General features: G+C 44.7%; 4 protein-coding genes and 1 non-coding gene across 10 annotated transcripts; 3 read left to right on the top strand and 2 right to left on the bottom strand.

The window, feature by feature from the left end:
• Positions 1-38,091: 38,091 nt before the first annotated feature.
• Positions 38,092-38,218, bottom strand: LOC125405940 (small nucleolar RNA SNORD22). Its single transcript, XR_007233734.1, has one exon. It is a non-coding gene; the product is annotated as a small nucleolar RNA SNORD22 (small nucleolar RNA).
• Positions 38,219-40,470: 2,252 nt separating this feature from the next.
• On the top strand, positions 40,471-138,042 carry Adgrf5 (adhesion G protein-coupled receptor F5). Of its 4 annotated transcripts, none has more exons than XM_048442725.3 (22): positions 40,471-40,731; positions 84,214-84,339; positions 90,831-90,885; positions 100,213-100,383; positions 102,148-102,324; positions 102,451-102,560; positions 103,423-103,481; positions 104,065-104,210; positions 105,657-105,875; positions 107,630-107,833; positions 113,829-113,999; positions 116,094-116,213; positions 116,365-116,574; positions 117,942-118,160; positions 121,428-121,580; positions 123,448-123,656; positions 126,064-126,243; positions 127,752-129,155; positions 130,217-130,258; positions 130,351-130,410; positions 131,424-131,508; positions 133,762-138,042. In XM_048442725.3, exons 2-22 carry the CDS (start codon positions 84,238-84,240, stop codon positions 133,839-133,841), a joined length of 4,176 nt encoding a protein of 1,391 aa, XP_048298682.2. In that variant the 5' UTR covers positions 40,471-40,731; positions 84,214-84,237; the 3' UTR covers positions 133,842-138,042. The 4 variants fall into 4 exon arrangements, with proteins under 4 accessions (XP_048298682.2, XP_048298681.2, XP_085535515.2 ...); XM_048442724.3 differs by lacking the exon at positions 40,471-40,731 and adding an exon at positions 70,305-70,556; XM_085679389.2 differs by lacking the exon at positions 40,471-40,731 and adding an exon at positions 133,081-133,147.
• Positions 138,043-149,814: 11,772 nt separating this feature from the next.
• LOC146890719 (meprin A subunit alpha-like) lies at positions 149,815-173,583 on the bottom strand. Its single transcript, XM_087897991.1, has 14 exons — positions 173,451-173,583; positions 173,341-173,365; positions 173,223-173,265; positions 169,410-169,455; positions 168,405-168,480; positions 166,394-166,511; positions 164,027-164,202; positions 160,456-160,677; positions 159,650-159,799; positions 158,435-158,650; positions 155,019-155,489; positions 153,554-153,727; positions 152,614-152,914; positions 149,815-150,636 (listed from the first exon to the last, which is right to left on the bottom strand). Exons 1-14 carry the CDS (start codon positions 173,559-173,561, stop codon positions 150,480-150,482), a joined length of 2,286 nt encoding a protein of 761 aa, XP_087754117.1. The 5' UTR covers positions 173,562-173,583; the 3' UTR covers positions 149,815-150,479.
• Positions 173,584-174,527: 944 nt separating this feature from the next.
• LOC125405919 (uncharacterized) lies at positions 174,528-191,009 on the top strand. 3 transcript variants are annotated; one of them, XR_015735436.1, is made up of 5 exons: positions 174,528-174,801; positions 180,390-180,584; positions 181,421-181,651; positions 183,736-185,143; positions 190,478-191,009. XR_015735436.1 is itself a non-coding variant. In XM_087897990.1 (5 exons), the coding sequence occupies exons 1-4, from the start codon at positions 174,781-174,783 to the stop codon at positions 183,741-183,743; spliced, it is 342 nt and encodes a 113-aa protein (XP_087754116.1). In that variant the 5' UTR covers positions 174,531-174,780; the 3' UTR covers positions 183,744-185,143; positions 190,478-191,009. The 3 variants fall into 3 exon arrangements, 1 of the variants encoding a protein (XP_087754116.1); XM_087897990.1 differs by lacking the exon at positions 181,421-181,651 and adding an exon at positions 179,019-179,136 and having other exon boundaries at positions 174,531-174,801; XR_015735435.1 differs by lacking the exon at positions 181,421-181,651.
• A 25,851-nt stretch (positions 191,010-216,860) lies between these two features.
• LOC148119079 (meprin A subunit alpha-like) lies at positions 216,861-243,360 on the top strand. Its single transcript, XM_087897989.1, is given in 15 exon segments — positions 216,861-216,987; positions 217,074-217,098; positions 217,184-217,222; positions 220,750-220,790; positions 221,721-221,796; positions 224,216-224,333; positions 228,991-229,166; positions 232,467-232,688; positions 233,339-233,488; positions 234,494-234,709; positions 237,656-238,126; positions 239,413-239,580; positions 240,140-240,325; positions 240,328-240,433; positions 242,930-243,360. Coding segments are annotated over 15 exon segments (2,220 nt in total). The 5' UTR covers positions 216,861-216,918; the 3' UTR covers positions 243,087-243,360.
• Positions 243,361-254,162: the final 10,802 nt, after the last annotated feature.

Genomic DNA, 254,162 nt, shown 5'->3' with positions numbered 1-254,162 from the left:
AGAGAGCAGATCTGTTGTCTTAGGGGTCAGGTGGTGAGTTATACAGACTAGGGAAGGAGCTTATGCATGTCTTAATTGTAATAATGACCTGTCCTTGTAACCACCCATCAAAACATGCTGCACACCACATGCCGACAATACATGGAGTTCATTGTCAAGAAGGGTTTTAAAGGCAAAAAGATGGGCTAGGTACAGGGCAGAGCAGTGAAGTTGGCTCAAACTCAATTTAGGAAAAGATCATGAGCTAGGTGGCGGTGGCACACAACTTTAATCCCAGGATCAGGAGGCAGAAGCAGGAGGATCCCTAAGTTCGAGGCCAGACTGGTCTACAGAACAAGTTCCAGGACAGCCAGGGCTACACAGATGTACCTACACAGAGATACCCTGCCTTAAAAAAAACAAACCAAACTAAATTTAAAAAAAAAGAAAGAGAAACATAAAGGGAAGAGGGATGGAAGTAGGAAGGAACAGAGAGAGAGAGAAAGAAAAAAAGAAGAAAGAAAGAAAGAAAGAAAGAAGAAAAATAAGAAAGAAAGAGGATTCACATGATCAAGAAAGAAAGCTGGTTCTCACAGGTTGTCTGTTTTCTGAACTCCACACACTGACCATGGCATACGTATGAGTGTGTGCACAAATATACACACATGCACACGCAATAAATTAGTGCACAATGAACGACTTCTTCTAAGAAAAAGAAAGAACAATGAGAGTTCCTGACCCCTCCCTAGGCCAGGTGCCCAGACAATTGTCCCTGCCCCCCAAATCTTGGAAGCAGATGACATGAATAAGTTAGAAAAGTTAGGCCCCTGGGACCAAGACTTAGAAGAAGTCACTAAGGGAAGTGTTGCTAGCGTCCTGAAAAGAAGGGGCTGAGTGACACTTTACCGAGAAGCAAGTCTCGTGGTCTCCAGGCAAGACTCCGAACAAGCATCTCGAAATGTCTAATTCCATCGGTAGAGCGAAAAGACCAAAGACACTGACTTCGGCCAGGTGCTGACAATCGATCGTCTATCCAGATCCTCCCAGGGGGAAGCCAGAGTGATCAGTCTCCTCCCCAGGATGCCCAGTCAGCTTTCTGCATTCTGCTCTGGGTATAAACAAAGATCACCAGGAGCTTCAGGAGATCCACTTTCCTAAAGCAGAGTCATTTCTAACTTCCTAGCTCAACCTCTCATCGACATTTAAGTGGAGCTCTCCCCTCATCAAAGAGCCTTCTTTCTGCTGCAGACAGAGACTGTCATAGAAACCCACACCTGGTTAACATGCAGAGGGCAACAGACTCGTGGGTGCCCATCACCAACCAATCCACAACACAGTCCTGCACCCAAGGCCCGGGGAACACTGCAGAAGAAGGGCAGGAAGAGCCCCAGAGCCGGAGGACAGCAATCTTTCCACCCCTCTCCTGCAATGTGGGGGTGGTAGCAAGGAGGAATCTGGGAGGAGTCCTGTGGAGGAGGGGAGAGGGACTGTGATCAACAGACATTGCATGAAACTCTCAAAGAATTAAGGCAAACACTATTTTTTTTTAATGTAAAAGGCAGACACGAATTCCTTCAACTCTACTACAAATGCACAGGATAGAGTGAGTATCCAGGTCCTGCAGACCAAACAAAGAAGGCAGGGCCCAGACCTCCAGTGGCCTCTGGGATCCGCAGCAGCTTGAACTGTGGTCCCACTCTCCCCCAAGGGCCTTTGTACTCATCACTCACGTAAGCTGCACGAGTCACATGTTAACTGAACCTGCTTCCTCACAACGCAGCTCCCTCCAGCCCACACTCTGCCTTAGAAGCCTTTAAGAGTTGAGCCTTCCTTTGCCTTGTGGGAAACACAAGACAAACTTTGCCTTTGGACTCCTGCTGTGGCCTGTCGCCTGAAATGAGTGATACTCCCACCCCATGCAGCAAGTTCAAGCCCCAGACAGACAGCATGCAAGTGTGTTTGTGCACACACGCACACGTCTGCTTACATGTGTGTGTTCTCCACTTTCCCTCTCTAAAATCTCATACCCTAACACAACTGTGACGTAAAAGTAGAAGAGGGGCTGTTTGGGGGAGTGGGGAGCATAGTGTAGGGGGAACCCATTTTTCGTATGCTAAGTAAAACATTACTTATTACTTTTAAATGTTTATTTTAACTTATATTTGTGGTTTTTGTCTGCCTACCACATGCGTGCCTTTCAGAAGAGGGTGTCAAAGGCCCTGGCACCGGAGTTACAGATGTGGGTGCTGGGGATTGAACTTGTGTCCTCTGCAAGAACAGTAAGTGCTCTTAACCCCTGAGCCATCTGTCCATCCCCTGTAAGGCATTAATTATTCTTAATTAAAGAAAATGTAATTTTAAAAAACCAGACGTTGTTTGGACTCGGCATAGTCTCCGTGTAAACTTTGAATTTTTTTTCATGACGAAGAATCAGTTTATTTCTCTGCTATTTCCAGAGCAAAGGAAGAGGCTGAGAGATGGCCTCTCTAAAAAGATGGCCGCTAGAAAGTGACTCGCCCAAAGCCGGCTTCAGCAGAAATTCCCAGATCCACTTCCTTCTTCGGAAAGACATGGGGGCTTTTGCAAGAAGGCTGCGGTATTGAACTGCAGTTACCCAAATTAACCTGCAGGGGGCAGACTCAGACCAAGAAACTCACCCAGACACCTTGACAGCCTCACCGCACCAGACTACCTCTCTCGCACACAGGAGTGTGTGTGTGTGTGTGTGTGTGGGGGGGGGGGGTTAGTGCTGCTATTCTGGTTAGGAAGGGAGCTGCATCTTTGCTCTGTTTACTAGGAGAGCTTAGGAAGCTCAGAGCACAATAGCTCAGCTGAGTGGCAAACAATGTCTCCCCCCCAACCCCGCTTGTGCCCCAGGGTGCTGGGAAACAGTACAGGCCACTTCTTAGCAAAGGAGGAATCAGCCACATTCTGCAAGCAATTTTCACGGACTAGCAAGCGACCTGTGTGGGTAGGACACGCCTTGGACATCTTGTGTGGATACAGAGTTAAGTCAACGTCCTTAGGCCACACTATTGGAAACTAGCTTGTACTTTTCAGATCTGACTGTTTGAAAAGAAGCAATTTGAAATTTTTGTAAGGTTTGAGCTTCCCCTGCCCCTGAAGAAGTGGCTGTCTTTCTCTTTTTGTAGGTTAACTTCTGTTCCTAAGGCCAAACAAGTATCCACAGGGAATTTGCAGCCTGAACAGAGATTTCTAATTCAAGCGCTGCCCGAGAGAGAGAGAGAGAGAGAGAGAGAGAGAGAGAGAGAGAGAGAGAGAGAGAGCAGAACTGCTGATCATTAATGCCTGTCAGACTTCGTTTTCTATTGCTATGGTAAAGATCATGACCAAAAGTGACGTGGGAGAAGAGGGCTTATTTGGTTTACCCATCCCTACCCCAGTCCCCAATACTAAGGGAAGTCAAGGCCTGAATTCAAGTGTGGCAGGAACCTGTAGGTAATAAATTTACTGGCTTGCTGTCAGGGCTTGCTAACTTGCTTTTCTGTACAATCCAGGACCACCTGCACTGGGGGTAGCACCAGTCATGGGGGTGAGCCCTCCTGTATCAATCATTCATCAAGAAAATGCACCAGAAGCTTACCAACCTGATGGGAACATTGTCTCAATTGAGGTCCCTCTGCCCAGATGACCTTAGTTTGTGTCAAGCTGAGAAGAAAACTAAGCTCCTTTAGGACAGCTCTTCAGACCTCTGTCCTGGGGCTCAGGCTCACCCTGGGCGCAAGAGATGGCCAACAGATCCCACCCCCCATCTCTGTGATTGCTGAGTCACAATCAATCTCCCAATGCCTTCCGGTCCTGTGCCCCATAGCTAGACTGTCTACCGTCTAGAGCACACATACACACGCCCAAGGAAATGGTATGCGATTAGGTCTTTGTGTTCCCTGGGAGAGCTCATCGTGCACACTCTTGTGTCTAAGTAGGCTGGTGGGTCAAGACGATGTCGCCTGAATCCCACCTCAGTCTTTCTTACCCACCACCCTACAACCATGGCTGTAATCGATTTACACCCTAGCAGGATCTCTCTTCTTCTTCCTGCTCGGCTTTGCCTCAGAGAAGCAGCAAAGAGCGTGCAGTTTAGTCATTTGGAGCTCAAGCTGAACACTGAGGTTCTCTTTGGGAAGACTTCCTTCCTGCGATGGATGTGGCGACAAGGGCCTGCCACTTAGCTCTCTTGAGGCTGGAGCGGGAGGCTCATGAACTTGAGGCAAATCTAAGCTACACAGGAAGACCCTAGCTCAAACAGCAAAAGTATATCATTTCTAACACCAAACCATGGGCTAACCCCGCCCCCGCCAGATTCTGTGTGTATGAGCTCGCATGCATATGTGTTCTTTGAATCGAGCCAGTGGTCCCAACCATGCCAGACAAGCATGCTACCACGCTACCATCAAGATATATATCCCTCTCCCCTCCACACACATTTTAGACAGAATCTCATTTATCCTAGGCTGGCCATAACATCTCCATGTAACTGAAGATCGTTCTACCTCCTAATTGTTTGGGTTACTGGGAGCACAGCCTGCTGGTCTCTCCTGTGCTGAGAAATGACCGCGGGTCTTCGTGTTTGCTAGGCAAGCCCTCTACCACAGAGCTGCATCCCGTTCAGATTCTCCTGAAAACTGGGGCCAGGTGGAAAGAGAGCCAGATCCGGAGAAAAATATAGGAAGAGTCTCACACCTCAGTCACTACTGCTTCCTCTAAAGGAGATCCACACTTCCCATGGTCTGAGCCTCCCTAAATGAGCCAGGATTCCCGTCCCTAGATCAACTCCAGCGAGAGGAGGTGGAGGATCCTCTCTGGGTCAGGGAAACCCTGGGAGACCCACACCCAGCTTTCTCTATTGTTTTCCCAGTTCAGTTTCTTGTCTGTGAAACTGCAAACCTGCATTCAATAGATAACCTCAAAGGTCCCTTGGATTCCCGCCTTTGTATGGTTCTGGGTCCCTTCACAGTTAACACCCTGGGAGAAGAGAAATTTATCGCCAAGGACTGCCAGCCCAAGTGGGTTTGCCAAGGCCTTATCTTGCTGGGTAGGTAGGGACCATCGATACAAACACTGCCAACTGCTATGTTATATGCCAACTGCATGGGCCGTGACGCCCGATTGGAATTCTGACCTGACGCTCTGATCCGCAGCAGAGAAGCTCCATGCTATGATGTGCTGCCAAGGGACACATTGGTTTTGTGGATAAGGCTTCCTGGTTCTCAGATCTCAGCCCCATCCCTCACCAGGATCCGGGGAAGGCAGTTTGTGAGTTCCATAACAGCACACTGCCAGGCTCTGCCAAGGATAACTGTGCAGTCTGAGAGCTTCACCCGGTACTGGCAATAACGCGACTGTGTTCCCAGAGTCGGGTGGGCTAGAGAACTAGCTCATCTACCGTCTGTTTTACCAGAGGGAGGGAATGCCATGAAGCACCCACTCTTGCCACCGATGTTGAAAGAAAAAAAATAGGAAATCACATCCTCAGAAACACAGTTGAAATTTTTTGATTATTGTATATATAAAGTCTGCAAAAAAAATAATATAAATGACTAGTCTATGACCTGATTTTTCTTAGACTAGGGAATGATTCTCCAGGTCCAACAAGCAACACCCATGCCATCAAGCACTTCTCAGAAATGCCATGCGTGGACTGAGGAGACGACTCCGTGGGTAAATTCCTTGCTGTGAATATGTAAGGACCCAAACAGGATTTCCCTGAATCCATGTAAAAACTTCTGGTAGAATGGTGCATGCTGGGAATTCCTGTGCTAGGCAGGCAGAGACAAGACGATCCAGCCAGTGTGGCCTATTCGGTGAGTTCCGGTTTCAGTGAGAGATCTGGCCTCAGAAACTAAGATGGAGCAGGCCATGGTGGCACTTAAGTTTAATCTTAGCATTCAGGAGGCAGAAGCAGGTGGATCTCTGTTACTTTGAGGCCAGCCTCGTCTCCTTAGTGAGATCTTGTCTCAAACAAAGAAACTAAAAAGAAAACAACTGAGAAAGCCTAGATACTGACCTCTGGCATCCACACACATAGGCACATGTGCGTGTATACACACTAGCACCGACAAACACACGCAAAATACAATGAAACGCAGACACCAGAGACCTGCCTTTCCACACGCTGTCCAAGTAATTGCTGCCTCCTCGGGGTCAGAGACACTAATTTGAAAACTCTAGAGGAGGTTGTTAGAGACTGAGCCATGATTAGGCCCCAAGGGAGGACCTGAAGCCTCTGTGTAAGGGGATGGGGGTAGTAGTCATATGAGTCATTCTTTCTGATTGATTTTCTACCGTCGTTGACATTTCTCTGAGCTTCAACAGTCAAGAGACTGTTGGGAACGATCTGAGTCAAGATACTGCGTGGAGGATGAACGGATGGGAGGCCTGGCTCCTTTGCTAACCTGAACTAACTCGGTTACCTTGTCGAGCCTTGGGCACCTTATCCTAAGGAAGCTTCTGGGTGGGAGTACGGGAGGGAAGCCTGAAGTTCTTCAACAGGTCTATGGTGCGGGTTCAAGATGGACATGAGGGTGGATTATTGAAGGTAAGAAATATCTTAGAGGAGTTATCAGTGCCATGGGCAGACAGCATGGCAGGGGCTTTGAGGCAAGTTCAAGCTTCAGACAGACAGCATGGCCAGGACTCTGAAGAAAAGGAAATGGGGCAGAAGCGGAGTCTTTTCTTAGACCTGTCTGAGAACTGGGGTTTACACAGTGTGACTATCAACCCCCTCTTGGATGTAAACCCTAGAACCTAGCAACCTGCTGGGTGGATATTCTCAGGAGATGCCTCAGTGTGGGCCCTGTCAGTATTTGTGAGAGCAGGAGAGCTGCCTCAGCGTGGGCCCTGTCAGTATCTGTGGGAGCAGGAGAGCTGTTACAGGCCTGCATTCCACGGCCCGAGTCGTGGGTGCCTACACGCTTAACATTCTTCATAGACTTCCTGTTACTTGCTGAGCCCCTGACAAGTGGCAGCTCTTATTAATGTCGCTAACGGGAGCAGGAGCGGCAAGGGAAGAACGCTACACAGCTCTGTTGTTAGCGTAACTCGGTGTGGCTAAAGGAAAGGCATCATTGAGCGGACAATGCACACGCAAACCTCCTTTCTGTCACTGACGTCCTTTGGCAGACTGTTGTACCGCTAGCTGTCAAATGGGAAAGACGGCAATGACCTTGCTGGGTCCTTGGGAGGCTTAGGTGGAGAAGTAGATGGAGCTCTTGTTTGGTGCTGGAAGCACTGAGGATTCTTAAACAGCACCTCAACTTTTCACTGTCTCCTGTGGGGGGAGCAAAGTCAGGTATTCAAGCACGCAAGGACAATGTAACGTCTATTAAACATCCTGGACCACACCAGGGTCAGGACTTCGGAATTATGCGTCCCTTCTCCCTCCCTCCTAGCCTTCCTGAAGCTCCTGTCAGTACCCCAAAGATAGATTTGGGGCCTCTGCACACTGGACCCTGTTAATTATTTCTCTTTCCACTGTGGTCACACCAAATAAATTGCTTCACACACACACACACACACACATGCGCGCGCGCACACACACACACACACACACACACACACACACGGAGTTAGTTCAGGGCTCTATCGAGTACCTAGGCTCAGTTCCTTGCACCCACGTGGAGGCTCACAGTGACAATTTCAGTTACAGGGTTCTGACATCTTCTGGCCTCCGCAGACTTCTGTACACACGTGGTACACATACGTATAAAATAACGGAATCAATCCTGATTTTAAAAGCTAGAAGGGAGGTCTCTGGGAAAAGCTGAGAATAAGAAAAAAATATTACCATTCCTTGTTTGTTATCCTATAGAAAATGTTGACGGCCCCTTGTCAGGAAAATACAGAAGTAGCAAAAGAAGTCTGCCAAAAGAAACAAAACTGAAGAATTACAAACCAAGAGTTTTTTTTTATGAGAAAGTAATTTTATTAAATTATAAAAGTTTCCATTTCCGCCCCTCCTCCCAACACCCTCCCACTCCCCCCACTCCCACTCCTCCTCCCTCTCCATCCCTAAGAGCAGTCAGGGTTTCCTGCCCTGTGGGAAGTTCAAGTTCCTCCCCCCTCCCTCCAGGTCCAGGAAGGTGAGTGTCCAGACAGACTGGATCCCCAAACTCCAGTATATGCAGAGGAAACAAGTCCCAGTGTCATTGTCAATGGCTTTTCAGAAAGACTCTGGGCCAGCCACATTCAGAGAATCCGGCCACATTCAGGAGATTTTTTTCTAGTTCTTTTTTTCCCCATTGTTAACACAAGACAGACATTTTAGGGCGGATGAGGTGGCCCAGCAGGTAAAGTGACCACTGCCAAGCATGATGACCGAGTCCAATCCCCAGGACCCACATGGTGGAAGGAGAGACCAGCTCATGAACTTGTCCTCTGACCTCCAGATGGACCTGCGGCATGCGTGCATGGACTCACACTCTGTTCACATGTAACCACACACTCAAAATACATACACAAATAAATACATAAGAAAGGAAGAAAGGAAGAGGGAGAGGGAGAGAGAAAGAAAGGAAAGAAGGAAGGAAGGGAGGGAGAAAGGAAGGGAGGGAGGGAGGAAGGGAGGAAGGAAGATTTCTATTTAAGATAGTGTTTCTCAACCCTCCTAATGTTGCAACCCTTTAATACACACAGTCCCTCATGTTGTGCTGACCCCAACCATAAAATTATTTTGTTGCAATTTCATGACTGTAATTTTGTTTTTTTATGAATTGTAAATAAATATCTGTATTTTCTGATGGTCTTAGGTGACCCCTCAAAGGGGTCGCAACCCACAGGTCTAGAACCACTGGTTTAGGATCTTTTCAAGCATGTGCTGGGCTCTCTATTGAAGTTTCTTCCTAACCCAGCTCTCTCCCTGCCTTTCTTTTCTGCTCCAAGGAGGCCCAGACGCCAGCATGACCCCTTTTCCGGCCTCCACCTCCTCCAGACCATATGGGAATGTATTTTTCTTATCCTGGCCTTGCAGGTGCAGGGAGCGCCCATGAAGAGCAGTAATATACGTCTGCTCCAGTGTCGGAGTGAAGCATAGCTTCCATCCGGAGTATAATCAGAGGACGCACAGGAGGTGTGACTATGAGGTGGGGGATGGACTCTTTCTTCCCAAAGGAATTTTGCTTTGTTTATTTGTTCGTCTGAGGAAGTTTAGGACGTCTCCAGAGCACATATGTTGAGCTCCTTATCTACCACACCTTTTACACTTAGCCATACATCCTCTGGTAATTAATCTCTCCACAGCTTCAGGTCCTCGGCTGTGACATAAGAGCCCAGGGCCTGCCTACAGGTTGCTGTGAGAAGTCAATCAATAGCGCATTTAGCAAAATCCCTGAAACACAGTCAGTGCTCGGTATATGTTAGCTATTAGCATCTGTTTAATTATTAGTGTCAAACTGCATAGAAGACAGCGAAATTTCCTTTCCCTGTTAGACTCCCCTTCCTAAGTTCCCCGTCCTATTCATCCTGCCAAGACACAACCTTGAAAGTTCAGATCACCTCTTTCAAGACTGGGCTGACAGATGACTCTTGCAGAGGACCTGAGGTCCCAGCACCCATGTCTGGCAGCTTATAACTGCCTGTAATTCAACTCTGTAGAATTTGACACCCACTTCTGGCCTCCGTGAGCATCTGTACATACGTTTTTGTGCATACTTACACAAACACAACCCTCCCACATGCGAGTGAATAAAAATAAAATCTTTGTGAAATAAATAAAACCCTACTGGCAACACACACACACACACACACACACACACACACACACACACACATATTCACATCCCTGGGCCAGTCATGATAGGACATGCCTTTAATCCTAACAATGGGGAATCAGAGGCAGGTGGATTTCTGTGAGTTTAAAGGTAGCTAGAGCAACAAAATGAAACAAAATAAAAAAAAAATTCAAGCCCCTGTCAAAGCTGCTGATCTGTAAGAATCAGTGATGTCAGCATTAACCAGTGGTAACGAGTGCAGCCTTGACCCTGAGGGTAACTCAAGGGAAGCTCGTGTTTCCTCGGCTTCCCTCACACACTTCCCTGGCTTTGGGCTCTGCTCACCAGCCCCCACAGCCTCCCTGCCAGGCCAAGTCCCAAGTTAAAGATGACTCCAACCTCTCTCGGCAGTGAAATCAATCAGCTGCTGCCCTGTATTTAGCATTAAACAGAGGACACAAACCTGGGCAAGGGGGAGCTAGGCTTGATGCAGTCAGTACCTTGGCACAAGGTGACAACTTCTATAGCCAAGAAGTAAGAATGGGCAGCCTTATACAACCTCCGTTTTTCCTTTTGTAATGCTTTTACTGGGTCAACCCAAAAACACTACAGTGTGTGTGCATATCTGTATATTTGTAGGAGTGTGTGTGTGTGTGTGTGCATGTGTATGTATGTATGTGTGTATGTGTATGTGTGTATGTGTATGTGTGTATGTGTGTGTACATGTGTGTATATTTGCATGAGTGTCTTATGTGTGTATGTTCTCATGTTTATGTGTGTATGCATGTGTGTGTATGTGTGTGCATGTCTGTATGTATACGTGTGTGTATGTCTGTATGTTTCCATGAGTGTGTGTGTGTGCATGTCTGTATGTATACGTGTGTGTATATGTCTGTATGCTTCCATGAGTGTGTGTGTGTGCATGCATATGTGTCTGTTTGCATGTGTATATATGCTTGTATGCCTGTGTGTGCGTGCGCGCACCCTCTTGTATTTCTGTGGATGCACTGTGTGTGGAGGCCAAAAGCTGACCCTGGGAGTTGTTCCTTAGGAGTCATCCACCTTGTTTGTAAGACAAGTTTCTTATTGTCTGGAACTTTCCAAGCAGGCAAGGCTGCATTACCAGTAAGCCCCAAAGATCTCTCTCTTTCTGATTCCTCAGCTTTGAGAATACAAATATACCTCAACACCCAGCTTTTCCATATGATGTCTGAGATCAAACTCAGAACTTCAGGTTTGTGCAGTAAGACCTTAACAACTAAGCTCTCGCCCCAGCCTTCGGGGTCCATTATGGCTCCCCAGTATGTTCTTATGTATGTATGTATGTGTCTAGCATAGCAAACTCAGTCCTATAGATGAGGAAACAGACTCGGTTCATCTCGAAAGTGACAAAAATAGGATCCAAACTCAAGATGCTCTGAATCCAATTTTCCTCTCCTTCTCAATCAGGAATGCCAGAGGTCTGAGGGGGACTGATGAGGGAGGGGCTACCAGCTTCTCCTCAGCTAATGCTTTTCTTTTAAACCACTAACATAGCTCTGGCAACAAACAGACAAACAAAAACCAAAACAAAACCTTGGTACTTAGTGGTATTTAAACTCATGCTAGTCGTGGGTTGTGGTTGAGAGTTGACTCTCTGGGGCGGCTCATATTCTTTGCAGCCCAGCAGATATTCAGGCTGTCAGAAGTTCTGATTCTCGCCTCCCTAATTTTAACTGCTAGGACCTGAAAACAGACACTAATGTCAAGAAGAGTGAACAAGGTCTTCAGCCAGCTTACAGACACACCCCAGGAAGCCGGGCTTCCAGGCTGGACTTCCTAGTGGGAAGGCACTCTCTTTCCCCCCGCCAGTGGGAAGGGCACAGCAGAAGCAGTTACCGCATTTATTCTTGGTGTGTCCCCCAGGGAGGTGGGAGCAGAGAGGGGCGACCCGTCTCACAGTCAAACTAAAAAAAATTCACTGGTGTTAGATGTTGGGATCACATGTGAGGAAGAGAAATTAACCAAAGAGAAAAGATATTGTTTTTATTGCTGCTGAAACTGAGTCTGAAGTAAAGGTCAATTCTAGTCTTTCAAAGAAAAGCCAATGCAGGCGTAGAGACTGCAGCCTGCAGGTTCTTGTTCACAAGTGCAGACAGAGACTGCAGTCTGGGTCCTTGTTCACAAGTGCAGACAGAGACTGCAGTCTGGGTCCTTGTTCACAAGTGCAGACAGAGACTGCAGTCTGTGGGTCCTTGTTCACAAGTGCAGATGTAGAGACTGCAGTCTGTGGGTCCTTGTTCACAAGTGCAGACAGAGACTGCAGTCTGTGGGTCCTTGTTCACAAGTGCAGACAGAGACTGCAGTCTGTGGGTCCTTGTTCACAAGTGCAGACAGAGACTGCAGTCTGTGGGTCCTTGTTCACAAGTGCAGACAGAGACTGCAGTCTGGGTCCTTGTTCACAAGTGCAGACAGAGACTGCAGTCTGTGGGTCCTTGTTCACAAGTGCAGACAGAGACTGCAGTCTGGGTCCTTGTTCACAAGTGCAGACAGAGACTGCAGTCTGGGTCCTTGTTCACAAGTGCAGATGTAGAGACTGCAGTCTGTGGGTCCTTGTTCACAAGTGCAGACAGAGACTGCAGTCTGGGTCCTTGTTCACAAGTGCAGATGTAGAGACTGCAGTCTGTGGGTCCTTGTTCACAAGTGCAGACATAGAGACTGCAGTCTGGGTCCTTGTTGACAAGTGCAGACAGAGACTGCAGTCTGTGGGTCCTTGTTCACAAGTGCAGACAGAGACTGCAGTCTGGGTCCTTGTTCACAAGTGCAGACAGAGACTGCAGTCTGTGGGTCCTTGTTCACAAGTGCAGACAGAGACTGCAGTCTGGGTCCTTGTTCACAAGTGCAGACAGAGACTGCAGTCTGCAGGTTCGTGTTCACAAGTGCAGGTGTAGAGACTGCAGTCTGCAGGTTCGTGTTCACAAGTGCAGACAGAGACTGCAGTCTGTGGGTCCTTGTTCACAAGTGCAGACAGAGAGACTGCAGCCTGCAGGTCCTTGTTCACAAGTGCAGACAGAAACTGCAGTCTGCGGGTCCTTGTTTACTGAAGAGCTTGGAGAGAAAGGCATGTGCTAGAGAGGACCTCTGTGGCTTCTTCTGTCAGAAGGAAGAGACCAGGGAAGGAGAGAGAAAAGCTGAACTATCAAGTTGTAATTGCTTTGTGTGTGTGTGTGTGTGTGTGTGCGTGTGTGTGTGTGTGTGTGTGTGTGTGTGAGAGAGAGAGAGAGAGAGAGAGAGAGAGAGAGAGAGAGAGATAAATAGACAGACAGTAGACAGACAGACAGACAGAGACAGAGAGAACTGAAGGGGCAAGCAGAGGCCAGAGGAGAGCATCAGATCCCCTGGAGATGGAATTACAGACAACATGAGCCACCCAACATGGTGCTGGGACCTGGACTCAAGACATCTGTGAAGGGAAACGAAGACATGACCGCTCCTACTAGTGTCTGGGAAGGAGGTTGTTGATGTGAGGTAGAGAACAGTCAGAGGCATCTGGACCGGGGAGCTTATTGGGGAACATGCCTGCAGATGTGGTGCTGGAGCTGAGAGGGCTACATCCTGCAGCAACAGGTAGCTGAATGACAGTCACACTGTGGGCAAAAAGAGACCTCAAAGCCCGCCCCCACATTGACACACTTCCTCCAACAAGGCCACACCTCCTAATAGTGCCACTCCCTTTGGGGGCCGTTTTCTTGCAAACCACACAAGAGAAGAAGAGAAGAGGGGGGAGGACAGGAGATCAAGAGAGGATGGGAAGGGGATGGACTCAGTGTAGGGGGCAGAGTGTGCCGGCCGGATGGCTCTGTAATGGGTACTCATGTGGAAGGGCTGAGGGAAGCTAGAGGCTAGCATAGACCTTGACATGCTAACAGGCGTGCTAATAGGAAGAGTCACCCATACACACGTCCCTTTTGCCAGAGAGAAGGAGAGTGACCCTGTTAGCAAATAGGAATTTCTTCTTAAGTCCCCGAGGGAGTGCTGGATTTTGTCTAAATGCCAGACTTTGGGGAAAGAAATTTCTTGGGATCTAACAGTCTGAAAGAGTAGTACAAGCCCTTAACTACCGTGTGCCCTCTGCACGCCTCACAGTAGAAAGTTCTTCCTGCTAGGGCTGGGTCAGCACTTTGGTAGGAAGACACAGCCATGCAGAATGTGGCAGATATACCAGGCATTATGCAGTACTAGGATAAGAAAATAAAACAGGGTCTACACCTATCAGTTGCTGGGAATCAAACCTAAGGCCTCTTAAATGCTAACATTTACCACTGAGTGACAACCACAGCCCTCTTGTTTTGTCTTATGAAAAAATGATGTCTCAACTCCCTATGTTCTTAGTTGGGACATTCCCTTCTTATGAATCTATCCTTAATAAAGGACCATGTCTTCTCTCTGCATTTAGCTAGAGGTGTATTGGCAGATTTAACTACATCTAAATTCACTCTGCCCTGGATCAGCTTTCCTGTGTGGCTTAGGCTGCACACACAAGATAGTCAAGATAAGTAACTGGCTTGTTACTGGTAAGCATCTCATGGTCTTTTTAAATGTCACTCCTGTAAACGTAGGGGGTCAACCATCAACATTTACACTTCTAGGCTTAGGCAGGGAGGAGCTAAACCTGAAGGTGATGTCCACATTCAAGTACTTCTGAAAGGAGAACACTTCTGAGTTCCTTCAGCTTTACTCTAATGACAAAATGGAAAAGCAGACACCATTAACTCCTTTTTCTAGAATGGTTCCCCTTAGGTGTGTATGGCCCAGATACCGAATTGAACCCTAAATACAGCATCCAAGGACTGTGCTGTGTAGTTACCTGAGAAGAGGGAGGCACACCGAGAACACACCTTTCTCAGAGCAGCCCGCAGGCAAGCCCATGGAGCATTCCTCTAAAAGACATGAGAGGTCCTAACCTACTTTGGGTGATGCTACCCCTGGGCTGGTGGTTCTGGCTTCTATATGAAAGCAGACAGAGCAAGCTGTGAAAAGCAAGACTATAAGCAGCACCACTCAGTTCCTGCCTCCAGGTTCCTACCCTGTATGAGTTCCTGCCCTGGCTTCCTTCAGTGATAGCAAGTGTAAGCAAAACAACCCTTTTTCTCTTCCAAGTTCCTTTCGGTCACAGTATTCATCACAGTAATAGAAACCTTAAGACAACGACTCACTCGCTCATTTATTTTACAGAGTTGGTTGAATATTTTCTGAGTTAGGAACTTCTCTGTGTTATGGTAAAAATAAAATGTCGCAGGTCCCTGAGTAGAAGCAGCAGGCAATGGGCAGCGGACCACGAGGAGCAGCAAGTCCCAGGCAGGGATCCACGTGGCAGGTGAGAAACGGAGACAGATAGGCACTCATGTGGAGTGAGGTTGGAAATTTATTTGTGGGTTATGGAAGGGAAGGGGAATAAGGAGAGGGAGGGAGAAAAGGGATGAGGAGAAAGAGGCACAAAGAGAGAGAGGGGGGGGGGAGGGAGAGAGAGAGAGGAAGAGAGAGAGAGAGAGAAGAGATAAAGAGAGAGAGGAGGAAGGGGAGAACTGGGAAAAAGGGAGAGAAAGATGGAAAGGGAAGGGACTCAGACTGAAAGCAGAAGGAAGAGCTACCTGCCTCCATGGTGGATGGGGGATGGAGTGAGGGTGGGGGTGGGTGAGGCTTGTCTCTTAAAAGGACAGGACAGACCATTACACTCTGGCCTTAGGAATAAAGGGGAAACAGGATGTATAAGGGAGATGAAATCACAACCATTAAGGATTCTATTTGTCACTAGTCCCATATCCATGTGATAGTAAACTGTGTCACCCAGCACATGTCTACAGCTATTAACCCTGTCTGATGAGTCTCTTCTTGCTTTCTCTTAACCTCTGCCATCTTGCAAAGAGCTATTTCTTTTGTTGTTGTTGTTTTTTGATTTGGAATACACAAGGTCTGCCCATGGATAACTCAGTATGTTCATGCTTCTATGGTTCCAGTCCAAAAGAAAACTTGTTATTCACCGTTATTTCTCCTGACAGAAAACCCACTTACTCAACTACTTGCACAAATGTTGTCTTACCAAGGCTAATGTAGCCAATTTCTAACTACAATTTGAAGTGCAAATGTGCTCTCATAATATTCAACTTGAAGTGCACCTATTCCTTTCAACAAAAAGAGATAAAAATGCGATCCATTTAATTTTTCTTTACTTGTTTGTGTTTATTGAGTGTATGGGTGAGTGTGCACACATGCACGTGCATATACACTTTTTTGCACATGCCACCATGCACATATGGAGGTCAAACATTAAGGCCCCTTAAGGAAAAAGCCTCTTCTGGTCAAGAGAGCAGGACCTCTGGCCTGGGTGGAAGCTTGACATCTCAGTTGGGCCAGGTCAATTATTTGGCCAATGATCCCCGCTCCCGACGCACAGTAAGCCATGCTAAGGAGATGGGTGGAATAGCTATCCCTTTTATGAGCTGCTGCACGTTTCCTTCCCAGGCTTTCCACTCCGAGTGCAGCCCCTGCAGCCCATCACCATGAGGGGCAGCTGGGTCTCCCAGCCATCTGGGTTCCAAGGCAGAAAAGTGGAACTTTCCCCTTTTATTTTTTCTGTCTCTCCCTTTGGGAAGAGATGCTAAGCATGCCTTTTCTGGTCCTTTAGACTTCCTTATTCTTTCTCTGGCCACCCTTGCCAACATAGACCTGCTTCTCACTGACACATCTAACTTCCATGCCAGCTTAAATGATGTATTTTTGTTTTCTGTTTTCCTTCTCTCCTCCAGACATTTGTTAAGATTTACAGTTTGCCTGCTCTGGGATTTTCTTTTAACTATAATAAAATTGACCTTGAGTTTCCATCAGAAACTATCCTTCAATATGTGTGTGTGTGTGTGTGTGTGTGTGTGTGTATGTGTGTGTGAGTGTGTGTGTATATATATACATATGTATATATATATATATATATGTCAAAATTGGAATCCTAGTTTCCCTTATAAAAGAGACAACATGCAGCCATCAGCACTCTCCCTCATGTGGATCTGGGGATGGCACTCAAGTACTAGACTTAAGCTGACAAATTTGGTGGCAGGGATCGTTAATCTCTGAGCTCTCTCAGAGTCCAACAGATGTGTTCTTATGACAGGCAGCATCTTATCTGTCCTCATCCACAGGGTATTGAGGCAGAAAAGCAATGGAGAAAATTCCAAAGACTGACATAGTCAAGAAGTAGCAGCAGAGGGAGTGGGGTGAGACTGGCAGCCCTTACTCTTTACCCCAGCTTCATTCAGTCAAGGGAGCATGCTCAGAAAAGTCTGCATTATAGGGACCTGGGAAAGGTTGCTACTATCCAGGAAATCTTTTGGGGTTATGCCTTTTAGAAATGACAGAAAAACTCCCCATGATACCTCACCAATAAGAATGCTTAGACAAGACCCAATCAATAACACCAACAGATGTGCTATCATGGAAGGGGAGAAATCTCATGGGGTTCCTAGACAAAGAATGACAGATAATTACTGACAGATGAGGGGGGAGGATTAGTCTTTCCCAGGGATGATACTTCTAATGATTTACTCAATACCAAGCATTCAGCCCTGAAACACACACACACACAGACATACACACACACTAAATGGATTCAACCTGTTGTATTTATATATTTATGCATATACATGTATAATAATAATAGTCAAAGAAAAGGAGGCCATGAATTTGAGAGGGGTGGAGGCACATGGGAGGAACTGGAGAAAGGAGATTTCAGAGGAATTGGAGGGAAAAAATAGAAAGAGGAAGAGATATATTTATATTGTAATTAAAATTTAAAATTTTTAGTTTCTTAAATTAGAAGGCCCTCGGGGACCACACCTCTTGGGGCCAAGGCCGGGGGAGGAGGCATGGCATACCTCCAGACCCCATTCTGTCTGCCCCATAGCAAAATCATCCCCTCTCCTGGAACCATACACAGAGCTCTGTACCACTCATGGCAAAAAGGCACAGGACACTGGAGGCTTCAACATCTGCACTCCAGGCCCCAGATCTGCTTCTGCGACAACACCATGGCTTTGTTTCCCCATTGCTGCAGGCTGTGTCCCGGTGCTGTCAAGCACTTTCCACTTTGGGAGCATGTGTGTGTACATGTAAATACGCAGCAATGTGCATGATTTATTCTTTCGCGTAAACATTTGCATTTGGTGGGAAGCAAATATGACTCACATCTTACCGTACCCTTGCTCTAAGGCAGGTGATATTTGCAGATGTGGTGCTTGGGAAGCCACTGTGAAGTCACGGTCGACATCTGGGACCCGCTGTGATGGCTTTCCTACCGTTCTAGCATCTTGTGCTACAAATGGGGTATGTCTCTGAAAGGTGAATGAATGGTCAGAATCCAAATGAAACAGAAAGAAAGAAGATAATTGACCCAAGTGTCCCCATTGATAACTAATCTGACCTTAAAAGCTGTCTGTCTTGCCTTTGGCTCCTGGGAGATGTTCTGTACCCACCACCTCCCCACCCCACCCACTTGTCCTGTCTAGGAACATAGTTGTTTACATGGGCCATGCTGAAGAGTCTAACAATACGATTTAGAGGGTGGGAGACCAAGTTCATTAGTTTGATGTGCAGAGGAACTGAAGATCAAAGGTCATCCATGTGGCTCCCTTAGACTGCATGATTGATCCTCCCTAAAATCTCTGGGTATGCATGAATTCTGCAGTCTCGCTAACTGAGGATGCGCAGTGATTTCCATATTTACTTGCCAGGGAGAATAAGCATTCTAGTCTATGGCCAAAAGTCAAACGGAAGCATTTAGAACATTCATTGATTCTGCCTTTGTCTAGCAGCACATTGTCTTTAATCTACACACACGCACACACACACACACACACACACAGAGAGAGAGAGAGAGAGAGAGAGAGAGAGAGAGAGAGAGAGAGAGAGAAAGGGAGAGAGAGAGTCTCACATAGCTTAAACCGGTCTAAACTCCCAGTCCACCTGGGTCTGCTCCCAACTGCTAGCCAAGTGCTAGAATGAAAGAATGTGCCATCACAGCCAGCATCCATCTGTCTATCTTCTCATCATAATAAACTGTCTCCATGAACACCAGTGCTTCCTGTGTGAGTCTGGCAGCTCCTCCTGATAGTTAGTAGGAACCCAAAATGATCTAGGCACTCTTGAGTCTTTACAGTCGGCGTGAATGTGAGGGTTACTTGGTGGACTTTGACAGACTTGGTGGGGAAACAGTGTCAATATTTACTTTATTACAAGTTCTTAAGGATCTTAAAGTGAGACACTGATTTAAAATAACTTTTGGAAGCCATAAAATTACATTAAGCATATCTTATTTGTAAGATGCCTTAGGAAGAGTAAAGGGATTGAATGAGTCTGTTCATTGATTCAACTGGTTCACTCATTTTCTAGATTGTTTTACTGGTCAAAGTATTGTGTTGCCCAGGATGCCCTTGGACTTGAGATCCTCTCTTCTCAGCCTCACAAATGCTGAGATCATAGGGATATTCCACCATACTCCTCTTGTTTCTGTTTTAAAAAGGAAATGAACATGTGATGTGCACACACGTGTGTGTGTGTGTGTGTGTGTGTGTGTGTGTGTGTGTGTCTTTGATTACTTCTCACTATTAGATGCACACAAGTTAGACGAGTGGTTAACAGGCATGCACTAGGCTTGAAGGATATGGACAGACAGATATGTAGCATAGGAGAATTGAGGGAGGGGCTTCTCAGGAGGACTGAAGAGCAGGGCAAATGCAGGAAGAGAGAAGAGAGAGCGTGCGTGTCTTAAGGTTTTGTGGAAGAATGAGCCAGGATAAACCAAAGCACAGATGTGTGAGCAGTGGAGGGGAATGAAGTTAGAGGTACCAGTCATGTGACCTTGAATCATCCAACATGCTTGCAAGTCTGAGAGATAGGAAGTACTGAGATTCCCAGTCTCCTGAGAGGCTAGCTGCTGCTGCTGATATTCAGGGAGCCCAGCCTTGTGAATAACCCAGGAGCTGTTGGGACAGCTCTGCAGCTAAGACTAACAATCTTGGTTTGATTCCCAGAACCAACACAGTGGAAGGAGATAAGCTAAGTCCCATACATTGTCCTCCAGTATCCACAGTGTGCTGTGACACTCATGCACTCACACATGTGAACAAGCACATGCACACAAAATAAATAAATAAAATGTAAAACATAAAGTAACTGAAAAGGCCAACTTTGAATGTTAGCCATTCCCAAGCACTCAGACAAACCAGGTAGAACAATACACATGTATCCTGTGGGCAGAGTCCAGTCTATTTGTTACAAAGATATTTATTAGAATGGCAAGAACTTGAAAGTTCTTACACAGTGCTATAGATGGCCATAGATCACTTGGTAGAGTTATTATCTAATATGCACAAAGCCCTGTGTTCAATTCCTGGTACTATATAAAGCCAGGAGCCGTGGGGCCTGTTCATATAGCCGCAACACTCAGGAGATAGCAGAAGAGAATGCGAAGTTGAAGATTGTCTTTGAGTACATAGGACATTTGAGATCAGCTATGAATAATGATGATGATGATGATGATGATGATGATGCTCCATGCCAGCAAGATGGCTCAGCAGGCAAAGGCACTCTGGCCTACACACACACACACACACACACACACACACACACACACACACACGTATAGTGTTTTTAAAGTTCTTATACAAATCTTGAAACATTACTGGGACTTACTATGAAAAACAAAACAATAATTAATGACTTTAAAGTACCTTAACTCATATAATGGGAGCTTCCAAGTAGCTCCCCAGCCACCACCAAAGACTCATGTGCACAGCAGATATGATAAATGTGGTGTCAGAGGATAAGTGAAGGGTGATGGATACATGGGTGAAGGGATGCTATTACCGTTTCATTGTATCATCTGAAGGTTAAACTCCAAGGTCTATTATTGGAGGAAATGGGCACTTCCTAAAAGTATAAAGTATTCAAATATGAAACACCAAAGGACTTTTACAGATATTTTGGAATGATTAATGGAAGTTGCTATATATCAAGAGAGAATGCTCCTCTAGCAAAGAAAGGAAAATAGATGTGTGGCTTTTTGACAGTTTTTTTAAAAATTGATTTTTATTGAGCTCTACATTTTTCTCTGCTCCCCTCCCTGCCTTTCCCCTACCCTTCAACCCTCTCCCAAGGTCCCCATGCTCCTAATTTACTCAGGAGATCTTGTCTTTTTCTACTTCCCATATAGATTATATCTATGTATTTCTCTCTTAGGGTCCTCATTGATGACTCAATTCTATGGGATTGTGATTTGTGGGCTGTTTTTCTTTGCTTTATGTTTAAAAACCACTTATGAGTGAGTACATGTGATAATTGTCTTTCTGAGTCTGAGTCTCACTCAAAATGATGTTTTCCAGCTCCATCCATTTGCCTGCAAAATTCGAGCTGTCGTTATTTTTTTCTGCTGTGTAGCACTCCATTGTGTAAATGTACCACATTTTCCTTATCCATTCTTCAGTCGAGGGGCATTTAAGTTGTTTCCAGTTTCTTACTATGATGAACAATGCTCTTATGAACATAGTTGAGCACATGTCCTTGTGGTACGATTGAGCATCCTTTGGATATATACCCAAAAGAGGTATTACTGGATCTTGAGAAAAGTTGTTTCCTAATTTTCTAAGAAATCACCACACTGGCATCCAAAGGGGATGTACCAGCTTGCATTCCCACTAGCAATGTAGGAGTGTTACCTTTTCCCCACAACCTCTCCAACATAAGTTGTCATCAGTGTTTTTGATCTTGGCCATTCTTACAGGTGTAAGATGGAATCTCAGAGTTGTTTTGATTTGCATTTCTCTGATGACTAAGGATGTTAAACATTTTAAGTGTCTTTCAGCCATTTTAGATTCCTCTGTTGAGAGTTCTCTGTTTAGGTCTGTACTTCATTTTTTTTATTGAATTATGTGATCTTTCGATGACCAATTTCTCCAAAATATACAAAGAACTCAAGAAATTGGACAGTTTAATCCATGATGAACAAGGATATAGGACCCTTGTCACTCTGACTCAAATGGAGCCCTGAGAATACTGTATGTTCCTAGCAGGCCACGTTCACGGGCACTTGCAAGCCCCACAGGGTTCCGCATTCAGAAGGGCTCACACTTGGTTTAATTCTGTATTGCCCTTGTCTAGAAATTTTTAACTTCTTAAGAAAGGGACTTATGTTTTATTCTTCACGGGGCTCGGCAAATTTCACAGCGGAGCAGTCTTATGGAGGTGACTGCTAAGAAAGCTTAGAGAGGGAGGAGCTGAGAAGCCATGAGGGGGCTAAAGAGCAGAGAGGCATGCCAACATCGATTGTTTAAGTGCAAAGTGCTGTGCGAAGACATGAGGATAATCTCAAAGAAACAATGCTGAGCGTGGTAGCATGAACTTGGAAGCACAGCAGGAAAGGTGCAGACCCAGGACTCACTAGCCTACTCGCCAAGTTCCAGCTGCTGAGAGAGAGACAGAGATAGAGTTGATGTCTCAACAAACATGGCAGAGGTCTCCTGGAGAGGGACACCCAAAGTTGTTCTCTGGCCTCCATATGCATACATGTACACATGTGCATGAACACTGCACACTTGCACTCACTCCCCAACAAATTCTCTATCTCCGCGGCTGTCCTTGTCCGGCATCTTCTCCGCCCTACTAGTAGTCCTGGTCTTGGGTGGTATCATTAACTCCTTGCTTTCTCCAAATGTACCATATTCTGTCACAATTATATCCTTTTCACATTCAGAATATTTCTTCAGACTCCTTCAGACTTCAAGGTCCTCCAATAGCTTGTAAGGAGGGCCCCACCTCTGGAACTGGAGATCTTGTTTAATGACCCATCACTCCTGCTTGATAACACCTTTCCCCAGCCATACAAGGCTCTTTCAAACTTCTTGTAAAAAGTTTTACACACACACACACACACACACACACACACACACACACACACGTTCTCTCCTTTTCATTCCCACTTCAACTTTTTGACCAGAGAAAGAACCTGAACTGACTGCTCAAAGTCTGGCACAGGAGGAGCCAGGGGTGCTCAGAAGAGTCCTGCTGACCCCCCTGGCAATAACCAAAACAGTCAAGGATGACGTGCAGCTCAAGGCTTGTGCTCACCTTCTCTGCCCTTTACAGGTGCATTGTGTGGTTGTTCCTGCAAACATTTGGGGTTGAGTCAGAACACTGCAGGACGGAGTCGTGTGTAAATCACACACAGCCAGAACTCTAGACAAGCAAACTCTGTCACTTACTGTTCAAAGTATATACCCTGGTGTTCAAAAATCGCCTTCTATCAAACCAAGAACGTTGACGTGCTTAATAAAGAATGACTTTCCATTCCCAATGTTTATCAAGTTCTCTATGTACTCGCCGGTCTCTGTTTTACAACTTACTCCAGAAGCTGATATGTAAGTGAAAAATCAATTTTATGTTGGTCACAGGCATATTTCCTGATGGACTGGGTCAATATTTGCCTTACTGCTTCAGAAGACACGAGCAGAGTGTTGGGATAAAAGGATCATTTATCTTCAATATAAATCTCCTGGGAAATTTCAAAACCTTCACCTTCTCAAGATAGGACCTTCTTAGTTTCCTTGCCAGTCTCTAGCCTGTCTGGAGGTGTCTGCCCTTCAGAGGTGGGTAAGAGACTATAATAGAAAATACCTATCATGGTGGCTAAGACTTGTGTCTATGAGGGGAGAATTAATTACCTCTATTAACATTATGTCATATTTATGGCTGTGCAAAAAAGATTAGCTTTAGGGAAAGAGGTTACTTCCGCTTTCCCCAGGCACGAGCTTTGTTCTTTTCCTCCTTCCTGAGGACACAATGTTGTTCAGTGTAGAAGCAGGGAGCTGGGTAACCAAAACCTTAGGATGTTTTCTTTTTAATAAACAGGAATAAACATGCTTAGAGGTTCTCTTGTCCAGTACTGTGCTTCTCGCTGAATATTTTCAAACAGAAGTTTTGGAAAACAAGTATGCTTCATAATCTCTCAATTCTACGGAGCAGTCATTGGGACAGAAAGGACAGTTCCGGAATTCTCCGTAAATGTAAACGTTCTTCAGGAGTCTGTCATCCCAGAGCAGAGACAGGGTCATGGCAGTGGATATAACTATGTGTGTGAATATGCCCTCATGAAGTTCTAGATTCTTAACTGAATTGACACATGTGTCTAAAGACAGCCAAGGAAACGTTCTGAGGTCGTTACTTACTCATTAGACAAGAGAAGTGAGCATGTGCTGGGACGTGGGCTGCCCCTTCCGTGCCTGCGTGCATAGCAGGCATATCTGACCCATTGTACACGTTCCCACTCAGTAAATCAGCAATAAAATCCTTCTCAGTTAAATACTACCAAGCTGCATCCAGTTGAGTAAACCTTGGGTATCTCCAACGTAACCCACGTATGTGTCCACAAGTAGATAAAATCTAAGGGATTCCATCTGGGAACTTGTGTGTGTGTGTGTGTGTGTGTGTGTGTGTGTGTATACTGAGGCAAAAAACAAAATTAAGTGTGTTTTATAATTTGATTCAAGAAATAGTATCTAAAGCGAGGAAATCAAAAAATTCTCATTCAATGAGTAGATGGGTAGGATCCTTAATTGCCCATTTTCTAATCTACTTCATCCCCTGAAAATTAGCAGTTTAGAAGCTTGTTTGAAATAACCAACCAATTTTATGAGCGTTGTGCATTGTGTAAAGGAATGTTTGAGGGTCCTTAAATGAGGATAACTACCAGGCATTGCTACTTTATCGCCAGTTCCCTCAGGCTGGGGGGACAGGTACATGTTAACAGGGAAACCATGACATTTATTTTCCTTTCCTTTCTCCTTTTTGTAAGGCTGAAGGAAGGGCAGAGCTGAGTCACTGCCACTGTCTGATGCTTTCCCACCTGACAATTACCCACTTTCATGTGACTTGGAAGGGTCTGGCCACACGCCCAGAACGTAAGTCATTACTTGTGTAGTGAAGATCTCTGAAGATTGAGAGTCTTAGAGCAAGGTTTTTGTTTTGCTTTGTTTTGTTTTTTATGCACGTAATTTTACTTCAGCAAACTCGGTGATACTGCCTTCTTCATGTTATATCAGGTATGGATGCAGAGTCTTTGGGAGGGGAACGGAGACTGCATCAGGATGCGGTCAGATGAGAAGCGTTTACCCAGACGGAAAGGAGGATTGGGCAATGATTGGGAATGAATGGTTGGAAGTGGAAGTCCTAAGCTTGATTTTGAAGACTGAGTAGGCTACCCCAGAGCTAAAGGAAAGCTGAGATGCTTGAGAATGGGAGTGGACCAATGTTTAACCTTGGGAGAAGAGAGTGGCGCCCCAGTGGGGAACCCCTGCCAGAGTCTGCACATAGAGCATGGATGGCTCACACTAGGAAATTCAGATGGCAGAGTGCAGAGGAAAGGTAGGATGGGCACCACCAAGATGCAAACATCTGGACATGACATCTGGCATTAGTCATAAAGAGGACAGGAAGAAGTGGGAGCTTCCATTAAATTCCTGGCACAAAGGACAGGAGAAATGGCCCTATTTGCAGAATGCTGTACTAGGGAACATGGCTTCCTTAACCCTAGGATAGGCATCTCAGGAAATGCAATTCTGAATGAAATTTTCATGCTCTGAAAAAAATCAACTTGTCCTGAAAAAGTCAAGAACTTTTGCCTTCATTTTTCTTGATAAGCTGAATGGTTTCTTAACATGGCTTTTGTCTTTGAAAAAAAAATGTACAGATCTAAATTCTGGAGTGGATCATAAGATACCTAATTAATGATATCCTTGAAAAATTATAACTTTCAAGAAACACTAAATAAATCAAGATAAATAAATAAAATAAAATTCTTATCTTTGAAAAAATCAATTTGTAGCTGATGGGTTTATGTATTCTGCTTCAAAGCCAGAGTGCGTGCTACTGTAAGCAACAAAGAGTCAACTTCCCAAGGGTGGCTGTAGGGGAAAACGCCTGCTCCTGGAAGGCTCTCAAGAAAGAGAACACGGAGGACAAACTGAAACATCAAACAGTAACTCGTGGGTCTGAAAACAAAAGCTGGATAAACGGAAAACACTGAACTAGAACTTTGAACATCAGGTGGCAGTCTGAGAAGAATAGCTCCGTGCCCAGTATTTACCCAATCAGAATGATGTTTTCGTGACAACAAGAGGCGATATTTACAGAAAATAATAAAAAATTTGCAGATTAACTGGAAATGTTTTTGAAATTTGATGTTAAACTAGCCAAACACATTAAATTGGTTTTAAAAATAACCACCATACCTAGATTCAGAATTTGGACAAGGGCAGAGTTAATAATAGCTACTGAAATAAAAATATCTACTGCAGAAAAGTTAATGACCAACTGAATAATGTCATCATTAACTGTGCACCTACAACGTGGCAGAAAATAGAACTTCCAGTTGAAAAAACAAGAAAATAAAAACTTCCAAATGCTTCCTGGGATTTGTATCTGCTGTTAGGAAGTAAGTTTCGGATCTTAGGAAAGTTGAAAGCACAGCTTAGTTTTTTAGGCAGTGGTTTAAGTCTGTTGAGAATGCAGCTCAGGGGTTTTCTGAAGGAAAAAAATATGCTAGGATGAATGTTCAGCATAGCTTATGTTTCTGTAGTACTAGGGCCTGGACCCAATGTCCTATGCATGCTAGGCAAGCACTCTTAACACTGAACTACATCCCTGGCCCTCCACATGATCTGAGTTGGTTATCAGGAGACGAACTCTGAATTCAAGCACACAGTACCATGGGACGATTCAAAGACAACACAAGATATTGCTTGCAACCACCAAAAGTTGGAATAATCAGAAACTAAACCAGGTATAACGATGGTAGCATATATGAAATCCTGCATTGTGGACGACTGAGGCAGGAGGATGATGAGATTGCAGCCATACTGGGCTACAAAGCGAAAGTAGCGCCCAATTTGGTCATGGAATCACTCACGGACATAGCGTGACAACAAGGGACGAAAGCCACCAAAGCAATTTTAATGTGTTTTATTTTATGTTGAGACTGAACTCTAGCCCAATTCAGCAGGCTCGCGGTAAGCATGTTTCAGCTTCTCTCGTGCTGGGGTTACAGGTGTGAGTCACCACGCCTAGTTTAGATTTAATGTAGACACGTCGTCAGATGTACCCGAGAGAGCCCTAAAACAGCAAAGGCTTTCAGGCAAACAGCAGCCTCTGGCAATCAGCAGAACGCTGCGGGAATCTGAACACAAGTTGTCTACATTTTATTTAGAATGGACTGATGGACTGTATGTTGATTCCATATGCTCTGTTAAAAATATTACAAAAAGAAATAAAAATCTACGTTTTACTATTTTATATGTAAAAAGATTCTAGTTTTTTTTTAATGTGTTTAGACATGATCTCACTTAATGAAAGCTGAGCTCAATCTCACTGAGTAGGTAAGGACGGCTCTAGGATCCTCTTGCCTCTACTACTTGAGACAGCACCATCGTGCCTAGCTTTTTTCTTTCCAATTTTCAGTGAGAAATACTACATTAGACAAAAAATGAAATTCCAATAAAATAAAAAATTTCCCGAGAGAAAAAATTATATCAAACTTTTCTGGTCACAAAAGATTGTAAAGTGTGGGGTCCATTGATTAGCAGTTCGAGGAAATGCCAGATACACTGCCATTTTCTGTCTTCTTCCATCCCAGCTTTGGGAAGCTCGACGGTAACATTAGAAACCCTATGTGAAACTAGACTCACAAATTCACGGCCCTCAAGTCCCTGCCACCTGTAATCAGACTTAGTTCTCTTCACCACAGAGGACAACCAAAGGGCAGGATGGAATCAGTAAGGAGTTACACCATCTAGCGAGAAGCAAATTCAGGTTTTCTGTGAAATTAGGGCAAATTCGTGACGCATGGTAACTCCCCAGATTGCTCATTTCCTCTGTGTACATTGGACCTTTTAGACATCCCACTTCAATGGAGGTATCTACTTCTCTGAGCTGATTGATTTTTTTAAAATTTCAATTTTAACCCTAGTTTATTACTAAGATTATAGTGACTTTTCTGTGTTTAATTTTTGTTGCCTAGGGAAACTAAAAAGGCATTTGATTTCTTTGGGAACTCCTTGATTCATCCTTAGTTCACTCTTTCCTTCTCTTGCTCTGTGGTTGCTAACTCAAAGAAATCCAAAAGTTAGTGCACAGGTTCGGAAAGTACACCTAGAGCCATATACATAATCTCTGATTTCTGTTTCCTTCAAAGGATGTCCTTGTCCTCAGGATTGAGTGAAGTCACAACATCTACTCTAGATAAGTGTCCTTGAAACAATACATAAGCAATGGTATTGATTATTCTTCAAGAAATGAACTTAGTTTGGAATTTATGGAAAATGTGCTCTGCATTTCTTAAGCTATGACGGGGCTCTCCGTTCTCTCTCTCTCTCTCTCTCTCTCTCTCTCTCTCTCTCTCTCTCTGTGTGTGTGTGTGTGTGTGTGTGTGTGTGTGTGTGTGTGTTTGCAGAGGTCAGAGAACAGCTCCTGGGAGCTGCTTCTTGTGGGGGATAATGGATTGAACTCAGGTCATTAAGCTTATTGGCTAGCACCTCTATATGCTGAGCCACCTCCTTGGTCCATGAATTAAAAGCAAAGGAAAAAGAAAAAGAAATGACTGCTAAATTGTCTTATCCCTAGCCACAACCCAATCCTTATTTTTTTTACATTCCTTTCATTTCTTTTCTTTCTTTTTTTTAGTTCTGGGGATCAAACCTAGGGCCTCGGGGCCTCAGCATCTTACACAACTGCTCTGTCTTTGAGCTGCATCTCTAGTCCCCCAATTTCTATCAGATGTGAACTGGGAAGGGTGTGACAAAGACAACAATAGACAGAAATTCTTTGTAAATGATACATTATCGAGTTGCATGAAAAAAATCTTAATAAGGTTAACATACTAGAGTTAAAGTGTTTTTAAATCTGCGTAGTTATGAAATGATTTAAAGGCTGAAAGTGTGAACTGCTTGGGCTCAGCATGTATCCTGCTTGTTTCTAATGGTGTTATAAGACCCAACATAGAGTGGGATAGGATTGGAGGCATTGGGAGAGAAAGCCATCTAGCGAGAGGAGTCCTTGGAGTCCTGAGATCGTGCCCTAGTTTCATTTTTGTTGCTGTGATAAAATATACCCCAAGGAAAAGCAACATAAAAGGGGAGAGGGCTTGCTATGCTTACAATTCCAGGTTAATCCAGGGTTGGAGGGAAGTGAAGGCAGGCCCTCAGACAGCAAGTCACGTCATAGCCAAGATTGAGAGCTACTGGAGATCCATGCACTCATTATGTCCTGCTTCTAGCTTCTGTCTACTCTTCTCCTGTCTCATAGCACAGAAGGCCCTCCTAGGGAATGGGCTGACCCAGAGTTGACTGGGTCTTCCTACATTAACTAACAGTCAAGACAATCACCCACAGAGAGATGCGCAGGCAAACCTGATCTAAGAAATCGCTTTGTTGAGTCTCTGCTCAGGTGAATGTATACTGTGGCAAGTTGACACTTAACAACGAACCAGCACAAACATGATTAAAGAGCATAAAACAAGCTTCTGTTGATGCTGAAGAGAGCAGAGCTGAGAAAGAACTGTTTCTCTGAGAAGAACTGATGGATCGTTGAGACCAAGAGCAGAGGCGTCATCCCCTGTGAAGGATGAGTGAGTCCCCTGTGAAGTGTGAGGGTGAGTTCGACAATGGCAAATCCCACGACATGGTTTCCATCTGAGGGCAGCCCACATCCTGGAGTGAGTGCTCAGCCCACAGAGACCCTGAAGGCAGACCATTCCGGAACACTTGTCAGTCCGGAAGATCAAGGACTGGGGGGGGAAATGATTTCCTAAGATGCTTAGTATTTATAGAAAACACTTAGTAACCAAGACCCAAACAAAGAAGCAGAACATTCTGGAAAGTGTGTGGAACTTTAAGACCTTGCCAATGTTGCTCGTGTGCATTTTTCTATATACCAGCATTGAGTCACCAGTGACTACAAATGAGGCCTTCTTGACTTTTCAGTCAGTAATAGAAACTAGTCAGTCTCCCGTCTCCTTGTCTGTCCTGTCTACCTGATGGCCTCATGCCAGCCAGCATCCACAGTGATTCATAAATATACACACCACTGTGTGGGACAAGATGCTTAGAATGTAGACAAGACATGCACACACCAGGAAGTTAAAATGCACAACCTTTTAAACATACCCTGGATATATGTTTCTTTTAGAAGATGCCCTAACTGGGTTGGAATAGAGGTCAAAACTGGTACCCGCTGGACACTTGCAAGAGTGGATGGAAAGAAAGACTTAATTGTTGTGGATTTTGAGAACTTAGCATTTTAGACAGTAGTGACAGATGGAATCAGACAGGGAGAAAGAAAAGATGTTTGGAAGGCCTGGGAAAGGAAGAGGAACCCAATTACAGCCCATAGACAGAGGCTTGAGGGGAGGGCCACCATAACCATCCCCAGGCACAGCACACGGACAGAGGCATGAGAAGGGCACTGCCATAACCATCTCCTGGGACTTTAAGACATGGGCAACCAGTGAGCACTTAGAAAGTTTTCTGGGATGTGACCTTGCAGTCCTTTTCTCCTTTCTTTGACATTTAATAGAAATCTGTTCCACTCAAACTGGGTTTGGGAAAGTGGGAGATTGTGGGGTTTGGTTGCAGAAACCAAGACCCACAGCTATGTGGTGAGTCATTCATTCGGGTTCCATGGTGATTGGCACCGAAGAATTCGATTTTCCCTTCTCCCATAGGATTGAGAAAGATGGGATCTGGCAGATATTCCATGAGAGAAGTGGTTAGATCTGCAACCAGCCATTTTCGTTCTATGTTAAAGAAGAGCTATTTGGTCATACGCAAGAACAAAGTTGTACCACTTGCTGGAAAATGGATAGAATTGGAGGTCGTGTTAAGTGAGATAAGCCAGACTCAGAAAAACAAGTATATATTTCTCGTATGTGTGATCTGGGTTTGGGTTAGGGCTTTGCTCAGGAAGGTAGATATACTAAGGAAGAGTGGACGGTGGCAGACATGAGGGTAATGGGGTGGCTGTGATCCAAGTACATTATATACATATAGCGCAAATGTTGTCACGAACCCCATCCATTGTTCTGTACAATCACACGGGCGGCTGGGGAGAGGAAGCGCTGCAGGCTTCTATGAGCTCTGTATTTAGGGAGAATTCGTCAAGTTAACCCCTGCTAATGGCATCCAGTAAGGTCTTAACTGATCTTTGGTACTCTTTGTTATTTGAATAGATAGATTGTGATGCCAAAGATCTAGAATGTGAGACAAAAGACCAGGGAGATACATCAGTCAATAAAGTGTTTATTAGGTAAAAACCATGATCTCCTTTGCTGATGGGCTTGCTATGACCACTGGGCAGTAGGACATCTCCAAACAGTTGTCTGTGTGGCTACAATTCCTAGTAATTCTGTTTTTAAGAACCCCTGCCCAGGTGAAACAAATCTTCTTACCAAGGTTGTTTGGTCCAAACTTAGACCTCTTTCCCCATACGTGGTAAACTCCTCTTCTCTTGTCTTAGGTAGTTCTGTTTTGCCATCTGTCCCTCCTGAACCGCCTAATGGTTCAGCTGACAATTCTACCGCGTGCTTTTGTTATTGGCACATATTTTATCTATACATGAGCTGATTTCAATATGATATTTTGAACACACCTGTGATATACACCGATCATACCCACCTAATTCTTAAATTGGTTTTTTATATTTGTAATTTATTTGTTAGTGGTGTGTGTGTGTGTGTGTGTGTGTGTGTGTGTGTGTGTGTGCATGTGCTTGCACACACATGTAATGCACATATAGAGGCCAGAGGGAAATTTGTGGAAATCGGTTCTCTCCTTCTACCATGTGGGTATTGGGGTTGAAGTCAGGTTGTCAGGCATGGTTGCAAGTGTCCCTACCCACGGTGTCACCTTGCTGGCCCTGCACGCACCTCTTCATTCCCTTCCCACTTCTTAGTGATCATGACTGCCCCCTTGTCTTAGTCACTTTTCTGTTGCCGCGAAGAAACATGACCAAGGCGATTTCTAAGAGAAACTGTTTAGCTGAGGACTTGCCTACAGGTTCAGAGGGTGAATATTTCACCATCGTGCTAGGAAGCCTGGAAACAGGCACACAGGCGTGGAGCTGCAGCAGGAGCTGAGTGCTTGCATCTTATCAACAAACTGGTGGCAGAGAACCGGGATGACTGGGAATGGTGTGACTTGGTCCCCAGTGTACACCTCCTCCAACAAGGCCACACCTCCTAATCCTTCCCGAAACAGTTCCAACTCTTAGGGACCAAACATTCACATATGTGAGGCTATATGGGGCATTCTTCTTCAGACCACCACACCTTTAAAGAGGAACTTTTCTCAGCTTCAATACACTAGAAACAGAACAAAACAAAGCCTGTGAACTTGTCTTCCTATATTGGGTTTATGTTACTTAACATAAATATCATCCATTCTACTACAAATGTCCAGGTTTCAGTGTTAAGTGTAATAGCATAAAGCATCAGTGTATGTACTAACCTTAGTTTTCTTCCCCATTCTTCTGTTGCTGGGCACCCAGCCTGATTCCATATCCTAATTGTGATCTGCGCTACAATAAACATGGGCACATAGGCATCTCTGTTTTGCTGGTTTGCTTTTCTCTGTGTTGTAACCAGAGGTGAGCTAGCTGGGTTACATACCAGATCTATTTTTAGTTTTCCAAGGACTCACACCTGCTTTCCACAGTAGCTGTTCCAATTTACATTCTACTGACAGTGTGTAAAAGCGCTGGTTTCCCTACATCCTTACCAGTCTCTTTTCCATCCTCCCTTCCATCCCTTCCTCCCTTCCTTTCTTTTTCCCTTCCTCATTCCCCCACTCTCTTTCTTTCCTTTCCTTCCTTCCTTCCTTTTTTGTTTTTTGCCCTTTTGATAACAGTCACTGTCATTGGGGTAAGATGTTACCTTGCCATAGTTTTGACTGACATCTCCTTGACACACCGTGTTGGGTGTTTCTTCTTTTGAGTACTGTCAATTGCCCATTTTTTAAAAGTAGGCTTTTGTTTTGTGTTATTTGAGTTTTGAATGGCAGGTGCATTTTTCCCATTCTCCAGTTGTCTCTTCAGGCAAAGTTTCCTTTGCTGAAAGAAAGCGTTATCTCTCTCTCTCTCTCTCTCTCTCTCTCTCTCTCTCTCTCCCTCATAATCTCCATCTTTTGTTTGTTTGTTTATTTTCCTTTCCTGAACTTTTAAAGTTCTTTCCAGAAAAATCAGTGATTGCACCGACAGCTTTAAGTGTTTCCTCTGTTCTGAGTTTCAGGTCCTATATATTAAATTCTTCTATCCATCTTGAACTGATGCTTATATGGGGTGAGGGATAGGGGTTGAGCTTCAAACCTCCCTGTGTGAATGCCCAGTCTTCCCAGCAACATTGGTTACATGCTGTCCTTTCTTTAGCATAAGCCTCTGGTAGCACTGTTAAGAGTCAGGGGACCAATGATTGACACACTTACTCTTAAGTTTATAATTGCTCAGTTGTTCTGCGTTTCTGCCTCTGTACCCAGTACCACGCTATTCTGGTCACTGTGGCTCTCTAGTATATCTTGAAACACAATATCTGGATGTTTATGGCTTTATTCTTTTTGGTCAAGATTGCTATGGTTATTCAGGGTCTTTTGTGCTTCCATATGAATTCTAGGATTTATGAATTAAAGCATTGCATTGAATTTGTGGATGACCTTAAATGTAGACTGATGTGGGATTCCTCTGTATGCTGTGAATATGTTTTATTACCATTGGTTAAAAAAGAAGGTGCTTTGGCCTGTGGCAGGGCAGAGTAGAGCTAGGTGGGTAAACTAAACTGAATGCTGGGAGAAAGAAGGCAGAGCCAGGGAAACACTGTACAGCCGCTGGAACCTTACTGGTAAGCCATGAGTTTCATGGTAAAATATAAAATAATGTGAATGGGTTAATTAATGATGTAAAAGTTAGCTAGAGATATGCATAAGCTATTGGCAAACAGTGTTGTAATTAATACTGCTTCTGTGTGATATTTCTGATCTGGGTGGACGGGAAACCTATAAACAGCCTCCACCTACAGTAGCCATTGTAAAAATATTAATTCTTCTGACCCAGAAACATGTGTGGTACTTCATTTTTGGTTTGCAATTTCCTTTTTCAATGCTTCATAATTTCTATTATAGAAGTCTTTCCTTGGTTACATTTATTCTTAGTGTTTTATTTATTTATTTTTGCATTTGTTGTAAATGAAATCGATTTACTGGTTTCTTTCTCAGTAAATTTACTGTCAGTATATAGAAAACCTATTGGGTTTTGTGTGTTGATTTTACATTCTTTTACTTTACTGAATTAGTAATCGTTTTATGGAAGTTCTGATGAAAGTTATTGTACATGTACCTTCATCACTTCTGCCTGTAAGAATAAACTGACTTCCTTCCTAACTGGACGGTTTTAATTTCACTCTCTTGCCCAATGGCTCTGGCTAAACAGTCTAGTACTGTGTAGAATAAAGGTGTCAGAAGTGGAAATCCCTCTGTCGTTACTAATCTAGGAAGAAATGCTTTGATCTTTTCATCTTTCTTACGGTGTTGGCTTTGAACTCATCATCTATAATCTTTGCCATGTTGAAGGACTTCTATACTTATTTCAGGACTTTAATCCTAATGTGTATGGGGCATGTATGAATATGTATGTGCAAGTATGAATGTCCATGTATGTTCATCTAGAGCCCACAGTGCCATGTCAAGTTCATGCGCTCTCGTTTTCTCCATTGGTTTTTTTTATTCAGACGAAATCACTCTCAATGAAGAGTTGTGAATGACTGGTTAGCAAGGCCTCAAGTTTCACCTTTCTCTGTTTCCCACTTCTGGGATAACAGGTTTACACCAGACACCACAACCAAGTCTTTACTTGGGTGCTGGGAATCAAACCAAGCCCTAAGGTTTGCACAGCATACATTGAGCCACCTCCTCAGTCTCTTGATGCTGGATTTTATTGAATGACATTTTATACCTATTGAGAAGACAGTAATCTTTATTCTTTGTTTTGATGCATTCTGTTACTCTTATTGGTTTGCATATGTTTAATCAGCCTTGCATGCCTGGAAAGACACCAACTTGACCATGCTGAAAGACATTTTTATATATTATTTAGTTTGAATTGTAAGTATTTTGCTTGAGAAGTTTTGCATCAATGCTCCTCAGGGATATTAGTATATAGTTTGTTGCGATTGTGTCCTTGTCTTGTTTTAGTAACGGGGTGATGCTGGCCTCAGAATGAATTTGGAAGAGTTCCTTTTATCTCCATTTTATGTAACGGCTTGAGAAGAACTGGAATCAACTTCTTTAAAAGTCTGCAAAATCCAATAGCAAACACTGATGTGTGGCTCAGTTGATAGTGTTTACTTGAATGTTTATGACCTTGGGGTCGTTTCTAAGCATTGAAAAAATCATATGAACTCATCTTTGAACCCATCCAGGCTCTCTCTCTTCTCTCTTTTCATGATCACTCCTTGTGGGGATAGAGAGATGATTCAGCTGTTAGAGCACTAGCTGAGCCAGGAGGTGATGGTGCACACCTTTAATCCCAGCATTTGAGAGGAAGAGGCATGCGGATCTCTGTGAGTTTGAGGCCAGTCTTATCTACAGGGCAGCCAAGGTTACAAAGCAAAGCCCTGGAGAGAGAGAGAGAGAGAGAGAGAGAGAGAGAGAGAGAGAGAGAGAGAGAGCACTCTCACTGACTGCAAGAGGATGTAGGTTCAATTCCCAGCGCTCACATGGCAGTTCACAATCATTTGTGAGTGACTCTTGTCCCAGGGGAATCCAATGTCCTCTTCTGGTCTCTGAAGGCACTGCACCCACTTAATGTAAAGTCGTACATTCAGGCATAACACTCATGTACATAAAATAAAATGGGGAGATCAATCCTTGTCACAACACCCTGGGATTCATTGGGAGATGATGATTTCAGAGCCTGTGCAGTTCAGGATACTTACCTAATGGGTTATAATCCCGGGGTGATTATGACACTTTCTTGCAGCTAGCATTGCCACCATCTACCCTAGTAGACCTTGCTGGAATTCTCTACATGCCTGCACAAGAGCAACTCCCGGAGGTGTGGAGCCAGAGTGGCAGATGTTGGGTATTTCTCTTCTTCCACTGCTGTCATCACAGCTCTGTGCCCTTTACAAGGTTCCAGTCCCTCTCTTGCTGATCTCCACCTTGCCCACAGTCACTGACCTCAAAATGCCACCTGTTGCTTTGGTTCTTCTCTGTGCCCAAGCAGGTGAGAGCGAGGTGTTCCCATCTGGCCACTTGTCCGCCTGTCATCTTACTTTAATGGTCAACACACTTTGTTTGTTCTCTGCTTTTAGTTTAGATAGTCAGGGACCATCAAAAACCAGCCAGAACACCGCAGGAAAGAGCCTGCCATTGGAAACTGTTGGGACAACACACTGTCAGCCAGGTTAACATTTGCCTTCTTCCAAAGATCATTTTCAAAACAGCAAAATCAGAATGCTTACCTTAATATGAAGTAAATGCACAACAGAGGTTGCCTCTATCTCGTTAATTAATAAAGGGCGGTGTGAGGGATTAAACTTTTCCCAAGGGAGATCTGAAGAACAGGTCTATTTATACATAGACGGCCAGAAAGGCTCAACTGAATTTTCCAATAAATGTACAACTGGACAGTATCCTATAATGAACGAAAATATAATGCTCAGAATAAGTGCTTGTACAGAGAACACCAGTTACACCGAACTTCACCAAACCAAACAAATCTCCATTTCTAAGATGAGAATTGTTTACTGTACCACTAGTTTCTATAAGAATAATTGTAAAATGGTGAAAGATAATAAAAAAATAGACCCCTTACAGATTCATACCTCCTCACCAAAGGTCTCCTAGGGCCGCTCAACATCCTGCTGACAAGATGATCCTGTTTTTGTTTCTCCTTTAAAGTCTTCCACTGTCTTTTCTGAGGCTCCCATTTTTAATGTGAATAATAATACTCACTGTCTAGGAGCCAAACTTAGGAGTGGCTAAGAAAAATGCAAATAACTCATTTAGCCAATGCCTGTATTTGATTTCAGATATGTGTATGGGGCTGGAGAGATGGCTCAGCAGATCAAAATGCTTTCTTCTCTTCCAGAAGACCCAAATGTAAGTCCAGCATTCACATTGGAGGGCTCACAACAGCCTGTAATCCCTGCTCCAGGAGAGCTGACCCTTCTTCTGGCCTCTCCAGCAAGGCCCCCAACATGTGCGTGTGCACCCCCTCCCCCGACACACACACAAATTGAAACAACCAACAAAAACTTTAAAAATTTCCAGTTCTAAGCACAAAACTGGCTACTCCGAGTGCGCATGACCTAACTATCGTTGCACGCGCTGGCCTTACTTATACTTTAATCAGGCAGCCCGAGCGGAGCTTCTCAGCTAAGAATAACCTTTGTAAACAGACAATGCAACCTCTTGATTCTGGAGAGCCAAGGGAAGGAGCCCAAATTTACATGCTTAAAAATTCCAGTGGTGGCTGTCATGGATGTGTTCTAAACCATAAAGTGACACATGATGCTATGTCTAAGAAAAAGGCGGCAGCCCCTGTGGTGTGTTCCAGGATCTCCCTCCGCCTCTGAAGGAGTAAAGCCGGAAGCGGAAGTGCAGAGAGCCTGTCCTGATGCTGCCCCTACAGGAAACGCTGGTGTGTGACAGCCCCTGATTTCCTGTCTCCTGGTAATGTTTTCTAACCTTTTCTCACCCCACGCTTCTTCTCGCCTTCCCCATCTTCGTCCTGCCTCCTTCCCTTTGTTTTCCGATCCTTTCCCTCCCAGTCTCCCATTGCCATTTCCTCCGTCCTGCTTCTCTCTTTGTTTTAATGACCTGTGCCTCCCCTCACCCTTACTAACTTTAGTCCCATTCCTTGTGAGCATCTTTAAGAGGAATCTTTAAGATGTTTTTAACATTTTAAACATTTTAAAGATTTGTATTTACTTTTGTTTATGTACACGTGAGCCGCAAGTGTGCAGGGACCTGAGGAGGCCAAAGAGCGTGGAACTAGAGTTACAAGGTGGTTGTGAGCCACTTCATGTGGGTGCCAAGCTCAGGTACTCAGGGAGAACAGCGAGTATTCTTAATTGCCAGATTCATCCCTCTGGCTCTATAACCTTTTCTTTTTTGAAGGCTAAGTTACAAGAAAAGATCTGAAAAGTCCCCTCTGGAGGCCTCAGAGCTTGAACCCTATCTTGCTTCTTCCTCAGACCTGGGGGAAAAAATGGCTGAGCTTCTGTTTCAAGAAATGCTGATTCTTCCTTTTCCTTTAGATGAAAATTGGGATAATCCCAAGACATTTCCTTCTGGAACATATTTTCCTCTTCTCCCCAAGTCAGCTCAAATGTGCTCACCTTGTCAGTTGAACGGGGTTGAAGGTTGAAGGTAAGACATGTGAGTGTCTCGTTACTGAGAGGCACAGCTAACTTTAAACATCTATCTATCTATCTATCTATTTATTTATTTATTTATTTATTTATTTATTTATATTTGCTTGGGTATTTTGCCTACATGTATGTTTGTGCATCATGTGTATGCCTGGTCTCTCCACAGAGGTAAGAAGAGGGTGTCAAACTCCTTGGGGCTATAGTTACAAACCATTGTGAACCAACATGTGGGTGCTTGGAATTGAACTAGTGTCTTCTGAAAAAGCAGGCCGTGCTCTTAACTACTGAGTCATCTTTCCAGCCCCAGCATATCTAACTTTCCAAGAATCATTTTCTGAATACTGGCCATCACCTACTCATAACATAGTCTGCAAGGAAATGACACACTCTGGCATTTTAGTAAACATGAAACACCAGTAATGTTTCCCGTGAAGAAACTGCACTCCATCTGCCAGAGTTTAAACTGTAAAGCCCTAAAAAGAAAAGTGTGTTTTCTTCTGAGGCTTACATTTTCTCTTCCTTCTGAAGATCCTCTGTGATGGTAATTTATAAATATTCTTCCCAATAGCGCTCAACTTATAGGAATAAAATATTTCTGAGTTGTGGGTCCCGGGGATATGATCCATACCTCAGAAAACGACAGAGATAGCAGCAGTGGGGAACGGGGTGCGGGGAGGTTTCCTGGCTTTGGGAGTTGTGAGGGCAATGATCATAGTTTGTAGGGAACAATGCCAGGAATTGGGTTGTTAGAGAACCTGCTCTGGGGACTGTGAAAGTCAAAGGACATGGAGCAAGGAGTTTGTATTCTGCATGGAGTAACTCATCAGTGAAGAGAGGGAGGGAAGGAGGGAGGAAGAAGGAGGCACACAGAAGGAAGCCTTGAGGTAAAGCAGGAGATGTTGCTCCATGTCATGGTGGAGTGTTGGGCTTTTCTGCTTAATGTAGTACAAGATTTTAATCATGGGAAACATATCATGGAGCGTGTATTTGAGGGCAATTTCTCTCATAGCTAGAAGAAGAAAGGGAGAAGAAGCCAAGATATTGGGAAGGAGTCACCTGGTGATTTTAAGTGACACTTTGTAGTCTGTGTCTGTTGTGGGTATTTGTACACTTGTGAAGATGTGTCACTGTGATTGGTTTAATAAAGAGCCGGATGCCCAGTAGCTAGGCAGGAAGAAGTTAGGCAGGACTTCGGGGGACAGAGAGAACTCTGGAAAAAAAGAAAGATGGCTTTACCAGCCAAACATGGAGAGGAAACAGGAGGGGCAAGATAGAAGAGAGATAAACTCCACATGATAGAATATAGATTAAAATAAATCATAAGAGTTAGTTAGGACCCAGCCTAAGCTATACCCGGACTTTCATGATAAATAAGAAGTCTCCATGCTGTTATTTATGAACTGGCGGCCCAAAGAAAGATCTGAATACATGTATCTTTCCACACCCCCAGTTCAGAGTTTCCCTCCATGCAGCTGCTTCTATTATGCATCACCCCACAAAGCAAAAATAGGGGAGTCTAAGCCTCTTGAAGTCAACTCATTTAGCATTCCCAGCATCTTCCTTTGGCTGGGACCAGCCTGGTGACTTACCCGATGCAGTTTTATTGAGCCCTGTGCTCACAGAGGCTTCCATTCCTGTCCTTGACTGAGTCCTTTATTGTCACCATTTTGATTTTTTACACCTTTGAATGAATGCCTTTCCTTCTTAGCTTACAGTGAGCTTCACACTTCCTGTAGCGAGGGTCCTACTTACAGCAGTTTATGGGTAGTAGATCGCCAGTAATTCTTCAAGCCCTGGTGCAGGAATGGCTTGGGAATTACTAGGAGATTTTTTTTCATGATTAATAAAGACCATCATGAGCCTTTCCATAAGCGGAGCAGTGTTTGTCTCTCCAGAGGGCAGGGAGACCCTCTTCCTGAGCCCATGCTGACTTGCTTCCCACTGGCTGCTCTGCCACACAACGTCTGGACCACGGCCAGAAGCTGCATGAAAGAGGACGAAGGCACTCTTGACTTTTGCAATGTTAAACACTTGGAGAAACTTGAGGTAGAAAGGATTAGGCTAAAGATAAAAGCGGCTGACCTGTGAGCTCCCTGCCTGTTGTCTGCTTCTCCTTGTTTTCATGGTTCTTAGCATGTTTATTCTCTCCTCTCTCAGTAGCCAAAGGACAAGTTTAAAATTTCTGATTTCCTCTGGGGAGCCTGAGAGAGGCAAGAGGCACGGAATACAGGAAATGATGTGGAGAGAATTTCTCGTTTATTACAGTCCCCAGATTACTTCCCTTCCCCAGCCTCCGCCTCCACCTCTAGCCACACGGTGCCTCCCAGTTTCTTCCTGCACTGAGGGACAGCTCACAGTTCACCTCTGCCCTGAGTTCTGGAAGCCTGGGAGTATCTGAAGACTGATCTGGAGAAACTCAGCCCTCCTCAGGTTACCTGAATGAATGGACCGCCCTTAAGTTACACCTCCACTCAGAGGTCTGGGGGCAGAGCTTCCATATCGGAGTAGATGTGAAGAGGTTTCCCACTGCTGAAGAGGAAGGTAGGTGCTTGTGCGGGTTTTTGTCTCCTTGGATGGGAGGCTAGCTACTCTAAAGCAGACGAACGGGTGCCTGTTGACCCAGCACTCTGCCGTGGCTGCCTGTACTCAACTTGTGTGCCCTAAGGAGATTTGCTGGGTTAAAGATTGTGTGGGTAAATAGTGGCGGCCAGAGGGTATTCTGGATGGTTGTTTTGAGTTCGTGTGCCTTTGGCTGGAGAATAGTGATCCAGCAAAGAACATGAGACACAAAGCGTGACCCTTGTTTTCTTTGGAGGAGTATCTCATTGCGGGTGGTGTGTTTTGGCTTCTGTGTGATGAAGGGGACATATCTGTGCTCTGACTTGCCTTTTCCCCGCTGTGCAGCCCTTTACCACAATTGTTTTAATGAGCTTTCAAGTTAAGAATATAGCAAGGTGGATGGAGAAGATGCTAGCAACAGTATGGGTGGTTTTTGCTGATATAACCGTGCTTTTAATCTTATTTTTATTTTTGTAAATAGACATGTTGTTCAGGGATTTAGCGGACATCTGTGTTGTCTTCCACAACTTTCTTGCTCTTTCTGGGATTTCCTGAGACACATGTCCTTTGAGAGCCACAAAACTTGGCTTTACCTGTGTGGTGTAGAAATCCTCTGCAGGCATGACTCTTGTCCTTTACCTGGCCGCCTCGGCTGGGTGTGAGTGAGGTTCACGACGATGCAGCCGAGTCCCAGGGAGGGCATGGCAGATTCCGTTCACGGAGTTCTGATTTGGGTGGGGTGAGCTCATGCTTCATTGTTTCACATCCCCTTCAGCAGCAGCCTTTCCTAGAGGAGAGATATTTGCCCTGACTCCAAAGACTATAAACCAATGGGCTCAACTCTTTCCCCTCTCTTGCTTGGTTAAGACACCTCATTTGTTTGTTTTGCCACTGCATACTTAGCTTTGGCATTGCCTTTCTTCACCCATCCCCTGTATCCTGCGACAGAGTTCTTGGCAAACGTAATTGTGTCTTTGTGGTTCTCCTGCTGAACTGTGTCTAATATATACACCCCACTGCCTACAGCTCTGCTGCCTAAGGGTCACAGGGACCGTTTGTATCAGGCATCACTTAAGGGCTCCTTAGAAATCAAGACCCCCATCTCTTCACTAGACTGAGTCTATGGTTCATTCAGACTCCTGGGTGAGTGACGTGTACTAAATCTTGCCAGGTCCTGCCTGCCTGCAGGGAGGGCAGATGACTCTCTCAAGGGCTGCTCCATAACACCCTGCCAGCCTCCCCTCTCACCTCCTGACTTCCCAAGTGTGCCGAGTGCCACTTCCCTTGTCATATGATCCCTCTGCTGCCCACCTATGACTGGGTGTGCTTTTGTCTCTGCCTGGATACCTCTCTTCGGTGTCCCCCCGATTACCCACTACAGCCTTGTTTTACTCTCATGCCGCCCACATTCAGTCCAGCCCCAACTCAGCACCCTGTGTCTGCAGCTTTTATGGCGTACAAAGTACAGTTGCTATGGGTTTTCTCATCCTTGACTAGACTCTGGTGCTTTATTTTTGAATCCATAACACTCAACACAACATCTGGCATATCACTTGGATCAATCAGTATTATCTGAGCTCCTGAGTGAATGGATGGAGGAACAAATGAACGTGTGAGCTACTGTAATAATTTCAATTAATGGTCAGAATGAGATGTATAGTTAGAATCTTAGAAGGCTGGAAGTGTCTGTAGCATCTTCCCGTACTCCTTTGATCTGAGACTTTGCCGGACTCAATTATCCACCAAGTATTTTGAGGATATACTGTGTGCCATGCATTTTTTTTTAATTCTCTACACCTCCCTGGATAGCTAACATCTCTGGTCAGGCACTTCCTAATCCCTTCTCTCCATGCTTTACCACACTAACTCAAAGATTTACTCTCTCAGCCCTGTGTACGGAACACCTTCCGCTCTCGGGCGGCTGGTGGTGCAATAGGAACACGGTGGCAAATGAAGCGATGTGACCCTGAACAGGGGACCTTTCAGCATTCTCCCTCCTTCTCTCCCCCCTGGCCTCTAAAGAAAAGAAAGAAAAGAAATTGAGAGAACAAAGATATCTGGTAGATCACAAATGTTAACTTAACGTACGCAAGTAAGGGCTTTAAGATGCCATAGAGCAGAAAGACTCCCATTGTGTTCTGGGGTCTCTGGCCAAAACTCCTGCACCTGTTGCTGTCTTGCCTGGTGACTTTGGGTCTACAACCTTTCTGTAAGCCTTGGTTTTGTGCAGTGGTGAACAGGGAAGCGTTGGTGTCCTGTTGTACAGAGGTTGGGGTGCCTCTGTTCTCAGATTGGTTCATGATAATTGTTTTCAGAGAGGGTCTTATGGATCCTGGGCTAGTCTTGAACTATGTGACCAGAAATGATCTTGAACTTCTGATGCCCCTGCTTTCACCTTCAAGTCTTGGGTTCTCATGTCTGCACTTATCACACCCAGTTTAGACTGTACCGGAGATGGAACCTGGGAACCATGCATGCTGAGCAAGGTCACTACTAACTGAGGTACCCCTCACCTCTCACAATAATCTGAAGGGAAGTGAGCTGTGGTTTTCCAAGGCCAAGTTTCAAAGAGACCCTAAGGGAGTTCTTCTCGCTCTGCCTTTAACCCCAGCCATAGGTGTTCACATTGCTCTTTGCCACCCTTTCCTAAGGCATAGCAGCAGCTCCATGGAAGTTTGCAGGAAAAACAACACTTTCGATGTGCACATAGACTCAACCACTAGACTTAGGGTGACCCAAGCCACTCTGGCCTTCTCGAGTGACTTCTTTCTCTGACTTTTAAGCCTCTTTTTCTTGATTCTCTCTACCATTGACATTTCCTAATAAAAACCTCCTGGACGTCTAGAACTCTCTTTTTTTGTTTGTTTTTTGTTTGTTTGTTTTGTTTTGTTTTTCGAGACAGGGTTTCTCTGTAGCTTTTGGAGCCTGTCCTGAAACTAGCTCTTGTAGACCAGGCTGGCCTCGAACTCACAGAGGTCTGCCTGCCTCTGCCTCCTGAGTGCTGGGATTAAAGGTGTGCGCCACCACCACCCAGATATCCAGAACTCTTTCTTGCTTCTTGTTGCTCACACCGCTTTGCCCCTAACTAACTACACCTTTGTACAATAGCCCTTCAGCTCATTTCCCAACTACTCAAATTTGTGCTCTTCTCTATAAATAACAGGCAATAGCTTTAGTCATAAAAAGGGTGTTATCCTACATGGGAGGGTTCTAATGAACGACTGTACATCGATTATGCATGAAAGCTTGATTTATATAATACAATCTCTCTCTCTCTCTCTCTCTCTCTCTCTCTCTCTCTCTCTCTCTCTCTCCCTCCCTTTTGTCCCCCTTTGTTTTCTTTCTTCCTTCTCCTCCTCCACTACCACCCTTTCTAAGCTGTGTGCTGCCCAGGCTGGGCTCTGTCTTAATAAAAAGAGCAGGAGGGAAGAGCCTTGAACTCTTGGTCTTCCTGCCTCTCTCTGAGCGCTGGGACCCCAGCTGAGCAGCACCTCACCCAGCTGAACATTTCTTTCTTTTAATTGCAGCCTTTTACCTGTGGGGGGGGGGGGGGGAAAGAGGTAAAGCCAGTTTTAAATCCCTTGTTGTTACTTCCTTTCTTAACTAAGTAGTTGTACCTTGCTAAAATTTAACTCTGTTTCTGAAAATTGATACTAACACACAAGGTGAAGAGAAGATGAATCAGCTAATGTATGTGACAAGCTACTTGGCTGAACTATACCAGCAGAGCTGGGAAGAGGGCTCAGTGGCTAAAGTGCTTGCCTGGAAGACTTGCGAGCCTGAGTTCGCATAGCCAGATGTGGCAGTGCACATCTGTAATCTTAGTTCTGCAGGGAAGGGGAGGCACAGAGACAAGTGACTCTCCCGAGCTTTCTGCTCCCTAATCTCACCTAATCAATGAGCTCCAGGTTCGGTGAGGAGACCGTCTCAAAAAGTAAGGCAGAGAACAACAGAAGGGCACCCCGAAGCCGACCTCTGGCATATGTGAGTGTGTGAGTGTGTACACCCAGTCACACCGACTTAAAGAGTGCTTAAAAGAAGCTAAGATGGTGAGAGTGAGGATAGGATCACCCGTAGAAGAAATAACTGAAGGACACACAGGTGTTTGAAAGAAGAGCTGTACCGTGTAAAATGTAAAGGTTGCCTTCAGTTACTCAAAGGCCTCTGGTATGAAAAAGGAGAAAGCTGCCAGATTATGGAATAGAAATTATAGGGTAAAGGATTTCAACTCAGTCTGTGGAAGGATTTACCCACACATCAGAATTGTCTAAAAATGGGTGAGTTGTCCTGCGGGGGTGGGGAACACCCTGTACTGGGCAGTGTTCCAGCACCCCAGGAGACCAGCGACCAGGGTGTTCCCAAAGGGAGGCCTGGCTGGGTGGGGTTTGCGTGATGACATTGAAGGTCCCTTCCCGCTCTTGAGAATCTCATGATGTCAGTGCCCTAATCCAAGCCACCAGATAAAAAAAAAAAAATCACTAGCCTGGAGTGACGTGACCTGACTTCTCACTTGCTAGCCGTATTTTTTGACTGCAATAATTTAAAAATAGGACCTTTGCAACAATAGACTAGTCGGACTTCCAGGAAAAAGACACAAAAAAAAGAAATGAGACCACTCGGGTCACTCGGGAACTTGACTGTGGCTTGGTCTTGGCCCTTGCATTACAAACACTTAATTTGGTAGGAAACTGCCGAGTTTGGTGACATTTCCAATCAACATAGAATCAGGCAACTGTCACAAACTCGTTTTCCAGCTGTGAAACAGGAGTCCTTAGTGGATGTACACGTTAGCTAAGACTTTTTAGCTACTCAGAGATCTGACTGAGACATATTGAGGCTAAATTGTTCCATGCTTTTCTGATGCCATGAGTCTAGTGTCTGACCTCTGGGGAGAGAAGAAAGCTAGCTGGGGTGAGCTGCCTTCTCTAACGTCAAGTTCTCCAGCTTTCTACCCACCCTTTCTTCTTATAAAGATGACTGCATTGACCATAGCCTCTGCGAACTGACAACTTGGAGTTTCCTAGAGATGTGAGAATCAGCTTAAGTGGGTTCAGGCTTTCTAAACTTCTGGCTAATACTCAATTCTCCATAGACTCAGGAGAAATGGCTCTGCTTGCAGTCTATTTAGGACCCTCACATCCTTCTGAGGATGCTGGGCTGTATTCCAGCACGCCTTTGCTTCCTAAAGTCTCACACTGAGATCCCAGGGGTAGGAAAAAGGACAGCAACCGTCCCTTCTACAGAAAAGAGCGCCAACGAAGGCAGCAGTTTGTCATGCAGAAATATGAAACAGAGGTGCAACATAGTTTATTCTGCACGTTTCCAAGCTTGGCTTTCTTAAAGATAGCTATGCAATAAAAATTCCCTTTGAAATATAATCAGCAGTGCAGAGCCACAATATAGAACCTTTGCAGAGTGATATGTTTATTTATAGATGCACTTTGGCTATGCAGCATAGCAAAGCAACTGTCTAACATCCACAACGCGGCCCTGGGAATTTCCTCCAACAAGGCTGTGCTTCCGTCCATTGTTGCAGTACAAAGGGCAGAAGGAGGCTTGAGTGGGGATCTTAACCCCACCTAGAGGGAAACATGGAGGCTGTCATCCCCTTCAGTCAGTGTGATCCTGAGTGCAGGGGGTCAAGACGGAGGTCGCCCTCCACTCTGGGCAAATGCAAATGAGTTGATAGGTTTGATTACTTCGTCTAAAAATATCTCAGACGGCAGTGACGACAATTCAGCAATAAAGGTCTGCTTTCTATTTCTGGCAAAGGATGTACCCCTCACCAGTGCTAGATGCTGGATTCTGATGGAGTTTGGATACGGTGTGGCATTTGAGGAGACAGCTTAAATTTTATAACAAGGGGGCTTTTAAGCATATTACTGTAGAAAGAAAGCCATAAGAACACACACACAACCCCAATATGCATGCACAGGTACTGGCTAATGCAAACACAGGTCCTTGAATCAACCAAAATTTTGTAATTATTGTAGGCTTGGATTTGTTCATCTTCAAGATAAATATAAAAGGCCTCATATTTTATTAGTTTGGAGATAAATAAGCTACTATATTACAAGCTATCAGACCTTAACTAGACTTTCACTTAAGGTTCTACAGTATGGTTCTACTTTGCTAAAAGTTCCTTATAAGTCATTCCTATGAAAGTATTTAACAACCAGTTTCCAATACTGTTTTTCACTACTGTAGGCAAAAGAAGCCCAGAATGCCACTTAAGCTTGGTATGGGGCACACACTTCTAATATTAGTGCTAGGGAGACTGAGGCAGGAGTAGCTCTCCAAGTTCAAAGTCAGCCCGGGCTACAGAGAGAGAGTTAGTTATAGGATACCCTGAGCTACATGGAGTGATCTTTTCTCAAAATCTCCTAAAACCTGGCTGTGCTGAGAGCTTCAGTAAGTGATGTGCTTGCCTTGCAACGTGAGAACACCAGTTCAGTCCATGAAGCGCCTGTAAGAAGACAGGCACGGTGGAGCCTGTCTGCTCCGAGGACTGGGAAGGCAAAGGCAGACAGGTCTTTGATGCTCTGCTGATCATCCAGCCTAGCCTACTTGGTGAACTCCAGGCAAATAAAAGACTCTGTATCAAAAAACAAGGTGACAGCCTTTGAGGAATGTCGGGCAAACTTGCCCTCTGCCTACCGCATGCACGCTCACTGAAGTACGTGTGCGCGTGCACGCAGCCACACACTCAAACTCCGAAATCAAAACAAGAACTCATTTTACTTGACTGCCCGTTGTATTTTAATCACCCTGCACATTTCGAGGGAGGTCTGTGCAGCATTGTTTCAGGGCTCAGTGCCCTGGCTTGTGTCTGAGGGCCTCATGGGAGGAAAAGGTGGGTCTCACGTCTCCATGCCGCATTCCACACCTGCCCTGCCCTGTGCCCATCTGTGATGATGATTCCAAGAGCTCAAGGCCCAGCCCCAACCCCAACACAGTCAAAGCCTCAGGAAGCAAAGGTGACCTGCGTGTAGAAAGAGCAGGTCAGTGGAAGCCACCATCCCTGGGCCTTGTCAGCAGGTGGCCATCCAGGTCCCCAGATGCAGAAAAACGTTTGCCAGCCCCACAGTGAGAATACAAGAACGCTGGTAAAAATGCCTTTCTGGGTTGTTTTGTTGGCTGAGTGTTTATTATCAGACACCCCTCAGGGGTTCACAGGGCAGGTTGCAAAGGTCCATGTGAGGCCTGGGAATTTCCTTCCATAGAGGCCATGCTTCCTGTCTTTGTTGTTCCTCAAAGAACAAGTGGAGGCCTTACTAGAGATCCCCACTTAACCCTCTCTTGCTGGTGCCTCATGGCTCCTTATAGCTGAAACACACACACACACACACACACACACACACACACACACACACACACTGGAGAGTAAAAGATTTATGCATTTGAACTGCATGTGTGCTCTTGCAACATCCCTGTTCATGAGCATGCAATTCTGGGTGCTTGTGTGTGCATACACATGTATATGCACTAATTCAGTGTCAGTTCTTTCTCAAATAAGAGTCGAGTTCCCCACCTTATAGTGTACTTATTGACTAAAGCAGAGGCATGACAAGTTGAAAGACGTTTTTATATGATAACAATGATTTATTGAACATACTTCTGCAGTACTGTTAAGCACAAAGGAGATGCAAAAGTTCTAGAAAATTCTAGAGCATATGATACACACATGTGCAGGCACACACTTTCATGCATGGTGAGGGTACAAAGACATCAGACAATTGTCTGGACTAAGAGCAGGAAGGATTAGAAGAAGGCCTTGAGCTATCGTCTTGTCTGAGACTCCTGTGTTCTCTAGAAACACTGTCTGGAATTCTCTAAGTACCAGGACAGTGAGTGCCCACATGCCCTCCCCGACTTCTGCACACATGTGTGCAAGCACACTTTGCCCTCAGGAGGAAGGCTTGAAACAGTCCCCTGTCCCTAGCCCTAATTAAAATCACAGTTCTGGTCATTTCCCTCCGAGTCTCCATTTTCTACACGGTCAAAGTGACTGACAGCGTGGCTATCTTACTGTTTTAATTTTCATCCCAGGAGTGTTTGAGAGTGAATTCTGCCACTTGTTTACTCTCCTCTCAAAGCCCAGAGAGTGGTTTGCAGAGGATGTCTGAGGGGGAACCATGGCGACTGTGGAGATAGAGTGTGCGCATTGTGTCAGCCCAGCAGCTGTCCGACCTCCTTTCTCCTAGGAGTCGAAGGAATGGAGAACAGCCCGAGAGGACGCACGCTCTCCCAGCTGTGGGCTGTCAGCAGGACGTATTGCACTGTTGTCTGTTCTTAATAAACCTAATCCCTTTACAGTATTATGTGCGTGCTCGTGTGTGCATAGGTGCATGCGTGTGTGCAGGCGCATGTGTGTGCATGCATGTGGAATCCAGAGCTCAATATTGTCTTCCCCCATCTCTCTCCACCTCACCTTTGAAGACAAGGTCTGTCACTGAACCCGGAGCTCCTGTAATTCGCCTTGACTGTCTAGTCAACTGTCTCTGTCCTCTCTCTGTAATCAGCACTGGGATTACAGCTACACGGCAGCGCCCAGACTTTTGCCTGGGCTCAGGGATCTGAACTTGGGTCCTGACTCTCGTGTAGTAATATTGTATATTACTACATGTAGCTCCAGCTGAGCTAGCTCCCAGCCCATATTTTCCATTTTTTTCAATACAGCAGTGCAGGAGAACTGTAAATGACACAGGACCAGAGATGCCAAGCAAGGTAAATACAAGTATGATAAGATGTGGGTAGGGTGGTGGGCAGAAAGCAGATTCCCGGGTCCTCTGGGCCCCTGAAGCCAGACCCTGTATATAGGCATGTAGGGGTGGGAGGCAAGAAAGGAAAACATACTGCCAGTTGTACATTTTCCGAGTAGCATCTTTTATGGTACCCCCAAAGTCTGACACACATCACTCGTGTGTAAGAAAATTCCCCCCAGTGTTGGTTTAGCAGACAGTTTACAGTGGCGGCATAAGGGGCCCCTTCACACGCTCTTTGGGGTGAGTGTGATGTTTAGCTTGTAAACTTGACATAATCTATCATCACCTGGGGAGAGAGGCTGGATAAGGGATTGTCTACATTAGGTTGACCTTGTGAGCATGTCTGTGCAAACTGTTGTGGGTAACTGCTGTGGGAAGACTCAGCCTGCCATAGGCAGCCCCATTCCCTAGGCAAGGAGCTGGGACCGTAGAGGAGTGGAGGAATCAAACTGAGCCCAGGCAGCTACTCAAGCAAACACACACGCATTTATTCCTGTCTGTTCTCGACTGTAGGTATGATGTGACAGGTTATAGACTGTAACCTATAATTGTAAACGGAAACAAATTTCTTTCTTGCCTTAATCCCCCCTCCACTGCCCTAGATATTTTAACATGGAATGAAGCTTGAACTCTAGGCTCATCTTTCCTAAAACATTCCTCCTGCTGAATGTGTAGCTCTGGTTGGCGGCACCGTTTGGAAACCCTACCTTCTTCTGTTCCATCTTTTGTAATATTGCATTTACCCTTCTGTTTGCTTGCATCTCAGCACTTTGGTGTCTTGGAACACAATAGAATGTAGCGGCAAGAACTGGATTTGGGCTCAGATTCTGCCTGAGCTTTTTCAATAGGTTTGATTTTACAGTCTGTATGGTTTTTAGTTTTGTCGTAAGCCTTGAAAAGTTGTTTCGTTTTTATCAGTCTTTTCATCTGAAGTAGAAATAGCTAACTAATACATGCAATATTATGAAAGCTAAATGACAAAGTACATAAACAGTTTTATCAAAAGCGCTCAGTACACTCTTATGATGAGATTTGTTCCCAAACAGAGACAGGAATCACTAGTAACACCTCCACCAGCAGGAAAGTCTGTAATCTTAGGAAACCTGTAACCTGTGCATGGGTTCTGTCTTAAAGCATTAAGACAATAGTCTAGGCTATGGTTATAACTTGGTGGTAGAATACATGCTTAACTTGTAAAAAGCCCTACATTTGATTGTTAATATGGGAGGGGAAATTAAAGACTGAAAAGAAAGAGAAAGAAGAAAATATTCAATTCTGTTTGGCCAGCAAATAAATGTTACTCCCTGATATGAATGCCCTTACTCAGAAAAGGGTAGGATTTAAAAAAATAGTAAATGTCTGCCTAGAATCCGAAGTGGTAGCTTTAATTGGTAATCTGAGCAGTGGGGTGGGTGGGGCTTTAATTTGTAATCTGAGCAGTTGGGGTGGGTGGGGCTTTAATTTGTAATCTGAGCAGTTGGGGTGGGTGGGGCTTTAGTTTGCAATCTGAGCAGTTGGGGTGGGTGGGGCTTTAGTTTGTAATCTGAGAAGTTGGGGTGAGTGGGGCTTCAGTTTGCAATCTGAGCACTTGGGGTGGGTGGGGCTTTAGTTTGTAATCTGAGCAGTTGGGGTGGTGGGGCTTCAGTTTGCAATCTGAGCACTTGGGGTGGGTGGGGCTTTAGTTTGTAATCTGAGAAGTTGGGGTGGGTGGGGATTTAGTTTGTAATCTGAGAAGTTGGGGTGGGTGGGGATTTAGTTTGTAATCTGGGTAGTTGGGGTGGGTGGGGCTTTAGTTTGCAATCTGAGCACTTGGGGTGGATGGGTAGGCATTGAAATAGGAGGAGTCCAACCTGCCCTACATAGAAGTTAGAGACTATCCTGGGCTAGTCAGTAAGCCTGTCTCAAAAACAAGCTAAGAATATAGGGGGCTAGAGAGATGGCTCAGCAGTTGAGAGCACTTGATCCTCTTGCAGAGGACCCAAGTTGAGTTCCCGTATCATGCACATCTGGAGACCCCCACACGCTGCAACTCCAGTTTCTGAGGTCTGATACCCTGTTCTGGCTTTATCAGGAGCCTGTACTTCTGTGTACATAGCCACATAAAGACACACATGCACATATGCATAATTAGAAAATACAATAAAATCAACCTAATCTACTTAGATAACCTGCCTGTGAACAGAGATTGCAACCAGACACTCAGTCACTTGGAAAGAGCATCTGTAAAAGTCCACGTGTTGTCTGTACCTTGTCCTCAGTTTAGCAGCAATTCAGCCCTTTGTGTGTTTAAATCAGATAGCTGACTTAAAAGTTTTTAAACCAGAGAATTGTTTTATTTGAAGTACACATTAAGTAAATGCTTTCATACATGATAATTTTGATGATACATTTACTTATTTATTGTGATAGATTAGCCTTCAAAATTGACACACACACAGCCTTTATTAAGGATTTGGCTAATATTTCTAGCTGATTGATATTGTTTGGTTCCATTTTAGCCTCAAAAGCTAACCCATCAAGCTTGAGCATCTGTAACTGGATATATTTGCTCATTCATGGCGATACATGCTAGGAATTTATGGTGGCTATGTATGTGGGGGTCTTAGCTGTGGGATTGCAAGGCACCATTTGTACCAGAGAAAGAGAAGAAAGGAGGAAAAATATTAGTGACCTAGAAAGAACTGAGACTGTTTGGGGAGAGAAGGGAGGGAGAGGAAGGACTAAAGAGTGTGAATCCAACTGCACATGTGTAGGTATCTAAGCATCTTAGGTCTTTCTGGAACTTTCCTTGCTAGCAAGGAGGCCTTAACACTTACCAGGCTTAGCTCTCAGCACTTCCTGGGCATAATGCCATTTAATATCTCCATTTCACAGGTGAGAAAACTGAGGACTGGAGAGGTTAAATAACTTGCGTGGCCTCCTTAGTTAATAAGTGGTATAACTGAGGCTTTTAATCCAGCAGCATGGCACCACAGGCCAAGTTCTTGCCTTTTCTAGGATTCTAATAATATGCCACCTCAAGGATCATTCACAAACATGAATAGCATCCACTTCTCTGGACCGCGTACTACAAGGTGCTGGGCCTGAAAAGTAGGCAAACACCAACAGGGTAGGAATGCCTCAGGAAGGCAGAGAGCCTAAAAATAGATCTTTTGCAAAGCAGCTCAGTTAGTGTTCTGACAGAAGGAAGTCAGGGTGTGCTCACAGCTGGAGAGGATTCCGACAGTAACCTTGAACCGGCCCCTGAAGGACAGGGCAAGTCAATGCAACAGAGACACAGGCCATCTTCAGGCCAGGGGAAGGCATTAGCTTCAGGGCTCTTGGGTAAGAGGAAAGGAAGGAGGCATTCATGTATGAAGTCATCATTTTGTATGTGATAGATGGTTAACTCTTGTCAACTGTGTCTCGATAAAACTGGGTAGGATTGGCAAAGCATAGGAGACAAAGCTGGATATGAAAACAGAAGTTCTAATTACTAAAGGTAATAGCTGGAATTAAGTGTGTGTGTGTGTGTGTGTGTGTGTGTGTGTGTGTGTGTGTGTGTGTGCGCGCGCGCGCGCACGCTCATGCTTGTGTGCCGGTGTGGGTAATTGTGTAAGTGTTGGGGTGCATGCATACATGTTGGGGGAAAAAGGAGAGATACTCTGTGGAGTGACCCAAGAGCACCTCTGTCTGCAAGAGTTTCTCTCAAGGCCCTGGTCGCCTCACTCAAGGCTCGGAGCCAAGCAACATCAGCATCTTCTCAAGAGTGAGAAACTACAGAATAAGGCAATCCTCTGTCTCTCCATAACCATTAAATTCCCATGTGCCCTGGAACCGCCGCGGAGCTTGGTAGAAGGCTAGTTGCCAAGCCCCGCTGCTGGTTTTAGGTTGTAAAGTCTGGGGTGGGCCCCAGGATTTTGCAGCACTACCTGATGAAATCCACCATGTGACACCCACATGCTAGAACCACTGTTGTGTGGGTCCAGGTCTGTCTCCCGTATGTGAAGACAGGAACCTCACAAAATCGTATGGATCACCCTGAGGTCACATTAGTTAGAACTGTCCTCAAAGGACGGCCATTAAATCTCTTCTTTGTGGTAAATGCCTTTTTTATTTTTAAACATTTCTGTAATTAAATAAAACCCAAATCCAGATATTTCTGATATTCTGGTTCATTTTGGTGTGTAAGGGGTCAAAATATGGTGACTTCTAGGGTTCTTAGGAATTTTAAGAATTGGTCCTTTGAAACCTCTGTTTGCAAAGCAGGAAGTCAGTTGTTGCCCAGAACAAACACTTGAATCAAGCAATCTGTTCCTTTGGAGGACCTTCACACTGCAGCGTTTAAGCAACTTTCCATACTAATCCAGAAGAGTTAGAAACTGAGTCTTTGTGGCCTGGACCATGGAGGAGAAAACAGGAGGTCTGTGTCCTGTCTCTGAGTGCGGTCTGCTAGCAAAGACAGAATCTGTCCTGAGGACTGTTATTTCCTCCTGGGTAGATAAGGCAGGAAGAGCTAGGAAACCAAGATCACTGACAAGAAAGGATTGGAAGAATGGATGGGGAGGAATCTGTGTGTTCCTTTACCTCCCTTTCCCTTTGTTTACAGGGGTTGAGGTAGAGGGGTGCTGAAGCCCTCCTAAATCTCTCAGCTGCAGGTCAGGAGCGCAGATGCCACAGAAGAACAACTGAAATCTTTTATACTTAAGATTTAAAGAGGAGTGTTGGGGTTGTCAAGATGGCTCAGTTGGCATGGTAGAAGTAGAGACCCAAACCCTAAAAGTTGTCCTCTGACCAAAATGCACAAGGGGATGCCACTTTCAAAGCCACCAGAATGCTGTCGTCTGGCTAACAGACAATTTACATGGTCAGTGTTTTAAACTGATTTTATGGGCTTTCTAGGTTTAAGGGTGTCCAGGTTTCCCAAACACACAAATTCAACGGAAAATTGTGTTTCCTCAAAGCGACTCTTCGTAGGGAGTCTGATGCTTTCTGGTCCTCAAGATGCTTATACTATTACGTTGGAAATAGAGCAGTCAGTCCTAGAGGGCCCTGTGCTGCAAGGCTCCCAGACACACATTGAAAGCAACACTTCAGTGAGTGAAACTGCTTAAAGTAGCTAAGACAATTCTAGTGACACCAGTCATGGAAACACATGCCTGAAATCCCAGTCTTTGGGGGCTAGAAATGGGAGGATCAGAAAGTCAAGGCCATCCTTGGCTACACAAGCAGCTTAAGGTCAGCCTTGGATAGAGGAGAACCTGGTTTGTAAAACACAAAGAGGCCTGAGCCGGGATGGAGGAGTAAGGAGCAGGAGGTGGGTTTCACGAAGGGGAAGAAAGAGCGGCTCGTGCCTCCACCAACACTCAGATGCACACACACACTCACACTCCACTGTGGCCTTCACACAGTCCTTGCTCAACAAATTACAGAGATTGTCTTTTTACTTGTCTGAATTGCTCTTTCAGTCAGATCTTATGAGGGAAAATGAATGCCACTCTGACAAATTAGTGGAAGAGGCAGCTAACTCTGAATCATGGAAAAACTGCCCACGTGGTTGCTTCTTCTTGGGCAAAAAGTGGCAAGGAGGTGGGAGGGTGAGGAATGTCCTAAGAACTTGGCAAGATCTATATGGCTATGGGCAAATGGCTTTCTCTGGATCAGAAGCTGAGGGGAATCGTTTACTGAACTAAAGCCTGGCCAGAGAGAAGGGAAGTAAATTCTGCAATATCTCTCTCTGGGATGCTTCCTTATACTTCCCAGGGTCAGCAGGGAGCAGGGTAGCCTTCCCTGAGAGTTGCTTCATCCCTGCTCTGTAGCAATGCTTTCTTGAAGACATGGTGGTGTAGAATAGGGCACTCAACAGGACACAAAAAGACAAAGAAGGACCTGGAGGGGAAGCTGAGACTAAATAGTACTCTTCTGTTGCTATAGCTACCGCTTCTCCTTGGGTTCTGGACCAGTGTCTCATGTTCAGGTCTTGGTTGGGGTTAGTACTACAGGCAGACGTAGAAGGAAGAAATGAGAGAGGGACTGTCATCTAGATGGCCCAGTGCCTGTACTGAGTCTCTCAGATTTTTGTTTTCCTATCTAATCATATTGCGAGAGCGTCTGCACTTTGCTAACTTTGAACAAGGTCCCCATCCAAGAAAGCATCAGTGAACCTGAATGTGTACCCAGATGTTGGTGTTCTGATTATCTGTTGGTGTGAGACACATCAGAAAATTTATGCATAGCTGACCCCCACCTGCTTGGATAGGAGGACGCTCAGGGTTCCACCCCTACCACTTAGCTGCAGAGACTGAGATTTCTCATCTATAAAATGAGGATGTGTATGATCCATCCTCAGGATCTGAGGGTCTACAGGAGCCTGATGCTGTGACAGGCATGGTAAACAAGGGCAGTAGCAACCACTGGAGCTGTTCCTTCATTTTTTTATAAACACAAAATTTTCATTAATAAAATTAACATTTTATTAATAAGCATGTTTATTAATAAAATTTTAATAAGATATTTTATTAATATTTTGAGAAATTCATATATATACAATGCATTTTGGTTATATGCAACCCCATTCCCTCCTCCCTAACTCCTCCCATATCTTACCCTCACCACACTCCCACCCATCCCAACCTTGAATCATTTTTTCATTGCTTTTGAGTTCGATTTGTGCTGCCTTTATACTCATGGGTGGAGCCATGTACTGGAGCGTGATTTAACCTCCAGGGACAACACCCTCAAAGACTCTCTCCCTTCCTCAGAAGCCATCAACTGACTGGGACGGGGAGGGGGCAACAGGAGTGGGGGGCGAGGGGAGCTGTGAGCCCCCCTCTCCCCTCTACACTAGAATGCTTCCTGGCTTGGTCTTATGTAGGTCTTGCACAGCCAACTGCAGCTTCCACTGAGTGATCTGTTTTTCACACAAAATCCCTCCTCTGACTGTGAGAGAGGTGTTGCCAAATGTTGCCAGAGGCGCTGCCTTTGGCTCTGGGGCTGTCATTCCACACTCTTGATTAGAGACCAGGTCAGGAGGTAAGAAACAGCCTGTTCTGGGCTGCTTCACCCCTGTTCCCCAGCAAGACTTCCTGCTTCCTTCCCTTCGGGGTCAGGTGGAGTCGAAGCCTGCTTGTCTCCAGGCGCTGCAGACCACACTTTTTAAAAAAGTGACCCAGGGGGCTTGGAACTGAGAATTTTGATGCTTTCCTTCCTCTTAGTTAGGAAGATGTTTCCAGATGGAGCCCGTCAGGGGGAAGTGGGGTGGGGAGGGGGCTGGGGAAAGGAAGAGGTAGGATTAGTTTCTTCTGAAGAGGGTAGACCCTGGTGAGTCTTTAGATTCATGTGGTCTTCCTGTTCTGTGAGCTCTCTCTCCATTCCTACTTGGCATTAACAAGTCTGTCCTCCACCCACCTTTGTACACGAGTCCTGAAAGGATTCAAGAAGGACACTAATTAGGACGACTGGGTGACCTTTAAAGCAGTCCTCTGCTCCTGTGAAGAGATCCTTACAGAGGCTTGCTGACACTGGAGCCTGGAAGGGAGGCTACAGAGTATTTAAAATTAGAATAAAAGGGGAACCAACCTCTGAAAAAGGTGATCAGCACATGGTATCACTTCTTGAGGATGCTAAAAACAAATAAAGACTTTGTTATACTAAGTTCTGAAGAATTGCTTACAGCAGAGTCCAGCAATTCAGCAATGTATCTAAGCTTCTAGTTAGTGTAGCTGTGCCTTTTTAAAAGTTTATTCTAGCCTGAGGTGGTGGCGTAGGTCTTTAATCCTAATACTCGGGAGGCTGAAGCAGCAGGATTTCTGTGAATTTGGGCTTAGCCTGATCTACCATAGCAAACTTCAGGCCTCCCAGGGCTCCACAGTGAGACCTTGTCTCAAGAGACTAAAAAGGCATATATGTAACACTGGAGTTAATTCAGACAACTTTCGTTCATATAATGGCTCCTGGCACAGAAAGACTCAGCTACTCTGTTGCTTTTAATCCTGTAGTCCTGGGGAAACAGAGATGGCTCAGCAGTTAAGAGCACTTGCTGCTCTTCCAAAGGACCTGGACCTGGAAGAATAGATCCTTATTTGAAGTACAGATTAAAAAGTAAGCTCTGAGGCTGGGGACACAGAGTGCCGTCTTAACATGTACCAAGGGCTCCATTTCCAGCATCAAATAAACCCAGAATGGTGGCGTACATCCCAGCATTTGGGGAGCAGAGGCAGGAAGATTAGAAGTTCAAGGTCATCTCTGGCTACGCAGTGTGTTCAAGACCAGTGTAGGCTACCCGTGACTCTTTCAGAAACAGTGGCCAGCCACGCTAGCACGGGGTTGAAAAGACAAAGAAACTGGGCAGAAATCATTTCAGTTCTAAAACCCTGTTTTTAGAGAGTTTTTAGAGAGTTTCTGTTTGTGAGTATAAATTGATAAGTATAAATCTTAGTTCATACTCAAATATTTCACTGGACTAGTAACATTTATGACAAGAAATTTTTTCCATCTTAGTTAATAATTTTCAATTTAATTAGTCAAGAGTTATGGTTTTGGCCAGGTGCTGGTGGCACGTGCCTTTAATCTCAACACTCGGGAGGCAAAGACAGGTGGATCTCTGTGAGTTCGAGGCCAACCTGCTGGTCTCCAAGAGCTAGTTCCAGGACAGTTCCCAAAGATAGAGAGAAACCTTGTCTCAAAAAAAAAAAAAGCAAAAAACAAAAAAGCAAAAGAAAAAGAAAATTATACTTTCAAATAAAAATAAGGGAGTATCACAGAAGATATAACTGTGCTAAAGACTTAAATAACGTGCATTTCTGGGTTCAGTCCCTAGCACTTGGGGGAGAGGGCAGGCTAGCTCAATACAAAGAGGAGAATTTAGGTAGAGATCTGGTCTAGTTGTTAAATATACTACAATCCTCCGCAGTCCATAGTCATGTGTGTATCTGCTGCTTCCTTCATTCCAACTACAGTGTGATGTTGGAGTATGTATGAGGACCAGGTGCACGCACGCACACGCACACACACACACACACACACACACACACAAACACACACACACCCATGTCTGTACCTTCATGTATGTATTTGTGTGGCTAGACTAAAATTATCAATGGCTTTCCCATCTCAGCATTCCAGGTCAGAGAGGCAAACTGGAGGGGCATAGGCCTGGAATGGTCGTATAATTGTGTACTAACCTTCAAGTCTAAAAATAGCTTCTTGGTTCTGAGAGACGAACACTGATAAACCAAAGTCAACGTAATTAGGAAAAGTCTTGAACTTGGAAACCCAGGCCCTTCCTTGTGTTGGGTTATGTCATCAGAACTGTGCCAGGGTGGGCAGTCTTCACAGGGCAAGGCATCAGTTTGTACAATGCTAGGTCACATTTCAGAGAGCAGCAACAACCGCCACAGACACCCTTCCCTGGAACTTCTTACCCTGCCTGGAAAACGGTGTCCGGCTAGAACCCAAAGACAACTCACCTTCACGGTCACCAGCTTGATTAGGAGGGCAACCACAGGTCAGTTCCTGCATCAGAGGTCCCCGTACCAATGAACAAAGAAGACACCATCCCTGTGTGCTGTGCCCATGTAAGCAGGGGCATCCCCATGACTGAGGTCCGGGGAGGCAAAGGATTCAGTTGACTTATAGGCAAGCCACTAGTGACTAATGCTTTTCCCCAGTATAAAAACCAACAAGTTATTCTGAACATGAGTGAGCCACTAACATAGAGTATGAAAATTATGTCCTCACATCTCTTGATTCCCAAGAGATAATGAAAAAGTGGGGTTCTTGCTCCATGTGGACCTTTCTTACTGTGTCCTCAAGGTATACTCATGGATCCTTGATTTTTAGCCTTCCTCATCTCTAGGCCTTTAGATTATTCTTTATAATATTCAAACCTTTATTTTTTATTTTTATTTTTATTTTTTTGAGATAGGGTTTCTCTGTGTAACAGCCATAGCTGTTCTGGAACTAGTTCTGTAAGCCAGGCTGGGCTCGAACTCACAGAGATCCACCTGCCTCTGCCTCCTGAGTGTTGGTATTAAAGGAGTGTGCCACTACTGCCCAGCATCTCCAGACCTTTTAAAAAGCACGAGGAGTCAAACTTGAGAAAGTTTGATTTTCATTTGTGCTTCCAGTTCCGTATGCACCACTGCTACCCCCAACAATAACGTTGGGCTTCTCCTCAGTTAGCCTAATTTTGGCCCCTTTTTGTGACTGAATTTCGGAGCCATTGTAGTTCTTCATAGATATGAGTGGTACTTGGTCAATCCTTCCCATATTTCAGTCTCAAGCAAGCATATTCACGGTGCCTGAAGCAGCTTTTTAGAAAGACTGTATCATCTCCAGTGGAATTGAGAGATGAATTAGTAAAGGGCTGCGCCCGTAGAACACAAACATAGAGACCCTGGAGCCAAACCTTAGGTAGCTGGGTGGGGTGGCAATTGTTACTACTGGGAAACCTTTTTATGGTTGACCAGAAGTCTATGCTGACTTGTTATTGCTACCCTTGTGTTGTACATTTTGGAAAGCTTATGGTTTGAGCTTTCCCCAGGAAAAAATTTACTTCACCCAAATAATGTGTAGAACATGGTAGTGTATTTCTTTGTGTATGGAGAATTGGTCACACTTCTAATAATAGGGGTTTCCTTGGGATTTTAATGTCATAGAAAACTTTGTGTGGTTATGTTATTGTGATGGTTAATCTCAATGATCTATTTGATCTGAGAGATGCTTAAGAAGGATTATCGTTATTGGATTAATTAAGGAAAGAAAACCCGCTTGCTGTGGATGACACCGTTACCTTGACTAGGATTCTGGGCTGTATATAAAGGAGAAGGCCAGTTGAGCGTAAGCATTTTTTGTTCTCTGCTTCCTGACCGAAGACTCAGTATGACCAGCTGCTTCTAACTGCTACCTTGACGTCTCCATTGTGATCACTATGAACCAAAAGGAAGCTTTCCTTACTTAAGTTGCTTTTGTCAGTGTACATTATCAGCAACACCAAAGTAACTAAGACAATTAGCAGCCAAGTCCCACCCTGACATTACTTTTGACTGTATTGAATTATGCTAACAGCAGGTGTCCTAAAAAGCTGAAAACTGATGAGGTAAAAGAAAGTGTGCCTTTGATTCACTCATTTGATGTGGGAGGTCCTTCTGTATATGTGCTGCTTTTATTGGTTGATGAATAAAGCTACTTGGGCCGAGAGCAGGGCAGGATAAAACCAGGTGGGAAATACAAACAGAGATAGAGAGAGAGAGTAGGTGGAGTCAGAGAGATGCTATATAGCTGCTTAAGGAGAAAGACGCTGCCCAAACCTTATCAGTAGGCCACAACCTCGTGGTGATACACAGATGAATAGAAATGGGTTAATTTAAGATATAAGAGTTAGTTAATAAGAAGTCTGAGCTAATAGACCAAGCAATGGTGTAATTAATATAGTTCCTGTGTGATTATTCAGGTCTGGGCAGCCAGGAAATGAAAGAGATGTCTCCAGTTACACTCATTCATCTCTTTGAAAAACATTAATTGAACACCTTCTTTTTAATAGTTGCTAAGCATTTTGAACCACCTTTCCTTTCCTCTTCATTGTTCCTCCAGTATGTATGTATGTATGTATGTATGTGTATATGCACATGTACATGAGCCACAACATGTGCCATAGTATGTGAAGGTCAGAGGACAACTCAGACATAGATCACCAGACCAGTCAGTTTGATGTAGGCATTCCCTGTCTGCACTTCATAGGCTGAAATTACAGCAGGCCACCATGCACACCTGGCATTTACATGGATTCTAAGGATCCAAATTCTGGTCCATACACTTGCTTGCCAATGAGCCTTTCTTCCCAGATCCTTCTTTTCATTTTGATATGAGCTCTCCTATATCCCAAGCTGGTCTTGAACCACTGTGTAGCCAAATATGACCTTGAGTTTCTAATTATTCTGCCTCCCCATCCCTAGTGCTGGGGTATCAGGTGTGCGCCAGCACTTCTAGTTTATGGTGCTGGGGTTGACCCTGTGGCTTTGTGCATTCTAGCTGGTGATGGCTACTCTTGGTTGTCAACTTGACTACATCTGGAATTAACCAAATCCAAAAATGGAGGGCATATCACTGAAGGATTATTTGCTCCATTTGAAGTAGGAAGATCAACTTCTAATCCAGATCTTGAGGTGGGAAGACTCATGCCTTCAGTCTGGGTCACACTTTCTGCTGGAAGAACATGGAAGGGAGCTTTCCCCTTTGCCTGCTTGTCCTTACCTTGTTAGCACATCCATTCCTTTCCTAGAACAAGAATCTACTCCTTCGGGATTCCAGCATATGTTGGCAGACCAGCTGAGACACCCAGCCTTGTGAATGGAACAACTACTAGGTTCTTGGTCTTTCCATTCACAGCCAGCTGCTGTTTGATTAACCAGATTGCAACCTATAAGCCATTCTAATAAATCTCCATTCTCTCTCTGTCTCTCTCCATATGTGTGTGTGTATGTATTATATATTTGTAAAATTAATTTATATATGTTTATTTACATAATATATTACATATAAAATGAGTATATATAAAGAGAGAGATGGAAAGAGAGAGATTCATTTTATAAGCCTGTAACTCTAGAGAACCCTGACCAATATATTAAGCCAGAGCTCTACCAGCTGAGCTAGCTCCCCAGCCCTTGCTTTTTCTTTCTGTGACTGGTGGTGGAGCTGGAGAAGAGGTCCTTGCTGTGACAGTAACAGAGGAGCGTTGCCGTGAGTCGGGGGAGAGGAAAGGGCTGTGTCAAAGGAAAAGTCTGAAAGGCCATTGTAGAGCACACTGTTGGGACTGATCCTAGCACCTAGTGAGACCAGAGCATGGAGGAGGAAGGACGCTATCAGGAAAAGTGGGAGCGTTTTTTCATCCTAAACGATAGGGAAAACGAAAACCATAGAGAACCAAGTGAAGCAACAAGGGACTGTTCTATTTAACTGACTTTTCTCAAGTCTGCTGCTAAGAGTGAGGCAGGGGATGTGCGGTGGCCAGTTTGAGAAACAGCGTCAGTTCCAGGATGGCCGGCGGGATATGTGACTGTAGAGATTTCACAGAGAGTGAATGTATGCGCGAATGCCATGCAGTCCTCGGGCACTTCCCAAACTCCTGCTCCTGACCTGCTTGCTTCTCTCTAGCCTCTGTCCCCCAAACCTCTTTTATATAAAATAAATTCCAAACCTACACTAATTCATACTAATATGCAACCCATGGGGAATAGAAATGGACTACAGGTCAGCCTTTCAAAACTATGGGTCAAAGGACAAGATGTTCTTCCATTTCAAACCACTTGTTTCTGAAAATACAATTTCAGCACTGGAGAGGCAGCGGTCGTAGGTTTCTCTGTTTGCTTCCAATCCTGCCACTGGAGGCTGAGAAAACGGCTCGGTGGGTGAAATGGTTTTTCACCCTCAACACACATAAAAGCCAGGTACCCTACTAGGCATCTTTAACCGTGTCCTGGGGGGTTGGGTGGTCCTGCATACATTAACCAGTCCAGTTTAGCTGAATCAGCAAACTTTAGGTTGAGGAAGAGATGCTGTCTCACAGACTAAGGTGAGAAGGTACTAAGGGTGACACCTTATGTTGACCTTTGACTTGTACAAGCACACACACAGACTCTTGTAGCAGAAGTGGCCATTTCTGCTCTGGTGTCACACGGTGCCATGTAGTTCAGACCACTATTGTGCTGGTCACAACAGTTTCAAGTCAGTGATATTTACAATGTGCTAAAATCTGCTCAGCATCCTCCCATGGGAGGATGCAGGATCTGGGAAGAACTGTCCAGTTTATTTAATGTGTCCTTTATTATTAATAACACTGTTTGGCTCTAATTAAGTCAGGAATCCAGGCAATGTGTCTCATGCTTGTTATCCTAACAGCCAAGAGACTAGGACAGAGAATTCCCATGAGATTGAGGCCAGCTTGAGCTATGTACCATGACCCCTTCTCAATTAAAAATACATAAATAAGTAAAACAAAAAGTTAGGACAAATCATAAAGAAAAGCCCACTAAGAGGACTAATCTAAGCTTGGCATCACCTCTTTCTGTATTCCTAAGTGGCCCTTCCATCTCGGATATCACATATGGGTGACCTTTCTACTTACATCTCTTTAGAAATATTGCAGCTCTGAAGCAACAGATAAAGGGCACAGCTTGATGTGGGGAGTGGGGATTCTTTGGGCTCAGTAGCCCAGGAGAATATCCATGCCTTTAGGGGTTCACAGGCATCAGAGGATGTCTCCTAATGGCTGGGTTCTGCCTGGTTCTAGAATCCACTCTGGTGTGGACCAGCTTTCTACTTCACACGCTCTTGTGATGCTCACCCACTATCTGGCATCATCCTAGTTAGAATCAGGTGCGAGCCTAGTGGAAGCATCGGAGCCACTATAGGCGCGGGTTGTCGAGGGAGGACCAGGCAACCCCCGGCATGATCTTAGGCTGTACCGATGGAGCTCTTCCTGGGATGAAGCTGGCTGGCTGACATGCTAATGAGAAAGGTTTAGTTGTGGACATTGAGAAAGAACGTTTTGTCTTTATCCTCTATGGTGCTGCTGCTCTGAGAACTCCAGAGAGGCTGAGACCTGGGCGTGTGTGAGATTAGGAGCTAGAGAAGAAGGAGGAAATGAGTCCCTGGTGCTTCCTGACAGCAGACATGACGTTATTACGGGAACTGTGGTTTGAACATGTATAGAAAATGTCACTATCTGTATTAATAAACTGAGAAGGGATGCATGCTGGCAGATACTCCATTGCCCTCTGTAAGACAGAGTTGTCACTTGACTCTACCTCTGTGACTCACTGTTAGCTGCTTCTTTTTCCACGGAAATTAAGGATGAGGGGCTATGTTTGGAGGGATGCCACTAGGGTATAAAGTTAACAGAACTGCATGGAAAGACGGAAGAGCTAGTTCTGTTCTAGCTCTGACACTAACAGGAGACTGTCACCTCGGTTCAGCCTTTTAGCTTCCCCAGAACACAGAAGGTTCGGGCAGTCATCTGGTGTTTAGTTTTCATCGTCAAGGTGACAGTCCCCTGGAGGAGTCTTAATGAGGAATTGTTTAGGTCAGGTTGGCTTGTGGGTGTCTCTGTGGAGTTGTTTTGAATGTTAATTGACGTAGAAGATCATCCTGCTATTAGTGGTATCATTCCCTAGGCTGGGCTCGAACTCTTATTAGGTAAAGAACACTAGTAAGCAAGCAGGTATCGAGAGTGTTTTGGTTTATCACTGTGGTTGACTGTGAATGCGATTTGGCTAGCTGCTTGAATTCTTCCCTTGACTTCCTCCAAAATGATAGTCTATGACCTGAAACTGTAAGCCAAATAAACCTCTTTTCGTCAGGTCTTTTTGACAGAGTGTTTTTATCACAGTAGCAGAAATGAAACTTGGCTACCTGGGCTTCCTTAATCTTTTTCGATTTTCATTTTTCTCTTGCCATGCATGAATTTTTGGCTCCTATTTGTCTGGTAGTTTGGGCGATGTGGCTGTTCAGTAGTCATGCTAATCATCTTAGTAAATTTGAAGGAAATTAATTCCTATCATAAAAAACTGTTGTTTTTTTGTGGATGGGTGGTTCATGGGAAATGAGGCTCTGTAAAGAACTGAGAATATTGGAATGGGCACAGGAGACACACTTCTAAGTGCGTCTAGAACCTGGAGTCCAGTGTTTGCACACTGCACCCACTGTCAGTCGCTGTCCATTATCCGCAGATGCCCAGCACCTGCCCCAACATGCGCCACAAAAGCACCAAGGTGCATGACCCATGTGCACAGGCATTAACATGTGGACCTCCCCAGACATTGAACACTGATTTATTTGCACTAGCGGAGTTTGATTTGGTTTCGATCTGATTGTGGTTGTGTCCAGATTCTTCCCTCTTAGAATAAGAAAATACTTGTTTTTGATTTTGCTGGAGCCCTAAGTTGAGAGACTTTAAACTTTTAAAGAGATTTTGGAGCTTTACAGAAATTTTGTATTTAAAAAGAGACTAGATATTTTAAAAGAGGCAGCTTTTTAAAACATTCGAATGTGTAAGGCTATGAGACATTTTAAGAGGATAAAATGTTTTATATTGTAATGTTGTTAGGAATGTGTGATCTTGGGATTGAACAAGAAAGGAAAGGCCATGTTTTAACAGTGGTGTGTTTATGTGTCAAGCTGACAAGGGTCCGTGGTGCTGGCTAGTTTTATGTCAGCTTGACAGAGGCTGGAGTCATCTGAGAGGAGGGAACTTCACTTGAGAAAAAGGGCATCTGTAAGATTGGGCTCTAGGCAAACCTGTGGGGCATTTTCTTAATTAGTGATTGATGTGGTGGGCACAACCCATTTTGGGTGGTACCACCCTGGGCTGGTGGTCCTGGGTTCCGTAAGAAAGCAGGCTGAGCAAATCATGAGGAGCAAGTCAGGAAGCAGCACCCCTCCCTGGCCTTTGCATCAGCTGCTGCCTCCAGATTCCCACTCAGTCTGAGTTCTTGCTTTGGTTTCCCTCAGTGGACTGTGAATTGGGACATATAAGCCAAATAAAACCTTTTCCATAAAAAAAGGAAAAGAAAATAAATTTAAAAAAAAAAAAGCATGTCGACCTCAAGAAGGAAAGTACAGCTTCTTTCCCAGGCCAAGAGACCCACAACTTCTTCACGTGAGAGCCCCTGCTCTCACGATACTAGGGGAGGAAGTAACTAATGGAAGGATCAGTGACAAATGCAGTGAGTGGCCCAATAGCTCTGATGTCAAGTGCATCACAGCTGAAGTATGTGTGTGACACGTGTCACGTGCATCACAGCTGAAGTGTGTGTGTGACACGTGTCATGCCATAGGACCAATCAGCAACTTTTCCCCAATAGCTCTGATGTCTCGTGCATCACAGCTGAAGTATGTGTATGACACATGTCACGTGCATCACAGCTGAAGTGTGTGTGTGACACGTGTCATGCCATAGGACCAATCAGCAACTTTCCCCCTCCAGGAATGATGTCACCTTAGAGAACCAGAAATTGTGTTTGAGGGTTCATGTGGGCTTCCCCAAAGTAGAGGTCAATAAGAGTCAAGTGAGGGTTACTGCTGGCAACTGTCCAGAGCCACACCTCATGTTTCCCTCTCCCAGGCACAGGCCAGGAAGGTAGCAGTATCCAGCACAGGTTTCTTCTTGGAGTGTGTTGCGGATTTCTGGCAGAGGCTGGGATTTAGCAGAGTGGTGGGAAGAAGTGTCAGCTGGGCAGATGGCTTATAAGATGGAAGACAAGGGATCCGCGACGGCCACCACTCTCTGATTTATAGTAGCAGACCCTTAGAAGAAGGGGTGTGTTAGCAGTGCCTGTGACCACAGCCTTGGAGGCAGCCGCTGAGCACAGGCATGTCCGGTGCCTTAGGTGCAGGCTCTGCCAGGCTCTGCATACCGCAGATAGCAGTAAAGCCATCTGTATGTTATAAAGCAGCTTAGCAGTTTGCCCCCGCCTTCCTCACACAAAAACAGGTCAGCAGCAGAGACGTGAAGATAGTAAAACAGAGCTGACCCTGGGCCACTGTGGTCAAAAGGCTTGCCAACACCTGCTTATGGATTGAAAGAAAATGGGGCTGAGCCAGCCAAGAAGTGGAAGTGGGAATGTTTTCCCGGTAGATTTTACATGGACTTTTTTGGATTTACTGCATCGGGCTGTGATTTGTGGTGGCATATTATATTCAAATGGTCTTCTCCATGGAATTAGTGGTTATCACTTCTTCTCTTGGAGTCACTATTTTCTGACAGAAGAAAGGTAACCAGAGACACCAACAAGGCTATTTGGGCTTGGGTGTGGGAAGCCAGAGGAAGGAGATGGCCAGGACCACTGAGACAGTTCATTTGGAGGGAAGGTAAAGGATTTCATTCTGGACCCATACAGCCTGAGGTGCTGTAGAACTCTCATCTGGAATGATACATTGGCAGTTGGGTATATGGGTCAGAGTTTCAGGTCCATATAAAGACAGGTATGTGTGAGTCATTATACAGACATTTAAACCAAAGTGGAGATAGCTTCGGGATACGTGTCGACAGAATCATTTCAAAGTTGAAGCCATGGGACACTCTGCTGCCGGAGGAGGAGCCAGCTGTGAGAACCGACACGGCACAACTTAATTTCAGCTTCTTCTTCATATTCTTCTTGATCATCTACTACATCCCACTTCTTAAATAGGACCTGGGTATAAAATAAATCATACTAGGCCCTGCCCGTGAAGCGCTTATAGGCAATGCAGTCAACTAATCATTTGGCTCCTTTGACACGGCACGGGATGGGTGGAGCTGCGGAGAGGGGTGGGGGAGGTACTTGACTTAGGGTAGGGGAGTCAGGAGGGTCTTTGGAAAGATAAGACCCTTAAACTTAGTAGAGAAAGGTGAAGAAAGGGAGAAGAGAAGACTAAAGTGACTGGGCCCATGTTGGACAATGCATGTTGATGGCCTCTGAATCTTGCCTGGGAGAGCAAGAGGTCTCCATGAAGGTCACACCTGGTATGTAAGGCACTCCTGTTAACAGGCATGGGTAACACAACGGATGGATTGTTTACTCCAACCGTGTCCGTAGTTTGCTTGCAGAAGTTTGAGTTCTACTTGTTAACAACTACAATGTTCTAGAATTAAAGAGAAAGGTGTCTGGGATGGTCAAAGCCACCTGCAGCCACAGCAGGCAAGGCGCTCTACCAGCAGTCAACTCTGAGCCGCAGCCAAGACCATATGGCAGTCCCATTTCCCAGCAGGCTTTGTTTTCCCTGCACAGCGTGGTGAGCACAGAGTGTTCTGGTGACGACAGGAGGCTGTGGGCAAGCGGAGGAAAGGGAAAGCCACTTGGTCGTCAATTCCCGTTTCACATCAGAGAGCAAACTGCAATACCGCCACTAAAGCAGGTGAGCTTTGTAAGAAAGAAGAAAGGAAGGAAGAAAGAAAGAAGGAAAGAAAGAAGGAGAATCTCCCAGTAGCCCACAATGATAGAAGGCTCTTTCTTCAGGCAAACAAATACCCAGTTCACACCGTGGAATGCAACCAAGAGCCTAGATGTGGAATAACACTAACTATAGGGCTCATGCTCTTTGTGCTCAGACACAGTCTTCTATATTTTTTGTTTCATATACTTGAATTCAACCAACCTTGGATTGAGCATGTTTGGAAAATTCCATCTGTGTTGAATGTGTCCAGGCCCTTTTTGTTTGTTATTCTTTTCTGAACAATACAAAATCAGTATGTAGCAGTTATATTACATTGGCTATCGGGAGTAATATAGGTGATTTAATGTATGTGGGAACACACGTATAGGTCATGTGTGAATCCTACACTGTTTTATATAAAAAACCTGAACACCCTTCCTTAGGCTTTAGAATCTTCTGGGACTCCCAGGACCAACCGCTCAGGGGTGACGTCACCTCGCTTTTGTCTCCCGTCTGATTGCTATCACCATCTGCCCTGCAGAGGTAGCGTGGTCAACAGATAAGGTGTACAGAGAGAAAGGGGACAGAGAGGAACAGGGGAGAGATGAGATAGAGGAAGTAGGCTCCGTGTCTCCAGCCTAGGCTTCTAAACTTTTTATTTATCAATTCATATTGTATGCATGTGTGTGTGCTCACCTGCGCACATGTGTGTGGGTGCACGTGTGTGTGCCAGGGCATGTGTGTAGAGGTCAGAGGATAATTTTATGGAGTTGATTTTCTCTATTTCCCTTTACATGGACTCCAGGGATCGAACTCACATCTTCAGGCGTGTGTGGTGAGAGCTTTTACATGCTGATCCATCCCCCTGACTTGTCCAGCCTAGGACTTTAGCTCTTCCAAATGATCTACAGCAAAGCCTATAAGTTTTATATGGTTTTATCACAGTTCCACACAGTAAACCTAAGTTCCAGTACCATCAAATCATATACATGTGACTGTGTGGACAGACATTGGTGGGCTCTGGTGTGAATCCTTGCAGTCGGACTCTGGGGTCCTTGGCCTGACAGTACACAGTTTTCTTTGATACTTGGGACCATTCGGGGTTACTTTCTTCCCACATAGGTTCCTGGACCCTCACAGGCAGGACTATTTTCAAACCTTGTGTGGACAGAGTTTCAGGAACTGAGCAGCATTTCCCACAAAAAAGTTTAATTAATGACAACATGCCACGTCCCGCCTTTATTCCAGCCCTGGCAGGCCGCGGCTTCTCCCTGAGCTCTGGTGTCCTCACCTTTAAGGTATGGGCAGGCAGGATTATTTTCCCTTCAGAAACTGTGACTGTGATTGCAATGTACTCCTAAACCGTACTGGGAGCTTGCCGGCTATCCCTCTCCATGTCTCCTCCTCATAAAATGCCGTCCTTGTTGGAAAGATGTTGAAGTGTCCCTGAATGATATCACTGGATCTAAAGTGTTCAGTTTCCCTGGGAACTAGACATTCCCTGTGACATGTTTGAACTCAGGTCTCCCTAAAGCTCTAGTCAGGTCTCCATCTTCTGGGATATTTCTTACTTCTGACTTCTTGGTCCTGCTAGAGATAAGGGGTTGGTGGGTAATTTTAATTTTCCATTCGTAGACTAAGTTCACCTACGCTAATGCCTTGAGGATTTAAATCAGGTATCCTGCACCACTCACTTCTAGGCGCTGACCCATTTTTGGTTTGCACTATTTGTATTAAAAAAAAATTTACCCCCTCTGGAGAAAGGAAAGCAAGAACAAGGGGCATTGCTCAAACAAGTCTGTCCACTCGCTGGAGAGGCTTCTCAATACGAGGACCTGAAGGACTTCCCATGGGCGTGAGGGAAATTGCACACGCCATCCCGGGAAGCAGACCAGGAAATCGCTTCTTGTTTTTCAAACAGCAGAGAGGCTCTGGCGGATGGCTCCGTGAGGCTAGGAGGAGCGCAGCTTGGGGCAGATAAACCTGAGCAAAGGAGTGGCCAGTCCTGTTCCCAATGAAGCCTGTCCTGCAGTCCCCTGATTGTCTGTAACACCCCCCCTAGAAGGCTGTGGGCCAATGGCCCCCTAGTGAAAAACAGAGAAGTTTCTAGACATCTGTTGAGAGTAGGCGCCTGGAGACACCAGTGGTGGGCAGGTAAGGATTTCTTTCTTTTTTATTCTTTCTGTAGTCTGTGTCCCTTTATAGCAAGACCTCTGGTAACCTGAGGCATCTTGACATTCTTTTTACAGCATCATCCAGGGTCTGGTAACTTAGATCAGGCAAGTTCATTGAGCTGTTAAAAGTTCCCAGTGAGGTCTGCTCAGGGGGTCTCCCTCCAGTTCCCTGGGATCCTTTAGGGTTTTCTCTTTAGTAGGGATTACTTTCCTGAACCGTCCCAAACTTGTCAGGAGCATTGGTGAACCAGTACTGTCCTGGTAGCTATGGGCTGTGGTGGTGGTCCGGAGGAAGAGGAAGTTGTCCTTGAATCGGGGGAGGACTCATGAGACAGGGTTTGGTGGGGTACAGAGACCTCCAGGCCTTGGCTGCTTGGGTGGGGTACAGAGACCTCCAGGCCACGACTGAGGGGAAAGGAGCTTGTGTGTTGTTCAGTAAGAGTGTGTGAGACTCAGAACCAGTCAGACTTGCTTTGAAGGTTGTAGAAAGTAGGAAAAATCTCTGTGGTGTATGGTTTTCTTTTCTTTCTATTTAAAATTAAATATGAATATTTACAAATACATATACATATATATAGTATATAAAAAAGAATGCAGTATGCAGCTCAGGAGGAAAGGCAATAGCAATGATCTCTGGGTAAAGTGATGTTTTGATTTTATCTTTTTTTTTTAGTTTTTATTGAGCTGTATATATTTTTCTCTGCTCCCCCTCCTCTTCTCTCCCCTCCCTTTCTACCTTCTACCATGATCCCCATGCTTCCAATTTATTTTCTTTCTTTTTTTTTTTTTAAAAGAAAGCCAGGCTGTGCAATTCCACTCTAACTTTGTCCTTTCTAAAGGTCCTAATACAGTGTTGTTGTTGTTTTGTTTGTTTTTTTTTCTAGTTTTTGGAGACAAAGTCTTGTGTCTTGCTCCATAGCCCTAGTTGACCTGGAACTTCCTATGTAGACCAGGCTAGGCCCAGACTTGTGATCCTCCTGCCTCTGTGTCCAGAGCACTGGGAAGACAGAAGTGAGTCATATTTTTTCTAATTGCAGAGGACTACATGGCTGTATACCTACTGTAGAAGACTAGCTCTTGACAGTTTTAAATTTTTCCACCTCATTACATGTTTTCTCTCCCCACCCCAATTATACCACCACGTACTCTATGTGTTACCAGTTAAAGGCTTATTTTTTTTTTTGTATCTCCTGGCCCTTAGCATGAGCCAGGATGGGGTCTCACACATTCTCACCGTCAGAGTCCTGTGATGACACTTATCTCCTTCTCCAGGGATAACATGACACGTGAGGAGTGTGCACAACTCACCAGAACTTAGAAAGTATGAAAAAAAATTTTGTCTTACTAATTTGCTATTTTGTGTTGCCTTTGGTTTTGGTACTTAATAATACGTAATAATATTAATAACAACTTCTTAAGGATGAAATTTTGACAGTTAGTGGTTTGGGCATTGCCCTTGAAGGACGTCAGAGTTAGCCTTATTCCAGAAATAAAACAAGGAAACGATAAAGAGATTAACTGGCTACGCACATCTGTCAGTCGTTCGATAGCTAAATGGTTGACCAAGGGAAGACTGGGTGAAGGCGGAGGACATTTGATTTTTACTTGATGGGTCATCTTCCAAATCTTTTAATCTTCTGTAAAAAGGCGGCCTTCTCTCTTTGCCCCCATCACTCTGTGTTGTAAAAAGATAAAGGAGTAAGAAAAAAATCACAGTGAACAAGTCCTCATGGGTCACAGAGCACAAGAGGGGCCTTCAGAGAGGAGAAGCAGGCAGGGAAACCTGAAAAATCCCTAAGAGTAACGACACCTCGCTTAGTTGTTCGTTTGTATTCTCTTGACATGTCCAGGACTTCTGCACCCCGAAACCGAGGGTCAGTTGGGGTTGCTGGATCTGAGATTCTGCTCTAGACCATCTTGCTCAACTTGCTTTCACGGTCCCCCCTTCAGAGCTCTCATGGAATACAAAAGTGAAGCTAACTGATTTGCCCACCTTTACACAGCAACTCTCTTGCAGGGCTCAGAGATGAGAATTCAGATCTCTTTTCAGCTCTTCAGCCCTCTTCTTCACCAGGAATGTGAAGATAAAAGATAAGAAAGAATTGACGCAATTGTCTTGAGCAGGGTCGATCTGCAGCGTGCTTTGCTGGGGTTCCTGAAAGTGTATCAAGTCATTGTGTCATTTGGATATTTGCAGACTAGTATACCTGTGGTTGGCCCAGGAGCTTCCCAACACCAGAGCAAGGGCCAGACACTTCCCTATCACAGTTGAAAGGGGCCTCTGCGGTGTGTTGTTTGCTTTCAATCTCCTCAGGGGTTCTTTTATGCTCTCCAGGCTGAGAGTGGTAATCCTGGCTGTGAAGGGTGGAGGGGTCAAAGTAAGACACAGACCATTACCTGGTTGTGGTCCTGAAAAGCTGGGCTGTGCCTGGCTGTGAGTGTTATGAGTTAGAATCCTGGCAGGCAAGGATGGAGAGGACATTCCTGTCTCCACCCACAGCGGCATTGTCTTTCCCGTTTAAACTGGAATGACCCCACTGGCTTGACACAGATGCATTAACTCCTGCTACTTGCAGATCTTACGGAGTCTGATTAGATGTCCCAGTAAACAGGATATGCTCAGTTAAGTGCGTGAACTGGCCGTGGGCACACGGTAAATGCACAAGGGATTTGCCGGTTCTGCGTTTCAGTTCACGTTGTTTGGCTCTGGCCATCACCCTCTAAAGAACTGAAATCTTGCTTACTTCCTAAAAGATAATCATGCAAATCAAGACTTTAAAAACCACAGTGTACTGGAATCAGATGTTGCCGAGCGGCTTGCTGGGTTTCACGGAGTTAAAAATGCAGGCGCTCTTGTCCTGTCGTGAGAATTGGAGGGACATACGTTTATTGAGTGCTTACTGTGCTCCAAGCACCGTGCCCAGTGTCTTGTAAACATTGCTCTTTTTCAGTTGTGCCAACAGGCCTGCATTATTATAGTCCTGATTTTGTAGAAGAGCAAATATACAAAGGTTAAGTAAATTGCTTAAAGAAAAAAACTAGAGGGTGATAGAGTCATAATTATATTTCAGGCAGTCTGACTTCAGAGTTCACGTACCTAATTATTATGCCACACTCCAAAAACCACAACAGCAGTGCCAAGAGATCCACAAGGCTGGGCCAGAAAAGCAGCCAGGGAGAGAAACATGGGTGTGTATTTCAAGGAAGGATGCAAACCCGAAGAAAAGATGAGAGGCGGCATGCTACCAAGTTTAAGGGCGCGGGGTTTGGCTATAAACACCACTACTTGCTATGTGACCTGGGTATATTGTATAATTCAGCAAGGCTTTGGTTTCCCCGTATATGAGGGGGGATAATGGTGGTTTTCATAAGATAGGATTATTCAGAGTAAGTGAGCCTGATATGTGTGGCTAAAGCCTTAAACTTAGTCTGTAGACATGCTCGATAAAAGATAGCAGTCATTGTGATCGAGTTAAAAAAAGGGGGGGGGGTGCAAAACAGTGCTCAAAGCTCAAAAAGGAAGAAAAAATCTTGGCAGTAGTCAAGTATGAGGAGACACACAGAGGTGGCAATCCACCTGAGACACATCTACTGTTAATGTTTGTGGTGTCTTTTGTAAAGGAAGTTACAGTAAAAGCATGTGAGATCTGTCTGTATCTAAATATCATGGAGATGACTTCGGCTGAGCTGGTTTGGTGTTAGGTTGTGGTGATTTGTTTGTCAAGGGTTGCCTAGGCATCCATCCTCGGGCCATCTGAAAATGCCTGACGTGCTTGCCTTAGACACAGTGGTGAGCTAGAGGAGGGGTCAGCCAGAGAAAACTTAGCAGTTGCTGCTGTGTCAGCTGTGAGGTCAGGGAAAGGGGGAGGGGCATTCAGGAGAGCACAGTCACCATCCAGATGTGATTGGGTAACATCCAAGGTGTCCCAGTTACCTGGTTACTGGTGGGCTGTCACTCCCTAGCTTTATCTGCTTCTTGTGCCCAAGAATAACAGTAGGTCTGTGGGCCTGCATGTCTGGAGAGCAAATCGGCAGGAAGCAAGGCCAGGAAGAGATGGTTAGGAAGGACAATGGTCACACAGAAGACAGTGGGTTTGATTCTCGCTAGCCCTTTTAAACCCAGATGGAAATAGTATGGCTGGAATTATGTGCTTAGCACTTAGCAAATAGACCGGGGCAGAAATAAAGCTTGGAGTATTGTCACCTAAGACCACTGTTCAAGCTGTGGAACTTGACAAGCTCCCTAAGAGCAAAGATGTCAAGGAAGAAATGCCGACATGGAAGGAGAGGAATCTATCGAGACTCTAGCTATGGTGGTTACGGTGGATGAGAAAAGCAGAGAAGCAGGGGAACAGGGAAAGGAGAAGGAAGGTTACAGAGGAGGCGACAAGGTGAGAAGCCAGAGGGAGTTCTGGTGAGGCACAGCGTCAGTTCTTTTCTGTAAGATACTTCTTATAATAAACACTAAAGTCACATGGTCCCAGTGAAGACATCTTGGAGCATCAAAGTCTTATAGTTACATCTGGAGAGAAAAATGAAATAATTATGGTTTTCTTTTCCCATTTTGTGTGGCATAGTTCTATTGCTAAAATTCTCCTCATGGGCCGGGCGGTGGTGGTGCATGCCTTTAATCCCAGTACTCAGGAGGCAGAGCAGAGGCAGGTGGATGTCTGTGAGTTCTAGGCCAGCCTGGTCTACAAGAGCTAGTTCCAGGACAGGCTTCAAAGCTACAGAGAAACCCTGTCTCCAAAAACAGAAACAAAAACAAAACAAAGCAAAATTCTCCTCATGGAAGAAATAAAAATTGAGGAGAATTAAGTTGATGACCAAGAATAGCCACACCACATTGCAGGAAGGTGATGTGGCCAGGGCTGGAAGGAGCAACTTCAGAAGGTTAAGATAGCTTTGTAACTATGTACATGCTGGAGTATTGTGTGTGTGTGTGTGTGTGTGTGTGTGTGTGTATTCATGCCTTCCTGAAGTGTGTCTATACATGTATGAAAGCATGTGTGTTGAGGGTAGATCTCTACCTCTCGGTGTCTTCCTCAATCACCCCCCACCTTATCTTTTGAGACGGAATTCTCTCACTAAGCCTGTAAGTCACCACTTTAGCTAGACTGGCTGGCCAGCAAGCTGCAGGGATCCTTCCAGTTCCACAGGGTCTTCCAGATGTTTACTGCTGAGCCTGGCTTTGTTATGTGATGCTGTGGGATTGAACTTAGGTGCTCTTATTTGCACAGCAAACACTTTTTAACTAGGCCAGCTCCCCAGCCCAACATGTTAAAGTATATTAAATTACATGACCAATGGCTATAGATCTGAGTCTTCCACGATCCAGCAATGAAATAGTTAAGGTCTGGCCCAGCACAGACCCCAGGCTGCAGGTGCCCACACATCATTAGTGTTCTTTACCTCCTCACCTGCAAGCAGGAAAACCCACAGGAGGGGAAACTGAAACCTACTTCTCAATCTGGTCCTGTGGCCAGCCACAAGGCTACCCCTGTCTGCAGTTGGAATGTCTTGACATTGTTCTCCCTGATGCAGGGAAACCTTTCTGTGAAACACAGAAGCTATGAGATAGAATAGATAAGACTCCAGCTAGGAACTTCATGTTTTCTTAAAGATGACAATCTCTGCTGAAAGGTTAAAATCCCCCAGTGACTTACAAGGAGGCAAGAAAGCTGAAGGGTTATCAAGCATCAACACATGTGTAGTGTGTTTTGGAAAACTCCGTCCCATTGTGGACAAACAAGCGCTGCTCTGTAATCAGATAGTCTCCGAGCTCCCGGGACACAATGCTGCCGCAGAAGCTTATTTCAAGGCAAAGGAAAATTAAATAGGAAAAAAAAATGCTCTTCAATAGAATCCTTTAATTGGCATTGTGTTTTGTGTTTGTGTTGAATAAATATTGACTTTATAATCCTGCATGTGCCAGGGATGAGTCATTGAATTAAATAAGGTCAACAAAGATAAGTCTTATCGACTCTGCAGTGGTAAATACAGATCTGTTGGGAGCCTCTTAAAGCTACACTTAAGATTTTGAGTCTGCGCTTCTGTAGTTCTGGAGGAAGATTATATACGGACAGCACCGCATCCTAACCAGATTCTTAACCATCATGCAGATGAATGAAGACTTCTTATCTTATTTATTTATTTATTTATTTATTTTTGTTTCCTCTTTGTGTGTATGTGTGTGTGTGTGTGTGTGTGTGTGTATGTGTGTGCATGTATTTTCACACATATGTGCAGGTGCACATTCTCCTGTATATAGAGGCCAGAGGTCAACACTGGTCGTCTGTTTCCATAGCTCCCTACCTTTTGGATTGTTTTTGACTCACTGACCGTGCAACTCTCTAATTGACTGGCTAGACTGGCTAACCACCAGTGTGCCCCAGCGAAGCTGCTGGCTCTACCTCTCCAGAGCTGGGATTATAGGCACACACATCATGCTGAGTTTTCTTACATAGGTGTTAGGGATCGCAATTCTGTTTGGACACTTGCACCGCAAACACTTTGCCCATCGAGCCGTCCCCCCAGCCCCAGAGTTGTTTTCTCTTTGTTTGCTTTCTCACAACTCTGGGGTCCAAACTCAAGTCTTTGTCGGGTAGGCAACTGCTCTGACATTGAGCTACATCCCCAGTAAACAAAGAAACAATTTCAGTGCGTGAAGCTGCTCCTGAAACGAGGTGCCATCACCCACTGCTCATCGTCTAGGCAAGGAGCTTTGCTTCGCATTATTCTCCTTTAGTACGGTCATAAGTGAACATACTGTTTGTAGTCTAAGTCTTGGTTTTGGTAAGGATATGTTTTCAGAAAGAACCTAGTCTCTACCCTCGGATAAGGAGGTAAGGGATATAAAGAGATAGCTACTCAACTACTTCTAAAGGGTACAACGGCATATCTCCTTAGTGAGTCCGACCAAGTTGAGTCAGAGGCAGGACTTCCCTTGAAATCACCCTAGTGTGAAATATAATTTGTTCCATTTATAAAAACAAACAAACAAACAAACAAAAAACCTGTGGATGCAGCATTATCCAAGTAGGTGGTGCAAACTGAAGGACCATCACTCCCTTGAGACCATTGTAAGCAAATTCTGGAGCCCTGTGCCTGCCATCTCCAATTCCTTACGTCCTACACAGTCTACAACTTTTCCCAAGGTGATTGCCACCTCGCTGCCCCAATGAGACACTTGTGAAGAAAGCATCTTGTCTGAAGGTCCAGTGAATACCCTCAGCCCTTCTTCATGCACCTCCCAACATGGATATTGTGACCACATCCTTCTTTTTTATTTTTCCAAGACATGGTTTCCCTGTTTAACAGTCCTAGCTGTGCTGGAACTAGCTCTTGTAGACCAGGCTGGCCTCAAACTCCCAGAGATCTGCCTGCCTCTGCCTCCTGAGTGCTGGGATTAAAGGCGTGCGCCACCACTGCCCAGCCCCTCCTTGTTAATGTCAAACCTTCCTGGCTTACAACATTCTCTGCTAGCCTTTGTTCTTTGCTTTAGTTTTCTATGTTTGTTTTTGGAAACAGTCATACGTGTAGCTCAGGCTGGCTTTGAGCACAAGATCCTCGTGCCTCAGCTTCAAAAGCACTGGAATTACACGCGTATGTTGACATGGCTGGCCTCTTTCCCTTCCTGTTGCTCAAGTCTCATTCCTAAATATCTGCATGCAATCATCCTCTCGGCCTGGACCTCAACTGTCCAGAATTCTGTTGGATTTGGTTCTAGCCTCCTCTCCCACATGACTCTTTATTAAATCTTAGCTAATCATGTGGTCAAAGTTGTCAGGTCTGCCTACCCTGGCTTCTGTTCACCTCACAGAATCCCTGTCTGCCGCTGTCTTGTTGTTCAGGTACTCTGACCCATTTATAGCTCCTTAAGTGGACCGTGATTTCACCTACCTCAGGGCCTTTTCTAATTCCCTCCCCCTAAAGATAGTTGAAATGTGTGCTTCCCGTTTAGATTATTTGAACACTATGCCTGGGATACCTTTCACAAACCCAAGACTGGCTCAGCTCCCTCTTACAGTTTTTTTATTTGTTTGTTTTTTGTCATTGTTGTTATTTTTCAGAAAGTTCAGCACACTGATAAAATGATCCACACTGGATTTAGGCTTCTTTACATTTAAATTCTTACTCAAAGTTGTTTAAGCACCACGTGACTCGGTGAATTTTAGATCGTGCTGTTAATTAGAAAGCATGCCTGAAACACTTCAGTGGGACTGTTATAAAGATGAAGCGATTCAATATAGCTGGTTCTCAGCTTTGGGTACATAGCAACTGCTCAAGAACTGTTCATCCTCCAGGGACTTGGGGAATTGATTCTTTAATGATGTCTGTCTGCTTCGTTAGCCGCCAAGCTCTATGGAGAGAGGACTGTCTTTGTGACTGCCACTGCCTCAGGCCCAGCAGAACACCTGGCACTTGTCAAGACCTAATAAATGGACACATGAACAGATGGGAGAGGGACTCATGGGACAGGGAGGCCCAGGGCCTGCGAGGGTGTGTGTAGGTGTTTGGGGGCGAGGGCTACTTATAGCAGCTTCAAGGAACTAGCGTTAGAGGGCAGCCTTTTCCTGAATATGACGGGTGAGTAAACTTTGAATGCACAGTGACTACTGGGCCTCTGAGATGAAGATTAATGAGCCAAGTAAACGGCAGGATTATCTGAGTTTGTAAAATACCTAAAAATAGTTTGCTGATAATTGTTACCCTCCACCCTCAAGAATGCTTTTTGTTTGACTTTTTGCTTTCGTATGAACTCTGGAAAAACTTTTTACACTACTTTAAATACCTCTGTGTCAGCCAACATCAGGAAAGGAAAGCTTATTAAACACATTATTAAAAATAAAAGCCAGGTCGTGGGGGACCTTGGGTACCAGTGAAAGTGCTTTTAGTTTGAAAATCATTAAGAATAAGGGAAGCAGGGAAGGACTAGGGAGAAAGGTGCTCCAGAAAGACCCATCTTTCTAAAGAGATGGCCAAAGACAAAGCGACTGTTGCTGTGGTACTGTTGCTATGGTACTGTTGCTACGGTACACCAGTTAGGCAGGGAGGCCTTGGCCAGGACTCATGTCAGAGGGAGATGGTTTTAGAAGTTAATCTGCAAGATTGCATCTGAGATGCAAAGCATGTAAGGAGTTGTAAATGTTTCAAACAGTCACCGAGACACTCCAAGGCCAACTGCTGACACTGAACTTGCCGTCATTGAGTTCTGTCAAATCCTTGCCTTAGTTCATAAGAAAACTCTGGCTCGGAAGATAAAGTGGCCTGCACCGTATCCCAGGGATAACTGCTGGCAATGTGCGGCTAGAATTCATGTTTCAGTTTCCTGGTTAATTTTAAGACAATTCTCCATTTATTATTGTTTCTATTTCACCAAGAAACTCTCTCGGCTTAAATGCCCTTTCTCTGGAAGTCTAGGTCTCTAGGTAATCTGTTTCTCCATTATCTGGTACTAGCAGCATGGCTCTGAGCCCTGAACAAAGCTCCAATTTCATTATCTGGACAGTAAGTAGAAATAGTTCAGTAGTTCCACAGAGTTGAGGACCGTGGAGAGGGTTAAAGGAGACAATCTTCTTAGCTTTAAAGATGACATCTCACTGTGTAGCCGAGGCTACCTTTAAACTCATGATCTTCCTCCCTCTGTTTCCTGAGTACTGCAAGGCTTGTACTCTGTGCCCAGAGAGCATCACCCTTACAGAGAGCCTACCAGAGGCTGGGCTGTGGTAAGCTACCCTCGTGACTGGGGACTGTCCCAGCTTCAATTATCCAGATTCCTATAAATGTGGTCACCAGGCTGTAGAAAAATATGATTATCTGGCATTTTAAGTAACTGCTAAGGTTCTGACTATCTCCACACCTAGCTACCTGTGAGATAAAGTCAGCCCTAGCTTCAGCATCCTCATCTGAAAAACCAAGATGGCTGAGTGTACTTGGTGAGGGGCAGACGAGAGAACGTGGGAAGACAGGGCAGTATGGAGTTTACCAAGCCAATCATTTCAAAAAAGCATCCCACAATGGCCCTGTTCGGAACATCCTGACATCCTTGGAATAGTCCACAAAATCATCAGACAACCTAGATGGGACCATTTCTGATCAGGAGTTGAACTCTGCAAGAGACCTCTTTCTGTTGTCTTCTCCCTTGCCACTTCCTCACTTCTAATAGAATCAGAGTTAGCCTGGACTGCTGCTGTGATTCTAGAAGAAGAGTCAGTCTTCAATGCAGGGGGTGTGTCCCGCAGGTTTGGGCGAACAGGCTGGATTTTCGCTGTGCCTTTTCTGGTGCACAGTCACTCTGGAAGAGCCCATCACTATTGACAGTCGAGGACTCAGACATGACGTGGTCCAAGCGTTGCTGAGAATAGCCCTGACTTATTCCTGGAATGTGTCATCAGCCTGCACTTTCCTTTTTCTGCCTCTTAAAACTTCATAGACAGGAAGACTGTGTCTGAGTTGACCAGGAAGTTTCTCAGCACGGTGGGGTTAATCCTGGGGACTGGACCACATTTCCCGGTTGTTGTTCTCATGATTGGTCAGCTCACACTGCAGGTACCTTACAGGAGACTGTCCAATACTTTAATTCCTAAAGAGAAGGATCGGATAGCAGATGGTTTTCTTCTTTTCTCTGGGTCTTTTAGTATTTGGACTTTGCTCCAGGAATGTGAGAAGCGATATGTCTTTCTAGGGGCATGCCAACTTAAGGCCCCTGTGACCACGCATGGCCTTGAATGCGGGAGGCAGCTCCAGACCTCAACTAGACAGCGTGGATATTTTTCTCATTAACTAAGTTGCAAAGCTCCTTCTGGTTTCCGCACAGGTGAGCTCGTACGTGAGCTGCAGGACAGATGTGTTAAGATCAGGGCCAAGGCAGGGAGGAATTTCAGCTTCACACTTCTTCCCTGACGAAGCAGGAGCCTCAGCAGCTGGCGCTGTGCTCCCTTTGACCAAGCCCCTGCCACACTAGTTGCCGGTTATTTAGAATATTGCTTCCCCTTCTGAGTCGTGATTTCCTCCTTTCTTCCAAACATCTTTGCAGTGTAGCTGGCAATTGTCCCTCATTCCAGAGAATATTCCCAGGATAGGGGTCTGTATCTCTTCACACACACACACACACACACACACACACACACAAATGAGTTAAACAATGTATTGTGTGTTTTTCCCCAAATGTCCCAACAGACAGAAGAATGTCTACTTTATTAAGAATAGTCTCAAAGGAGACTAGAGGCGGAGAGATGGGACTATATTGGCCACTGACCTCTGTCAGTGCATCCATGGTGACAGTTTGGGGACTTCACAATTCATCATGACTCTGTTCATGACCCAAATGAACAGAAAGGTTCACTGGAGCATTTAGAAAGTACCGACCTGAGGTTTGCTCTGGTGTCCCCTGAGTCTGAGTTCCTCCCTAGGCTCTCTTTCTCGTCTCTTATTTCTCACACCCTTGGCTAATTGCCTCACTGTGGCGCCGACCAGTATACAGTGTACTCTGTTGGGACCTAAGAAGACTGACTTGCCTTCTGAGGGAGTATCCTTTGGAGATATAGGATGGGCTTATTCCTCTTAGCCATAGCTGCTATCAGCAGCCTTCATCAGCCTATGCCTACATCAAACACGCACATAAAGACCAAATAATGTGTCACTCCGGTTTCCTGCAGCAGATGCATCTGGCCTGTGGCGTCTACCCCCATAACTGAAATTGCGACGCATTGCCCTAAAGTCACTGAGCTGAAGAATTTTAAAAATGCATTGATTGTCAGCTGTGCAAACTGAAACATTTCACCGAGCCGTGCCTTTCCCTTTCTCGGCGGGAAGGCGGAAAGGCAGTTGACTCTTGGCGATTGACATACAGTTCTTCCTGACAGGTGCTTCTTGGCCCTCATCAGTGTGGCATCCTGATCCCGAGCCTCTGGTGCTCTCTGCAGGTCCCTCATGGCTGACCTCTGCCCTTCACTGATCACCAGGGGGTGATAACCATTTGTCATATTCGCTGTGCTTAGGTATTTCCAAATTCTTTTCTCAGGAGCTCTTCCTGGCTTTAAATCTCAGTTGCGTCTCAGGAAATTCTGAGAGAATCAAGGGAGGAAGTATGATGAGCCCTACTTTACAGGTGAAGTATTGGAATCAAAACACATAGAAGATTTAGTCAAGGATACAGGTCACAATAATGCCCCTAATCCCAGACCCTAGTCCAAATCTCCCATCTCGATCTGTGACTCTTTTTACGGGCACACATCATGTGAGAGGGCCAGGCAGGTGGCTCAGTCGATAATGTACCTGCTGTAGTACCATATTGTTCAATCCCAAACAGCCACATTGAAGCCCAGTACAGTCTTGAGCATCCGTAATCTCAGCACTGCAGAGGTAGACAGGCAGGTCCTCAGCCTTGACAGCCAGCCAGTTGAGTCAGCCGATGAGCTGTAGGTTTAGTGAAAGACCTGCCTCAAAACAGGGTGGAGCACTCCAGAGGAAAATTCCCGACGTTGACCTCTGGCCTCCTCACGTGCATGCATAGGCGAGCCAACCTGTGCACACAATGTGCACTCACACAAAGACAGAAAAGAAGCGATCTATACCAAGTCATTTTTCTTGGCTCCTGAATGTACTTGGCTTGAGTGTATTATTCTGATTTTCAAATACAACAATGATTAATTTGGTTATAGGAAGGCTCCTGTATACATAACCAGTATTATATAAAGAGAGTTTAAAAATTAGTTTGTCTCATAGGATATATGTTTTGTACCATGATATAGTGCTATAAAGTAAAACTGGTATTTTTAGAACTAAATACTAACAAGTTTTAGTCAATTAATATGGTCAAAGGGTCAACTGAATGGGTTGCTTACAGAATTAAAACAACAACAACAAAAAAGGTTAAGATAGACTAGGGTAGACATGAGAATATCTAAGTGCAGCGAATGTAGCAAACATGGGGCGAGTTCTCTGAATGGTGTGGTCTGTGTGGTGGCTTACAATAAAGGGATTCCCCATCTCTCTGTACATATCTATGTATGCGGGGTGTGCACATGCGTGGAGACTGGAAGTTCTGCCTTCCCTTGCTCGAGGCAGGGTCTCTTTAACGTTTGCTGCTGCGTACACCAGGCTAGCTGGCTAGGAGCTTCTGGGGACTGTTCATTTCATTTCACATCTGTCCACAGCAGTGCTGGGTTTATAGACGGGGCTGCCTCGCCTGCTTTCCCTATGTGCTGGGGGTGCAAAATCCCACTCTTGTGTTTGTGTAGCAACACAAGAGCATCCTCTCCCAGGCCTAATAGTATCTCTTACTAAACTGCCCATCTCTTTTTCTTGTTTTCTTTCTTCAGCCTCATTTTCTCCCCCCTTTCATTCATCCCACCCTTCTTCAAGTATGCAGGAACTGAACCCCCAAACCTGCTTCCTTTGTTTTACTTAGCTTGCATTAAGACCCCCAAACACCCTCCCCTCCTCAGCCTCCCTGACATGTTTATATCCCCACTGAGACAATGCTTGTGTCTCAGTTTGATCCTCTCTGCCCTTCCCTTCCCCTCTATTGAAAAGACCCTGTGTGATGTGGCTTTCAAGACCGGGGTTGGCAATTCTTTCCTTGTTTCATAAATCAGTCGCCATGTCTCTAAAGACTCATATTTCCATTTCAGGCCAAACAACTCGAATCTGAAGAAATGAAATTGCCAAGGACAGTTGCGTTCTGCTTCGTGCTTATTGCGACGTGTTCTTCAGAAGCGACATTGAGCGTGAGCGTTCAGCCCGTTGCTCGGCCCGTGGTGAGTTAATCCACATCTGCAGTAATTTTTCCCATGGCCGTCCTTTGATTTTCTGGGAAGGTGGAAATCAGAAACCAGTTCTTTTAAAAAGCATTGTAGGAGCGGAGTTTGAGGCATTCTGTACAGGAATGTAGCTAGTCCTTGGTTTGTTTACTGGGCTGCAACTTTCTGCAGTCTGGAGTCGATGCTAGTGTCAGGAGACTGCTCAGCCCAGCTGTCTCCACTCCCCACAGTGGGCTTGTGCAGCCAAGGAAAGCTATAATTACAGATCAATCCGAAATTGTGAATTTGCTTAAAACAGTCCAATTTAAAAACCGTGCAACTCGATTGCGTGGTTCTTGGTGGTAAACTCTGTAGGTGACGATGTCATGTTGCCATCTCAGAGAGCCTGGAGATGTTAGGCTGAGGCATCACATTAAGGCTGGCAGTGATGAAGCAGGTTTGGAAAGCTGAGGACTTTACCTGAGCATCAGACTGCAGCCCAGCTCTAAAGCCTTCAATCTCTGTGTGTGTCACAGCACACGGTGAGTGTGGCCAAAGGACCACGGGTAGTGCTAAGACTCTTCCCCAGGAAGGATGCAGGTCGTTTGTCTTTGGAAGGTGGGGAGGCATTCATCTAAGTAAAGGGAGGTATGGGTAGATTGTTCCACGTGGGATTCTTTATCCCACTTCTTACGCTAGAGGCAAGGCCCGTTGCTGACAGGGAGGTGAGACACGCAATTCCACAGCTTCTTCTCTTCATGTACAGAATCATGCTAATAGTATTACCAATTTCCTATGATTGTTATGAGAGTTAAATTAGTTTACCTTTATAAAAGGCATGAGAATATTCTGTTTTAGTCTGGGTGTCTTGATCTTTGAAGTTTTAATAATTCACAGCTAAGTAAAAAGTTCTCTTTGAGATTTTTTTCTTGTGTTGAACTTAATCTGAGGAGATTGGGATTTGATAGAGGGAGTATAATTTATTCACAGAGTGTTTGAGTCTTCCATCTGGGTTTCATCACGGTATTTATTGTTTTATAACAATAAATTATATTACTTGTTTTATCACGGTATTTATTGGCTTTCTTGATAACTTTCTTGAGGCTGTAACAATTACCTGACTTAGACAAGTTGAAGACGAAGGCTTTTGTGATGGCTCGCAGCTCTAGAGGCTTTAGTTGGTGGTGGAATGGCGCAGCAGACCACAGAACGCGCACCACGGCAGCCGTGACACCGAGGAAAGAGAATGGTGGTGTCTGGCTGCTTTTCTTCCCCTTCCTGCCCATTCCCACTGCCCCCTAGCATAGAGCTGATGCCAGTCACACCAGAGTGGGTCTGTTCTCAGGCAAACCTCTCTGGAAACGCCTCTGTGGAGGTACCCGGAGGTGTGCCTTAGTCTCCTAGGGTGATCCTTGGTCCAGAAAGTTGACAGTGAAGAGCCATCATCTCAATGATTTTTGTGTGTTTGCTTCCTTTCCTCATTTTAGGGTCTCTGTTTTGGTCTAGGTTTTCTTTGTCTTTTTCATCATTCTCTTTCTTAAGACTTGAGGGATACACATATGTTTCTTCCCCCAAACCCCAGTTTGTGGGGTGCAACCTAGGTAGGAGATGATCGAGCCTTTGTGAGGTGCAATTGAGGTGGGAGATGAGCCAACCTTTGTGGGGTACAACCGAGGTGGGATGTGACCCAGGTTTTGTGGGGTGCAACCAAAGAGGGAGGTAAGCCAGCCTTTGTGGGGTGCAACCAAGGTGGAAGTTGAGCCAGCTTTTGTGGGGTGTAACCAAGGCAGGAGATGACACAGCCGTTCATTAGATTAAGGAGGGAACATTTGTGCCTGTACAGCACTGGTTACTCAGAAGATGTAGTCTCAAGCAAGAACTTGAGGTGATTCCCACATTAAGGTTAGCCTAAACTCTCTTTCATAAGTGACCCCAATGATCACACTCACAGTGACAAGCTGTGCATGTCTGACCCTGGCACAGCATGCGGACTGAAGTTAGCTACGACCCACATAAGCTTTAGAGAGTTCATTAATTTTCCTTGTATCTTTGACCCCACACCCTCTGTATAAAATGAGAATAAACAGTATCCCCTTCTCTGGCTTGTAAGGCTGAGACATATGCGCCTTTGCTAGTTCAGAGCCCAAGGGCTTCTGAATTGGTCCTTAGAGTCGATGGGTGTTGCTAACCTTCTTTGAGGAATTTTGGCAAGGTAGGGCCAAGTTACTCAACTTGGAAGCAAAGGTAAGACTGGCATTCTAGGTTAGCGAAAGGAATGAGTGGCCCGCTCTGGTGATAGGGACTGAGAAGTGGGGTACCTGGACTTTCGTGAACATCCTGTTTGCCTTCTTTAGATTTTTTTCATCCCCATTTTTCAAGCTGGGCAGGAATGAGAACCCAGGTTTGGTCCCCAGTATCCGTGTGGAAAAGCCAGAGCTTGTAGCAGTGCATGCTGGTCATTGCACCCTGGGGAAGGGTGGACAGGAGGATCCCTGTCACTCACCTCCAGCTGGCCTAGCGGAAGTGGTGAGTCTCAGGTAAAACAGAGAAATCCTATATCAAAAATGAAGGTATAGAGTAACTGTGGAAGGCATCCAAAGTTAACCTCTGGCATCCACATGTACACACACACACACACACACACACACACACACATTGCACACGCATACTCAAACACACGCACATACACACGGTACCACCTCTCATTCCTGACTGATTACCTTCTCCAGGCCACCCCGCTTCCTCAAGAATTATTTAGAAAGTCATCTTGTATGAAAGGTGGGGCTCTTCCTGGAATTGGTGGCCTGGTCTCTTCCAGCTGAAGCTCTGCCATCAGGAAATCCCCAGTGGATGCACTTGTGGCTCAGAGCCTGGTCTGCGGGGCTCTGCAGAGAGAATGGAGACAGACCCAAGGGGGAGCTGTGTTGTCTAACCTGACAACAACCCGAGCTGTGGGATCCTCTGGACCAATTTTCCCTCCTTAGCTATCCTAGCCAGACAGCAAAATTGAGTAGAAAACTCAGTTGCTACAGTCTCCCAGTTAACGAACTAGAACCTTCTGAGGACTCAGGGTGGCAAGGACGGTCCCAGGGAGCCCATGGCAGCAGGACACAGGAATGCATACCATGGCCACAGGCCATATCAGGCACTTCATAGACCTCTGCACAGGTTATTGTTTCGAATGTAGGAATGGGGACTTAGAAAGAGTAGATGGCTTTTCCATCTACTAGGATGGCTTTTCTGTCCTAATACTAGGAGAGGGCAGTGGGAGTCAGCTCATGATGTGATCCTAGCCTTTGCCTGTTCAAATCAAGGTCCTAGCACCTAACAGCCCAGTTCTATGCAGTGCTATACATCAGAGTGAGTGGGGAAAAAATGTGGGAACTGTACCTTACAAAGATGTGTTCAGAAAAGTCCAGATGGTTACTGTGAAGAGTTAAAGAGAGTTGTGATTCCTTAGAGGCACCTTCACACATGGGAGGAACTGGTCACCAAGGCCCTAGACCAAGGGTTATGCCCAGTCAGACTACAAAGGCTTGAGATCCTCCTCTGCATTAGAAGTAACAAGTACCTTGATGTTTTAACACACCTCAGGCAGCAGCGATTTGGGAGCTCCACCAGGAAGCATGAAGTGTGAAGGCTTGACCCAGGGGAGCTACCCAAAGGTGGCCCTTTGAGACTGCCTCCTCTTGTTGGTCTGAGTCCTACAAACACGCCTCAGGACTCAGATAGGTATCTAGCCTCGCCCCAGCCCCCACGGAGGATGGAAACCAGGGTAGACCCTTTCTTCTGCCTGGGCACAGGGCCAAGCCGGCAGCAGGGGAAACTGTCGGGAACCACCCTATACATCGCCCCTGTGACTTCAGTTCCTGCGCACTTACATTCCTCTGCAACAACCTCACTGCAGAGGAAGCAGCAGTTGGGCTTTTGAAATTCCAGTCACCATCCATCACGTCTGTTTCTTCAAGAACATTTGTGAGCTTTCAGGTGCACATTCCCTTCACAGCCTCAATTCCTATACATTGTAACGTTCCCAGCCAGTGTTTCTTATGGACTTCAAGGTGGGAAACACACAAAGCAGCGGATAATTTCCCAGAATTATAGCTTAGAAAGTGGAGAGAGACCGGCCATGTAAACTGTTTCTCTAGAAGGAGAAAGGGAGCAGGGTGAGGTGGCGCACACACCTTTAATCCCAGTGCTCAGAGACGAGGCAGGTAGATCTCTAAGTTAGAGGCCATCGTGGTCTACAGAGTGAGTTTCAGCACAGCTAGGGTACACAGAGAACCACTGTCCGGAGAAAACTAAAAATAAATAAATAGAAAGAAAGAAAAGGAGAAGGGGAGGAAGAGGAGGAAGAGACATTAGGGCCAGGAGAGATGGCAAGGGAAGACTGGCTCCCTGAGAGGAGCCCTGTGTGTCTCCCAGTGTGTCTCCTAAACCTACCTGATTGAGGGCAGACTTTGGAATCAGGCTAGCTAAGTTCAAATCCTAGGTCCCGAAACACAGTGACCTTCGGCAACGTATTTGGTCTCTTGTACAAATGTTTTGTTATTGCTGAGATGTGGATAGTCACAGCACCCTTGATTGTCCTGCTGTGGAGTGTGCGATGCATCTTAGGAATTTTGTTAGAGTTGAGCAACAGCAAGCCAACTAGACAGTCACAGCAGGTCACCCAGTCGATGCGGACATGCTTAACATTGTATGGTGTTCAAAGGTGTGTGGTGTTCATGGGAAAGGATGCCTCCCTATGTGTAGGGACCATCTGGGAAAACATCAAAGAAATGAAGGTTCTTCCCTGAGCCTAAGGGGGAGCTTGCTTTGTGTGGTATCCCAGGAGTCTCCCTGAAGACAGGAAGCAATGGGAAAGAAAAAAGCCATGTTAGGTCAAGGCAAGGGGAAAGCTAGGTTACTCGCTACTGAGTGGGAACTGATCCCATCCACAAAACGGACTATTCACCATGGATGGGTGGTGGAAAGCGTGGACTTGAGAAGAACCAAGGTAGTACTGTACAGACAGGCGAGAAGTATCCCAAAGCAGTGTGGCATCTGATTCTAGACAGTGCTTACGTGCTACCGAAGCTTTCTCTTCTATATGCATAGCAACCATTTGATCTTTGCAATGACCTACATTTATCCCCATGGTCTTGATACAAGAGAGCCATAGAGGTTCAATAACTTGTTTGAAGGCCACATCGCTATCTGATGGTGGAACTCAGACTGGAGCTTAGCATCAGTGGAGTGCTTGTTTGGGGGGAGGGGCATGTGCATGAGTGTGTGCATGGGACTGTGTGTGTGGAGTTCAGAGGAGGATGCTTGGTGCCCTGCTCAGTCACTCTCTGTCTTACTCCCCTGAGAGAGGAGCTCTCGCTGAACTTCTCGATGAAAAGCTAGGCTGGAAGCCAGCAGATCCCAGCTCTCCTCCTCTCTCTGCTCCCCTCTCTACTGGGGTTGGAAGTGTGTGAGGTCATGCCCAACTTATTACTGGGGTTCTGGCGATTGAACTCAGGTCCTCATGTTTGCACACTTGAATGCTTGGATGTTTGCACACTTGCGCAGCAAGCTCTTCTGTCCTCTGTGCTGGTGTGTTTCCAAACGCCACTTGGAGAGGAACTGGTTTATTTCATCTTTCAGCGTACAGTCCACCATCCAGAAAAGCCAAGGCAGAAACTTCAAGTCGAAACTGAAGCCAGGAGGGACACCGCTTCCTGCCTTGTTCCCTCTGCTGCCTTTCTTATATAGCACAGACTGACTGCCCAGGAATGGTCCCACCCATAGTGGGCTCAGACCTCCTACATCATGGCCATAGGCCTTAACTGATGGAGGAAAACCAAGAGCGGTCCCTGTCCAAGTCTTTGCGTTTAACCACTGTACATCATAATAACTCAGGTTTGCTTAGAACTCACCTCATACCATTTTGGAGTTCTCTTAAGCCTTGTAACGGTCCTATGATATTAACACTGTCCTTATTCCCATTTCACAGAAAAGGAAAGTGAGGCCCACTGAGTATCAGTAGCTTCCTTACAGCAGCAGAGCTAGAAAGAGGCCTAGGCACATATGCACACGGTCTGACCACAGAAGCCATCTGGAGTCTAGAAGGACGGGGCCTCGGAGGGAACTGTCATGTCTAAGTAGGCAGTGGTTAAGCAGCCTGAACAGCAGTAGAAATACTGCAGCCATCCAAGAGGAATGCTGGGAAAAGGTAGGGAGGTGGACTCATGTTACAGACCACTGGCCCAATTCAGGGCTCATGTCTCAGGTAGAGAGCACAGATCAGAGGAGTCTGGTGTCTGTTTCCAGACAGGGCTCGTAGACCAGAGGTGCCAACAGGCTCAGAAGCGGTGAGTTCTTCTGATGCTGGATCTAGGGTCTGGTGTATACAAACACCCTCCTGTGTGCCTTCCCCAGATCTTCACCTGTGCTCAGGTGTGATGGTGAGAGGCCTGTGAGTGGGAAGCCAAGGGGAGAGAGTTCCCCAGTATCCACTAACATCTTTCCAATTGTTCTTCCAGATTCTCCACGAACATGACCTAGCCGGGGAAGAGCCAGCGAGGCAGAAACGAGCAGGTTTGTGCACTTCTTGCATGGAGTCCTTAATAAACCAACCAAATGGCATTTGCTGTAGCTCTACAATTGATCCTCCCAGTCTCTCATACAGGGTATGGGCCTGATGTCACCAGGCAAACATGCTATCTCCATCCCTTTTGTTATGTGTTTGTTTGTTTGTTTAATGCATGTATGCATGCGTGTGTATGTGTAGGTTAGAGGTGCCAGCCATCAGGAGCCAACCACCTTGTTTGCTGAGACAGCATTTCTTACTGGTCGGGAAGCACTCCCCCTCCCCGCCTCCAGCAGGCTAGGCTGGATGGCCAGCCAGAGTCCCAGAGATCTACCTGATTTTCCCTCTAGAGCATTAGGACAGCAGTGTGTGATAGCACCATGTCCAGGTTTGTAAACGTGGGTCCCGGGGATGGAACTCAGGTCCTAATGCTTACGCTAAGGGAAGTACTTCACCAATGGAGTAATTTCTCCAACTGTTTTAGTCAGAGTTCTATCGCTGTGAAGAGACACCATGACCATGGCAACTCTTATAAAGGAAAAGGTTTAACTGGGGCTGTCTTACATTTTAGAGGTTTACTCCATTGTCATCATGGCGAGAAGCATGGTGTCCCACAGGCAGACCAGATGCTTGAGAATATCTGAACATTCTATGTCCAGATCCGCAGGCAGCATGCAGAAAGAGACACGGGGCCTGGCTTAAGCGTCTGACAACTCAAAGCCCACCCCCAGTGACAGACTTGCTCCCACAAAGCCACACCTCTTAATGGTGCCATTCTCTGTAGGCCTTTGGGGGCCATTTTTATTCAAACCTCCACACCAACGTTTGTGTGTATTTGTTTGTTGTTTATAAAGAGATTCTTGCTAAATTGCCCATGCTGGTCTTGAACTTGGGATCCTCCTGCCTCAACCTTCTAAGTGGCTGGGATTCCGGGTCTCCAAATTAGACTATGGGGCAGCTTTTTTAAAACCTTGTGTTCTTCATGATTCAGTCTCCCAGGAGCTCATGGGAACAGTCCTTTTCGTTTGCTAAAAGTAACTGTGAGGAACGCCATTTTCAACTTTATCAAACCATGTTAAGTGGCCACAGAGATGCCTTGCCACCCTTTCTTCCCATCCCCACCTTCTCAGCCTCCAGTTGCCCCCCAGTGCCACCTCCCTCCACAGCTCCATCCTCACCTTGTTTTAAACCCACCTGCCCCCTTCCCTCCCTTTGTCTGTCTTTCCCTTTCCTCTCGTCCATCTCTCCCTCTCGCTCTCTCCTTCCTTTCCCTTCCAGTTTATCCTTCACTTCATTCTCCCAATGGACTCTGATGTCCCCTCTGCTTCCTCCCCTGAAGCCAGCCTGTCGCTGCTGTGTTTGTAAACAAGCACAATGCCTCCCTCATCCCCTCAACCCTGTGGACTCCCCTGGGACAGGCACTGAGTCAGAGATGTGTCCATTTGTACTATAGAAGACTTTCATGGTTCACAATGGAGCCAGGTGTGGAGGAGTCCCAGCTCTGGGTTTCTACCAAGGTCCCCCAAGAGCAGCTGGTCTCCCGGCTCTCCTGAGCCTGGCTGTCTATCACTCCTGTGAGCCACATAAGGAGGTAGTTCCGGGGCAGGAAATACTCGCACATCTAGGGATTTGAACATTCCAAAATTTTTCCAGTCATGTTTTCACTCAAAACAATCGTGACAATGATAAGTCACCATGAACACATGTTTTCCGTTTATTATCCATGGTGCCCTGTGTTCTCGGGCCCCTAGCATCAATGGGAGTGTGAAAGAATCAACCCATCCTCCGCAGATGATAGATTTGCCCTGGTACTTTTACAGAACCACCAAAGTAAGAAATAATCATAGAAAGTTCAGGTGCTGGGGCCTCGACGGTAGAACTGTAAGTTGCGATGAGAATGGGAGTCTCCAGCTAAGTGAAAGAAGCAGGCGGGGGAAGCTTTACAAACAGCCGTACCCCGGGCTGCCTGAGCCTGGCCTGCTGTGCTCTTCAAGGGAGGAGTTCGGGTGGGCGTTGGATTGTCAGGACGGAAAACCTGCTCTGCTACATGTGTGCCTCCCTTGCTGAGGCCATGATAGCAGAAGGTATGAAGGTTCTAGAGGGAATAAACTTGGCCATGAAGTTTTCATCTGCATCACTGGACCACATCTTTAACACTTTGCATAAATATCATCTTTCATACACACACACACACCATATATATATATATACCATATATAATATATATACACCACATATATCATTTATATACCATATATATAATATATATACCATATATATTTCACATTCATGCCTCACTCCTCAATATCCATCATTAATGGATGAATCAATGTTTATATTTATTCTCAGGACATTACAAATGTCTACATATGTGACAAGTCAGATGCCCAGGCTCATTGTCCTCCTGAAATGTGTATTTGTGTGTATGTACACGTATGCCTACATATCATACATCACATGCATGTATCCATCATATACTTTATACATGGATCAGAGTTATTATATTTCAGGGCTTCAAGATGATTGAAGAACTTGTAAGACGTGGAGCTAACGAGACAGCTCAGTTGGTAAAGTTTTGCCACACAAGCATGTGACCTGAGTTGGATCCCCAGCATCCATATAGAAAGCCAGGTTGACTGGGGCCCACTTGTAATCCCAGCACGGGAGAATCCATGGGATTCACCAGCCTGCCAGCCTATCTGGGTAAATCCCAGGTCCCTGAAAGAGACACTTTCTCCAAAAACAAAGTGGACAGAATCCCAAGAAATCCAAGGCTGACCTCTGGCTTCTATATGTACACACATACATGCATGAACATGCCCATATACATACTCATACATGCATGAACATACACATAAACATGCTCACATATACACTCTTACACATACATACATGTATGAACATACTCACACACACACACATACATACATAAACACACATGCACACAGAATCCTCTATTTGAAGGGACATGATGTACCCCCAGCACAGAAAGGACGCTCAGTTGGCACCAGTCCCAGAGGATGGCCCGAAGGCATGAGTGTGATGCCATGACACACTAGCTGGCATTTCAGGAAAACGCTTTCCATGCAATTGTTGAGGAGTCTGCACAAACCCCAAGAACAAAGGCAAGAATATGGTTGGAGCTCCTTGAGAGAGCAAAGTGTGGTTTAAGAGAGAAAGAGGGGCAAGGATGGGAGAAAACACACAAGATTGTGTCACTATCACATCAGGAAGTAGGGTCCAGGACAGCTGGCATCAAGAAATGACGGAGGAAAACTGCCGAAAAGGATAATGATCCAGGTGGTCTTTGCTGAGCTACCTAGATAAAGCAGTCAGCTGACTGGTGGGAACTGGAAGGGCAGGGAGAGAGGAACCTGCGTGTGTGGAGCTCCTGGGCATGGTAGCATCCTCAAGCCTTCCATCCCGAGTGAAGCCCTTACTGGAGTGGGCAGGTCTCCTGACTTTGTATAGCCGTGACAGGTTGGTTGCATGGGCCCTTTGTGACCTGGGATCAGAACATAGTGTGCACTTCTAAGTCTGTTTCACAGAGCCTGGGGCTCAGAGCTGCACTCTGGGATAATGTGCTGTGTGATCTGTAAATAGCTTGGTGATGGGGTGAGAAGAAGGGCTGGGTTCTCTCTGCCTGATGTGGGGGCTGATGTAGGGCTCGGTTCAGTGTTTGACTCAGCATTGACTATCAATTGTGTTCTGACTTTGGTTTTCTTGTTTTTGTTTTCTTTTTAAAGTTCTGATTTTTTTTTGACCATTTAAAGTGTTAGATATGGTCAAATAAAGGTGAATTTTATTTTTACTACTGATACACATCATTATGTGTGTGTGCGCGCGTGTGTGTGCATGCATGCGTGTGTGTGCGTGCATGCGTGCGTGTGTGTATGTGTGCGTGCGTGCGTGCATGTGTGTGTGAGTGTGTGTATGTGTGTGTGCGCGTGTGCGTGCGTGCGTGTGTGTGTGTGTGTGTGTGTGTGTGTGAAATCATCAGCAGTGAAGAACCACTGCCCCACCACACAAGCTGCCTTCTCCTGGATGAGGCTGGCAGGTGTCCTTTTGCAGGCAGGAGATTCATTCATGCATCTACTTAAGTGCTGTTGCTGAGAAGCCTTAGTTCCCATCAGTTGCTAGGCAAAAATAGTATTGTTTGCTTAAACAGATGCGATTAAGACCCAGCACTGCTTGTGGCAGTTGGTGGCCAACTTTCCAGAAATGTCTCTTTCAGATAAGTGCTTCGAGGCTGGCAGTGACTTGTGGGAAAGGAGAGGGGAAATCCTGGTTAGTTAGTGTCTCCCGGGCCAGCGGATGGGCATCGTCTGACACCAGTGACACCTGGAATGTGTTACCTTCCACTCAGGGCAGTGTGAGCCAGAAAAATGCAGACAAACAACACAAAGGGTGAAGGATATGGAGACAAAGAAAATATAGGGAGCTGTCAGGAGGCAGCTGGTTCAGATGACAGAGGAGGGTGAGGGTCATCAAAGATACACACACGGAAGGATGGGGGCTGTGGTCTGGCCCCTCCAAGTACCCTGTAGCCAAGGGCATGACAAAGAATGTCCCTTTCCCAGGCTCCTAGGTCTTCGGGTTCATGAGGGGACAGAAAGGCAGAGTTTGGCCTTTTTTTGTTCTGTTTAAAATTGTTTTAGATTTATTTGTTTTATTTTTACGATCCTAAGTGTTTTTCCTTCATGCATGTGCACCTCACATGTCTACTGGAGCCTGCAGAGGTCACAGGAGAGCATGAGATGCCTGGAACCGTAGTTACACATGGGTGTGAGCCATCATGTGGGTGCCGGGATCCAAACCCAGGTCCTTGGCAGGGGCAGCGAATGCTCCTAAGCCCTGAGTCATCTCCAGACCCTTGAGTTTGACATTCCTAACCCAAGGCATTCCATCTGCCTGAGGGAAACAAGAGGATATCATACTGATGCCTGGGCTGCTAGGTGAGTTGTCTTATTTGCCCAGGCTCCTGGAGCCTGCATGCCATCCTCAGATCCGTGGAGAAAGGAATGGCCTGAGTGGGAGTCTTATGTTCGTCTAGGAAGCCCACAGGGCTGCAGCTCACTCAGAGCAGCCGTGGCCGTTTGCTCTTCCCAGAGCAATGTTCTTCTGATGACTTTCTCGTGCCTCTTTCTGCTCAGTCAAGTCTCTACTCCATGCGTGGAGCTTTGAGAATAGGTCTTTTCTAGCTGTCCTTCATCATCATCTTCTTCATCACCACCACCACCATCATCATCACCACCACCACTATCATCATCACCACCACCATCATCATCATCCTATTACCTCTGCCTCCTTCTTCTACCTCATGCAGAACAGTCTGACATTAAGATACAAACTGATCTGCTGAGGAGGGCATGGAGGACAGGACTTTGCTTCTTCTTTTTTTTATTTTATTGATTTTTATTGAACTCTACATTTTTCTCTGCTCCCCTCCCTTCCTCTCCCCTTTCCCCTTCAACCCTCTCCCACGGTCCCCATGCTCCCAATTTACTCAGGAGATCTTGCTGGCTCCTATCACAGTGCTGGGAAGCAGGTACCCAGTGAAGGGCAAAGCTGCAGGAAAATCAGTAAATCGAGGAACAGACACATAACGTCTGCAAGGCTGATAGTCAAAAGCCGTTGTTCTGAGTTTGGATTTCTAAGACATTTATGGTGCTGACAGACTTGGAGAAAGTTTTCAAGACTGGCTCATTTACTATTAATAAGTTTGTTTTTGAACTTGACTTAAAAACAAGTAAGAATATTGATTTATTACAAGTCTGTGTTTAATAACAATCTATTTTATAGTACTTTATGGCTTTGTGAATGATTGCTTTTCTTATCTTCTATTAGAGTTGTAGCAGGGTGTGATTAAATGTGAGAAAATGGACTTTGGAGTCAGCAAACTGTCCTTTTTAATCTTAGCTCAGATATGACTCAGGTTTGCCACACAGAGCAGTGGAGGTAAGCATGGCGCTGTCACGGCCCTTTACCCTGCCAGACAAGAGCAAATGGCCACTGCCGTTGTTACTATACTGCCTGTCTCCTCCTTCAGCTGCTATCACTGAATGGTGGGAGGAAGCCCGTGTCAGCTCTATTGAGGTAAAGGAGGGGGTTGGAGAGCTAGCTCAGCAGTTAGTAATGCTTGTTGATCTGCAGGAAGACCTCAGATCCATTCCCAGCACCCACATTACACAGCTCACAACTGCCTGAAATTCCTGCCCTGCAGGATCTGACTCCCATTTCCGATCTCCAAGGGCCCTGCATGTCCTTGGCATACCCAGGTTTAAGTAGATAGAAATAAGACGTAAAAATGCAAGAGGCTAAACGAAGTTAGCAAGGAGGTGCCTATTTGCCATCAGGAGCAACAGCGGATGACTGAACATAAAAACAAAACAACCCCAAAGCGAGTCTGTGAAAGTCAATTCTCCACGGCCATTGTCCTGGTTTCATCCTTTGGTTTAGAGTGTCCGAGCTCCAGCCCCCGGCACATCAGATCCCCAAAAGAAGAAGAATAGTGCTGATAGCCAGGCCTGCCTCTCTATCTAAAGAGTATGGTTTGCTTCACCCTGGTACGTAACCCCTTAGATGTGAGTCACTCTCAATCAAGGTCAGGAGTGGGTGACGGGAAAGCCTGGAGCTTACCCAATTGTAGTGGCGTGTCTGAGGCATCTTTAGGGAATTGACTTCTCAAAAAGAAACATTTCCAGCTAGGCCTAATGGCACACGCTGGAAATCCCAACACTTAGGAGGCCAGGGTAGAGGAAAAAGGAACATGAATTAGAGGCTAACCTAAGCTACGCAGTAAACTCCAGGCAAGCCTGGGCTTACAGCAAAACCACTTGAAAAAGAGGGGGAGGAGGAGGTGGAACTGTAGATTCCTGGTCCCCACCAGTCTCAAGGGAAGGGTGATGCAGAAGTCACCTAAGGGTGACTCTAAAGCTCCCTGGGCTTTGGAGAACACGGCAGGTGGACGGGAGAAGAGGACCGTAGCGGCTAGTACTAACAGCTGCGCGAATCCCAAAGGCTGACTCTCACTAAGTCTCAGGTCCTTTACTCCCAGGGCTTTGTGCCTTCGGTTCAGTCTTGTGAAAATCTAGACAGAACTGCCTTAGCTCTAACCAGGAGCGCTGTTCTTCATGGGTAGCTATTGCTTTGTGGGCCCACACTTGTTCTGCCATGGTGTCTGGAAGGGGCACAGGAAGGAGCACCCTCAGGTAGTTATCGGTGTCAGGGTGGGATAGAGTCACACAAGCAGCAAAGTCGATGATAGAGGATCATTGTTGACCCCATCCATCCAGAGCAGCTGCTGTCCAGGAAATCCTGTTTGCATTCCTGGGAGGACCCTGAGCTAGTGAATTTACCAGAGGGAATAAACATGGTCATATGACTTTTCAGGAAAAAGAATGTTCTGGAAGGCAGATGTAAACACTGTGCAGCTGCCCTCGTGGAAATGTTCCTCGTGGGCAAGATGGTGTCTGGAGTTAGAGTCATACGAGTTAAGAGAAGCTGCTCCTCCAGGAAGCTTATTTCATCACAGAACATTCGAGAATCAAAAACCAACCAACCAAACAAAAAACCCAGAAAACTTGAGACAGTATTACTATGTCATGATATACAAGACTAGATAATATAAGATTTTACAAGTAACTTTTAAATTTTAGTTTTTAAATGTTTAGTTTAGTTTAGATTTTGAGGCAAGGTCTCACAAATCCCAGATGAACCTCAAACTCACTGTGTATTTGAAGGTGGTATTGAACTCATGATCCTCCTGCCTCCACTGCCCAGGCAGCAGAATGACAATCTCATATCACCACAGCCAACATAAACCTCATCTGATTCTGCTTGTAAAAGGAGGAAATACGCCATTAAATGCGTCCCTAAAACACCTGCAGCGCAGTTCTTTAAAGGAATAATGATTTCATTACATTAGTGGTGCCCAAAGAAAATAATTTCCAGCAAGGCTGTATCCTAAGACCAGTGGATTTTATTCCTCCAAAGAAACATCCATTCTAGCTTCCAGGAATAGGCATTTAACCACTGGAGATTTCGTTTTCTACTCTGAACTTTCTCAGTGTTTCGCAGCAATGGTCCTCGGGGTGGTTGAAATAAACTTTCTGATTTCACAGGAAAGCAATTGTCTTTAGGAAGAAGACACAGACTTCATGTTAAAATACAGATCATGTTATATGATTTCATTTACATTTTAAAGAATGGTTTTAAAGTATTCATTCATTTCTTTACCTATTTAAAATATTCTCCATACCTCTCTGTGCAAAGAAATCTTATCCTTCAAACTTTTTCGGGAGGTAGTGGCTGAGCCCTTCAGCCGCGGGCGTGTATTCCAACAGGCTAGAGCAATAGTCAGTCCAGTGGAGCGAACATACGACTTGACGTTGGGGCCAGGTTTAGTAAGAAGTGATCGGGCACATGTTTGTCATATAGCGAGCTCCAGGACAGGTGAGTGAGGTCACCAGAAGGGAAGGAATCAGTTTCTGTCCCAGAAGCTTACAATTGGTGGTCAGGATATGGTGTGGCTTTGGAACCTGGAGAAGAACCATTCAAAGGTTAGATAACATATCTGTAGCCTGCTGGGGTGTGTGTGTGTGTGTGTGTGTGTGTGTGTGTGTGTGTGTTTGGAGCACATTTATTTGGAGAACCGGCATTTGCCCACCTGGAGACAATCTGAAAAAACAACGAAGACCTGGGAATCTTTTGCATGTCATTTTTCAAGTCACCAAACCTTTGCCGACTGCCATTCAAGTTCGGGATCCTGGGGATGTGAAGCAACAATAAAGAACCCACTGTGTGCCTGTGTACAAGCTAAGGCCAAAGAAACTTAACAGGGAGGGGCAATGCTAGAAGTTTTTCAAGCATGTGTGCATCCCTGTTCAGCAGTTAGAGCGTGTGCAAACTAACTACACAATGTTATAAAGTCCACAACTCATTCCTGCGGGTGGAGATCACAACTCTGACTCACTACACAGGTGTGTTGCACAGGTGTGAGAGCCTTCCTTCCAGGCCGCTACTACTAGTCTTGCCCCAGGCATATTTTACTCTCCACGCGTGGCCTTTGACCTTGGACTTCAAAGTTGAGGGTAGTGGTTGGGAATGAGTAACGTGGCCTTTGACCTTGGACTTCAAAGTTGAGGGTAGTGGTTGGGAATGAGTAATGTAGACAAAGTTTTCATTTTCTCTCAAAGTATCCATTAGTAATTCTAATGGGCTGATGTGCCCACTATCTACAAGAATGTGCCACTAGCTTTCCTTGCTGTGGTGTCCACAGGATCTTTCTCCTGCCTCCACGAACGCTCATATTCTTCGTGAAACTATCGTTTCAGTTGCAGTGGGTGGTCCCGCGGAGGAAGAATACACCGTAGATGTTGAGATCAGTTTTGAAAACATCTCCTTCCTGGAGTCCGTCAAGGCTCACTTGAACAGCCTCAGTTTTCCAATTCAAGGAAACGGCACAGACCCAGCCACGGACATCATGAGCATAGCAATGACAACAGGTGAGCCAGACACACACTGCTTGAGGGTGGATGGCTGGGCATATTGTGAGAAAGGCAGACTGCTGTCCTCTGAGTCAGATTAAAACATGGGAGCCAAGTGTAATGACTGTGTGACTTTAGGACCCCCTACCTCCCAGAATAAACTTGCTAGCAGTAAATTTCCCAGCCAGTCGTCACCTTATTTTGAATGATGACCAGAGATTTCCTTGGTGGTTATGATAAAGTGACGCCCCCCCCCCCAAGGTATGGACAGACCCTTCCGGACAAACTACTGGATCCTTTCCCTCTGAACAATGTGTGGGTGCAGCGAGGAGGGTCTCAGTACATTAAAAGTAGTGACTTCTTTTCTTTGGGGTATCATAGGTCAGGAAATAGGAGCTAGGCACATACCTGAATCAGAAGCAAGACCTTAAGCAAAATTCTCCCAAGTCATGATTTGACTTTGTGTTTGAGGACTCCCTACTGAATTGAAACTGTTTCTCATTTGTCTCAGAGGACCATCCCCAAAGAACCAGTGTCCCATAGATGAGGCTGCCCTGTGTCCTATAATAGTTCTGTTCTTTGGAAAGCACCGTTGTAACTTGGTACCCATTTAGTGACTTTTCTCTGAGTAACATCCCATGGGCACCCGTCTCCAGAGCGTCTTCCAAAGAATCTCTTTGTTCCTACTTTAGACCCTGATTTAAAGGTCTCCGTTTTCAGAGGTATTTTTCCCTTCCTTTTTTAGTGTCTCCAGTGAGATCGGAGTCCATTTGAGTTGTTCTTTTGATGTGAAATGTAAAGGCCATTGATTTGCATTCTGCATTTAGTGTTTATTTCAGTGTAACAGATTGCTTTTAGCACTATAGAACAACACACACACACTATCTTGAAGTTTCTGAGGGTCTGACATCTTGGAGTAGGAGCCGGGGTGGGTGATTCTAGCATAGGAACTCTGATCTGAAGGCCCTGCTGGGCTGGAAAATCCACTTTCTCGTTCAGCGGGTGAGTTTTGGCTAACTATAGTTCCCAAGTAACTACTGTTTAGAGATCTTAATTCTTTACCATATGGTCTCTTCCTGACAGATCTTGGCACCATGCAGCTAACTTCTCCGGAGAAAAAGACAGAGAGGGAAGGAGAAGGAGTGGGGAGAGAAAGAACATGCTAAATGATACTATCACTTTTACTGTGTTCTATAAGTGGGTGCCATAAAAGGCTGTGAATTCCTAGAGGCAGAGATGCTCAAAGGTCATCTTGGAAGCTGGCTGCTTCTTCCTCTGTATCAGTGATTCTTAACCTTCCTAACGCTGCGACCCTTTAATACAGTTCCTTATATTGTAGTGACCCCCAACCATCAAATTATTTTTGTTGCTATTTCATAACTATAATTTTGATACTGTTATGATTTATAATGTATTTTTTTAAAAAAAAATAAAATTTGGAGCTAGAGGTTTGAGTAAGTGGTCATGACCCACAGGTTGAGAACCACTGCTCTTCAGTGAGAGATCCACTCACCATAGACACCTAGTGGCCGTGTAATATAAAACATGTCTCTCCAAAAATAAATTTCGCTAATATGAAGGCACTCAAGCATCACCTTTCAGATGACCTCACCTAATGGTTTCGTGATGCATATATGCCTTCTTGAATCTCACGAGATTCTATTGAACTCTCCAGAAGGTCAATGTGGAACTGAGCTAAGATTTCCTGCAAGTATAGACAGTTGCAATCTACAAATGTGAGGGCGGTGACTGTCTTGTCTCTCCTCTTTTGGTTGACGGCAGTCTGCACACCTGCTGGAAATGACCTCTTGTGCTCCTGCGAGAAAGGCTATGTGTGGCCCCGGGAAAAGTGTCTCCACAGTCTAACTTGTCAAGAGCATGAAGGTGCCCTGTCAGGCCGCTCCTGCAGTTGTCTGAAAGGACTTCCTCCCCAGGGACCTTTCTGCCAGCTCTCTGATGGTATGCAATTGTTCTTTAAATACCTGTTAAATGAGTATTCAACTTTACCTCAAGCAAATGTCTCTTTGTATTGTCTGTATTCAAACACCAATGAGACAGTTACATTTTGCCCTGTTGTTTTTTCAGCATATATTACCTTAAAAATCAAAGTCAGACTGAACATAGGATTTCAAGAAGACCTCAAGAATTCGTCCTCTGCCCTCTATAGGTCCTACAAGACCGACCTGGAAAGAGCGGTAGGTCTGAGCTGCTGGAGTCGTTTACCCAAGGAGGTGTTTAGGTGGAGCAAGAGAAGCCCGTTCCGGGGGACAGGGTGCTTACATGTGTGTAATCTAAGTGTAAGTGAAGTTATGCAAACCCACCTGAGAAGGGGCATTGAGAAGTACTCAAATCAAAGAGCATTCAGAGGACAAGACATCACCTTGGCCTATCAGTTGACCCTCTTCCATGAGTAAGAACAATTCAGACAAGGTTTGGTGATATCACTTCACCAAATCAATTCCAAGGCTTGGGAGCCTGGTCCAGGAGAGGTAGGTAGGTAGCTCAGGTCTGTTCTTCAGGCATTCTAGAATTATCTTGTCTTGTATAGCTCAGAACACTCTACCTAGTGGACGGCACTGCCCCCCAAATGGGCAGGGATTTCCGACGTAGATAAGGATCCTCCCTGGGCAGTCCAACACAAGGCTTCAAGCCTGAAGTCCAACTTCGAACTCAGAGAGTTTCCAACTTCTCTACCTCTGGAAGTCAGTAGGCATTCACGCTAGGAGCAGTTTATAGTGACTGAGCTAAAAACAGAGAAATCTTTGCGAGTGGTAACTGTCTCTCAGCTGCAATTGTTCTATCTCTGTCTCTCTCCCCTCACAGCCCCTTTACCTTCTCTCCTGCATTTCTCTGAGCACCTTTTTGTGCACTTAATCTACTGTTTGCTTCTGTAATAACTGATATAAATTATTAGAAATTACTTCAAGTCCCTGACAATACCACCACTAACAAGATACATAAAACAAAGTCGGACCCAGGTTGATAATGAATATGTGTAAACATTGGTATTGTTCACTAGTCTTTGATACATGACCTCTCTCTTGTTTTATTTTCTAGTTCCGGGAGGGTTACAAAACTTTACCAGGATTCAGATCGGTGACTGTGACACACTTCACGTAAGAATGATGTCATTTGTTCATTTTTCTATGAGGGCAGAAACCAATCCACCAGGGAAGAAAATCAAATATCCTAGGGCTATCATTGGGGGGTGCTCGGCAGGAGCCGCTTGATAGAGGTGAGAATACAGTGGCGTCCTTTACAGATGGACCTCCTTAGCAGCAAGAAAACACAAAGGTGTGCTCATTTCATGCATGCAAGCATTTCGCAGACCGAAATACATCCATAGTTCTGAGAGTTGGAAATGTCAAAGCGGAATCATAATGGATAGCAGTGTTAAAGACACTGCTAGGAGATTGTGCTAGGCAGACAGGATTGCAGGGTTTTCTGGTGCGCCTGGAGCCTAGAAACCTTGAGGGTTCAACTCACTGTTCCCATCTGGTCACTTTTCTCATTTGTATTCCTGGTAAATCTTGCCTTGGGCTACCGATTAACATTTGAAGACAGGCTTATTTTAGTGATTCCTTGCAGATAATAGTACTATTGGCTTCTGCTCTTTTGCTTTTCCATGCAAAGAGCCTCAAGGATCTAGACCCTCCTAGCTCAGTCACTGCTTCACTGAACTGAGTGGTCTCTCTGCAGCAAAGGCAGCGTGGTTGTGAACTTCGAGGCCCAGTTTGGATCGCCACCGCTGCCTGGATCAATTCCTAAAGCCAACGAGCAGGTCACACAGAACCTCAACCAGACATACAAACTGGACTACAGCTCCTTCCAAGGAACGCCGAGCAGTAAGTGGAATGTGCTTCATCCTCACACATGTTCATCTGGGGTAGGCATGGTGATGGTTGGTTAGACCCAGGGCAGAGGTTCTCGCGTGGCCGTGTGTGCCGCCACACTCTTCACAACATCAAGGGAGTGGTTGTGTCCACAAATAAGCAGGGAATGAAAGCTCGTACAACGGAACTTTTCTAGGCTGTCAAGAAAGATAAAATTAGCCGGGCGGTGGTGGCGCACGCGTTTAATCCCAGCACTTGGGAGGCAGGGGCAGGAGGATCTCTGTGAGTTCGAGGCCAGCCTGATCTACAAGAGCTAGTTCCAGGACAGGTTCCAAAAGCTACAGAGAAACCCTGTCTCAGAAAAAAAAAGAAAAAAAGAAAAAATTATGAAAATTCCAGGACAATAGATGAGTCTAGAAAATACGAAGCCAGGTGAACCCGACTCAGAAAAACAAAAATTGCATGTCATGTTCCCTCTTCTATGTAGATTTTTAACTGTTACTGTGTGACAGTAGCAAAGGGGAGCTCCCAGGGTGGAAGTGGAGGGTGAAAGGGAGGTTCGGAACAAGAGATGGAACAAAATAAATTATTGCTAAAATGTTGTAACAGACCAGACATGGTGGTGCACACTTTTAATCCCAGCACTCGGGAGGCAGAGGCAGGAGAATCTCTGTGAGTTCAAGGCCAGCCTGATCTACAGAGCAAGTACCAAGACAGTCAGGGTTTCATAGAGAAATCCTGTCTTGAAACAAACAAAAAACCTGCTATAATGAAATAGACTACTATATATACGAAAAGAAGATAAATAAATGAGGGAGAGGATGAAGGCCCAGGAAATCGTGGTGATATTTCTTATGACAGAGGCCTGGCGCACTGGGGGACATCTGCCCCTTTTTGACTAACATACAAAAGCCGGTGAGTCAGGGAGCTGGGAACAGGGATCTATAATAGAAATTCTGTGAGTTTCCTATGTTCAGATATTCACAAAATCCATAAATGCAAGGCTAACCCAGCAGTGATGGTGGCCATAGTCACAGCAGATCTGACACTAAGTAGGGTCCATTGTTGATTTAGAGGGTGGGTCTCAGAGCTCGTCTGTCCCACACTAGCCCTACAAAGACCCATCTGTATCTCACCAACGTCTCAACCCCGGATGGTTCTGATGCAAGGGGAGGCTTCCAAACTGCTGCTCCAGATCATTTAAAACAGTGGTAGGAAATACATGACTTTAGATACTCTCTTTCAGTGGGGTCCAGACATGAACTCTGTCTGGTGCCTCAGTAGGCAATGGGACCATTGTTACTCAAGGAGTGGTAAGGGGAGCCTATGGGCAGGACTGTGACCGGCAGATGCTGAGAAGAGTCCTCAAGAATCCTGGAGAGGCATAGTCTGGAGAGCTGGTTCCACAGTTCACATTCACTGAAGTGGAACCCTCCCACTTTTCCTTTGAATTTCCAGATGAAACGAAGTTCACGGTTACACCGGAAGTCATCTTTGAGGGGGACAGGGTAGTTCTGGAGTGTGAAAGTGAAATCTTGTCCTCCAACGCGTCTTGGTATTACGGAGAGAAACGCTCCGAGATCCAGAACCACGGTAGATTCTCCATCCAAACCTCGGTCCTCAACATGAGCTTGGTCTCGCGCCTCACCATTTATAACTTCACGAAGCAGGATGCCGGTGAGCTTCCGACCTGAGACTGGGGGTGGAACTCAATGGTGTGCTCAGAGCGGCAGCCCACAGCACAGGGAATGGGGCTGAGCTGCCCACAAGAAGCCTGATGACTCATGTTCCAAACTGGAAAAGTTTCCCCTTCTATTCCTGTGTATTTGTATGGATGCAAATGTGTGAGTGTTTGCATATCTGCCTGGATGCCCTACTGGTCGGAGGTTGAAGTGTACCATGGTCCGGCAGCTCTCTCCAAGCTCGGCAACATGGGTGACGTGAATAACTCCTTCCCCTGGCCCTGTTCTCGGCTTGACCTTATTTGGAGAGCGTCTCTAGGCCAAGATACCTGGCTATCTCTAGTATGACCCTGGACACAGTTCCCTGCAGAAGCTTTCCCTCTGCTGCTTATATGGTAATTAGACATTGAGGCTTGCCGTAGGACCATGCTCCATAGATGATAACTAAAGGTTGTACTGGGAGCTTAATATAGGAGTGCACCGTTTAATACAAATTCGGTGATTGTCCAGTCATCGACCCCAATCCTGCCTATTCCCTGCACTCTGGAGTAAAGTTGAGCAGATTCGCTGAAGCTGTCTCCTGGAGAGCTGTCTTCATCGTGCTCACAGGCTGTGCAGGGTTCTCTGTCATCGCTTCTGCCCCTTGTCCTCATAGACTGGTGGCCAACAGGCCTTGAGGAAAAGGGAATTCCCCCCACACACACACACACATCCACAAGAGGCCAGACTTCAGAGTGTCTTTCTTCATTGCGCCCCACCTTGGTGTTGGAGACAGGGACTCTCACTGAAGAGACCCAGCAGTCTGTTCGGCAGTGAGATCTGGCGGCCCACCTGTCTCCACCTTTAGAGCTGCAGATGCACACCACCATTTCCATCTTTTCATGTGGGCTCCAGGGTCTGGGCTCAGATCCTCATGCCTGCACAGCAGACCAGGGACCGTCTTCCCAGTGACCCAGGATACTATTTTTAATGGCATTGAAAAATCTACTGATATAGTTTGAATTTTACTAGTGTGTAGTATAGTTTTCTGATGTTTTATTTTAATTAACCTATAAAATTTTAGTTTGCTGAGAGAAAATTGGCATATTACATACTGCATGTATTTTAAGTATCTAATTTACTAGGTTTGGACACATACCCTTGAGAAGGCATCACCAAAATAAGGGTGGTAAATACATCCAGCCTCTCAAAATGCTCTTGTTCCCTAAAGCAGTCTCTCCCTTTTGGCCTTTCCTGCACCCATGTGCCTACTCCAAGCAACCACAAAAACAGAAATTTCAGAGATTAACAATGAGCCTGACACATTCTAGTATTTAATAACTCCAGTTAAAAACAGATGTCAGTAGGACCAATTCTGTTTTTCCAAACCAGTAGGGCCAATTCTGAACAATAAAGAGGTCTATACATGCATGAACTCTTGTCACATCTGTGCAGATTCTGAATTTTATCACAGGATTAAATAGCATGCCAGAATTATCTGTGGTCCTCCAATTCTCACAGACTTAACCAATTTTGTTTTCCTGTGTCTTATATTCCCACACCTGTCCCTGAGAATGCAGCGACAGAGACCTTTGTCTACTTTTTACCTTATGTCATTAGAAACGTCTGATTGACTCGACAGTTTCTGAATATTCCTTTAGGGGTGTCCTTGAATCAAGTCTGAGATGCCATGATACATGAGGTGCACAATTTTATTAAGAAAAATTCATAGGAGTGATAATAATTCATAATCTTGTGAATTCTTTACAGGTGAATATCGTTGCAAGCTGACACTGGATATTTTTGAATATGGGGACGCCAGAAGACTGGATGTCACTCCTATCCGGATCCTGGCCAAGGAAGAGAGGAAGGTGGTGTGTGACAGCAACCCTATCTCGTTGAACTGCTGCAGTGAGAACATAGCAAACTGGAGCAAAATTGAGTGGAAGCAGGAGGGGAAAATAAAAATTCTAGGTAAGAATGGCAGTTCAATACCTATGGCAAAGAGGGCTCTTTGCTTACCTCTCAGCCAAAAACAAAAACAAAACAAAACAAACAAAAAACCCGAGCTATTCTGGACCATAAACAAACAAACAAACAAAAATAACTAGGTTTTGATTCCAGCACCAGCCTAGACACTCTAAAACAAACCTCCAAAAATACTTGCATGCAAACATCACGCTTGCGCCGTGGGTGAGATCCTAGCAGATAAAGACGTGAGAGGAAGTGACCTCAGTGACTTGGGTCCATAGCATGGCTCATCCTCCCTCTCCTTTCCCCCTCAGCGGAAAGCTACAGCTGAGGAGGCTGACCGGAGCGTCTCATCTTTGTCCCTGTGTGGACTCACTCCTTTACACACTTTCTTCAGCTTTCTCTCTCTCTCTCTCTCTCTCTCTCTCTCTCTCTCTCTCTCTCTCTCTTTCTGATTCCAGCTTGCTTTTCTATGCAGACTTATTTCTCTTTCACTTACTACATGTCAGTTTTTACTCATTAATTTTTTTGCATGTGTATGCATGTCGTATGTGTTTGCATGTGTTGGGCCAAACAGTATGGGGGTACAAATGTATAAAGGGCAGGGGTTGACACTGAGCTTCCTCCTTGGTTGCTTTCTTTCTTTAACCCAGATCAGGAATTTTGCTAGTGTAGCTAGCCTGACTGATCCAGGGATCTCCCATCTCCCTTCTGCAGGCTGGGATTTTGCAGGCTGCTGTATTTATATGGATATTGGAGACCTGACTCGTCCTCACGCATGTATGAAAGTGTTTTACCCGCTGGTCCGTCTTCCCAATTCTGCTTTTGTTTTGCACTGAGATCTTACCTGAAGATCCTCACCCTCCAGTTTATGCTAGACAATAAAGAAAAGCAGTAATGGTGTCTAAAGACATGCATCCGTCAGCAAGGCATTTGTTGTTCTTGCAGAGGACCAGGGTTTGGTTTCCAGTACCCACACTGCAACCATCTGCAACCCCAGTTCTTAGGGTTCTAATAACTGACCTCCTTGGGCAACACGTACACATATGGTGCACATATGCACATGCAGGCAAAACACTCAGGCACATAGCATAAAATAAATCTTTTAGAAAATTAAACTAGAAATAGTGACTTTATAACAACTTTGCACAAATGTTAGCCCCTTTAAAATGATTGCAGGTGATCACATCTAAACTTGATCACAAGTTTGAAGTTAGTAGTTTTACTTCCAATGGGAAAATAAGGAAATTAGGATCCAGATTAAATTGCTTTCCCAAGTTATCACAATATGAAAAGAAAAAATTAGGACTCTCCACTGATCTCAGTTCATGGGACCAGCACTTTCTCCATCCAGTGAGCCGGCTTTGGACCTAGTTGCTGGCAGGTTAGATACACAAGCACCATTTGCTATTTAGAGACCATATGAGACCACAGTCATCTCTTCTTTTAAGAAGCAATAATATTATGTATGAGCATTTAAAGAAAAAAATCTTTGAACTAAAATGGAGCTCTGCACACTTTGTGAGTGTGCTACATGTTTCTGTTACAAAGTCTTTGCCCTTAAGACTAAGCTGTGTCATTATTACTAGCTTAATTTGAAAACGTCAATCTCCACCCACACTTTCCTGAGAACCTCTAGTTTATAAAGCACATTTCACCTACAGCATCTGATTAGACCGTCAAAGACTGAGAAAGACATCTGGTAAACCTGAAAACTGTCGGCAGGGGACATTTAGTCATTTCCCTGGTTTATAAGGAAAAGGTGGCACAGGCATCCTGAGGGCGCTGCCAGATGGAGGAGAGGCCTTGCACAATTCCCATGGCTCTGGTGGAGGAGCTTTCAACCCAGAAGGTGACAAGACCTCGCCCTCTGGCAGAGAAACCAGGAAGTCTGCAGTGGGATGCTCGGGGACCTCTCTCTCTGGTGACCCCTTTGCAGACTTTCCTAAGTCCAGCAAGGTTGACCAGCCTACAGAACAATGGATTTCCTGTATAGCTTGTTATCCTCCCACCCTGACCCCAGCCCTGGCCCCCAAAGCAGCTTGATGGGGTGCTAAGTTCTGCAGTGAGGATTGCTGGTTTATATACCTGCAACACACTGACAGCCTCACGTCACACCACAGCCCTGATTGCTTTTAAAATCCTACTTGTCTTTTGAAGCTTAGAATAACTTCCTCTCCTCTGATATCCTTCATAGACACCCATATGAAATGACCTCCCTCCCCACTTTTAACCTGCCTGCTGTACTGAATTTTCTTTTGCGGGACCTGTTGTTGATACATTCCTATTGTTCTGTCTATTTCTATATACATCTCATTCGGCATGGTTCGTTACCTTACCCATTGGGTGAGAAGGCTGGACTTTTAGGGATGAGTTACATTCAGCAGGAAGAGGAAGGGGAAGTATGACTGCAAACACCGGCAGCCAGGTCCCAGGCTGAAGGGTGTGTTGAAAGCCAGGGTGTGGTTTGGGTTTGGAGAAGATGAAGAGGCAGGTTTCAAGGAGAAGGGCAGATTAGGGCATATTGTGTGATAAATGTTGCTACCATCTAGGGGTCTGAATCAGGTTCGTTTCATCTGCCAATTAAAGAATTTAAAGGCACAAAAAAGTATCAAGGGCAAAGGCCAGCAATGGGAGAAATCTCCAGGATGACAGAAGAATCCGCAGCTGAAGAAGGCTCTCATGAGGGGCGAAGCAACACACTCAATAAGGCCCATCTAGAGAGAGCAAGACAAAGACTTCTGCAAAGCAAAGGAGGGTTTAGGGAGACTAAAACCAGGTTTCTCCTCACTGAGGTTTTAAGGGTCTTTGAGGGTTTTTTCTTCTTCAATTTAGGGCTTGTCGTTTGCAACGAAGACAAGGAGGTCAGGTAGACTCACAAGTGTGGAGATGTATTTATGCTGTAATGCAGCCCTGGACTTGCCGAGCTGGTCTGTTAGTTGGGGTGGAGAAACCCACTAGGTCTTTGTTTTGAGATGCCAGGCTTTTGTCTCAAGGAAGAAGGGCGGGGAAGCTTGCCGTCTCTGTTGTCTGTATGTCCTCTTCCTATCTGTCTGCCTGCTAGGGATCTGTCTAACTCCTAGTCCACAGCGCCACACACTGAGGAGAACATCTGACTTTACTGTACACACAAGTACGTTAGACGATCAGGGCTTTAGAAAACTAAACATTCCCAGGCGTCCTGTGTACTTGATGCACAGGAGACTGCGGCAGGAGAATCACAAGTCAAAGGCCAGCCTGAGCTACACAGCAAATTCAAAGTAACCTTGATTTATATAGTGAGACCTTGTTTTACAACCGCAAACAAGTCAACTACAAAAAGAAAATGAAACTTGTAGGTGGCATAGTGAGTAAGTTGAAGACGAAATTAACTGAGAATTGAGACCCAGATGTAATCAGTTGCAAAGTTCAGACAACAAACAGCGGGGCCTGGGAGAGTGACCTTGCTTTGATGGAGGCAGCCTTGTTTCAGTCGCTTAAGCTCAAAGAGAATTTTTTTTTTTTACCAGTGGGTGGAAGTACAATGTGAGGAAGTGCAGGTAATTAAAGTGGCCTTTAAGATTTTTAATTTGTGTTTCTGCCAATATCAGTAAGAGGAAGCACTGGATGTGTGAGTTTTGTCTGGGGGAAAAATAAATAAATTGCATGTGTTGAGTTTGAGGTAACAGAGATGTCAAATCAACACTTGAGAATTTGCCTCAGAAGTTTCCAGCCAGGATATTCCTCTTAGAGTAGTGTGGGAAGTCATCCAATCTCAGTTTATGACAGGAGCCAAAGTTGTGATGTTGCTGAAGGAAAGAGAAAACGAGCAACAGCGAAGTGGGGCGGAGGGCGCTGGGCCAAGGACCAAGCAGGGAGCATCTATGCATTTAAGAAGGATGCTCGGATAGGGCCTTAGAAAGGAGACCCAGGAGGATGCGGGGAAAAATGATAAAGGACAGACCCAAGGCTCAAGCAGCCACAGCAGGTGGCTGGCAGTCAGGAGGGTGTAGTACAGATTGTGTGGTGAAGAGCCCAGGATGGAGGAAAGAGGACGTTCCTGTTGGTCTTCTGGAAATACTTCTGCTGTAAAGAGTGACAAACGTCAGTTTCAAAAGTGTAAAGTGGAATTGGGAAGCCAGAGATAACAAATGCAGAAACATCATGAAAATTAGGGGTGTAAGGAGGGAGAGGGCCTCTCACATGGACAGACTTGGCCAATGATTTGACTCCTGTCTAAGGGCAATCTTTTAAATTTCTACAGTCAGTCAACCTTATAGAACCCTAATGCAGATGTGGCTTTCTTCTGAGAACTCAGCTCAAGAAAACATGAGCAGAGAGAGGATGTCTTCAGAGAATTAGCAGTGATTTTTGTCAACATGAAACAGAGAGTAAATGGGCAGAGTTACTCCAACAGACAGAGTTACTTCCTTCCCTTGGGTAGGAAGATGGTTGTAGGAGCCGCTTTTCTGCCTCCCTGCTAGAATAACCGGAGAAGAAACCAAGTTGTAGAAGCCACGGCTTATTTCTAGCTTACAGTTCCAGGGCAGACACCGTCCACCAGGATGGGGAGGGCCTGGAGGTCAGGTGTGCTCATGTTTCATCCACTCACAGCGAGAACAGGAAGTGTGGCCAGGCTGTGAAAGCTTAGAGCCAGCCCACAGTAATTCACTTCTTCAGCAAGTTCCCACATCCTAAAGGTTCTGCAATCTTCCCAGAGAGCGGTGTTAACTGGGGACTAAGTCATCAAACATATGGTCCAATGGGGGACATTTGTCATTCAAACCCCAACACTGGTCGTATGTCAATCAAAATAATAAAGGCATCTGTCTAGGGTGACTACTGACGTATTGAAACTCCATGACCAAAGCACCTGGAGGAGAAAAGGGTTTACTATGCTCACAGTTTCATATAACAGTTCACCATCAAAAGCAGTGAGGGCAGGACCTCAAGCAGGACAGGAGCCTGGAGGCAGGAGATGATGCAGAGGCCATAGAGGGATGCTGCTCAATGGCTTGCTCCTCATGGTTTCCTCAGTTTCCTTTCATGTAGATAGAACCCAGGACCACCAGCCCAGGGATGGTACTACCCACAATGGGCTGACCCTCTCACATGTATCACTAATTAAGAAAATGCTTTACACCAGATCTTATGATGGTATTTTTTCAACTGGGGCTCCCTTCTCATTGACGACCCTCACTTGTGTCCAGTTGACATAAAACTAGCCAGCACAGCACAGCTGACCAGCTACAGCGGAAAGAGTGGATTTATTTGGACACTATCCCATCAGCTTACTCTGTGTCTTTCACTTTGGGAGGGTGTAAATGTTTAGGGAATGTCTGAGGACTGCAGTAGCAGGCGAAGTGGGCAGGTTGAAAATGGAGACTGGAGTGGTACAGGAGAATTGTCTGTATTCTGTCAATCATGTTTTAAAATAAATGCTGATTGGCCAGGCAGGAGGTATAGGTGGGAAAACCAGACAAGAAGTGGAAATGATGCAAGGAGAGCAGGAGAATTCTGGGGAGGAGGAAGTCCATTCCTCCTACTCCTGCCTGCACCACCAAAGCAGCAGGATGTGAGCTGTCCCACTGAAAAAGGTACTGAGCCACATGGCTAAAATAGATCAGAAAAATGGGTTAATCAAGATGTGAAAGTTAGCCAGTAAGAGGCTAGAGATAATGGACCAATCAGCATTATAACTTGCGGAGTCCTCTGTGTGGGTGATTTTCTCTGGGACTAAACAATTGTGGGGACCTGGTAGGAGGACAGAAAACTCAAATAACAAACAGGCCCCCTCATGTTACACCGGAGTGGGAAAAATCATACACAGGGTTGTTCTAGAACCCCAGGGACGATGGTTTGGAGGGTGGGTTGCTTCTGAGAGTGGAAACGATGATTTTGGAAATATAAAGCTGCCAGCAACTGAAAGAGTAAGAAGCTGAAGTTTCCACTACAAATCTGGCTACTAATTCAGAGTCAGACAACCGTGACGTCGACAGATCTGTTTGTGTCGTTTCAGGGATCCCAGAAACAGACCTAGACTCTAGCTGCAGCACTTACACCCTCAAGGCAGATGGAACCCAGTGTCCCAGCGGGTCTTCTGGAACAACAGTCACCTACACGTGTGAGTTCGTCAGTCCCTACGGAGCCAGAGGCAGTAAGAACATAGCTGTGACCTTCGTCTCTGTAGGTAAGAACTCTTGCCGTAGACGGTTCAGACAGATGTAGGGTACCCTTGCCAATCAACTGGGGTCACCAGTGGGCTAAATAAATCTGAGCTTTCACTGGGAGTGGGATGGTGGTCAGATGTCCCTCTATGCCATTTCAAGTCAGATGGAATCCATTTTGATTTGGGAAGGGTCAAGTGGGAAAGAGCGGTGAGAAACTAATCCCCTTGTTTTGATAAAGAAAGCAGATGGGCTGGGGGAGCAGTGTCCCGACCAGCTTAGTTCCCTTGTCAGTGAATTCATATGACAGCAAACCCCCTTTGCTTCACAATTCAGTTCCCCTCCTTCAGTTCCAACAGCCTCACTCCCCCGTTGTCCCTCAATTCCTTTCCCAGTCTGCCTGTTCTAGAAGCAGCACTGCAGAGATTTAGGACAATCTGAGCATTTGGCATTGTGCTTTGGTTGAAGAAAAAGCTTTGTTTTAGTCTTTGAAGTCTTAGTGAGGGTTCTGAAAGAATCATGTCTCCTGTCATCCACACGTGGGAATCAGAGAGACAAGAGGAAGTGTGGGCAGGCTGTAAAAACCTGTGCACTCACCCACAGTGACGTACTTTCTTCAGCAAGTTCCACAAGTTAAAGGTTTTGTAACCTTCTCAAAGAATATCACCAACTGGGAACTAAGTGTCCAAAGACATGAGCCTAGGGGAGACATTTCTCATTCAAATCATAGCACTGGTAGCACGCCATTCAAAATAATAAAGGCGTCATTAATCGCGTAGCATTACAGAGTCACCACAGCTACGAAACTTCCCTTCCACCAAGCCTATGAAAAGGAGCCATTTGCAGCCTTTTCGAGAAGTGTCATGAAAACAGGAACTGTTTGTCTCGTGTAAGTGTTCTGCGACTGGAACTTAGTGTTTATACAACAGCACAGGCTTGCGTGGGCCCCGTACACAGCACAGCTCTCCGGGTTAGAACAAGAGTGCACAGGCGTGGCAGTTTTCACCACAGAACACTGTCAAGTTCCCAGAGTCCCAAGGAGTCCCTCTACAACAGGCTCCTGTTTCCTCTCCTGCTGGCACGCCTAGACTTAGCTCCTATCTGGAAACCCGGGGGCATATTATAGAGGCACGGTTAATCCTTGCTGAAAATTCCTGGTCTGGTCATCTGACCTCTTCTGAGGACACAAGAACCAGATTTCTGGGTACATGAGGCTTTGCTTTCTGCTAACCCTCAGAGAGCCATTTCCAGATCCCTCCAGTCAGAGAGGGCAGAGTGTGGGACACACTTTTGTGTGTGTCCTCAGCATAAGACTATGACTAAGACATTATGGAAAGCACTGGCTTCTTTGGATCATCATTAAGAATAAATAAGATTCATATTGATTGGAGAGGCAGGCCTGTGGTGGTTGGCTCAGGGAATGATCAGTTCACCTCCATGGATGGCTGAAGCAAGTGCCATTTTGAGATGTCAGTCATGAGAATGATATGTTCCCAGAGAAAAGGAAAGATAGATAGAACAATAGAAAAATAAACTGTGGGATTTTCATATCAGCATCTGGATCTACAATGGTCTCAACTTTGTCAACAATGTCTAATGAATCCGTGAGAGAATGCCAAAAATAGCAGTAAACATGTAATCAGCATGTATATAACTTCGGTTATAATATTGTATATAGTTAAAACCAAATAGCTATAAACAATGCCAATCTGTCTGAGATAGTCTAAGTATAATTATGTGGATAGTGAACTTTATGATCTGTCTAGGGAAAAACTAGATCACTCTTGTTTATGAAGCACTAACTAACCATATACTAGACCATCAGTAAATGCTAAGGACACACCAACAGAGACTAAAGGCTGTCTTTTTACTGGGGACAGATATAGAAAGAAGGGAAACTATGTCACAGTGGTGTGACGTTGGTGGTACAGTGGTAAGCACAGCTCTCTCCCAAGATGCGACACAGTGTTGTGGGGGAACGTGTCTAAAGAGTTGATGTGCGTTGTGAGAACTCAGTCCTCTATCTTTCCCTTGAGGGGTCGCAGAGGAGGTTGGAGGGGAGTCTGGGTGAAGCCAACATCCCTAAGTTTGCAACCTTTTACCCTGCTAATCATCAGGAGATAATTCCAGCTACAAAGGGGAAGTGCCCGAGGTCCTAAGGCATGTGATGGAAGTGAGTACAGTTCAGAGCACCACCGCCTACAGCCTAGAAACAAGTAAAGCCCAGGAACAGCAAGGTACCAATCCCGCGTTGGCACGAGTAGCGTCAGGACGGTCCGTGTTGCTGTCTCTGTCTTAAATTTCGCTCCTGTGTCGATGTCATCCGAAAAACTAAACATTGGATTTGTTGTCGCTTTTGTCTTGTCTGTCCTGTTTGCCTTCTTTCAGCCAACCTAACAATAACCTCGGACCCAATTTCTGTTTCTGAGGGACAAAGCTTCTCTATCTCATGCATCAGCGATGTGAGTAACTATGATGAGGTGTACTGGAACACTTCTGCTGGCATTAAAATCCACCCAAGGTTTTACACCATGAGCAGGCGTCAGGATGGAGCGGAGTCGGTCCTGACGGTGAAGACCTCCACCAGGGAGTGGAATGGTAAGGGAGGGCCAGACCCTGCAGTAGGCTGTCTAGACCCCTGAAAATGTGCAATGGCAAGCAGCAGCTGCCTCCAACGGCCCTGAATTAGGGCATGCCTATGATGACTTTATTAATCATTATTTGTGGGTGATATGGCAGTCATTTGGGGGTAGATAGCACTCTCCCGTTTATGAATGTGGCAAACAATGCTCAAAAGCAACATTGATTATGATGGTACAAGTTAGGTTGTGCAGCCTGGATTGGCATTAGCGTCTGAGTCCACAGCCTGCACTTCTGCATCTTGACAGAAGGAGTTGTTTCGAAATAACTTCACTAGGGCCTGAGAAACAGCTCGGTCAGTAGAGCACTTACCTTGCAAGAAGAAAGGCCTGAGTTTGAGCCCCAGAAGCCACATAAAGCCCAGCAGAGTAGCGACTGCTTTCAACCTCAGCAGCGATTGTCAGGGGGTGAGGGAAGGTGGTCCTGGCAGGCGAATCCCAGGAGGCTTGGTAACCAGCTAGTCTAGCCTTCGTAGCAGACTTCTAGTCCAACGAGAGACTCTGTCTCCAACAGAAAATGGAACGTGTAGGAGACACAACACTGGAGGTTGTTCTCTGATTTCCAAATGTATGAGTTTACACATATACATGCATATGTACACACACATGTACTCCCGTGCACACACACTTACACACACACACACACACACACAAATAATAATAATAATACACCTTTACTAGATGCTTGGTACTGTGAAAACTCTGGGAAGTGTTTACATGTCTAGTTTTAATAAAAGAAGTATTTGTATTTCCTGTTTATATCTCTATGTTGTTAGTGTTGCCAGGAAGTACAAGTTTTGGAGAGTGCATGGAATCAGTAGACCTGTGTGGTAGCAGCTGATCCATGGATCTTTTATGATACAGTAATCACTGTGCTAAGTACACAAACGTCCAGGGCAGCTGCTTCAATGGTGGTTTGTCGTCGGGTGGCATGGTGTCCTGGAGCCCAAGGGACCACTCATTTAGACGGACAAGTGGGTGCGTTGGGTCCATAGGGTTCCGTCATGTCCCAGATCTTCACAAACGTTCTTCTCTGCACGCCACCAGACTCCCATTCTTTCCGTGGAGCAGGAAGTTTGGCACCCAGTTTCACTCTTACCCTTGGATAAGTCATTTAATTTGATTGGTTGGAGTGAATGCATATATGAAAGAAGGAGGGTTATTGGTTAATTCTTAAGATATGGGAAGTTTCTAGAAGGGAAGTCAGTCAAGCTCTCCCAGCCTCCTTACCCAAGCTGGGGAAGGAAAGCTAAGTCTCCTTATCACCCGTGATGCCCTTTAAGGGTGATGACTTCACTCTGTCTCCCTTTCGCTCCCTCCCCTCAGGAACCTACCACTGCATATTTAGATACAAGAATTCATACAGCATCGCCACCAAAGACGTCATCATCCACCCACTGCCTCTGGAGTCGGATATCATGATGGACCCTTTGGAAGCCAGTGGTCTGTGCACCAGTTCCCATCAGTTCAGGTGCTGCGTGAAAGAGGAGGAAGGGGAAGAGTACTCCGTCACCTTCCACGTCGGCTCCTCAGCCTTTCCTGCTGGTGAGAGGCAGACCGTCCCGTGGTTAGGTCACATTAGCTCATAGACACGAGGTTTTACTCTTAAAGCAGATATCGAAAGGTTTCCGGAGATGGAGCCTCACTTGATGTACAGGAGTGTAATTCCCGTTACTCAGGAAACTGATGCAGATGGGCCTGTGCGCTAGGCCTGCCTAGGAACATAGGAAATTCAAAGCCAACCTAGGCAACTTAGTGAGCCTTTGTATCAAAATAAAACAAAAAATGAAAAGAGGCCAAAGATGTAGCTCTGCTTCAGAGCACTTGCCCGGCATGTGGGAGGACCATGGGATCAGTCCTCAGGACTGCATAGAGGCTCCATCAGGGATGAAATATCATGGAGCCTTCTTTGTTGTCTTGCTGTGGTGTATGACTGATGACTCACTAGTTTGAAGGAGCTGTGGGTAGACCCATAGAATCTCCTTCATCTCCAGTCTCTCATGTGGTCGAGCAGACATTCTGATAACCCCTCCTTCCGTGTTGTCAGAGAACTTGATAGAAGATGGCCCAATAATCTTCCTAAATACATAACTAGACCAGAAAGACAGCAAAAAAAAACCAACCAAACAAAAAACCAGCTAAGCACCACAGAGGAAAAAAAGAAAGACCAACACCCTAGCAAGAATTATGCTTCCTGAAGGTATTTGTCTTTATCAGAATTCCAGAGCCTTTAGCAGACTCCGGCGCTGAGGAAGACCTTGTGATCTTTAAAACAGTTTTATAGGCCAGGTGGTGGTGGTACATGAGGCCAGCCTGGTCTACAGAGTGAGTTCCAGGCCAGCCTGTTCTGCAGAGTGAGTTCCAGGACAGCCTGGTCTGCAGAGTGAGTTCCAGGACAGTCAGAGCTGCACAGGAAAAGCCTGTCTCAAAAAACAAACAAACAAACAAAACAACAAAAAACCAAACCAACTGTTTTTAAACATTTTTTTTTATTTTACTTCATGTGTCTAAGTGTTTTTACCTGCATGTATGTGTTTGTGTATCACATTTGTACAGAGCCTGTGGAAGTTAGAAGAGGGTATTGAGTCTCCTGGAACTGGAGTTATAGATGGTTATGAGCCACCATTTGGGTCTGGGAGCCAAACCCAGGTTGTCTAAAAGAGTAGCCAATACTCTTAAACACTGAGCCATCTCCCCAGCCCAGCCTTTGTTCTTTAAATGGTGGCTGAGCCACTCCCTGCCACATCCCACTCCTGGCCCAATGACCGGATCGTCAAAGGATGCCTTGCTCAGTAGAGACTAGGGCAGAAAAACAAAAGTCATCAGTCACGGTTAGAAGTCTGGCTTCGTCTCTGGGTGCACGCAAGTTCTCTAAGCAGTATAGCTTTTCACCATTGCCCCACTTTGGACATTGTTCTTACATTGTGTGGGATTCAAGAACCCTAAGTTGAGGAATAATTGGCCTCCAGTTCTTCACTGGTCATCGTCTTGCAAAACAGAATAAAACAAAGTTCAAATCCTGTCTTGTAAAATGTCCCACAACTCCAAATCTCAAATACACACGGCTTACTAATTCTTCCAATGACTGTCTTTGGGAATTTGCTCAGCCTGAGAGCATAAGAGGCAAGGAGAAGGGGGGGGGCTTTTTAGATGTCTAATAGAGATAACTCAATGATTGAATGTAGGGGTCTCTGCAACCACCACGGCCAACAGAGCAATGAGCCATTGGGGGCAGAAGGCAATTTGGTTCAACACGACTAAGTAACTGGTGTTAACCCAAACTTCAGGAGTCTGACCCTAAGTAGTTTATTTTAGGCATATTTAAGCAGTGCCATTTGGTGAAAACGTCCCTGATGATAATTAATCCCATGTGCGCAATAAGCATTCATAAATCTCCTTGAGGAGCAAAGTATGTCATCTGCTGTAATAAGCTAAATAAAGATCAGACCTGACTGCATCTGTGTAAAGTACACGTGACACCTTCCATAAAGATAGGTTCCATGGATTGACTGAGAAAAACAAACTCATGATAAGGGCCTGGGAAATGATTCATTGTGGTCTTCGTCATACAGATAGTGCAAAGGTCACCAGGCCATTAACCTCAGCTCCGAGCCTTCTGGGCAGATGAGAGGTTATGCATCCCTTCCTTTAAAGGAACAGTTCTGTGTGTTCAACATTCCTGGTTCCCCTGGTGCTTATCTGTGAACACACAAACCTCCAAGCCTCCTAAAATTTGAAGGTCTTACTGCTCTTGCAGAGGACCTGGGTTTGGCTTTCAGCATCCATATTGGGCATCTTACAACCATCTATATAACTACAGTTCCAGGGCATCTGGCACCACCTTCTGGCATCTGTGAGATCCTACATGTACGCAGTGTACATACAGACAAGCAGGCACACATAAATTATAAGTAAGTTAATAATAATAACAATAAATAATTTAGGTATTTATTTTAATGGCTAGAAAGGCCCATACTATCTAAAATGTAATGCATATAACACTAAATATCCTAAATGAGTAGGATAGATTGAAAAGACATTGGAAGTTAAGAAAAAGTAAGACTCCAGTTAGCTAGAGAAGGCCATATCACGATGTTGGATGACAGAAAATTTGTCCAGATATTGAAGAATGCCATTATCTCCATATTCTGATGTCATTATGCATAATCTGGGTGTTTTTCGTGTGTCAGATATTGAGACAAGTCCTGGGAGACATGAAAATAAATGAGACTGGGGACTGTCTCTACTGAAGCTTCTGGGTTAGTAAAACAGAAGGACCCACAGGCTAAAGAGAGGGCTTAGTTGTTCTGAGCATTCACTGTTCTTGCAGTGGAGCCAAGTTTAAGTTCAGTTCACATCACCCGGCTTAGGTGGTTCACAACCAGCAACTACAGCTCCGTGGTGTCTTGTGCCCTCTTCTGGGCTCTGCAGGTAACTGCACTAACGAGCACATACACAGACACTCGTGGGTACACATAATTTTTAAAATTTTAAATAAATCTTCAAGTATAGAATAAAGAGGTAATTGTAAATCACTGTGAGATCAGGTGCAATCAATACACCGAGCAGCGTATAAACTCAGACCTGAAACTGTGAATGGGCTAGGTGACATTTTGGCCAGCACTCAGTCAAAGAGGAATTTATTTATCCAGAGGTTATTTTCACACAAATATGTGAACCTACCCTAAAAATAAATGTCATAAATTCCTAGGGGTGTTTGGGGAAGGTTTATTTATATCAGAACATCTTGACAACTTGTATGTCTTGGCTATTCATGCTGTGAATTCACATTTTCAATAACACTGTCTTTAGAGCGAGAAGTCAACGGCAGGCAAGCATGCTACAAATACAGTCTCCCAGCAAACTTACACCTGTGTCCCAAAAACATCGACGTGTTTTGCCACTTTACCAACGCGGCCAATACCTCGGTCCGGAGCCCATCGATGAAGCTCACCCTTGTTCGGGGTAAGTGCATTTCAATTACACTAAAATTATACAGTCATGACCAGGGACTCCTCATTCCTTGCATCTTTTTGGATAGTCAGTAAACATCTGTTAAATACATTTATTGTGGCAGGCCTTGGGTAAACCATAGGGAATACTAAAAGAAGTAGAGGCCTGTGGCCTAGGGGTTAGATAGAGAGATGATTGAAGGTGTGGTCAAAGCTGCTGCAAGAACCATAAAGAACCACTCTGGGTGGCCAATGAGGCTGCTTGGTTGAACTCCACTGCTGACAGTGAAGGGCATCTTGGCAGATGAAGTCATTCTGGGGTTGGATCAGAAACTTCAATGGTTTGTGAGGCAAACTGGAGTGGGCAGTGCCTGTGTCTCGCTGAGATTCCTTGGGATAACATCAAGGGGGTGTGTCCTCACGAGCACTGCTTTCCTGAGATAGGGCCATTTGAAAGAACAGGTGCCTGCCTTCCCCATCCTCTGACACCACTGAGCCAGTGTGCCCTGCCATATTCTCAAAGGGACAGGCCATGGCCTGGGTGACCATTTCTATGTGAACTCATGTAGAAGTCGCCCGGGTGACCAGAGAGGCAAAGTGATGATTTCCTGGGAACAGGATCCCTGATAGACAAAAGCTCCCTAATTCTTCCACCTGGGTTGTTTGATTTACTAAATACCCCTGGACATTCTTGCCCATATGATAAGTGGGACCTGCCCATCAAAGTAGGAAGACATTATGATTTTAAGACCCTTGGCAGACAGGGTAGTCTCTTATTTGGATGAGCATACATTAAGTTCTTTATGTTTTCCACGGTTTAGATTTCATCTACATCTAAAATGTCCTGGGGATGTGAGGTGGGCATGAAGCATAGAGGAAAGCAATTGCAGATTGGCTGTGGGGTGTATGCAATAAGGGGCTTTGGAAAACTGGGAACAAATGAAGGTGTTTAGTTCTCGCCAGGCGACTGGGAGCAAAGGCAGTATGAACTCTAGCACCAAAAGCTGCGCAGCCTGATCCTGATTTCTTCTTCCTTGTTCCTGTAAACTGTCTCTTTTGAAAATCCTTATACATGTCTTTAATAATCTTGACAGGGGGCAGGGCAGGCAGGTCAACGGTAGAGCCATCTCCTGCCATCCACAGTAGCTCTGGCGTGTTGGTCGCAGCAGCTGAGATAGCATTTCGCCTCACATGCACAAGACTGTAATCACCAGGGAAACAAACCTACAGCCAGATGATTTTACAGCTGGAAAGGGTTTCTGACCAGGGGACTGCCTACCTATGACTCCATGCTGGTGCTTGGAATATTCAGAATTCGGAGTGACTTGGGGTTCAAGGTTTCAAATTAAAGGTGTCAACTTCTTTTTAAAAGTCACATACAGTCCCTAACCACTGGTCTTGAATTTTCTGTTTTATTTTTAATGTCACTGTGAGTTTCCACTGTGTACTGCACTGTATAACAAGAGGACAGCTTCATACAAGTGTGCAGTGCATGCTGAGTATACCCCAACTCTTAGCCTCCCTCCTCTCCTCCTTCTCCCCCTCCCCAAATAGTCCTTTTTGTTCCCCTGGATCATTTCATCTCTGCATTCATTATATATATATATATATATATATATATATATATATATATATATATATAATGTTATATTATATTATATTGTATATATTATACACACACACATGATTTTATGAATCTATATACAATCTAGGAACACAAATGAGAGACAACACACAATATTTGTCTGAGAATGACTTTGATGTTCTTAGTATGGTGATCTCTAGTTGTATCTATTTACCCACAAACGATGTAACTTCATTCTTCTTTTGACTGGCAGAAATCCCTGACTGTCCCTTGTATTTCCATCTTTCTGATACAGGCGAGAATATCACATGCCAGGATCCTGTGATTGGTATTGGAGAGCCTGGGAAGGTCATTCCGAAGTTGTGCCAATTCTCAAAAGTTTCCAGAAGCCCTGGCCAGATCATCGGCGGGATCGTCACTTATAAATGTGTGGGCTCCCAGTGGAAGGAGGAGAAAAGAGGCTGCATCTCGGCTCCAATCAACAGTTTGCTCCAGTTAGCCAAGGTGAGCAACCTGCACCTCTTGACTCTAAACCATTGAGGAGGGGTATCTCTCTGGCCCAGAAGAATTCTCTGCACTTAGGAAAATTGGCCATGCACCTCTCCAAAATGCACGGCCAAAATATGCTGTATTGGCTACTTTTAGGGCTGCTGTACCATAAATATGACAAAAGCAAGTTAAGGAAGGAAATTTTGTTTTAGCTCACAACTGGAAGGTGAAGTCCATCGTGGCAGGGAGGCATGGATTCAGGAGCATGGCGAGGCTGGTCACATGGCATCCACAGTCAGGAGGTTGAGATAAAAGATGCTGGTGTTCAGCTCGCTTTCACCTTTTCATGCAGCCCAGGACTCAGACCCAGGGAATGGTAGCATCCACCTTTACAATGGGCCTTCCTACTTTACCCCAGTCTAGAAACTCCCTCTTGAATACGCCCAGAAGTTTGTTTCCACGGTTATTCTAAATCCCAGCAAGTTGACAATCAAGATTAGCTATTCAAAAATGAAACCTAGAAGTGCTTTAAAAACCACTTACATTTTGATATGACGGCAACAGAGTATGTGTTGCGCTCTAGAATCACCTGGATGTCTGACCTCAGCAGCTCACCTCCTCATGTCCAAGATCTACAAGGGGTGGCGCATTAGGCTTTCTTAATGATCTCTTTCAAATAGCTCTGACAGCAAATAGCTATAATATTTTCATAAAGAGTGATATAAAAATAAGATTCAATAATGAATAGTCTAATTAGGAGAATATTGACAATGAACTATACTATACAATGACATTGGTGAAAATGTCCCTGTACAAAGTAGTTAAAATAAAATAAATATCTGTGTGTTGAGTTCAGAGAAGAGCAACTCATCAAAGGCTTCTTATAGGAGACAGATGTTTTTCCAATGCATTATTTTTAAAGTGTTAGAAATGTCGATAGTTAGAAAGCAGATGTATACAGATAGATGATATAATCTGTCGTCTTAGTCAAGATACTCCAAGAACAAAAGGAGACAACTTTTTATTTTATAATATTATTTTTATTATTAAAATATAATCACAAAATCCTGCCCCATTCCCTTTCCTTCCTCCAATTCTTCCCAATGCCTCATGTTCCCCTTTTCTCTTTATTTGTTTATGCATTCACACAAACATACACACAACCTTCTCAGTCCCTTCACTGTTGCTTGTATATGTATGATTTCAGGGCTGACCACTTGATACTGGGTGACCATTTAGGAAACTCATCCCTTGGGTAGACTACTTCCTCCGCTCTCAGTGTCCCTTACTTGCTTGTAGTTCTTTGTCCAGGATTGGGAACTCCACGAGATTTCCCCTTTACTTGTCAGCGTGTCTACTGTTGTCCTTGTGCAGATCTTGTTGTGGCAGCCATGTGACTGAGGTACCATGGGTGAAGCTCCTTTGTCCTTTCTAGGAGACACAGTCTCACAGCTGAGTTCCAAGTCCCCTGGCTCTGACAATCCTTCTATCTTGTCTTCCTCAGTGTTTCCTGAGCCTTAAGTGCAGGAGTGGTGTTGTAGATGTATCTACTGGGCTGGATGTCCCGTGATCAGTCATTCTCTGTGTTTTGACCAATTGTGGGCTTCCGTGATGGTTTCTGTCTATTTCAAAGAGAAGTTTTGTTGGTGAGGGTTGGAAACTACACTTAGCTGAAGATATATGGATAAGAATTTAAAATGCAGTTAGGAATTATGTGATTTAGTAAAGTGGTGGTCTCTGGTTCTCCTCTAAGGTCTACGACCTCACTAGCCCCAGGGAATTGACTAAGTTTCTAACAGCAGGCATGATTTCCAATTTTCTTTCTGTTGAATGAGCCATCATTCCAATCAGACAGTGACTGGTTACTGTCGAGATGAGAGTGCTGTTATTGCAACTAGCTTGCCATCTTGGTCTCTTCTGAGGGCCATAGGCTTCACAGTCACATGCATCACTCCCTTGTACCTGGCATCGTATGTATTTTCTTTGTTTAAATTTCAGGACTATGAAAGTAAAAGAGGGTACTCTTAATAATTATATTGAGATAACAGATACAGAACAATGAAATAGGAAGGACAATCATATTCACACTCGGAAGTATCAGTAGTACAGGGGGAAAAGACCGGTAGATGTGTTTCCATATGGACAATATCAAGTTTATTTTACTTTAACTCTGAAGCAATCACATATATTGTTCTTTTGTTTCTAGTTAGATTTTGGGTGGCATATGTTTAGCTCTTGGCTCTCTACGCATGCGATCTTAAGCTTTTTCCATCTTGAGAGGCATGCACAGATAGTTTAAGGGGTGAAGGTTTTAACTTACAGTATATACTATTGATTATGGGCATTGAGAAAAAAAGGAGAGCACAACATCCAGATCACTAGGATCAAAATATCTCCATTTGTTCTGGCGTTTTTAAACTAGGCTTTGATCAAGAGCCCCTCGCAGGACCAGAAGCTCCCTACATATCTGAGGGACCTTTCCACTAGTGCTGGGAAGGAAGAATGGGATGTCCGCTCATCTCCAGGAAGCCTGGGAGCCGTCATCAGCATCCTTGATTTGCTCTCAACAGTTCCAACCGAAGTGAATTCGGAAATGATGAGGGTAAGTGTACTTAAGTCCTGTGGGAGTTTGAGGGCCTTGCTTTCCCACACCTCTGGACTTGTGCTCAGGAAGCATTCCTTCTTCTCATGCAGACGCGTTTTCAAGAGCACCGATTAGGATAAGAGGCCAGCACAGCATGCTTTGCAGGCTGCGGCTTCTAGATCAGAGGTTCTCAATGTCTTTACAGAATCTCTGTTTTCATTTCTTCATTTAAATAGAATAAATTCCTACTAGTTTTTCGGAAATCTGGGAATTAAAAGGGTTACAAAGTAGGTGCCCAGCTACAAAAAATGTGCTAGGTGGGTATGATGGTGTCAGCTTGGCACCTAGGAGGCAGGGCATTTGGCACACTTGTGAAAGATTGGCCAAGTTAAGGTCAGCTTCAGAGAAGGTATATGAGACTGTTTTCATTAAAATAATTAATATAGGAAGTTTTATATTATTTGTGGGTGGCATCATTCCCTAGGCTGGGGATCTTGGGTTATATAGGAGTAGAAGATGTGAGCCGAGCCCTTGCATGCATGCGTTAATCCACTGCACTCTGCTCTTGACCATGGATAGAATGTGTCCAGTTCTCTTAAACTCCTGCCACTGCCACTTCTATGCCACAGCAGGCTGTAATCTGGAACTGTGGGTCCCTACACTCCCATAGTTCATTTGATGCTCAGGGCTAGAGTATGTCTTCTGAGACTTTCTTGTGCCACCTAACAGAAAGCCTTCACAGGTTTATGATTTTAAAAAGAAAAGTTAGCCAAGGACCTGGGGAGATGTTTGTACAGTATTTATCAAGCAAGCACGAGAGTCTTAGTTCAGTCTCTAGAACCCATGTTGAAAAGCTGGGCATAGGGCTTGACTCCCGGTGTTGGGGAAGCAACAGGAGGATCCTTGGAGTATACCAGCCATATAACTGCACTGAACCAGTGAGCTCCACATTCAATGAGAAACCCTGTAACACATGTGAAGGAGACCCAGTGTTAACCTCTGGCCTCAGTACCTTCACGCACACATACATATGTGCACCCATAGACACACATGAAGATGCATACATATACAAAAATAACAGAAAGAAAGGAAGGAAGGAAGGAAGAAAGAAAGGAAAAAAGAAAGAAAGAAAGAAAGAAAGGGAAGGAGGGAGGAAGGGAAGAAGAGATGAAAGGAGGAAGGAAAGAAGGAAGGAAGGAAGGAAGGAAGGAAGGAAGGAAGGAAGGAAGGAAGGAAGGAAGGAAGGAAATTCTACACAGCCAGCTAAGTAGGTCTTAGGAGTGAGGGGGTGATTCTTACAGTCATTGTTACTAAATGCTCACCAAAGTCCCAGAGCCTTATGGTCCCTGCCTCTGCCATGTTCCGTTGTGAGAAAGAAGGGGACAGATGCACTTGTGGCACATCAGATTCTCTGCTCCCCACCCTTACTTATCTACCCCAACCAGTACCCAGAGAGATGTTGTTTTGTCTCTTATCTTGAAAAAGTGGTTTGGTTCCCCCCACCCCTCCTCCCGTGTCACCTGCAGGATGTGCTTGCCACCATTAATGTCATCTTAGACAAGTCGACCTTGAAGTCCTGGGAGAGGTTACTACAGCAACAGAGCAACCAGAGCTCCCAGTTCCTGCATTCAGTGGAAAGGTTTACCAAAGCGCTGCGGCTGGGAGACAACACCCCTCCGTTCCTCTTCCACCCGAACGTTCAGATGAAGAGCATGGTGGTAAGACGTGGCCACCCTCAGACCTACCAGCAGAAGTTTGTCTTCACGGACTCTGACTTGTGGGGCGACGTCGCCATTGATGAGTGCCAGCTGGGGAACTTGCAGCCCAACTCATCTATTGTCACTGTGGCTTTCCCGACTCTCAAGGCCATCCTTGCCAAGGATGGACAGGAAAAGGCGTCTTCCAACAGCTTGGTGATGACCACTACCGTCAGCCACAGCATCATCAAGCCCTTTAGGATTTCCATGACTTTCAAGAACAACCATCGTTCAGGCGGCAAGCCGCAGTGTGTCTTCTGGAACTTCAGCCTTGCCAACTACACAGGGGGCTGGGACAGCAGTGGGTGTTCCATGGAGGATGATGGCAGGGACAATAGGGACAGGGTCTTCTGCAAGTGTAACCACCTGACATCATTCTCCATCCTCATGTCCCCAGACTCCCCAGATCCAGGATCTCTCCTAAAAGTACTTCTGGATATCATTTCTTACATTGGGCTGGGGTTTTCCATCTTCAGCTTAGCGGCCTGTATAGTTGTAGAAGCCATGGTGTGGAAATCAGTGACCAAGAACCGAACTTCCTATATGCGCCATATCTGCATAGTCAACATCGCCTTTTGCCTTCTGATTGCTGACATCTGGTTCATTGTGGCTAGTGCGATCCACGATGGCCACTACCCACTCAACGAAACAGCCTGCGTGGCCGCCACCTTCTTCATTCACTTCTTCTACCTCAGCGTCTTCTTCTGGATGCTGACGCTGGGCCTCATGCTCTTCTACCGTCTGATCTTCATTCTACACGATGCGAGCAAGTCCACCCAGAAAGCCATTGCCTTTTCCCTAGGCTACGGCTGCCCTCTCATTATCTCATCCATCACAGTGGGGGTCACGCAGCCGCAGGAAGTCTACATGAGGAAGAATGCATGCTGGCTCAACTGGGAGGACACCAGAGCACTACTGGCTTTTGCCATCCCAGCCCTGGTTATTGTGGTGGTGAACGTGAGCATCACAGTCGTGGTCATCACCAAGATCCTGAGGCCTTCCGTCGGAGACAAGCCCGGCAAGCAGGAGAAGAGCAGCCTGTTTCAGATCAGCAAGAGCATCGGGGTCCTCACGCCTCTCTTAGGGCTCACTTGGGGTTTCGGTCTCGCCACAGTGATCCAGGGGAGCAGTGCCGTGTTCCACATCATCTTCACCCTGCTCAATGCCTTCCAGGTAAGCCAGTTAGCCAAGCACCAGCATCTCAGGAAATGCCCTTTCTCGTGGGATGAACTAATGATAGATACACAAACAAGAGGAGGAATGGGGAAGGGTTTGAACACACAGGAGGTCGAAGTGTCAGGAAACAGTAATTACAAGCTCTCAGGGAGACTAAGGGACACAATCCTCTGCCTCCATGGAACCTTGAACCTTTTATCACCTACGTTTTAATTTGGTCCCAAATGTCCCCATAGTACAATTAGGAGGGGAGTCGTCGTTCTAAACTAGATGATGCTGTTTACTCAAGATAATCTCGCCCTAGCCTTATCTCCTAATGGCACTGCCACTAAGTCAAGTCACGGCTCCATTTAGTCTCTGCGCACATCAGCGAGCTGGGGCTCCCTGTGGGTCACTGTATCTCCCTGTCTAACAAAGACCTTGGTCCAAGGTCGATTCTCAAAAGTCAGTTGAAGGAAGTAGATACCGGGTACCACATAGTTCCTCAGGAAAGATAGGTTGAAGAATGAACATAGTACATACCAATCTATTTTATGCTGTTGAGGTGAAGACATCTCTTTGCTTTCCTGTGGTACGTAGTCACTTACAGCGGAGGCCAGCTTGTTAGATAAGCTGTAAGAGAAAGATGGGCGCCATGAAGCATCTTGCTCCTGGATGCTTGTGACAAAACCATACGAATCCCAACACTTAACAACCATGTGTTGTGAACTACAAGGTTCTTACCTAATGGTTTTGAAGTCATACTTCCATGGAAAGAAATATCTTATCCCATGATGGTCTTCACAAGCTATAGGTATAAATGAGAAATAATGTAGATTAGAGAAGTATATTAGCATAGCCCTATCTAAAGTTGGGGGGAAAATAGGAATTATTCCCCTAGTATCTATCATGGAAGGCTCCTTACTGTGTCACTGCCGTGTCCCTTCATGTCCTCGTGTCCTGGACTCGTCACATCCACTCAGACGGGGAAGAAGGTGGGGGCCAACTCAACCCCTGCTTCTGAATGCTTTCTGTGGAACTGGGTTGCCATTAAAATCAGTCCTTAATCCTTCCCGCAGGGGCTCTTCATTTTACTCTTCGGCTGCCTCTGGGATCAGAAGGTAAGAACAACGATAGCCGCATGTTTCTGGCGATGTCTAACATGCCCAAATGCAGCCTATCGAATTGACACTGGTGTCTTTTAAACCTGCAGGTGCAGGAAGCTTTGCTGAATAAGTTTTCATTGTCAAGATGGTCTTCTCAGCACTCAAAGGTAAGCCTGGTCCTGAGAGGCTTCCTGGTTCATACACGGACTCGATTAGTGCGATACCAGGAGAGAGACTAGCCTTGGGGTTGTGATCAGCTGGGGGAAATAAAAGCAAAGCCTCTGCTTCCATGACTAATTTCAGCCCAGATTATTTAATGATTGCTGCTTCTTGCCACAGTGTTCTGGGTCAGTGTGCCGTGCATGTCTCTTTAAGATGTGACTCCACAGCTCTCGATGGCCGATCATCTGAAGGTGGCATCTCAGCCAGAGCAGTGGTGCATAACTGTAATTCCAGCACTCAGTAGGGTCTCCATAAGCTGGAGGCTAGCCTGGGCTCCTGAGCAAGTAACTCCAGGGCAGCTAGGTCTGCATAGTGAGACCCAAATCCAAGAGCAACATTGTAGAGCTCTTTAGGGAAAAATCAAATTCTCAGTGAGAAGCTTCTGGGTAGAATTCAAGGAATTAGAAGATAACAATGTAAGAAATAATAATGAAATTTTTTATGGTTCATTCTTTTAGAGTGTAACTGTTCTTCAATATGATTGCCTGTGTTTTGTATGTCAAAATATACTAGAAAAACTAACAGTAAAGTTAAGGTAAAAAAAAATGTTCACAAAACAGTAAGACATGCATTTAAACAAGGATACAACTTAGCTTGTGATTCATGTGTAAAAAGAGCTAAACTGGCTCCTTGGGGGGGAAAAAACTAAGAGAGGGGGAAGGGAGGGAAGAAGGAAGAAAAAGAGAGGAAGGGAAGGATGGGGAAAGGAAGGAAGGAAGGAAAGGGGAGAAGGGGAAAATGGAGTGAGAACATAACTCATATATATTTGCCAGTTATTTATTCAGTTCAGGGAGTACCACTTGACCTAAGGAAGGGATAGGATTAGACACCCAGGAAAGTGACCACTAGAAGGCAGCAACAAGTTGACCCCCCCCACACACACACACACACAAAGGGTGTCAACTAGCTCTGGTCTCCAGGACTTGTTTGATGACTGTCTTTTCCCTCTTTCTCCTAGTCAACATCCCTGGGTTCATCTACACCCGTGTTTTCTATGAGTTCTCCGATATCCAGAAGATTTAATAATCTTTTTGGTAAAACAGGTATGTAGTGATTACCAGGTTCTCCTAGCTGGACCAGATCACACTGGCCCTGATCTAGCACCCCGACTTTCACCCCCACTTCATGACACGGATCTAAACAACTGTGTTTAGGGGAGAGATTTAATTCAGGAATTTGCTTATATATTCACAAGCGACCAGGAGCTTGCTAAAGAAGTGCAGCTACTTTCAAAGACAACTAATGTAAATTCATGAAAGTTTTTAAAAACTTGAGAGTCCTCAGAGGTCTGTCTATCCAATATGAACAGCATCTGCAAGCTTCTGGGCTTGTCCAACACAGAATTCTTTTTATCATGTTAAGTAGACACATCACTTTTCTGTGTCATGCAAAAAATAAACATGGAAATTTTTCATGTAGATTGTAGGATTCAAATCAGTGTTGCTCCTCCCACTCACAGAGCACACTGACTTTACACATTGACATTTACAAGCTGAGTATACATATGTGAGGCATCGTCCAAGCTACATATTCTATTGGATAATCATAACTTCTGCCTGGGAAATAGGGAATAAATAGTGCTAATGACTTCAGAACTAGTCTGAGCTAATCAGAATGTAAATCCAGTCCCAACCCCTGCCTCCCACAGCACAGTCCCATCATTCCCTGACAAGAAAACCCATCACACGTCTGCCCCACGGGACAGCCCCAGCACACATCACACGTCTGCCCCATGGGACAGCCCATCACACATCTGCCCCACGGGACAGCCCATCACACGTCTGCCCCACGGGACAGTCCCATCACACGTCTGCCCCACAGGACAGTCCTGTCATGCCCTGACAGGACAGTCCATCACACGTCTGCCCCATGGGACCATCCCATCGCTCCACCCCCATGAAGCAGTCCCGTTACACTGCCCCTCACAGCGCATTCCTGTCACACTGCCTCTCCTACAAGAAAATGGTCACCCAAATGCTTTTCTTTTCAGTTTTGCTTTTCTCCGTGTTGTGTTAGGGACCAGGTTCTCAAGTGTACTAAGCGAGCACTCTACCATCGAGCCACCCCTCAGCCCCATGTTCATCTCTTCAAAACCAGACAGACCTCACAGATGCAGCCGTAGACTGTGTCCACGTCCAGATCCTGGCTGCCACACATTTGCCATCAAACATATCTGAATCTGAGTGTTCTGAGAGGGCCATGGAGACCAAGTCTCCGGATATGGTGGAGAATTGGGAAATCACTCCAGAGACTAGAGAATTGTCCCTTTTCACTTGGGATGCCACTGATTTGACCTCACATGAAATGACAGAATCTTTTTAAATCCTAGAACTATTGGACTTCATAAGCATTTAGCATTTCCAAGAAGTGAGCAGAAGTTAAGTAATCTACTGAATCTGAACTTTGCAAAATGTCAGGCCAATAGAATACACTCTTTATTTGCGAACCATCCAGACCTAAGTTGGGAATGTGGATTTTGTTCCTGGGGTGTCAGGACTTGAGATTCCCGGTCACTGCTGTTGGATACTCTTGCATGGGCCATCAGTACAGCTCTACTCTGGATAAGTTTTTTGGGGGGGAGGGTTGACTACTGTAACTTTGGTTTGTGTTGTCAGCAGCCCCAAAGGTCCCCCCAGGCAATGATGGGAACCCTGTTAGCAGTGGCAGTTCATCATCCTGATGGTAGGGTAGTCACTTCGACGCTTCCCTTGCCCAGTGTATGTTCTGTATGTCCCCTGCACACAGTGCCTGCCGTCTACCCACACAAGGCTGAGCAGTTCCACCAGCTGCCCTCCCGCTGTGCTGGTCCTTGGTACTTCTGCTGGTATCTCTCACTTTTTCCCACCCTGCCTCTTCCTCCCTTAGAGTTAGTCTCGTCTTTCCTCTTCTTCCATGTATGAACCTTCAGCTCAACGGTTAGCTCCTTCCTATGAACTTCCCCAAGTCAAGTTAAACAAGGGAACCAGGAAGTTTCCCTCATGCAGAAGCCCCCAGGGCCAAGCATGTGGGCGCTTAGGAAGAGGCTGCCCACGTTGAGGTCTGGCTGTTCTGTGTGGAAACCTGGCTGCTGGTGTGTTGTGGAGTAGTTAGTGCTTGGTGGCTGCCGTGCATGCTTGAGGACATCACTCTGTCGTTGGTTCTCCAGCACGCTGGGCTAGGGAGGAGGGCAGGCCTGAGCCATTCCAGGCATGGCTGCTGGGCCAGAGCTCATCCTGTCTCCTCAGAAGGTGTCTGCACGCCAAAGTGCATGGAAGTTTGTCTTGGAGGCTGAAATGCTGCTTTGCCTTTTGTTGCAGGAACATATAACGTTTCCACCCCAGAAACAACCAGCTCTTCTGTGGAAAACTCCTCTAGTGCTTACTCGCTGCTCAACTAGGACCAGACAACGCCAAATCCACAGGACCGCTCAGAAATGCGGCGTGTGCCGAGAAAAAGGGACCCATCCAAATCTGTGGGTAACGTGTTCTCTCTGCAGACCTCTGGGAGCAGATGCTGAAGAGATTCTTTCAGTAGAGAAGACGCTTTCTTCTGTAAGGACAGACTAAAGCAATTGCCATGTTTATTTTTGTTCCCACCCCCATCCGTTGTGTAATGCCAACTATGTATAGTATTTAAAAGAAACCCCACAAGGCCCAACGTTTCTATATGTATTGTAAAATAGAATTTTGAAGAGAGTTTTTCAGCCCATCCTACCCCACCCCACGCCATGGACTATAAAGATCAGTGTTGGCTGGAGCTGTAGTAAAGGCCGGTACTCAGCAGTTCAGTGGATTCGAGGAAGAGAGAAAAGGTAGGAGGAAGGAAGGAAGGAAGGAAGGAAGGAAGGAAGGAAGGAAGGAAGGAAGGAAGGAAGGAAGGAAGGAAGATGACGTTGAAAACATTAGGGAGTACATTGTAAGGTTTCCACATCAAGGTCTAATACGATCACGCAAATGCCACAGCACTGAGAATGAAATAAACGGCTCTAAAATGGACAATGAGATGAAGCTGTGGGGGGCAAGAATAACACATTCGTGGCATTTCCCTAGTTAAAAGGGTAGAATCCAAGACAGAGGGGAAATAGGAAGGGCATCATGCCACAAGGATGCTTCTGGCTGGATAGTAGTATCTACAAGCAATGCACCCAAGGAGACACATGTCCTCACGACAAGGATATGCGTATGAACCTTTGCATGTCAAGGCCTGAGCAAAGATGGATGAACACATGTAGGAACTATGACAGCAACTCTGTCAGATTCAAGTTTGTCAGGAAAGCACTGTGTGTTAGTTTGTTTGACATTTTGAAGGCAACACATGTGTATGTATATATTATACCCAGTTATTGACAAATTTGTTATATCGCGCTGGGCTCAGACTCCCCTGTCTGTCTTACCTGTAACAGCTTTAACCAGGTACTTTCTGTGCGTTATAGAATAGACTTTAATGACTGTGTAGCATGTACAGTTCTGTTATTGCGGTTGTGACGTCATCATGCCTGTGGAGACGTTGGCCCTTGGTGTGCTGTCCAGCTGGCTGTGTACTGTCCGTTGCTGGTCTTTTAAGTGCCCAGGCCAATACACATTCAGAGCCACTTGGAAGGCTTCCGGAGGATGAACACGAGGCTCTTCTGTGCCCCCAGCCACCCTTTGCTTTGATAAGCAAATGGCAGACTCCCCCGCCCAAGGATTAGTTTGTGAATTCACACCCATGTGGTTTTTGTATGTATGTCTCCCAAAAATACAGATATTTATTAAAACTGCATCCATGTTAGAGCGCACCATGTTCAGGACCCCAGAGCAATCATTCAGTTCATACATGTCCAAGGGGAATCGCAGAGGAAGTGGCCGTAAGGACAGGGTCTTCGTGAATTTCTCCTTGCTGTAGGAAGACGCTGTGTCAAAAGGAGCTCCAGGGAGATGAGGTTTGCTTTGGCGTCTACTTTGGAGCACAGTCTGTTGCGGTGGGGAAAGCACGGTTGGGGAACATGAAGCCAGCCCACCACACTGCCTTGGCAGTCGGGAAATAAAAACAGGAAGTGGGACAAGTCTATGACCTCTCACAGCCCTCCCCCAGGGACACACCTCCTCTAGCCAGGCTCCACCTCCTAGAGGTTCTGTAATCTTCCCAAACAGCACCAACAGGAGGTGGGAGGGGTGGGGCAAGGGTTCGAATACGGAAGCCTATAGGGGGCATTTCACGTTCAACAACAAACAGCAGGCTCCTCAGGGTGGGTGGGCAGTGTTCGGTTTTGAGAGCCTCTGTGTGCCCTTCATGAGAAAGACAGCAGAGAGGGGTCTGAGCTCTAGCCATCATTCATTGACTTAGGTTCTGAGAGTTTTATTTTTAATATTTTTAAACACTTTAAAAAACTCCTCCTTTTAGCTCTAAGCTTGAATTCTGCTTCTCTGTTCTTCACAGAGACAGAGAAATATGGGACAAAATTCCATCCATTGAGTTCTGTCTCCATACAAGTGCCACAAGTATCTGTTCCCACAGGCCTGTCCCAACCTAATGGCTCATTATTTAAAGTCCTTACAGGAAACAAATGTTGATGTGCAAACACGGGTGAGTTCTCCAGGGAGTCTCCAAAGCAGGACAGAGTTCAGTAGAGAGAAAACAGAGACGAGTCTAAACAAGGCATCCTTTGGATTAGAATCGGTTGTTCGGGAAAGAGTGGCTTGGACTCATTCAGCTCCTTGGAGCTCTGAGCAGGGGTACTGCACAGCACACAGCTCTGAGCAGGGGTACTGCACAGCACACAGCTCTGAGCAGGGGTACTGCACACCATGGCAGTGCAGCCTTGACATCAGGGAGACACAGCACCAGGCAAGGTGCAGAAGTCCGAGGAACGCTGAACTTCGGCCCACTTCACTGCTGCCCCTTGGGAGCCATTGGGCTTGACCTTGTGAAGAAAACCTCTATAACAGCGTAATAGCAGGAACTTCCAGCTGAATTCCATAGGATGTGGCTCTGGCCCTCTGCCCGTGTTCATTCACAGGGACACGTTCCCCTGTTGCCAGCACGCATGTTCACAGAGTCTAACAGACTCACAAATTCATACATAGACCCCATACTCTGACATAGGCAGACACAGACATGCACACACACCTGCACACTCATATGGACACACATCAACACCCAAACACACAGGCACACCTGGACAGATGTTTTTGTGAGAACTGCCACATCTCTGTCCCGACTGAGTGGCTCAGAATTCCCTAAAGGAAGTTTGTTAGTGTGTAAACACAAGATTCAGCAGGGGCCGTTCATCTTTGGGCCGACGTGTATGCATTCACACCAAGATGAGCACACACACACACGCACACACACACACACACACATATTCACACCAACCAGAGCACACACGGAGGCCCCTCAGTCTTTCAAGACACAGCATTGGATTCCAGAAGATGTGGCTGGAGATCTGGCTCGGTGGTTGAGAATGTGTACGATTCTTACAGAGGAATCTCAAGTTCGACTCCCACGTTGAGCAGCTCCCCACCACCTGTAATTCCTGCTGGAGGGAGTCTGCTGCCCTCCTGTTGACTTTGGGGATACTTATATGTGCCTATCCCTGTCCCTGACACACGTGTTTACACATAAAGTTTCAAAAATAAATTCCAGAAGATGTATGTGACAAATGCCGAAGGCGCACTTGGTGGATTTCTGCCCATGGTCCCACGCTGGCATTTCTAAGCGTAGGACCCAAAATTGCCAAAGATGGAAGCACACGGGTCTGTGTATTGCGTGAAAGCCGAGCCTGCACCCAGTTCTGCAGCAGCAGCGGGCATGAACTGTGGCAGCGGAGTGTTGAGTGACTTAGGCGCCATGGGAAGCCTGTTCACTTTGCTAAGAGAGCGCCCCCTCCTGCCCGTGTTCTCCGTGTCTTTTATTGTGTAATGTAAAGTCCTTGGGTCCCAGCTCTTTCCATACTGGACTTTCCATTAAGGCAGTTTCTTGCAAAAAGATCAATGCTGATGCTTCAGGGGCTGTGGAGTTAGAGGATCCAAAACCACACAGTTAATACACAGCAGTGTTGTCAGGGCTGCTCTGATTGTCACTCCGCATCTCTCAGGTGGAAATGAAGGAACGCCATGGGAAGCCAGAGCCTCTTGTAATTTGTGCAGGGCCCTCCAGAGAGGTCTGTGTCAGAAGGAAATGTACACGGAGATAAGAAAGAATACAGCAGTCAGTTGGCTTGGAGGGAGACACGGGGGCGGGGGAAGGGGGACTGATCCCAGGAGAGTGAAGCAGAAAGTCACAGCCAGCTAGGAAGACAGAAGAGAATCACATGAGTTGTTTATGCAGGGAGAAGTGTTTAATCTGTGGCATGTAGAGGTGCCGCGATGAGGGGCCCTTGCGCCCCAAAGAGAGAGCCAGTGATCCAGGCCAATAGAAACCTGGTTCCTTGAGCATCCACAAGGGAGGAGCCTGGAGCAGACATCAATTTCTTACTGATTTTTAAGGACAAGAGAAATAGCATTTCTGTCATGGGTTTCTAGAATTAGGACTCAGAGTTTAAAACCATGTCCTGCTCATACGTCAGTGTATGGTGATGCTTTCTTTCCCGGTAATAAAATAGCTAATGATTCACCGAGCGTTCTTTGTATAAGTTGTTCGTTTGTCGGTCAGCTGCTGCTGCTGCTGCTGCTGCTTCAGGTTTCCCATGCCAGCCAGAGCCCAATCCCTCTCCCTGGACACCCAGGGAGGTCTTCCATTTTCTGACACGGAGGATGCCAGAGGCTTGCAGCTGAGCTCAGGCGGGGCCGGAAGTTCTTGTCACGCCTTCCACACTGCCAGGAACGTTGTGAGCATCCAGCGCCATAGTGGGAGTTCCAACAGCATCCTTGAGGTGAAGCCATCAGGACCTAAGTATCTAGGACACAAATCAGCTCACGTCTGTTCCAACCTGGGTGGTTCAGTTGGCTGAAGCTAGATCCCTCGTGCCCTATAAATATCTTCTAGCACATTCTAGAAGGAGCTGAAGTTGGGAAGGCTTTGACTCCCTGTGCCTCTGGAGTGGGCAAAGGCCACAGAAAGAGGGCAGATGGGCCCAACGGCTGAAGTCCACTCTGATCAGACACCTGCTGTTTCTCTACAAAGGCCATTGCAGGCTTTGCAGTGGCCATGAGGGGGCTCAGTTGTAGGCTTCTTTCCTCACAGTCAAGATCCTGTTTATGGAACCAATGGCAAAGCTAAAATCAGAAGTACCATAGTCCACTCCTTCCAGACAGGCTGCTGAAAGGGGTTTGAGGAAGCCAATAATTCTATTGACTCCTAATGTCCCCCCTGGTTAACCAAGAAGTAAGAGTGTCCAAGACAGGACCCCCTTTACAAACGGGAAGGGCAGGAGCTGCGGGGACTGGTTCCCATCCCAGGGCTTTTATTCTTTAACTCAGATCCAAGTGGAATGTGCTGGCAATCATTACAGAATAAACATAACCACCCCACGAATCTAGCGGGGCTTATTCTCAGCATGAAAGGCAACAGGAACCGACTGGGCACGGCCTGGGGAGATTGCTGTCACAGCCCCCTTCCGACAGCACTGGACAGCAGAGTCCACGTATGTTTTCACGCATAACCTCTTTGGGAGCGATTTTGATGAGTGTCATGTTCTGTTCCCATCCTGCCAATCAGCACCCACCCCCTCCTGCCCCCGTAGTTGTGGAAAGAAGTGTTTGATTTTGATTAACTGAGGAAAATTGTTACATCCATTTGCTGTTTTTTCTGGAACCGTGAATGTTTTCCCATGCCCCGGGAGCTGTTTCACAGCTGTCTGAATCAGCGCCCTCGCGGGCATCTCCAGCTGGGCTAATGAGGGACAGCTGGCCTCAATAGCCAGGTCTCCAGGACACCGCTTGCATCTCCTGGAGCTTGTTCGCCATCTGGTGGACATTAGCGGATGCGCCGCCTCTGTGGTTCTCAAAGCCACAGTGTGGAGACTGAGGGTTCCAGGTGGACATCCCACAGGGCTGTAACTTGGGTCACTTTAACAGGGTAAAGTCCTAGGCTGCAGATGTGCAGAATGAAAAAATCACGCTCTCTCTCTCTCACCTCCTTCCACAGTGACATTATGATCTTAGCATAATCATAATGCAGGGACGAGTCAGGAAACACACAGAAGTGTGGACACAGACAGTTGAACTGTGCTTAGGGGATTTGTAGGTGGGAGGACGCTTCTTATATATACAATGAAGGCTCCCTTTGCCTTTCATCTCCTCCATCACTAGCAAAAGCTAATTTATGTAGCCAATCAAAGCTAAAGGCGACCCTGGAAGTGATGACCCGCTCTGCCCCATCCCCGCAACCTTGGGCATGCAGGCGCGCTAGCGTCCTAACAGACTTCTGGAAGGTGTTTAAAAAGGCAGAATGGGAGCCTTCCTTGTTTCATGAGAACAAACTTTCTCCACGAGAGAGACTGTAAAACAATTGCTTCGGATTCTTCTTTTCCACGTTCTAACTCACGTATTGAACAGTTGTATGCAGCCCTAAAGAAGAGTGTGATTTATGTCATTTGGGGGAAGTAGATGGAATTAGAGATGGTTGTTATGAAAGATAAACTCGACCCAGGAAAAGACAAACATCATCAGGCTTTAACACACACACACACACACACACACACACACACACACACAATACAAACATTTAGATTTAACTAGCATGTGGACACACGTAAATAAGATGGAAGCTATTTGGGAGAGGAAGGTGTTGTAATTTTTAAGAAGTGATGTGGAGGAGAAAGGCTCCATGTGACAACTCATGTGGGAAAATGAATGGGAAAGGGGGAAAGGGAGACCACCTCTGGGGACAGGAGCTGCAGAAGAAAAGTGTGGAAGCCCAAAAATGTGAGCCTGTTTCCATCTTGCCTGTAGGTCAGAGTTTTAGCTCATTCAAAGTGGTTAACATCAAATGTGGCTACACACCTGACCTAAGGCGTGGCTACTTGGACTTTTTGGCATTAAGATGATCCATATAGGTAGATCCACTCCACCCAGACCAATGGTCACCATATTCCAGCATACTTCTGCTCCTTTTGAGATAGAGGGCTGACCTTGGGCGTGACTGCCTTCCCTTCAGGATACTTAGTCTAGGGTGGGTTCACTGCCTAAACAACAGAATGCTAATGACTTGATGTCTCAAAGTACTGAAGCAAATAACTGTTTTATTTGTCCTTTGCATCATGTTAAAGCAGTCTTTTGCCTTCTCTCCCCCTGTTGTACCGGGGAATAAAAGTGTACAGGAAATTAAACACAGGCAGATCTCAGTATTCACGGGAACTCCCTCCCAGTACTATCCTGTGTTTCTGTTTTATTATTTTCTCTCACATCTTCATCCTCTTTACTATTTTTCTAATCCCCATGACCCTATCCTGGTAACTGATATTTTTGTCAAAGCTGGTCTCCAACAGAAAAGAAAAGAGAGGAAGGGAGGAAGAGAGGAAAAGAGAGAGAAGAGAGAGGAAGAATGATGGGAGGTGGACAGGGCCCTTTTAAAAGGGAAAACAGTGAATTGCACAGGAGGAGCATTTGTGGCTGGAGCTGAGGACATAACCTGTCAGGACCCCAAGGGCAGATGCCTGAATACTAACAGAAGGGAGAATCAGGGAGGAGAAGTGGGAAGGAAGAAGAGGCCAATGGGGTGAATATGGCCAAAGTGCATGATAGCTTGTCTAAATGTCATTATCAAGGCTAGGTGATGGCTCAGCAGGTAAGAGAGCATACTGCTCCTCCAGAGGACTCATGTCCAATTCCCAGGACTCATTTCAAGCAACTCCCAAGCACCCAGAATACCAGTTCTGAGGGACACAGCGCCCTCTTCTGGCTTCTGTGAGTACCTATACCCATATGGACATACACAAAGATGCATACTTTTAAAAAATAAAATATCTTAAAGTGTCATTATGAAACTTACCACTTTGTACAATGAATACACATTAATTGTTTTAAATTAGCTTGTTGAATCTTCTTAGCTGGGACAGATGTTCCCATCCAACTGAATCTTCAGCTGTCCAGGGTTGTCTCTAGCCCAGCCAGCAGCTGGAGCCACATGGTAAATTTCTCATCTGGCCTCTGGGCACACATTGCCAAAGCATGAGCCAAGAAGAGAAGTAAACAGGGTCAGCTGTTGAGAAGGTTGGTACTTGGAACAGAGGGACAAACTGAATTGACTTTTTATAATGACTACACAGTATCTGGGGCAGGGGATATCATATGACCTGAGATGTTGCCCTCCACACACACATAGATCGCACATCTTTCCTCTTATGGTGGGCATTTCTTCACCAAATAGCAAAATCTCAATCAGAGGCAATGCTTAATATGCAAGTCCCTCTCAGAGAGGCACACAAGAGCCATAAATGGAATTGGTTGCTAAAACTACTACTATATTAAATGGTATTTATTGTTGTGGGATGCCCTTCTGTATGCTGTGAATATGTCTTATTACCATTGGTTAATAGAAAAGCTGATTTGGCCAATAGCCAAGGAGAGTATAGTGAGGCAGGAAAGCCAAGCTAAATACAGGGAGAAATAAGACAGAGTCGAGAGAGATGCCAGCAGCTACAGGAGAAGGAAGATGTGAGGTAAAAAGCCACAAGCCTCGTGGTCAAGCACAAACTAATAGAAATGGGTTAAATTAAGTTGTAAGACCTAGTTAATAATAAACCTGAGCTATTGACCAAACAGTTTGTATTTAGTATTAAGCCTCAGGATGGTCATTTGGGAACTGGTGGGTGAAAGAGGAACCTCCAGTCACAACTTATCGATCCCCTACTATGTACCATGTACTGGATTCTTTGTGTCTGCAGCCTGTTTAATCCTCTAGCAATGCAAAACTGAATGCTGTTGCACCAGACCTGATGGCGTTGCTCGGGGGATTGTGGACATGTCTGGAGCTGAAGTGCCATCGAGTACTCGAAGCTTCGTGGTTGCTCTGTGGGAACATGGAACATGACGCTGACCAGAGCACAGATGGTGGAGGCCTGGTTTGCGACGCATCAAAGGGAAGTGAAGACTTAATTCACTTCAGGACCTGTGCCAGCTAGTCTTATCTCAGCTAGAGTCATCTTGGAAGATGGACTCTGAGTTGAGAAAATGCTTCTAGAAGATATGGTTGAGGGCAAGCCTGAAGGGCACTGTCTTAATTGGTGGGAGAGCCCAGTCCATGGTGAGTGGTGCTTGCAGACAAGAAGGAAGCAAGCTGAACAAATGAGGCAGAGAAAGCCAGCAAGCAGCACCCCTCTATGGACTCTGCCTGCTCCTGCCTCAAGATTCCTGCCCCAACTTAGCTCAGCCATGGAGCTTGACCTGAGACTTGCAAATGAAATTAATTTAACCCTCTCCTCCCCAAGTTGTTTATGGCCATGGTGTTTTATCACATCAATAGAAACCCTAACTCAGGGCCATTTGTATGGTATATTTCGATGTAAATAACTGTGGTTGTGGTTTCTGGTCAACTGTGCCTGGATAGTTAGCTACCACTAGCAAGAGACCAGGATTTCTGAAGTAAACCCTTCCTTTACTGAGACAATTGATGCTGGTCAGCTGGGGCTAAGAGACCAGCTGTTGTTGAGAATGACATCACCGTGGCAAAGTCTTCTCAGAGCACTTCCTTGGGGCCAACACACAGAGCTGTGGTCCAGAGGAGGCCAGGACATGTTATCTCATGCTGGCAATAAACTTGTTAATGTGTAAGCATTTCCCAGGTCGTACTGGTTTGGGTAGAATAAAAACTGCAAGGCTAAAGGTATCATAGGAGCAGCCGGGACTTGGCACTGTGTGGCAGGGTTAGAGTCCCTTAAAAGAGTCCAGGGGAAGCCAAGGGTGAAGGTGCAACCTTATTGGCAATGGAAGCCCCAGGACTGAAGAGATCAGGAAGAGGTTGAGTCTTGGCACCACGTGGCATGGTTGTTGTATCTGAGTAGAGGAAAAGAGGCCATTGATAAATGTGCAGCCTCACATGCAGGGAAGCCATCAGCATATCGGAGGTACCAAGTCCATGGGCTGATCGCCCAGGACAGCAGCAGCTGCTGAGTGGAGCCCACCTGAGTCTATGAGACAAACTGTGCTTCAGAAGGCAGGGATGGAGAAATGGAGCTGCCCGCATCTGCTGGAACCCAGAAGATCATGAGTCCCTGATGTTGTGTATCACACTAAAGGATTTGACTTATACTGCTGGATATTGGTTTTGCTTTGATTTTATTGTGCCCTGCTTTTTCCCTCTTGGAATAAGCATTAGGACGGTGCCCCTCTGTATAGTTCTAGCTGTATTAGAACTGGCTCTATAGACCCGGCTGGCCTCAACTCTGGTGTCTGTCTCAGCCTCCCACATGCTGGAATTAAAGGTATATACCACCGCTCCTGGCTGAGACATTAGATTTTTAAATAAAACTTAGATTCTTTTAAAGTGTTGAAGCGGAGGACTTTTAAAAATGGCACTGTAAGATTAATATGAGCTCTTGTGGATAAACCACAAGGGAAGGCGAGGGTTTGGTTACGATGTGCCTGTGTGTCAGTTTTACAAGGTCTATTGTGCTGGTTAGTTTTTGTCATCTTGCTATAAGCTGGGGTCACCTGGGAAAGGGGAACCCCAATTAAGAAAATGCTTCTTCTGGATCGGCCTCTTGGCAAGTCTACGGGGCATTTCTGTATTAGTGATTGATGAGGGAACCTCTGTGGGCAGTGCCACCCCTGTGGTCCTGGGAGGTATAAGAAAGGCAGCTGAACTTGAGCCTGGGATGGGAGCCAGTAAGCTGCATCCCTCCAAAGTATCTGCTTCAGTTCCTGCCTCCAAAGTTCTGCCTTGGCCTCTTGAGGTGATGGATGGTGATGAGGACATATAAACCAAGTAAACCCTTCATCCCCCACTTGCCTTTGGTCTGGTCTTTATCACAGCAATAGAAAGTGAATCAAGACATAAGCAAATATCCTTTTTCTCTTCATGTTCCAGATTTTAAAAACATAGTAAACACAGAGACATTAACAACTTGCCTGAAGTTCACATAGCCATGGTCCTCTAGAGTAAGTATTAAATAGAGAGTCTAGCTGGAGACATGGGAACTTCACTGTATTCCAACCTATTGCCATTGCTTTTTTATCACAAAAGAGAGAGAGAGAGAGAGAGAGAGAGAGAGAGAGAGAGAGAGAGAGAGAGAGAGCGCTGCAGAAGTTAGGAAAGGTAGAGGATTAAGTCTTATTTTTATTTTATTTTTAAAATTTGTATGTGTGTGTGTGTGTGTGTGTGTGTGTGTGTGTGTTGCCTGCATGTATGTCTGTGTACCACATGCCTGGTGTCCATGGAGGCAAGAAAAGGGCATGGATCCTGAGAAACTGGAGCTAAAGGTGGTTGTTAGTGTGTTACATGTAGCTGGTAGCAATCAAACCTTTCCAGTGGTCTTAACTGCTGAGTCATCTCTGCAGCCCCAAGTTAAATCTCACTCAAGCTTAATCTTACTTCATTAGTTTCAGCAGGGGCTGGTGACCAATGTTTGGGGCAAATTCAGCTTCCTTTGTCAGTCTCAGAGAATGACAGAGAATTGCACTTCAAATGGTAGTCCTGGGATTAGCCACCAAGTGGATGCCCCAGACACAGCATCTTGGTTGACTGTTGTCATCTTACCTCCTAGCTGTCATTCAAGTACGACGGTGTGGCTCTGATGCTGAAGATGGTTTCATTCGCAGCACAGATCTATCCAGCAGAGGGTTGTTGACTGCCACAGAGGAGGAAAATGTGATTTCCCAGGAATGAAGTGTGAACTTTGGAGGCAGCACTAAAGCACAGAGTGTGGAGGACTGAGACACCGCTCTAACAGACTTGGCAACCCCATGCTTCTCCTTGGAACATGAAGCGGTGGGTGTCCGCATCATCGGGTTCTGGCATCACTTGCAGAAGTAGACGGGGGCGTGGCTGACGCAGGTGCTTGAGGGGAAACCTGTCATCACGATGCATGGAAGTCAGTCTGTGACATGCATCTTCCATGGCCCACTTACGCTGGTGGATTGGGAAAAGGAACCCTTGTGACTCAGTTTCCACAAAGCAAAAGGAGATGATGAAGGCGCAATCTCTACTAATTGCTGAGGGAATTCTTACAGAGCTAGGAGATTAGAACCTAGAACCTAGACATGACAGAATAAAGTCAGCCATTGTCACTTTGAGTCACTCCCTGGGGACATTCTGAGATTTAGATAGAATCTCCATTCAGAGAAATAAATATACAGCCTCTCCACTTCCATATTTAATTCATGGTTAGGAGTCTTTAAGAATCCCAGGGACCGGGAAGATGGCTTGGTCAGGAAGGTGCTTCTCAAGCCAGCATGAGCACCTGAGAGATGAAGACGAAGTGTGTTGTAGGAAGGAGTGGGCTGTGTCCCGCTACCCAGCTCCCGGCCGCCTGGCTAGCGTAGCCCCCAAAATAACCACACATAAATTGTATTAATTAATTTACTGCCTGGCCCATTAGCTCTAGTTTCTTATTGGCTAACTCTCACATCTTGATTAACCCATCTCCATTAATGTGTATCACCACTTGACTGGGGCTTACCGGCATGAGTCTAACTAGCGTCCATCTTGGGCAGGAGAAGCACGGCGTCTGCCACACTGCCCTTCTTCCCAGAATCCTGTTCTGTCTACTCTGCCCACCTAAGGGCTGCCCTATCAAAAGGCCAAGGCAGTCTCTTTATTCAAACAATGAAAGGAACACACAAACAGAAGAACCTCCTACACCAGGAGTGAAGAAGACACCAAACATGGACCTTTAGCTTCCACATGCACACACACATACACACATGTGCATACACAGGCAGACATCACACACAAGAAAGAACTAAAAGAATTTCAAAGATATAACTTTTTTTCTTTTACAACTATTTTTATTGAGAACGTCATACAATGTACTTTGATGATATTGAAGGAGATGTGGTATGTCAGACTTCTCCCTGTCACTCCTCCCAGATCCACCTATACCTCCCACAACTTCGTGTCTTCTTGGTTTTTGTTTGTTTACTTTTGCTAGCACCATGCCTCCAGTGTGTATGCCCATATACTTGTGGGTGTGTGCTCATCCCCTGAAGTGCGGTTGGCCTACAAAGAAAACTGGCATGCCCTCCCCTATTGATGAACCCCTTTCTACTGCAAGTCTATGATATCTTAAATCAAAACTTTACAAAGGTTTGAGTTTCAGTCTAGCCTGTGAGTTCAAGCCAGAATGGGAGACAAATTCAGTGAACAAGGTGAGAGTCTGGTAAACATCCCCTCCTGAGCTCAGGCCAGCTTCGGAGACATGACACACCGGTTCCATTACTTTCTGTCTTTACCCAGCTATGCCACATGCGTGAATCAAGGCTCTCGCTGGCAAATAACAACAGACCCACAAACAAAATTAGTTTAAGCAAATTCCCCCCCCCCCTCTCTCTCTCGCCCCTCACTGGAGATGACAGGTTCAAACGCAGTTAGTTCCAGGGCTTGGGCACCTTTCTGGGTTCCCAGGCTTCCTTTGGTGACTCGGCCACTCTGTGTTGATTTCATTCCAAGCCAAACTTGGAAGAGAAATCTCTGAGGCAAATGCAGATGCAGTTCAGGGCATTGTGACTGTCTTAGCCTCTGTCTGCATGCTGCCCCCACAGATACCATTGTGCCTGGTAGAATTATGTTTTCTGTCAGTAATTAAGACAGAAAGGGGAGCTGAAATGGTTTTATTTCACACAAAACAGTTCGCAAATAAACTGCCCAACATACACATCCTGGCTCCCTGTCATTCTCAGCAATTCAGAGACTTCCTCTTTCTTGGCCCTCCCCACCTCATCCCAGCCCCCAGGGCAGCGTCCCCTCTGGTCATCAGCTGTTATTAACCCCTAGGATAAAGGAAGGAAGCAAGGGTGTGTGAGCCAGGACCCTAAAGAAAGACCCTGAGAGCTAACAGGTGACATCAATACTGTTCTGCCAGGCAAGCTGGACACTCACCCCTCTTCCTGTGAGGGAGGAGGGGATGGACGAGGCTCTGGGAGACCTGAGTGGATGGCTTGGGTTCAGGGTCTCTATTCCTGAGAACCCTGCTGGTGGCCATTTGCCTATGACTAAAAACCTGCCTCTGCTTCCAGCTCTCGTCACTCTTTGTGTACTGTTGGTTTGCTTTTGGTTTTTGTTTGTTTGTTTGGGGACAGGGGCCTAAACATTTATGCTGGCTTCGAACTCACTCTGTAGCTTACATCTTTGAAGCCCTGACCCTCAGGTTGTCTCTCTCCTAAGTGCTGAGAGTCTCTCAGGCACTACTACACCTGAGTAGATTCTCCTTTGCTCTTGCAGAGAGAAATCTTAACGCTGCTTTAGTTTACTGCTTTCCACGGAGCTGGTTAGTCAAACGTGGGTCCAGTTGCCCTAAATTTGTCTAGGTCCTGAGGAAAACTGTGACCTGAATGAGTCTGGGTCTCAGTCCACTCTGGGATCCAGGCCTGACCCTGGGCATCACTGAGGAAAGCTGAGCAGGACAGTGACTGTCTCTAGTCTTCGGGTTCACTTTGAGCCCCATCTCCTACAAACACATACATGTGCTCTCATGCTTGCGTGTGCACATGCATGTACACACGTGTATAGCCTCCTGTCCCTGTCAAATCTCTCTCATCAGTACCCATGCAAACACATGTGAAAGCATGTACCCTGTTGGGCTGTCTTCTGCTGGCAAATCTTCTCTGTCATTGTCTTGCGCATCTGTGTTTTTTAGAGGTCATCCCCCAGCATCATACTCACTGTATCTCACCCAGCATCACCAGTGTTTTCCAGTCAGACAAATGATTCTCACTATAGAACAAAATGATACATCTCTTTAAAAAATCATTTTTTGTGTGTCTGTGTGTGTGTGTGTGGATGTGTAAGTGCATGCAGGTGCCCTATGAGGCCGGAAGAGGGCTGTTGTGGGATCCCCTGGAGCTAGAGTTGCACAGTGGTGGGCTTCTCGGGTGCTGGGCACCTAACTTCAGTCTTCAATGGTTGCAACGATCACTCTCAACCCCGATCCATCTCTCCAGCCCCACTGTGTAATTTTTTTTTGAAAATTCATTTTGCCTAGAGATTTTGGAGAAACATATGCATAAAACATGGAAGATAATAAGAAGAGGTGTTTGTGAACAGGTTGAAATATAGATGACTAGGTAGACAAAAAGAGCAGCATTCAAAATGAAGAAAAACAAGCAAAAAAGATCTCTAAGTAGTATCAGATGTAGATCAGATTGATTTTATAGCATCTTCACAATTGCCTGTTTTCTTATTTTTTTTTTTTGAAATTATTTTGAGAGTAAATTCTGTGCTAACGTGACCTATGGCCTGTGTACTGCACCTCTGCTCTGTAGCCTGCCCCAGTTCACTCCAGTGCAGGCACTGGACCTGGTGTCCCTGAGAGTCTGTCAAGTCACAGGGAGAACAGTGGGACCCAGCAGGAAGGAGGAGCTCATACACAAAGGGATTAGACTACAATTTGCTTAGAAATGGGCCAAAGGCAATGTTCTGCCAGGATGCACCATGACTGAAGTCAAGGGGTACCTGGGGTGCTCTTAGGTGAAACAGTAACTCTGATAACTTGTAAGCTATTGTCTGAAGATCTTTCTCAACAGTCTGAAAAAGCTTCTGTATCTCCAACCAGAGAGTGCTTGTCCTTGGAGGTCCTTTTGTGGCTCCCATGCAAGCTAGTCTCCTACCTTTGCAAGGGATCATTCCTTTACCCTCACATGTGTTTCTACTGCATGCTAACTCCATGGAGATGCAATGACATGCCTATGAAGTCTGGTCACCTAATCCTGGGCCATTCAGGTTGCTGGGATTCTTCTTTTATTAAACATCAAGAGCCAACTCTTTGCTGGCTGGGGAGGGACTCGAAGCTTTCCTTTTTGTTAGGTCCCTCTTGGAACTTTCCTGTTTCCCTTCATCTATCCAGCTCGAGGCTACAGAAAGGAGCTAAAACCTTGTCTTTACAGTTGTACCTGACGCCTTTGGTCTGTTAACATAATACAATAATATAGCCCAGTTATGCACGAATACCATAGAAAATACACCATTCATCATCATCATCATCGTTACATAGGGTCTCATGTAGTCCTGGTTGGAACTTGTACTTGAGGATGATCTTAATCACCCTGCCTCCATTTCCTGAATGACAGATTACAGATAAGGTCCACCAAGTTGTGCACGGCTGGGGAGCAGCCCTGGGCTTCACGCTTGCTGGGCAAACTTTCTACAAGCTCAGAGACAGATCCAGTCAGAAAATAAACTCTGCAGTTTTAGAGTCTGAAAAAAAAGAGGTTTGGGGCATCTACACATACGCATGCACACGCACACACACACACACACACACACACACACAAAATGAAGAGATAGGGTACACACGCTCCATCTTTATTGGATTTATTAAGCCTTTTTAAAACCAGAGCAGAAGAAAGTACAGAGGAATCTTGGCAGTCATTTCACAGGATACAAAAGGAGCAAGAAGACGACTTCATGTGGTGAAAGCTATTTGCTTTAAAGCACCTGCATTTAGATTTATGATCTAGTTAATCGTTTAATGATCTGTGCTGTATTTAAATCTAAATACATCTCTTTATGATCTGGAATAGAAATAGAAACAAATGACTACAGAGCCACAGCTACTCACTCGCTTGTTGGTTCGTTCATTTCATACTCACTGAGCATCCACAACACAGCCACCAAGTATGTTTATAGCACCGGGGCCAGCGTGCTAGCCTATGACAACAGGCCCCTGTCTGACTAGAGCTTGTGGTCAAAGGGGAGAGAGTCAAGTCAGCAAAAGATTTATAATGAAATGTGATGGCCGCTGTCTCAGGACATAAGGGTTCAGCAGGAATTCACAGAAGGCTAACACAGCTGCACAGAGACGAAAGAGTAAGAACTGCAGGCGCGGCCAGCGGCTTTGGTGTTGGGACCCCTTTCACAATGCTTGATAAAACAAGATCCCAAAGTACACTGACAACAGGAAGGAAGTCTTGGTGGAGGACACACCTCCGCGTTCTGGTGGGCGTCAGCAACAGGGATATGCTCACTGTATCAGCTTTTGGTACGTGTTGGTAAAGGTGACAAAGGTCAAGAAGATCAAGCCAGTGATGCCACCAATGACCAGGCCCAGCACGCTGCCATGTACTTGCATGGCCTGGCAGCGCTCGCCCGTGTAGAAAAAGGCATGTCCAGAGACGCACCTGTGGAACAGAACACAGAGAGTGGAAACTACCTGGATTGCAGGTGCGTTCTAATAACACGACCCACCAGCAACATCAATAACAGTATCAATGCAGACTACTGCCAGCCTATCCACGGGCTTTATAGGTATCAATTCATTTAGCCACACCGTGGATTTCTGCAGCAGGGGTTATAATCCAGCCCTTCTCATTGTTGTTGTTTTAGCCGAGGAAGGATAAATAACTTTGAGTCACATGGTTGGTGTTTACCACCTGAAGCTGAAAAACAGATCCTATGCCAGATAAGGTTGTTGACACATAGTAGGGGCCTAACAGCTAAACTTGGGGACTGTTTTCATTTGAAAATGTTAACATAGTAATCGCTAGGGGAAGGGCTCCGCAGCTTCCACAGTGACCACTTGGCCTTTGTTCCAAGAAGCTCAGCTGCAGGTTGGGGTGCTCATGAGTTAGGGGTCCTTTTATTAGCGCTGGAGTTGTTTTATTTTCTTAGTTCTTGGGTGAGTGTTGACACAGGGTGCCATTGTGGCACCCCAGCCTAGCCTGGAAATCACCATGCAGCTTCTGCTGGCCTCAAACCCACGATCCTCCTGCACCAGCCTCTCAAGTGCCAGGATGACAAAAATCAACCACCACATCTGCCCCTCTGTTTTCTAATTTTTAAAGGATTCATCTCTAGCTTGAGAATTTGCTTCTTACAAATGAATGACAGCAACCAGACACATCTTTCTTCTGACCCAAGGGCACCAGCTTGAGTGATTTTGAGCAAGCTTATCCCACAAAGGGCAGCTTCGGGAGTGTGGAAAAGAATGCTTTGGAGTGTGCATGGCAACTCCTGGCCTCTCTTCAGGGACAAGTGAGGCTAGCAGGGGGACCTACTGGGATGTGGCCTCCAAGGACCTCAGGCAGAGGTGCAGGCCTGTAGTTTTGATCTGCTGGTGCTGCCCTATCTGGGGAGAGTGAACATTTGTTGTTGTGTTCCCAGGAGCACTGAACTTAATAAGAGGAATGTGCTACTGGCCTCTGGTATTTAAAGCTTAAGTTTAATCTAATCATAAAAAAAATCTAGAGTCAATACAAGTAAAGAAAATGTTACATGGTAATGGTGTCACTCTGCAAAGATGTTAAAGTGATGAAAGAAAAGAGTTGTTCCAAGCTGACAGAGACTAAGGAGACATGGAATAAATGCACTGTGGGGTTGGGAACAGAAAGGGACATTCAGCTGTTGACAGCTGAATGAAGTCTGCTGTCTGGTCCATGGAGTTATGTTGTTGTGTCTGGGCTTTGCTGGTTGTAAACGTGACAGGAAGCCATTCTAATGACACAGGGAAATCTGTAGCATTTGCGCCATGTATGTACAAGCCTCAGATCATTTCCAAGTCAAAGCTTGAAAGGAAAGAAGGGAAGTGGAAGCGTGCCCGTTGGGGATAGCATGCAACATGGCCCCTACATCTGCTTCCATCCTGCCATGGTCAATGCAAGCAGTTATCTTGTATAATGTAGTCACTGCCATGTTCTTTTATTTGGTGTGTGTGTGTCTGTCTGTCTGTCTGTGAACACACGTGTGGTATGCTCATGTGTGTGTTGCCAGAGAAAGACACTGGTTATCTTCTTCAGTCTCTCTTTGTCTTCTCTTTTCAGACAGGGTCTCTCACTGAACCGGAAGTTGGCTGATTTAGCTAGGAAGTCAGGCCAGTGAGCTCCATACATTCTCCTGTCCCCACCTTCCAGCACTGAGGTCCCCAGAGGCCACATCCTAGTCAGTATCCCTGCTAGTCTCACTTGTTCCAGAAGGCATAACAGAGCCATTGTGCTCTGGTTTTATGGGGTGCTAGAGACCTAAACTTAAGTCCTCAGGTTGCGCAGGGAACACTACCAACTGACACATCTCAGCCCCGCCATTGTGAATTTTTGAACAGCAAATTTGACTCAGATATGCTACCTCAACCTCCTCCTGCCACCCTTGTCCTTGGAGCCTACCTGCAGCTGGCCATGCCCTTCACGTTCACACAGATGCCTTCATTCTGACATGGATTTGGGTCGCAGGGATCTCTGAAGTACTGCGGCCAGTTGTGATCCTCCATGGGGCCAGTATTCTTCACTGAGCGCTTCTGTCGGCTGGGTTGTCCCTGGTCCAGGCTGCTTGGCAGGGCTTTCTCCAACATAGCTCTTCCAGCGCTTTCTCTCAAGACAGGAGGCTCCTGACCTTGGAGAAGGAGGCCTCGGGAGACCACACTTTCGGCTGAAACTGGAACTTCAGTCTGACTCAGGTGGGTGAGATCTTCAGGAAGCAGGCCACGGCAGAGAGAGGATTCGAGATTAGTAACAGACTGTGATGGGCACCCACTCTGGAAGTTCCCTGAGCCTCCTCTGTCTTCCAGAAAGCCAGATGTTACATAGAAAAATGACTTATTCAGCTGTTTTATTGTAAAATTATTCTGTCTCACACTTGCTGACTGAGTTTCCCACAGGAAGCATAGATCGAGGCTAACTTGACATCAGTACACTGATAAACTTGCACAGAGACAACACTTTAGAAAGACGGAATTTCGGTTCCTTTCAGATACAGTTAAATATTACAGTTTTTAATAAAAGAAATGACAGGTGTTTGAAAGCTAGATATACTTGTCCTGGGTTGTTAGTCATATAACAGACAGATGTATCACTGTATCACGTGGTATACTCTGCATGACTATGTCTAATCTTTATGTGTCAGTCAAACATTATACAAAACTATGAATCTTTGACCAAACAAGTAAAATGTGGCTATTATAACACAGCCTTTTTTTTAACAAACAAACAAACCTTATCCAACAACAACAGCAAAAAGAATTCCCACCTCCCTGACTAACTTTAAAGCCAGGTGAATCAGTAGGCCACGCAGAGCCTAGACTGTTGACCCAGGAAGTTAACAAAGTACCTTCAAAGTCTACGAAGATGATGAGGGTGTCGTCCTTAAGGAAGCGTCTCCTCCTCAGCAGCTCGTGGGAGATGGCCTGGCCCCAGCCCCAGTCAATGCTTCTATAACAGTCACAGGTGTCATTATAGACTCCTACCAGGGACGGCCTGTCCCAGATGACAGAGCCATTTATAGCTGCAGAGTGAGGAGGGCCATACAGTTTCGTTAGCTTTTATACTAATCTCGTCTTTAACAAACATGAAGGGCTTTGTTAAAACTCAGATGCACACACCCCCCACACACAAATCAAGGGTTTTTTTTCTATTTACCCTAGGATTATAATTCAGAATTGAGAGGTGAGAAGGCCAGAGAACCACAGCCTTGCTTGTTTGTCTTCTACCAAGTGGCTTCCTTAATCACGGGCACAAGGAGACCACTGCTGATTCTTCGCTAAGGCTTATGTCTCTTTTGGGGAAAAAAAAGCAACCTATTCTTTGTTGATATTAGTTTATCTCATGGACGTACTGATACCGGTCAGTGTCAGACTTAACACATCAATTCTATAGAAAGCTCTATGACGCCTGACTTTCTGATGGACAACGTCTGCCTTCTCAGTTACATTGAGTTCAATTTGAAGGGGGCCATTTGAGTTCCTGGAGCCTGAGTCTCCATCCCTGGGTCTGTTACAGAATAAGCTTTGCATAGATGACTGCGAGGAAATTTAGGATAAAGAAAGGACAATGGCACCGAAAAAACATCATAGGACTGTAGAGGTGACTCAGTCTACCATCAAACGGAGAAACTGAGTCTGACCCCCAGAACCCACACTAAAACAACAGCGACAACAAAACCCCTAAGCACAGTGACATTTGCTTGCAAACCCAGCACTGGGGCAATGGTGGCAGGCAGATCCCTGGGGTCCTCATCTTGCCACTCTCGTGTACTCTACTGATTCTAGACTACACCCTGTGTCAAAAGAATGTGGAGTGGGCGGGCTGGGGAGAGGGTTCGGCAATTAGGAATGCAGTTACTGCTCTTGCAGAGGACCTAAGTTCAGTTCCCAACACCTTCTTCGGGCGTCTGTCCATAACCTCTTGGAACTCTACTTCCCAGGGATCTGATGCCTCTACCCTCTGCTAGCATCGGGGCTTAAATGGATACATACATACATACATACATACATACATACCTACATCTACACACACATGCTTACTACTAATAAGAAGAAATGTTTTGAAAAAGTGAATGGTGTCTGAAGAGAAACACTCAAGACTGTTCTCTGTCCTCCACATATACACTGATCACACACACACACACACACACACACACACACACACACACGCACACGCACACAAACAACAGCTGTAACTCCACACTCACATCACTATGTCACTCCTATACACACGGGGAAACTGAGGGATACTGTTTTCTTTAACGTGGATACTGACTACTGAGGGGAAGTTCTTCCTTTGCTCATAGTACCTACCTGAAGATGTTTGGCTTTTGGAGGTTGTGAACATCAAGCTTAAGGACATCCTCTTCTGGACATCAGGGTCCTGGTCCAGTATGGTCATTATGGCCTGTCTATTTTCCACTGGCCACTCCAGAATTGCATCGTTCTCCCCACTGTACAAGTGGAACGAGAGTCCCAGATAGCCAGGATTACTTGTGACTCTACCATTGGGGTACAGGGTCACCCCTATACCGTAGCCTTCAGAACTGTAGAACCTAGGGCTCAAGAGTGCTTGCCCTTTCTCCGTGTTTTCAAGGATCTGGTTGATGTTCCGTATGGTCCAGACTCCAGTGGGGCAGGGGGTTTCTGTCAGAGTGACGTCATCCAGGAAAATACCCCCATCTGAGTTCTGAGGGTCACCTTTGGTGCCCTGGAAGAGGTAGCGAAACTTCTTTTCTTCTGTGAGTGTCACGTGAGCAATTTTCCAGTTGTGGTCAGAATCTCCTGAGGACACAGGTTTATGACAGTCCATGTCAACAATTAATAAGCCTGGCATATCACTTCCCTCATTCATTCTTCGTGGAAGCTCCTGCCATGGGCATCCTACCATAGGCATGTTCAGCAACTTTGCCAAAGACACACCGTGATAGTTAAAGGCAGCATCCACAGTGGAGGGCTTCAGTGCAGCACCTTTATGGGCCTGTCCTTGTGCTCACTCTTATTTTCCCCGCCTTCCCACTCCTCTCCCCGACACCAGGCTTTCTTTTACAACTGATATTCAAATCTTAATCAGTTTTGCTTTTCACTATTTTTAAAGACACACATTTCCTCCTGAGCCAGCTGGCTGTTAGCACAGCTCTCTGCCCTCTACGGCAGCACTACAATGCCCATGCATTCATCTGAATCATATAAAATAGACATTTTAGGAGTCAATAATCAAATAATGGGTGGATTTCATATGGCTCAGCCTGTAACATGTGGCTAAAATCTCCTTGTCTAGACTTCCTCACATATTTGGAAACACCAGTATGGAGGTGACCTGGGGGATCCAGTGACTTGGTCTAAGAGCAGACAGGATCTACTTGCTCTTTTGCTGTGGCTGAACTAGAAACGGGAAGTTTGAATAAAGAGCCGAAGTAAGAGGCGAGAGGGACCAATCTAGAATATGGGGTCATGGGTTGAACAACCAGAGTATGACACGGAGAAATGGTAGAGACAGAGTGACCCAGAATGCCAAACACAGGCAAAGAAAGTCAGTCGGAAATGAAGCAGAGAGGAGCCCTGGCGGTGGCCTCTTTCCTCTACTGCATCTTCTAGCCATTACTAAGCTCTTCCCTGAACGAAGAGCATCCATATCCCTTTGTTCTTGGGTCCTTCTAAGGATGACCGTGGAGACACTCCTTTGAGAAACTGGCCACATGCTCAGACACACTGAGGAGGCAGGGAAGGTACATGAACCACACCAGTAATATGTGATCTTGCATTAGGACACATGGACAGGAAAAACATTGGGTGACTGGAAGCCTAAACTGGGAACATAGATGTGAACTAAGTACACGGCAGGTTACAGGTGGTGGGAATTCTGGCAAGAAAATGGAAGTTCCCTTCTTGCTACTGAGTAACTGCTTCAATTTTATTTTTTGTCTTAAATACCGGTTGTGAGAACAGGGCTGAAGTGTGGGTCAGGGTAGTGGCAGACTAAAGACTACACCATGTGATCAGGGACTTTTAAATGAAATTCCTAAGATTTTATTTAAGTGAGAGGATTCCCTCAATCAGCCACGATTATTTGAGACAATTGCTTGAGAAGAACTTTATCCGTGGTAGTTCAGATCGTCATCTATTAGAGGTCCTGGCCTCACTATAAACATAAGCTCTATATGTGTAGGTGTGTGTGTGTGTGTGTGTGTGTGTGTGTGTGTGTGTGTGTGCGTTCGTGTGTAGTCATACTCACATTTGTATGTAAACATTTGTAGTTAAGTGTATATATAAAAGTCTTGCAGACTCCTATCTTATATATTGATAAGATATTGATAGACACATTTTTATGTAAGTATCTGGGTTGAAATAGACATTTCACCAAAGCTACAAGCTACTCCAAGACAGTTGTAACTAACTTGTGCCAAATAGCCTATAAATGCCAAGTCGTATTCAATTAGCCTTTTAGAAAAGTTCATGGACAGGCCAACCTAAGAATGGGCTGATTCCAAAATCCATTTATACCTTAGTTTTAGGTAATTTACAAAGATGCCCTATGGGAAGTCATATCAGGTTAAGGAACTAAATTCCACTTGGAATGGTTTCACACTTGCAGGATAACATTTTCAGAGTGAATTGAACATGTTTATCAACCAGTCCACCAATTATATTTACCACACATTTTCATTTTAAATATTCTTTACTTTTAAAGGAGATATGTAAAATGCTATATGGGTCTGACTGATCTCACTGTATAATTCTTTTTATGTGCTAGTTCTTTGCAATGAAGTTTTATTTATTAAAATAAAAGTAAAACGCATATGGCCAACATCTTTCTACCATAGTAGCTTTGATTAATTACAGCCAGGAACAGCAAACCATGACTCTCCCCTGATGCCAAAAAAGGAGAAAAGGCCATGACTACAGAGTTCTCAGCCAGCAGACAATGGAGGGGGTAGAGGTGATTGGACAACCACTCTTCCCAAAGACATCTCAGGAAGTTTTCTCCCTTTAATGAAAGTAGTCTCTTTAATAAAATGGAAACGATATTTCCTTTTTAGGGTTTATTTTAAGGACTTCTTTGTTGGGTGGGGAAAAGGAAAGTGTGTTGCCCTTGCTTGTTCTGAAAGACTCACCACAACAACAACTAGAATCATTAAAGGAGCTAGGTGTGATGGCCCTCACATCCTACTGCCTTCCTTGGTAGCCAAAGGTTTTTATTTTGACTTCCAGAAACACACTCGGCATGTAAATGGCAATAGTAGAGTTTACCAATTCATTGGCTTATGTTCCTGTCACTATTATAAATGCTGAAGTAACTGGAACCTTCTTGGGAAGTCCTAAGAAGGAGACTTCGAGATGATGTCATTTCCTTCTCTGAAAGAAGACCAAAACCAGTTATGGCCTATTGTATTGTTTAGCATTTCTTCTCGTTTGTGTCTCCACCTCTAAATCATCTACTTTCTTGGATTTGTCTATTCGTGTGGCCTCTTCTAAGAGTATCTTTAAGCTTCACCTAAGCCCTTAATTTTCAAGTGTTTAAAACACTGGTAAAACAAGCCAGAGATTGTGGTTGACTTCCAGAAAAGTCTGAGGGAGATGAAGGAAGGTCAGGAGGAAGTAGAAGAAGGATGGAAGGAGAAGGAGAGGGCAAGAGAAGGATGAAAAAGATGACAGGAGAGAGACCCAGGACAGAGAGGACCATGGCCCCAGGTTTTCATAAAATAGTGTTTCCGGCAGCCTCTAGATACCTTGAAAGGTCTGTATCTTCTCCAGCGTGCGCACATTGCCTGCGTTGTCATCCCTTCTCACCCAGATGCTGAGTTTGTCTGCGGGGCTTCCTGTCATCTTATAAAAAAACTGCAGGCACTGCTGCTTCCTCTTGGGGTAAAGGATCCGCGACTCCAGAAGGGCTGCCTCATCTGCCACCCCCAAGCTGGTATTGAAGGACATGAAGTAACCGGCACCTGTGGAGAGAGCAGCCAACATCCCTTCTCTGCCTTCCATGATGTCTGTGACACAGATCCCTCTACCCAGACAAAGAGGAGTAGGAAACCATCACCATTATCCAGGCCCCCAAAGCTAGAACGTCTCTGAGGAATAGAAATAGAAACATCCGCTCTCAATGGGCATAGTTACTAGTTAGCAAACACCAAATGTTCTGCACATCTCTCTACCGTATTTATATTGATTTTCTTTGTGGGATAGATTTACATAGGTCAGGCTGGTTTTGAACTCATGTTCCTCCTATCTTAGCCTCTAGAATGCTGAGATTTCAGAGTAATAATGTAGAGACTTCCTACAAAACTTGCAAGTATCTCGTATAGGCATTTTCAAGTTAGCTACATACAGTAATATTAATACTTTGAGTCACAATGACTTTTACCTGTTTCCTTTTAGCCTTTTAGGAGGCTACTGTAGGCTGTGCATTATATATGTGGTTACCATGGTGTTTCCATTGGCAGGTGCTGACCTGGAAACACTGCCTTCCGTTAGAAAATGAAGTTATTAACGAGGTATGCCCTTAAGAGTTTTGACATGGTAAACATAGAGCTTTCATTTGAAAACTCATTTAACTACTTTGAGATGTACAATATATTATTGTCAATTATAAAAATGCATTCCTTGGCAATTTCATATATGCATAAAATGCATTTTGATAATATGCACCCTCTACTGCCCTATACCCACTCCTGTGAAACTCTCGCCAACACATTCTCCTCCTATTTAGGTCATTTATTTTGTGTCACCTACTGAATCTAAGTAAGGTCGCCTGCTTGCAAGGGTGGGGAGTTTCTACAATGTTCTTCTGCATCTCCATGGCCTGGATACTTTTTATTGAGTTCATGATTAAGATAGGAGAACTAATCTTTGTTCTCGTTCAGATTTTCAGGTCTGATATTGAGCTCAATCACCTAAAGACACCATTCACCACCTCAGGGTGATGACCTTTGACCATCACCAACCTTTGCACCGTCCCACCAAAGTGTGGTCCACCTGTCCAGGCCGACTGCTGTCCTCGCGGACCCAGTCATCATCATTACTGGTTCCCTGAATCATTCCACAGATGTCTGTCTTCTCAAAGGCACAGTGGTCCAGCAGGGTGTGGGTCGCGGCTATATATGATATTTTTGACACATGGTTAGAAATGTAAGTATCTAATTCCAAATAGTTAATATCTTAAGCCAATAAAGTACCACTGTTTAAACAAAACCAAACCACAAGCTTTTCATTTTCCTGAAGTTTTCCCAAATGGAGTTCTTACTGTCATTGGTTCACTCTTAGAATGGAGACACAAAACCATGTAGCTCAGAAAATCAGAATAAAGACTTGTGATCATTCCTTGCTAGACAGGCCAACACGAAGTCAAGACCAAGGATGGGGCAGCTAGCTCAATGGGCTTTAGTCACTAGGCCCCTGTATACCTTTAGAAAGCATACTTGGAAAATGCCCCCATCTCAAAGCTTTAAAGTACTTTAAGGGTAACCCTAGGAGAGAGTTTTGCAGGGCACAACACACTTTCAAACCTATTGTCTATCTTGACTTTTACATAATTGTTTGCCCTTAAAAGGAAGTCAGAGGAACTAGACAATAACAGCTCCTTATATTTGCCCAAGACCTTATAAACCATGTATATATCATAAGCATTCTATGAGATATCTTTTTCTAAAGAAAGATTGCTTAAGGTTATGCATAGCATTCAAGAAAAGTAATGGAGACTGAAAACAAGCTGCTTTATCTTTAGCCAATCCTCAGGCCCAGAGGTACTCACTGCAATTGTACATTCGATTCAGCCTCTCTAAGTCAATGGCACTGAAATCCAGGCGCTGTCCAATGATGCTGTTAAACTCGGGGATCTTGGTGGTGATGGTCGGGACGCTTTCATTCTTGTTAAATGAAAATGGTGCATAATGCATCACGGACTCGTAATCATAGGGTGTGTTGAGGTCTGTGATGGTGTTGTCATCGTAAGTGTTGAAGTTGTGTTCATAGTCTGTTGGAGAGAGAACCCTCAGGTACCACTCAGCCATGCTATCCTCTCCAAACTTTCCTCTTTGCCTAGGTACTCAGATATCTCAAGAAGGGAAACATTGCATCTTTAGTTAACATATATGTGTATGTATACACATATGTATCTTACAGTTAGAATATATAAAAGAATAAACATTGTTGATTATTAGTATTAATCTACTGCCTGCATAATACAGGTTTTGAAAAACAGTATGAATAGATTGTTGGAACAACCAAATAATAGCCATTTTCTATTAATATACAAATTTATATCCTAATTATTATGCATTAGAAATACTTCATGTAATATATGAGAGTATGGTACATGTGTGTTTCCTTTAGAATAGTAAGTGCAAGGCAAGAATTATAAACAAAAAGAAGGACATTTTTGAATTAAGAAGAATATTCAGGATTATACTTAAGATATATTTTCCTATAACAAAGTACACCCATCCCCAGGTCTGTTCGTCTTTCTACCAGACCAGTTTTGAGTGTGTGAGTGTGTGTGTGTGTGTGTGTGTGTTAGGAAAAATAAATTCAAAAATCAAAGAAAAAGATGAGCAACTCAGAATGTCCATTGGTTTAGAAATAACACATATAAGGAAAAACAATATAGGAATAAAAAATTAGCTTCCTATCAAAGGTAACTTATTGAGGTTGGAGTAGTAAGAAGGAGATAAGATAGGTTTCAACAAGAAGAGCTGAACTATACAGCCCAATCAATGTCCTATAATTGACCAATTATTTTCTGTTTCAGCTTCTCAGATAGGAAGGGTTGGGAAATGTTTAATATCCTTCTTGGAGAGAGAAAAATTACACACTCACCATGCATTTGATCATGGTTGTTCACATGGTAAAGGCTACTACATGTCTCTTGGGACTACAGCTTGCCAGCCTCTGCTAGCCTCGGAATTTGAATATTTTCCCTAGCAGAAAAGACGGACCGCTCATTCCGATTCTGAGAAGAGGAGCAGAAACTGCACCATTGTCAGCACTGTGGCCTCAGGTTAAACTCAAGGCTGCGGGGACTGTGGCTGGGGTGTGATAAAAGGCGCAAGTGACTCTGGGAACTCAGATTGGCTTTGTTGCTCAGCGGGTTTGCTGTCCTCCTAGAAGGCAGTTATCCAGTGATTGCAGGTGATTTAGATAGACGGAATTTCATGTGATGAAATAGAGATAGGAGATAGGTGTGCGCTGAGCCACGTGACTCAGCCGTCACTGAGCAATCTGTGGATTATACTGGCCAGCATGAGTTGTTCATTGCACATTGTTTGCTTTAAAACTGTCTTTAAAAGTCGTTGAGTATTATCTTCCTCAAGACTTACAAAAGGGCACCTTTTAATTGCCAATGAAATTTTCAGCGAATCCAACTGTATGTATAGGAAGGTAAGACATTCAGGCCTGTAGGCAAATATGGGTGGAGTCTAAGAGAGGCCTACGGCTCATAGTCAGTGATATAGTACTTTTGCCTGCAAGTCCATGCCACCTTTCCCCTACACACCCAGTTACGGGACAATCGACCCTGAGAACCAAACACACAAAGTCTCACCTGAAATTTCATCTTTGGGGAAATAGATTCCCAAGGAACCCTCTGCTAAGACAACGACTTGGCATCAGTGCTTAGGTGGCAGGATTTGCTGACATGTGTGTGTGTGTGTGTGTGTGTGTGTGTGTGTGTGTGTTCGCTTGTGTGTGTGTGTGAGGGTGTGTGAGGGTGTGTGTGTACGTGTGCATGTGAACATAGGTATTGCATGCTGGTAACACATAAGTCTTTTACACATAAAGCCTTCCTGTTATTTCTCCATTATTCCACATTCATGAAACTGTTAGACTATTATAGGTTGGAGGGACACAGGCTGAGAAACCACACAGGGCAGTCTGATACAGGAGGGAGCTATCCATCCTCTTGGAAGGACCACTGACTATTTTACCCCAAACGAGCTGTGCTGACATAAGTCTTCCCTGGGATACAATTTAATATTAGAGCTTAATCAGTTCTCATGAGCCTGAAAAGTCAAATTATTGCATACACAGTCATATATGAAACTATGCATGAAGTGGAATATAAATGAAAATTCCTGAGCAAGGAAATTATTTGCTTGAAACATTATGTGTGCTAAGAGTGAAGTCTTTTCTAGCATAGTGAAGTTTCACTATTTACTTGTGATCAGAAAAAATGTTTTTCCACATCCTGAGCTAACTCCCACATTCAAAACATGCATGGATACATATATACACACACAGGCACAAACACTTATCACACACTTATTACACCTACACACATATACAAACATGTACATATGCATACACATATGCATGCATACATACACATTAAATCATATATACACACATGCACATATAAAAATATACATACATGTACGTGCACTTATATACACATCGACAGACACGCACTCATACATACATAAGCAGACACATTGTCTTAGCTGGGTTTCTACTGATGTGATAAAACATTATGACCAAAAACAACCTGAGAGGGAAGAGTTCGCCAAAGCTTACACTTCCACACCACAGTTCTGTCATAGGAAGTCACGAAAGGAATCCACAGGCAGGAACTGCAGCAGAACCCATGGAGGAGGGGTGCTTACTGGCTTGCTGTCCAAGGCTTGGTCAGCCTGATTTCTTACACACCAGGACTACCTGCACAGGTTTGACACTAACCATAGGCTTGGCCCGGTCAATTGTCACAATAAAGGAAATGAAGGAAATTCCCTACAGACTGGTCTATAGGCCAGTTCTATTGGGGCATTTTCTCAACTAAAATTCTTTCTTCCCAGGTGACCCTATGTTGTATGAAGTTGGCATTAAAAACTAGCCAACTCACACATACACACACACACAGAGAGAGAGAGAGAGAGAGAGAGAGATACACATACACACAGACTTGCATTAAATGTATATATATGCAAATATACACATACACACATACTTGAACACACAGATATATGCACACATACACAGAACCCTCTGGAGTATGTTCTCTGGTCGTCATCATAATGTCACCTCAGCTTTCTGAAGCTGCCATGCAGAAAACAGCCCTATGTCCTCTGAAATCTAATTCCTTTTCCCCATGAGAACAAGAAAACACACTTACCCCTCCAGTGAGTCACCCCGTCCTGCCATGCAGAGACCAGGTGTGACCAAACCAGCACAGTCCGAGGAGAGCTCCTCATGCAGACACCTCCGCACAGCCCTTCTTTTCATGGAAAGGCTGGCGCTCCTGTGCCCACAGAGTCAGCCTGGGTCTCCCACAGATGGTCTCAGAAAACCCGAAAGACAACAGCAGCCTCTTCGCTGTGCTGGGTCATACATACCTGGAAGAATCTCATCCCAATGGATGGTCACATAATCATCCCGGTCAGTCCTTGACTGCTCATGGTAAAATCCCAGAGCATGCAGGATCTCATGTTCAATGATGGCCTTATAGTCACAGCCCGCACCAATAGAAAGGTTCTGTCCCACTTGTTGATCACCAACCATAGACCAGCACCTTTAAAGAGGAAGGAGAGGAAGATGTTTTCATAGAGATATAATTTACATATTTATATATGATTTATATTCAAACGGTTGCAATTTATAAGATTCCAGGACAAAAAGAATAAAGTTAGGTTTTATTTGTTTTTTAGTTGGTCGCTGGAGCTATTACTTAGTTGAGCATTTGCTATGCTAAAATGAGGATCAGAGCTCAAATTCCCAGTGTTCGTTAAAAAGCCAGGAAAGGGAGAGCATCCTATAATCCCTGGATGGGGAAGGCAGAGACAGAATCCCAGAGCAACCTGGCCAGCCATACTCTAGACTGTCTAAACACTGGGCTACAGACTCCCTCAAAATGCTCTCTTCTGTTGTTTGGAAATGTCCAGAACAGTACAGTCAGTCCTAGTTAGTTTACATGCTTCACAGCATCGAAACTTCCTTCTCTGAACTAGCCACAGCTTTGTTCTTAAGGACCAGTTTCTCAGTCTAGAAATACATGTAGGAAGCATGGCCCCTCGTCCCTAAAACTGTACAAGATGCTTGGATCAACTCAAAACAAAACATTTAAAGAGGAACTTTCAAAAGCAAAGCATTTCCCTATACCTAAGGCTCAATGACAAGATAAGAATCCAGTGTGGGATGTTCTTAGCAAGCAACCTCTGTGTTTTCTTATGCCGATTTTGAGCGATAATCCATCTTAAAAGCCTCTATTTCCTCCCGGCAAAGTACTGCTATAACAAGGTATCAGGGAGAGAAAATTGGTATTCTCCTTCCTCTTCGTAAAACCATAGGGCACTCCAAAGAACACCATTGCTTTTAGATTAAAATACTGTCATTTATTGATGGTTGTAACTGATTTAAATTCTCTCTCTAGGGAATTTCCAAATCCCCTACCGGGAGCCGAGGCAAATTTCATGATTGTGAAGAGCTTCTGTGATAAAGCAAGCTCACGAATACAGCAGTTCACAACTCTGGATGGAGGCTGACCACATGGGGAAGACTGCCTACCTCACACTGAAGGATCCTGGGCCAGGAGAACCCAAAACTTCCCTAAGACACTAGCAGACAAAGGAACTCTGGGCAGATTCCCGGAATCCTTCTCTCATAGAATACCCCGCCTTCTGTTGGGCAGTTGAACATGAAATGCACCATTTAGGCTCCTGTGTTTGTCCCCAGCTGTTTTGGAAGCCATAGAAACTTTAGGACAGTGACTTCCAACCACTGGGTTGTGAGCTCCCAAGGATAGGTCAACAACGCTTTATCAGGGGCCGCATATCAAGGATCATGTATATCAGATATTTACACTACAATTCCTAATGGTAGGAAAATTTTATGACATAGCAACAAATAATTTTATGTTTTGGGGGTCACCACAAAACGAGGAACTGCATTAAAGGGTCACTGCTTTAGAAAGGGTGAGAGCCACTGCCTTAGGAGGAGGAATCTTACTGTAGAAGTGCTTCCATGGGATTTCATAGCCCATCTCCCCTTCCTGTCTGCTTTCCACTGCCTGACTCAGGGGGCAATGTTCCCCACTTTACCCTCCTGTCACCATGCCTTCCTCATTGCTACAAACCACCATTCCTCCTCATGGTGTGAACCAGAATAAATCCATCCTCCTTTCAGGAACTTGCTGGCAGCACTAAGTCACCTGCCCACTGCCTACCTTGCTTCTGAAGGGCCCTCACCAAGAACCCCAAATGTGCCTCTGAAACTGGTGGACTAGGGAACCCTAACAAACTCCCTAAGTTTATCACGGGATGCCACTCACCCTCTTTTTCCCAAAATCTTTTGTTGTTGTCTCTTTTCATAAATTCGGTTTCTGTCCTCACTAGCAAACCTAGAATTTTCCACAAATGACCTCCTTTTGGGATTGCGCTGTGAAATCTGGTCTGACATGAAGGATTTTGCTGGTCGATTTCAGTGTTACAGGCATAGAAAGTGGCTTGGCAATGATCACACTGTGTTACCTACCTACTCTGCTCCCTGAGAGTGTTAGCACTGGGTACCTTTGCACGCTAATTCAAACGCCACTTGCACAAGAATGAATGTTGAGGCGACTGAGATAGCGCAGAAGCTAAGAAAACAGGGAAAGACCTGATTTTTGCTGTATTCTTGTTATTTCTTTCAGCTTTCAGACCAGATGTGTGTCAGTTTACAAACTGAAGGACACATGCTTTCCCCACTGTCTAATATTTCGTACTAACCCAGAAAATTTCTGGAAGATGATATACGAGCTCTCTCCTTCATAGGGCTTGAAGTCTACACAGGACTTGAGGCGAAACATCTCAAAGGCTTTGAGGATGGCTCCTTTGGCGTTCAGATCTTTAAAACATTGACAGGCATTATTCACTTTTGATAACACACATAGTTGTTTATAGAAGATTGTACCACAGATATGAAATACACAGGGGTTCCATGTAGATTTTTTTCTTTTGGGTAATAACTCAATTCCTTGGAAACTGAATTTAGAGTTAGTTGCATACATGGCGCTGGTTCATAATTTAGTTGATCAACGCAAATGCAACCACAGGGCAGTAGCTCATGCATGAGTACAAAGCTGAACTCAACCACAGAACAACATCTTCCTTTTTCTTCTTTCTTTTCTTTCTTTCATTCAGAGCTTTTCCTGAGAAGAGCCACATGGAAGAGCAGGAAACAGATATGGCTTTCAAGTCACTCTGACTTTTATATGCCTGGGTGAAGTACCTTGGAGACAAGAGACAGAAAAGAGGGATCCTTTCCTCACACTAAAATAGCATCCTCCCAGGCTGGGGATGCAGCTCATTTGGTAGAGTGCTTGCCTAGCCTGCATAGGGCCTGGAGTTCATCCTCAGCATCAAGTAAACAAGTAAACAACACGCAAATGCCTCTAATCTCAGTACTTGGGAAGAGGAGCCAGAAGGATTGGGAGTTCAAGGCCAACCTGAGCTAAATAAGGTACATTGTTTTTTTTTTATCTTGTTTTTTGTTTTGTTTTGTTTTCAAAAATCCCCCTTTGATGGAGGAGAGTACAGTTTAGAGACATGTGAAGGTTCTTGAAAAAAAAAAAAAAAAGGACATGGAGTGTTACCTTGCCCCCGTGAGAGCAGTGGGAAGTAGAAGACCAGCCAGCCAGCACCATGTACAGTACAGCTCTACCCATGGCAAGGATGGGCGGAAAAGGAATGAATCCCAGAGAACTGAGATTATATTTCACTTCATCTACACTTTTTCCTTACTATCAGCTCACTGGGAGGAGAGAGCTCAGTTAAAAATTAATCCAAATCATAGAGAATGAAATCCTTTGGCTTGCACATTTCATTTTATGACATTAACTTTAAAAAAACCATAATCCTTGACATTTTGCCAAATGATTACGCCATGGTTTTCATTTCCTAAAGTATCATGATGGAGAGTCCACTGTGTGCACCATCAGGCAATAGTGGCATCATTAAGGAGAAGTCATTAGCTGGGCAGGGTGGCTCACTTGTATTATGTCAAAATTATTACTGTTGAGAAAATACAACTTGAAAATGGGTAGTATATGCTTTTCCTTTTTCTCCAAAGCGTGTTGCTCTGACAACGCAGAGAGAAGAACTCAGTGTGTCGGAAATGGCATCCTCAGTCTCCCATCAGCTCAGTCTGTGTCACTGAGAGAACAATGTCACCATTATGATGTCAAGGTTGAGCTCACAATATAGTTCTTTGTGTTATTCCTGATGTTACTAACCTTTTAATATGTGCCATAACTTCTGGTTATACGTGTGTGCATGCATGTGTGTCTGTGTGTGTATATGTGTGCATGTTTGTGTTGAGGCGGGTACACATATACGAGTTTGAACGTGTAGGAGTCAGTTGTGGTTCATGTTCCTCAGGTGCAGTTCACTCTATTTTGAGGCAGGGTCTCTCCTCTGTAGTTCACCAAGCAGGCTGGCCAGGTAACTGAGGCCCCCAATGATCCACCTGCCTCTGCTTTCCAACACTGAGATTACAAGTGTGAATCAGTGTGCCAGACTTTTTTACTTGGATGCTGGGAATTGAACTCATGTCCTCCTGGGAGGCACCTGTCTGTCCAAACCCTGACTTGTCCTTTAACGCTCTTGCAGACTGGGTAAGAAAATGACTTTCCCGTGAGATAGAGAATCTTCATGGCTCTATATTGCTCTGAAGTCGATGCACAGGAGAAAAGGGGAGAGAAAAGTTTACCCATTTCCAGTTAAGAACGACTTCCATTACCCAGGTTGTCAGCCAGGATGTACGGAATGGGGAACTTCCATCTGCTTGTTGGGTCTCTAAGGGCATTTCTGGTTCTCTACGAAAAACAAGAGCAAACACATTACTGTCCAGTTCCATCCTTTCCCCTGCTGGGTTAATTTTTATTTGCAGCTGATAAAATTCCACTGTATGTACGTGCCACAATCCCCACGTGTGGAAAGATAAACACTGCCTGCTCTCTCCCATAGGTCGGTCGTAGCTTCTAGTTCTCAATACTTATACCTTGGTATTTAGGTGGGAGTGAGTGTGAGCAGGGGTCAAAAAACCAGAAAGGGACTCATGAGAATACAAAAGAGAGGCTGAAAGGAAGAGAGGCGGGTGGGTTAATAGGACACGGGTGACTTGAAGAAGAAAGGGGAACCCAGAGGATGGAGGGGAAAAACATGGATGGGGATCGGAGAGAATGGGAATAGTGGGTGGGAAGGACAACCAACCTAACCTAACGGTGTAGGAAAAACTCCGGAAGAGAAACAGCTACTTTGTAAACTAAGTGATGATACAAAAATGGAAAACAAACACCACCACCAAAAAGTCTGAGAAACCCAGTGCCCAGACTACCTTCCTAACCCCCTTCCCCACACTCCACATGACTAACTCAGGGCATTTGTCTTCTCATTATAAAAGCAATGGGGACCCCTTAGAGATAGTTTTTTTGGGAATTCAGAACAAAATAAAGGGGTCAGGTAACTGCTAGCTCTGGCTCAACACCTTCAAACTCACTAGAGCACTTCCTGTTCTCTGTTTATTGGGGAAAATTGGATAAACTATTTGATCATTTTTTATTTTTCTCTGCTTTTTAATGTTTTACTGCTATTGACTATGTGGAAGTTCTTATAGATATAGACTATGCATGAGTGTTTGCTTTCTTTCCACAGTGACCAGCATGGAGTTAGCCCAGAGCACAGGTTGGGCTCCAGGGCTGTCACAACTCCCAGGGCACAGTATTATACCATTGGTAGCACTCACCGGAAGAAGGATGTCCCCTTGGAAGAGATTCAGGCCTGAAGCTAAGGTGGATTTAAAAACAAAAGGATGCATGAAACGAACATTAATAAGAGACATGGCACAGTAAATCTGATCTTTGTTATTATACATCTTTCATCTCATGCAGTTTCTATCTCTTCTTGAAATTGTAATTTTTTTTCCCCTCTGATTGAGTACATGTGAACCACCAGTAAGTATTTCATGTTCATATGGCCTCTTTTCAATTTTGTAATGAAAGCCCTTCTCCTAGAACCTCAGAACTGAGCCTTGAGAGATGGCATGGTGGTCAAGAACACTGGTTGTTCTTGCGGTGGACCTGGGTTCAATTCCCAGCACCTACATGACAACTGCCTATCATCTGTAATGCCAGTTCCAGGGGTCCAGTGCCCTGTTCTGGCCTGTGTGCACACCAGACACGCACATTCATACCATAACATGTAGTCTAAACATCCATACATATAAACTAATAATATTTTAAAAATAACTTTGCAACACAGATGAATCAGAAGTGATAATTTTGATCATGAACTCTAAACCTTCCATTCTTCAAAGGAAGAAATGAAGCCCAGAGAGAATCCATGAACTCGGAGGTCATTGTCCAAGTGGTGTTACAGCTGGTGTCCCAACCCAGGCCTTCTTGTTCCCTCCCCTTCACCTAAGTAAATGCATTGAGTTGATTTCCTCCCATGAGAATGATGGCAGCCTTTGATATTAAACCAGTGACTCCGCCCTTGTAATGAAGAATACCAGGGGAACCAGGTTCAGATTCACTCAAGGTGATATCTCAAAGCCCTGCTTTTCAGATCCTTAGCATAATGGACCCAAACACACTGCTTGGATTGCTTAACCCTGACCTCAAAGGACTTCTGATAATACCATTGTTGAAAGAAAAGATCATGGGGAAACTTCACAAGCATTTAAAGAACATCACCTACCTTTTAAAATAATGCTTAGTTAATTAGTTTTAATTTTACAGTATTAAAAAGGCACAATCTAAGCTGGGTGGTAGTGGTGTGTGGCTTTAAGCCCAGCACTCAGGAGGCAGAGGCAGGCAGATCTCTGTGAGTTCGAGGCCAGCCTGATTTACAGAGCAAGTTCCAGAACAGACTTCAAAGCTACACAGAGAAACTCTGTCTTAAAACAACAAATAACAATAACAAAAAGCACAACCTAGGTCCTGAGTTTAAGTCTTGGCCTTGAATTAATTAGTATTATGTTGTTTCCCTAATTTAAAGTAACCACAATACTCTGAAATTTATAGACTTATGAGAATTAAGTGATAATACCTATAAAAGTACTTTAAAATGTGCTCTAAGCAGAAACGCCTAATAACCAGCCAGGCATGGTGGTGCAGGGTTTTAATCTCAGCACTTGTGAGGAAAAGGCAGGCAGATATCTGTAATTTCAAGGCCAGCCTGATCTACAAAGCAAATTCATGGGCAGCTAGGGCTACACATAGAAACCCTGTCTCCAAGCACCCACGAAATCAGAGCAATAAGATTAAATACCCAATAATCAGTAAATGTTAACATTGACAACAATACTTCACACTCTTCCCCTAAAGTGACTGAAGTTATAGTTTTGTCTACTCTTGTTTTTTAAACACAGTCTCTTATAACTCACACAGACAAGGGTGGCCTTGAACTCAGCTCTCCCTGCCTCCATCTCCCCAGTTCTGGTGTTACAGCATTTGCCATCCTACTTGCGGTGGTTCGAATAAGTATGCTCCCCACAAACTCACATGTTTCAAATGATTGGCCCATAGGGAGCTGCACTATTAGAAAGTATATGTTGGAGTAGGTTTGGCCTTGTTGTCAGAAGTGTGTCACTGTGGAGGTGGGCTTTGAGGTATCATATATGTTCAAGCTATACTCAGTGAGGACACAGTTTACTTCCTATTGCCTGTGGATCAAGATGTAAAACTCTCAGCTTCTTTTCCAGCACCATGTCAGCCTGCATGCCACCATGACACCAATCCTGACAATAGTGGACTAAACCCCTGAAACTGTAAACCAGTCCCAGTTAAATGTTTTCCTTTATCAGAGTCGCTGTGGCCTTGGTGTCTCTTCACAGCGATAGTAACACTAAGACAACACCCATTATGGGGGTGCTGAGGATCAAACTCCAACCAACTGAGGTACTTCTCCAGCCTGATAACTCCACTTTTGAAACCTATGTGACAATCAGTATCACCTATAAAATATAAACATCTTCAGACAGGATCATTAGCTTGCACTGCAATCTGAGAACAGCCCTTGGATTACAACTAGGAAATCAATGCAGAGAATAATCTCCACAGTCCTATGTAGCAGCAGAATTTTTATTCTACAAAGCATATAGCTTTTTACAAAGGACACCTTCAAGGGGCCAGGTAATAGAAGGGAGCATGGTCTCCCCTGCCCAGAACAAAGGTTGTGCCTGCTCTACCCCTTCTGTATGCATGCATTCCACAGATGTACTCAACCCTATCCATTCTAATCCAGTTACTTGATAACCGAAAATTAAATAACAAGCAACTGCAAAGCCATTGCAACCTCAGCGTCAGTATGAACAGATTTGGAATTGATTTTCCATAGGGGTGATTCATGCTCATTGAGCCGTACTGCTACCTGGGCCTCTTGTGTGCAAACATGTGCATTCCCTGGCACCTGGACTGGAGCAGGAAGTGAAGGAGGGGCACACTAAGGAAGAGACGGTGACCTCTTTACAGCACTGTGAACAGGCTCTCTAACGGGAGTTTCCCATCTCTTCCTGCAAAAGGGAAACACTACAAGATGGGGGTGACACTGGATATGAATGTCTTTGCAGACTCTAAGGTGTTGGTGATCAGGTGTCCCTCGCTGGCACCAGTCCCAGCCGAAGATGACAAGGTGCAAAGGTTTCTCTGAAACCTCAGAAGCAGAACACAGAAACAAGACAGGAAGAGGCAACACCTCGATCTTGCTCCTCTCAGTAATGAATGACAGCATGGTTTTTCTCAATAAACCCATTTCTAAACAGGCACTCCAGACAGAAATACATTTGCTCATTTCTCTATGCCTGGTCAACCAGCCGTCTCATCACTAGTACATATGACTGGCCAGGTCAGGCTTGGGCTCTTTCTTCCATTAAATAGAACTCTCTGCTTGTTCGTTATAATTTTTATCAAGTAGAATAAATGTCTATTCCTCTTCCCTTTTATTTTAAACTAGAAACTAGAAAATATGAAATCCTCATAAACGAAAAACCTACACTATGTAGTCTGAGATTCAGTAGAGCTCACTAGCTGTCTTAGAAAAAGCTAACCTAGGGCCTGGGGTGATGGTTCAGTTGGGAAAATGAACGCTGAGAAAGCACGAGGACCTGGTTCGAGCCCCAGAACCCAAGCAAAAACCCAGGAGTGGTTGTGACCCCAAAGAAGTAAAAGCATGTGGATCCCTGGGTCTCCCTGACCAGGCAGTCTAACTTGTTTGGCAAGACACATACCAAAGAGATCCTGTCTCAAAAAGCAAGGTGGCCAGTTCCTGAAGAACCATAACTGACGCCAATTTCTTGCCTCCATACACATGTGTGTGTAGACACTGGCATGAGAAAACATGTGATCCCCTTTCTCTCACGCATCATTATTCTCTAGAAACTTCTAACTCCAGTAGGTACCAATGAACTGGTCTCTCAAATGGGTAATCCTATCACTGGGCGTGAAATCCTTTAAAGATAGACATAGTGGTGTCCGTTTGCAGTTCTGGGACTCTGGGGGCTTTCAAGGATTTCAAGGTTTTCATGGTCTCAGTATTTCAGAAACTGAGCTCACCTAAGTTGATCTCTGAAATATCCTTCTGTTCACCATCCGCACCATGGTCTGTCAAAATAGAAAGAAAACGTTACTAATCTTGTTGAGGAAAACTCAGAAAATTGCATATGAAATGTTTCTTACCATGTCCATCCACAAGATGCTGAATCTGGAGGGAGATAAACGTACACAAAGTGACTGACTTAGGTTAGAGCCAGGCCTGTAAATATCCATAGAAGGAGACAACTACTTACCGATACGGCTGCTATGTGGGTAGAAAACAAGATCAGGAAGAGACCACAGGCCGCTCTTGTCCAAGGCATTGTTGCAAATGAGCTGGACTCGCAGCAAAGACTCCTTGCCATATAAACCTGGACCTTGTTCTGACTGTCACAGTGGGAACTTTGACCCTTCTGTAGGCACTGTATTGCCTAGTGAATACAGTCTGCAGGAATGAATGACACTTCTGTGGGTGAGTTCAAAGAAGCCTGCTCTAAAATCCCGAGACCCAGAGACTGGGAGAAAGTTTGAAAAATTAGTAGTGAAACAAACATATGATAACAAGTTAATTCGCCACGCCATTCGTGACAGAAATGAGTATAAGCTTCAAAGTGGTCATCTTATATATTGACAGTCAGAGATGGACTTAGAGTTTGTGGAATTGTTACAAGTTGTAACTATGACAGGTCATGGATGCACAGCTCACATCTTTCTCTCTGCTAATCTTCTCTATTCCTTTCTCCATAGTCTCCCTCTCATCTATAAAGATAAAACGTTTGTGACGAGTCTGATTCATTGCCACTTCAGTAAAGATCCTACCAACGTTCTCATGGAGTGTCGCAGGCTACTTGTGAAATTTACACAAAAGACCAAGCTTACAATAATTAAATAAGAAAATGTTGAAAAAAAAGTTTAATGAGGCAGGAATCGCTTTAACAAAAATATTACACCCAACACAGCATTGTCACTGTGCCGCTAGGGGGCAAGACTCAGGTAAAGGTGCTACTGATTGTTTTTAATATTGGTGGTAGATACTCTTCTTAAAAAAGTTGATCTTTAAAAAAAAGTTGAACTTTTGGGCAAATATCTCACATAATTAAAGGACAAGCCATATATGAGAAAGAAATTTACACTGCATATACCTGAACAAAAATAAGTATTCAGGAAAGGTACATAATTCCTACAAGTCTTTTATGAGCTTGATTCCAGTTGTTAATTAGTTGCTAGTTATTTGCAGCCCCGTGCATTCTTCACCATCCTTCAGCATCTAGAGAGTGAGGCAGGACTCAGAAGTCCTTGCTTAGAAGGGTTTATGGTTTTGCAGTAAAATGCAAATGCTGGGGGCAAAGTCCTTGCTTTCTTGTGTGTGCTCTAGTGACAGAGGTACGGTAGGCAATGAGGGAGTCTGTTGCATGAAAAAGAGCAAATTACAATTTCCGGTAACAGTGTTGGAAGGAGCCACTTCCACTGATGTCAGCGAGCATAAGGAATGGTGACTGAGGAAGAAACCAGGCAGCTGAAGGTGTTGAACCACCCACTACAGCCAAGCGCTCTCCTAGTCCATTACAGCCCAGGCCAGGTCCCATGGGGCTGCCTGGGAAACTTGTAAGTCCTCCCTCCCTCTGCTCGTTGATGGTATGTTCCGCCTCTGCTTTCATCTTCCTCTCACCAGGTTCCTTCTGCCACACAAGCGGGACTCTGGCTTTGACTGTCAGCTCTAACACAGTAGATGTGGTAGCTGCTCCTATCAGGAACCACTCAGTGACAGGAGCTCCAGCACGTGCAGGGCGAGACTCAACAGTTTTAAAAAGCATGGACATCCATATGGGAGTGTTTGTGTATGTAAATGCAGGTGCCCTCAGAGGCCAGCAAAAGAGGCTTGAATCTCCCTGGAGCTGGATGCACAGGCTTCTGTGAGTCACATGATATAGGTATTGGGACCCTAATTTGGGTCTGATAGAAGAACAGCATTTTTTTGGGGGGGTTGATTGGTTTGGTTTGTTTCCTATTGAAAGTAGTTTTATTCATACAACATATATTTATCAGTTTCTCTTCCCCAACTCTTCCCAGATCCTTCCAGCCTCTCAACAAACCCAAATCCACACCTCTTCTTTCTCTATCTCATTAGCAAACCAATCGGCAGGGGCTATGTATTGTTCTTTTTAAAAATAATATGATGATGGGATGTCCCGGGCGGCATGCCAGCCAGACAGAGGCTGCCGCCACCAAAGCAGTGCAGGGTCCCCGGGCAAGCGGCAGAGTCAGGCGGCTGGATGCGGTGGACAGCAGAGTAAATGGACATAAGGCTATACATAAAGCTAGACATTTATTACTTAAAAAAGGAAAACATAGAGAAACATAAAGAAAACAAAGATACACATACACACACACACACACACACACACACACACACACACACACACACTCACACGCGCGCACACACCCACACAGGCACCAGAGAGAAGATGGCTGCGGGGGAGGTCCAAAGTGGCTGAGGTGGGTGTGGTTAGTTCTTAAAGTGTCCCAAAGTAATAACATTCCCGGATCCTTTTTATAATAAAAAGTAGGTTAGACATTACAGGTTGAAGGAATTGGGGCAGCGTATTCTCAAGAGTGCTTCTGGCTGATTTGTGGGCGTCGTCTTTGGGGGTGGTGAGGGAGATCTGAGAGAAGCTGGGTGTTGGTCACTCCTGTCATAATTGGTCTCTGCTCCCGACAGGATAGGTGTCTGTGGCATGAAAATGTCCCTTGTACCTGGTTAGGGTGTTGACAGAACAGAGGACAAAGTTAAATTGGGAAAAAATTTTAGGACCAGGGAATTGAGAAGTTTGTATCTGACCTGTTTACGGTGGGTTTTTAAATTTGGTTCCCTGGAACTTATAAGAAAAACAGAAGTTTTAGACATATATATTGTATTAAGAACTCCTTGGGTTTGTAAAAACAGAAATTATAATGAAAAGTATTTTTATTTGGTGAGACAACCTGGCAAAACCTCTTAGCTATCAGACTGTCAGAGATCTTTGAGAAGGATAAGATTTTACTTGAGTTACTGATTAAAAACTGACAGAGAACTTACTTGGTTGGCACCCAGAGCTACTCTTTGGTCCTCCCTGGTCGCTGAAGGTTGCATTTGACCTTTGTTGTTTAGCGCAGAGCCAGTCAGGCTTTTGAAGACTCTGTGGACTAAGAAATCTTTAGGAAGACAGATCTACCTTGACCCTGGACAGCTAGGCTATCAATTCCAGTGATCCTGTCCATGTTTGGAGGTCTCCAGTTTAGGCAGTTTTTGCCAAATGGTCAGTGCTTGGCAGTCGAAGCAAACTGCAAATGGACGCTGGTCTTATGTCTTCTCGGAGGAAACAGAGTGCTTGCTAGGAGCCAACCTGTTTCTTTTTGTTATGAAAAGCTTTTTAAATAATTAAACATTTAAATATCGCATTCCCCAGATCTCTGAGCAGTTGAGGGCTGATTATTAGGTGTAGTTGCAGTATAGAATCTGTCTGGAATATTGGGTTTGAGTTTGACTGTATTGACTTTTAATAGGTAAGATCCACATTTGTAAAAAGACAGACAGAAAGAAAAAAAATTGTTTGTAACATTAAGATTAGTGGCAGAACTGACAATGGTAAAAAACAGCTTAAAAGTACACACCAGTTTATGATTTTGTAGTCTGAAACAAGATGAAAGGAACAATCATTATACACAGAGAACAGGAATTAGGCAAAGTGTATGTTTCTGATGGGCCCTATCAGAAAGCACGTCACTATGCAAAACACCTGTAATCAGAGTTAACGAGAACACCGAAGAGGGGGAGAGGAAAGGCAGGACATACATAAGAATGAGAAAGTTTGGTCGAGTGATCTGGCTCTCAGTGAATCTAGTGATAAAGTCTCCTGACCCCAATGAACATGGCGGCGGCCACGTGTTGTGGCTTGAATGGAAAGCCATGGGAATTTTAAAAGCCGGGGGCCGCCTGGTTGTTGAATCATGAAAAACCCGCATAGGCTGGTACGACTTGCTTTTGCAGGTTAAGACCGTAAAAATCCCTCAAAAACCGTGGCATCTCGAGCCTATGGGGAACGGCTCCCCGTTTAGGTGAGATGGAAGCAAACATCCAAAACCATGTGCCCAGGCATCTGAGTGCCCATGTGGGATGCTAAAGGCTGAACCAGATCAGCCAATTACGTCCGCGAGAAAGGTTGGAAGGAAGAAAAGACTGAAATAAAGAGGAAGAAGGAGACTGGAAGCCCCGGGCCTCCAGATGAGGGAATGTATGGGCTTAACAGGATGCAAGCCTTAACGGACGCCAGTGACGGGGCGGAGAAGTACCCCTCCCCGAGCCCAGAAACACCGGGAGGACCGGTCAATCCCGGGTTAAAAAGGCTCAGATAAGCTGGCTGGAGTGAGGAAACTTACAATTAGAAGCCGGTCTTGTTTGTAGGAGTGAGTCCAGACAGTTGGCGGTGTTGAGGAAGGCCCTCGGTCCGATTCAGTCCCGGAAGTTGGTGGTCAGAGTCCCGGACGAAAAGTAAAGCTGGAACTCTGGCCCTTGGCGGGTGAATCTGTCCAGTCCCGGCACCAATATTGTTCTTTTTAAAAATAATGAGATGATGGGATGTCCCGGGCGGCATGCAAGCCAGACAGAGGCTGCCGCCGCCAAAGCAGTGCAGGGTCCCCGGGCAAGCGGCAGAGTCAGGCGGCTGGATGCGGTGGACAGCAGAGTAAATGGACATAAGGCTATACATAAAGCTAGACATTTATTACTTAAAAAAGGAAAACATAGAGAAACATAAAGAAAACAAAGATACACATACACACACACACACACACACTCACACGTGCGCACACACCCACACACAGGCACCAGAGAGAAGATGGCTGCGGGGGAGGTCCAAAGTGGCTGAGGTGGGCGTGGTTAGTTCTTAAAGTGTCCCAAAGTAATAACACTAGGAAGATGGCTCAGAGGTCAAGAGCACTGATTTCTCTTCCAGAGGTCCAGAGTTCAATTCCTTGCAACTGTGTGGTGGTTCACAGCCATCTGTGATGAGATTTGATGCCCTCGTTTGTCCCGCGCTACTGTCTCGCCAGCAAGAACAATGCAGGGCACGTAGGATCCTTCTGCAGAACAGCTTTTTAATGCATCTTGAGAGCGAGAGCATAAGCCAACATGGCGGAGACCCAGAGCGAGGCGAACCCAGCCCTTATATAGGAAACAGTCCCTGCCTCGGACCTGTCACTCTCAGATTGGTCAGCAGCCCATCATCCCAGATGACGCCTCGGGAGAGGCAGGGACTACAGCGTTGGAAATTTACCAACACATGCGCGTTATCCTGTTCACCGGGCGGTGGAACCGGATGTCAGCGCCATCTTGGAATGGCGAATGTGGTTGCGGTCCTCTACACTCGTTTGTGTTCATTTTGGGTTGGTCATTGTCTGCTGGCCATGGAGCCTGACTTAAATGTGGTTTGCATATCCAGGGAGACTCCCTAGGAGAAAACTATAATGTTTCCCTTGTAAGTGATTATCAATTTCAAGTGTCTCCTGGATGAGAGATGGAGCATTGTGTCCATTTCTGCTCTTGGTGCTAGGACCCCATCTGTGCACATAGGTTCTGTGTGTGCTGTCACTGACTCTGTGAGTCATATGTGCATCACATGTGTTGTGTTAGAAGGCCTTGTTAACTTGGTGTCTTGCAACCCCACAGGAGCTAATAATCCTTCCACCTCCTCTTCCACAGAGTTCCCCGATGTGTGAGTGGGCAGATTTGATGGCAACATCCCATTTAGGACTGAGTGTTCCAAGCTCTCTCACTCTTTGCACAGTGTCTTGTTGCAGGACTGTGGATTTGCTCCCATATGCTGCAGGAGGAAGCTGTAGAAGAGCAATCTCTTCGCCAAGGTTCTCTAGAAATAGAATTGTCAAAAAATCTGTGTAATAAAGGTAATTTGATGTAGGATTACCCTCTGTATGCTCTGAATATATTTTATTATCATTGGTTAATAAAGAAGCTGCTTTGGTCTATGGCAGGGCAGAATATAGTTAGGCGGGAAATCTAAACAGAATGCAGGGAGAAAGAAGGAAGAGCCAGGCAGACACCATGTAGCCGCCAAAGGAGAAAGATGCCAGAACATTATCTGTAAGCCACAGCCTCATTGTGATACATAGATTAATAGGAATGGCTTTATTTAAGACATAAGAGCTAGCTAGGAACACGCCTATGTCATTGGCTAAGCAGTGTGGTAATTAATATAGTATTATTCAGGTCTGGGTAGCCAGAAAATGAAAGCACATTCTAGTTTACATGGATTGCTAGAATGGTTTCCAGGCTATGACGCTGCTAGTCCAACAATGGCTGTCTTCAGGCAGAAGACCAAGAATCTAGCAGCTGCTCAGCCATGAAACTGGATGTCTTGGCTGCCCTCAGTCTCCATAGCAGGACAAAGAGTGGCACCGAGAGTGAAGGCAAGCAGCATGCAGGGTCTCTTCACTCAGTCACCCTACTTGCTTGTTCCAAGACACCTCAGTCCGTCAGAGTCACGGGGAAGAGATTCCCTGGCAAAATCTGGATGCCTATCCTAAAGCTGAGAGGCTTGGGGCCTCAGTTGTCCAAGAATATTTAAACTGCAGAGAACGCTTTCTCACAATATTGAGTCCTCACCAGTCCTCTCTAAAGCTTAGTAAGTATGCATCTCTGAGCCTGGAATTTGGAAAATCTGCTTCAAGTCCAAGTGTGAGAATTGGGAATCTGTATTCTTATTTTTCACCAACATAATAATTTTATTAATTACTTGGGAATTTTATACAGTGCACACTGATCATACTTGCTTCCAATTCCTCTCAGGTCTAATCTCCTACCCTTGTGCCCTCCCCTCAAAAAGAAAAAAAAAGGCTGTAAGTTCAATTTGTGTTGTGCAGGGTCCAGTCTACCCTTGCACCTTAGGGTGCATCTTGAGGAGAGTTTCTGGTCAGCCAGCTAAAGCATCCTGTTTGTTCCTGTGCTCCCTCTGCCTTAGCCTGGTGATTAGCTAAAGAGCATTGTTTCATCTTTGGTATGGTAATTTCCCATCTGCCTGGGAGGAAATCCTTATGCAACAGCCAGGTATAATACGTTTTCCCTTAGACTGAATAAATGGCATTCAGCTGATCTCCTTTCGAATGACCCAGGTCTCTTGTGTGTTTCTTTCAATCTCCAGGCCTTTGCCTGGACTCGCGATTGGTACAGAGGCGTGTGAACTGTACCGAGGGGGTAACGCAGAATCGAGTGTTACAATTGGAGGCCCCGCTGGGATCATCAGCAGCTACAGTTGGAGACCCATCTGCTGAGACCCATCGGCGAGATCAGGAAGTAGAGATCCCTGAGAGGTTGCCCTTGGAATGCTGGCCAGCAGGTAAGTGGTGAGGGTGTATTGGTTATGGGTGCAAGTAATTCTGTTCCAGTGTTAAGGGGCCAATTAAAGGGCCAATTGATAGTGCTTTTAGAGAAACAAGGCAAGTAAGGCACCAGTATTAAAATAAGACAGCACAAGAGTTCCTTAAGACAGTTTTCTTTTGTGTAAGGTAGTTAATTGCCTATTTTTTTTTGAGAGAGTTTAGTCCCTGGTTTCTACATGCAGGGGGTTTTAATATTACTGATTGAGAACAAATAAAGTTAAAAGCATTGAAAGAGTGAGGGCCAGAAGAATTCCCCATAGCAATATTTTCGCTATGGCGCTTAGTCAGAGATGCTCTTCTCAGTTATGATGTAAAAGTTAAAGAGCAATTAAAAAATTTAAACAAAACCCTTGAGGAGATTCAGGAAGTAGAATCTATGAGTTCTATTAAGAGTTTTGAGGAGCAGAAAGTTAAGAGGGTTAAAAGGGATATAGAAGAGAAGAAAGAAATTTTTAAAAAGGAGATCACACTGATTTTTAAAAAAGTTTTAAAAAAGCGAGAAAACAAACAGATCTCTCCATGAGACCTCCTCCGCTAAAAACATTCCTTGCCACTTCAAATCCTTCCGCCCCTATAGACTTAGAGGCGGAAATCCGAGAGAGTCAAGATCGACTAAATAATCTAAGTAGAGAGAGGCAAATTTATCCTGTTGTAAAAATTATTGATCCACAAAAACAGAGGACCAGGCAGCATAACCCCCTGGCCTTCAAGGATACTAAACAGTTAAAAAAAGCAGTTGTGGCCTATGGAGCTCATGTTCCTTTCACTGTAGCTTTACTGGAATCCTTTGCAGAACTCAACCTTACACCCAGTGACTGGATGCAGCCTTGCAGGGCTTGTCTTTCGGGGCGAGATTATTTGTTATGGAGAGGTGATATACAAAAAAATTACAAAAAGACTACACGGAATAATGCCGGCCATTAAAGCTTGAAAAACTTCTAACAAAGGAGCAGGAAAACAGCTTTTTAAGACCCTTCAAGAATCTTCAAAACCTTATTCTAAGTTTATTGATCGCCTTCTACAGGTAAAAAGTCACATTTGGGGGGGATGTGGACTCTGCTATGCCAGTCATAAAGCAATTAGCCTATAAAAACGCTAACAGATTTTGTCAAGAAGTTTTACGCCCCCATAAAAATGGAGATTTAAATGACTTTATCCGATTATACAGGGACATTGATGGTACTCACGTGATGGGTCAGGTAATTGTTTCTGCCCTTAGGGAAGGTCAAGACAGAGCTAGATCTAGGAATTGTTTTCATTGTGGTAGGTCAGGACACATTAAAAAAAATTGCCCTGAGGGTAAAGGGATGGTTATTCAGCCCAGAAAAAAAGCCAGGTGTAGTAGCACAGGCCTATAATGCCAGCTCTTTGGAGGCAGAGACCTACAGATCTCTCTGAGTTCAAGGCCAGCCTGGAACTGATTAAGTTCCTAAAACAGTTAGAGACAGGATACATAGTGACATCCACTTCTCCCTAAAATATTCCTATCTTTGTTATTAAAAAAAAGTCTGGTAATGGGAGGTTGCTGTAAGATCTTAGAGCATTAAATGGTTATATGGACATTCTACAGAAAAATCCAGATCCAACTCCCTTTCGTGAGTTGACACCTCAGACAAAACAATATATTACTTTAATTAAAAAAAAGTTTACCTCTACTCATATTCATTATATTGACTATAGTCAGCCGCTGCTATTGATAATTTTTCCCTCTCAACATAGTCCTACTGGAGTTTTTTGACAAAAAGAACCCATCCCATGGGTACATAAACATGTGTCACCTATAAAAATTGTTATCTCATACCCATCAGCTGTGCTACGTGTTATTCAAATAGGGTATAAACTTGGTTTACAAACCTTTAAAATGTTACCTGATAAGGTTATTATACCATATACCCAGACAGAAATAGCTTGGCTACAAAATTTTGCTAAAGATTGGACCTTGTTTTTTTACACTAATCCCTACAAGTTTGATAATTATTATCCTTCTGATAAGTTGGTCACCTTTTTAAAAAATCATCTGGTATGTTTCCCTAAAGTTATTTCTTTGCAGCCTCTGGCAGGGGCACAAAATATGTTTACTGATGGTTCTTCAACCGGGAGAGCTATGGTGGCCTCCCCTTCTGATTTTGATATTCAGCCTGTTAATGCTAAATCTGCTCAGTTGACTAAATTAATCACTGTACAAATGGCCTTAGAAAAGTATGCTGACATTCCATTTAACCTTTTTACTGACAGTCAGTATGTAAGCAAAATTCTTACACCTTTGGAAACTGCAGCTTATATTGCTTCTGGATCTCAAGTCCAGATGCAGTTATTGGCTATTCAAACTTTGCTTACTCGCCAAATTTATACAGTGAGTCAAAAATCTTATGAAGCTACAAAAAAAAGCTCACAATCATTTTCATCTCAATACTGGGTCTTTAAGATTTCATTTTAAAATATCTCAAGAGCAAGCCACTGATATTGTTAAAAAAATGCTCTCTGTGTACAGAACTTTTTAACTGTTCCCCATTTGGGAGTTAATCCTCATGGGCTTGTTCCTAATCATTTATGACAAATGAATGTTACCCACATTCCTTTTTTTGAGCGCATACAATATGTTCATGTAACCGTGGATACATATTCTCATCTTATTTTTGCCTCAGCTCATACAAAAAAAAATTACGGGATGTTAAAAGTCACTGTCTCCAGGCTTTTGTCTACATGGGAGTTCCAAAAACTGTAAAAACTAATAATGGGTCAGCCTACACTAGTACTGGCTTTGCTAAATTTTGCTCTAAGTTTTCTATTTTTCATAAAACAAAAATACCTTATAATCCTCAAGGACAAACTATAGTGGAGTGAACACATCACATGCTCAAAGCTTATTTACATAAAGCAAAAAAGGGGGATTATAGTTCCACCCCCAGAGACCATTTGTCTTTTATATTATACATTTTAATTTTTTTTGACTGTTGATGCTCAATCTCATACCGCTGCTGAGTGACATTGGCGGCCAAATTCTTCTGGGATGCCTCATGCTAAATGGAAAAATCTAGCAGATGGCACCTGGTATGGTCCAGAACCTGTACTGTGTGGGAAAGAGGTGCTGTTTGTGTTTTCCCGCAGGATGCTGACAATCCAATTTGGGTACCTGAGCATCTGGTGCATGCTGTGGATTTTCCTGTCCAGAAGCCTAAAGACAGGACAAAACCAAGAGATCCAGCAGACACTGGCTTGTCAACTAAAGAGTTGCTGGGTTCCTGAGGAGCTGGCTGTGGTGGTCCGAGTGCCAAGGATTGTTCCTTTACCTATCTACCCTTCCCATGATATTGGCAGCCATTGCTGTGGCTTCCAGAGCAGCTAATGCTGCTGGATTTTCCTTTAATCAGTTAGTTGCTTCTGCTAATAAAATGGATACCTTCTCAGGGCAGGTTACAAATGCGTTGGCCGTTCAAATTAAGCTAAATTTACAATTAAATACTGCAGTTAATTTTACAATTGGTTGTGGTTTTTGACCTCTGCTAGGTTACAGAAAAGACTTATTGTTGCTATTCATGGACCCTGGAGTGCAAGATTTACAAATTGACTATTGTTATTATTCTAGTTAACTATACCAGGATTCCTTCCACCAGTGCTGAGACCTTACTTAAAGGGCTCCAATTTGGACAGATCTATTAAGGATTGGGCAAGACAGGCCTAGTCATATAATTTATATAAAAGGGGGACCTATAGGGCTCAGTCTACCCTTGCTCCTTGGGGTGCATCTTGAGGACAGTTTCTGGTCAGCCAGCTAAAACATCCTGTTTGTTCCTGTGCTCCCTCTGCCCTAGCCTGGTGATTAGCTGAAGGGCATTGTTTCATCTTTGGTATGGTAATTTCCCATCTGCCTGGGAGGAAATCCTTATGCAGCAGCCAGGTCCAACTTGCCTGGGAAAAAATTTTTATGCAACAGCCAGGTATAGTAGGTTTTCCCTGTTGGATCCCAGGTTTTCCCCTGTTCCTTGAGGCCAAAGCACAAAACATAAGGATTGTTTATGCTATCAGTTAAGCTTTTTGCTAATTTTATGCTGGCCCCACTTTTAGCATGTTGATTTAGCTGTAGGCTTGTTCTACCCTTGATATGGTAATTTTCCACCTGCAGAAAAGGGTTCCCACAGCGCCCAAACCTCTCTTAACTGTCTGTCACTGCGCTCTTGCTAGCACCCCCTACATGGAAAAAAATTCTCACACAAGCACTAAGTAGCCCACACCTGAGGGGATCTCCTTTACTGGGGAAGAGTATATTAACCTGACAAAAGCTAAATAAACTCAACATTCGGCATTTGGCGAATGACCCAGATCTGTCTATGTATATCTTTGTTTAACCCGTAGGACCTTGCCCCGAGCTCATAATAAGGTACGGAAGGCAATCTGTGCCAGGAGGCGGGAGGCACAGACTCAGGTGCTACCCGCAATTGGCGTCCCTGGGTGGGCCCAGACAGAAGACAGCTATACTCTACTCATCTATGGGACCCACCTACGAATTTTTGAAAAGGTAAGAATCCATGGGGGTCACCCTCCATAGGATGGCCAACATTATTAATAAATACAAAGATAAATTGACCAGGATTGACAATGGATGTGGATATGTCTGCTCCGACATTAAAAGACAGATTAACAGATCAGTTATTGGGCCTGCTGGAGAGACTGGGCACCGGAATCAAAATTGAGACAACACAGGAGATCATTAAGACGATTTCAGAGTTTAGTCCTTGGTTCATAATTGCAGGAGGTTTTAATATCACAAACTGGGAACAGATGAAGGCTGACCTTCATATTACACAGGAAGAACGAGGACCAAGAGCTTTTCCCCTAACAGTTTTTTTGCTATGACATTTAATCAGAGATACTCTCCTCAATAATGATATGATGATAAAAAAACAATTAGAGGTTTTAAACAAAACCCTGAAGGAGATTCAGAAAATAGAATCTATAAATTCCATCAAAAATTTTAAGGAGCAAAAAGTCAGGAACATTAAGGATTTAAAAGAAAAAGAGAAAATTTTAGACGATAAAATCATACTTCTAAATAAACAGCTAAAAAAAGAGGAAGGCGGGGGTAGCAAACAGAGATCTCCCTATGAGACCTCCACCACAAAAAAACATTTTTTGCCACCCCTAATCATTGTGCCACTGCTCTTGCCCCTATAGACCTAGAGGCGGAAACTCGAGAGATATTAAACAGACCTAATAGTCTAAATGGGGAGAGGCCAACTTATCCTACTGAGGAAACTATTAATCAACAAATACAAAGAATCAGACAGCTTGACTCTCTGGTCTTTAAGGATGTCAAGCAATTAAAAGAGGCAGTCATGGCCTACAGGGCACACTCCCCTTTCACCATGGCATTGCTAAAATCCTTCGCAAAGCTCAACCTTACACCCAGCGATTGAATGAATGCAGCTTTACAGGGCTTGTCTCTCGGGAGGGGATTATTCGCTATGGAGAGATGATATACAAAAAAATTACAAAGACACCACATAAAATAATGCCATCATTGGTTTTCCCCAATACAATCTTGACATGCTAACTGATAAAGGTCAATATGCTGGCTTTACAGCTCAAACTGCCTATGATACTATGGCTTACGCTCAAATAGCTGCTACAGCCATCGAAACATGGAAAACCCTGCCTAACAAAAAAACAAATAAACAGCTGTCTAAAACCCTGCAGGGGGCTTCAGAACCATATTCTGAATTTATTGACTGCCTCTTACAAATGGGCAATCATATTCTTGGGGATATGAACTCAGCCATGCCAGCCATAAAACAATTAGCCTATAAAAACACTAACAGATTTTGCCAAGAAGTTCTGCGCCCACATAGAAACAAAAGCTTAGATGACTTTATCCATCTATACAGAGACATAGAAAGTCCCCCTATGATGGGTCAGGGAACCGCTTCTGCCCCTAGAAAAATTCCAGGCAGAGCTAAACCTAAAAGTTGTTTTCATTATGGAAAGCCAGGACATATCAAAAGAGATTGCCCTGCTGCTAAAGGAACAGTTGATCTATCCCAAAAAAATCCAGGTATCTGCCCTAGATGCCATAAAAAAAATGCACTGGGCCAATAACTGCCAGTCTAAGACCAACAATCAGGATATTTCCGTCCCAATGTCAGGAAATGGGGGGAGGGACCAGCCCCGGGCCTCAAAAACACAAATGTATGGGGTTATGAGCACGCCAGACGCTCTAATCAGATACATTCCTCAAAAAAAAAAAACGCCTCACTGTCTGCGACCTTGCTCAAGGCACCTCAGGGAATACAGGACTAGCTCTCTATGCCTCTGCCCAAACAATATTGACCCCACAAATGGGAATACAGGCCTTAGGGACTAAAATATTTGGGCCTATTCCAGAGGGCTCAATGGGGTTAGTCTTGGGCAGAAGCAACTCTATGTTTAAGGGGATTAAAGTTTTACCAGAAATTATAGACTATAATTATACAGGAAAAATTAAAGTTATGATAAAAACCACTATGGGGGTCCTTGTCATTCCTCGAGGGGAGAGGATAGCCCAACTGATGCTTTTACACAATTTTCATTCTACCAATCCGTTCAATAAACAAAAATGAGGAGACAAAAGGTTTGGCTCTGAGGGATCCCCTGGAGCATACTGGGTCTCTAGCCTAGACAACCACCCCACACTTACTTTGACTATCAATGATAAAAGATTCCCAGGCCTCCCAGACACAGGGGCAAACTTTTCTATGGTTGCTAAAAAACACTGGCCCACAACCTGGCCTTTACAGCCAGCCTCCACTGTGTTGCAGGGGATTGGAATAGCCAGCTCTCCAAAATGCAACACACAATATTTAGATTGGGAGGATAATGAGGGCCATAAGGGCATTTTTAAACCATTTGTCCTGGAACACCATCCTCTTAATTTATGGGGAAGAGATGTTTTACAGGCTATGGGGGCAATTCTAACCACAGAACCTATGCAGCACATGCTAGCTAACCAGGGCTTTGTCCCCGGTCAGGGTCTGGACAAAAATCTCCAAGGGGATATGCAGATTTTAGCCAACAAGAACTTGATACAACAATTACCTTAACAACATACAGGGCTAAAAAATTTTTCCTAGGGGCCATTACAGAACAGCCAAAATGCATTCCTGTGAGACACCCCCCCCCTTGTCCAGCAAGCTGAGACGACCACGAAATCGAGATTCCTTCCCAAATCACGCCTTTATTTGGAGCACTCGGTTGAGGAAAATTGGGGAAAGGGAAGAAGAGAGAAAAGACGGAGAGAGGGAGAGCAGGTGAGGGAGAGAAAATGAAAGAGGAAGTGAGAGAGAGAGAGAAGCCCAAGAGGCAGCTGCTTTTCTAGGGTGGAGAGGCTCGGATGCTGATTGGTTAACACCATTTGCTGGAGCCCGGGAATTTCGAGATAGGCCAGGGAACCAAGGCTCTGTAAGGCAAAAATACAAGCCCAAGGCACTCAGGCTCGCGCGGCCGCATCAAAAGGATGTCTACCACCAAGCTGCAGGACGCCAGTACCATGGTGACGTTCTGACGGCTCCTTACACATTCCTATTAAATAAAAAACTAAAAAAAAACCTGTTTAAATAAAACAATGGCCCCTGAATAAGAAAAAACTACAGGCTGCTCAGACCTTGATCCAAAAACAGCTGGAGGCGGGGCATATCGTCCCTTCCACCTCCCCCTAAAACACTCCTATTTTTGTTGTCAAAAAAAGTCAGGTAAATAAAAATTGCTACAAGATCTTAGAGCCATAAATGATTACATAGAGATTATGGGAACTACCCAACCAGGATTGCCACAACCTATGGGTATCCCTACAGGATACCATCTATTAATTATTGACCTAAAGAATTATTTTTTCACCATTCCCCTGCATCCAAAAGACTCTAATAAATTTACTTTCAATATACCGTCTACAAATCTCATAAAACCATACAAGCATTACCAATGGATAACCCTACCCCAGGATATGGCATCCAATCCCGTCATTTGTCAAATGTTTATGGCACGGATTATTGCCCCAATTAGACAAAAATATCCTCAACTATATTTAATTCACTATATGGACGACATCCTCTTAGCAGGACAGGACTCAAAAATAGTTCTTGAGGCTTTTACTGACTTACAAGAATGTCTATCACATGCTGGGCTGATAATTGCTTCTGATAAGATACAACAGCAATTTCCATATCAATATTTAGGACATCAATTATTACAGACAGGAATAAAACCCAAAAAATTACTCTTCGCTTAAATAAATTACAAATTTTAAATGATTTTCAAAAATTGCTTGGGGACCTCAATTGGGTCCGGCCTAATCTGGGAATTCCTACCAGAGTCCTAAAGCCACTTTTTGACATCCTGTAGGGGAATCCAAACCCAACTTCCTCTTGTGAGTTGACACCCCAGACAAGACAATATATTACTTTAATTAAAAAAAGCTTGCCTCTGCTCATATTCATTATATAGACTATAGTCAGCCGCTGTTTTTGATTATTTTTCCCTCTCAACATAGTCCGACTAAAATTTTTTGACAAACAGGACCCATCCTATGGGTACATAAACACATGTCACCTATAAAAATTATTATATCTTTTCCATCAGCTATGCTACATGTTATTAAAAAAGATATAGACTAGATTTACAAACCTTTAAAATATTACCTAATAAAATCATTACACCATATACCCAGACAAAAATAACTTGGCTGCAGAATTTTGTTGAGGATTAAACCTTGTTTTTATACACCAATCCCTACAAGTTTAATAATCATTACCCTTCTAATAAATTAATCACCTTTTTCAAAAATCATCCGATATATTTCCCTAAGGTTATTTCCTTACAGCCTCTGACAGGGACAAAAAATATATTTACTAACGGCTCCTCCACCGGGAAAACTATGATGGTCTCCCCACCTAATATTGACACTCAAACCATTAATACTAACTCAGCTCAAATGACTAAATTAATCACTATACAAATGACCTTTAAAAAATATACTAACATTCCATTTAACCTCTTTACCGACAATCAATATATAAACAAAATTCTTACACCTTTAAAAACTACAGCTTATATTACTTCTATATCTCAAGTCCAAACACAGCTTTTGACCATTCAAACTTTACTTTGGGCCTGATCTGTTCCCATTTCCATGGGACATTTGCGGGCTCATACAAACTTACCTGAACCCTCAGTCAAAGATAATACTTTGACTGATCAACTCACTCGCCAAATTTATACAATTAATCAAGAGTCTTATAAAATTACAAAAAACTCATAATCGCTTTCATCTCAATACTGGGTCTTTAAAATTTCACTTTAAAATATCGCGGGAACAAGCCACTAATATTAAAAAATGCCCTTTATACATAAAAATTTTAACTGTTCCCCATTTGGAAATTAACCCTCATGGGCTGGCTCCCAATCATTTATACCAAATAAATGTCACCCACGTTCCTTCTTTTGGGCGCTTACAATATATTCACATAACTATGGATACATATTCCCACCTTATCTTTGCCGCAACTCATACAAAAAAAAGTAACAAAATATTAAAAGCCACTGTTTACAGGCTTTTACCTACATAAAAATTCCTAAAGCTCTAAAAACTAACAATGGGCAAACATATACAAACACTGGTTTTACTAAATTCTGCTCTAAATTTTCTATTTCCCATAAAACGGATATACCCTATAACCCCCAGGGACAAGGTATAATAAAACGAACACATCATACGCTCAAAACTTATTTACATAAAACTAAAAAGACTAGACTGAATAAACGGCATTCGGCTGATCTCCTTTCGAATGACCCAGGTCTCTTGTGTGTTTCTTTCAATCTCCAGGCCTTTGCCCAGACTCACAATCGGTACAGAGGCGCGCGAACTATACCGAGGGGGTAACGCAGAATCGGGTGTTACAGTGTTGTCCATGTATTCACTGGGGCATGGTAAAGCCCTTAGTGGCCAGCCCCTTAAAGACAACTGAGTTCTCCTCCACACACACACCCTTCGCCAGAAGCCTTCATCTGTGAAGAGCTTCACTTCAGCATCTTTATCACAATGTTTAAAACTCTCTTCAATAGCTTCCTGTCGAGAGTGTTTCTTTTTTGGTGGAGTGGGTTGGGTTGGCACAGAAACCTTCTATGTCTCTCGCTCTCAGTTAGGAATTTTCAGTCATGAATACCACTGCAAAAGATGCTTTCCTGTCCATAGCAGTCAGTGGCTTCATGGATTCTGAGCCTCACATTGTTCCCACCAGTAGCATGGAACACAGACCTCAGCATGGTGGGAATTCAAATTTTTAGTAGTCACCCCCATGGTTCTATGAACTGTATGTTAATGAACAGGACTCTATAGATTTTCATCAATAAATGTTTCTGCCGGTCATTATTAGAGAGCTTCCTCTGTTTTTTTTTTTTTTCTTATTAAAAAACAACCAAGACTATAGCAGCCTCTAGACCCTGGAAGTACTCATCAGTTAGAAAGGATAAGAAAATGTGGTACATTTACACAATGGAGTACTAGTAGCCATAAAAAAAAAAATAATGACATCTTGACATTTGCAGGCAAATGGATGGATCTAGGAAAAAAAAAAGACATATTGAGTGAGGTGACCCAGACCCAGAAAGACAAATGTAATATATACTCACTAAGCCAAGAAAAACCAACCTACAATTTACCTACAACCTCAGAGAACCTAGATAACAAGAGGACCCTAAGAGAGACATACATAGGAAGGAGGAAAAGACAAGATTTTCTGAGAGAATTGGGAGTGTGAGGATCATGGAAGAGGATAGAACGGGAGAAGAGAGGAAGGGAGGGGAGCAGAGAGAAATGTATAGCTCAATAAAAACATTTAAAAAAAAGTAATTGGAGGTATAGCCCACACTGCGGGCGTCCCTGGGGTGTATTCCACTCACTACTTAAGATTTAAGATGCGGGGGTGGATCTGGTGCGGGACTCGTGAGACCCCAGCAGACAGGGTGTGAAGGAGCAATGCAGTGGGTTGGGGCAAGGGCATGCAGGGCTCGTTCCTCAGGTGAGCACTGGGGCAGAGAGCAGTTGAGCTGTCTGCTGATCCGGGGCAGCAGCTGATAGATTAAATTTCAGGTTTGTACCTAAATGAGACACAAAGAACATACTTTCCCATTTTTTTCTTGGTGAGCAGAGAAATCTGTCAGGCAGCTTCTTCATATTTTTTGCCAATCATTTTCCTATTGGTGAACTGGGCACATAGAAGCTGCTTTGCTAAAATCATATTTTTTTAAAAATATTGTCACCAGGGTAACTAAACAAAACCCAAGGACTGGCACCTCTGCCTTTCATCTGTGTCTGTCTCCTTTGCTTTGGGTCCCTTGTTTCCCTCTGCAAGCCAGCTCATTATTTATTCAAAGAGTGCCCGCCTACCTAATCTCTATCAGTGTCCTTCAAGGCTAAAGCCAGAGGTGTGTCATTACCCTAACCTCGCACTGAACTTGAGTTCATCACACTGAACTCAAGCAGGAGCACCGCCCTGGACAGGACCCCTCCCCCACCACTGAGCCATTTTCCCAAAGGTTTACTTGATGCCTTATTTAGCATCTTGGGATGGATGCTGAGCCTAGCTTGCTGGGACTACTACTGTTCTGGCTTTTGTCCTGAAGACCTGAGTTACGTTCAGGCTTCGCAAAGAACTTAAATTTAAGTTCCTCGGAAGAGATCTGCACAGCGCTCATGACTGGGCCAGCGGTCCAGCTGGACTGGGTCTCTGGAAGAAGTGTCTAATCACATGGGAACGTGGGAAGAATGCGAAGGCACAACTGGGCCAGGCTTGTGTCAGAAATGTGGTTCCGAGGGAGGAGATGTCTGTTTTTCGCTGGCTTCAGAAGTGGGAGCGGGAGGAAACAAGCTCAGTTACAAAAGGGACATTTAATTACTCCATCTAAAGCCCATTCCTGGTCATCCGGGGATTCTTGGATTTAGAGCATTGGAAGGAGGAAGTGAGCATTAGTCAAGAATTGGTCTCGAGGCCACCGATGGGCAGCAAGGCCGAGACTGATGAAATCCCTCTGAGGAAGATGGCGCTGGACAAAGATTGGGTGGGGTAGAGTTTAGAGGGGTTTTCTTTTGTGTGTGCGTCCTAGGAATCGTCACTCAGCTTTGAAGTCTTAGATGGAAGCAAGATGATGGCTGGGTCCCCCACAGAACTTCATCCAGAGAACAGGGGGTTCAGCCCTCCTGGAAACAAACGGGCTTCGGAATCTCATTGCCTCAGAAATCCTCGGGGCTGGTTTTCCAGTCGGCAAACTCTTTTGTGCAAGTGGAGAAGGACTCCATTCCCAACAACCTCATCATGGGCACCATCAGAAGCAAGACAGGTTCAGGAAACAAGGAAAAGGTAAAGGAGGCCCCTGGGCAGGGGCAGGGATGGAAATTCTCTCTGAGTAATTGGTCCAAGCTGATAGAGTAGGAAAAGAGAAGTCCTGCGTTATTGCCCCAGGCTGAAGGCAAGTGTTTTCTATAACTCCACCATCTAATGACCTAGGGTGGAGGAGACAGGCCAGTTGCTTTCTAAAACACTGCCACATCCCACACTAATGAGGACAGCTTACACTTAGTTGTGTATGTGACAGTCTCTAACGTCTGTGTTGGAATGGGTAGGCTAAACGGCTTTACAAATCAAGCAAGGAAGAAAAGTCGTCACACATTGGTTTTCAGTTGACTTTCTGGAAATAGCTGATTGCCCACCCCTGGCAAAGTTGCTCACTGGAATTACTTCTCATTGGTGACTTGGGAGGCACCAATCATATGGCAGCTTGCTTTTTCTCTCTTTTCTTTCTTGCTTTTTTTCTTTTTAATTGTAGACAGAATTTCACTATGCAGCTTTATCTAGCCAGGAAGTCACTTTGTAGACCAGACTGGTCTCAAACTCACAGAGCTCCACCTGCCTCTGATTCCCAAGGGCATGAGCCGCCACACTAAACCCCAGTGGCAGAATTCTAGCAATCACTTTATATAGGCTGTTTTTCTTGATCTTCCTAACAGTCACTTGAAGAAAGAACTATTTCTTTACTTTAATAAAAGCCCAGAGTTTCAACAATATAGTGCTCAAGAAATATCTAAATAAAGATATATAAGCAGGTATTTAACAAAACGGGCCTCACGTGGCCCAGGATAACCCTGAACTCCTGACCCTCTCTCCTGTCTGTGTTACAGGAGAGGCTTCCACACCCGGTTTATTCAGAGCTAAGGCTGGAACTCAGGATCTTGTCCATGGTGGGCAAGCACTCTGCTAACTGAGCCGCATCCCTACCCCTAGAGAAATGATTTAACATTTCTTTCCATCCTTGGGGTCTCGCTGCTCTCACACACTCATCCATTTGTTCATTCATCCACAAAATGTCATCAGAGACCACCCTGTGATGGAGATAAAGTCAGAGAAAAGGATTCACCGTGAACCGGTGTTCCCTCAAGGAGCGTGGACACCGGTGAACAGCTAGATTATGAGACTTCAGCGCAGTCCAGGATAAAGGTGAACCACAGGTAATAAACAGAGTAATAAACTGTGGTATGATGGGATAGAAAGCACAGCAGGACTCTGGCCCCAGGAGACTCTATGTGTCCAGTGAGCGGCAGTCTGCCTTTCTCAGGAAGTGAAGACGATTTCAAAGACTCAGACACAAGGTGAGGCGTTCTGGATGGCATGTAACTGTGAGACTCGGTCATTCCTTCGCAGATTATCACCTTATCCTGGTTCTCAGAGGCCTTGAGTGAGTTCACTCAGAAGAGTTTCATAACATTTTGTTGATGACTGCCTTCCAACCAGAGCGGCCTCCGAGTCTGAGCCAGGCCTAGGGTCCCAGATCAGCATGCTTTGGGAAAAACTCACCCATCTGCTCCGAATCTGGGACATCAACTGGTCGAGCATATGGAACCAATGTCTTTTGAAGATCTTTGCCAGTGACCACACTTCCCGAAATAACTAAGAAGGCCCTGTCCTCTATGTGGCTGGGTGTGGCAGGCAAGACACACAGTGGTCGTGGAACAAAATGAGCCAGTGACAGCAGCTAGGACTGTGTGTAGAGAAAGTTGCTCAGTTCTCCTGGTGAGGGAGGACCTCGGTGCTGGCTGCTCCCCAAAGAAGCCCAAATGTGATTTTTCAGTTCTCAAAGCAATTCTTCACCATGCTTTTTTACTTGATTATATTTAAACTAGAGTTCAAATTGCCACTGAATTCCAACCTTTCCACACTAAGAAGAAGGATGGTACACAGTTACAGATAATCCCTCTCGCCACGGTAACCACAGTCAGTATTTAACAAGGTCCTTCACGTGCACTTGGGTCCACGCTGAACATCGAGGGGTAAACCAAGATGAATGTTGCACAGTCTTGTTCTCGAGGCCTGTATATTTCTTTCTGTTTCCTTTCTGATAACTCAGTTTCTTTCTTTACCAGGAAGGGATAAGATGTCTCTAACACAATGTTCATTGTGGAACATTTTTAATCTTTTGCTTTATTTTAGTTTTTGGTTTTTCAAGACAGAAGTTTCTCTGTGTAGCCCTGGCTGTCCTGGAACTTGCTCTGTAGATCAGACTAGCCTCAAACTCAGAGATCCATCTGCCTCTGCCTCCTGAGTGCTGGGGTTAAAGGAGTGCATCCCCCAGGCTCTGCTGTCTATAGGGGAACAAATATTACTTTTCTGTGTCAGGAGTGACCACTGACGGCTGCCCATGCTCCAGTGGATAACATTCGTGTACATGTAGACAGCTCGAACTGGACCCAAATAGGATAGAAATAGAAAGGATGTGAACTTGAGGGACAGATGTGTAGGGGGAAATTGGTGAGGACCGAGGAGGGTGACTCTCAGTATACATTTATACGTGCATGCCATTTTCACAGAATAAGGAGAAGTGTCCTTTTAAAAAAAAGCTTAGAAACATCAGAAAAGCATGAATTCCACTGCGTACATATCCAGTTTTAAACCATTGTGCACACACATTTTAAGATAATATGAATGCAGATTTATTCCAATCTGACCAATAGGACTTTGGGGGAGTGTCAGGGCTGAGGTCTCACCAGCTTTCCTAAATGATCCCTTTTGTGGGTATCCATCAGCATTCAACTCTTAAGAACAAACATGAGCGTGAGAGCATTGCCCACAACACTGCCTATGAATGTCTCAACTTAGAAAATAAAACAGAGGGACAGAGATCAGTGCTTAAGTTCCTGTCCATTCACAGTTCAGAGACGCTGAATGAAGAATACTGGGAAGCAAAGTTAAAAAAGTCTCATTTTACTCCTTCCCCAGTGCTGGAAACCACACACATGGCCAAGATAATTTTTTCCTCTTTGTTCACAGTTTTCTTTTTATTTATTCTTCTCTGATATGATACATCCTGACCACAGCCCCCCTCCCTCGTCTCAGTCCTCCCCAACTCCCCTCTCCAACAGATCATGGATCCTCTGTTTCCCTTGTGGTATGGTGAAGCATTCTTTGGGTATATGCCCAGGAGTGGTAGAGTTGGGTTCCCAGGTTTCTGGGGAAGCACCACATAGACTTCCAAAGTGGCTGTACAAGTCTGCACTCCCACCAGCAATGGAGGAGCAGTCCCTACTCCATATCCTGGCCATCATGAGCTGCCACGTCTGTTGTTGCTTTTACAGACTCTGATAGGTGTAAGATGAACTCTTAAAGTAGCTTCAATGTGCATTTCCCTAATGGCTAAAGATGTTGAGCATGTCTTTAAGTATTTCTCAGCCATTATGATTCCTCTGCTGAGAATTCACTGTTTAGGTCAGTACCCCCCGTTTTCGATTGGATTATTTGTTTTTTTTAATGTCTAGTTTTTCACATTTTTTATATATTCTGTATATTAGCCCTCTATCAGATATGGAGTTAGTGAAAATCTTTTCCCATTTGGAAGGTTGTTGTTTTGATGGTGTTTTTTGCCTTACAGAAGCCTTTCAGTTTCATGGGGTACTATGTAGTAATTGTCAGTCTTACAGCCTGTGCTTTGCTGTTCTGTTCAGGATGTTGTCTCCTGCACCAATGCATTCTAAATTATTTTCCCCTTTCTCCTCTATCAGGTTCGGTGCATCTGGATTTATGTTGTACAGGGTGATAGAGAGGGACTGATTTGCATTCTTCTACATGCTGACATCCAGTTAGACCAGCACCATTTGTTGAAGATACTTTCTTTTTTCCATTTTGTGTTTCTGGCTTCTTTATCAAAAAATCAGGTGTCCATAGGTTTGTGGATTTAGACATAGGTCTGTGTCTTTGCTTTAATGCCATTAATCTGTTTTTATGAAAGAGGGTTTTATTACTATAGCTCTGTAGTGCAGGTTAAAGTCAGGGATGGTGATACCTCCAGAAGTACTTTTATTGCTCAGGATTGCTTTATCTATCTTGGTTTTTCCATATGAAATTAAGTATTGTCCTAAAGGATTGTGTTGGAATTTTGGTTGGGATTGTGCTGAATCTGTAGGTCACTTTTGGTAGGATGGTATGTTATTGTTGCTATGGTAATTCCACCAATCCCTGAGCACAGGAGAGCTTTCCGTCTTTAATATACTCTGCAACTTCTATCTTAAAGACTTGAAGTTCCTGTCATACAAGTCTTTTGCTTGCTTGGTTAGAGTCACCTCAAGATGGTTTATGTTGTTTGTGGCTATTAGAGGGGTGTTGTTTCCCTGGTCTCTTTCTCAGTTCATTTGTCATTTGTATGTAGAAGGCCTACTTAATTTTTTTATTTAATCATGTATCCAGTCACTTCAATAAAGGTGTTTATGAGTTGTAGGAGTTCCCTGGTAGAAATTTTGGAGTTGATTATGTATACTATCACATCATCTGAAAATGATACTTTGACTTCTTCCTTTCCAATTTGTATCCCCTTCATCTTCCTTAGTTGTCTTATTGCTCTAGCCAGAAGGTCGAGTACTCTATTGACTAGATATGGAGAGAACAGACAGCCTCGTCTCGTTCCCGATTTTACTGGAATTGCTGTGAGTTTCTCTCCGTTTAATTTGACATTGGCTATAGGCTTCCTGTAAATTGACTTTTTAAATGTTGAGATATGTCCCTTTTATCCCTATTATCCTCAAGATTTTTTTTTTATCATGAAACGGTGTTGGATTATGTCAAAACCTTTTTTTGGCATCTAATGAGATGATCATGTGGTTTTCTTCTTTCAGTTTGTTTATATGGTGGATCACATTGACTGATTTTCATGTATTGAACCATATAGAATAAAAGTTTACATTGCATTAGGCTTATAGCCTGACTTGCAAATGGTTCCCCCCATTGCTAATCTTAGGCATTGTGCTTTGTAGCAGTTAGCAATAAATCCCCTAAGTGCACATGCAGTGCTTACTGAACTGAGCCTGTGCTAGGCATGCATAAGTTGTTTCCACACAATCTTGTTTATCGTGGGCGATGCCACATTGGATGCAGAACTTTGTGTTTGTAGTCTTAGGCATTGAGCCTTAGAACAAATATCACAAAGAACTGAGAAGAACCCTATTACAGGAAGCCCCTAACCCCTTGCCCTCTGAAGGCATCTCACCCAAAGGTCCTTTTCCCTGAATTCTTCTGTGTGCAGCAAATACGGGGATACAAGGTGGTTTGGGGTTCATATAAGGTGAGCATCGCAAAGGAAGTGACTGCTATTTTATCGTAGCAAACAATGTAACAGGATGTGGTTTTACCCCCATCTACACCATGGGCAAGAAATTTGAGGGAGTCTGGTGATTTACACAGGCCACCAGAAAGCCATGGGAAGCACCTGAATTCAATTCTGACTGGTGTCACAGCCCAATTATACCTATTTTGTTTTCCCAACTTTACAAAGACTAAAAATTGTGATGCTATAGGAATTCGCCATGTTAATTCTGGCTTCATGAATGGATTCTGTTTCAAACAGAACACCAAATTTCAATATCTAAGTAGATGAGGGCAATCAGCCTGTTTTCTTACTTTTATTGATTCTTTACAGATTTTATAACATGTATATGATCCCATTCATCTCCCTGCACCCCAGCATCTGCTCTCCGCTCTTGGAAAACATCCCCAAATTTAAAAGAAGAAGCAAAAATCAAACAAACAAACAAACAAACAACGACAACAACAAAAACAAAGCGGAGAAGAATCTCATCACAGAAGCTGTCATGTGAGTTCCATTGAGTTTCACCGTTAAACTTTTGATCCCATCTTTTTCACTTGCGCGTGTTCAATCAGTTCTTAAAGCTTTGGTTTTCTGGACTGTGAGGTGTCGTTACACCTTAAGATCCACTTATGTATCTTAAGGTTTTCTGTTGAAATATTTGCTTCTATAATAAATATACGTGTAGAGATTCCGGGCTTACATTTATGAGTGCAACTAGGCTGGGACAGAGGCCCGTCTGCGATTTTGTATATTTCCCACCAGGGGGCGCCAAAGCAGCATCTTTATAACCAATGATAATTGTCAAGTTGGGAGCGCAGGCCCCAGCCCCTCGCATCTATCCCAGCTCCCAGGCCTGGTCTGGACTCCAAATCCCACGAGACCAGGTCCTGACCCCTCCCTGGGGATGGAGTCAAGACCACTCCCCAGGGTATTTAAGTGATTTCCCAAAAGAGGAATATGTGGTCTTCCTTTCCTACTCCTGGGGATGGTGTCCTGCGGCTTCCAGGTTTTCCCTCAGGGCCACCCGAGAGTGCAGATCTCCCATTAAACCTGTATATTTCTTAATTTGGCTTGTTTTGATTTGGCTTGATTGGGAATTTTGCGTCAGCAGGGAGCTAATGTTAGGAAATATTCCTAACAATAATAAAACATATTCACAGCATATAGAGGGGAATCCCTCATCACTTTGGTTTTATCCTGTTCTGTTAAAATGACCTGCCTTAGGTTTTAATTGCTGTGAAAAGATACCATGACTATAGCAACTTTTGTAAGAAAATTATTTAATTGGGGTGACTCATTTACAGTTTCAGAGGTTCAGTCCATTATCATCATGGTGGGGACTGCAGTGGTGTGCAGGCAGACATGGTATTGGATAGCCAGGAGTCTTACACCTTTAAGACAACAGGCAGTCGACTGAGACACTGGATGGTCTCCTGAGCATAGGAAACATGAAAGCCTGCCCCCACAGTGACACACTTCCTCTAACAGGCCCATACCCACTCCAACAAAACTGCACCTAGTAACAATGCCACTCTCTAGGAGATTATGGGAGTCAGTTACAGTCAAACTACCACATGGCCCAAAGGGAGGATTGACCTCTTCACCTCCAGTCACAGTACTTAACCTATGATGGGTGCTCACTAACATGTACTGAGTAGAGTGGGACATGGAGGGGTCACATTTGCAGGCGTGGGTCCTGTGCCTTGTATGGTGTGAAATGACACTGAAGCCTCAATCACTTCATTCTTGCAGTCATAATCCCAGAGAAGGCTGGGGAGATGGCTCAGTGCTGACCAAGCAAGCATGAGGATTGTAGTTTAACTCTCAAACGCTAAAGAGGCAGGTGTGGCGGCACATACTTGAAACCTCAGTGCTGGGGGCGGGGTGCAGGGACAGGTGAATCTGGGACTTGCTCCAGAGCCAGTCTCACTAAATTAGCACGTTTGAGGGTCAGTAAGAGATTCTGTGTCACTAAACAGGGTTGACGGTGAAGAAGGACAACAGTTGATGTTGATTTATGGCTTCTGCATACATACATACATACATACATACATGCATTCATGGACATCTGTACACATATGTGCACTGCACAAATATTTACACCATATGCACATGAACACACACACAACCCCTAGTCTAGTGATTCTTAACCTGTGAGCTGCGACCCCTTGGGGGGGCCAAGCAACCTTTTCACAGGGGTCACCGAAGACCATTGGAGAACATGGATATTTACATTCCTAACAGTAGCAAAATTGCACTTATGAAGTAGCAATGAAAATGATTTTACCATTGGATGTCACCGCAGCATGGGGAGCTGTATTAAAGGCTCATAGCATTAAGAAGATGGAAAACCACTGTCCTAAAGGAAAGTACTGCTCTTCTTCCTAATTCAGTAACAGGAGAAGTCACAGACAAGCAGTTTAGAGCTACTGAGTCATTTTCCTAAGACCAGACTCCTCCTAGACAAGATCTTACGATTGGAGGCTTCGCAGGGTTGATAGCTGGGCTGCTCACTGCGGTATCACTTACCCCAGTTACTTCAGCTCTATCCGTAGTTGCCCTCCCTGTTCGCATGTTTGCCCTGTCCCAGCGTGTTTGCAATGTCACCACGTCACAAGCAATCCTCCCTAAAGCCTGTCAGCAGCATTCTAGGGGCTGCATCAAGGGCATTTGCGACCTGTGTTTGCTCACTTCCCGGGTCAGCCCATCCCCTGGCATTCCTAAACCACCTCACAAATATTTTGCTGTGCAGCTGCCAGAGCAGCTCTGATCTGTGAGACTCAGGCCGCAGTGTCGGGTCTGGGTCTCTCAGGAGCCGGTCTCTGGTTTGGAGTGTTTTTCTTCCTCCAAGAGGTCTCTTTCGTCCTCTGACTTCTTCAGATATCTATGAACTTCAGGGAAGAGCTCTATAAAAACACTGCCCTTCCCTTCCTTCCCTTCCCTTCCCTTCCCTTCCCTTCCCTTCCCTTCCCTTCCCTTCCCTTCCTTTCCCTTTCCTTTCCTTTCTCTCCCTTTCATTTCCTTCCCTTCCCCTTTTCTCCCTTTCTTTCCCCTTCCCTCCCCTCCCTTCCCCTTCCCTTCCTTTCGTTTCCTTCCCTCTTCCTTTCTTTTCTTTCCTCTCTCCCTTCCTCCCTCCATCTCTCCTTCCTTCCCTTCCTTCCTTCCTTCCTTCCTTCCTTCCTGCCTTCCTGCCTTCCTGCCTTCCTGCCTTCCTGCCTTCCTTCCTTCCAACATGGTCTCCTGTGGTCTAGACTGGCATTAAATTGCTATGTAGCTGATGATGATCTTAGACTCCTGATCCCTGTCTCCACCTTCCAAGTGCCAGACTTACAGGAATACACCTCCACACCTGGCTCTTCTTCCTTCTGTCTAACTTCTTGCCTTTCCCGTGGAGTGAGGCTGCTTTGCTCACTTCAGGACATGTGCCTAGCACCTAGCAGGGTTCCTGCACAGAACAACTGCTCAGGACATCTTTGCTAACTGGCTTGTTGGGAAAATGAGAAATGGAGATGTTATTATCCCTTCATTCACTGATTTGCACGGAATGTGTAGAAATGGCAGTTCCATGGAGACAGAACGTAGACTAGTGACTGCCAGGGCCAGGGGATGGGGCGTGGCTACTAACAAGCAGATGACTTCTCTGGGATGATAGACATGTCCTAAAGCTAGATCACATAATGTTTGTGCAACTGTGTATGCTTCCCAAATGTATTAAGTACAGTGAGACCGTTTTAGGATATGTCAGATAGACTTCAAGGAAGCCATAAAACCTAACAAAAAAGAAAGGTCTCGCTCCTTGCCAAGCAGTTCCAGTGACTTTTCTGATGAGGAGGAAGACTCCTAAATTCCATAGAACTTCACATGATTCAAAGTGGTGCAAGGTTTCTGATTTCTCGTCTCCAAGTTTGGCATGAGTGTGGACTCTCCTAGGTCCAGAAGTGGGAACATGTATAAGTGCACACTGGCCTTGAGATTTTAATCATGTCCCCAGAGGAGGATGTCCTGGTCTTGTTTAACGAGAGCGGGCTTGGATGGCTTGGAGAAGGGCTGCAGGTGGGCCTGTGGATTCCTTCCTCAGCACACCCTAGCCAGCAAACAGAAAACAGCCGTGTTTGGTGGGTCTTGAACAGCTCATCTGTGGGACCTGAGCCTCCACAAGTGTTCCAAACAGAGCGGCGCTTTGTTCTTCTGCACAGAGATAATTGGTGAGACCTTGTTACTCTCCAAGTGACCTCCATATTTTGTAGGAACAATCCTCAGGAGGGTGAGCAAGATGGAGGAGAGATTTCTCGTCTGAAACACAGAGAACCCGAGTGCACGTCATCCTTCTTCAATAAGGTGGCTGTGCATCCCTGGGGAAATCACCCTACCTCTCTGATGGCCCATCTGTGCAATGAACAGGTTTGGGTTAGAGTTTTAAGGTCCTGTTATTTAGAGCTGGAGAAACGGCTCATCAGTTAAGAGCACTGACTGTTCTTCCAGAGGATTGGGGTTCACTTCCCAGCATCCACTTGGCAGCTCACAACTGTCTGTAGCTCCAGTTCCAAGGGATCTGGCACCCTCACACAGACATACATGCAGGCAAAGCACAAACACACATAAAATAAAAACAAATATGTTTAAAAAAGAAAAAGAGAAAGAGCCGATTATTCTAGTAGTAAGAGTGACGACAACTCTAACTGGGCCGAGTAGAGCATTCAGTCAGTGGCCTGCGTGCTGTGCAAGTTGCAGGACCTGAGTTTGAGCCCCAGAGCCCATGTGGAGAAACCTACTGGCCACCCTCTTGGCTGAATCAGCAAGCCCCAAGATAGTGAAAGAGTCTGTTCAAAATAGAACAACAAAACAAAACAAAAAATCAAGGTAGGGGCTGGAGAGACGGCCCAGGGGTTGACTCACGGTTTGTTCATCAGAATTGATTAATAATAGATGTGGGAGACTCCAGCCTGTAGTAGGCAGAGTTATCCCTAGGCTCATGGTCCCGTGTTTTATAGTAAAGCAAGCTGTCAGCCACAGGGAATGAGCCAGCAAGCATCACCCCTCCATGGCCTCTGCTCCAGTTCCTACTTCTAGGTCCTTCCTTGAGTTCCTGGCCTCACTACCCTCAGTGATGGGGTGTGGACTGAGAGCTGTAAGCTGAAATAAACCTTTTCCTCCCCAAACTGCTTTTGGTTGTTGTGTTTTATCACAACAATAAAACCAAACTACAACAGAGATTGAATTGTGCTTCCTCTCCTACAGGGGCTTCATGTTTATTACTTTGTTTTGCGCCTGTGTTTGAGGGTGCCTTTGTGTGTATTTTTATAATAACAACTGCTTTAGAAACCGGTCTGAACCAGCTTGAACCCGTCGGAACCACTCTGGACCGGCCGGAACCAGTTTGGGCAGGTTGGAACCGGTTTGAATTGGTCGGAACCGGTTTGAAGCGGCTCGAACCAGATTTAATCAGTCAGAACAGGCTTGCACCGGTCTGAACCGGTCGGTACTGGTCTGAACCATCATTAACCAGTAAATGCAACACATACAGAAGGACATCCCCTATCATCAGACAAGCTTCTCTGGGAGCCTCAGGAAGTCTCCTGTCTTTACTTCCATAGCACTGGGAATACAAGCCTATGATCCCATGCTGGCTTCTTTTTACGTGGGTGCTGCGGATTGAACTCAATTCTCATATTTATGTGACAAACACTTTACCAACTGAGTGGCATCTACAGTCCTTGTGTATTTTTGTACCACAGAACTCTTTGGCTGTGGTAAACTATACACCACAACTCAGATTCATGAATGTGGTTCAAAGGGAAATGTGTGAATTCTTCCCGGGGAAATATGAACAAATGTCTGTGCACACTAGAAAGGATACTGACAGACCAAAGAAATGCTCCCATGCAAGTTTCGCTTAGGGACACACGTGTTTTAAGTAGAATTACTTACAAGAGTATGACTTGGTGAGAGATCACTTCCAGGAACATGGGCCACTGAGGAACTTCTGCCCTGCTGACGAAAGCAACGTTTCTTTCATCAGCTTTAGCCATGTATGAGTTCTTAAAGAGAGGTGAATCCATGGGAGCTTGTCCTGCTCTATGACAGAAAGTTAATGATCATGATCCCGTGGTGTTGTCCTTCTGTCAATTACAGCTACCGAGAGCTCAACAGGACAACGGCCATGCCGTGCCTGGAGGAGAACATTCCGCATCAGAAGACAGAAATCCCAACTATAGGATGAGCGTGGCGTGTCAGCTCCATTCATGGTCCTTGATTGTGTTTGATGACAAGTTGGTTCTGCAAAGGGAAGCGTTTGGCTGTGGTGCCAGAGGTGGCCCCTGGTAGGGGATGACTTTTCTGAATAGCTGTGCTGCTCCCAGGCTTCTGGAAAGTTGTTCTTACTTTACCCACCATCCTTTGCTTCTGTCTGCCAGTGAAACCAGCTTTTTTTCATGCTGTCCAGCCTTGTTTGTGAGGTCTCTATGAATGGTTAAACACCAAGGACTCATTTATTTATTTTATTTCTCCAGACAACTGGACTGTTATGGGTTCTACTCGACACACATGATACACACAGAGCTTAAGTGAACAGTTTAATGTGTAAAGCTGTGATGTTCACATCTTAAAGGGAGCTAGAATGTTTCTGTGGCCGAAGAGTTTCCCCCTCCATTTGTCTTTCCAATCAGTGCTAAGTCCTGCCCTGTCATCCCCATATTCTTTTCTGATTTCTGTCACTGTAGATTAGCCTGGGCTTTCTTGGATTTTCTATGAAGAATTCATTGTCAATGAATCCTTTTATGGGAGGTTCCTTCCATTCCACGTGTTTTTGAGAGTCACGAGTTACTGACTGTGCCGGGATCTTATACTCTGAATATACTATACGGCATTGAATGATTCACCAGTCGATGGCTATCTGGGTTGCTTTCTGTTTGAGGCCATTGTAATCAAACCTGCAATGACCGCTCATTGCTCTTTTACTCAAGTGCTTTTATTTCTCTCTGGTAAACACCTAGGAGTGGACTCATGCGGTCCCTGCGTGTGCAGATGTGACACTTCACCAAAGCTTCTCCTTAAGCGGCCATGCGTAAGGAAACACACAAGCATCCAGCCAAGTCCTCTCACTGAAGGCCTTGCATCCTCAGCCTTAGAATGAGAAGAGATGAAAGTGATCACAGCGTGGAGGAAGGCAGGAGGATGACGACAATGGCGACGTTAACGATGGTGGGAGGATGGTGACCACAGCAATGTTACAGGGGGCAGGAGGAGAGCAACCGTGACTGCAGTGGTAACCATGCTCTTCCTGCAGGGCTTGTCTGCAGCTTTATACAAACAACTTGAGGACACTGAAGCCTAGCAGCACATAGGTTCTTTAGGTCATACAAACCCATATTAAATCATACTTCCTACCGTGAGACATTCTGTAGGAACTGTGCCCTGAAACTGCTGATTTACTCCCCGAAATGTAATGAAACATCGTTATCAGCAGTAACTTGGGGAGGAAAGGGTTCATTTCACTCACAGCTTCATCTAATGGTTCAATATCAAAAGCAGTGAGAGAAGGAACTCAGGTGTGGCAGGTGCCCAGAGGCAGGAGCTGATGCAGAGGCCACAGGAGGGCGCTGCTTACTGGCTGGCTTGTTCCCCATGACTTGCTCAACCTGGTTTCTTTTTCCTTCATTCCTTTCTTTCTTTTTTGTTCTTTTGGTTTTTCGAGACAGAATTTCTTTGTGGAACAGTTCTGGCTGTCCTTGAACTTGCTTTGTAGACCAGGGTAACCTCAAACTCACTGCCACCCAGCTTCAGCCTGCTTTTTTGTAGAACCCAAGACCACCAGCCTAGGGATGGACCACCCAGAACAGCTGGCCCTCCCCATTAGTCACTAATTAAGAAAACGTCCTATTCTTGTGGGGGCATTTTCTCAACTCAGGTCCCTCCTCTCTGATGACGCTTGTGTCAATCTGACAGAAAACCAGCCGGCACAGCTGTGAAAGTGTGTTGGGCAAAGTGTGATGTGCGGGCATCCACGGTGTGGACATGTTCTTCACTGTCAGATGAGAAGATTTCCTTGTTTATTCTATAACACTAAACACCCATTTTATGCACTGATTGACTAGAATATTGCCGGTGACTGTTTAGCTTCTTCAATAATGTGATGTCCGATGGTGTTAGTTAATTTGTCTTGCTTTGGAAGACCCTGGAAGCTCCTCATCACTGTAACACGGAAGCCACATGTGCACATGGACACGTGTGTTGGATGAAGTGATGAAGCATGGCCACCTGTAAAGTTCATATTCAAGACCCAAGCAATGGGGTTATAAAGTGGCCTTTTGGTTTATTTGATTGCTAGTTTGTTTAAGACTCATCATGTTTTAAGTGAGTTTGTAATTTTGTGTTGGACCTAATTCCTAGCTTCCCCTGGGTGACCTGCAGCCTGTGGGTTGTGAATTTGATCCTTGGGTTTAGGTAGTGTTTCAAATTGTCTTTACCGTCTTTGCGGACCACACACGTGTAATTAGGAAGCATGACTATCAAGCAGGATATTCGTAACTTAAGGAATTAAGAGCTTTCTATAGAGCTATCTGAACCTCAAAGTCATTATTTTATCTTTTTAGTACAGTGAACAAAACTTACCCCATTTGCAGAGATAAAAGAAACCCAAAATCGCTTGTAGTAAAAGTTACCTTTTGAAATCATTAAGTTAAAGAAGGTGCTTCCATTTCTTATAATCCTGCACCCACAGCGATGTCTTAGTGCCTTTTGCAGTTGCTGTGGTAAATGGACTAACCAAAGCTATTTAAGGAGGAAAGCCTCGTTTAGTTCACAGTTCAAGGTCAAGTCCATCACTTCCGGAAATCAAGGTAACAGGTGCTTCAAGTAGCTGGTCACGTGACATCTACAGTCAGAAAAGAACGGAATGAGTGCTCGTGTGCTCAAGCCCGGCTCCTTTCTCCCACTCTGCACATAGTCCAGGATCTCCACGCAGGAAACCGTCTTAAGACGCTTGCAGCTAAGATGACTCTTCCCGTGCATCATTTAACCTAGTCAAGGCAATCTTCCAGCGGCATGGCGAGAGACTTGCCCTCAAGGTGACTCTAGAGTACAGCATGCAGGCAACACAAACCATCATAATCATCATAGTGATTTTCCGGAAGCCTGAGAAAACGGTGTCTGTGAAGACACTGGTGTACTATTTAATTCGCTGGAACGCGGGCGCCCCCTGGTGGGAAATATACAAAACCGCAGACGGGTCTGTCCCAGTCAAACAGCATTCATAAATGTAAGCCGGGAATCTCTAGAAGTGTATTTATTATAGAAGCAAATATTTCAACAGAAAACCTTAGAAACTGAAAGTAACGCCGTGGATGTGTGACGGCACCTCACAGTCCAGAAAACCAAAGCTTTAAGAGCTGACTGAACACGCGCAAGTGAAAATGAAGGGACCAAAGGTTTAACGGTGTGTAACTCAATGGAACTCACATGGCAGCTTCCGCGATGAGATTCTTCTCCGTTTTTTGTTTGTTTGTTCGATTTTTGTTTTTTTTTTTCCTTTTAAATTTGGGAGTGTGTTGCAAGAGCGGAGAGCAGATGCTGGGGTGCAGGGAGATGATTGGGATCACGTGCATGATATAAAATCTGTAAAGAATCAATAAAGGTAAGAAAAAAAGCTGATTGCCCTCACCTAGTTAGATATTAAATTTTGGTGTTCTGCTTGGAACAGAATCCATTCATGAAGCCAGAATTAACATGGCGAATTCCTATAGCATCACAACTTTTAGTCTTTGTAAAGTTGGGAGAACAAAATAGATATAATTGGGCTGTGACACCAGTCAGAATTGAATTCAGATGCTTCCCATGGCTTTCTGGTGGCCTGTGTAAATCGCGGGACTCCCTCAAATTTCTCGCCAGTGGTGTAGATGGGGGTAAAACCACATCCTGTTACATTGTTTGCTACGATAAAATAAGTCACTTCCTTTGCGATGCTCACCTTATACGAACCCCCAAACCACGGGGCTGGGTCCTTGTATCCCTGTATTTGCTGCACACAGAAGAACTCAAGGGTTAGGGACTTTCTGTAATAGGTTTCTTCACGGTTCTTGTGATATTTGTTCTAAGACTCAATGGAAATGTTCTGCATCCAATGTGGCATCGCCCGTGATAAACAAGATTGTGTGGAAATAACCTATGCACGCCTAGCACAGGCCCAGTTCAGTAAGCATTACATGTGCACTTAGGGGATTTATTGCTAACGGCTGCAAGCACAATGCCTAAGATTAGCAATGGGGGGAACCATTTGCAAGTCAGGCTATAAGCCTAATGCGATGTAAGCTTTTATTCTATATGGTTCAATACATGAAAATCAGTCAATGTGATCCACCATATAAACAAACTGAAAGAAGAAAACCACATGGTCATCTCATTAGATGCCTAAAAAGCTTTTGATATAATCCAACACCCCTTCATGATAAAAAAAAAAATCTTGAGGATAATAGGGATAAAAGGGACATGTCTCAACATTTAAAAAGTCAATTTACAGGAAGCCTATAGCCAACGTCAAATTAAATGGAGAGAAACTCAAAGCAATTCTAGTAAAATCAGGAACGAGACGAGGCTGTCTGTTCTCTCCATATCTAGTCAATAGAGTACTCGACGTTCTGGCTAGAGCAATAAGACAACTAAGGGGGATGAAGGGGATACAAATTGGAAAGGAAAAAGTCAAAGTATCATTTTCAGATGATGTGATAGTATACATAATAGACTCCAAAAATTCTACCAAGGAACTCCTACAACTCATAAACACCTTTATTGAAGTGACTAGATACAAGATTAAATCAGAAAAATTAAGTAGGCCTCCTATACAAATGACAAATGAACTGAGAAAGAGACCAGGGAACCAACACCCCTCTAATAGCCACAAACAATGTAAACCATCTTGAGGTAACTCTAACCAAGCAAGCAAAAGACTTGTATGACAGGAACTTCAAGTCTTTAAGATAGAAGTTGCAGAGTATATTAAAGACAGAAAGCTCTCCTGTGCTCAGGGATTGGTGGAATTACCATAGCAACAATAACATACCATCTACCAAAAGTGACCTACAGATTCAGCACAATCCTAACCAAAATTCCAACACAATCCTTTAGGACAATACTTAATTTCATATGGAAAAACCAAGATCGCTAAAGCAATCCTGAGCAATAAAGAACTTCTGGAGGTATCACCATCCCTGACTTTAAGCTGCATTACAGAGCTATAGTAATAAAACCCCTTTTCATGAAAACAGACACGTAGCATTGAATCAAAGACACAGACCTATGTCTAAATCCACACACCTATGGACACCTGATTTTTCGATAAAGAAGCCAGAAACACAAAATGGAAAAAAGAAAGTATCTTCAACAAATAGTGCTGGTCTACTGAATGTCAGCATGTAGAAGAATGCAAATCGGTCCCTCTCTATCACCCTGCACAACATAAATCCTGATGCACTGAACCTGATAGAGGAGAAAGGGGAAAATAATTTTGAATGCACTGATACAGGAGACAACATCCTGAACAGAACAGCAAAGCACAGGCTGTAAGATCACCATCAAAACAACAACCTTCCAAATGGGAAAAGATTTTCACTAACTCCATATCTGATAGAGGGCTAATATACAGAATATATAAAAAATGTGAAAAACTAGACATCAAAAAACGAAATAATCCAATCGAAAATGGGGTGCAGATCTAAACAGTGAATTCTCAACAGAGGAATCATAATGGCTGAAAAATACTTAAATATTAAATACATGCTCAACATCTTTAGCCATTAGGGAAATGCAAATAGAAACTACTTTAAGAGTTCATCTTACACCTGTCAGATGTATAATCAACAACAGACGTGGCAGCTTATGTTGGCCAGGATGTGGAGTAAGGGACCACTCCTCCATTGCTGGTGGGAGTGCAGACTTGTACAGCCACTTTGGAAGTCTATGTGGTGCTTCCCAGAAAACTGGGAATCGATCTGCCTCAAACCCACCTATACCACTCTTGGGCATATTCCCAAAGGATGTTGTACCTTGAGGTAACAAGGGAAACAGAGGATCCATGATCTGTTGGAGAGGGGAGTTGGGGAGGACTGAGACGAGGGAGGGGGGCTGTGGTCAGGATGTATCATATCAGAGAAGAATAAATAAAAAGAAAACTGTGAACAAAGAGGAAAAAATTATCTTGGCCATGTGTGTGGTTTCCAGCACTGGGGAAGGAGTAAAATGAGACTTTTTTAGCTTTGCTTCCCAGTATTCTTCATTCAGCGTCTCTGAACTGTGAATGGACAGGAACTTAAGCACTGATCTCTGTCCCTCTGTTTTATTTTCTAAGTTGAGACATTCATAGGCAGTGTGTGGGCAGTGCTCTCACGCTCATGTTTGTTCTTAAGAGTTGAATGCTGATGGATACCCACAAAAGGGATCATTTAGGAAAGCTGGTGAGACCTCAGCCCTGACACTCCCCCAAAGTCCTATTGGTCAGATTGGAATGGATCTGCATTCATATTATCTTAAAATGTGTGTGCACAATGGTTTAAAACTGGATGTGTACGCAGTGGAATTCATGCTTTTCTGATGTTTCTAAGATTTTTTAAAAAGGACAGCTCTGCTTATTCTGTGAAAATGGCATGCACGTATAAATGTATACTGAGAGTCACCCTCCTCGGTCCTCTTCAATTTCCCCTACACATCTGTCCCTCAAGTTCACATCCTTTCTATTTCTAACCTACTTGAGACCAGTTTGAGCTGTCTACATGTACACGGGTGTTGTCCACTGGAGCATGGGCAGCCGTCAGTGGTCACTCCTGACTCAGGAAAGTAACATTTGCTCCCGTGTAGACAGCAAAGCCCGGGGGATGCACTCCTTTAACCCCAGCACTCAGGAGGCAGAGGCAGATGGATCTCTGAGTTTGAGGCTAGTCTGATCTACAGAGCAAGTTCCAGGACAGCCAGGGCTACACAGAGAAACTTCTGTCTTGAAAAACCAAAAACTAAAACAAAGCAAAAGATTAAAAATGTTCCACAATGAACATTGTGTTAGAGACATCTTTTCCCTTCCTGGTAAAGAAAGAAACTGAGTTATCAGAAAGGAAACAGAAAGAAATATACAGGCCTCGAGAACAAGACTGTGCAACATTCATCTTGGTTTACCCCTCGGCGTTCAGCGCGGACCCAAGTGCACGTGAAGGACCTTGTTAAATATTGGCTGTGGTTACCATGGCGAGAGAGATTATCTGTAATCGTGCACCATCCTTCTTCTTAGTGTGGAAAGGTTGGAATTCAGTGGCAATTTGAACTCTAGTTTAAATATAATCAAGTAAAAAAGCATGGTGAAGAATTGCTTTGAGAACTGAAAAATCACATTTGGGCTTCTTTGGGGAGCAGGCAGCACCGAGGTCCTCCCTCACCAGGAGAACTGAGCAGCTTTCTCTACACACAGTCCTAGCTGCTGTCACTGGCTCGTTTTGTTCCACGACCACTGTGTGTCTTTCCCGCCACACCCAGGCACCTAGAGGACAGGGCCTTCTTAGTTATTTCGGGAAGTGTGGTCACTGGCAAAGATCTTCAAAAGACATTGGTTTTATCCGCTCGGCCAGTTGATGTCCAAGATTCGGAATGGATGGGTGAGTTTTCCCCAAAGCATGCTGACCCGGCACCCAAGGCCTGGCTCAGACTCAGAGGCTGCTCTGGTTGGAAGGCAGTCATCAACAAAATGTTATGAAACTCCTCTAAGTGAACTCACTCAAGGCCTCTGAGAACCAGGATAAGGTGATAATCCGCAAAGGAATGACCAAGTCTCACAGTTACTTGCCATCCAGAATGCCTCACCTTGTGTCTGAGTCTTTGAAATCGTCTTCACTTCCTGAGAAAGGCAGACTGCCGCTCACTGGACCCACAGAGTCTCCTGGGGCCAGAGTCCTGCTGTGCTTTCTATCCCATCACACCACAGTTTATTACTCTGTTTATTACCTGTGGTTCACCTTTATCCTGGACTGCGCTGAAGTCTCATAATCTAGCTGTTCACCGGTGTACAGGCTCCTTGAGGGAACACCGGTTCACGGTGAATCCTTGTCTCTGACTTTATCTCTTGCACGGGATGATCCCTGATGACAGTTTGTGGATGAATGAACAAATGGATGAGTGTGTGAGAGCAGCAAGGCCCCAAGGACAGAAAGAAATGTTAAATCATTTCTCTAGGGGTAGTGATGCGGCTCCGTTGGCAGAGTGCTTGCCCATCATGGACAAGATCCTGAGTTCCAGCCTTAGCTCTGAATAAACCTGGTGTGGAAGCCTCTCCTGTAACACAGACAGGAGGGAGGGTCAGGAGTTCAGGGTCATCCTGGGCCACGTGAGGCCTGTTTTGTTAAATACCTACTTATATGTCTTTATTTAGGTATTTCTTGAGCACTATATTGTTGAAACTCTGGGCTTTTATTAAAGTAAAGAAACAGTTCTTTCTTCATGTGACTGTTAGGAAGATCAAGAAAAACAGCCTATATAAAGTGATTGCTAGAATTCTGCCACTGGGGTTTAGTGTGGCGGCTCATGCCCTTGGGAATCAGAGGCAGGTGGAGCTCTGTGAGTTTGAGGCCAGTCTGGTCTACAAAGTGACTTCCTGGCTAGATAAAGCTGCATAGTGAAATTCTGTCTACAATTAAAAAGAAAAAAAGCAAGAAAGAAAAGAGAGAAAAAGCAAGCTGCCATATGATTGATGCCTCCCAAGTCACCAATGAGAAGAAATTCCGGTGAGCAACTTTGCCAGGGGTGGGCAATCAGCTATTTCCAGAAAGTCAACTGAAAACCAATGTGTGACTTTTCTTCCTTGCTTGATTTGTAAAGCCGTTTAGCCTACCCATTCCAACACAGACGTTAGAGACTGTCACATACACAACTAAGTGTAAGCTGTCCTCATTAGTGTGGGATGTGGCAGTGTTTTAGAAAGCAACTGGCCTGTCTCCTCCACCCTAGGTCATTAGATGGTGGAGTTATAGAAAATACTTGCCTTCAGCCTGGGGCAATAACGCAGGACTTCTCTTTTCCTACTCTATCAGCTTGGACCAATTACCTAGAGAGAATTCCCATTCCTGCCCCGGCCCAGGGGCCTCCTTTACCTTCTCCTTGTTTTCTGAACCTGTCTTGCTCCTGATGGTGCCGATGGTGAGGTTGTTGGGAATGGAGTCCTTCTCCACTAACACAAAAGAGTTCGCCGGCTGGAAAACCAGCCCCGTGGATTTCTGAGGCAATGACGTTTGTTTCCAGGAGGGCTGAATCCCCTGTTCTCTGGACGAAGTTCTGTGGGGGACCCAGCCATCATCTTGCTTCCATCTAAGACTTCAAAGCTGAGTGACGATTCCTAGGACGCACACACAAAAGAAAAACCCCTCTAAACTCTACCTCACCCAATCTTTGTCCAGCGCCATCTTCCTCAGAGGGATTTCATCAGTCTCGGCCTTGCTGCCCATCGGTGGCCTCAAGATCAATTCTTGACTAATGCTCACTTCCTCCTTCAAATGCTCTAAATCTGAGAATCCCCGGATGACCAGGAATGTGCTTTAGATGGAGTAATTAAATGTCCCTTTTGCAACTGAGCTTGTTTCCTCCCGCTCCCACTTCTGAAGCCAGCGAAAAACAGACATCTCCTCCCTCGGAACCACATTTCTGACACAAGCCTGGCCCAGTTGTGCCTTCGCATTCTTCCCACGTTCCCATGTGATTAGACACTTCTTCCAGAGACCCAGTCCAGCTGGACCGCTGGCCCAGTCATGAGCGCTGTGCAGATCTCTTCTGAGGAACTTAAATTTAAGTTCTTTGCGAAGCCTGAATGTAACTCAGGTCTTCAGGACAAAAGCCAGAACCGTGGTAGTCCCAGCAAGCTAGGCTCAGCATCCATCCCAAGATGCTAAATAAGGCATCAAGTAAACCTTTGGGAAAATGGCTCAGTGGAGGGGGAGGGGTCCTGTCCAGGGCAGTGCTCCTGCTTGAGTTCAGTGTGATGAACTCAAGTTCAGTGCGAGGTTAGGGTAATGACACACCTCTGGCTTTAGCCTTGAAGGACACTGATAGAGATTAGGTAGGCAGGCACTCTTTGAATAAATAAGGAGCTGGCTCTCAGAGGGAGGCAAGGGACCCAAAGCAAAGGAGACAGACACAGATGAAAGGCAGAGGTGCCAGTCCTTGGGTTTTGTTTAGTTACCCTGTTGACAATATTTTTAAAAAATGCTTTTTAGCAAAGCAGCTTTCTCCTGCAGCATATGGGAGCAAATCCACAGTCCTGCAACAAGACACTGTGCAGAGAGTGAGAGAGCTTGGAACACTCCGTCCTAAATGGGATGTCGCCATCAAATCTGCCCACTCACTCCTCAGGGAAAACTGTGAAAGAGGAGATGGAAGGATTGTGAGGTTCTGTGGGGCTGTAAGACACCAAGTTAACAAGGCCTTCTAACACATGTGATGCACATATGACTCACAGAGTCGGTGATAGCACACACAGAACCTACATGCACAGACGGGGTCCCAGCACCGAGAGCAGAAATGGACACAAGGCTCCATCTTTCATCCAGGAAAAACTTGCAATTGATAATCACTTACAAGAGAAACATTATAGTTTTCTCCTAGGCAGTCTCCCTGGGTATGCAAACCACATTTAAGTCAGGCTCCATGGCCAGCAGACAGTGGCCAACCCAAAATGAACAGAAATGAGGGTACCAGATCTCATCACAGGTGGCTGTGAGCCACCACACAGTTGCAAGGATTTGAACTCAGGACCTCTGGAAGAGCAGTCAGTGCTCTTGACCTCTGAGCCATCTTCCAGCCCCTGCTGAATGGTTTGCCAATGAGACAGAGAAAGAAGAGGTGTGGATTTGGGTTTGTTGGGAGGCGGGAAGGATCTGGGAAGAGTTGAGAAAGAGAAACTAATAAATATATGTTGTATGAATAAAGCTACTTTCAACAGGAAGCAAATCAAACCAACCAACCAACTAAACAAACAAAAAATGCTGCACTTCTATCAGACCCAAATTAGGGTCCCAATACCCACATCATGTGATTCACAGAGGCCTGGGCGTCCAGCTCCAGGGAGATTCAAGCCTCTTTTGCTGGCCTCTGAGGGCACCTGCATTTACACACACAAACACTCCCATATGGATGTCCATGCTTTTTAAAACCGTTGAGTCTCGCCCTGCACGTGCTGGAGCTCCTGTCACTGAGTGGTTCCTGATAGGAGCAGCTACCACATCTACTGTGTTAGAGCTGACAGTCAAAGCCAGAGTCCCGCTTGTGTGGCAGAAGGAAACTGGTGAGAGGAAAATGAAAGCAGAGGCAGAACATGCCATCAACGGGCAGAGGGCGGGAGGACTTACAAGTTTCCCAGGCAGCCCCATGGGACCTGGCCTGGGCTGTAATGGACTAGGAGAGCGCTTGGCTGTAGTGGGTGGTTCAACACCTTCAGCTGCCTGGTTTCTTCCTCAGTCACCATTCCTTATGCTCAGTGACATCAGTGGAAGTGGCTCCGTCCAACACTGTTACCGGAAATTGTAATTTGCTCTTTTTCACGCAACAGACTCGTCAATGCTTGCTGTACCTCTGTCACTAGAGCACACACAAGAAAGCAAGGACTTTTCCCCCAGCATTTGCATTTTACTGCAAAACCATAAACCCTTCAAAGCAAGGACTTCTGAGTCCTGCCTCACTCTCTAGATGCTGAAGGATGGTGAAGAATGCACGGGGCTGCAAATAACTAGCAACTAATTAACAACTGCAATCAAGCTCAAAAAGGACTTGTAGGAATTATGTACCTTTCCTGAATACGTATTCTTATTCAGTTATATACAGTGTAAATTTCTTTCTCATATGTGTCTTGTTCTTTAATTATTTGATATATTTGCCCAAAAGTTCAACTTTTTTTTAAAGATCAACTTTTTTAAAAAGAGTATCTACCACCAATATTAAAAGCAATCAGTAGCACCTTTACCTGAGTCCTGCCCCCTAGCGGCATAGTGACAAGGCTGTGTTGGGTGTAATATTTTTGTTAAAGCGAGTCCTGTCTCGTTAAACTTTTTTTTTAACATTTTCTTATTTAATTATTGTAAGCTTGCTCTTTTGTGAAAATTTCAAAAGTAGCCCGCAACACTCCATGAGAATGTTGGTAGGATCTTTGCTGAAGTGGCAATGAATCAGACTCGTCACAAACGTTTTATCTTTATAGATGAGAGGGAGACTGTGGAGAAAGGAATAGAGAAGATGGGCAGAGAGAAAGATGTGAGCTGTGCATCCATGACCTGTCATAGTTACAACTTGTAACAATTCCGTAAACTCTAAGTCCATCTCTGACTGTCAGTATATAAGATGACCACTTTGAAGCTTATACTCATTTCTGTCATGAATGGCGTGGCGAATTAACTTGTTCTCGTATTTTTGTTTCACTACTAATTTTTCAAACTTTCTCCAAGTCTCTGGGTCTCGGGATTTTAGAGCAGGCTTCTTTGTTCTCACCCACAAAAGTGTCATTCATTCCTGGGGACTGTATTCACTCGGCAATACAGTGCCTACAGAAGGGTCAAAGTTCCCACTGTGACAGTTAGAACAAGGTCCAGGTTTATATGGCAAGGAGTCTTTGCTGCATCCAGCTCATTTGCAACAATGCCTTGGACAAGAGTGGCCTGTGGTCTCTTCCTGATCTTGTTTTCTACCCACATAGCAGCCATACCGGTAAGTAGTTGTCTCCTTCAATGGATATTTAGAGGCCTGGCTCTAATCTAAGTCACTCACTTTTGTGTATGTTTATCTCCCTCCAGATTCAGCATCTTGTGGACGGACATGGTAAGAAACTTTTCAATGCAGTTTTCTGAGTTTTCCTCAACAAGATCTCAACAAGATTAGTAACGTTTTCTTTCTATTTTGACAGACCACGAAGAACAGCAGGATATTTCAGAGATCAACTTAGGTGAGCTCAGTTTCTGAAATATTGAGACCATGAAAACCTTGAAATCCTTGAAAGCCCCCAGAGTCCCAGAACTGCTAATGGACACCACTATGTCTATCTTTAAATGATTCCAAGCCCAGTGATAGGATTACCCTTCTGAGAGACCAGTTCATTGGTGCCTACTGGCGTTAGAAGTTTCTAGAGAATAATGATGCTTGAGAGAAAGGCGATCACATGTGTTTCCTCATGCCAGTGTCTACATACATGTGTGGAGGCCAGAAGTTGGTTTCAGTTATGGTTCTTCAGGAACTGGCCACCTTGCTTTTTGAGACAGGATCTCTTTGGTCTGTGTCTTGCCAAGCAAGTTAGACTGCCTGGTCAGGGAGACCCAGGGATCCACATGCTTTTTCCTCTTTGGGGTCACAACCACTCCTGGGTTTTTGCTTGGGTTCTGGGGCTCGAACCAGGTCTTCGTGCTTTCTCAGCGTTCATTTTCCCAACTGAACCATCACCCCAGGCCCTGGGCTAGCTTTTTCTAAGACAGCCAGTGAGCTCTACTGAATCTCAGACTACATAGTGTAGGTTTTTCGTTTATGAGGATTTCATATTTTCTATTTTCTAGCTTAAAATAAAAGGGAAATGGAATGGACACTTATTCTACTTGATAAAAATTATAAGCAGATAGTTCTATTTAGTGGGAGAAAGAGTCCAAGCCTGAACTGGCCAGTCATATGTACTAGTGATGAGACGGCTGGTTGACCAGGCATAGAGAAATGAGCAAGTGTATTTCTGTCTGGAGTGCCTGTTTAGAAATGGATTTATTGAGAAAACCCATGCTGTCATTCATTACTGAGAGGAGCAAGATTGAGATGTTGGCTGTCTTGTTTCTGTGTTCTGCCTCTGGGTTTTCAGAGAAGCCTTTGCACCTTGACATCTTGGGCTGGGACTGTTGCTAGAGGAGGGACACAGTACGGCTCAATGAGCATGAAAAGTCCCTATGGAAAATCAATTCCAAATCTGTTCATACTGACGCTGACGTTGCAATGGCTTTGCTGTTGCTTGTTATTTAATTTTCGGTTATCAAGTAATTGGATTAGAATGGACAGGGTTGAGTACATCTGTGGAATGCATGCATACAGAAGGGGTAGAGCAGGCACAGCCTTTGTCCTGGGCAGGGGAGACCATGCTCCCTTCTATTACCTGGCCCCTTGGAGGTGTCCTTTGTAAAAAGCTATATGCTTTGTAGAATAAGAATTCTGCTGCTACATAGGACTGTGGAGATTATTCTCTGCATTGATTTCCTAGTTGTAATCCAAGGGCTGTTCTCAGGTTGCAGTGCAAGCTAATGATCCTGTCTGAAGATGTTTATGTTTTACAGATAATACTGATTGTCACATAGGTTTCAAAAGTGGAGTTATCAGGCTGGGGAAGTACCTCAGTTGGTTGGAGTTTGATCCTCAGCACCCCCATAATTGGTGTTGTCTTAGTATTACTATTGCTGTGAATAGACACCATGGCCACAGCAACTCTGATAAAGGAAAACATTTACCTGGGACTGGTTTACAGTTTCAGGGGTTTAGTCCACTTTTGTCAGAATGGGTGACAAGGTGGCATGCAGGCTGACATGGTGCTGGAAAAGAAGCTGAGAGTTTTACATTGATGCACAGGCAATAGGAAATAAACTGTGTCCTCATTGAGTATAGCTTGAACATATGTGATACCTCAAAGCCCACCTCCACAGTGACATGCTTCTGACAACACGGACAAACCTACTCCAACATATACTTTCTAATAGTGCAGATCTCTATGGGCCAAACATTTGAAACATGTGAGTCTGTGGGGAGCATACTTATTCGAACCACTCCAAGTAGGATGGCAAATGCTGTAACACCAGAACTGGGGAGATGGAGGCAGGGGGATCTGAGTCCAAGGCCATCCTTGGCTATGTGAGCTATACGAAATTGTGTTTAAAAAACAAGAGTAGACAAAACTATAACTCTAGTCACTTAGGGGGAAGAGAGTGGTGTATTGTCATCAGTGTTAACATTTACTGATTATTGGGTATTTAATCTTATTGCTCTGATTTTCTTGGTCCTTGAAGACAGGGTTTGTATGTGTAGCCCTAGCTGCCCATGAATTTGCTTTGTAGATCAGGCTGGCCTTGAACTTACAGAGATCTGCCAGCCTTTGCCTCACAAGTGCTGAGATTAAAACCCTGCACCACCATGCCTTGATGGTTATTAGGCATTTCTGCTTGGAGCACATTTTAAAGTACTTTTATAGGTATTATCATTTAATTCTCATACGTCTATAAATTTCAGAGTATTGTGGTTACTTTAAGTTAAGGAGACAACATAATACTAATTAATTCAAGGCCAAGACTTAAACCCAGGACCTAGGTTGTGCTTTTTTGTTGTTGTTGTTGTTGTTATCTGTTTGTTGTTTGAAGAAAGAGTTTCTCTGTGTAGCTTTGAAGTCTGTTCTGGAACTTGCTCTGTAAATCAGGCTGGCCTCGAACTCATAGAGATCTGACTGCCTCTGCCTCCTGAGTGCTGGGATTAATGCCATACACCACTACCAACCAGGTTAGATCGTGCATTTTTAATACTGTAAAATTAAAACTAATTAACTTAGCACTATTTTAAAAGGTAAGTGATGTTCTTTAAATGCTTGGGAAGTTTTCCCATGATTTTTTCTTTTAACAATTGTGTTTTCAGAAGTCCTTTGAGGTCAGAATTAAGCAAGCCCAGCAGTCTGTTGGGGTCCATTATGCTAAGGACCTGAAAAGCAGGGCTTGGAGATATCACCTTGAGTGAACCTGCATGTGATCCATTGGTATTCATCATTACAAGGGCGGTTTAGGTTCAAAGGCTGCCATCATTCTCATGGGAGGAAATCAACTCAATGTATTTACTTAGGTGAAGGGGAGGGAACAAGCAGGCCTGGGTTGGGACACCAGCTGTAACGCCACTTGGACAATGACCTCCGAGTTCATGGATTCTCTCTGGGCTTCACTTCTTCCTTTGAAGAAGGGAAGGTTTAGAGTTCATGATCAACATTATCACTTCTGATTCATCTATGTTGCAAAGTTATTTTAAAATATTATTAGTTTATATGTATGGATGTTTAGACTACATGTTATGGTATGAATGTGCGTGTCTGGTGTGCACACAGGCCAGAACAGGGCACTGGACTCCTGAAACTCGCATTATAGATGATAGGCAGTTGTCATGTAGGTGCTGGGAATTGAACCCTGGTCCACCGCAAGAACAACCAGTGTTCTTGACCATCATGCCATCTCTCAAGGCTCAGTTCTGAGGTTCTTGGAGAAGGGATTTCATTACAAAATTGAAAAGAGGCCATATGAACATGCAATACTTACTGGTGGTTCACATGTACTCAATCAGAGAGAAAAAGAATCACAATTTCAAGAAGAGATAGAAACTGCGCGAGATGAAAGATGTATAATAACAAAGATCAGTTTTACTGTGCCATGTCTCTTATTAATGTTCGTTTCATGTATACTTTTGTTTTTAAATCCACCCCAGCTGCAGGCCTGAATCTCTTCCAAGGGGACATCCTTCTGCCGGTGAGTGCTACCAATGGTATAATACTGTGCCCTGGGAGTTGTGACAGCCCTGGAGCCCAGTCTGTGCTCTGGGCAAGCTCCATGCTGGTCACCGTGGAAAGAAAGCAAACACTCATGTATAGTCTGTATCTATTAGAACTTCCACAAAGTCGATTGCAGTAAAACATTAAAAAGCACAGAAAAATATAAAATGATCAAAGAGTTTATCCAATTTTCCCCAATAAACAGAGAACAAGAAGTGCTCTAGTGAGTTTGAAGGTGTTGAGCCGGAGCTAACAGTTACCTGACCCCTTTATTTGGTTCTGAATTCCCAAAAGCTATCTCTAAGGAGTCCCCATTACTTTTATAAGGAGAAGACAAATGCCCTGAGTTAGTCATGTGGAGTGTGGGGAGGGGGCTTAGGAAGGTAGTCTGGGCACTGGGTTTCTCAGACTTTTTGATGGTGGTGTTTGTTTACCATTTTTGTATCACCACTTAGTATACAAAGTAGCTGTTTCCCTTCTGGAGTTTGTCCTACACCATTAGGTTAGGTTGGCTGTCCTTCCCACCCACTGCTATTCCCATTCTCTCTGATCCCCATCCATGTTTTTCCCAACCATCCTCCGGGTTCCCCTTTCTTCTTCAAATCACCCATGTCCTATTAACACACTCGCCCCTCTTCTTTTCAGCCTCCCTTTTGTATTCTCATGAGTTCCTTTCTACTTTCCTGACCCCTGCTCAGACTCACTCCCACCTAAATACCAAGGTATAAGTATTGAGAACTAGAAGCTACGACCGACCTATGGGAGAGAGCAGGCAGTGTTTATCTTTCCACACGTGGGAAATGTGGAACGTGAACACAGTGGAATTTTACCAGCTGCAAATAAAAATTAACCCAGCAGGGGAAAGGATGGAACTGGACAGTAATGTGTTTGTTCTTGTTTTTCATAGAGAACCAAAAATGCCCTGAGAAACCCGGCAAGAAGATGGAAGTTCCCCATTCCGTACATCCTGGCTGACAACCTGGGTAATGGAAGTCGTTCTTAACTGGAAACGGGTAAACTTTTCTCTCCCCTTTTCTCCTGTGCATCGACTTCAGAGCAATATAGAGCCATGAAGATTCTCTATCTCACGGGAAAGTCATTTTCTTACCCAGTCTGCAAGAGCATTAAAGGATAAGTCAGGGTTTGGACAAATAGGTACCTCCCAGGAGGACATGAGTTCAATTCTCAGCATCCAAGTAAAAAAGTCTGGCACACTGATTCACACTTGTAATCTCAGTGTTGGAAAGTAGAGGCAGGTGGCTCCTTGGGGACCTCAGTTACCTGGCCAGCCTAATTGGTGAACTACAGAGGAGAGACCTTCCTCAAAATAGAGTGAACTGCACCTGAGGAACATGAACCACAGTTGACTCCTACACACTCAAACTTGTATATGTGTACCTGCCTCAACACATATGTGTACACACATATGCATACTTGCACACATGAATAATCAGAAGTTATGGCACACTTTAAAATGTTACTAAAATCGGGAAGAACAGAAAGAACTAAATTGTGAGCTCAACCTTGACATCATAACGGCGACATTGTGCCCTCAGTGACACAGGCAGAGCTGATGGGAGACTGAAGATGCCATTTCTGGCATACTGAGTTCTTCTCTCTGCTTTGTCAGAGCAACATGCTTTGGAGAAAAAGGAAAAGCATATAATACCCATTTTCAAGTTGTATTTTCTCAACAGTAATAATTTTGACCTTTTCCTTTCTTTTAAGATTAAGATCTGTATAGCTTACGTTTTAGTCACTGATAGAAACTGATTTTTACGATTTAGTCACTGATTAATTGGTAACTAATGAATGACTGTTAGATACCATGAACAGGAACTGGCTGATCCTCAAGTAACTGACTAACAGCTACCACACTGACTCCTTATCTGCCAAACCTACTCTTTATTGCTGCCCTCGCCATATATAGATTGTGTTTCAGCATCCTCCCGTCTCCGTTATCAGTGTTGTTTCCAAGACTTTTTCCAGTGAACAGACTGAAAAACACTGCTGCTCTCAGCTATTTATTGGGAAACTAAGTCATTTCCCCACATGTTTCCCCAGCGTGCTTGTCAATTCAGAGAGTCCATATGTCCTGGAGCATGATTAAAGAAACCACCTTAGAAGAAGTTTTTTGATTTATGTTTTGATTTTTGATTTTTTTTTTAAAGGTAGACTTTCTCTGTAGTTTTGGAGCCTGTCCTGGAACTAGATCTTGTAGACCAGGCTGGGCTCGAACTCACAGAGGTCCTCCTGCCTCCGCCTCCCAAGTGCTGGGATTAAAGGCATGTGCCACCACTGTCAGGTTGGAAGTTTTTTTTTTTTAACCAATTACCATTTTTCTCTATTCTGCACCACCCAGTATGTGCCAAATACAGTGCCGTTACCTGACGGTTAATCGAGGCTACACTATCTAAGTGAAGTTTAAGGCCAAGTTTTAACATGCATAAGATTCCTTTGAGCACTGAAAACCTAGCTTAGCTCTGAACATCTTGTGTAGACTTCAGAAAGCATTGGACTACGTCCCCAGAATCACACAAAACAGCATAGTGGGGAACACTCATAAACCCAGGACTTAAAAGATGAAGGCCTGAGGATCCAAAGTTCAAGGTCAGGAAAATTTCTTTGAATTCATCCTGTTATTCAGGCTTCTTAGATTTGTAGGTAATGATTAAACAACCAAATGTGAGAACTCTTTGGTCATTTTTTCCTCAGTATATTTTCTCCTTATCCTATTCCTAATTCTAATCCAAATAGAAGCACTAACCTAGAAACAAGCATTCAAACGCATGTGCCTATGGGGACCATTCTCATTCAAACCCCACATCCCACTTCCCAAGTGCTGAGATTAGAGGCATTGGCATGTCTTGTTTATTTGTTTATTTAATGCTGAGGATGAACTCCAGGCCCTATGCAGACTAGGCAAGCACTCTACCAAATGAGCTGCATCCCCAGCCTGGGAGGATGCTATTTTAGTGTGGGGAAAGGATCCCTCTTTTCTGTCTCTTCTCTCCAAGGTATTTCACCCAGGCATACAAAAGTCAGAGTGACTTGAAAGCCATATCTGTTTCCTGCTCTTCCATGTGGCTCTTCTCAGGAAAAGCTCTGAATGAAAGAAAGAAAAGAAAGAAGAAAAAGGAAGATGTTGTTCTGTGGTTGAGTTCAGCTTTGTACTCATGCATGAGCTACTGCCCTGTGGTTGCATTTGCGTTGATCAACTAAATTATGAACCAGCGTCATGTATGCAACTGACTCTAAATTCAGTTTCTAAACAATTTAGTTATTACCCAAAAGAAAAAAAATCTCCATGGAACCTCTGTGTATTTCATATCTGTGGTACAGTCTCCTATAAACAACTATGTGTGTTATCAAAAGTGAATAATGCCTGTCAATGTTTTACAGACCTGAATGCCAAAGGAGCCATCCTCAAAGCCTTTGAGATGTACCGCCTCAAGTCCTGTGTGGACTTTAAGCCCTATGAAGGAGAGAGCTCGTACATCATCTTCCAGAAATCTTCTGGGTTAGTACGAAATATTAGAAAGTGGGGAAAACTTGTGTCCTTCAGTTTGCAAATTGTCACACATCTGGTCTGAAAGCTGAAAGAAATAGCAAGAATACAGCAAAAATCAGGTCTTTCCCTGTTTTTTTAGCTTCTGTGCCATCTCTGTCGCCTCAGCATTCATTCTTGTGCAAGTGGCGTTTGAATTAGCGTGCAAAGGTACCCAGTGCTAACACTCCCAGGGAGCTGAGTAGGTAGGTAAGACAGTGTGATCATTGCCAAGCGACTTCCTATGCCTGTAACACTGAAATCGACCAGAAAAATCCTTCATGTCAGTCCAGATTTCACAGCGCAATCCCAAAAGGAGGTCATTTGTGGAAAATTCTAGGTTTGCTAGTGAGGACTGAAACCGAATTTATGAAAAGAAACAACAACAACAAAAGATTTTGGGAAAAAGAGGGTGAATGGCATCCGTGATAAACGTAGGGAGTCTGTTAGGGTTCCCTAGTCCACCAGTTTTAGAGGCACATTTGGGGTTCTTGGTGAGGGCCCTTCAGAAGCAAGGTAGGCAGTGGGCAGGTGACTTAGTGCTGCCAGCAAGTTCCTGAAAGGAGGATGGATTTATTTTGGTTCGCACCGTGAGGAAGAATCATGGTTTGTAGCAATGAGGAAGGCATGGTGACAGGAGGGTAAAGTGGGGAACATTGCCCCCTGAGTCAGGCAGTGGAAAGCAGACAGGAAGTGGAGCTGGGCTATGAAATCCCATGGGAAGCACTTCTACAGTAAGATTCAGCCTCCTAAGGCAGTGGCTCTCACCCTTCCTAACGCTGTGACCCTTTAATGCAGTTCCTCGTTTTGTGTAGACCCCCAAACCATAAAATTATTTAGTTGCTACGTCATAAAATTTTCCTACCATTAGGAATTGTAGTGTAAACATCTTATATACAAGATCATTGATATGCAGCCCCTGAGAAGCGGTTTTTTTTTTCCGTTAGACTTGTTTATCCAATTATCCGAAAATACTCTTTCCACTTCCTCCCCTCCTCTAATACCCTTCCGCTCCCCCACTCCCCCCACTCCCTCTCCTCCTCCCTCACCATTCCCCAGAGCAGTCAGGGTTTCTTGCCCTGTGGGAAATCCAAGTTCCTCCCCCCTCCCTCCAGGTTCAGGAAGGTGAGCATCCAGACAGGCCAGGATCCCAAAAAGCCAGTCCATGCAGACGAAACAAGACCCAGTGCCATTGTCAATGGCTTCTTAGTCTTCATTTGGACCTTGGGGGCTCAGTCAGCCCCCATGTCAACCACATTCAGAGAGTCCGGTTTGATCTCATGCTCGTTAAGTCCCAGTCCAGCTGGCCTTGGTGAGCTCTCATTCGATCAGACCCCTTGTATCAGTGGGTGAATGCACCCTTCGCGGTCCTGACTTCCAGTGCTCCAATGTGGGTCTCTGTTTCTATCTCCATCCATCGTCAGATGAAGGTCCCCTCTGATTTTGCTTTCCTTGCTCACGATCTCCCTCCCTCTGCTTCTCATTTGACCCTAGGGAGTTAAGTCCAGTGTTCCAGTGTGTGTCTCTGTCTCTATCTCCATCCATCGCCATATGAAGGTTCTGTGGTGATATGCAAAATATTCATCAGTATGGTTATGGGCCAAGGCCAGATCAGACACCCTCTCCTCTGCTGCCCAGAGTACAATCTGGGGACCTCTCCTTGGGCCTGGGAACCCCTCCAGAATCAAGTCTCTTGCATACCCTAGAATGGCTCCCTTAGTTGAGATATAAACTTCCCTGCTCCCATAACCATCCTTCCTCCCTTCCACCCCTCCCATTCCCCCAATCCATCCCCGATCCTTCCCCTCTCCCCTCTTCCTAACCCTCCCATACTTCCACCCCCCCCAACCCCACGTGCACCCAAGTTTGCCTGGCAATCTTGCCTACTTCTAATAACCAGGAGGAGAACTATATGATTTTCTTCAGGTTCACCTTCTTTTTCAGCTTCTCTAGGATCAAAATTATAGACTCAAAGACCTTTAGCTATGGCTAGAACCTACTTATTAGTGAGTACATACCATATTCCTCTTTTTGGGTCTGGGTTACCTCACTCAGTAAAGCGTTTTCTATGTCCATCCATTTACATGCAAAATTCAAGATGTCATTGTTTTTTACCGCTGAGTAAAACTCTAATGTGTATATGTTCCACACCTTTTTTAACCATTCTTCTATTGAGGGGCACCTAGGTTGTTTCCAGGTTCTGGCTATTACAAATAATGCAGCTATGAACCTAGCTGAATAATACTTTTGTAGTATATAGGGCATCTCTTGGGTATATTCCCAAGAGTGGAATTGCTGGGTCCTGAGGGAGGTTGACTCCCAGTTACCTGAGAAACCGCCACACTGATTTCCACAGTGGCTGTGCAAGTTTGCAATCCCACCAACAATGGATGAGTGTTCCCCTCACTCCACATCCTCTCCAGCATAGGCTATCATTGGGGTTTTTGAGTTTAGCTATTCTGACAGGTTTAAGATGGTATCTCAAAGTGGTTTTGATTTGCATTTCCATGATCGCTAAGGAAGCTGAGCATGTCCTTAAGTGCCTTCTGGCCATTCGAAGTTCTTCTGTTGTGCATTCTCTGTTCAGTTCAGTACCCCATTTTTTAATTGGGTTAACTAGAGTTTTAGTGTCTAGTTTCTTGAGTTCTTTGTATATTTTGGAGATCAACCTTTGTCTGATGAGGGGTTGGTGAAGATCTTTTCCCAGTCCGAAGGTAGCCTTTTTGTCTTACTGACAGTGTCCTTTGCTTTACAGAAGCTTCTCAGTTTCAGTAGGTCCCATTTATTCATTGTTTCTCTTATTGTCTGTGCTACTGGGGTTCTACTTAGGAAGTGGCCTCCTGTGCCTTTATCTTGTAGACTACTTCCCACTTTCTCTTCTATCAGGTTCAAAGTGGACAGATTAATGTTGATGTCTTTAATCCATTTGGACTTGAGTTTTGTACATGGTGATAGATATGGATCTATTTTCATTCTTCTACAGGTTGACATCCAGTTATGCCAGCACCATTTGTTAAAGACGCTTTCCTTCTTCCATTGTATACCTTTAGCTCCCTTGTCGAAGATTAGGGGTTCATAGGTTTGTAGATTAAATCCGGGTCTTCTATTCAAGTCCATAGGTCGACTTCTCTGTTCTTATGCCAATACCAAGCTGTTTTCAATACTGTAGCTCTTTAATAGAGTTTGAAGCTGAGGGGGGAGGGGCTGTGCTCTCTTCTGGGACAGAGAGCCCAGGCGAGCACCCACTCACCTTAGCTTCTGTGCCAGGGTCTTCGGTATTCCACGGGACCCCTCCCTGCCCCCACTGCTGCCGCCCTTTAGTCTCCTGGGTCCTGGAAACACCAGCTAGCCCTGCTGCAGTGCTGAGAAATTCTATTCTGAGAAAGGGTTGTTGACCTCACCCCTGGGAGCTCACTACCCAGTGGTTGGAAGTCACTGTCCTAAAGTTTTTATGGCTTCCAAAACAGTTGGGGACAAACACAGGATCCTAAAGGGTGCATTTCATGTTCAACTGCCCAACAGAAGGCGGGGTATTCTATGAGAGAAGGATTCTGGGAATCTGCCCAGAGTTCTTTAGTCTGCTAGTGTCTTAGGGAAGTTTTGGGTTCTCCTTGCCCAGGATCCTTCAATGTGAGGTAGGCAGTCTTCCCGTGTGGTCAGCCTCCATCCAGAGTTGTGAACTGCTGTACTAGTGAGCTTACTTTGCCACAGATGCTCTTCCCAATCATGACATTTGCCTCAGCTCCCTGTAGGGGATTTGGAAAATCCCTAGAGAGAGAATTTAAATCAGTTACAACCATCAATAAATGACAGTATTTTAATCTAAAAGCAAGAGTGTTCTTTGGAGTACCCTATGGATTCACAAAGGGGATGGAGAATACCAATTTTCTCTCCTTGATACCTTTTTATAGCAGTACTTTGCAGGGAGGAAATAGAGGCTTTTAAGATGGATTATCACTCTAAATCGGCATAAGGAAACACAGAGGTTGCTTGCTAAGAACATCCCACACTGAATTCTTATCTTGTCATTGAGCCGTAGGTATAGGGAAATGCTTTGCTTTTGAAAGTTCCTCTTTAAATGTTTTGTTTTGAGTTGATCCAAGCATCTTGTACAGTTTTAGGGACGAGGGGCCATGCTTCCTACATGTATTTCTAGACTGAGAAACTGGTCCTTAAGAACAAAGCTGTGGCTAGTTCAGAGAAGGAAGTTTCAATGCTCTGAAGCATGTAAACTAACATGGGCTGAGAGTACTGTTCTGGACATTTCCAAACAACAGAAGAGAACATTTTGAGGGAGTCTGAAGCCCAGGGTTTAGACAGTCTAGAGTATGGCTGGCCAGGTTGCTCTGGGATTCTGTCTCTGCCTTCCCCATCCAGGGATTATAGGATGCTCTCCCTTTCCTGGCTTTTTAACGAACACTGGGAATTTGGGCTCTGGTCCTCATTTTGGTATAGCAAATGCTCGACTAAGTAATCGCTCCAGCGACCAACTTAAAAATAAATAAATAAAACCTAACTTTCTTCTTTTTTTACTGGAGTCTTATAAATTGTAACCATTTGAATATAAATCATATATAAATACGTAAATTTTATCTCTATAAAAACATCTTCCTCTCCTTCCTCTTTAAAGGTGCTGGTCTATGGTTGGTGATCAAAAAGTGGGACAGGACCTTTCTATTGGCGCGGGCTGTGACTATAAGGGCATCATTGAACATGAGATCCTGCATGCTCTGGGATTTTACCATGAACAGTCAAGGACTGACCGGGATGATTATGTGACCATCCATTGGGATGAGATCCTTCCAGGTATGTATGACCCAGCACAGTGAAGAGGCTGCTGTTGTCTTTCGGGTTTTCTGAGACCAACTGTGGGAGACACAGGCTGACTCTGTGGGCACAGGAGCGCCAGCCTTTCCTATGGAAAGAAGGGCTGTGCGGAGGTGTCTGCATGAGTAGCTCTCCTCGGACTGTACTGATTTGGTCACAACTGGTCTCTGCATGGCAGGACGGGGTGACTCACTGTCGGGGTAAGTCTTTTTTCTTGTTCTCACTGGGAAAAGGAATTAGATTTCAGAGGACATAGGGCTGTTTTCTGCATGGCAGCTTCAGAAGGCCGAGGTGACATTATGATGACGACCAGAGAACACACTCCAGAGGGTTCTGTGTATGTGTGCATATATCTGTGTGTTCATGTATGTATGGATGTGTATATTTTCATGTATATACATTTATTGCAAGTATGTGTGTATCTCTCTCTCCCTCTCTCTCTCTCTCTCTGTGTGTGTGTGTGTGTGTGTGTGTGTTGGCTAGTTTTTAATGCCAACTTCACACAACATAGGGTCATCTGGGAAGAAAGAATTTTTGTTGAGAGAATGCCCCAATAGGACTGGCGTATAGACAAGTCTGTAGGGCATTTCCTTCATTTCCTTGATTGTGACAATTGACCGGGCCAAGCCTATGGTTAGTGCCACACCTGTGCAGGTAGTCCTGGTATGTAAGAAATCAGGCTGAGCAAGTATTGGAGAGCAAGCCAGTAAACACCCCTCCTCCATGGGTTCTGCTGCAGTTCCTGCCTGTGGATTCCTTTCGTGACTTCCTATGACAGAACTGTGGTGTGGAAGTGTAACCTGGGGCGAACTCTTCCCTCTCAGGTTGCTTTTGGTCATAATGTTTTATCACATCAGTAGAAACCCAGCTAAGACAATGTGTATGCTTATGTATGTATGAGTGCGTGTTTGTCGATGTGTATATAAGTGCACGCACACGTATGTGTATTTTTATATGTGCATGTGTGTATATGTGATTTAATGTGTATGTATGCATGCATATGTGTATGCACATGTACATGTATGTATATGTGTGTGTGTGTAAAAGTGTGTGATAAGTGTTTGTGCCTGTGTGTGTATATATGTATCCATGAATGTTTTGAATGTGGGAGTTAGGATGTGGAAAAGCATTTTTTCTGATCACAAGTAAATAGTGAAACTTCACTATGCTAGAAATGACTTCACTCTTAGCACACATAATGTTTCAAGCAAATAATTTCCTTCCTCAGGAATTTTCATTTATATTCTACTTCATGCATAGGTTCATATATGACTGTGTATGCAATAATTTGACTTTTCTGGCTCATGAGAACTGATTAAGCTTTAATATTAAATTGTATCCCAGGGAAGACTTATGTCAGCACAGCTCATTTGGGGTAAAATAGTCAGTGGTCCCTACAAGAGGATGGATAGCTCCCTCATGTATCAGACTGCCCTGTGTGGTTTCTCAGCCTGTGTCCCTCCAACCTATCATAGTCTAACAATTTCATGAATGTGGAATAATGGAGAAATAACAGGAAGGCTTTAAGTGTAAAAGACTTATGTGTTACCAGCATGCAATACCTATGTTCACATGCACACGTACACACACACCCTCACACACCCTCACACACACACACACACACACACACACACGCACACGTCAGCAAATCCTGCACCTAAGCACTGAGGCCAAGTCGTTGTCTTAGCAGAGGGTTCCTTGGGAATCTATTTCCCAAAAGATGAAATTTCAGATGAGACTTTGTGTGTTTGGTTCTCAGGGTCGATTGTCCCATAACTGGGTGTGTAGGGGAAAGGTGGCATGGACTTGCAAGCAACAGTACTGTATCACTGACTATGACCCGTAGGCCTCTCTTAGACTCCAGCTATATTTGCCTACAGGTCTGAATGTCTTACCTTCCTATACATACAGTTGGATTCGCTGAAAATTTCATTAGCGATAAAAAAAATGCCTGTTTGTAAGTCTTGAGGAAGATAATACTCAACGACTTTTAAAGCAAACTATGTACAATGAGCAACTCACACTGGCCAGTGTAATCCACAGATTTGCTCAATGACGGCTGAGTCACGTGGCTCAGCACACACCTTTCTCCTATCTCTATTTCATCACATAAAACTCCATCTATCTAAATCACCTGCATTCACTGGATAACTGCCCTCGAGGAGGACAGCAAACCCGCTGAGCAACAAAGCCCATCTGAGTTCCCAGAGTCACTTGCGCCTTTTATCACACCCCAGCCACAGTCCCCGCAGCCTTGAGTTTAACCTGAGGCCACAGTGCTGACAATGGTGCAGTTTCTGCTCCTCTTCTCAGAATCGGAATGAGCGGTCCGTCTTTTCCGCTAGGGAAAATATTCAACTTCCAAGGCTAGCAGAGGCTGGCAAGCTGTAGCCCCAAGAGACATGTAGTAGCCTTTATCATGTGAACAACCATGATCAAATGCATGGTGAGTGTGTAATTTTTCTCTCTCCAAGAAGGATATTAAACATTTCCCAACCCTTTCTATCTGAGAAGCTGAAACAGAAAATAATTGGTCAATTATAGGACATTGATTGGGCTGTATAGTTCAGCTCTTCTTGTTGAAACCTATCTTATCTCCTTCTTACTAATCCAATCTCAATAAGTTACCTTTGATAGGAAGCTAATTTTTTTATTCCTATATTGTTTTTCCTTATATGTGTTCTTCCTAAACTAATGGACATTCTGAGCGGCCCACCTTTTCCTTTGATTCTTGAATTTATTTTTCCTAACACACACACACACATCCACACACACTCACACACTCAAAACTGGTCTGGTAGAAAGATGAACAGACCTGGTAATGGGTGTACTTTGTTATTAGGAAAATATATCTTAAGTATAATCCTGAATATTTTTTTAATTCAAAAATATCTTCTTTTTGTTTATAATTCTTGCCTTGTACTTACAATTCTAAAGGAAACACACTCTCATATATTACGTGAAGTATTTATAATGCAAAATAATTAGTATATAAATATGTATATTTATAGAAAATGGCTATTTTTTGCTTGTTCCAACAATCTATTCATACTGTTTTTCAAAAAGTGTATTATGGAGGAAGTAGATTAATACTAATAATCAACAATGTTTATTCTTTTATATATTCTAACTTTAAGATACATATATGTATACATACATATGTATGTTAACTAAAGATGCAATGTTTCCCTTCGTTAGATATCTGAGTACCTAGGCAAAGAGGAAAGTTTGGAGAGGATAGCATGGCCGAGTGGTACCTGAGGGTTCTCTCTCCAACAGGCTATGAACACAACTTCAACACTTACGATGACAGCATCATCACAGACCTCAACACACCCTATGATTACGAGTCTGTGATGCACTATGGGCCATTTTCATTTAACAAGAATGAAAGCAACCCGACCATCACCACCAAGATCCCAGAGTTTAACAGCATCATTGGACAGCGCCTGGATTTCAGTGCCATTGACTTAGAGAGGCTGAATCGAATGTACAATTGCAGTGAGTACCTCTGGGCCTGAGGACTGGCTAAAGCAGCTTGCCCTCGGTCTCCATTACTTTTCTTGAATGCCCTGCAGAACCTTAAGCAATCTCTCTTTAGAAAAAGATATCTCATAGAATGCTTGTGTCGTATGCACTGTTGGTATGGTCTTGGGCAAATATAAGGAGCTGTTATTGTCTAGTTCCTCTGACTTCCATTCAAAAGGCAAGCAACTATGTAAAAGTCAAGATAGGCAATAGGTTTGAAAGTGTGTTGTGCTCTGCAAAACTCTCTCCTAGGGTTACCCTTAAAGTATTCTAAAGCTTTGAGAGGGGGACATTTTCCAAGTGTGCTTTCTAAAGGTATCCAGGGGCTTAGTGACTAAAGTCCATTGAGCTAGCTGCCTCATCCTTGGTCTTGACTTCCTGTTGGCCTGTCTAGCAAGGAATGATCACAAGTCTTTATTCTGATTTTCTGAGCTACATGGTTCTGTGTCTCCATTCTAAGAGTGAACCAATGACAGTAAGAATTCCATTTTTGAAAACTTCTGGAAAATGAAAGTCTGTGATTTTGTTTTGTTTAAACAGTGGTGCTTTATTGGCTTAAGATATTAACTATTTGGAATGAGATACTTACATTTCTAACCATGTGTCAAAAATATCATATATAGCCGCGACCCACACCCTGCTGGACCAGTGTGCCTTTGAGAAGGCAAACATCTGTGGAATGATCCAGGGGACCAGTGATGACGATGACTGGGTCCGCGAGGACAGCAGTCAGCCTGGACAGGAGGACCACACCTTGGTGGGACGGTGCAAAGGTTGGTGAAGGTCAAAGGTCATCACCCTGAGGTGGTGAATGGTGTCTTTAGGTGATTGAGCTCAATATCAGACCTTAAAATCTGAACAAGGACAAAGATTAGTTCTCCTATCTTAATCATGAACTCAATAAAAAGTATCCAGGCCGTGGAGGTGCAGGAGAACATTGTAGAAACTCCCCACGCCTGCGTGCAGGTGACCTTACTTAGACTCAGTAGGTGACACAAAATAAATGACCTAAATAGGTGGAGAATGTGTTGGGGAGGAGTTTCACAGGAGTGGGTATAGGCCAGTAGAGGGTGCATATTATCAAAATGCATTGTATGCAAATATGAAACTGCCAAGGAATACATTTTTATAATTAACAATAATATATTGTACATCTCAAGGTAGTTAAATGAGTTTTCAAATGAAAGCTGTATGTTTACCATGTCAAAACTGTTAAGGGCATACCTCATTAATAACTTGACTTTGTAACGGAAGGCAGTGTTTCCAGGTCAGCACCCGCCAATGGAAACACCATGGTAACCACATATATAATGCACAGCCTACAGTAGCCTCCTAAAAGGCTAAAAGGAAACAGGTAAAAGTCATTGTGACTCAAAGTATTAATATTCCTGTATGTAGCTAACATTAAAATGCCTATACGAGATACTTGCATGTTTTTAGGACGTCTCTACATTATAACTCTGAAATCTCAGCATTCTAGAGGCTAAGCAAGGAGGATCATGAGTTCAAAATCCGCCTGACCTACATAGAGACTCTCCCCCAAAGTAAATAAATATAAATACAGTAGAGAGATGTGCAGAACATTGGTGTTAGCCAGTTAGTAACTATGCCCATTGAGAGTGGATGTTTCTATTTCTATTCCTCAGAGACGTTCTGATAACGTCTGATTATGGGGGGCCTGGATAACGGTGATGGTTTCCTACTCCCCTTTGTCTGGGTAGTTCTGCATCAAGAAGTCACGGAAGGCAGAAACAGAATGTTGGCTGCTCTCTCCACAGGTGCCGGTTACTTCATGTACTTCAATACCAGCTCTGGGGTGGCAGATGAGGCAGCCCTTCTGGAGTCACGGATCCTTTACCCCAAGAGGAAGCAGCAGTGCCTGCAGTTTTTTTATAAGATGACAGGAAACACCAAAGACAAACTCAGTGTCTGGGTGAGAAGGGAAGACAATGCGGGCAATGTGCGCACGATGGAGAAGATACAGACCTTTCAAGGTATCTAGAGCCTGCAGAAACACTGGTTTATGAAAACCTGGGGCCATGGTCCTCCCTGTCCTGGGTCTCTCTCCTGTCATCTTTTTCATCCTTCTCTTGCACTCTCCTTCTTCCATCCTTCTTCTACTTCCTCCTCACCTTCTTCCATCTCCCTCAGACTTTTCTGGAAGTTCACCACAATCTCTGGCTTGTTTACCGGAGTGTTTTAAACACTTGAAAATTAAGGGCTTAGGTGAGGCTTAAAGATACTCTTAGAAGAGGCCACACGAATAGATAAATCCAAGAAAGTACGTGATTCAGAGGTGAAGACACAAAAGCGAAGAAATGCTAAACAATACAATAGGCCATAACTGTTTTTGGTCTTCTTCAGGGAAGGAAATGACATCATGTTGAAGTCTCCTTCTTAGGACTTCCCAAGAAGGTTCCAGTTACTTCAGCATTTATAATAGTGACAGGAACATAAGTTGTTGAATTGGCAAACACCACTGTGGCCATTTACATGCTGTGTTTCTAGAAGTCAAAATAAAAACCTTTGGCTACCAAGGTAGGTAGTAGGATGTGATGGCCATCAGTCCTAGCTCCTTAAATGTTTCTAGTTGTTCTTGTTGTGACTCTTTCAGAACAAGCAAAGGAAACAAACTTTCCCTTTCCCCACTCAACAAAGAAGTCCTCAAAATAAACCCTAAAAAGTAAATATCGTTTCCATTTTATTAAACAGACTACTAATTTCATTAAAGGGAGAAAATTTCCTGAAATGTCTTTGGGAAGAGTGGGTGTCCAATCACCTCTACCCCTCCATCATCAGCTGGTTGAGAACTGTGTAGTTGTGGCTTTTTGTCCCTTTTTTGGCATCAGGGTAGAGTCATGGTTTGCTGTACCTGACTGTAATTAATCAAAGTTACTATGGTGGAAAGATGTTGGCCATATGCGTTTTACTTTTATTTTAATAATTAAAACTTCATTGCAAAGAACTAGCACATAAAAAGAATTATACAGTGATATCAGTCAGACCCATATAGCATTTTACAGATTTCCTTTAAAAGTAAAGAATATTTAAAATGAAAATGTGTGGTAAATATAATGATATTGGTGGACTGGTTGATAACCATGTTCAGCTCACTCTGAAAATGTTACGCTGGAACTGTGAAACCATTCCAAGTGGAATTTAGTTCCTTAACCTGATATGACTTCCCATAGGGCATCTTTGTAAATTCCCTAAAAATAAGGTATAAATGGATTTTGGAATCAGCCCATTCTTAGGTTGGTCTGTCCATGAACTTGTCTAAAAGGCTAATTGAATACGACTTGGCATTTATAGGTTATTTGGCACAAGTTAGTTACAACTGTCTTGGAGTAGCTTGTAGCTTTGGTGAAATGTCTATTTCAACCCAGATACTTACATAAAAATGTGTCTATCAAAATCTTATCAATATATAAGATAGGAGTCTGCAAGACTTTTATATATAAACTTAACTACAAATGTTTAAAAACAAATGTGAGTATGACCACACACACACACACACACACACACACACACACACACACACATACACACACCTACACATATAGAGCTTATGTTTATAGTGAGGCCAAGATCTCTAATAGATGACAATCTGAACTACCACGGATGAAGTTTATCTCAAACAATTATCTCAAATAATCATGACTGAATGAGGGAACCCTCTCAATTAGGTAAAATCTTAGGAATTTCATTTAAAAGTCCCTGATCACATGGCGTAGTCCCTAGTCTGCCGCTACCCTGACCCACACTTCAGCCCCATTCTCACATCCTGTATTTAAGACAAAAAATAGAATCGAAGCAGTTACTCAGTAGCAAGAAGGAAACTTCCATTCTCTTGCCAGAATTCCCATCATCTGTAATCTGCCGTGTACTTAGTTCACATCTATGTTCCCAGTTTAGCCTTCCAGTCACCCAGTGTTTTTCCTGTCCGTGTGTCCTAATGCAAGATCACATATTACTGGTGTGGTTCATGTACCTTCCCTGCCTCCTCAGTGTGTCTGAGCATGTGGTCTGTTCCACACAGGAGTGTCTCCACGGTCATCCTTAGAAGGACCCAAGAACAAAGAGGGTTATAGATGCTCTTCGTTCAGGGAAGAGCTTAGCAATGGCTAGAAGATGCAGTAGAGGAAAGAGCCCACCGCCAGGGCTCCTCTCTTCTTTATTTCCGACTGACTTTCTTTGCCTGTGTTTGACATTCTGAATCACTCTGTCTCTGCCATGTCTCCGTGTCACACTCTGGTTGTTCAACCCATGACCCCATATTCTAGATTGGTCCCTCTCGCCTCTTACTTCAGCTCTTTATTCAAACTTCCTGTTTCTAGTTCAGCCACAACAAAAGAGCAGGTAGATCCTGTCTGCTCTTAGACCGAGTCACTGGATCCCCCAGGTCACCTCCATACTGGTGTTTGTTTCCAAATATGTGAGGAAGTCTAGACAAGGAGATTTTAGCAACATGTCACAGGCCGAGTCATATGAAATCTACCCATTATTTGATTTTTGACTCCTAAAATGTCTATTTTATATGATTCAGATGAATGGATGGGCATTGTAGTGCTGCCATAGAGGGCAGAGAGCTGTGCGAACAGCCAGCTGGCTCTGGAGGAAATTTGTGTCTTAAAAAGAGTGAAAAGCAAAACGGATTAAGATTTGAATATCAGTTGTAAAAGAAAGCCTGGTGTAGGGGAGAGGAGTGGGGAAGCGGGGAAAATAAGAGTGAGCACAAGGACATGCCCGTGAAGGTGCTGCACTGAAGCCCACTGCTGTGGATGCTGCCTTTAACTATCACGGTGTGTTTTTGGCAAAGTTACTGAACGTGCCTATGGTAGGATGCCCATGTCAGGAGCTGCCACAAAGAATGAATGAGGGAAGTGATATGCCAGGCTTATTAATTGTTGACATGGACTGTCATAAACCTGTGTCCTCAGGAGATTCTGACCACAACTGGAAAATTGCTCACGTGACACTCACAGAAGAAAAGAAGTTTCGCTACCTCTTCCAGGGCACCAAAGGTAAACCTAAGAAGTCAGATGGGGGTATTTTCCTAGATGACATCACTCTGACAGAAACCCCCTGCCCCGCTGGAGTCTGGACCATACGGAACATCTCCCAGATCCTTGAAAAAGCAAAGAAAGGGCAAGCACTCTTGAGCCCTAGGTTCTACAGTTCTGAAGGCTACGGTATAGGTGTGGCCCTGTTCCCCAATGGTACATCCAGCAGTAATCCTGGCTATCTGGGACTCACGTTCCACTTGTACAGTGGGGAGAATGATGCAATTCTGGAGTGGCCAGTGGAAAAGAGACAGGCCATAATTACCATACTGGACCAAGACCCTGATGTCAGGAAGAGGATGTCCTTAACCTTGATGTTCACGACCTCCAGGAGTCAAACATCTTCAGGTAGGTACTATGAGCAAAGAAACAACCGCCCCTCAGTAGCCAGTATCCACGTTAAAAAGAAAACAGCATCCCTCAGTCTCCCCTAGTGCATAGGAGTGACATAGTGATGTGAGTGTGGACTTACAGGCTGTTGTTCGTGTGCGTGTGCGTGTGCATGTGTGTGTGTGTGTGTGTGATCAGTGTATATGTGGAGGACAGAGAACAGTCTTGAGTGTTTCTCTTCAGACACCATTCACTTTTTCAAAACATTTCTTATTATTAGTAGTAAGCATGTGTGTGTAGATGTAGGTATGTATGTATGTATGTATGTATGTATGTATGTATGTATCCATTTAAGCCCCGATGCTAGCAGAGGGTAGAGGCATCAGATCCCTGGGAAGTAGAGTTCCAAGAGGTTATGGACAGACGCCCGAAGAAGGTGTTGGGAACTGAACCTAGGTCCTCTGCAAGAGCAGTAACTGCATTCCTAACTGCCGAACCATCTCCCCAGCCCGCACACTCCACATTCTTTTGACACAGGGTGTAGTCTAGAACCAGTAGAGTACACGAGAGTGGCAAGATGGAGACCCAAGGGATCTGCCTGCCACCGTTGCCCCAGTGCTGGGTTTGCAAGCAAATGTCACTGTGCTTTGGGGTTTTGTTGTCGCTGTTGTTTTAGTGTGGGTTCTGGGGGTCAGACTCAATTTCTCTGATGGTAACTGATGGTAGACTGAGTCACCTCTACATTCCTATGATGGTTTTTCGGTGCCATTGTCCTTTCTTTATCCTAAATTTCCTCGCTGTCATCTATGCAAATCTTATTCTGTAACAGATGGAGACTCAGGCTCCAGGAACTCAAATGGCCCCCTTCAAACAAAACTCAATCTAACTGAGAAGGCAGACGTTGTCCATCAGAAAGTCAGGCGTCATAAAGCTTTCTATAGTATTGATGTGTTAAGTCTGACACTGACCGGTATCAGTACTAGAGATAAACTAATATCAACAAAGAATAGATTGTTTTTTTATTTCCCCAAAAGAGACTTAAGCCTTAGTGAAGAATCAGCAGTGGTCTCCTTGTGCCCGTGACTAAGGAAGCCACTTGGTAGAAGACAAACAAGCAGGGCTGTGGTTCTCTGGCCTTCTCACCTCTCAATTCTGAATTATAATCCTAGGGTAAATTTAAAAAAAGAAACCTTGATTTGTGTGTATGGGGTGTGTGCATCTGTTTTAACAAAACCCTTCATGTTTATTGAAGACAAAATTAGTATAAAAGCTAACGAAACTGTATGGCCCTCCTCACTCTACAGATGGCTCTGTCATCTGGGACAAGCCATCCGAGGTAGGAGTCTATGATAATACCTGTGGCTGTTATAGAAGCATTGACTGGGGCTGGGGCCATGCCATTTCCCACGAGCTGCTACAGATGAGACCCTTCATTAAGGACGACACCCTCATCATCTTCGTAGACTTTGAAGGTACTTTGTTAAGCTTCCTGGGTCAACAGTTCTAGGCTCTGCGTGGCCTACTGATTCACCTTTGTTTTAAAACGAGTCAGGGAGGTGGGAATTCTTTTTGTTGTTGTTAGATAAGGCTTTTTTGTTTTAAAAAAAGACCATGTTATAATAGTCACATTTTACTTGTTTTGTCAAAGATTCATAGTTTTGTATAATGTTTGATTGACTCATAAAGATTAGACATAGTCATGCAGAGTATACCACGTGATACAGTGACACATCTGTCTGTTATATGACTAACAACCCAGGACAAGTATATCTAGCTTTCAAACACCTGTCATTTCTTTGTATTAAAAACTGCAATAATTAACTGTATCTGAAAGAAACCGAAATTGCGTCTTTCTAAAGTGGAATAATTTTACAATAAAACAGCTGGCAGCATGAGATAAGTCATATGTAACTTATGTAACATCTGGCTTTGTGGAAGACAGAGGAGGCTCAGCGAACTTCCAGAGTGGGTGCCCATCACAGTCAGTTACTAATCTCGAATCCTCTCTCTGCCGTGGCCTGCTTCCTGAAGATCTCACTCACCTGAGTCAGACTGAAGTTCCAGTTCCAGCAGAAAGTGTGGTCTCCCGAGGCCTCCTTCTCCAAGGTCAGGAACCTCCTGTCTTGAGAGAAAGTGCTGGAAGAGCTATGTTGGAGAAAGCCCTGCCAAGCAGCCTGGACCAGGGACAACCCAGCCGACAGAAGCGCTCAGTGAAGAATCCATGGAGGATCACAACTGGCCGCAGTACTTCAGAGATCCCTGTGACCCAAACCCGTGCCAGAATGAAGGCATCTGAGTGAACGTGAAAGGCATGGCCAGCTGCAGGTAGGCTCCAAGGACAAGGGTGGCAGGAGGAGGTTGAGGTAGCATATCTGAGTCAAACTTGTTGTTCAAAAACTCAAAATGGCGGGACTGAGATGTGTCAGTTGGTAGTGTTCCCTGCGCAACCTCAGGACTTGCTTTTAGGTCTCTAGCACCCCACGAAACCAGAGCACAATGGCTCTGTTATGTCTTGGGACAAGTGAGACTAGCAGGGATACCGACTAGGATGTGACCTCTGGGGACCTCAGTGCTGGAAGGTGGGGACAGGAGAATGTATGGAGTACACTGGCCTGACTTCCTAGCTAAATCAGCCAGCTTCCGGTTCAGTGAGAGACCCTGTCTCAAAAGAGAAGACAAAGAGAGACTGAAGAAGATAACCAGTGTCTTTCTCTGGCAACACACACATGAGCATACCACACACGTGTGTTCACAGACAGACAGACAGACACACAAACACACATGAGCATACCACACACGTGTGTTCACAGACAGACAGACAGACAGACACACACACACCACATAAAAGAAGATGGCAGTGACTACATTATACAAGATACTGCCTGCCTTGACTATGGCACTAGGGCTCACAAATGACTTAAGGCTTTAGCCTAAAGGCTTTCTGCTCTGTGACCTCAACAGAGAATCAAGATCTAACTGAAATCTTCATGGAGAGCAGATGTCTTATCAGTTTCCTATCAGTAGTAGCAGTAATAGTTTTAAAAAATCCATCAGCTCTGTTCTATTACTATGTTTCCAGTAAATGTAAAGGGAACGTGTGATTATGATCATATTTCTGCCTGTGGATATCATGTGTTTTCCTTAGCATTACAGGACACGCTCTGAGTTATCTTTTCTGCCCCTGAGACATGGTTCTTCTTACCTTCATCTAGTATAGCAGTGAGATGAATGTACAAAGGGTAATTTGTCCCAAATTATCCAAATAATCAAAGCTGGAGCTGGGCCTTGCCTGTCCGTGCAATCTGCTGTGTAAGAGGGTTATTTTTCTAATATTTGCATAAAATGTAAAGTATATGTCATAAATGGATGTGTGGGGTGAGAGAAGCATCACCTGCAGCTGGCAGGACGGAAGCAGATGCAGGGGCCATGTTGCATGCTCTCCCCAATGGGCACGCTTCCACTTCCGTTCTTTCCTTTCAAGCTTTGACTTGGAAATGATCTCAGGCTTGTACATACATGGCGCAAATGCTACAGATTTCTCTGTGTCCTTAGAATGGCTTCCTGTCACGTTTACAACCAGCAAAGCCCAGACAACAACATAACTCCATGGACCAGACAGCAGACTTCATTCAGCTGTCAACAGCTGAATGTCCCTTTCTGTTCCCAACCCCACAGTGCTCTTAGTTCCATATCTCCTTAGTCTCTGTCAGCTTGGAACAACTCTTTTCTTTCATTACTTTAACATCTTGGCAGAGTGACACCATTACCGTGTAACATTTTCTTTACTTGTTTTGACTCTAGATTTTTTTTTAGATTAGATTAAGCTTAAGCTTTAAATACCAGAGGCCAGTAGCACATTCCTCTTATTAAGTTCAGTGCTCCTGGGAACACATCAACAATTGTTCACTCTCCCCAGATAGGGCAGCACCAGCAGATCAAAAATACAGACCTGCACCTCTGCCTGAGGTCCTCGGAGGCCACATCCCAGTAGGTCCCCCTGCTAGCCTCACTTGTCCCAGAAGAGAGGCCAGGAGTTGCCATGCACACTCCAAAGTATTCTTTTCCACAGTCCCGAAGCTGCCCTTTGTGGGATAAGCTTGCTCAAAATCACTCAAGCTGGTGCCCTTGGGTCAGAAGAAAGATGTGTCTGGTTGCTGTTATTAATTTGTAAGAAGCAAATTCTCAAGCTAGAGATGAATCCTTTAAAGATTGAAAAAGTGGGGGCAGATGTGGTGGTTGATTTTTGTCATCATGGGTTTAAGGCCAACAGAAGCTGCATGGTGATTTCCAGGCTAGGCTGGGGTGTCACAATGGCACCCTGTCTCAACATTCCCCCAAGAACTAAGAAAATAAAACAACTCCAGCGCTAATAAATGGACCCCTAACTCATGAGCACCCCTAACTCATGAGCACCCCAACCCCATGAGCACCCCAACCTGCAGCTGAGCTTTTTTTGGAACAAAGGCCGAGTGGCCACTGTGGAGCTGCGGAGCCCTTCCCCAATGGTTGCTATGTTAACATTTTCAAAAGAAAACAGTTGGCAAGTTTAGCTGTTAGACCCCTACTATGTGTCAACAGCCATGTGACTCAGAGTTATTTATCTTTCCTCGGCTTAAATAACAACAATGAGAAGGGCTGGATTATAACCCCTGCTGCAAAAATCCACGGTGTGGCTAAATGAATTGATACCTATAAAGCCCGTGGATAGGTTGGATGTGGTCTGCGGCTGTTTGGTACTGTTATTGCTGTTATTGGTGGGTCGTGTTACTAGAACGCACCTGTAATCCAGGAAGTTTCCACTCTCTGTGCTCTGTTCCACAGGTGCGTCTCTGGACATGCCTTTTTCTACACGGGCGAGCGCTGCCAGGCCATGCAAGTACATGGCAGCTTGCTGGGCCTGGTCATTGGTGGCATCACTGGCTTGATCTTCTTGACCTTTGTCACCTTTACCAACACGTACCAAAAGCTGCTACAGTGAGCAGATTCCTGTTGCTGACGTCCACCAGAACGCGGAGGTGTCAGATCATAAAGAGATATATTTAGATTTAAATACAGCACAGATCATAAAAAGATTAACTAGATCATAAATGTAAATGCAGGTGCTTTAAAGCAAATAGCTTTCACGACATGAAGTCGCCTTATTGCTCTTTTTGTATCCTGTGAAATGCCTGCAAAGATCCCTCTGTACTTTCTTCTGCTCTGGTTTTAAAAAGGCTTAATAAATCCAATAAAGATGGAGCGTGTGTACCCTATCTCTGCATTTTGTGTGTCTGTGTGTGTGTGTGCCTGTGTATGTGCGTGTGCATGCGTATGTGTAGATGCCCCAAACCTCTTTTTTTTCAGATTCTAAAACTGCAGAGTTTATTTTCTGACTGGATTTGTTTCTGAGCTTGTAGAAAGTTTGCCCAGCAAGCGTGAAGCCCAGGGCTGCTCCCCAGCCGTGCACAACTTGGTAGATCTTATCTGTAATCTATCATACAGGAAATGGAGGCAGGATGATTAAGATCATCCTCAAGCACAAGTTCCAACCAGGACTACATGAGACCCTATGTAACGATGATGATGATGAACGGTGTATTTTCTATGGTATTCGTGCATAACTGGGCTATATTATTGTATTATGTTAACAGACCAAAGGCGTCAGGTACAACTGTAAAGACAAGGTTTTAGCTACTTTCTGTAGCCTCGAGATGGATAGATGAAGGGAAACAGGAAAGTTCCAAGAGGGACCTAACAAAAAGGAAAGCTTCGATTTCCTCCCCAGCCAGCAAAGAGTTGGCTCCTGATGTTTAATAACAGAAGAGTCCCAGCAACCTGAGTGGCCAAGGATTAGGTGACCAGAGTTTGTAGACATGACATTGCATCTCCATGGAGTTAGCATGCAGTAGAAATACATGTGAGGGCAAAGGAAGGGTCCCTTGCAAAGGTTGGAGACTAGCTTGGGTAGAGCCACAAAAGGACCTCTAAGGACAGGCACTTTCTGGCTGGAGACACAGAAGCCTGCCTGGGAGCATGTTCAGCAGGAGCGGTTGACACCCATGACATAGCCCTTCCCCAGAGTGTCTACTTTGGTAGGTCTTTGGCAGCCTGGTGATTTGTATTTCTAACTGGCTGCCGGGTGATGCTGCTCCTGCTGGCCTCCTGCACATACCTCATGAAATAGTTTGTGTGCAATGGTGGCACATGCCTTTAATTCCAGCAGCAGACAAGGTGGTTCTGTGAGTTCAAGGCCACCCTGGTCTCCAGTGCCAGTTCCAGGACAGCCAGGGCCCCCCAGAGAAACTCTGTCTCCAAGCAAACAAACAAGCAAAACAATAACAAAAGAGACACTGTTGTTCTAGTGACTAGGAGGTTGTCAGCAAGCCAGGCTTCCGGGATGTAGGCTTGGACCGACCAGCCAGCTAGCTGTGTGTTTATTATGAGAGATCAATCATTTCTCCAGTTCCGTTCTGCAAGTCAACCTCACCATCTTTAGGATGTGTGGTCGTCAGAAAAATCCATTCGTGGTTCAGAACCGGTGCTCTGGCTGGACCAGCCAATGGAATCCTCTTCTGAGTGAAGGAGACAACTGCCAAATAGGGTCCTAGTTACGTTGGCTACTCTGCTCTGGCAATTCAGTGCAAAGGGCTTGTCCAGTACTCTTTATGCATGTAATGACCACCCCCATACTGAGTTATTTGTTTTAAGTTATTTTCTTTCCCTCTTCCTCATCACTTCTCTTTCTTTCTTTCTTTCTTTCTTTCTTTCTTTCTGTCTTCAAATAAGGGCTTGCTATGTAGCCCAGGATAGCCTCAAACTCATGGTGATCTCCCATCTCAACTTCTCAAGTGGATATTGCTCTTTTTGTCTACCTAGTCATCTGTATTTCAACCTCTTCACAAACACCTGTTCTTATTATCTTCCATGTTTTATGCAAATGTTTCTCTAAAATCTCTAGGCAAAATGAATTTTCAAAAAAAAAAAACACAGTGGGGCTGGAGAGATGGATCGGGGTTGAGAGTGATCATTGCAACTGCAGAAGACTGGAGTTAGTTTCCTAGCACCTGAGAACCCCACCACTGTGCAACTCCAGCTCCAGGGGATCCCACAACAGCCCTCTTCTGGCCTCATAGGGCACCTGCATGTGCTTACACATACACACACAGACACACAATAAATGATTTTTTAAAGAGATGTATCATTTTATTCTATAGTGAGAATCATTTGTCTGACTGGAAAACACTGGTGATGCTGGGTGAGATACAGTGAGTATTATGCCCGTGGCTGACCTCTAAAATACACAGATGAGCAAGACAATGACAAAAAAAATTTGTCAGCAGTAGACAGTCCTACAGGGTACATGCTTGCACATGTGTGTGCATGGGTACTGATGTGAGAGATTTGACAAGGACAGGAGGCTATTCACGTGTGTACATGCATGCACACATGTGAGCATGAGAGCACATGTATGTGTTTGTAGGAGATGGGGCTCAAAGTGAAGCTGAAGGCTAGAGACAGTCACTGTCCTGCTCAGCTTTCCACAGTGATGCCCTGTGTCAGGCCTGGATCCCAGAGTGGACTGAGACCTAGATTGATCCGGGTCACAGTTTTCCTCAGGACTTAGACAAATTTAGGACAACTGGACCCACGTTTGACTCACCAGCTCCGTGAAAAGCAGTAAACTAAAGCAGAGTTAAGATTTCTCTCCGCAAGAGCAAAGGAGAATCTACTCAGGTGTAGTAGTGCCTGAGAGACTCTCAGCGCTTAGGAGAGAGACAACCTGAGGGTCAGGGCTTCAAAGACAGAAGCTACAGAGTGAGTTCGAAGCCAGCATAAATGTGTATGCTGCTGGCCCCAAACAAACAAACAAACACCAAAAGCAAACCAACAGGAAACAAAGTAGTCTAAAGAGTGAAGAGAGCTGGAAGCAGAGGCAGGTTTTTATTTGTAGGCAAATGGCCACCAGCAGGGTTCTCAGGAATAGAGACCCTGAACCCAAGCCATCCACTCAGGTCTCCCAGAGCCTTGTCCATCCCCTCCTCCCTCACAGGAGGAGGGGTGAGTGTCCAGCTTGCCTGGCAGAACAGTATTGATGTTGGCTGTTAGCTCTCAGGGTCTTTCTTTAGAGTCCTGGCTCACACACCCTTGCTTACTTCCTTTATCCTAGGGGTTAATAACAGCCTGTGACCAGAGGGGACGCTGCACTGGGGGCAGGAATGAGGTGTGGGTGGGGGCAAAGAAAGAGGAGGTCTCTGAATTACTGAGAATGACAGGGAGCCAGGATGTGTATGTTGGGCAGTTTATTTATGAACTTCTTATGTGAAATAAAACCATTTCAGCTCCCCTTTTAGTCTTTATTACTGAAAACCTAATTCTACCAGGCACAATGGTATCTGTGGGGCCAGCATGCAGATGGAGGCTAAGCCAGTCACAATGCCCTGAACTGCATCTGCATTTGCCTCAGAGATTTCTCTCTCAAGTTTAGCTTGGGATGAAATCAACACAGAGTGGCCGAGTCACCAAAGGAACCCTGGGAACCCAGAAAGGTGCCCAAGCTCTGGAACTAACTGCATTTGAAGTTGTCATCTCCAGTGATGGGTGCTCACGAAAGAGAGAGAGAGAGAGAGAGAGACAGGGAGAGAGAGAATTTGCTTAAACTAATTTTGTTTGTGGGTCTGTTGTTACTTGCCAGCGAGAGCCTTGATTCACGCATGTGGCATAGCTGGGTAAAGACAGAAAGTAATGGAACCGGTGTGTCATGTCTCCGAAGCTGGCCTGAGCTCAGGAGGGGATGTTTACCAGACTCTCACCTTGTTCACTGAATTTGTCTCCCATTCTGGCTTGAACTCACAGGCTAGACTGAAACTCAAACCTTTGTAAAGTTTTGATTTAAGATATCATAGACTTGCAGTAGAAAGGGGTTCATCAATAGGGGAGAGCATGCCAGTTTTCTTTGTAGGCCAACCGCACTTCAGGGGATGAGCACACACCCACAAGTATATGGGCATACACACTGGAGGCATGGTGCTAGCAAAGGCAAACAAACAAAAACCAAGAAGACACGAAGTTGTGGTAGGTATAGGTGGATCTGGGAGAGTTGTAGGGAGCGTATCTCCCTCAATATCATCAAAGTACATTGCATGATATTCTCAATAAAAATAGTTTTAAAAGAAAAAAGTTATGTATCTTTGAAATTCTTTTAGTTCTTTCTTGTGTGTGATGTCTGCCTGTGTATGCACATGTGTGTATGTGTGTGTGCATGTGGAAGCTAAAGGTCCATGTTTGGTGTCTTATTCACTCCTGGTATAGGAGGTTCTTCTGTTTGTGTGTTGCTTTCATTGGCTGAATAAAGAGACTGCCTTGGCCTTTTGATAGGGCAGCCCTTAGGTGGGTGGAGTAGACAGATCAGGATTCTGGGAAGAAGGGCAGTGTGGGAGACGCCATGCTTCTCCTGCCCAAGATGGATGCTAGTTAGACTCATGCCAGCAACCCACAGTCAAGTGGCAATACACATTAATGGAGATGGGTTAATCAAGATGTGAGAGTTAGCCAATAAGAAACTAGAGCTAATGGGCCAGGCAGTAATTTAATTAATACAATTTGTGTGTGGTTATTTCGGGGGCTAAGCTAACCAGGCGGCCGGGAGCTGGGTAGCGGGACACAGCCCGCTTCTTTCTACAACACACTTCGTCTTCATCTCTCAGGTGCTCATGCTGGCTTGAGAAGCACCTTCCTGACCGAACCATCTTCCTGGCCCCTGGGATTCTTAAAGACTCCTAACCATAAATTAAATATGAAAGAATACCGTGGCCAGTGCAGGCTGGAACCAAAAGTCTCGGCAGAGGGTGTCCAGGTTGAATGAATTCACACAGCACGAGGTTGAGGTGGAACAGCATCTGTATTGTTCTGCTGGGGCTAGCTTTTATACCATGGCACCAAAAGAGGAGGGAGCTGCGAAGGGACTGTCACCTGATCCCAGCAGGGATCAAGGAATGATCACATGCACTAAGCTTCCTTTCCCAACTCCAGGAGCAGAGGGAAGTTATTATGTTTTCTTTGCAGATAAGCACCTCAAATGGGGGCAGGGATATGTAACTCGGGGCAGCAATTCCCACAATTCCCCCTATTTTATTTTATAATGTGGGGTCCTGTCTTAGGTCCTGCAAGGGAAGTACCTTCCCTTACCTGTCATAGGGCCAACGATGCCCTATCTTAGGTGGGGGGTCTCCTCACAGGTTGCCCGTCCTTGGAGACCCTCATTTTTTTCAGTATCAGCTTAGCGCACATTTTAAAGTACTTTTATAGACATTATCATTTAATTCTCATAAGTCTATAAATTTCAGAGTATTGTGGTTACTTTAAGTTAAGGAGACAACATAATACTAATTAATTCAAGGCCAAGACTTAAACCCAGGACCTAGGTTGTGCTTTTTTGTTGTTGTTGTTGTTGTTATCTGTTTGTTGTTTTAAGACAGAGTTTCGCTGTGTAGCTTTGAAGTCTGTTCTGGAACTTGCTCTGTAAATCAGGCTGGCCTCGAACTCATAGAGATCTGACTGCCTCTGCCTCCTGAGTGCTGGGATGAAAGCCATACAACACTACCACCCAGCTTAGATTGTGCATTTTAATACTGTAAAATTAAAACTAATTAACTAAGCATTATTTTAAAAGGTAAGTGATGTTCTTTAAATGCTTGGGAAGGTTTCCCATGATTTTTTCTTTTAACAATTGTGTTTTCAGAAGTCCTTTGAGGTCAGAGTTAAGCAATCCCGGCAGTGTGTTGGGGTACATTATGCTAAGGACCTGAAAAGCAGGGCTTGGAGATATCACCTTGAGTGAACCTGCATGTGATCCATTGGTATTCATCATTACAAGGGCGGTTTAGGTTCAAATGCTGCCATCATTCTCATGGGAGGAAATCAACTCAATGTATTTACTTAGGTGAAGAGGAGGGAACAAGGAGGGCCTGGGATGGGACACCACCTGTAACACCACTTGGTCAATGACCTCCGAGTTCATGGATTCTCTCTGGGCTTCACTTCTTCCTTTGAAGAAGGGAAGATTTAGAGTTCATGGTCAACATTATCACTTCTGATTCATCTATGTTGCAAAGTTATTTTTAAAATATTATTAGTTTATATGTATGGATGTTTAGACTACATGTTATGGTATGAATGTGCATGTCTGGTGTGCACACAGGCCAGAACAGGGCACTGGACCGCTGGAACTGGCATTACAGATGATAGGCAGCTGCCATGTAGGTGCTGGGAATTGAACCCAGGTCCACTGCAAGAACAAACAGTGTTCTTGACCACCATACCATCTCTCAAGGCTCAGTTCTGAGTTTCTAGGAGAAGGGCTTTCATTACAAAATTGAAAAGAGGGCATATGAACATGATATACTTACTGGCGGTTCACATGTACTCAATCAGAGAGAAAAGGAATCACAATTTCAAGAAGAGATAGAAACTGCATGAGACGAAAGATGTATAATAACAAAGATCAGATTTACTGTGCCATGTCTCTTATTAATGTTCGTTTCATGTATCCTTTTGTTTTTAAATCCACCCCAGCTGCAGGCCTGAATCTCTTCCAAGGGGACATCCTTCTTCCGGTGAGTGCTACCAATGGTATAATACTGTGTCCTGGGAGTTGTGACAGCCCTGGAGTCCAGGCTGTGCTCTGGGCAAGCTCCATGCTGGTCACTGTGGAAAGAAAGCAAACACTCAGGTATAATCTGAATTTATTAGAACTTCCACATCGTCGATAGCAGTAAAACATTAAAAAGCACAGAAAAATATAAAATGATCAAATACTTTATCCAATTCTCCCCAATAAACAGAGAACAGGAAGTGGTCTAGTGAGTTTGAAGGTGTTGAGCCAGAGCTAGCAGTTACCTGACCCCTCTATTTTGATCTGAATTCCCAAAAACCATCTCTAAGGAGTCCCCATTGCTTTTATAATGAGAAGACAAATGCCCTGAGTTAGTCATGTGGAGTGTGGGGAGGGGGGTTAGGAAGGTAGTCTGGGCACTGGGTTTCTCAGACTTTTTGGTGGTGGTGTTTGTTTTCCATTTTTGCATCACCACTTAGTTTACAAAGTAGCTGTTTCCCGTAGGGAGTTTTTCCTACACCGTTAGGTTAGGTTGGCTGTACTTCCCACCCACTGTTATTCCCATTCTCTCCGAGCCCCATCCATGTTTTTCCCCTTCTTCCTCCGGGTTCCCCTTTCTTCTTCAAATCACCTGTGTCCTATTAACCCAACCGCCCCTCTTCCTTTCAGCCTCCCTTTTGTATTCTCATGAGTCCGTTTCTAGTTTCCTGACCCCTGCTCAGACTCACTCCCACCTAAATACCAAGGTATAAATATTGAGAACTAGAAGCTACGACCGACCTATGGGAGAGAGCAGGCAGTGTTTATCTTTCCACACGTGGGAAATGTGGCACGCACATACAGTGGAATTTTATCAGCTGCAAATAAAAATTAACCCAGCAGGGGAAAGGATGGAACTGGACAGTAATGTGTTTGTTCTTGTTTTTCGTAGGGAACCAAAAATGCCCTGAGAAACCCGGCAAGAAGATGGAAGCTCCCCATTCCGTACATCCTGGCTGACAACCTGGGTAATGGAAGTCGTTCTTAACTGGAAACGGGTAAACTTTTCTCTCCCCTTTTCTCCTGTGCATCGACTTCAGAGCAATATAGAGCCATGAAGATTCTCTATCTCACGGGAAAGTCATTTTCTTACCCAGTCTGCAAGAGCGTTAAAGAACAAGTCAGGGTTTGGACAGATAGGTGCCTCCCAGGAGGACATGAGTTCAATTCCCAGCATCCAAGTAAAAAAATCTGGCACACTGATTCACACTTGTAATCTCAGTGTTGGAAAGTAGAGGCAGGTGGCTCCTTGGGGGCCTCAGTTACCTGGCCAGCCTAATTGGTGAACTACAGAGGAGAGACCTTCCTCAAAATAGAGTGAACTGCACCTGAGGAACATGAACCACAGTTGACTCCTACACACTCAAACTTGTATACATGTATCCGCCTCAACACAAATGTGCACACACATATGCATACTTGCACACACGTATAATCCGAAGTTATGACACACTTTAAAGTATTAGTAAAATCGGGAAGAACAGAAAGAACTAAATTGTGAGCTCAACCTTGACATCATAACGGTGACATTGTTCCCTCAGTGACACAGGCAGAGTTGATGGGAGACTGGGGATGCCATTTCTGGCATACTGAGTTCTTCTCTCTGCGTTGTCAGAGCAACACGCTTTGGAGAAATGGAAAAGCATACACTACCCATTTTCAAGTTGTATTTTCTCAACAGTAATAATTTTGACCTTTTCCTTTCTTTTAATATTAAGATCCATATAGCTTATGTTTAGGTCATTGATAGAAATATTAATTGGTAACTAATGAATGACTGTTAGATACCATGAACAGGAACTGGCTGATCCTCAAGTAACTGACTAACAACTATCACACTGACTCCTTATCTGCCAAACCTACTCTTTATTGCTGCTCCTGACATATATAGATTGTGTTGCAGTATCCTCACATCTCTGTTATCAGTGTTGTTTCTAAGATTTTTCCCAGTGAAGGGACTGAAAAACACTGTTGTTCTCAGCTATTTATTGGGAAACTAAGTCATTTCCCACATGTTTGCCCCGCGTGTTTGTCAATTCAGAGTGCCCATATGTCCTGGAGCATGATTAAAGAAACCACGTTGGAAGGAGTTTTTTAGTTTATGTTTTGATTTTTGATTTTTTTTTAGAGATAGAGTTTCTCTGTAGTTTTGGAGCCTGTCCTGGACATAGATCTTGTAGGCCAGGCTGGTCTCGAACTGACAGAGGTCCTCCTGCCTCCGCCTCCCAAGTGCTGGGATTAAAGGCATGTGCCACCACTGCCAGGTGGGAAGTTTTTTTTTTTTTTTTTTTTTACCAATTACCATTTTTCTCACATCTGCACCACCCAGTATGTGCCAAACACAATGCCATTACCTGACGGTTAACCGAGGCTGCACTGTATCTAAGTGAAATTTAGGACCTAGATTTTTAACATGCATAAGATTCCTCTGAGCACTGAAAACCTAGCTTTGCTGGGAACAGCTTGCATAGACTTCACAAAGTACTGGACTACGTTCACAGAATCCCACAAAGCAGCATAGTGGGGAACACTCATAAACCCAGCACGTAAAAGATGAAGGCCTGAGGATCCCAATTTCAAGGTCAGGAAAATTTCTTTGAATTCATCCTGTTATCCAGGCTTCTTAGATCTATAGGTAATGTTTAAACAACCAAATGTGAAAACTCTTTGGTCTTTATTTCCTCAGTATCCTTCTGTGCTCCTCCTGTGCATGGGAAGCTAACTGCTAAGACTTCGGACTTGTTGGTATTTTCTCCTTATCCTATTCCTAATTCTAATCCAAATAGAAACACTAACTGAGAAGCAAGGATTCAAACTCATGTGCCTATGGGGAACATTCTCATTCAAACCCCACATCCCACTTCCCAAGTGCTGTGATTGGAGGCATTGGCATGTCTTGTTTACTTGTTTACTTGTTTACTTGATGCTGAGGATGAACTTCAGGCCCTATGCAGGCTAGGCAAGCATTCTACCAAATGAGCTGCATCTCCAGCCTGGGAGGATGCTATTTTAGTGTGGGGAAAGGATCCCTCTTTTCTGTCTCTTCTCTCCAAGGTACTTCACCCAGGCATACAAAAGTCAGAGTGACTTGAAAGCCATATCTGTTTCCTGCAATTCCATGTGGCTCTTCTCAGGAAAAGCTCTGAATGAAAGAAAGAAAAGAAAGAAGAAAAAGGAAGATGTTGTTCTGTGGTTGAGTTCAGCTTTGTACTCATGCATGAGCTACTGCCCTGTGGTTGCATTTGCGTTGATCAACTAAATTATGAATCAGCGCCGTGTATGCAACTGACTCTAAATTCAGTTTCCAAGCAATTAAGTTATTACCCAAAATAAAAAAAATCTCCATGGAAACTCTGTGTATATCATATCTGTGGTACAGTCTTCTATAAACAACTATGTGTGTTATCAAAAGCGAATAATGCCTGTCAATGTTTTACAGACCTGAATGCCAAAGGAGCCATCCTCAAAGCCTTTGAGATGTACCGCCTCAAGTCCTGTGTGGACTTCAAGCCCTATGAAGGAGAGAGCTCGTACATCATCTTCCAGAAATTTTCTGAGTTAGTACAAAATATTAGAAAGTGGGGAAAGCATGTGTCCTTCAGTTTGTAAACTGACACACATCTGGTCTGAAAGCTGAAAGAAATAGCATGAATACAGCAAAAATCAGGTCTTTCCCTGTTTTTTTAGCTTCTGTGCCACCTCTGTCACCTCAACATTCATTCTTGTGCAAGTGGCGTTTGAATTAGCGTGCAAAGGAACCCAGTGCTAACACTCTCAGGGAGCAGAGTAGGTAGGCAAGACAGTGTGACCATTGCCAAGCGACTTCCTATGCCTATAGCACTGAAATCGACCACCAAAATCCTTCCTGTCAGTCCAGATTTCACAGCGCAATCCCAAAAGGAAGTCATTTGTGGAAAATTCTGGGTTTGCTAGTGAGGACCGAAACGGAATTTATGAAAAGAGACAACAACAACCGAAGATTTTGGGAAAAAGAGGGTGAGTGGCATCCCGTGATAAACTTAGGGAGTCTGTTAGGGTTCCCTAGTTCACCAGTTTCATAGGCACATTTGGGGGTTCTTGATGAAGGCCCTTCAGAAGGAAGGTAGGCAGTGGGCAGGTGACTTAGTGCTGCCAGCAAGTTCCTGAAAGGAGGAAGGATTTATTTTGGTTCGCACCGTGAGGAAGAATCATGGTTTGTAGCAATGAGGAAGGCATGGTGACAGGAGGGTAAAGTGGGGAACATTGCCCCCTGAGTCAGGGAGTGGAAAGCAGACAGGCAGGGGAGGTGGGCTATGAAATCCCATGGGAAGCACTTCTACAGTAAGATTCAGCCTCCTAAGGCAGTGGCTCTCACCCTTCCTAACGCTGTGACCCTTTAATGCAGTTCCTCGTTTTGTGTAGACCCCCAAACCATAAAATTATTTA

The sequence above is a fragment of the Myodes glareolus genome, chromosome 18 (assembly GCF_982192425.1).
Source record: "Myodes glareolus chromosome 18, mMyoGla1.1, whole genome shotgun sequence".
NCBI lineage: Eukaryota > Metazoa > Chordata > Mammalia > Rodentia > Cricetidae > Myodes > Myodes glareolus.
Note: the sequence above shows the minus strand (reverse complement) of the source record. Positions and strands in the feature narration are given on the sequence as shown.

Coding starts and splice junctions, on each gene's coding strand:
- Adgrf5 (XM_048442725.3), top strand. CDS start 84,238: ATGAAATTGCCAAGGACAGTTGCGTTCTGCTTCGTGCTTATTGCGACG. Junction 84,340..90,830: donor AGCCCGTTGCTCGGCCCGTG/GTGAGTTAATCC, acceptor TTGTTCTTCCAG/ATTCTCCACGAACATGACCT. Junction 100,384..102,147: donor GAGCATAGCAATGACAACAG/GTGAGCCAGACA, acceptor GGTTGACGGCAG/TCTGCACACCTGCTGGAAAT.
- LOC146890719 (XM_087897991.1), bottom strand. CDS start 173,561: ATGGCAAGGAGTCTTTGCTGCGAGTCCAGCTCATTTGCAACAATGCCT. Junction 164,203..166,393: donor ATCTTCCAGAAATTTTCTGG/GTTAGTACGAAA, acceptor TCCTCTTTAAAG/GTGCTGGTCTATGGTTGGTG. Junction 155,490..158,434: donor GAAGATACAGACCTTTCAAG/GTATCTAGAGGC, acceptor CTGTGTCCTCAG/GAGATTCTGACCACAACTGG.
- LOC125405919 (XM_087897990.1), top strand. CDS start 174,781: ATGGGGCTGCCTGGGAAACTT. Junction 174,802..179,018: donor TGGGGCTGCCTGGGAAACTT/GTAAGTCCTCCC, acceptor CTCTTTGCACAG/TGTCTTGTTGCAGGACTGTG. Junction 179,137..180,389: donor AAAAAATCTGTGTAATAAAG/GTAATTTGATGT, acceptor TTCAATCTCCAG/GCCTTTGCCTGGACTCGCGA.